Raw genomic sequence first — 288,358 nt, 5'->3', positions numbered from 1 at the left:
TTGTGACGAGTCAGTTGCTCGGCCACCATTGACCAGACGTTTTCAGTTGGTGAGAGATCTGGAGAATGTGCTAGCCTGGGCAGCAGTCGAACATTTTCGTATCCGGAAAGGCCCGTACAGGACCTGCAACAAGCGGTCTTGCATTATCCTGCTGAAATGTAGGGTTTCGCAGGGATCGAATGAAGGGTAGAGCCACGGGTCGTAACACATCTGAAATGTAACGTCCACTGTTCAAAGTGCCGTCAATTCGATCAAGGGGTGACCGAGACGTGTAACCAAATGCACCCCTACCATCACTCCGGGTGATACGCCAGTATGTGGGTAACGAATACGCGCTACCAATGTGTGTTCGGCGCGATGTCGCCAAACACGGATGCGACCATCATGATGCTGAAAACAGAACCTGGATTCATCCGAAGAAATGACGTTTTTGCCATTCGTGCACCCAGGTTCGTCGTTGAGGACACCATCGCAGGCGTTCCTGTCTGTGATGGAGCGTCAAGGATAACCGCAGACATGGTCTCCGAGCTAATAGTCCATGCTGCTGCAAACGTCGTCGAATTGTTCGTGCAGATGCTTGTTGTCTTGCAAACGTCCCCATCTGTTGACTCAAGGACCGAGACGTAGGTGCACGATCGGTTACAGCCATGCGGATAAGATGCCTGTCATCTCGACTGCTAGTGATACGAGGCCGTTGGGATCCAGCACGGCGTTCCGTATTACCCTCCTGAACCCACCGATTCCATATTTTGTTAACAGTCATTGTATCTCGACCAACGCGAGCAGCAATGTCGCGATACGATAAACCGCAATCGCGATTTGCTACAATCCGACCTTTATCAAAGTCGGAAACGTGATGGTACGCATTTCTCCTCTTTACACGAGGTATCACTACAACGTTTCACCAGGAAACGCCGGTCAACTGCTGTTAGTGTATGAGAAATCGGTTGGAAACTTTTCCTCATGTCAGCACGTTGTAGGTGTCGCCACCGGCGCCATCCTTGTGTGAATGCTCTGAAAAGCTAATCATTTGCATATCACAGCATCTTCTTCCTGTCGGTTAAATTTCGTGTCTGTAGCACGTCATCTTCGTGATGTAGCTATTTTAATGGCCATTAGTGTATAATGAGATGAGGAGACTGACTGTACCAAATCAGTTAATTGATAAAAGGAAAGACTCCTACGACAAATTTCCTACAAATTACAAACCATGCACTAATGAAATCACGATTATGTTATCTAAGTAGCAATATATACTTGGCATGCGTTTCACGTCGTTCGTATTTGACTTGTGCAGTTGGAATTTTCACAAATCGTGGTATGATTTTATTTTGAAAGGATAGATATTTTAACAGTACCACATCTCACGATTTTATTTTGCAATATAGTTGTCAAATGCTTTTTTGTATTCTGTAGTCCAAAAGTTATACGAAGAGTGATTGCAACCTAAACTGATGAATTTCAAATATTGCTTCTCAATTCTTTTGAGACAGTCATGTCGTACCTACTGAAATGCACAGGAATCTTTATAGAGAGTCCGTTTCAAAGTTTCTTTCGCGGAATTGGTATTTTTATCTGTAAACTTCTGTAAAAAGCGCGCATGCCGAGCCACGCAGACGACTCCCACCTCATTCGTCAATAGATAAACAAAATAAAATACTCGCTCGAGAAACAGGCGGTATATGTATGTGTGTGTGTGTGTGTGTGTGTATGTGTGTGTGTGTGTATGTGTGTGTGTGTGTGTGTGTGTGTATTCACAGCAGGTGTGTCGGAGATTGGGGGTACAAAGGCAACAGAAGAATTTAATACAGCTGGCCGTATCGACAGCTGCAATCGAGATATTTTTGGAGCATTCTGACTGTGAATGGTGAGCCCTCGCGCCATCGATCGCCGCGCGGCGGGCTTTCAGCGAGATGAATCGGCGCGCCGATAATGAAACGTTACACCCGGCGCGTCACGCCACGCCACGCCTATGTCAGAGGCTGCCCTGGCGCGCCGTCACACACGCGTGACTGGTCAGGCCGCATCTCCTAATGATTTTCACCTGAAAATATTACCCGCGTCCGATAGTGCGGCTTTGATTACAGCCGGAAGGCTTAGCCAGGCTTTGTGTTATTTACCACTGTGCGTCAGAAATATATCAGCCAAACCAGCCAGCACACAGAACTCCGAAAAGTTATTTCCACGCACAGGCATCCGCAAGGGAGATTTGAGGGAACGGGGGACGAAGGCGGAACATGGGACAAACGCTCCTACTGGGGCCGGAATAATGTTTCTTTATTAATTTTGAAATATTCACGAGTTTCTAGCAGTGATTGTCTGCGTGACTGCTGAACTACAGATTTAACGCTGACGAGCGCAGCAGGAAATACTTTGATTTTAGCGATCACTATATAAGGGGTTTACAAAACAGTGTAATATATTCCTGCAGAAGGTAGTATAGAAGAAAATTACCTATAATCATATATCTGGAAACCAATACCTGTTGCGACAAGAGTCGTTGAAGATTCGTACTTCACAGACTGCATTTTATTTACAGACTAGGTTGTTATCGGTCTTCTAATTGGTTTGATACTGCTAGCCTTTTCATCTCACAGTGGTATTTGTAACCTACATCATCAATAATTTTCTGGATGTAACCATCTCTGTCTTCCTGTACAGTTTTTACCCTCTACAGCTCCCTTTCGTACCATCGAAGTTATTCCTAATGTCTTAACAGATCGTCTATTACCATGTCTGTTCTTCTTATCAGTGTTTTACATATATTCCTTTCCTCGCCGATTCCATGGAAAATCTCCTCACTACTTACCTTATCATTTCACGTAATTTTCAACATCCTTCTGCAGCACCACGTCTCAAATGCTTAGGTTCTCTTCTGCTTCAGTTTTCTCACAGTCCGTGTGTCATTACCACCAATAATGTGCTCCTAATGTACATTCTCAGAAATTTGTTTCTCAAATTAAGGCCTATGTTTGATACTAGTAGACTTCTCTTGGCCAAGAAAGCAATCTTTGGCAATGCTAGTCTGCTTTTGAAGTCCTCCTTGCTCTGTCAGTCATGGGTTATCTTGTTGCGTCGGTAGCATAATTCCTTAATTCATCTTCTTCCCGATCACCAAGTATGGTGTTACGTTTCTGACTGTTCTCATTTCTGCTACTACTAATTACGTTCATCTTTCTTCGATATACTCCTAATCGATATTCTGTATTAATTAGACTGTTCATTGGATTCAACAGTCCCTGCCATTCTTCGTCACTTTCACTGAGGATAGCAATGTCATCAACGAATCTTAACACTGACATCTTTGCACCTTGTATTTTAATCCACCCTTAACCTTTCTTTTTCTCTGTCGTTGCCTCTTCGATGTACAGAGCGAACAGGAGCGGCGAAAGACTACGTCCGTGTCTTACACACTTTTTAATCTGCGCGCTTCGTTCTTGGACTTCCACTCTTATTGTTCCCTCTTGGTTCTTGTACACATTGTATATTAACCGTCTTTCTCTACAGCTTATCCCTATTTTTCTCAGGATTTCGAACACATTGAACCATTTTACATTGCTGAACACTTTTCCAGGTCTACAAATTCTATGAACGTGCCTTGATTTTTCTTAAGTCTTGCTTCCATTACGAACCTCAACGTCAGAACTGCCTCTTTGGTGCCTTTACCTCTCCTAAAACCCAACTGACAGATCGACACATTTCTTTTCCATTCTTCTGTATATTATTCTTGTCAGCAACGTGGATGCATGCTCGATTTAGCTGATTGTGCGACAATCCGCGCACGTGTCGGATCTTCCACTCTTGAGATCTGTGTAGATGATGTTTTCCCGAAAGTCTGTTGGTGGATTTCCCGTCTCATACATTCTACACACCAACGTGAATAATCGTTTGGTTGCCACTCCCCCGCCCCTTCCCCCAATGATTTTAGAAATTTCGATGGAATGTTATCTATATTCTACCTCATTTGATTTTAAGCCTTCCAAACCTCTTCTAAATTCTGATTATAAGACTGGTTACCCTATCTCTTCCCTATCGACTCCTGTTTCTTCTTCTATCATGTCATCACAGAGGTCATCCCCATCGTGGAGGCTCTCAGAATGCTTTTTCCATCTTCGCTCTCTCGTCCGCATGAAACAGCGAAATTCCCACTCGCCCTTGGTTTTACTTTCACGAAACGTTGTTTTGACTTTTCTTTATTCTGAGTCAGTCCTTCCAACAATAATTGATTTTTCGATTTCTTCCCATTTTTCATGTAGCCATTTTGCCTTAGCTTCCTAAGTGACTTGTATTTCTGTATTCGTCAATTTCACAGAACATGTTTGTACTTTCTTCTTTCGTCTATCAGCTGAAGTATTTCTTCTGTTTCCCATGGTTTCTTCGCAGCTATCTTCCTTGGACAAATGTTCTTCTCTCCAACTTCTGTGATTTCCCTTTTTAGAGACTCCATTACTCTTCAACAGAAATTCCTACTGAGCTATTCATTAACACAGCGTGTATAGCCTTAGAGAACTTCAAGCGTATCTCTTCATTCCATAGAACTTTCATAATCCACTTCTTCGAGCGTTGAATCCTCCTGACTAGTCAAACGTCAGCGAGCGCTTCATCATCAGTAACTTGTGATCTGAGTCTACATCGGCCCCTGGGTGCGCTTTACAATCCAGTATGTGATTTCGGAATCTCCGCCTAACCACGATGTAATCTAATTGAAATCTACCGCACCTCCCGCCCTTTTCCAAGTATACCTAGTCCTCCTGTGATTTTTGAACACGGTACTCGCTATTGCCATCTGAAATTTATTGCAGAACTCAATTAGTCTTTCTCCTCTCTCATTCCTACTACCAAGCCCATAATCTGTCATAACCTTTTCTCCTACTTCTTACCCTGCAACTGCATTCCATTATAGAATGACTATTAGGTTTTCATCTCCCTTGACGTACTGAATTACGCGTTCAATATCCTCATATACCTTCTCTACCTCTTCATTTTCTGCTTGCTTCGTTGGCATGTGTATTTGAACTATGGTTATCGATGTTGGTTTGCTGTCGATTCTGATGAGAAAAATCCTGCTATGATCTGTTCGCAGTAACTCACTTCATGTCCTACCTTGCCATTCATAACGAATCCTACTTGTGTCATTTTCTCTTGCTGTTGATATTAGTCTACACCCGTCTGACCATAAATCCTTGTCTCACTTTCTTTTCACTTCACTGGCGGCCGTTATATCGAGATGGAGCCTTAGCATTTCCCTTTTCAGATTTTCGAGCTTCCCTACCACTTTCAAACGTCTGACATTTCACGCCCCGACTCGCAGAATAGCAGAATATTCTCCTTTCGTTGACTCATAAATCTTATTCTCATAGTCATCTCCCTCTTGGGAGTCCCCTGCAGGAGATACGAATGGGAGACTAGTGCGGAATCTTTTGCAAATGGAGAGATCATCATGAAACTTTTTCAATTCCAGGCAACATGTCCTGAGGATACACTTTATGCGTCTTGAATGCAGTGGTTCGCATTGCCTTCTGCATCCTTATGCCGCTGATCTTTGCTGATTCTTCCGACTTTTAAGGGCAGTGCCCAGAACCTCTGTCCTCTCTTCCACCATCTTTACAATACCGTTGGCAGAAAAATGGTGACTTCTTATGCCGGAAGCCTTCAACCACCACTGCCGATTTTTATACGCGAACGCATATCTCACATATATTGCACGCTTCTCCTCCTTCTCCCTCCCTTTGTCCTTTTCCTCTTTCCCCTCTTTTTCCTGTTTCCCCTCTCTTTGTCCATCTCTTTCTCCCCTCTCTCTACCCATGTCCTCTCCCTCTCTCTATCTGTCTTCTCTGTCTCTGTCAATTCCCTCCTCCCCTCCATCTCCCTGTCCATACCTTCTTCTACCCTTTCTTTGTCCGTCTCCCCTCCCCCAACCGAAATCTCTGTCTGTCAGTCTCCTCATCCTCCTCTCCCTTTTCATCATCCCATTATCACCCCCACCCCACCTCACCGGAACGTTGATTGCTTTTACCCTCACAGTATTTATTTCCAGACATTAAGTAATAATACGTGTACCAAGTTTGGATGAAATCAATCCAGGGGGTTCGAGATGTTGAAATATGCGCATGTAACTTTCTGGAAGAATAAGGCTGTGTGCCGGACCGATACTCGACACCAGGTCCTTCGTCTTTCGCAGTTAAGTGCTCCACGGGATAGGCTACCGAAACCTGACTGACGACCCGCCCTCAAGGCTTTACTTCCGCCAGTACCTCAGCTCCTCCCTTCCAAATTTCACAGAAATTTCTTCCACGAGTGCTAGTCCTACAAGTTTCGCAGGAGACCTTCCTTGAAGTCTGGAAGGTAAAACATGAAGTGCTGGTGGAAGTAAAGTCGTGAAGAGAGGTCGTTAGTCGTGCTTGGGCTGCCCGCGAAAGGCAAAGATCCCGAGTTCAGGTCTTGGTACGATACGCAGTTTTAATCTGCAGTGAAGTTTCATATCAGCGCACACTCGCTGCGGAGTGAAAATTTAATTCTGATTACGCGTATGTGACTTATATTGTACATTGCGTTTTCGCACCATGCTACTCCGGAGAAAATGTTACATTTATCGGTGGTGTTCAGCTGTGTGGCTTGATCTTAGGTCCCGGAAAACGTTGACAAAATTATTAACTCGCTGCAGGGCACATTCTCGAGACTTGTTTGACGAATATTGAGCAACACAAATCAGAGACAGATTAGATTTCTTAATTTTAAAAGTATTCCAATCTCATTAAATAAAGGAAATAAATGTCAGCTGGCCGTTATTGAAGATTTTTACGTCAGTACTTCTCATCTACATCACCACTACAGACGTAGCGAGTCTCACTCTCACAGTTCTTTTACATAAATAATAAGTCATGTACCCAACAAATGTGGTGTTCTTTAGTTATGCTTTATTGTCTCCACCTTTTCATTACAACCCCCAAGTGTACCTTTCCAGATAGTAGGTAATCATCAAACCCCAGATTCCTTTAAAAATCTAACTCCCCTGTACAAAATACTTTCAAGCTTGTGATTGCAAAGAGTTAATGAGCTAAATACTTGACGTTAAGCATTTAACGGAGAAAATGTTTAGAAAATGTTTGAAATTGTGCTTAAAGTTTGTTGGAAGTCATTAAGTGCTTTCATTATCAAACACTGGCCAAGTGCTGTCTTGTTAACTGGCGCTCGGTTTTACGAAAACCTAGATTTTCACACTTCTCGGTGGTTATGGTGTCATATCTCCTGAGCTATGTGTCGTAAAATATCGTGATTTTGCAGGCACGCTCAATGGTATTATCTCAAAAATGTGTTGCGGATTCGACTGGTAGCACAGAAGTAATAAATTTAAACATTGTGCCTGATTCCGCACTTTTGTTTTATGAACAGCGAAAATGTAGTAAGAGATAAACTTATTTTCTTTCATCGTTTCGTGGAAGATATCGGCGAGAAAAAGTTCCGCAATGGTTCAAAATTATGTGTAAAGGACGCTGGAAGTTGCTAAGTTGTTTCATTGTCAAATACTGAATGAATATAGTCTGGGTGTTCGTGTCCAGTGCGTTACGCTTCTTTTTCTCCCTAACTCCCATCCTTTTGAGAGGCAAGAGGTTCTTACATCCATAATGCGTCTTTACAGCTAGAAAGCAATATGTGTATCAGGTTTGGTTGAAATCGATCCAGTATTGCAGGTAGTGATCAATGGGAGACGTACGACGAACGTATCCATTAGGACAGCGCGGCGTAATTTGGCGTTTATGGGCTATGGCAGCAGACGACCTACGTGAGAGCCTTTGGTAACAGCACGATATCGCATGCAGCGCCTCTGCTGGACTCGAGGCCATATCGCTTGGACTCTAGACGATTGGAAAACTGTGGTCTGGTCAGATGAGTCCCAATTTCACGTGGTAAGAGCTGATGGTAGGGTTCGAGTGTGACGCAGACCACACGAACCCTTGGCCCCAAGTTGTCAACAAGGCATTGTACATCCTGGTTGTGCTAAATATCGGCGAATATGTAAACAGACTGTCTGCACTCGCAAAACATTGTGAATGGGAAGAAAACAACACGTCCTCACCACTACACTGTCAAAGGCAGACTGCCCTGGATTTTTTGAAATAGTACAGTTACCTGGGCACCACTATCATCAGACCTTACAACTTTAGATTCTTTTTTTATGGAGTTGGATGACGTCTGAGACAAAATACAAATGCTCAATACGTGAGATAAACCGCTACGTCACATCACGGAAGCTGCTGCCCCCATTAAGGAACATGCAGAGGCACTCAGACAAGCAACACAACATGTTATCCCAAGAGCACACAAATTTGACACTGGGATGTTCGTTCGTTCATTATGACCTGTACATCAGCTTGACAAAGGAAGGAACGAAGATTAGGGCTTAACGTACTGTTGACAGCAAAATCATTAGAGGAAGAGTACAAGCTCAGATTCTTTCAAGGTTTGGGGTGGAAATTTGACGCGATATTGCAAATGAGCGATCCCAGCACTTGCCTGGAATTATTAAGAGAAATCAAGACAACCTTAATCTGAATTGCTGGATGTGCATTTGAACCATCGTTCCCCTGAATGTGAGTCCAGTGTGCTAACCAGTGTGGAAGCGAAAGGGTTAAAATACTGTGCGTATCTTTCAATTGATAGTTTGTAAAACACGTGTCGTAATGTTTAAGAATCGTTGTAAATATAAAATATTTGTAACTTGCCCAAAGAGTAAAGATTTATTTACACTTTTTTATAAGTGTATCTTTACTGTTTGGACAGTTATCCAGTGTGACGATGTTGTATGTGTATTTTACGTTTCACTTTTGACTTCAAGTTCATCTTACAAGCAAATCCCTTCTTGAAGTTACTGACTGTACCGAAAATAATTATGTGGAGCTTTTAACGCAGAAAAATTTTCATGACGCTGTACACTCTTTTTGTTTCAATTGCTGTCACAGACAGAGTGGATGTACATAGCATATATTACCTGAAGATTTAAAATAAGAATGTTATGGACGATGCAACGGTGATGTTCGCTACGAGTGCATTTATAATACTATATGTGCTCTGTAGATGGTAGTTAAGAAACCAGAACTGGTCATCACTTGGTAAAAAACTTTTAATATTAAATGCAATTGAAACAATATATAAAAAATTTTGGAAATTTTATAAGAGCTTTTAGACATTTTGTATAGTTTTGCATTTGATTATCTGCCCACGATCGCTTCCTCCTATTCTGAAAAATCAGATATATTCAGTAATGGCAAATCGTGGGTATTCTGCGTCCTCATGTGTTACCTCTCAAGCGACGTATTACGATGATATTTTTCAACAGGACACTGCTAGGACAAACATGGCACGCATCTTTGTGGAGTACCTTCAAGACGTTACGGTACTCCTGTTACAAGCAAAGAGCCCCATATCTGGCTCCATTGCATGATATCTCCGTCCCACAGCCAGTATCCGGGATGTTAGGGACCAGTTGAAACAGTTGCAGGCTAGCTTGCCTCAGGAGGGGACTTTGACACCGTTCCGAACGGAATCAGTGTATACATCCGGGGCCGAGAGGTTGGCCGTATTACTGAAAAGTATGCTCATACTGCCAAGTTCTTTGTGAGTTTCACTCGATTTTGGAATCAGTGAAGTAACATCACATACTCTCTCCATTGTGAAGTATCAGTTCGTTTACTCCTCACTTTCTGGATGCTTCACGTCTTTTATCAGGCAGTCTGTTTATGGGTACAAAACGCAACGCTTATTATTCCGGGAGGTGGAAAACTTTAACATGATTTAATATTATGCTGGATTTCCTTGGATAAATGAACAATATGATTAACGTTGGACAGTATGAAACAAGTGATAACAACTTGTAGTACGGTTTATTTGCTTTCCCAGTGTCGAGGAATAGTTCTTTAGAAAATTTCACAAAATACTATTCGGTGATAATGATTGAAAACTGTAGTTCATGGAATGTATCATGTGCCTGACAGACTAAGTTGCACTAAAATGTGGTGATAATCTCATTCTATGTTCTAAATCAACTGAATATGAATCACGTGGCCTGAGGTGAAAATACAAACCAATTGCAAGCCTGCCACCAGAGCACCGGTGTATCGGACGTACTTACGTGGTTTGCAAAGTTTTAATACTCGTGGATGTAGATAAACGACGTACGAATGCGGTGCTGGAGGCATTTCTCGTACACGCAGAAACTTCCGAGTATAGCTGTATATATTGTTATGCATGTTCAAATGGTTCAAATGGCTCTGAGCACTATGCGACTTAACTTCTGAGGTCATCAGTCGCCTAAATAACCTAAGGACATCACACACATCCATGCCCGAGGCAGAATTCGAACCTGCGACCGCAGCGGTCGCTCGGCTCCAGACTGCAGCGCCTAGAACCGCACGGCCACTCCGGCCGGCTGTTATGCATGTATCCAAGTTTATTGCGTGCAGCGCTTCCTGTAAAATGAAATGAGCGTATGGCATCGTTGGCCGGGAGGACCCTATTCAGGGAAGTTCGACCACCAAGTGCAAGCCTTATTTCATTCGAAACCACATTGGGCGACTTGAGCACCGGTGATAAGGATGAAATTATGATGAGGGCAACACAACAACCAGTCCTCGAGCGGAGAAAATCTCCAACACGGCGGGGAAGGCGAACACGTTACCACCCAGCTGCTGTGATAGTAGTGCTCGAGTCCAGTAAGCAAGTACTATCTAGCTGAAATTTTATTAGTGGTATCTATGGTTCACATATATTAATTTCCAAATTTGACAGATTTTGAAAAGTAAAATCCCATGAAAACTAAGTCTCGGAAGTGACAAAGAATTTTAAAAAGTTACTAATCGGTTTATTGCCTACGTGAGCGAGCTTGCTTAGTGATCGCCTGAGGTGAACATTCTAGCCAGGTAAAGGAGAGGCGCCCATTCACTGCCCGATGAAAACGAATAAGACACGATTCGACAGACCACAGGTAGGACCTGCAAACGACATGGAGTCGAGTTAGCTAAGACAGAAAGCGAAAGACACTTTCACAAAACAATAATAACAGGAAGGCTTATTTCCCGACCAAAGGCATAAATGACTGAAACACATATGACTACTAAGCACTGACGTACATAAATTAGCATCATTATTATTATTCTCTTCGAAATTCTGAAGGTACCAGTGGTAAAAAACAGGCAGCGAAAGCTGTTTACAACTTGTACAGAAACCGGACGGCAATTATACTGAAGAGCCAAAGAAACTGGTACACCTGCCTTACATCGCTTAGGTCCCCCGTGATCATGCACGAGTGCCGCAACAGATCGTGGCATTGACTCCACTAATGTGTGAAGTAGTGCTGGAGGGAATTCGCCACGAATCCTGCAGTGCTGTCGAAAAATCCGTAAGATTACGACGGGGTGGAGATCTCTTGTGAGCAGTACATTGCAATACATCAATAATGTTTATGTCTGGCGAGTTTGGTGGCCAGCGGAAGTGTTTAAACTCATAAGTGTGTTCATGGAGTCACTCTGTAGCAATTCTGGGTGTCGCATTGTCCTGCTGGAATTTCCCAAGTGCGTCGGAATTATGTATGGTCACAAGTGATCAGACATGATGGTCACCTACGTGTCATCCGTCAGAGTCGTATCTAGACGTTTCGTGGGTCCCATATCACTCCAACAGCAACGCCCCACACCATTCCAAGACCCCACCAGCTCGAACAGTCCCCTGTTGACATGAAGGGTCCATGGATTCATGAGGATGACTCCATACCCGTACACGTCCATCCGCTCGATACAATTTGAAAAGAGGCTCGTCCCAACAGGCAACATGTTTCCAGCCGTCAACAGTCCAACGTCGGTGTTGAAGGGTCCAGGCGAGGCGTAAAGTTTTGTGTCGTGCAGTTATCAAAGGTAGACGAGTGGGCATTCGGCTCCGAAAGCCCCCATCGAGGAAGTTTCATTGAATGGTTCGCACACAGACACTTGTTGATGGCCCAGCATTGAAATTTGTAGCAATTTGCAGAAGGTTTGGACTTCTGTCATATTGAACGATTCTCTTCAGTCGTCGTTGGTCCCGTTCTTGAAGAACCTTTTTCCACCCGCAGCGATATCGGAGATTTGATGTTTTACCGAATTCCTGATATTCACGGTACACTCGTGAAATGGTCGTTCGGGAAAATGCTCGCTTCATTGCTACCTCGGAGATGCTGTGTCCCATCGATCGTACACCAACTATTACACCACGTTCAAATTCACTTAAATCTTGGTAACCTGTCATTGTAGCAGTAGTAACTGATCTAACAACTTGTTAGACGTTGTTTTATATAGGCATTGCCGACCGCAGCGCCGTATTCTGCCTCTTTACATATCCCTGTATTTGAATACGCATGCCTATACCAGTTTCTTTGGCGTTGTAGTGTATAAGAGTCAAGGGGTATGAAAGGGAAGCAGTGGTTGAGAAAGAAGTGAAACAGAGTTGTAGCCTATCCCCGACGTTATTCAATTATACATTGAGCAAGCAGTGGGGGAACTTATTACTTCCAACTCACCCAAAGAGGTATAACAAAAGATTCCTCTCATGGAATGCAAGAGTAAGGCACCATATCTCGGTAAACAAAGGGGGAACCCCATACGCAGCCGAAACACTGTCCATCACCACCCATGGCTCAGCTGAAAAGTTGGAAATCAGAGAAAGGAAGACATTAAAAAAACCCGAGGCCCCAGATTCAATAAGAACAATATAACCCACATCAGAAACGAAACGCTTTACTAGACAACTAAAATGCTGTTAGATACAGTGAGGAAATGAACTGATTTTTTATGGTCATATCCTTAGAAAGAACCCAAATACACTAACGAAAAAATTTGTGATTACTTCCATAAAAAAAACAGATTGGTTAAAGGAACGGAGAACCAGGTGGGTCGACAGAAGAGACAGAGAAGATCCGACGCAGAGGGGCGCATTTCGTCAGGGAATCATTTTGTAATGATCGAGACATGAAAGCCCGTCAGAAGGAAAACGGAAATCGTCTATGCATCGACATTAGCTGTAGGCCTTGTAGCATATGTACTGCTCAAGCCGCTTTCGTTTGTCTATTAAAAGGTCATTCGCATTGAAAAACCGCTAATTTCACGCTCACTGATTTCGAATTGGAGGTAAAAAGTGACGAAAGCGCTTTTCACCTGCCAGAAAATATCAGAAATGCCATATATAGAGACATCCAAATCTCAAGGAGGGCAGAGCCCAGCGATCAGAAGAGTTCCAGCCTCGGATGAACACCAACCTACAGCCGATACTATATGAGTGAGTATTCAGTTAAGCTTGTACTCTAAGAAGAACTTCCAAAGACTGCCTCTACATAACACTGGACTAGAATTATTGGTTTCCGCCGTATATTTGTCTACATGTACCTAGGTCTCACTGTGCCGATTACTTGAAACTAAGGGTTCGATTACAGCAGTAGAATGTGACACTTCATATTTCGTGGCCTGATATACCATAGATTATTGTGTCTAGTCGTACGTTAACGAAGCTATAGGCTGGAGTGGCCACTTGTTTTGGTGAAACACTTGAAATAAGAAGTCCTACCGACAGAGGATCTCACACTGATTCCACATTTAAGATCTACAGAACGCTTGTAACACAGTTCCTCTTCAAGAGACTTTTAATCAAATTTCGTGCCTATGGAGCTGTACAGCTGGATCAGAGTTTTCCTCTCAGAAAGGTCGTAGTGTGCAGTAATCGACGGAAAATCATCAAGTAAAACGGAAGTGATATCCAGCGTTCCCCAAGGAAGTGTTATAGACATTCTGGTCTCTCTGGAGATAGTCTGAACAGCTCTCATAGACTGTTTGCAGATGATTCTATTTACCCTCTAGTAAAGTCATCAGGAGATCAAAATCATTTGCAACATGACTTTAGAGACGATATCTGACTAGTGCGAAAAATGGCAGTTGTCTCCCAGTAACGAAAAGTGTCAGGTCATCCACATGAGTACAAAACGAAATTCGTTAAGTTTTGATTACACAATAACTAGCTCAAATTTAAAGGCTGCCAATTTGCCTAAATACGTATGAATTATAATTACGGACAACTTAAGACTGATCTATCACACAGATAATGTTGTAGGGAAGGAAAACCAAAGGCGACATTCTACTGACAGAACAGTTAGAAGATGCAGCAGATCTGCTAAAGAGATTGAGGGAGAAATGATCATGATAATAACGTAATGGAAATCAGAACTCGTACAAAAAGATTTAAGTGTTCATTTTTCCCATGCGCTGTTAGAGAGTGTTACTGTAGAGAAATAGTCTGAAAGTGGTTCGAAGAACCCTCTGCCCGGCACTTAAGTTTTAATTGCAGAGTATTCATGTAGATGTAGTAGTCATGTAGATGTAGCTGACTAGAGAATATAGTCAGCTTACTCTATGTCTTTATAAACTAGTGTTTGTGTTCTTCTGCACGTTCATTGCAAACACGTGAAGAAGCAATGAAAAGCAGATCACTAAGCCAATCTAGAATGTCTTTTCATTATCATCACCGTATCTACCTTCTTAGCCTAATGTCCAAGTCTTTCTACACTGCCTCCAACCATAGAGACCTGAAAAATCTCTGCTGGACTCCGTCGCCGTTTCATTTCTGTACGCAGCCGCTCGTGTACACACATATGACCTAAAAATCTCGTGTCACCTCTGTTCTGAGCATTAGCTTCTAAGTAAGTACGTTGCGATGCACGTCGGGTTACGACAGTTTGTCCGGCGAGAGAGCGTTACAGAGGTGCTCAACAAACTCCTTAGGCAGTCGCTACAAGAGAGGCACTGTGCATCACGGAGAGCTTTGCTACTTGAAATTTCGAGAGAGTACTTTCCGGGAAAACTCGGACAACATGTTACTTGCTTCCCACATAAATCTCGCGAAACGACCAAGCAGGCTTACCTACAATCATTTTCCCCACGAGTGTGACAAGGAAAGCGCGGGGGGGGGGGGGGGGGAGGGAAAATCAGTTACTGGTGCCAGAAGTACCCTCCGCCACACATCGTCAAGGTGGCTTGCGGAGTATTGGTGTGGATGCATAAGGACTTAAAAGAATTCCAACTCACAGAAAATGTGCTCAAAGATGAAAGTGCAAAAATAAATAAATACAAAAAAACAGAACGCAACACAGGAAAGAGAAGTTCCAAGTCAAAAATTAAAACTACACTACTGGCCATTAAAATTGCTGCACCAAGAAGAAATGCAGATGATATTCATTGAACAAATATACTAGAACTGACGTGTGATTACATTTTCACGCAATTTGGGTGCATAGGTCTTGAGAAATCAGTACCCAGAACAACCACCTCTGGTCGTAATAACGGCCTTGAGACGCCTGGGCATTGAGTCAAACAGAGCTTGGATGGCGTGTACAGGGACAGCTGCCTATGCAGCTTCAACACGATACCACAGTTCATCAAGAGTAGTGACTGGCGTATTGTGACGAGCCAGTTGCTCGGCCACCATTAACCAGACGTTTTCAATTGGTGAAAGGTCTGGAGAATGTGCTGGCCACGGCAGCAGTCGAACATTTTCCGTATCCAGAAAGACCCGTAGAGGACCTGCAACATGCGGTAGTGCATTATCCTGCTGAAATGTAGGGTTTCGCAGGGATCGAATGAAGGGTAGAGCCACGGGTCGAAACACATCTGAAATGTAACGCCCACTGTTCAAAGTGCCGTCAGTGCGAACAAGAGGTGACCGAGACGTGTAACCAGTGGCACCCCATACTATCACGCCGGGAGATATGCCAGTATGGCGATGACGAATACACGCTTCCAATGTGCGTTCATCGCGATGTCGCCAAACACGGATGAGACCCTCATGATGCTGTAAACAGAACCTGGATTCATCCGAAAAAATTGCGTTTTGCCATTCGTGCACCCAGGTTCGTCGTTGAGTACACCATCGCAGGCGCTCCTGTCTGTGATCCAGCGTCATAGGTAACCGCAGCCATGGTCTCCGAGCTGATAATCCATGCACCTGCAAACATCGTGCAGATGGTTGTTGTCTTGCAAACGTCCCCATCTGTTGACACAGGGATCGAGACGTGGCTGCACGATCCGTTACAGCCATGCGTATAAGATGCCTGTCATCTCGACTTCCAGTAATACGAGACCGTTGGGATCCAGCACGGCGTTCCGTATTACCTCCTGAACACACCGATTACATATTCTGCTAATAGTCATTGGATCTCGACCAGCGCGAGCAGCAATGTCGCGATACGATAAACCGCAATCGCGATAGGCTACAATCCGACCTTTATCAAAGTCGGAAACGGGATGATACGCCTTTCTCTTTTTTACACGAGGCATCACAACAGCGTTTCACCAGGCAACGCCGGTCAACTGCTGTTTGTGTATGAGAAATCGGTTGGAAACGTTCTTCGTGTCAGCACGCTATAGCTGTCGCCACCGGCGCCAACCTTGTGTGAATGCTCTGAAAAGCTAATCACTTGCATATCACAGCATCTTCTTCAAGTCGGTTAAATTTCGCGTCTGCAGCACGTCGTCTTCGTGGTGTAGCAATTTCAATGGCCAGTAGTGTACAAATAAGTAGAACACAAGACAGGAAAGAGAAGTTCCAAGTCAAAAATCAAAACTAAATGAGGGATCCAGATTTTTAAAGAAGAAAGAAACGCAAGATCAGAAAGAATAAAGCAATACTGGGCTAAGTGAAAGGCACAGAACTGTTATAACTTCCTTGGACGCTATGTGGTTCTTTAGTGCATACAGGAGCGAGGAAAAGATGCTCCTCATGAACATGGAATTGAGATATTAATTTATTCTACTCCCAATTGCGGATCGTAAAAATATTTAACTTCGTTCCTATAGCTGAAGCGTCAGTTGCTAACAGTAGCTTTGAACGTTGAAACATACACAGATACCACAGATTTACAAATCAGTCAGTCTTCAGTATGAGCACAATTCAGAAGGTAACGGCCCCAGGCCTCTAGGAGACCCTATAAACGTCATTCAACTGGTGATGTTGTTGTGGTCTTCAGTCCAGAGACTGGTTTGATGCAGCTCTCCATGCTACTCTATCCTGTGCAAGGGTCTTCATCTCCCAGTACCTACTGCAACCTACATCCTTCTGAATCTGTTTAGTGTATTGATATCTTGGTCTCTCCCTGTGATTTTTACCCTCCACGGTGCCCTCCAATACTAAATTGGTGATCCCTTGATGCCTCAGAAGATGCCGTACCAAACGATCCCTTCTTCTAGTCAAGTTGCGCCACAAATTTCTCTTTTCTCCAATTCCATTCAATACCTCCTCATTATTTATGTGATCTACCCATCTAATCTTCAGCATTCTTCTGTAGCACCACATTTTGAAAGCTTCAACTCTCTTCTTGTCCAAACTACACTCCTGGAAATTGAAATAAGAACACCGTGAATTCATTGTCCCAGGAAGGGGAAACTTTATTGACACATTCCTGGGGTCAGATACATCACATGATCACACTGACAGAACCACAGGCACATAGACACAGGCAACAGAGCATGCACAATGTCGGCACTAGTACAGTGTATATCCACCTTTCGCAGCAATGCAGGCTGCTATTCTCCCATGGAGACGATCGTAGAGATGCTGGATGTAGTCCTGTGGAACGGCTTGCCATGCCATTTCCACCTGGCGCCTCAGTTGGACCAGCGTTCGTGCTGGACGTGCAGACCGCGTGATACGACGCTTCATCCAGTCCCAAACATGCTCAATGGGGGACAGATCCGGAGATCTTGCTGGCCAGGGTAGTTGACTTACACCTTCTAGAGCACGTTGGGTGGCACGGGATACATGCGGACGTGCATTGTCCTGTTGGAACAGCAAGTTCCCTTGCCGGTCTAGGAATGGTAGAACGATGGGTTCGATGACGGTTTGGATGTACCGTGCACTATTCAGTGTCCCCTCGACGATCACCAGTGGTGTACGGCCAGTGTAGGAGATCGCTCCCCACACCATGATGCCGGGTGTTGGCCCTGTGTGCCTCGGTCGTATGCAGTCCTGATTGTGGCGCTCACCTGCACGGCGCCAAACACGCATACGACCATCATTGGCACCAAGGCAGAAGCGACTCTCATCGCTGAAGACGACACGTCTCCATTCGTCCCTCCATTCACGCCTGTCGCGACACCACTGGAGGCGGGCTGCACGATGTTGGGGCGTGAGCGGAAGACGGCCTAACGGTGTGCGGGACCGTAGCCCAGCTTCATGGAGACGGTTGCGAATGGTCCTCGCCAATACCCCAGGAGCAACAGTGTCCCTAATTTGCTGGGAAGTGGCGGTGCGGTCCCCTACGGCACTGCGTAGGATCCTACGGTCTTGGCGTGCATCCGTGCGTCACTGCGGTCCGGTCCCAGAACGACGGGCACGTGCACCTTCCGCCGACCACTGGCGACAACATTGATGTACTGTGGAGACCTCACGCCCCACGTGTTGAGCAATTCGGCGGTACGTCCACCCGGCCTCCCGCATGCCCACTATACGCCCTCGCTCAAAGTCCGTCAACTGCACATACGGTTCACGTCCACGCTGTCGCGGCATACTACCAGTGTTAAAGACTGCGATGGAGCTCCGTATGCCACGGCAAACTGGCTGACACTGACGGCGGCGGTGCACAAATGCTGCGCAGCTAGCGCCATTCGACGGCCAACACCGCAGTTCCTGGTGTGTCCGCTGTGCCGTGCGTGTGATCATTGCTTGTACAGCCCTCTCGCAGTGTCCGGAGCAAGTATGGTGGGTCTGACACACCGGTGTCAATGTGTTCTTTTTTCCATTTCCAGGAGTGTATTTATCGTCCATGTTTCACTTCCATACATGGCTACACACCATACAAATACTTTCAAAAACGACTTCCTGACACTTAAATCTATACTCGATGTTAACAAATTTCTCTTCTTCAGAAATGCTTTCCTTGCCATTGCCAGTCTACATTTTATATCCTCTCTACTTCGACCATCATCATTTATTTTGCTGACCAAATAGCAATACTCATTTACTACTTTAAACGTCTCATTTTTTAATGTAATTCCCGCAGCATCACCCGAATTCATTCGACTACATTCCATTATTCTAGTTTTGCTTTTGCTGATGATCATCTTACATCCTCCTTTCATGTCCATGTCCATTCCGTTTAGCTGCTCTTCCAAGTCCTTTGCTGGCTCTGACACAATTACAATGTCATCGGCGAACCTCGAAGTTTTTATTTCTTCTCCGTGGATTTTAATTCCTACTCCGAATTTTTCTTTTGTTTGCTTTACTGCTTGCTCAATATACAGATTGAATAACATCGGGGAGAGGCTACAACCCTGTCTCACTCCCATCCCAACCACTGCTTCCCTTTCATGTCCCTCGACTCTTATAACTGCCATCTAGTTTCTGTACAAATTGTAAATAGCCTTTCGGTCCCTGTATTTTACCCCTGCCACCTTCAGAATTTGATAGAGAGTATTCCAGTCAACATTGTCAAAAGCTTTCTCTAAGTCTACAAATGCTAGGAACGTAGGTTTGCCTTTCCTTAATTTATTTCCTAAGATAAGTCGTAGGGGCAGTATTGCCTCACGTGTTCACGTGTTCAGCTGGTAAACACACTATAATGGGCTTAGTACATGAATGTTCGAACTTAGTACACCCGCCGCTCGAGCTTCGGAGAGGGGATGGTTGCATCTCAGTGGTAGCGGCGTAGTTGTTCGTGGCAGCGCCCTCGTGCCGCGGTGGCGACTGTAGGAAACGCGGAGACGTAACTGGCAGCGCTCGTATTTGAAAGCACGGCCAACCGGATAGCGGCCGATACCGCACGAACATTAAAAATTGATTGATCTTACACACCCAGAGTCAGGTGAAACGAAAGAAGAAGCAGAATAAAACGTATACATTTCGTTATTTTCTTTGGCATATGTGGTACGTTCAAGGTGGGGGTGATAGAATGTTAAATTTAGGGGAGGGGGGGAGAGGGCGGGGGGGCTGTAACGAACTGTGACCACACCCTCCAGAGAAGTGAACCCTGGACCCGCGCCTGGTACCTGCGGCCATTTTCTGCGGGCGAAACCGCCAGTGAGGGCCACGCAGTGCGACGTCGCGCGGCGGTGCCGTCTTTACGATCGGCCGCCATATGGGGTCGAGATGGCGTGTCCGCCGGTGCGGCGTCAGCAGCGGACGGCCGCCCTCAGACGCCGGCGGCGTCAGCGTTCCAGCGCACATCCTCGGCGTCACCCTCGCCTCACCGGCCGGCGACAGAAGTTTACGAGGCGCGGTGGCGGCCAGCACCGCCTCCTTAGGCCAGGTTCACACTCTGGGTGTGGGGCAGCAGTCGCGCTAGCGAGACTGACATAGAGTCAATAAGACCGCGAACGCGACGTCTGCGCGACCAGGCGACGTTTGACACAGCACGTGTCACTGCGCCACCGAAAACTCAATTGTGGATCCCGCGTTATTGGAGACGCCAGGTGTTCACGAAATACCGCTCTGTGTTCCACTTTCTAATTCCGCCTTTGTCTCACTGAGCACATCATGTGTTGTAAAAGATAGGTTGAGGACTATGGGAAAGATAAATGCAAGCTGGTACGCGCTTCTGGCGTAAGGTTGTCGGAGATTGAAACGATCGGGCAAAATAAGGACTGAAGCATTCGTATCAATATTTTTACTAACCCTCCTCGGCAAATCTAACTGTACCGATCAGGTCAATAGGACCTTCATTTATTAAGACCAAACCATCTAACAAATTTAGAACAATTACTGATACTCGATAAAACAATCCCTTTAAATAGAAAATTCAAGAATGCCACATATAACAGTGTTTTGTAACAAGTACAACAACATACGAAAACAGTCTTCGAAACAGGCAGGCAACAATGTGTTTGACTAAAATATAACAAATAATTCAAGTTAACGTAAAAGGAGTTCATTAAAAGGCAATAAAAACAATTAAAGCTGCTAGATATGAAATCATCATGCTTCGGGCAAAGTGGTACGAGTAAAAACTTAAGTCATCAGATACCGTCCTGGCAGCGTAGACAAAACAGTTACAATAAGTCCTCAAAAGATAAAGTAACTGGTCAAGGAGACCACACAGACTTACACCTCATTGTATAGAAGTTCAGCGGGCAACGAAGATTTAGCTTCAAATCACATCACGAGGCGGAAATAGTAAATGCTTAACCGTCGCGCAGGACAGAAAACATACACTAAAGCGCCAAAGAAACTGGTATAGGCACGCGGATTCACATACGGAAATATGTAAACAGGCAGAATACGTAGCTGCGGTCGGCAATGCCTATGTAAAACAAGTGTCTGGCGCAGTTGTTAGATCGGTTACTGCTGCTGCAATGGCAGATTATCAAGATTTAGTGAGTTTGAACGGGATGTTATAGTCGGCGCACGAGCGATGGGAAACAGCATCTCTGAGGTAGCGATGAGGTGGGGATTTTCCCATACGACCATTTCACGATTGTGCCGTGAAAAGCAGGAATACGATAAAACATCAAATCTCCGACATCGCTGCGAGTGGAAAAAGATTCTTCAAGAACGGGACCAACGACGACTGTAGAGAATCGTTCAACATGACAGAAGTTCAAACCTTCCGCAAATTCCTGCAAATTTCAGTGCTGGGCCATCAACAAGTGTCAGAGTGCAAACCATTCAATGAAACATCATCGATATGGACTTTCGGAGTCGAAGGCCCACTCGTCTACCCTTGATGACTGCGCGACATAAAGTTTTACGCCTCGCCTGGGCTCGTCAACACCGACATTGGATTCTTGAAGACGGGAAACATGTTGCCTGATGGGACGAGTCTCGTTTCAAATTGTATCGAGCGGATGAACGTGTACGGGTATGGAGACATCCTCATGAATTCATGGACCCTGCATGTCAGCAGAAGAATTTTCAAGCTGGTGGAGACTCTGTAATGGTGTGGAGCGTATGCAGTTGGAGCAATATGGGACCCCTGACACGTCTACGATTCTGAAACGTGACACGTACATAAGCATCGTGTCTGATCGCCTGCATCCATTCATGTCCATTGTGCATTGCGAAGTACTTGGACAATTCCAGCTGGTTAATGCTAGACCCCACACGCTTAGAATTGCTACAGAGTGGCTCCAGGAATACTCTTCTGAGTTTAAACACTTCTATTGGCCGCCAAACTCCCCAGACGTGAATGTTATTGACCATATCTGGGATGCCTTGCAAGGTGCTGTTCAGAAGAGATCTTCATCCCCTCGTACTCTTACGAATTTATGAACAGCCCTGCAGGATTCATGATGTCTATTCCCTCCAATCAGACATTAGTTGAGTCCATGCCACGTCCTGCTGCGGCACAGCTGCGTGCTCGCGGGCACCCTACACGATATTAGGCAGCTGTCCATAAAGTTCCTTTACAACTTTTATAACAAATTTTATTACAACGGCAGTTGTGGAAATATTTTATCAACATTTCTTTTATTGTAATCAATATTTATAAAAGTTCTTTTGGCCGTGTTTAATAGACCTCAATATGAGCGCCATTAGTTGCACAAAGCACATCAAGACGGTACTCAATTTCTTGCCATGTTCGCTGTAGCATAACATCATCAATGGTGACAATAGCATTACGAATCCTTTGCTTCAAGTGAGGAACGTGCCGTATCTGTATTTGATACACGATATCTTTGACATAGCCCCATAAAAAGTACAAGGGAGTGATATCTGACGAACTTGGTGGCCAAGGAATTGGCCCATCCCTCCCAATCCATCAGCCTTGAAATGTTTCATTGAGGAACCGACGAACATGCAGTCCCCATTGCGGTGGTGCACCATCTTGCTGGAAAATGATAGTTGGTTGTAAGTCAATAAATTGTGGTGCTACATATTTGGTCAGAAGGTCGAAGTTAACATCTGCAGTAATTGTTGACTCGTTGAAGAAAAATGAACTAATTATTCGGTTGCACAAGATTCCACACCACACATTCACTTTTGGACTATCCCGGTGAAACTCCCTAGTCACATGGGGGTCTTCAGATCCCCAAACTCTTACATTGTGTTTGTTTAATGTCCCTGAAATATGAAAAGTTGCCTCGTCACGGAAACAAACTCGCTTGAGGAATGCTTCGTCCTCCGAAAGACGTTCCAGCATGTTGAGTGCAAACTCAGTCCGCTTTGGCTTGTCATTTGGCTCAAGTGTCTGTAACAGCTGCACTTTGTGAGCGTACAACCGTAAGTTCTTGTGGAGGACTTCATGCACAGTTGAACGTAGTAGTTGCAACTGTCTTGCAGCAGTGCGGATGGACTTCGTAGGTGAACGAGTGAAGACGTTTAAACCGCGATCGATATTTTCCTCGGATGTTCTTAGTCATCCGCTCCTCCCTTTAACAAACCCTGTCCCTGTCTTCATAAATTTTTTGTGCCATGCACGGATTGAAGGGCGTGATGATGGATCTCTTCCATACTTCGTTCTGAAGTTTCGTTGAGTCTCAACATCAGATTTTGTCTCAATAAACCAAGATACATACTGTTTCTTCTCTAGAGGAGTTGCCATTTTATTGATGTTCAGTTACTTCCATCAATGAAGTAACTGAAACACAAAATTTTAGTATACATAAAAACTTAAGCTAACAGCGATTACAGTAAAAGAAATTTTGTTAAAATATTTCAACTACTGCCGTTGTAACAAAATTTTGGAGTTGTAAAGGGACTTTATGGACACTCTGTATATTTTAAACGTCACGAATGATGACACATTGAACATTAAAAAAAATTATATAATCCTAAACAATCCAAAAGCCAAATAATTTAAAATACGGAATCAAATCACAGCTCTATGACAATTACCAGACTGGGGGAATTATGTTTTCATACAAGTGACATACTCGTCAAATCGCCTGTCGCGACACGGGAACAGGGAACAACAACAACAGGAGACTGATCCGAGTCCGGCGTAGAAGCAACAAGGCTCAAACGCGTGTAGGAAGCGAACCAGTGACAATTATCAGACTTACAGCGGCGAACAAGATCAGTCATTAGGAATGCCGCGTGGTCTCAGCACTGAACCAACGAACTAAAAGCAGGTGACCGAGCATCCAAATTCGCTGTGCGGCGACAAACAGTGGAAAAGCTTGGAGCGGCCAGGAGATGCGTGTATGATGACCCACAGGCCACCCCGAAATCTCGACGTCCAAAGAAACAATGCGTTCACTCCCGTTTCCGGTGCGCGATGCTTGTGACATGCCGATGCTCAGCCAGACAAAGTTGGGAGTCACCCTAACAGTAGAGAAAGCAGGCAGCCCGTTGCCCTGCAGACCTGACATGTCCACGCTGCCCCACCCACTGCCTCTCCCGGAAAGCGGCTTCAACGCCAATAGAGGCAAAATTGCCACGCGTCCTTCGCACCAACGATCGTGTTCCAGGAGAAGACGTGATGCGAGCTATAGATCCCGCAACGGCTCACCTCTTACTGGTAAATTAAGGAAATATATGTAGAGAAAGCCTAAAAAAAAATTGTATATATTACGTGGAAACCTGTATTGCCAAATAACTTCTAACGGGGTTAAATCGACAGAATGTACGCTACACTAGTATATAAAAGCAAGGTGATATTTAACGTTGTTACTAAAAACCTCGAATAGTTCTTTACCAGTTTACTTAAATTTTTTTCGACGCCGTATTAAACCTTCGGAGAGACTACATATTTTTAATATGTATGATGTACATTACGAAATAGATTCGCATCTCGCGACTGTACATTGACGTCATCTGTTTGCGAAACATAAAAATTTGCGCCAACCCGAGACTCTAACCCGGATATCCCGCTTATCCCGACTGGTCGCATCAACAACTTCGGCTATCCGTGGTCGCTTCCAGTACCGATCCAAACTTCCATATGCCACGTACCCTCATATTATACATTAAGATTCAGTCTGATTTAAACTACATATTCGTAATATTGCAGGTTTGTTCGTCAATCTCATCAGCGTCTCTCTAACAGTCTAGCTGAAACTTTCTACAGTAATTTGACTAGAAAGTTCGAGTCTAATATACTTATCTATCACAGATGAACATTTGTTTATTTCTTCCTTGAACACAATTTTTACTCTTGCTATCGAGTTGTAATTCGTAATACTCGCAATTATAACTTCCCTTCTTCTTCATCAGAGAATGAACAAAATCAGAGTCATTAACATTACATTCAACAACACAGATAATAAAAATGAGACAATGCAACGATAATGTTCAATATTCCTATGCAATGTATAACGTCTTTGGTTTCTACATGCAGCACTATATCTCAGACAGTTATTTCTGTAGTACAATGGGATATTACAATGGCCTCCCCAGGATTACAGCAGAGTGAGTTACGAATCGATGTTGAACTCCTGCATCAAACAGTTCAAAGTTCTCATTTCAACTACTGAATTCAGTATTCCATGTATGTTTTAACACCACATTACAGGTAACATAATAGTAAGTTCTCATAACATTATCCAATTAAAAGTTATTCATGTATGTCATGACAGTAATCATGTATTAATCTACATGTGTATTTGCTTGTAGCGCTGTAGGTTCAGGTGTTGTGTGATGTTCACTATGTTTCATTACAATTCTCAGCACTGAAAAAGCTATCCTGCATTATAATTTGCCTCCTCATTCGAGCATGGGTGAACGGCAGAACCGAAAAAAACCGCTTCGAGGCCTTCCGCATTGAGAAGTGCAAGGTGTGTGCCAGTTCATATTGATTCAGCTAATTACATTTGGTGAATAGCTTTCGATAAACTTTTCAGTGTCTTAGTCTTAATCAAGTTATCCATATACACGTCTGATATCACAACTATTAAACTTTACATTCTTCTGAATATGCAATTGTTGTCTTCTGTCGTCTAAAAGGTAGTAGACGATGATGAAGCTGACAGGACAATCGATCAAAATCTGGATCTAAGGAAAACGTGTTCAGGATGGGCGTTGGATACAGATCGTAATCTTCCCTCGGGTTTGCGCACGAAACTGCTCGATGATGGGTCATGGAACAATCATCGTACTAGTGCCTCAGAATTTTGACAGGGAATTTCCGTAAACTGTGCCTGTAAGAAATGGATGAGATCTCATATATAATCCATTCTCACACGATGAATCATTGGTCCTTATGGGTTGCTCCTGAGAATTTTAGGAATTGTTAACACAACTAATACGAAGCCTCTGGTCCGCATAAATTAGCTAAAACTTCTGAGCACAATGTTCTTTCGATTATCATGATAATACAAAATGTCTTCTGTGACCGCTTCACTTAATAATTGCAGCACACCACTCACGGAAAGCAAATAGACTTGATCACACTCCATGACCCTGATTTAGCTTCATGACGGATCAAGTTACATCGCATGGCAGCACATCTTATCACAAAATTACGACTTCAGTAGTCTCGTTGACACACCAGTTTAAATACCAAATTCGTGTTAATCACTACACAACGTTCATACACATCATTACGTCTCTGAAAGTTATTCCACAGGAGATCATATCACTAAATTGTTCTGTGAAAAAAGTGTCCAAATGTCTTTAGAATACAAATAGGCCCACAGTCATTACTGTACGCCCATGTCCTTACACTCTTTATTAAAAGTAAGCTTAAGTATACAAAATTACTATGGATGCTTACATGGATTGTGGCTGTACCTGAGTATGTACAGTCAACAGCACAAAAAGTGAGCCACCCGTGTATCACAATGTGTAGGCCGCACCTGACTGTATAAACCAACACAGCATAGCTGTGTCGTAGTCTCTAAAACTTCCGCAGTATAGTCGTCTGACTATACACAATGGGTATCACAAGGGACTGTTAGAGATCACTGTGCTTTATGGCAGTCAGCCCAGATGTAAACCAATACCGTGACTGTTAGAGATCACTGTGCTTTATGGCAGTCAGCCCAGATGTAAACCAATACCGTCGTACAAAAAATAGAAAACACGTTATTATAAATGAGACAGTCCTTAATGCCTGTAAATTAAATTATATTACAATAAGTGACAATGCAGATGTCTTATCATGCCCTTTAAATAATATAATGGGTTGTCGTTCATGATCCGAATTTGTACCCATTATTAACCAAACAAGGTTTGCATGTCTGATCGAGACTCGACTAAGTATAAAGAGACGTAAAATTTCGAAGTGTTCACCAATATCAATTTACAAGGCCGAATGTCTGAACCTGGAAATCAATGACGATACGTTTAACACTGCACTGGGAAGCCCGTGAAGCTTATGCTGCTCCTTATAAGTAACCACGAAAGATACGTAACAAAAATGTAACACACAAGTGTGAAATACCGTGAAGTAAAGCTGTTGTGATGGATGTGGACTAAATCCCAACAAGCCGGTCGAAGTGGCCGTGCGGTTAAAGGCGCTGCAGTCTGGAACCGCAAGACCGCTACCGTCGCAGGTTCGAATCCTGCCTCGGGCATGGATGTTTGTGATTTCCTTAGGTTAGTTAGGTTTAACTAGTTCTAAGTTCTAGGGGACTAATGACCTCAGCAGTTGAGTCCCATAGTGCTCAGAGCCACTTGATTTGAAATCCCAACACCAATATAAATTGTTAACTACACACAATCAGAGGTCAGATATTAAGAATGTTCACCAATACCGTGATACTGGAATGAGACGACGATACAAATGATTTTTTTGTGGTAGGGTATAACACTAGCTCTCGTTTGCTATGACACAAACTAGTGTTACCCTCTTAACATATGTTAGTCTAATGGACAAGGGATATCGGACAGTAATTTCGATTATAATGCAATTTATAGAAAACTAAACAGGTTTTACTTTGGGGATAATGAAAGTATAAAAGTTCATACGAATGAAAAAATAAACGGTCGCGAGCCTAATTAGGCATATTAATTTGAAACATTACTTCAAGGAAATTGAACATTAGTAGTCGTAGTGACTTTCCCTTTCAGTAGTATACTGGATACACACGACTACAGGGCTATCTTAGATGTGGTAGCAGTAGTTACCACTAATGCATAAACCAGTTATCATAGAAAGCAATATTTACTCCACTCATAATAATAACAATTACGATCACAATCATTATGTAACTCAGTACTGAGATGTTACTGCAGGAAACAATGAACTAAAGTTGGGCATGAAAATAATTCTGACTTAACTGACAAATAAATGCCACAAATAAAATTAAATAATACTACATAATACTTTTTTACATTCCCATTTATATAACAGTATCAGATTTCTTTAGTAGCAATAAATATCGCAATTATCTTTTTGATGTGAAAAGAATATCGTGGGTACCCATAAACTTAGCCTGCCGCTGTGGCCGAGTGGTTATAGGCGCTTCAGTCCGGAACCGCGATGCTGCTACGGTCACAGGTTCGAATCCTGCCTCAGGCATGGATGTACGTGACGTCCTTAGGTTAGTTAGGTTTAAGTAGTTCCAAGTCTAGGGGACTGATGACCTCAGATGTTAAGTCCCATAGTACTCAGAGCCATTTGAGCCCTAAACTGATATTGTCTCTCTAGGCAAACTCTATGGTTATTTCAGAAGCAAAGTTCAATTTAATCAACATTAATTCTTAACCCCACTTGGAATAATTTATGTTTTCATCCTTTAAAGCAAATTACTCAACACTGAGCTCGATTAACCTAAAAAGAAATTCGTTCATGTTAACAATCAAGACTAAATTACGTTTCAAATAAGTTTAATTTAACTGCCTTTTTCATCACCTGTAAAGCAGTTATTGTACACAGTAACATTTACACTCTCTAGCACTGAAATTTGGTACATTTAATACACAGAAACAAATCACTAGTTAGTTAGAAAGTGGATACTCGGTTTTCTGCACACTTAGGAGGACAATTTTGCGGAAACATTTTTGTGAAAGCGCTCGTGGGTATCTGTCCTGGCAAGATCAATTACAGCGCCATCATCCAGCGACCGCTTGATATAGACCGGCGTCCACCCAAGTCTCAAATTAACAAGTATAACACTACGTAACGTAGTTTATGATATAATACTATGTTTCAGCATGCTCCATGGCGATTTTGTATGACATGTTGCTATAAACGTATTTAACCCTGATCTTATTTTGTTCAAGTTTTTTAGTATACTCGTGCCATGACAACTTCAGTATTTCTCATTTTAGACTTTATGAGGACCGTCGTTTATTTATTAGAAAACAGAGTCTAACGCAGAGTACAGCCTAATAGTTGTGACATTGTGTTCTATTTGCGTTTAATAATAAATTGGTGAAAGCAGTGCAGGCATTTCGAAACACCTGTGCCCTGTACGGAGTGACTGCTATCCAGGAAGTCAAAGTTTATCATTTCAAGTACGATTGTTTCGAGACAAGTTAATCACCAAATTCAGGACAAACAGACATTGATGAAGTATATTTCTGTGATTTAGTACTATAATCAATGACACTGTATCCAATAACTGGCAAGTGTGACGACCAATTAACATTTGTGTGACACTTGCTTTCAGTATTCATACTGAGGTTAAATATGAAGCAGAATCTCGAACTGGGAAGAATGGGGAAGAAAGTTGGTTGTGCCGTTTCAAAGGATTGATTCTGGCATTCGCTGTAATAGATTTAAGGAGATGACCATAAACTTAAACCAGGGTGGCCTGATAGCGAATGAAGTACCATATGGTAACTTCATGAGGAGACAATAGTGAGTAAGCAATAACAAACATTATCTCGAATTACGGCCTGCATACGTCCACGAAGTGCATTGTTATTGATATACGAGTACTCCTGGTGACATAAACAAGGTGTATTGCGTTATGAAATGCTTTACAAGGATGTGTCTTTCGCAGCTGACATTTGTTGCCAACAAATGAACCTTTGTGTTCTAACTGACGATATTGATGTTGGAAATTTACTTAAGTGTTCAAATTTGATTGTACAGTACAATATGCTTAACTGTTTCAATGTCTGGTTAGAAACTACATTTAGCGTGATCCACGAACAACGGCGTGGGTGTAACAGTTTCTTTTCCCATCGAGATGCTTGCCTCTCACCATTGGAGTGTTCGATTTCGGTGATCGAGTGAGTTTACTCGATATGTATGTGGCAGGGGCGCCTGTCACTCTCTCCTGATGTTGATTTTATTTTATTACTAACGTTGTGGTTTTTATTCAACCGGTAGTCACGTAGCGGCCAACGTGAGAATTACGGTGGTTGGATGGAAACACACCCCGAAATCAGTCACCCTGATGGTGGGGTTCGAATGCAGTCACCGAAATCAAGCATACCGATGGTTAGGAGACTCACCACAATCAATCCCGTAGGGAACAGAAAACCATGTTACCATAAAAGCAGCTTATGTACCAGAAATTTCAACGTCTACCCATATTATTTGTACTTAACAATCATGTTTCCAACGCTCAGGTAACGTTCGAGCATCAGTATCACTCGTTAAAACACAAAGGTTTATATTTACATTGTAAATTAGATATAGAATAAAATGCGTCGGTTCTCAACTGAAAAAACATGCACTCTTGATATTTGTCGATTACTGCATCATCTACCACGAATGGAAAACAATGGTTTGGTTAACCGTAGGTATCTTTTTGGGGTAGAATCATTGCTCACACAATTATAAAAATGGATGTATGTATGTTCCAGACGTCCTCCTAAGCCATTGGACAGATTTCAATCAAACTTGTATCATTTATCGTCTGGAAACAATCACTGTGAGGTAATTACCAAACTTCTATCAAAGGGGGCAGGGGAGGGGGGGGGGGGGGGGAGCAGTGTAGTCCACGACGCGAGAATATCCAGACTTTAGCCATTTTGTATTTGAGAGTGAAAGGTCACGTAGAAACTTGCAACAAGCGTTATACATAATTTCATAGCGTTTATAAATTTTTTCTCGCTGACTACATCCACAAAATGATGGTTGCTACATTTTCGCTGTTCGTGCAGTGAAACTATCACGTGAACCATGACGTTTTAATTTATTACTATTTTACCACCAACTGTATCCATGACACATTTTGTAGGCCATTCACGTATACTACTGACTGTAGCAAAAAAATTACATCATTCTATGGCACTCAGTTCAGGAAACACGACGCCATAAACAATGAACTACCGCAGTATATATGACGTTTAAATTTATTACTTCGTTACTACTAATTCTACTCGCAACACTTCTCTCAGGCAGTGTCTGTATTTGTCGCTTAATGTACCTACAAAAATATACCATTGTACGACACATATTTGAGGAGATACGACGTCAAATACTGAGATGCGAGAGAAACTGCCGGATCATGCATGACGTTTTAAGTTCTTACTTCACATTTACGTGATATATTTGTACAAATACAGAAAAAATATGTTAAAATGAGTGTGATATAATTTAGATGTGCGTGTGCGAGCAAAGTCACGGGTAAAAAATTGATCCTAAGCCCTTCGAATGATTTGTACCAAATTTGGTACACATATTAGTTACAATATGAGAAGAAATACTGTAGTGGTAAGAACCACCAGCCTCCTATAGCAGTGAGTCCGGTAACGTGGAGAGAGAAGCGAGCATGAGGGGATGCATAAATAGCGACAGTGAAGGAGTAGAGAGGACAGATAAAGTGGAGGAGAAGATGGACGGAGATAGTGGAAGCGAAAATGGACGGAAAGAGCCGAGAGGACGAGAAGGATAGAGAAAGGAATGAAGAGGAGATGAACACAGACAGGGGGAGGAAAAGACAGGCAGAGAGATGAGGGAGGAGGAAGTGAACAGAGGGGTAGAGAAAATGTACAGCGAGTGGGAAGAGGAGGATATGGACAGAGAGAGAGAGGAGAAGAGGAGGTGGACACCGAAAACAAAGGGGAAGTAGATGAACAGGGAGAGGGGGAGGCAATGGAAAGAGAGAGGGGGTGGAGGAGATGGAGAGAAAGAGTGGATATGAACAGAGAGAGGGGCAGGAGGAGTTGGACAGAGAGTGGGAAATGAAGGAGGTGGAGAATGGGAGGTGGTTCTAGAGATGGATAGAGAGCGGGGAAAGTAGATGGACTAATAGAATACCAGAGAAACGCTGGAACTCAGCTAGTACGCAATAAAAATGGGTGAATCACTTTAAAAAAAATATAATGTTGACTCCACCACGTAGGAGGGATAAGAAGGAGGTGGTCATTGGTAATGTAGTCAGATATCCTCTTTACTAATATTAACCTTTCACCTAGAATATTTTCTTCCTGGGATTCGTCATTTTCGAGGTTTTTAGTTGTCTCAAGTTAAAACAAACACCTTGTAAATAAGTAAATATTAGGTCTGTGTGTAAGTTCGTAGCGTTCTGTTTTGCATGTTTATATGGACTTATTTATCGATTTTAATTTTCTATTTGTAGTTCACTGTTGTTATTTGAGTTTACATATTTTGTCATTTGGAGATAGTGAGTGGAGCTGTTCATGCTAGAAAATGGAGTGCCAAGTGGAGAAATCGGAATATATCCGACACGCTCTTCTTTTTGAGTTCTGTAGAGGGGTGGCAGCAGCGGAGGCAACAGAAACGTTTCCGTCGTTATGGCGTTATGGAGAAATGCCATTTGACAGAATACGGGAAGAAAATACTTTCCTTGTTTTAAGGAGGACCGTTTTGACATTAGTAACTCTCCACGTTCAGGAAGACATTCCGGGTTTGTTGAAGATCTTTTAAACGCATTAACTATAATGATCCACGTCATTGTGCTCGAGAATTGCCAGATGTGATGAACTGTGATCATTCTATCATCGTGCGAGTTTGCATGCAGTGGGGAAGGTTCAAAATTCGGGTGTATGGGTACCACATACTCTAAGGCAAAATCACAAAAATCGGCGGGTGGACATATATGCATTTCTTTTCGCTGTTCATCAACTGGCCCGTTAGCAACATCGACCACTCCTATCTTGTATCGCATACTGGTGACGAGAAATGATGTATTCTTGCTAAGATAAAGAAAAGAAAGGAGTGACTGAGCCCAAATCTTCCCCGTACGAAGATATGCAAGCATCCATGTAAGATAGTGTTATGCATCTGGTGAAACAGCGACGGTGTGATGTACTACGAATCGCCTCCCCGAGATGTAATCATCATTGCTGACACTTATTGTCAACAACTGAGACATCTTGCAGGCGTAGTCCTAGAACAACGACCCGGAAGACTGCGTGAAGTGATGCTGCTCCACGATAACGCCAGTCCGCATTTGCTGGATTGACAAAAAACACTATATATGTGTTGGGCTGGGATATCATTCCGCACCCTCCTTGTTCACCTGTTCTTGCGCCATTAGATTTTCGCCTTTTCCACTCTCCATCGAACAACATTCAAGGAACTTCCTTTTCAGATAAAAACGCGCTCCAAACATTAATCGATGCGTTCTTCTCCTCAGTACCTCGTGATTACTACAGTTGCGGAATCGAAAAGTTGTCCTAGCGTTGTCAGACTGTTGCAAGTACTGAAGGAGAATATATTATTGATGACTGACTATTGATGTTGTGTGTATCTGTTGTGTTTATTGAACTTATAGAAAAATCTACGATCTTATGCACCAACCTAGTTATACACTGATCAACCATAACATTATGACCACCTACCGAAGATCGATATAAACACGTCCAGGCTCTAATGGTTCAGATGGCTCTAAGTACTATGGGACTTAACATCTGAGGTCATCAGTCCCATGGACTTTGAACTATTTAAACATAGGCGCTCCAGTCCGGAACCGCGCTGCTGCTACGGTCGCAGGTTCGAATCCTGCCTCGGGCATGGATGTTTGTGATGTCCTTAGGTTAGTTAGATTTAAGTAGCTCTAAGTCTAGGGGACTGATGACCTCATATGTTAAGTCCCATAGTGCTCAGAGCCATTTGAACCATTTTTGAACTTAAACCTAACCGAAGGACATCACTCACATCCATGCCCGAGGCAAGATTGGAACCTGCGACCGTAGCAGCAGCGCGGTTCCGGATTGAAGTGCCTAGAACCACTCGGCCACAGCGGCCGGCCACTTACAGGCGATAGCTGCGTCAGATGGCCAGGAATGACTCCTAGTCAGACATACGCACGGTGCATGCGGTATCAGAGAGCGTGAGCTATCTGTGTTTGACCTAGGGCAAATAGCGATGGCCCGGAGATTCAGCACGTTCTTTTCGGAAACTGCGCAATTGTCTCAGGCGTTCGAGGAGTGCTGTAATGAATGTCTTCAACACGTGGCGAAACAAAGGTGAAACCTCTTCCAGACGTCATTACAAATGTCGGACTTCGTAACCTGGGCGTATTGGTAAAACAGGACAGGCGCCGAACTGTGGCAGAGTTGACAGGCGCCGAACTGTGGCAAAGTTGACATCAGATTTTAAGGCTGAGCAGAGTATAAGTGTGTCTAAACATTTGGTAGATGTAAATACCTATTGTTAGTAAGCTATTTGCACACAAAATTTAGATATTTAGATTGCGATTTCAGTGATGTCTATGACAACGATAAACAAATAGAACTAAAGAAATTCCAAGTTACGATCGGAGGAGTTAAAGGCAATCGAAAACGGAAAGCAAGAACAGAAAGAGAAATCAGATTTTGTAAAGTAATGGCTGTTCCAGTATGCGAGTGGAACTTCAGTAATGACCAAACAGGACGAGAACCAGACGTGGCCGACAGAGATGAAATTCTCCTGCTCAGCCAAGTGATATGCTGACTTACAATTAAAAACTATTTTTAGTATTCTGCTGTTTTACTAAGATTCTTTGAAGCGGAAGAAGAAGTAATTTCTGGGTTATGTAGAGTGTGGCATTCATCCCATCATGTGTAAAGGCTCCTACTGTCATCTTTTATCAGTAACACTAAAACCTGTACGCTTTTCACGCACTACATTGTTTTTTCCTTATCAAATAATTTTGATAAGGAAAAAACAATGTAGTGCGTGAAAAGCGTACAGGTTTTAGTGTTACTGATAAAAGATGACAGTAGGATAAGGAAAAAACAATGTAGTGCGTGAAAAGCGTACAGGTTTTAGTGTTACTGATAAAAGATGACAGTAGGAGCCTTTACACATGATGGGATGAATGCCACACTCTACATAACCCAAAAATTACTTCTTCTTCCGCTTCAAAGAATCTTAGTAAAACAGCAGAATACTAAAAATAGTTTTTAATTATAAGTCAGTGAGTCGAAGGAATGTTGGTTAACGTCTAAGGTCATCAGTCCCCTAGACTTAGAACTACTTAAACCTAACTAAACTAAGGACATCACACACAGCCATGCCCGAGGCAGGATACGAACCTGCGACCAGCGCGTAGGGCCTAAAATTCCTTGAAAAGGGAGAAGAAGAAATTTGTAGAATATATAGAGTACTCTGTGTAGGAAACCCATATGCTGCGCCGTTATGTTTCTATGGTGCAGAAACAAAAATTTCGGACTTCTACCGCTCTTTCATCTATCCAGCATGGGGGAGAGGAATACTCTATTTTTTACTTGAAGATTAATAGCTATTTAACATTTTTTTGCCACCAGATTTTAAGAAGGAGAGTTTCCGTGAGAGATTTTTTTAGTACATAAAACCAGCCATCTCAATCTGATATATATAAACGACGTTGCGGTTCGTTATTTACTGCACGTACGTCATTGAGAAGTGTATATGTGCACTACAATAGTTTTATGATATACATATTAAAATCAATCTATAAATAAAATACTCAACATGGTACTTCACGTGCAACTCCCCTCTCCTCATCTCCCCATTTCACTCGGTTAGCTTCCTGCGGCATCAATTTGTCAGAAGCATTATAGCTACATTCCGCATTTCACATATTCTTTTCAGATCCGAGGCATGCTCTCATGGCTCAGTTAGATGTCTGCGCAGCGTGGTATAGCGTTAGTTGTAGAGGCGATGTGATTACTGGACAGGGCACAGCCCACATGTGGGAGCAGATGAGAACATGGCACGTGCTACAGTTTGAAGGCCACTTGAAATTACTTCCGCTCTTCAAAGCATCGCTGACGTGCCTCTTGTGTCACTGAACGTGTGTTTACGGTGCGCCGTCAGACGCAGTGGTGGCTCATTCACTCAAGTGACCTCGAAACTGACCGTCAAGACCAGATCGCCACGGACTTTGATCTCCCTCTGAATGGCAAACAGTTGTTGCGCACTACCTGACGTTCAAATATTAACTGCAGCCGAGTGACCTCTCGCAACGAGCAATCAGACACACACAGACTTTTTGTTGTTTTGTTTGTTTTTCAGGCTTAGAGGCTTATGATGGCCACACATAATATATTGTATACTCTATTGAAAGAGTACAAGAATCACTCCTCTTGTGTATGTTCTATATTGTTAGTGGGAAGTCGGGTAAGGAATATCACTTTGTAACTGCTATAGTCCAGTGAGAACTACTCGGCTGCAGCAGCACCTTGGATTATAGTTAACCACTAAATTAATTATATCATGAATCGAAGGAGAAAATACAAACAAAAAGTACATATTTTTGCACTGGACGAAATAAATAGAGAATCTGGTCAAAGAAACAAGGGTTGAGAAAAAATGTGGACGCCCCACGAGAAATGCTTGCTTGTAACATAAATGCAGATACTGGTCAAGCCTGCAGATTGCGCTGTTGAATTTTTCAGGAGCGAATGTTTGCTCTAAAGGAGTATGATTTTTATACGCTGACCAGGAATCAAGCAAAAGCAAATTATTCTGACCAGATTTTGGCCAAAAGCAGTGCTTATCATAACATAGTTATGCTTCTGTTATGCCCATTTTCCCACTCTTGCTTGCTGTGACGTAAGTATTTCCTACTGCCCTTGCAAAATGACGCACACGAGAAAGACTCGTAGGGGACAGAGCACATACGACTCATCGCAGCACAATAAATAACTTTCCAGACAATTTACCATCCGGATTAACTGTCAGCATAATTGTATACGTATGCGTTAAGTCAATGATTTAGCTGATCTTCATACAACTCTCTTGGCACATCTAATTTACAGGGTTCCTTTCATATTCATTTGCTCTTCAGCTACTGATTGGTGGGAGTTGAACACAGATTCCTGACTGAACGGCGAGATCAGTTTCGTACCGATTCCGCAGATTGCTGTGCGTCGTCAGATTGAAATTTCGGTATCTTAAGTCTTCCAGTTCTCTAGCACATTTGAAGTTATAGAACCATCCACTGTTTCCGTTGAAATCACTGATCTATGTCACGCCCAATTTATGTTATGTGCGACGTCTGCTCTTTTGAATATCGCTAGTTTTTCTTATGCGCTATACGGTTGTATTGCTGCGGTCTTATTCGAAATCTGTTCATAATTCTTTTTTTACTATGCTAGGGATGATCTTCCATGTACGTAATTATGTTGAGCACTCGCTCCTTAGACAACGACTGTCCTTTATCACGTTTCTCTGGAGACGGGATTTATGGCTCCCTATCCGACATGGATGACGGCATACTGTATGTGGTTCGACACTTGTCTCAATCCGCTCGTGTAGCACGTATCCCCAATATTGTAGTGCTCATGACGTTTTCTGCACAGTGGAGCGTAGACGTCACCACACATTCCACTGACTCATCTTGTACAAACTCTAGTATTTCATTTGCCACTTCTTTCTCACTCTGCGAAATTTTTTGGGTTCCTTTCTGACTATATGTCAACATTGCCAACCGTTGTTGTAGATATAATGCAAACATAGTTCAAATGGCTCTAAACACAATGGGACTCAACATCTGAGGTCATCAGTCCCCTAGACTTGGAACTACTTAAACCCAACTAACCTAAGGACATCACACACATCCACACCCGAGGCAGGATTCGAACCTACGACCGTAGCAGCAGCGCGGTTCTGGACTGAAGTGCCTAGTACAGTTCGGCCACAGCGGCCGGCGATGTAATGCAATGTTTGCTTTGTTTATCATTGCCATTCTCTGTTTTGTGGCAACACCACTAGCACCGTAACACTGTTGTAAGTTACTCGTCGACTAAAGCAGTTCAACTGAGCTCTGTAGCCTCATGATGTGCTCACCATTGGATGCCTCCAACCCCGCCCGCTGTTGCCATTAGCATCCAATATTGTGCTTGCATGGTAGACAATATGTGGGGCGTCGAATGCTGTAAACATCTTTGGCCTTTTGCGACCTCACACTCAAGGGCTTCCTTGTAAGTGAATTCGAGCGTGGGTAAAATATTGTTGCTCATATCGGGGTCTCTTCTGTAGGGAAGGTAGCCAAAGTGTTTGGTGTTACAAACGCCACTGTATCGAAAATTTATACGGATTACAGGGAAAGTGTGAAACCTCATCCGCTAAGTCACAACGCGCACGAAAGTGTGTGCTGAACGATCGTAACAGACGGTCGTAACAGACGGTTATTGAAGGGGATGGTGATGGAAAATAAGGGGACGACATCTGCAAAAGTCACTGCAGAAGTGAATTTCCCACTCGCGAATCCTGCTGGCACCAAAACAACACAAAGGGAGCTACGTAAGCAGAGAACTACTGCTCGAGGTAGAATTTCAGAACCACTTATCATTGATTAAATACCCGTAATGTGAAAAAGTGCTGCCGAAGCAATAAAACCTAGACTCTGGAGAAATGAAAGAAAATCGCTTTGTTGGATGAGTTTTGTTTCACAGTGTTTCGAACTTCTGGCCGTGTTTACGGCCCAAGAGTGAAACACCTTGGGCCTTCGGTGAGGCTTTGGGGTGCCATATCGTGGTATTCTATGGGCCCTATAGTTAGTCTGTAAGGCTGCATTACTTCTAACGATTATGTGACCACTTTGGCTGATGGAGTGTACGCCATGGTACAATATTTTTTCCCAGTGTTGATGTTGTGTTCTAAGATCCAGGACCGGTTATCTGATCACGGCGATGAATTGTCGCCCCTCCCTTTGGCACCACAGCCGCAAATGTCAAATATGTCAAATATTGCAGCCTGTTCATCTTCTTCGGCGAGAAGAGTGCTTGGTCTGTCTGCCTTTATCATTGTTATCTGAACTTGCTACTATTTTGCGGGGAGAATGGGATAAGATTCCCTTGAAAACCATATAGGACACGTATTAGTCCTTTCTGACACGTCTGGAAGCTGCTTTGAACGTGTCGAACATCTTGTTAGACATGGTAGCGTGTATTGTTTCTCGTGCTTTACAATTTTTGGCAACTCCCTGTAAATAAGGACGACACGATACTTCGACCGATTGTACTTTAGAACTCCGAAACAATGATAGCTAAGAAGTTGAAAGGAAAAATCTGCAACATCTGCATTTACTCTCCGCAAGTCAAATTGTGGTGCGTGTCGGAACTGCCACAGTCGCTCCTACGCTTTTCGTGTTCCAGCCGCGAACAGTGCTCGGGAATGCGGGAAGAAGAATTGTGGTTGGCCCCCATGTCCGCTCAAGTCTTTCAAATTTTAACTCAGTGGCCTTTTCCCAAGGTATGCATAGAAGGAAGCAGTACATTGGCTGAATTTCTTGGAAAAAGCATCCTCGAAATCTTACCAGTAAATCACACCATGATGGACAATGCTGCTCTTTAGAGTTTTCCACAGAATTTGGATGAACCTCTCCGTGACGCGTTCGCGATTACTAATCAAACTTGTGACGAAAAACAGAGTTCTTGTAGGTGTCTTCTCTCAGTCCTCTATCAGTTTCATCTGCCAAGGGAACGAGAGCAAGAAGCAATACTCAATACTCAAATATTAGTCGAACGATGATATTCAAGCTATCTCATTTGTGGATTGCACTACACTTTCTAAGTATTCTTCAAGTGAACTTTGGTGCGGCATCAGCCTTTCCAACGATTTCTTTTTTGCACTACACGCATAGAGCAGGATTCGTACATGGATGCGACTACTTCAAGCGATATTTCGGCAATCCTACTGTCGAAAAATAACTGGCCTTTTCTCCTAATGCTGAGCGTCATGCTCTTCATGTTGAGTGTCAATTGACAATCCTTGCATCAAACGTCTACCCACTGCAGGTCTTTCTGTACTTCGCTGCAATTTTCTAAAGTTACAGCTTTTCTGTATACAACAGCATCATCCGATAGTAACCTCCTAGAGCTTCCGCTATTAGCCGCTAGGACTTTCACACATACTGCGAACAATAATAGTCCTCTAATACTCTCCTGGACGTGAAGCTACTTATACGTTTGAATATTTTTCTCTGCTAAGAACAAGATTATGTATTCTATTTGCTGGTAAACCTACAATCGAATCGCAAAGCTGCTGTGATATTACTTACGGCAGTATTTTCTCCATTAGGGACAGTGTTGGACTTCATCGAACTCCTTTCGGAGGTCAAGGACCACGGCATTAATCTAGCCGATGCACTGTTGGACAACTCCCTTCAAAACATCGACAGAACAGAAATAGAAAATGTTGCGCGTTCAGACTTCAGTCTCCCGAAATCATGTGTACATTGCACTGACGCGTACATGTCCCATGCTGCAGTGACAACCCAGTGATAGTTCGATATGATACGAACCTTGACATTTGCCGGTAAACAATGCCTTCAGACAACGACACATTTTTCAGATACTGTTTGCATGGTCTGTTTAATCTACGATATTACAGCAATCTTGCCCAGTTTTCAGGAAAAAATGAGATGGATAGCACTACAGAAGGTACGTTAATGACATTTTTAGCTGGTGTAACGACGTATATCGACTGAAAACTACAGTGCTGCCTATATTACCCGAAATGGTTGGCTACGAAATTTTCCCTGCGTGGTTCTTCTTTTGTAAATGGTTCTCCTACTATTTTACTGGTGTAATTAACGAGATCAAATGTATTTGCCTATCATATTTGCGCGCTTTTAGTGGATTCCCATTTGTCTACCATGCCGCTATGCCACACGGTAGACGATTATTACAAAATAATGCACAGTATTCTGAAATAATGCCAAATGCTGACATCAATCCACATAGTTTTGGTGCACAGATATGCTACAGTCGATGCTGCTCGGTTGCCGATATATAGGCTATCTCAAAATGCGTAGGAAGCTCGGAATAGGAGTATCCACCGTTACTGAGAAGATTTTATGGGCACATTTTCCCGTGAGGATACGACGCTTGACGTATTCCGTCGTCTTTGGCATCTTCGGATTCACTCATCTCGAGGTTCCAGAAAATGATGTAAGTAGGCTGTTTAGGTTTTTATGTTGGTAACGTCATGTAGCGCTCCATATGAAAATCACTGACTGTGCTGTGTGCAGTCTGTGGCTGGTTTGCATTGTTGGAATATTCGCCATTGTAATGTTGGGCAGTTGGCTGTTAACAGCGCGTAGCGTTGCACAGTTGGAGGTGAGCCGCCAGCACTGGTGGATGTGGGGAGAGAAATGGCGGAGTTTTGAGAGCGGATGATCTGGACGTGTGTCCATCAGAGACAGTAAATTTGTAAGACTGGATGTCATGAACTGATATATATATGACTTTTGAACACTATTAAGGTAAATACATTGTTTGTTCTCTATCAAAATCTTTCATTTGCTAGTTATGCCTATTAGTAGTTAGTGCCTTCAGTAGTTTGAATCTTTTATTTAGCTGGCAGTATTGGCGCTCGCTGTATTGCAGTAGTTCGAGTAATGAAGATTTTTGTGAGGTAAGTGATTCATGAAAGGTATAGGTTATTGTTAGTCAGGGCCATTCTTATGTAGGGATTGTTGAAAGTCAGATTGCGTTGCGATAAAAATATTGTGTGTCAGTTTAGTGTTGGGGGTGGTGGTGGTTAGTGTTTAACGTCCTGTCGACAACGAGGTCATTAGAGACGGAGCGCAAGCTCGGGTTAGGGAAGGATTGGGAAGGAAATCGGCCGTGCCCTTTCAAAGGAACCATCCCGGCATTTGCCTGAAACGATTTAGGGAAATCACGGAAAACCTAAATCAGGATGGCCGGAGACGGGATTGAACCGTCGTCTTCTCGAATGCGAGTCCAGTGTGCTAACCACTGCGTCACCTCGCTCACGTTTAGTGTTGATCAGAATAGGTAAAGAGCGAAATGTGTGAGTACGTTCAGTTCTGCTCAGCTGTTTGAAAATCAAATAATGTAAGAGGTTCATCAGCACAGTGATTCATAAATTTTTCTAAGGGGAGGTTTCATATGTCGACCCTTAGCTGAGGGTACCTCACTGGAATCTTCTGATTTTTTCTTGTAGTTTGTGTAATTAGTGTAGCTATTGTTTATTGCTAGCACGTAATTATAGAGAGAGTTTCCTTTGTAGTTGTAGTTTTTCATTGTTGTACAGTAAAACAGTTGTGGCATGCATGTAGATTTGCACCAAGTACAACAATCTGAATTTTCCAGTCTTGTGAAATATTTTGAAGACATGTTGCACAAGAATCAGTACCTGTCAAACCCATACAGCCCCTCAGAACTCATCCGCATTTGCTTAATCAAATTGCCTGAACATTTACGACATATTATTTTGGCAGGACGTTGCAAAGATGACATTGACGCTTTTCAGGGACTGTTACAAGAATTGGAAATTGACACTGACAATCACGGGATGCGAATACAGGAGCACAACAATTACAGGTAACATCCATCACAATTCTGTGAAGAAAGAAATAATAACTGGACACGACAAGGCTATTCTTACAACGCAAAGCATGACCAAAACAGACACCATCTGTATGACAACCGTTGGCAGAGTAGTAATAATTATAGAGGAAGATCACCTCTCCATGGTTATTACTATAACAGAGACAATCAGAGAAACACACAATATTTGAACCAACATAATTATTATCAAGTGAGACAGAACAATTTCAGACGCAACGGTCCACCGCGCAGTTACGATTCTGGGAGAAATACTCCACCACATGAGTGACTAGAAAGGAACTATGGAATCTACCGACATGACGACAGACGATATAATCGTAACGACAAACCTGAATTTCATCAGAACTGGCGAGATTCAAAAAGGGCAGGGCCTTCTCGTCAAGGTGAATTTGTAGAAGTTAGGTCTCCTAATCCTAATAACGACGCGCGCCAACAAACAGACAACGACTCGCACCGCAGGCAGTCACGTGCACCGGCTGGCTCAGAGAAAAATAACATTGACGCTAGCCTTGAGAAAAAATTCCAGTATTCTTTAACGACGTATACCGCATGATAATTGCGTTCAAGTTGAAACTCTGCGTACTAGAAAGGGTGAAGTTTTACACCACGTTTCAAATGTAAAACCGTATTTGAAAGATAATCTGCTTTTTAACAAGAACCAAGAGAACTTATTTAAACAGAAATTACGAATGCATTGTTATAGTGAACAGATGACACAGTATTGTTATTTGTAAATTTTTGCTTGTTAGTTGCACGATCACGTAACGACTATAAGGCTCACATACTTAGAACATATACCGGCACTGTTAATGAGATTTTAATGCAACATTTTGGTTTACTTGAAAAGACATTATTTATTTGAAGTACTTTCTGTGGGATTAAAGATGACTTAGCACTTGGTTTCTTTGACAGCTACACGATTATATCACGACACTGCTAATGTGTGACACAATTTACATTGTTGATTTTGCGGTGTGTCTGTTTTATATCTGTACAGTTTTTCTGTCTTATTCTGGAAAGTAAAACATGTTTTAGTAGTAACTTTTGTGGTATAGCTACAATGAGACCCCCCTTTCATAGCACAACAATACATTACATTACAGTACTTTCTTGATCACGGTACTGTACGTAATAACTTCGATATCTATACGCATAGCATTTCGCTTTTGTTTATTACGAGGTACGTACATTGGCTTCCACAGAACTTTGGTTACAGACGATGATAATTACGACAATTGGCACATTTTTTACCCTCAAGTAATGACAGAGATTATGTTACAACAAGACGCACAATTTAGCGCGGCAGTACACGTATTTGAGTGATTAATTTTGTACTTAAAACATTTATTTTTAAAGATTTTAGAATTACAAAGACACAAAGGTTTTGCGTGATACATTTCATTCCATTGCTGTAATCTATAACACCTGAGGGTATAATTACATTAATCCTCAGGGGGTACACGCCTACCTTGTGTACTAAGTGTGTGCGAGTGCTAGGAGCCCTAGCTGATATGGTATTTGCTTATACAACTTTACACATCGGTGCCGTATTTCTCTAACACAGAATTACACAGCTATCTGATTATTTAACAGAGAAACAAACTTTTTTTTACTATGTTTACGCAATTACACAGTTGGATAATGTCACATTTATGAAATTGTATTTTGTCTGCATAGTGTGAACTGTTCATGTTTTTTCCCAACCATTGTGATACTATGAGAGCTTTGAATGTCATATTTGGTAAGGGAGCATGATTTTTGAAGTACGTTTGAGGTAGATGACTTTATTGAAGGTCTTGAAATTATTGAAAGAAGCTGCGACGATTTTGAGATTTGATTGATGTTCTATGATGTTATTATTACGACGACAATGTGTATTATGCTGTTGAGGTATGTTTATGTTCAATAAGCTGATGCTATATGAGGAATTTGATTATGCTACGTATTTATTATGATGAAATACTGAAGATGTGTCGACGAATATGTATATGTGTAATAAGGTAAGGAATAATGAGTAGTGGTTAGGGACTCTGATTTGTGAAAAGGGATGTTGGCAACCAAGAATCGTACTTTAAGAGCTATGAAATGTGTGTATATGCGTGGATGTATCACAATGCCAGCGAAAATTTTTTAGACACTGTTATATTTATAGGATGTTGTTTCAACACGTTTGTAACACAAATTCTCAATCTGTGAAATTTTTTTATATGAGACTGTCACTGATGTCGTAAATATTTCCGTAAGGAAGGTAGGTCACCTTGACGTAATGCACTGTAAGCACCCAGCTGCGCGACAGTCACCTGGAAAAAAGCCGTTAGTGTGTGCCTTTCAGAGGCACAGGTGGAGAAAAAAGGAGGCCATTATCCTTGCTATTGACATTTGTTTGTAGAAAGCATCGCAAATACGACACGCTCAAACATGAAAACATATGATTACACTACCGAACTCTTAATTTATGATATTTTCTAAAATGCCTAATGAAATGAAGAGAAACATTTTTACATCTATTGTCTTTCTAGTTGAAAGGTTTTTTTACTGCCTTTGGAGATGCCATTTGCCTTGTGAATGACGTTTCATATCTTGCTTTATATATATATATTTGCTCATTTCTTTTAATATCTAGTTTCTAGCTGCACTGCAGTATTGGTTAAAATAAAATTTAATAGATGTACTAATATCACTATTCTCTGTCTACAGACCCAGTAAAGAATAATATTATGACGTACTTTCTTAGAAAAGAGAGCACAAATAGACATTTCCCTTCACAGGAATTTCATACATAATTTTTGTCAATGACTGGGTAACTTGTTTCTTAGACTAAGTCAAGGTGATGGATCACTCTTGTGTTAAGATGTGACATAGTTATTAGACATTTCCTATCTTTACTGTAATATTTTTTCTGCTTGAGCTTTGTCATATTTAGGTATAAGTTATAGCCTTTGGTGCTGCTGTTTGTCAGGCACAGTGCTACTCAATTTTATTTTCTATTACTTTGTTAAGCCAGTTTCACTACTGATTCATTTTTCTTGTTTGCTGCACATTGCCTTATATTAGTTGTGAAATTGCAATTGCTTTGCTAACTAAGATATACTGCTGGTTGCTTTGCCAGTTTGCATTTTTTTGTCATTGCTGTTTGTGTTAATTGTTTTGTGCTGCTGCGTTGCCTCGTCCCTTAGTTTAGCATCTGAGCTCAGTAGATTTAAGTTATCGTAAGAGGAGATAGGCAATATAAGAGAATGAGTTGTGATGAATTGGAAGAAATGCATTGACAAGGTATAAAAAAAAGGTGAAATAAGAGGAAACATCTATGAAATGAAGTTTTGAGTTGGACTGCAGTACCAAATGTCACACTAAAAACAAACCTAGTCCTGTCCTTTTGTGTTATTCCACTATGTGTCTGTGTATTTGTGTTCTTCGTATCTTTATTTGTTTATCTGATAAGACTTATGTTGTAGAACTTTTCTAATACTCAACTACATTCACTATGATGAGGAATACTGTTATTCTCAAATATAATTTGCATTTATAATATGTTACTTACTTTGTAAAGATATTTAGACATAATTTATTCCGTTTTGTTTTAATGCTCACATGTGAAGTTGATGTTTCGAAAGTTATTCTGACCTTTTATATATTTACTTACGTGGTAATTCCTGTAACACTGATGTATATGTTATTTCGATTCATTTGTAAAGCCCATATTACCACAATGTTATCTGCATTGTTATGTTCTTTAATAATGTATTTTGTACCTTTGTAATTGTATTCTCATGTCGTAAATTTAAAATTGTATTTGACACCAGTTCATCAAATTAAGTAACTTGTAAGCATTCATTTCAGTGCACACATTTCTGTTGGTCATAGTATATGCACAATAGATGAGAAGTTAGGACTGTTAGTGTTTGCACGTGTGTTAATAATGCAGCAAGGGACTGGTTAACAGCATTGCTGGTTCTAAGGATATTTCTAAAAAAAATTTTGTGTTTGCACAAGTGGTGGTTCATGGACTTGCTATATAGTGCAAGACTCTTTGATGGTGATTGTGCACCTGCACAGTCGCAACAGATGGCTGCTGGCCGCCTCTACAAGCACTAAAGTGGGTCTGCACCTTTGATGATCCACCAATACCATTATTTCTACAAGGACTGCAGTGGGTCTGCAGCTTTGGTGGCCCACCAATACCGTAATCTTTAACAAGACTACAGTAGTCTGCTCTGTGATGACCTACCTATCAATATTATTCAAAAATTCGTCTGACTTTGCTGTGGGTTTGCTCTGTTGTGGCCCAGTACCTGTCCGTATGTCAAGAGTCAGCACTGTCTTTCTGTTGGAAGGACAACACTACTTATTCAAGACTGCATGGAAATCCACAACTTTTGTGTGCATTTTCTTTTACTGCTCAGACTTTGAGAAAAAAAACACTGCAATTTTACTGTGATGAATGATCAAGACTGTCTTTATGGACCATGAGAAAATTTTAGCTTTTGACCAACATTGTATCGATAAGTGTGTGCATTTGATACATTTGTTAGCGTTAATATAAAATTTTTTTAACAAATATCTATTGGCCAGTACCCCAAAACAATTTGTAAAATTTTTTGTGTGTAGCATGGGGGTAGCATGTATGTAGGCAGTTTAGGTTTTTATGTTGGTAACGCCATGTAGCACTCTATATGAAAATCACTGACTGCGCTGTGTGCAGTCTGTGGCTGGTTTGCATTGTTGGAATATTCGCCATTGTAGTGTTGGGCAGTTGGCTGTTAACAGTGCGTAGCATTGCACAGTTGGAGGTGAGCTGCCAGCAGTGGTGGATGTGGGGAGAGAAATACCGGAGTTTTGAGAGCGGATGATCTGGATGTAAGTCCATCAGAGACAGTAAATTTGTAAGACCGGATGTCATGAGGTGATATATATATATATATATATATATATATATATATATATATATATATATATATATATATATATATATATATATAATGACTTTTGAACACTATTAAGGTGAATACATTGTTTGTTCTCTATCAAAATCTTTCATTTGCTAACTATTCCTATCAGTAGTTAGTGCCTTCAGTAGTTTGAATCTTTTATTTAGCCAGTATTGGCGCTCGCTGTATTGCAGCAGTTCGAGTATTGAAGATTTTTGTGAGGTAAGTGATTCATGAAAGGTATAGGTTATTGTTAGTCAGGGTCATTCTTATGTAGGGATTGTTGAAAGTCAGATTGCGTTGCGCTAAAAATATTGTGTGTCAGTTTAGTGTTGATCAAAATAGGTAAAGAGCGAAATGTGTGAGTACGTTCAGTTCTGCTCAGCTGTTTGAAAATCAAATAATGTAAGAGGTTTATCAGCACAGTGATTCATTAATTTTCTAAGGGGACGTTTCAGTGACAACTGAATAAGTTAAATAGATGGCACCTGCGATCAGAGATCTGATTTTAGAAACATCTCCCACTTGACAACGAAACAGAGACTCTTCTGATAACGATACTGATGCAACCGACGAATGGGAGTGCGATTTCGATTGAAAAATCTGAAATGTCGAATAAAACATTTCAATACGGAAATTTCGACTTCTAATTCGACATCAACGGCCACAGAATAGATTATACCAGAAGTCTTACTCGAATCCACTAAATTTATAATATTTGATCCGCCAAATTAGGTCCGCCATTTTGAATTCTGACATAGGGTTCGGAATCAGCGCCCCAAAAATCTAAAAAGAACGGAGTTTTGTAGGAAGTTTTGAAGCGAGTTTCGCAACCGTGCGATGGTATTTACTTCCCCTTCGGTTTCGTGGACACTCAGAAAGAGGTGGGCTTCACACGATCCCAGTCTGAGGAATCCAAGCTGAAAGGATGGAAAATCAGGGTCTCAGTCCCGTCGACAACGTGGTCATTAGGTACTGTGCAGTCCTAAAGCATCGACTGCACACCGACCAGCGCAGCGCTGAGAAATGGCATCAAGAAGGCGCTGACCCATGCGCCAATGGAAAGAGCGGGCAGCTCCACATCTACAGGAAGACAAGAGTTCAGCGCCCATCGCGGGCCCAGTTCGGTCGCAGACTTCGAGAGAATCAGTACTGAGTAATAGAAGACGTTAGTTAGCCTGCGTTCAGAGGGTAGTAATGTATGAAGGTGGCACAGGAAGTGAAGTACTGCTCCTCCCTCTTTTAGAAATAAAGTGATATATTACTCAGCATGTGATATGTACAAATAAATTTGGATCCCTACCACCAGCCATCGCAACCTCTCTTCTTTCTTGTTTGTGTCCGTTCTGATACCCATAGTAGCCGACACAACAGAAATGAGCTCAGATTGGGGAAGCACGCGAGAGGAAATAGTCCACCCCTTTCAAAGCAGACATCTCAGCATTAGCTTCAAACGATTTGTGGAAATCATGAGAAAACATAAACTGGGATTTGAACCGATTTCCTTCAAATACACATAAAATGTCTTACTGTTGTGCCACCTCCCTCGGTTCCTGCAGGAAAAATTCTCACTCTACAGAAAGCTCGTAATATACGAACATAAAGCGTGTTCCAAATTCCTGCATCAGACTGACTTCAAAGACCTGATGATTATTTGCGACTGTTCGATGACCTTTCCTGGAAACGGAAACGGCATGCCAAATTTTTCAGTCACTTGGAACGTTTCGTTCCTCCTGCGTTCTAAGGTAGACTGCTACTAAGAGAGGGAAGTTTCTCATATATTCTGTATCGAATCATATATGTTCCCCATCAAGTTCAGTCATTTCCCCTATGTTCATTGATTGTGACTGATTTTCTATCCCGCAGTCACTTATTACAATGTCTGTTCTTTTTTCAGCCTAATATTGTCGAACGAAGGATGATGTGAAAAATCTTCTTAGATGTTTGAGAAAACGTGAAGACTATGGACAAACAAAGAAATGTGTGATATTTGTATGATTGTCAGAGTACAAATATGGGATATTCATGCGAATCAGTGAGTCTGTCAAGTACTAATGGTGTCTTAAACCCAAATTTTCAGAATTCTTGTGAATTGAAAAATGAACATCTGCCCTGGGCAGTCCAAGACAACTTGAAGGCCTAAGCAGCAGATTTTTAATCAAGCTGGTTGTTTCAGAAGCTTGAAGAGAGGTGTAACATACAATTTCCAGCCTTAAGCGGTGGTTGCTCGGAGGAGCTACTCCCATTATCTTAGGTGGCTTTTAATGAAGCAGGAGTTTTACGCTTCTTTTGACTTTTCTCGAAAAATGGCCGCGGATTCGACTTTGTGTATGAGCTGTTCCATTTCACATCAGATAGTATGACACACTGAATTTTTTTGTAAGGGTTCAGTTTTCCGTCATCTAAAGTATACATTGATATCTTTTCCAAGCTCGCAGCTGCTACAGACAATCGGTTGGGATTTTTAAGAGTCAAAGTTATCGTAATTTAACAAAATCGTGGGACTCTAAGACTCGTAGCTAAGAAACTATTAAAAGGAAATTTCTCTAAAAATGCACAAAATGAAGGTAATATTATACAAGTTGGGGTAATATAACTTTATGAAAGTCGTTTTCTTAACACATCTAAAATTAATAATGATTCCAAAAACTACAATGCCAATTTTCTCATTTTTCATCCAACTAACAATGGAATATGACACATGTGTACATGACTGGTTTTAGCAGCATCGCAGAAAACAGCAGAGCTTTTAGCTAGCTACAGGTAGGGTCCGATGGGAGATGCTGATTTGGTGACGTAAAATATGGTGAATAGAAACATTTTCAACTTCAGAAGATAAAGACTGGAATATAAAAAGACATGTAAATCAAAATTAAATGGGATTATAGGTCTTGTATCTAAATTTAAACTTATAATTAGAGTTTGGACTTGTCTCATGCTTTTACGACAAAATTATAAATATTTCGTGTTTCTGTTTACTATGGAAAAACGGGTGAACACAAACAGCCGGGATAGTTTTATTATTCTGTTGTATTACTGGCCTTTGGGGTGAACATTGACATGTCAAAATCTAGGAGAAAAAAAAGAAAATTTATCTGTTTCAAAAAAGGTTTGTTGTGAACAAAAACTAAAATTTTTGCATGGATTGTGGTTTTTTATACTGTTTTCTAATTAAAAATTGTTGCATCTCTTATTAGGTACTTCATCATATCATTAAATTGATTAACTTGACATTAAGCCATTGACATCATGTCTAAATATGATGCATTTGAAGCCCTCCCCCCACCCCCAGAAGTAGCGAATAGTGTTCCAACAACATCTCCTCAACTAAAAAACGACTCTCCTTCTGATAAAACAAATGTATTTAATTGACCCTTGATTTAAAAACCTGTGTGTAACCTGCAGCTTCTAAACAACGAATGTTACACTGACGATTAGTGTTTCCACTGTCCCTACAAATTCCGAAAACTCATCCCTACATTTTCAGTTAGCCAAAACGTAAGTCTAATTACTTTAAAACTGAGCTTTTGGTTAAAGAAACTAGATTGGAAATTTGCTTACTATGTATTTAAATCAAAAGAACACAAGTTAGACTGATACTTACAAGTAAAGTTCGTAGAAAGAAAATGCAGCACCACGCCCGATGTTAGTCATAGAGTTAATAAAACGTCAACCAGCGGGGTCGTCAACTTTGAATTTCATAATCTCCCTGTTAGAATGGTTTACTACCAACCTATAAAAATTCGCCTTTGAATGATATTCCCATTTGCTTTCCGACATGATGGTATACAACTTTTTTGGAAGTTTCGTTCCTGTTCACCCAATTGAGTCTTTTCACCCCATTGTAAGGTAGGTATTAAGAAAGTTTAATAAACTGCATCTTTTCCTATGGAAGCAAGAAATATTTTGATTTTGATGTAGCTCCCATTCATTGTAGCTTTTAACGATATTACTTTGCTTTTGGGGAGAGCTGGATGGGACATGGAAGGTGCAATTTGGAAGCGGTTTATTGATTATTTGTTGTGTAAGTTTTCCAGCCCGATGAGTATGTCCTGGAATTTTTGTGATCTGATTTGAATACTACAAGACATTTATCACTGGTGTTGGAGAGGCTTCTCTTTTAACCCAGTCTGGCGTTTCAAAGCGAAGCAGCTGTTCGTTATTAAGATTTTTTGTATGTTGGGAAGTCCTCAATGACGACCATGTCAGTACTCAAAACCACTGTGCAGACCTTGAGCTCTGCCGACTAGAAGCAAAGAACGTCAGCTGAACAACAAAGAAAAAACTGCAAGTTAATTCCAACGGCCTAACACTACGCAGTTTCGAGCAGTTTTCGAGCAATGATGCATGGTTATATGTTTGTGTGGGCTGTCTCTCTCCAATAATTTGGACTGCTGCAACTTATATCGAAGGTTTACCGTTTGAGAGGGAATTATTTGAATAAATATATGCGAGATCTTGTGTCTTTAAATTTCTATCTAGTTTCTGTGAGACAAGGTAACTTTCGAAAAGCCACTTATATACAGTATGTAATAAATGAATATATGAGTGATATAAAAAATTCAAAGAAAGCAGATAGAGGACTAAACTTGTGTTAATTAGAAGGAAAACAGAGGAAAGAGAGAGAGAGAAATGGAAATTGTAAGATAGGGAGGAAACAGAATCAAAAACAGAAGGACAGAAAAGGATAAGACTGAAAAGGAACCAAGAGAGAAAGAAGAAAATGAGAAGAGTAAGACAGAGGAGGGAGAGGGGAAGAAAGGTCAGCTATTGAGGGTTCACAATAAGCGACTGTTGAAACTGTTGTGGTACATTTTGTTATTCCTGAGGTGTGGCAAGGCCAGAGAAAAATAAACTTGTCGCTGTGGTCTTCAGCGAGGGGACAGGCTTGACGCAGTTATGCACACTAGTCTTTTCTGTTCAAGCCTCTACATCTCCGCATAACTGTTGCAACCACTACCATTTTTATCTCCAACACTTCCTCCCACTACCAAATTGACGAATCCTTGGTGTCTTAGGATGTATCCTGTCATCCGAACGCTTCTGAATATCCTCAGAACACCTAAACTAACAAGGAAATCAACGCTAAATAATCTAAGCACACCCTGAGGCGTACTCTACAGGAAGACACGTCAGAATGAGCTTTTGGATGGAGCCTCGAGCCGTACATTTTGCATCGTCACAGTATCTGTCCTCTTACGTCCCACTACTGTAGGAATGTGTAGATACTGACCTAGTGCGCCAGTGAGTCATTGTACCATACTTTGAACATGATTTACTAACAGGAGTTGTTCATAGGGCAGCTAAAATAACAAGTAAGGGTTTGGTCACATCTTCAGTCCTGCACCCAGATGTCACATCGCTCCACCACCTTAGACGCTAACTACCAGGTAGCTGTGGACGACTATTGCGCTCCTTAACGTAACTGTTACATGCTCTTTTTATCACGGTGGAATGTTTCTTTTATGGAATTGTGAAGCTAACTGAGGAACTGATTAGGAACTGCACGTTAAGGGGCAACCTAAGGAGGTGTCTACTGCAGAACAGCACAGCTGCTGATACCGGAACCACATTGCGATTGCACGTAATGGCGAAACGACAACGTCCCCCGTTCCATGTTCGAATATCAATCACTTTGTTGTCCTTAGCTAGCTATAGGCCACTGCATCTCCAAGGATGAGACGAAGGTATGTTTCAAAGGTACTAGATCGGTGTGAGGAGAGGCACAAAGCCAGCTTTTCATTGCTGCGGGTAGTCTTCAGAGTGCGCCCTTCCTGAATAATGACGGTAGAAGAGTACCGGAATTTACGTTGTAGAGTTACTTTATTATTACCTGTACCCAGATGTGTCACCTTCAGAATGCAGCTCATGATCTGGGTTATGAGATGTAAAATATAAAGGAGACTGATTTGATGATTTAATGAAGGAGCTGGGTGCTGAGTTTAATTCATTTGCGCGGTCTGGTTGTGGGAGCCAAGAACTTTTTGTCAGCGATCTGGACGCGTTCACAGTAACTGGCACGCCGAGAGGGAAATAGGTTTGCCTGGTGGCCGGCATTGTCGGACATGTCCTGCTTTTTACAGTCCTGTGCTGGCAAACATATACATATTAGGCCTCTCCAGTTTATGTTAGACGTTTACGCGATGAATTACGGACCATACAAGTAACGCCCGTCCAGAGATAATGACGTAAACACACATTTTGTTATTCCTGAGGAGTGGCACGACCAGAGAAAAAATAAGCCTGTTACTGTGGGCTTCAGCCGGGAGACAGGCTTGATGCAGCTATGCACGCTAGTCTGTTCTGTTCAAGCCTCTTCATATCCACATAGCAACTGCAACCTCTACAATTTTTATCCCCAACACTTCATCACATTCTTCATTTTCTTGCACCTTTGTCCCGAATCGGCGCAGGGTGAGTATGGTTATTGACGGATTTGGCATGATTAGTTTAATGGCTGGCCAGATGTCCCACCTGTCGCCATCACGTTACTTCCTGGGACGGAATATGTGTACCTCAACTCTCTGCACTTAGTGTTATTCATATGAATAAATGTATACGAATCGTGTAACTAAGGTGGTACTTGGGTAGCAGCCTAATATTCACTCAGAGGAACGTGGAAAACTGCCTAAAATCCATATCCAAGCACACCGACCGTCGTCGTTAATCTGCCGGACGGATTCGATCCGCAGTCAGAGTACCTCCGCATGCCATAAGATACTCTTTAACAGGCTCGGCAGTCTGGGAGGGCCGGCCGCGTTGTTCGAGCGGTTTTAGGCGCTTCAGTCCGGAACCGTGCTGCTGCTACGGGCGCAGGTTCGAATCCTGCCTCGGGTATGGATGTGTATGATGTCCTTAGGTTAGTTAGGTTAAAGTAGTTCTAAGTCTAGGGGACTGATGACCTCAGATGTTAAGTCGCATAGCGTTCAGAGCCATTTGAACCACTTGAATTTGGGAGAGTGTAGCACAAGAAATAAGTGTATGGAGGAATAAGTAGATATACCATAAGGATATACAGATATACCAATCAATGCTTTACTTACGCCTGTAAACTATATTTTTCTTCGTAGGTCGAACAAGCCTAACGCACAGTATCACGACAATGCAACACACAGACCGAACAAAACGAAGTACAATGTGCCCATCAGCCGATGCCAAACCACCTCACCTCGACACTGTAGTGCGTCGCTCCTACCTGTTACAAGTCTGAAATGGCCAGAGTTATTAAATATCTTTTAGTTTTCTATTCTAAAAAAATTGATAGTTATTTATTTTGTTTGATGTATTATTTTTTTATTTTGACAAGAAACTATTTTAGGAAGGAGACTCAGCAGTTAATAAGACTGAGCACTTCGTAAATTACAAGGCTGTTTGCTGATTCTTTGCTTAGTTCACCCACATTTAAGATTGATCTCGCAATAAATTGACTGTAACTGATTATTAATAAATTACCCATCTGACACTGTTTCTATTGTAAATACATAGTCCCCGCTTTTAGGGCAAAATGTCCAGCTAAATAAAACGTCGAGTTATGAAGTTTTTGGCCTGGCAACTCTACGTTGAAAGGAGTGGGAGCACACCAACAACCTGGAGGTGCTCATGGAATCAGGAACGAGGCTTCAAAGAAACTTATTGTCTCAATATTACAACAAATATGGTTAATAAGAAACAACAGGAAAGGATGACTAGCATTCTCACTGTGGTGTCATTCAAATTAAACAGTGTTCGCAATTTCAGGAATTAACTAAAATTGATGGTCATGGTAAGAGTAGAGGCGGTCTGTGATTGGTATAGGACGTCCGTTCCACTTATACATTCGTTAGCTCCGCCTCGTAGTGTATGTCACATGCGATCAGCAGCGCGGTGCGTAAGTCACCATGTTATGTGTGGGTGCCTGAGGCCTCTCACAGCTGTCTTACGGTAATATGAGGGACGTGCAGTATCAGGGCAAGATATCCAGTGTCCAGCCTCACAATCAACATTTCGACGATGGTCTTATCTTTGACGGGGCAACGGCCCTGTCGCAGTGGATATACCGGTTCCCGTGATGTCACCGAAGTTAAGCGCTGTCGGGCGTGGTCGGCACTTGGGTGGGTGACCATCCAGGCCGCCATGCGCTGTTGCCATTTTTTGGGGTGCACTCAGCCTCGTGATGCCAGTTGAGGAGCTACTCGAGCGAATAGTAGCGGCTTCGTTCAAGAATACCATCATAACGACCGGGAGAGCGGTGTGCTGACCCCACGCCCATCCTATCCGCATCCTCTACTGAGGATGACACGGCGGTCGGATGGTTCCGGTAGGCCACTCGTGGCCTGAAGACGGAGTGGGTGCTCTTATCTTTGACGACGATAATGAATGTTGGCATCGCACCTTCCATGTAAACATCGTCATCCAGGAGGCAGATATTAACTGAATAACGGCTCACGGTGGGTGCCAATGTGACTCAGATTGAGAGATGAAGTTAGCATGTGATCAGTGGTAAGCTGCAGTACTAATGATGTGTACCAGGCTTAAGGGTACACAACAAATACCACGACAGGCCGCTACCACACAGGCTCAACCTCTCTCCCGACGCCTCTCAGCTTCGGGCACCTCCAGATGGCGCTCATAAATTCGGACCACTTTCTGCTTCGATCTTGTCAGTAATAGTGCCGCCGGCATGCAAAGGGAGTGCTGTCAGCTGTAGATTACATGAATTCCGCCTTGTACTGTTGGAGAAGAAGATCCTTCCGCCATCAGGCACGAAACACGACATACCGTGAACCCCCACGCAGTTCAGAGCCTACAGGCAGCTCAGTACAACTCATTTCCTTACACTATGGAGCACATTTCTACGAGTTCCGTTTCTGAAGACAAAATTATGACCTAACAGTCGCTATTTACCGAGTACAAATAAAACAGTGGAAGTACTGTTTTCTCAAGATATACGAATCACAACTTTATCTTCGATAATAATAGAAGCTAAAGAAATGAATTAAAATTTGTGCCACTGTTGGGACTTCAGTCTGGGTCTCCGACATCATAGGCAAATGTGCTAACTCTCACACCACCATAGCAGTACAGTTAACACACCTGCGCGGACTAAACTAGTCCAGTTCCCTCCCCAACATAATCTTCAGTTCACGCCCTCAACCTGTTTTCACCTTCTAAAATAGTCAGTATAGCCCCCCAGCTTTGAACATAATGGGGAAATCCTCCCTGTATCTCAGGTGCAGGTGATCTATTGATCTGTCTGAACTAACAATTTTCTCAAGACATGTGAATCTAAGCCTTATCTTCGATAATGATAGAAACTGAAGAAATGAATTAAAATTTGTGCTTTGACAGTAAGCGCAGCTGTCAGCTACAGTGGTGTAATGGTTAGCACATCTCCCAACTCAAGAGGACACTTGGTTTAAGTCATGGCCGTGGCACGCATTTTAATTTATTTCTTCAGCTTCTATCACAATAAAAGAGTATCCGCACAATTACTGTTGAGTCATACTGAAAATATCAGATACTGCCAAGTGACAGCAAAGTTACTTAAATTTCATTGTATCAGTTTCAGGACAAGAGCCAGGCATCAAATTGTTCAATTTCATTGCATACTCTTAATAAATGTTATTCGTTATTTCTTATTGCGTTGCCACATTTCAGTTCTATTGCCTCTCTGTCAGGCAAGTGGGAGTCTTTGGGCTGAATTAATAGCAACATTCAGGTACAACATGGTAGCGGAAACCTCTTCAGACAGTGGAGATCTCAGAAGAACTGCGGCTGTAATCACTTGAGCTGAATCTGAGAAGCCTGCTATGATAATCCTCTCAGCCACAGACATTCTGTGTGAAATTTTCAATCTTTATACTCCTTCTTTTTTTCGGTCCCCCTATTAGGAAACCATAAAAGTTAATCCATAGGTGAAAAACCGCCATTTCGTCTTCGAAAGTAAAAAAGTACAGATGTATCTATGATTTCGGCCTGAATGTCCAATACTGAAACGTACAGTGCACTAATACACTCTAACACAAGAAAAATGGTGCTCCACGAAAGAATTATAGGAATGGAAGAAGTCGGCAGATGTGGTGCGCATATACAGACAAACGGAAGACTATAATTTCAGAAAAATTGGATAATTTATTGAAGAGAAAGACCTTCAGCAATTGGGCAAGTCAATAACGCGATGGTCCACCTGTGGTCCATATGCTTTAATGTCACCACCCGTTAATTGCGATTTCGTTATTTTACTTGCAGTTAAGATCGAAGTCAATTTCGGGTTGTGAACTATTTCTTTATATTAAAATGAAAAGAAATGGCGGCAGCGTTAAAAGAAACTGGGGTATCTTTCATTAAATGACAGACTTAATTCTAAACTTTTACGAAAGTTAATGCAATTTCTTCTGAAAGTAGCAATGGTCCACAGTTTTGGCTTGGAGAGCAAATCTTTTGGTAAAATTTGTTACTTGCCGTGAGTTTAAATATGTTTCTTTGCGGAAATAGTATTAAATTGTATATCGTACTTGTAATATTAAAATGACTGCAGCTGCTACTGTATTTCATAAAGAAAAGACTACGCTGCATTAATTGGTACACGCAAACTGTAATAACCAAAGAAACGCTTCCGTTTATAAGAAAGCACACTAAATTCCGAATGTGAAGAGTGACCGGTTTGAAAATGAAATATGGTTAAACTTTAACAGTATGTTTTAAAGAAATGAAAGTCAACTTACACTATTCCACATAACAAACATGTGATGCCTCGTATTTAAAATAAAAGATCCTCTACAAGAAACGCATCATATTGAAATGCACGCACTTGATATTCTGATTACTATTAACGGATCAAGTTGCAAATAATTAAGTAACATAACCAAGAAAGAACTCCCATGATCATTTCATCAAATCCGCAGAATTAATAGCGTAATGTGAATCAAGCTAAGAGATACAAGGCAAAAGAGCAAAGAACAAAAAGAAAAGAACAAAAGAGCAGAGTAGAAGAGACCGGTGCCCTTGTTTCATTGCTATTTATACTAGTTACACATTATAAGCTTTGAACACTTGGTTCAAGAATCATGAAAGAAGGTTGTATACATGGAAGAGGCCTGGAGATACTGAAAGGTTTCAGATAGATTTTATAATGGTGAGACAGAGATTTACGAATCAGGTTTTAAATAGTAAGACATTTCCAGGGGGAGATGTGGACTCTGGCCACAGTCTACTGGTTATGAACTGTAGATTAAAACTGAAGAAACTGCAAAAAGGTAGGAATTTCAGGAGATGGGAAGTGGAACAATTGACAGAACCAGAGGTTGTAGAGAGTTTCAAGGAGAGTATTAGGGAACGATTGATAGGAATGGGGGAAAGAAATACAGTACAAGAAAATGTGTAGCTTTGAGGGATGAAATAGTAAAAGCAACAGAGGATCAAGTAGGTAGAAAGAGGAGGGCTAGTAGAAATTCTTGAGTAACAAAAGATATATGGAATTTAATTGATGAAAGGCGAAAATATAAAAGTTCAGTAAATGAAGCAGGCAAAAACGAATACAAACGTCTCAAAAATGAGGTCGACATTAAGTGCAAAATGGCTAAGCGTAGATGGCTAGAGGACAAATGTAAGGATGTAGAGGCATATCTCGCTAGGGGTAAAATAGATACTGCCTACAGAGAAATTAAAGAGACCTTTGGAGAAAAGAGAACCACTTGTATGAGTATCAAGAGCTCAGATGGAAACCCAGTTGTAAGCAAAGATGGGAAAGCAGAAAGGTTGAAGGAGTTTATAGAGAGTCTATGCAAGGGCGATGTACTTGAGGACTATATTATGGAAATGGAAGAGGATCTAAATGAAGATGAAATGGGAAATATGATACTGCGTGAAGAGTTTGACAGATCACTGAAAGACCTAAGTCGAAACAAGGCCCCGGGAGTAGACAGCATTCCATTAGAACTACTGACAGCCTTGGGAGAGCCAGCCGTGACAAAACTCTACCATCTGGTGAGCAAGATGTATGAAACAGACGAAATACCCTCAGACTTCAAGAAGAAGGCGAAATACCCTCAGACTTCAAGAAGGATATAATAATTTCAATCCCAAAGAAAGCAGGTGTTGACAGATGTGAAAATTACCGAACCATCAGTTTAATAAGTCACAGCTGCAAAATACTAACGCGAATTCCTTACAGACGCATGTAAAAACTGGTAGAAGCCGACCTCGCGGAAGATCAGTTTGGATTCTGTAGAAATGCTAGAACACGTGAGGCAATACTGACCCTACGACGTATCTTGGAAGATAGATTAAGGAAAGGCAAACCTAGGTTTCTAGCTTTTGTAGACTTAGAGAAAACTTTTGACAATGTTGACTGGAATACTCTCTTGCAAATTCTGAAGGTGGCAGGGGTAAAATACAGGGAGTGAAAGGGTACTTACAATTTGTACAGAAACCAGATGGCAGTTATAAGAGTGGAGGGGCATGAAAGGGAAGCAGTGGTTGGGAAGGGAGTGAGACAGGGCTGCAGCCTAACCCCAATGTTGTATAATCTTTATACTGAGCAAGCAGTAAAGGCAACAAAAGAAAAATTAGGATTAGGAATTAAAATCCATGGAGAAGAAATAAAACTTTGAGGTTCGCCGATGACGTAATTCTGTCAGAGACAGCAAAGGACCTGGAAGAGCAGTTGAACGGAATAGACAGTGTCTTGAAAGGAGGATATAAGATGAAAATCAACAAAAGCAAAATGAGGATAATGGAATGTAGTCGAATTAAGTCGGGTGATGCTGAGGGAATTAGATTAGGAAATGAGACACGTAAAGTAGTAGATGAGATTTGCTAACTGGGGAGCAAAATAACTGATGATGGTCGAAGTAAAGAGAATTTAAAATGTAGACTGGCAATGGCAAGGAAAGCGTTTCTGAAGACGTTTGTTAGCATCGAGTATAGATTTAAGTGTCAGGAAGTCGTTTCGGAAAGTATTTGTATGGAGCATAGACATGTATGGAAGTGAAACATGGACGATAAATAGTTTGGACAGGAAGAGAACAGAAGCTTTCAAAATGTGGTGCTACAGAAGAATGCTGCAGATTAGATGGGTAGATCACATAACTAATGAGGAAGTATTGAATAGAATTGAGGAGAAGAGAAATTTGTGGCACAACTTGACTAGAAGAAGGGATCGGTTAGTAGGAAAAGTTCTGAGGCATCAAGGGATCACCAATTTAGTATTGGAGGGCAGAGTGGAGGGAGACCAAGAAATGAATACACTAAGCAGATTCAGAAGGATGTAGGTTGCAGTAGGTACTGGGAGATGAAGAAGCTTGCACGAAATAGAGCAGCATGAAGAGCTGCATCAAACCGGTCTCTGAACTAAAAAACGCAACAACAACAACAACAAACTTTGCATGACTATCGATATATTATTCAGAGGTGACTGCCGTAGCTACATTACCCTCGGTGAACTTTGTGCAAATGTTTGTGACATTATAAAATGCCCCCTAAATATTGAGACCATGCTGTTTTGTCTGTTGGAGATCAACATTTAACTGAAGTCACTCATTTGTTGTTTACATGGTTCATGAACATAAGTTCATAGTTTTATATGTTACAAGAATACCTTTTCTTTCATTTCAGAAAAAGGGCAATCATTTGAGGCCATTTACATTTACATCTATACTTTACTTTTGCCCTTGTTATTTGACTGAGGCCCTAGTTCCAACTTGTACCCCTGCTATAACTACTCATCCACCTGAGTAAAAAACCAAGGGATGTACGAATTGTTCTAAGTCTATTTCTTCACTGAAAATTATTTGAATATTTGGATAGCAATTCTTTCGTGTAAGAGTCCTTTATCATATGGTTCCCTTTTTTCATTGAAAAATCTTTTATTATGTGAGGTTGTCATAAATATTCTTTCTCACAGATCAAAATCGTAAGTCGTTACAAAATTTGACTTCCATTAAGAATTTTTAACAATTTTACAATGTCGAATACAGTGATTTGTAGATGCGATGATTGATCTTATGACGGATTGTCGGAATGACGGTTCTTTCTGGTAGATGGTAGTCGATGCCGGCACCCTCAGGGGCGGACAGGAACATGGGAAGACGTGCCAGGATTTGCAGCTAATTACTGGATACAAGTGGCTAGACCTCCCACAGGGCAGGCAACTCGGGTATGGGGTACATGGAATACAATCGGTTGAGTATTGATATATAAGCACACCATTATGCGGCTTGGCTGAAAGAGGGTTTGTTAGTACATATATTGTCTTATGGATGCACATAATGTTTGCATATTCTGCTCGTGTTGATGGTTTACAGTTCGTTATTTTGTTTGAGTATTGTTTGCCGCAGTGAAGTTTTGTTTTCTGTTCTGTTGCCCACCTTGTCGTTGCTTTCCGATTACATAATGATTGTTGTTTGTTTTCAATGAGCATTACAGATTATTTATTGGCATATTACGTTATCACTGTTTGCACTAAAAGAGCGTTCATAGCTTAACGGTGCAAGTCTCTTTGTTTTGAAATGCTGCGAGTACTGAGCGATCACGTGGCTCACATTCCACCGCGACAATCCAGAGCTTCGCGCGGAACATTGTCGAGGTGCAGTTTACACTGTGTACACTCGGTTCGTAGCAGTGCGAGTTCCATAGAACGGCTACTTGTGCTTTACCTAAGAGTTTCTACAGGGGAATCTGCACTTACACACGTGAGTGAACACGTCACTGAAGGTAATCATCAACGTTATTGTGCTCTTCGCAACATTAGTAGGTTTACTGTTCTCACAGACCAGTTCCGTTGCACAGTTTTGCTTGGTTGCACACAAAGTTCACGCACTACGGCCTTCTCTGAGAGTCTCTAACGGCACTGACTATGACATTCGTTTCGTTACTCCTCTGCAATTACATAGTCTTTTAAGTCAAATTACACTCATATAGAAGCTATGCGTTTCATCTAACGTTCAAAATAGCTTGTTTGTTCGCTTTGTGGAGAATCGTTCGATACGACACCACTTAACGCTACTTGTTTAATATTTATATTGGCACATGGCTGTATATGAACATCAATTATATTAGTTTTTGCAGTGTCTTTGAAAATTCTCGATGCGAACTGTAATTGGTCATTATTTTTGTGCTGTGCATCCGTGCTTTACACACATGTGTTTCGATCGTATATGGCACCGAGTTTATTACTTTATTCCAATGAAAACCTAGTTCAAGGGCAGTTCCCAATTTTATACCATAACGCGAAAAAGTAATTCTAAAATGCAAAACGAACATATGAGGACATCAGCAATTACCAAAATAGGAGCATAGTTTATTTGCAAGATAGATGACCTGAGAACCTCTACTGCTAGCTAATGCATTGACACAGGACATCATCCTATAAAAAATATCTCCTTTCGTATTTATATATATGAAGACATATATTTTATTCAAAATTGTTTATCTTGAGCTTGTGGGACATGTACTTCTGACAGGAATAGTGCAGCGTTATTTACAAATAATCACATATTATGGAGGCAAAGTATTAATAATACTCTTAAAACTAACACACTATCTATGAATTATGTTTTAAAAGTATACTACTATTTACAATTTATTAGGTGAGATGTCTTTGTAAGACCGGTTTTGGCTTTGTAAGTCAAATGAAGGTTTGGTAAAGTCATTTTTTTAATGTCCTTTAAATGACTTTCACCTCCTCTTTACGATATTTATATAACTGCTTTGAGACTTTTTTTATCACAACTAACTCTAATATGTACATGAAAACAGAAATGAATTATTTACGCAGATATATACAATAAAATTGTCATATTTATGAAACAAATTTCGTGAGATGTTTATGTGGCTATAAACCCCTAAATTTATTTGATAGTATGTTTTTACTATTCCCTGTTTTAGCATTTCCTTGATTTCGTTGTTTACGGCCTCTCTCTTCGTCCATGGAATCAAGTATGTCGTGTGACAATAAGTTTCATTAGGCTTAACTTGCATGTGATATATGTATCCTTTTATTATACCTGGGTTTTCTGCAAATACTTCTGATATCTCCATAGCTCATTTCTCTGCTGCTGACTCAAGTAATCTGATTCTAAAATCTTTCCTGGTAATAGTGCCTTAAGATCTTGCCAGCTAGAGGAGCAATAGAATTACCACCAGTCAGTCAAACTTGATCTTCACTCGCTGGCAGAATCTGCCATGGTGACCTTTTGTTTTGAGCAAATCCAGAATTATATTTTTTTCCATCAACTGTAGCATAGCATTTGCCTGCCGGGAAGCCGATTTTTACGTCCTCCTCTTGCAGAAATCCTACACCAATAACAGAATTGGCTGACAACTACTCAACAGCCAAGACGTGCAGTAAAACGCTCTGTTTCCTGTCAATATTTCCAACTGAGTCTGCTAACTAATATTCTTCGACTTCGTGCTTATCACGCCAATAATTTTACAATTCTGGATTGATAACGTGGAAGGTCTATCCTTCTCGCGTATTTGGTTAAACAAGTTATAAGAAATAACGTTCACCGATGCACCGGTGTCAGTTACTACTACTGTAGCTATTTTACCTACTTCAGCTTCAGATACAGCCTGTACCTCCGTATTGTTTTCCTCTCTGTAGGAATTCTCCTCAGATAACAATTCACCACGTATATCACTACCGTTATTATAACGGATCAGATGGCTCTACTTTTGCGTACTGCCCCCTGCACTGTTCTAGACCTCTGTCCGAGGGCTCGGTATGATCGAAGTTAGTTTGTTGGCAGGCGTTTTAAAAGTTGATTACTTTCAATCGCTTCAAATAGCGTCACGGGTTGGTTTTGTGCCCGTCAGTTCAGAGTATTATTGTTGTTATTCTGATTACTTTGGTTTGGGCTGTTATTCTGCATCGAATGCTGTTGCCCACTGTTTTGTGCTGCAGGATTCGATAGCCAATTCACGTCTTCGTTGTTTGGCCACGTTTGCGGCGTTATGTTTTTATCCTGATTATTACTGTGGTTTCATTCTGATAACCGGGATTACACCGATTCTCATACCTTCTTTTCCTTCCGAATTGCTGTCTGTTGTTATCTCCCTGTGGTGGGTTGTTTTATAACCTTGACGGGGTGCATTTCAGTTATTTTCATTCCCATTAATGTTACTGTTTTGGTTTCGGTTCTGGTTCCCGTTACCACTGTTATTGTGGTATGCGTTGTCCTTACTACTGATATGCTCGTTGTCCTGAGTCCAAAGCTTTGTGTCTTCATGTAACAAGTCTATCGAGTCAACAAAAGATATGAACTGCTCAATGTCATTTCCAGTAGCATGCAGTAGCATGCAATAGCTTCTCTCTTAAATTTTAAGGTAATTTTGCCTTTAAAATTCTTATAACATCTTTTACTGATATGGGAACACCCCAGTATCTTGTCTTATTGATATATTTCTCAGAGTACTTGCGTAGAGCACGTTGTTTACTGTTTTAAACTTCAGATGAGTACATTCTTTTCTCTTGCTGGCCTATAGACCAATGCACTGATGAAAACATTCTCTCTAATTGTTCATATGTTTCACATTTCTGTATAATTTCTGATGGCCACAGCTCTCCTTCACTTGTACATGTGAGGCAACAAATGTATTCTTTGGGCGTCACTCCAGATCTGGGCAGTATTCCTCTAAAACTCTTTATGAAAACAACCGGGTGTTGATCCCTTTACTTGTCTGGGATGTACGTCTGAAACTGACGATGCTTGAGCAAAGGATGTTCATCAAGGCATTTGCCACCGCCGTATTTCACGATGAATACACATCATCTGTGTACGTGTTGTACAATGTTTATTTATACTATACACCCGACTGTGGAGACGATAAATGCATATGAGGATTGTTTGTTGCTGCTTCTGCTGGGATTCCGCCTGTATTATTGCGCGCAGCTGACAACTCATGGTGCAATTTCTCTACGTGTTCTTCCACGTCATGCTTCTACTTAAGAAAATCACGTTAAAGGAACGTCTTTGTTTGTTCTAATTCCGTTTTTACATCAGTATTCCTTGTTGTGCTGAGAAAACACTTCAGCACTCGGATTTTGAATTATGGTGGGTGATTCCGTCCTAAGCGCTTCGTTAACCTGTGAATCCTTCTGATGCAACTAATTCACGAAGTCGCTATTAATTATGTCACTTCGTGCTCTTATACACTCGGTAACCTGTTTGTCTTGGTCATGCAACCAGGTAACAAACTCTTCATTCCGCTGCTCACTTTGCTACACCATCTGTTGTGCAGTATTTTGCAATTCAGGTTGCGTTTCTTTTAGTTCTCTCACTGCCGAATTCAACTGCCTTGCCGACTCGGGTATGTCTTTACATGCAAGTTGTAACTCTGCGAAGTTATTAGTTACACTTTCTATCTTCGAATTTATTTTTGTTATTTCATTAGACTGCTCTTCGAACAGCCGCCGAAAATCAGCACTTAACTTTTCCTCTAATACACAGCTTGCTCATTACCGAAGCGTTCGAAATTAATATTGAATTTCGCCAATTATTTGTTCCTTTTGTTGATTTGCAAATTGCTTAAAACTTTCGTTTATTTTACCCTGAATCCGCGTACTAATTTGTACGGTCCGCTTTCGCGCAATGTGATCGAAGTTTAGCTGTTTAAGACGTGTTAGTCCCTTACACAACTCGGCTAAAGGAACAGATACAGGCAGTGGCGGATTTAAAAATTTTGCGCCCCTAACTACAACATATTATATGCACCCCCCTCCCCCCCAAAAAGCATGTTTTAAATAATAACTATAATCCAATCACTTCACAATTGCCGTTTTGGGTGGGAGCGCTGTGAGCTGTTTCCGTACTCTGCTATTCGTTGTTCTGAAGGACACGTCAGCGGTCTAGTCGCGCTCAATCAAAATGTAATGTGATTCCTGAACTATAGTTGGTGTACGGCAGCGGATAAAACAAACTTAAAACCCAGTTTTATATAGACGTACACACGCTTCCTCTCGTGCTGACCAACATGTTTTTTATAAACGTTTTACCGTTTTGCTTCCTGGTTTCATAAAAGAATGAAGTTTATCCCAGCACTGTGTCGAAGCAGAGAAAAAATTATAAAGGTTTCGCACTACAATGAAAAATTAACATGCTCCCCGTAACTAGTGATGTCCAAATTCAAAGAATGTGCAGCACAAGGCACATAATGCGCTTCCGAATTTCGTTCTTTAATGCGTGTCTGCAAATCAATGTGGTTCCTGATATATTGGTTGCATTGTCATATGACTGGTCTCTACAGTCATTAACATCAATGGAATTTGTAGACACGGCTTTTAGTACGGCCTCAGCTAAGTTTTCGGTCAGTAGGAAACGTTCAACAGATTCACCATTCTCGTTCACTTAGCTTAATATGAAAGATAATTGATCAATATGTGAAATGTCGGCAGCAGAATCTATTATTATAGAGAAATATTTGGCCTGTTTTATTTCACTTACGATAATTCTTTTTATTCGTTCAGGAAGATGCTCTGTTACTTCATCATAGATTGCTGAAGAAAGGTAATTTGTATGTCCCTGCTCTAGATTTCCAGATCGTTCAATGTGCTCTTCGAGAAGAGGATCAGACTCAGCTATAAGCTCAAGAGACATCATAAACTGACCATTACGTATTGGATAGAATCAGTCAACGTATCCACATAGGGGAAGTCCACGACTTGTTAGCTTCTTCACTTCTGCAAACACCCTTTTCAACACACTGCGCCAGTACATTTTTTCTGTCTCAACATATTGCCCGAAATGGTTATCTATGGCTCAAAGTAGCTTTTTTCTTGTTAAGAGAGATAGAATTTTTGTGTTCAATCGAATTCTCATGATGAGATAAAGTATTGGAAATATTTTTCCAATCTGCAATACCATTATTAGCAATCACGGCCTTACCTCCAAACAATTTACATGGTGCACGAAAAACAGCACCGGTGCTACAAGAATATACAAGAAAATCACGCAAAGTTGATTCACAATTTAAAATTTTACGGTAAAATACATTTTTGTTCAAATACCTGATTTTATCGCTTATTCATCTTCTTGAATTAGAAAAATCATTGTTAGAATTTTGATTAATGCCACACACCATTCTGCAGGATCATCAATAACGAGATTGTTTCTTTTTGTAATGTCTAACTCGACACTTATCTTTTCGTGAAACCTGAAATCAGGAACAATTTACTTTCCTTCATTTTTAACTTTTGTTTAGTTTGTATTTACTTCTTTTGCAACAGTTGCTGTGCCAGAAATATCATCCGTACTGCTTGATCTCGAAGTCGAACCAGCAACATTTTTTGCGAAAAATTTATCTACTCTGTCAAGCGTTTTTAGAACATTGGCTTGTCGTTCTCGCCTTTCCTTCGATAATTTCTGAAATGCCACCCCACTTAATTTTGCACGTTTGCTTTTTTCACTGTTATTCATATTAAATCACTTACAAACTTGTCTACCAACAGTCAAAACAAAAGAAAAAAATTGTAAAAGGGAAGAAAGGAAGACTCTATCCAGTTCCAATCGTACTACTCCGCACATGATCACAAAGCTTTTTACTTTAAACACGGCACAGGAGCACAAAGATTTCTCCTTTGAACACGGAGCAATGAACTTACCAACTTGGATTACTCGACGTAACTGTGCTATTAAAGAACGACAATGCAGAATAATTTAATTTCATTGTCGCCTGTTTCACTGTTGTCAGTGAAAAGTAGAAGCACACCTGCCGGCTGGAATTCGTCACATAAAGAAAACAGGACAGTCGCTTTTTTGGTTTCTGTTTCCAGCGTCGCATGAATTTTAGCTGGGGCGCAAATATGTTCTGAACATTCTTGACACTCTCTTTCTAATTTAAAAAGCAAATTATTTTTGCAGTATCTTTCAGTGAGGTGTGCTGGATTGAATCTTATCCCACGTTTCAGTGGTTTCTGTGGGCAGAGAAGACAGACTACAAAGTTTAAGTAGTCTTGTTGGCAGTTGATGTGGTGTGTTGTCATTTGTGTGAACAATCATGTTATGTCTACACGCAAATGCACCTTTTGTTCCAACATAAAATAAAAATAACCTTTCCTCGAAGAAAATCAGCTTAATTAAGAAGTTTAATATAACATTTGAAATGCCACGTACTATTCGATTGCAGAGAATGGGAACTTTGATATCGTGTAGGCTGCAACACAATAAATGAGGCAAACGAATGTTGGTTTCTTCTTCTTTTTCCATCAAGAAAAGTAACTAAGTAAATAAATCAATAAAATTTTTAAGCTGCTGTGAAGTGTATGTCACACTTTATTAGATATTCTGCTTATGTTCTTTTCGTATAAACATGTGTTTAAAAATGTGAAACATTCTCAGTATCAACATGTTTTGTTAAACGGGTGTCATGAAATCAAAGCTCAGACATTGAAGATCACAGAGCTTTCACATTAATGACAATAATGGAGGGTTGATTTGATACATCCCGTAATTTCTACAAGAAGTTTAAGTAGAGTCGGGTTTTACATACTGAGGCCCACACATGTTATAATATTTAAGAAACTGCTGATTAGTTTATCATAGCTTTCCAGGTGTCCCGGTATTTTCACGAGGAAACTATGGTAGGGTTAAGTAGAAGCCGACGCCATTCTCGGAATAATACCGTTTCAAACATCGTATTACAGATTGCCGTCCTGACAGCTAACTTCAAAATATTTTGAACAATCATGAAGATGATACTAGACAGAAACCCAACGTTAAATTTCCATTCAGTCACCAAGTAAAGTATGTAATTTCCAAGGTTGTATTGTCGAATTTCTTTCTTAAGGCTTATTTAAACTAGCAAGTTTTTTAACAATATTAAAATTTTTTGTCGTTTTTAAGCGCAGTTATTTTAAAAGGTAAAAGGTTAAAATGATACAGAGGAAAAAAAAAAAGAAAATACCGCCTCCCTTAAGGGGCCGCCCCTAGTCCTATGCCTAATAGGATTGTATGTAAATGTATGTAAAAAAAAAAATTGTATATAAATCCGCCACTGGATACAGACGTTGGTAACTCAGTCCTGGCTTCTAATTCCGCCGGCACATCAGCATTGCTTGCTGCAGAACTTGTTGCCTCTGGTTCAACGCCCGGAATTTGCCGCTCATCAGCATATAATTCCAAATTGTGTCCATTATCCTCGTCCTCAGGTGTTGGATTCTTTCTACACTACTGGCCATTAAAATTACTACACCACGAAGATGACGTGCTACAGACGCGAAATTTAACCGACAGCAAGCAGATGCTGTGATATGCAAAAGATTAGCTTTTCAGAGCATTCACACAAGGTTGGCGCCGGTGGCAACATCTACAACGTGTTGACATGAGGAAAGTTTCCAATCGATTTCTCATACACAAACAGCAGTTTACCGGCGTTGTCTGTTGAAACGTTGTTGTGATGCCTCGTGTAAGGAGGAGAAATGCATACCATCACGTTTCCGACTTCGATAAAGGTCGGATTGTAGCCTATCGCGATTGCGGTTTATCGTATCGTGACATTGCTGCTCGCGTTGGTCGAGATCCAACGGCTGTTAGCAGAATATGGAATCGGTGGGTTCAGGAGGGTAATACGGAACGCCGTGCTGGATCCCAACGGCCTCGTAACACTAGCAGTCGAGATGACAGGCATCTTATACGCATGGTTGTAACGGATCGTGCAGCCACGTCTCGATCCCTGAGTCAACAGATGGGGACGTTTGCAAGACAACAACCATCTGCGCGAACAGTTCGACGACGTTTGCAGCAGCATGGACTATCAGCTCGGAGACCATGGCTGCGGTTACCCTTGACGCTGCATCACAGACAGGAGCGCCTGCGATGGTGTACTCGACGACGAACCTAGGTGCACGAACGGCAAAACGTTTTTTCGGATGAATACAGGTTCTGTTTACAGTATTATGATGGTCGCATCCGTGTTTAGCGACATCGCGGTGAACGCACATTGGAAGCGTGTATTCGTCATCGCCTTACTGACGTATCACCCAGTGTGATGGTATGGGGTGCAACTGGTTACACGTCTCGGTCACCTCTTGTTCCCATTTACTGCACTTTGAACAGTGGACGTTACATTTCAGATGTGTTGCGACCCGTGGTTCTACCCTTCATTCAATTCCTGCGAAACCCTACATTTCAGCAGGATAATGCACGATCGCATGTTGCAGGTCCTGTACGGGCCTTTCTGGATACAGGAAATGTTCGACTGCTGGTCTGGCCAGATTCTTCAGATCTCTCACCAACTGAAAGCGTCTGTTCAGTCGTGGCCGAGCATCTGGCTCGTCACAATACGCCAGTCAATACTCTTGATGAACTATTATTATTATTATTATTATTATTATTATGTTGTCATCAGCAAATCCGATATGGTTTATTTTGCCACCACTGAAATAGATGTGTATTGTTCGATTTAATATTCTCATCACATAAATATGGGTTATAATTACGTTACATTGCTGCTAGTAGACTTATTGCTCACTGTTTCTTAGACAGTTGCCACGTGTTATTCCATCAAAGGAATTTATGTGTGCAGCATTGTTACAATATAGATTTTCACATTCTTCGGTTTCTATAATTTCATTTCGATACCAGAAAAAAGTGAAAAAAGGAAACAAAACCAAACATTCAACACAAACCAAAAGAAATTTTATCAGACAATAGATAACACACACATTAAAATAGACAACCCATCAAACATAACAGACATGGAACACTTCTGGAGCAACATATGGTCAAACCCAGTACAACATAACAGGCATGCACGGTGGATACATGCAGAAACAGACACATACAAGATGACACCACAAATGCCCGAAGTGATAATTTTGCAACATGAAGTCACCCGAGCAATTAATTCTACGCACAATTGGAAAGCCCCTGGAAAAGATAAAATAGCAAATTTCTGGCTAAAGAAGTTCACCTTAACACATTCACATCTAACTACATTATTTAACAGTTACATGGCAGACTCATACACATTCCCTGATACACTTACACATGGAATAACTTATCTGAAACCTAAAGATCAAGCAGACACAGCAAACCCAGCAAAATATCGCCCCATAACATGCCTACCAACAATATACAAAATATTAACTTCAATCATTACAAAGAAATTAATGACACATAAAACACAGAACAAAATTATAAACGAAGAACAAAAAGGCTGTTGCAAAGGAGCACGAGGATATAAAGAGCAACTGATAATAGATGCAGAGGTGACATATCAAGCTAAAACTAAACAAAGGTCACTACACTATGCATACATTGATTACCAAAAAGCTTTTGATAGTGTACCTCACTCATGGTTACTACAAATATCGGAAATCTACAAAGTAGATCCTAAATTGAAACAGTTCCTAAACATAGTAATGAAAAATTGGAAAACACACTTAATATCCAAACAAATTCAAATAATATCACATCACAGCCAATACAGATTAAGTGTGGAATATACAAGGAGACTCATTAAGTCCTTTCTGGTTCTGCCTTGCTTTGAACCCAGTATCCAACATGCTAAATAATACAAATTATGGATACAATATTACTGGAACATACCAACAAAAAATCACACATTTGCTATATATGGATGATCTAAAACTACTGGCAGCAACAAATCAACAACTCAACCAATTACTAAAGATAACAGAAATATTGAGCAATGATATAAATATGGCTTTTGGAACAGACAAATGTAAGAAACATAGCATAGTCAAGGGAAAACACACTAAACAAGAAGATTACATATTGGATAACCACAGCGACTGCATAGAAACGATGGAAAAAACAGATGTCTATAAATACCTAGGATACAGAAAAAATAGGAATAGATAATACAAATATTAAAGAAGAACTAAAAGAAAAATGTGGACAAAGACTAACAAAAATACTGAAAACAGAATTGACAGCAAGAAACAAGACAAAAGCTATAAATACCTATGCTATACCAATATTGACCTACTCATTTGGAGTAGTGAAATGGAATAACACAGACCTAGAAGCACTCAATACACTTACACGATCACAATGCCACAAATATAGAATACATCACATACATTCAGCAACAGAAAGATTCACATTAAGCAGAAAGGAAGGAGGAAGGGGATTTATCGACATGAAAGACCTACATTATGGACAGGTAGATAATTTAAGAAAATTCTTTCTAGAACGAGCAGAAACTAGCAAAATACACAATGCAATCACTCATATAAATACATCGGCTACACCATTGCAATTTCATAACAACTTCTACATCCCTTTAGATCACATAACATCAACAGATACAAAGAAAGTAAATTGGAACAAGAAAACACTACATGGCATGTACCCGTGTCATCTAACACAGCCACACATCGATCAAGACGCATCCAACACATGGCTAAGAAAAGGCAATATATACAGTGAGATGGAAGGATTCATCATTGCAATACAGGATCAAACAATAAACACCAGGTATTACAGCAAGTATATTATTAAAGATCCCAATACCCCAACAGATAAATGCAGACTTTGCAAACAACAAATAGAAACGGTAGATCACATCACAAGCGGATGTACAATACTAGCAAATACAGAATACCCCAGAAGACATGACAATGTAACAAAAATTATACATCAACAGCTTGCCATACAACATAAACTAATAAAACAACACGTTCCCACATACAAGTATGCACCGCAAAATGTACTGGAGAATGATGAATACAAATTATACTGGAACAGAACCATTATAACAGATATAACACCACATAACAAAGCTGACATCATACTCACCAATAAAAAGAAGAAATTAACACAACTAATCGAAATATCCATACCTAATACAACAAATATACAGAAGAAAACAGGAGAAAAAATTGAAAAATACATCCAACTGGCTGAGGAAGTCAAAGACATGTGGTATCAGGATAAAGTTGACATCGTACCAATTATACTATCAACTACAGGAGTCATATCACACAATATCCACCAGTACATCAACGCAATACAGCTACATCCAAACGTATATATACAACTACAGAAATCTGTAATTATTGATACATGTTCAATTACCCGAAAGTTCCTAAATGCAATGTAACATATACCGTACAGTTAAAAGGAAGTCACGCTTGATCAAGGTCCGCGTCACTGTCCATTTTTAACCAGACATAACGTCTGAGACAGGAAAGAGAAATAATAATAATAATCCCGTGTGGCGGATAGGGGAAAGCCTCCCACATATGGGTGGTACGGAGGAAACCAAATATTTGGGATGGACCAAATACTAACACAATCCTGAACGGCTATTCAACCCGTTGAACCCAAAATACAGACACATCTGAGTGAAAATCACCGGTACTCTCGTCACCGTCTGTTAGCTCAATGAGTTCGTCTGAAAATATTTGTTTCCAAAGGCTTCAACACCCTCTGGTCCTGTCCGGTCCTGGTATCACCCAGGCCACACCAATGAAACACAAGCAGACATGAACTGTGCAAGCAAAATCAACTTTACCCCAGGTGGTACACAACCCACCCGTCGACAGTTGGATTTTCAGATTCAGTGGAGTTCAGGCTAGCACGGCAGAGAATATCGGAGATCTCTGGTAAATTTCCCAATAAGCAGAAAACATGCATTTGAAAACTAAACACAGATACATAGATCCAAACACGAAAACTAAATAATCTCACATAAGAAATCGACCGATAAAAAATTCTCATCTTTGCCCTTCAAGAACCACGACTAACTGGCAATGAAACCTTGCATTACGGAAACTATCGCATCTTCAAGAGCAAAACACAACAAAAGGTAACGAAAGGCGCACCAATCTTAGGCATGGCATTTCTCGAACACAGATCTATCATCAGCTCTGTCAAAGAAATCACAACTATCAACAATCGACTTATGACTACGCTCATACAGAGCCCTAATAAAAAATATACACTTACCAATGCACATGCCCCCACCAACATCGAAAATAAGAAAAACACCAAAAATGTCGAAAAATTCTGGAACACACTCGAAAAAAACAAGAATAAAATTCATCAACATGACATGAAAATACTAATGGGAGACTTCAACTCTCTATTTGGGACAGAAAAAACCTATAGATAAATCATTGGCACAAATTCAACACACCGAAACACTTACACCAACGACACACGTCTGACCGATATTTGCAACAATTCAACTTCAAAATGATGTCTACCCACTTTAGGAAAAAACCAGTTCCCAGGTAACATGCTTGGCTACCAGGTGCAAGCTACTTTCGTTCGCCTTTCGAGACTCACTGAAAGGCAGGTTTTTAATTCTTTTGTAGCAGAGCTACAAGCAGGCAGATACTAACTCAATAAGATAATCTAAGACAACGCTCGATCAAAATTCGTCTTGCTACTTTTAGCATTCCTTAGTGTCAGAGCGAAAACCTTACGGTACTGCCAAATTCATAATGCCACTTTTGTTTTCTTGTTGTTGTGAATACACCATTTTACCTACGAACTGCCACATTTTACAGGACTTGAAGTAAATACAGACATTTTCGAAGTCAAAAGTCGCTAATATCCTGCTAATTCACGTTAAAATAGGCTCAAACGTGTTACAGATACTTAATGCTTCGTTAAGATAGACTACCGTCATGATGTTTCTGAAGTAAGCTGAATTTAATTTGTATTACTACAGTAATATTTTAACTGCGTTTTCCATTAGCTTATTGAACGCAACAGTAATCATCAAAGAGAAATTAGTCAGCAGCAGGATTTTCTTTCACGATATCTAAAACAATCTGACAGTACTAAAGTAGTTTACAAATTCTGTACCCGTATAAACCTACTGGTTCTAACGATGTCATTAAACCAGTTTAGTTTGAAGAGTATTTTCGTCTAGAAATGAATTGCCTTGATGGTTGATCGATCAAGAGCGAAAGTATATGACGAGAGGGACAAGTGCTTGAGAGTGGTATTCCCTATCAATACAAGTGCCTGGTAGATGACTTCCCTATCAGTCTCCTGGATAGCTTTGTTCCTCAAATCAACAAAGTGCCTTATCATGCAGTAGCAGACGTGATGATGTTTTGTCGGTCGATTATCTTACACTGAGACCGCAAGGTGTCTCAGTAGATGACTACAAATTCCAGCTGTGATGCACACACCCCTTGAGGCAGAATTCGTAGCGAAAAACACACTTTTGGAGCTATCAGATGTAAAATATTATGTTCATACTACTCTTTGCTTGAGTTAACGTCTTTTGGTGGGGCTCAGCTTTTCATTTATTCTTAGTAAGTTAACGATAAAGGCATCATAACTCGTCACCAGTAACAGTACTGCATAGGAATGCTCAATGAGCGACCTGATGACGTTAAATAATAGTCACTCCGTTGATTTTTGTTGTTTCGAATTTGAGCATGCAGTACTCCTACACCAGACTTCTGAACTTTGCCTATTGAATGGAAAGCCGCCCGTGGTGGTCTCGCGGTTCTAGGCGCTCAGTCCGGAACCGCGCGACTGCTACGGTCGCAGGTTGGAATCCTGCCTCGGGCATGGATGTGTGTGATGTTCTTAGGGTTAGCTAGGTTTAAGTAGTTTTAAGTTCTAGGGGACTGATAACCACAGCTGTTAAGTCCCATAGTGCTCAGAGCCATTTTTTTTATTGAATGGAAATGTCGCGTGATGGTTAAATGGTAATCCATCACATATATCAGTAGTCGAGACTTCCTTAATGTGGAAAATCATTCATGCCAAAACGATCTTTGTTGAGACAAGGCTATCTTTTTCTGGCGTATTTTTCCCAAAAGCACTCGCTCCACACACAGTTCAAATCTTTCTAGCTGCCTCCTCTGCGTTCACCCCTCTGTTATACCAACAGTAAATATTATGTTGCAGATGTTACACCGTTTTCCACTTGCGACTTAATTTTACAGCGTAGTTCATGATTTTAAGTATGCAAAATCCAATGCTTAACTGCAAGATGATAACTAGAACTTTAAATTCGAAAATTACAGTTGATACATACACTGACAGCCCAGCGCCGCGTTCACCTGGGCGGCGCCGGATTTCAGGCGGCGGGTGGCGTCTGGCCGGTGGCCGGTAGCCGCTGCAGCGCGAGGAAACGCTCGAGTGAAAGCTATTCTGATAGCGACGCAGCCACGAGCTGTCGTGCGGAATTGTTTCTGGAAGTACATGTTACATGTTATTGCTGGTGGGTAGAATCTCAAGCGAATTATTTTCGATGTTAAATCAGACTCATAACTTTAGACGAGGGCCAAAATGTGATAAAAAAATAAATACAGTTAGACGCGAACACGCGACTATAAGTTTAGAATTCGCGACGATTACCACTTTTTTTTTTTTTTTTTAACCTCTAGACGTAGATAAGACTTCGTCCTGACACTTCCGCATCTAGCAGTGTTGCCAGATCGTGCAGATGGCCGGACTTAGCGTTGTCAGGGGCGGTCGGTTTTATTGGCTATTTTAAGTGAACGACTCGGACTGTCTCTGTGGCGGCCGGCTGGCGGTCAGTTTTTATGTCTAAGACTGTACATGCTTTCTTCAAAGTTTTTTTTAAAAATAAATTTTCATGTACATAGTTTAAAGAACCTGCAGTTTATAAACGAAGTCTGATTAAGAAATTGTTGCTATATTATTTAATGCTATAAAGTGTGGGACAAGCCTACGTAGCAACATCTCGACCACCATGTGGACAGCAAGTCGAGAAGAAACCACGCATGTCAGAACGCATGAGTTGCAGCAACATGTTATTGCCTGTTATCCTGCAACTCATTTTGATTTGAGAATGTGCAGAGATATGGATTTTTCGACTGGCTGCCTTCGTAACACAATGGAGGTGTCATGCAAAAAGCGTAAAACTGTCTGTAACTGTGCAACCCGCTTGACTATGCAAATGATCGGCAATTCAATAAAACCGCACACTTTCTGTACAGTTAAAGCCATCTACATTTTGTGTAAAGGAATGAGTACTGAGTGGGTTTCTCATTTACAAATGGCATTTAAATGTAGTTTGTCTGTGAGAAAAGATCCTCTTAGGCCCTTTGCAAGAAGGGAAAACATCCAAAAAACAATTTCGGAATTCGACAGCTGCTGGATCGCGTCAGTCGAGACTGGTTTATCGTTCCACAATATAGCTGCTCGCTTTGATTGGGATTGTCATGTGAATATGAAATCGTTGGATTCAGGAGGGGTATAATGAACGCTGTGCAAAGTATGAACAGTCCCACACAACTAGCAGCCGACAACACAAAAATGGTTCAAATGGCTCTGAGCACTATGGGACTTAACATCTGAGGTCATCAGTCCCCTAGAACTTAGAACTACTTAAATCTAACTAACCTGGCGTTACTATGTTAGTCGCCAACAGTGTATTACAAAGCCATCAAGCATTATAACATGAGCTTAAAATTTCAAGTGACTGTAGAGATTATGGTACGGATCCAAGCATGCTCTCGTACTTCTTTAGTGGCACGTGTAACTGGCACCTGATTTTAGAAAACAGCCCCAGGACGATATAATGCGGAAAAAATTAATACGCTGTCATGTCATTAGAGAATGTACGAGACTTGAAAGACAGTGGCTAATGGGCAAACCGAGTTGTTCACTTCATCATGAACACATAACATCGATAAAGAAAACACGTTTACACAACAGATGCAATTCTTCGTTTCAGATCCGTATGCTAGGCTGCGGAGGATCTAACACATGAAATAATCTTCAATACAGGTGACAGATGCATGTCTAATCAAGATATAAAGTGGTCCTTTGAATTCGGCGAACAGATGTAGCTAAATAAGATCCCTCTGCACGTAATACATTGAAAAAAAAAAGGATTGGTAAATTTGTACCCCTGCTGAAAGGAATGAACGGTCTAATGAATACAGAATATGGATTGAGATTAAATCGAAGAGAGACACAGGTAACGAAAAAGAGCAGAAATGTAAACAGCGAGAAACTTAACATCAGTATTGATGGTTAGGAAGTAGATTAAGTTAAGGAATTCTACTACCTAGGCAGCAAAATAACCAATGACAGACGAATCAATGGGGTCATCAAGAGCAGACCAGCACTGTAAAATAGAGTATTTCTGGCCACGAGAAGTCTACCAGCATCAAACATAGGCCTTAATTTGAGGAAAACAATTCTAAGAAGCAACGTTTGGAACACAGCATTATATTATACTGAAACATCGATTGTGGGAAAACAGGAACAGAAGAGAATCGAAGAATTTGAGATGTCTTGCTACAGACGAACGTTGAAAATTATGTGGACTAACAAGTTAGATAATGAGGAGGTTATGCGCAGAATCGAAGGAGAAAGAAATGCGCGATTGCCACGCTTGCAGGTTAGAATCCTGCCTCGGGCATGTATGTGTGTGATGTCCTTAGGTTAGTAAGGTTTAAGTGGTTCTACGTTCTAGGGGACTGATGACCTCATATGTTAAGTCCCATAGTGCTCAGAGCCATTTGAACCATTTGAGAAAGATATATGAGGAAAACATTGACAAGGAGAAGGACATCAGTGTACAGACATCGGATAATGACTTCCATGGCACTAGAGGGAGCTGTAGAGGGCAATAACTATAGAGGAAGACAGAGATTGGAATGCATCCATAACTGAAGACGTAGGCTGCAAGTGCTACTCTGAGATAACGAGGTTGGTGCAGGAGAGGAATTCGTGGCGGGGTCATCAAACCAGTCAGAAGACTGATGACTCAAAAAAAGTTTTCTATTAAACTTTCGTTCGGAGATAGGTCTTGTAGAATAGCTTTGGAGCGACCAGTCACAATAAACTTTACTCTCATCGGATTCAAGAGTTTACTAATTTTTCAGTAGCCTCATCCTTTCCAGAGTGGATAAAGCTTAAGGGAAGTTATCAGCGGATACCAGAAAGATCATATCCCAAAAACTTTTTCTTATCGACTACCCACAGTACTGGCGATATGTAATACAAGTGGAGCGATCTTCACATAGAGCTACAGGGCCAACAAGTTACGGAAGTTAATCAAAATGGACGCCTCAGAATATGTGCACAGATATGGTTGTTTTGTATTGTTGTTCCTGTTTTTTCTTGTTGCTGTTGATGATGATGACGTTTGTGAGGTAGGGCATAGACCACTCGAACTTGGGGTCCATAGTGCCTAAAAGGATACTGACTACAGCCCAGATTTGAGCACCATTGAACTGGGGCTCACTCTGACAAGTACTGATTCATATGACGAAACAAAATTACGATAAAATAAATTAAAGATCGAACGGCGAGCAAACATATTTTCATAGCTCCATGTATTGGGCAAAGACGTGAAATGAATAACCAATAAGAGGATACTTTTTAAAAGCTGCTTACTAACACGCCACATCGAGTTTTGGATACTATCCGTAAAGATTAAGGAGTATAATCCGAAAGAATGGTTCTAGTGGTCACATTCAGATCCTCATAGATTTATATAATCTACCTTACTTTTATACACGAATATTTAGAAGTACACTGTAGTACAATTCTCGTGAAGAACAATATAGGATTTGTAAACTTCGGATTGAGTCAATATTTAATAACTGTTTAGATTTTAAGACTGATTTCCTTTGTTTTCCGTAATGGGGCGAGATATACTACTAAATCTCCTTAGTATTTGCTTATTTTCCACATACCTAGAACTTGAATAACTTTCCAGGGACTGAAAGTAATTTCGTTAAGATGAAATGCGGCGGCGCGGTCCTTTCCGTCCTTTTACGACGAAGCTACGCCTACCTGTGAATATTGTCTCAGCAGATCATCAGTAGGGAAGCCGAGCGAAACCTACTGTACTTCGACGTAAACTAGGCTGCAATTAAAGTCACTAATCTACTTTTCGGGAGAAAGTTTTCACACGAATTGAAAGGTTGGATATTTTGTCCTTAATTAATATATTCTGAAACTTTGGTGAACAAGTATCACTGCCAAGCCCTTGCTAGTCTTAACCCAGTCACTCACAATCCCTTTCACTCACGTTAGCAAGTTTATGGTGTTGCTTTTCCCGAAAACGTAATAGCTACAAATATACGGATTGTTTTTTTATTGAGAATCCTCGCCAAATATCAAGCCTGTCGGTACCTAATGCAGTCACAGTTTTTAGCCACCGACCTTCTCAATACGCCACGCGGAATATATGTCTTTTCTCGTCACAAAATTCACTTAAAAATTCCGAAATTTCTACACACCCATCGGAATAATTATGCCGTCACTATACAATACTTTTGATGTATGAAACACTGCTAGATCCGGCAGCTTATCATTTCCATCGGAACTACTACTACACACATCCGAACTGTTTCATGTCTAGGCTCCGACTCCTCTCTAGAATACTCTACGTCTTCTCTACCAGCGGAGAAAGGCACGCGAAGAATATTGCTTTACCATTGGTCAGTTTACTCAACAGCCAATAGCAACACAACATTCTCCCGCGTCAGTCCGTTCTTCTCATCAATAACCAATCGCAAACTAGTAAACCTAAAATGGTTCGAATGGCTCTTAGCATTATGGGACTTAACTGCTAAGGTCATGTCCCCTAGAATTTAGAACTACTTAAACCTAACTAATCTAAGGACATCACACACATCCATGCCCGAGGCAGGATTCGAACCTGCGACCGTAGCGGTCCCGCGGTTCTAGACTGTAGCGCCTAGAACCGCACTGCCACACCGGCCGGCTAGTAAACCTAACAACTGCACTTTTTACCGACGTAATTATCTAATATGCGGAAGTTTTGCTTGTGCATAAAGTTATTTACTATTGTTATTTATACCTGAATTAACTTTTCCTTTACCATACACTTACTTTATAAATCTATTCTACAAAAATCCCCTTTGTCCACCTCCATACTTCTTCGAAAAGTTCTCACACTAAATCCCACTACACAACTCGTCAAACAATTATCTTCATATTAACCTTAAACCTCACTCACGCATTGATACTGCTAAAAGTCCGCAGCTCGTGGTCATGCAGTAACGTTCTCGCTTCCGGCGCCCGGGTTCCCGGGTTCGATTCCCGGGGGGGGGGTCAGGGATTTTCTCTGCCTCGTGATGACTGGATGTTGTGTGATGTCCTTATGTTCGTTAGGTTTAAGTAGTTCTAATTTCTAGGGGAGTAGCCGTGGTCTAGGGGTAACGTCTTTGATTCATAATCAAAAACGTCTTCGGTCCCGGGTTCGATCCCCGCCACCGCCTAAATTTTGATAAATAATCAGCATTGGCGGCCGAAGACTTCCGGCATAAGAACTCACCCTCATTCTGCCAACGGCCTTGTCAAAGAGGGCGGAGGAGCGGATAGAAATTCAGGGCACTCTCTTGTCCTAGGGGTGGGAAATTGCCCCTAAAGGCGGAAGAATCAGCAATGATCAACGACATGAGGATGCAGAAGGCATTGGAAACCACTGCATTATAGACGCGTAACGTGTATCCACAGGACATGTGGCCTGTATTTGAATAAGTGTCATGCTGATCTCTCCATTGGCAAAAGATACCGGAATAGTCCCCCATTCGGATCTCCGGGAGGGGACTGCCAAGAGGGAGGTTACCATGAGAAAAAGATTGAATAATCAACGAAAGGATAACGTTCTACGAGTCGGGGTGTGGTATGTCAGAAGCTTGAACGTGGTAGGGAAACTAGAAAATCTGAAAAGGGAAATGCAAAGGCTCAATCTAGATATAGTAGGGGCAGTGAAGTGAAGTGGAAGGAAGACAAGGATTTCTGGTCAGATGAGTATCGGGTAATATCAACAGTAGCAGAAAATGGTAATAGGAAGGTAGGGCAGAGGGTGTGTTACTGTGAACAGTTCAGTGACCGGGTTGTTCTAATCAGAATCGACAGCAGACCACCACCGACAACGATAATTCAGTTATATATGCCGACGTCGCAAGCTGAAGATGAACCGGGAGAAAGTGTTGTGGCTTTGCAAGACAGCCAAGCCACTATGAGGAAGCCGAAAGGCACGCGTTTAAGCTCACGCAGGCTGGCGTGAGGTCTGGAACAGTTAAAGGAGTTGAGACTAGTAAAAAAAGTACGAAGCTGCTGGAATACTTAACTTTAATTCATAATTGGTGAACATCGCTCTAGACGGTACATGTTCTACAGCATCAATAGTATCTGGTAATGGCGCCTTGCTAGGTCGTAGCAAATGACGTAGCTGAAGACTATGCTAACTATCGTCTCGGCAAATGAGAGCGTAATTTGTCAGTGAACCATCGCTAGCAAAGTCGGCTGTACAACTGGGGCGAGTGCTAGGAAGTGTCTCTAGACCTGCCGTGTGGCGGCGCTCGGTCTGCAATCACTGATAGTGGCGACACGCGGGTCCGACGTATACTAACGGACCGCGGCCGATTTAAAGGCTACCACCTAGCAAGTGTGGTGTCTGGTGGTGACACCACATTCCTCCCCCGCAAATCGGCGGACGGTTGTGGCATAAGGCTTCCGCCCACCGTGGAGAGGACCCCATGTTGGCGTATGCGACGAGGTGGGGAGCCTAACAACAGGCGAGGCTGTGCCACCCGCACCCCGCCATTCGGACCGAGGGGAGCTAGGAAACGCCTGAAAACCTGCTTCAGGGTGCACGCCAACATGCGGTGTATGCGCCCTTAGAGAGACCGGAGGGGCCGAAGGGTCGACCTCCATAAGGCTGGGGCACCCGACGGGTGAAGTCGACATATGGTCCGGAGCGGGCAAGAGTTCCATGGCGGAGGACAACTGGTCACGGGAAGCGATCGGCAGCGCGTGACCCAGGGAGGCGCCCGGCGGTTGCAGCGACGCGTCGACTGTGGGCGTCGCAGGCGGGAGAACAGGCGGCGGCGTCGGTGGTGGCGGCGCGCCGCCATGGGGCAAAATGGAAGGCAGCGTCGGTAACACCTGGTGCTGAGGCGAGCCAGTAGATGGGTCCCCAGGGCGCTGACCGGACGGCACCGTCGCTGGAAGCAGACGGAGAGCGGCAGATCCCGTGCGACGACAGAGGCGCAGCTGATTGAGATGCCGACGCACCTCACAAGAGGCCTCCAAAACTAGATACATAGCGCGGCCGAGGCAGCGAAGAATGCGCCCTGCGAGCCAACGCCATGAACCTCGATAGTTGCGGTAGTAGACAACATCGCCTGGGGCAAAAGCAGGTGTCTGCCGCTGCACAGGAACCTGATGCGTCGGATGTAGCAAAGACATCAAGGTTCGATGAGGGCGAGCGACCATCTCGAGGCTGAGAGCGATACGAGGACAAAAAGAGCAATAAGGCGTCCTCCCGAGAATGCGACTCTTTCAGCTTCAACATCGGTGACTTGAAAGTCCTGACCAATCGTTCAGCGGCACCGTTGGACTGTGGCGAAAACGGCGCGGACTTCAGATGTTGAATACCATTGGCCTTCCAGAATGACTGAAATTCTGCGGACATGAATTGTGGGCCATTGTCAGAAACAATAGTCTGTGGAAGACCTTCAATGCAAAAGATAGCGGATAACGCTTGGATGGTGGCAGAAGACGTCGTGGAAGACATACGGACAACAAAAGGAAAATTACTGAATGAATCTACCACAACCAACCATCGGGCATTCCAGAATGGACCAGCAAAATCGATGTGTAAGCGTTGCCAAGGGGAAGTGGCTTTTGGCCACGCAAAGAATTTCCGCGGTGGTGGTGATTGTCGTTCGGCACACACCATGCAAGAAGAGCACATATTCGTAATCGCGGCATCGATTCCGAATCAAGTACAGTGCTGACGAGCAAATTGTTTCGTTCGCACTATACCCCAATGTCCTTGGTGGAGAAGCCGTAAGACAGAGGACTGTAACGAACATGGGACCACGACCCTGGACTGATCATTATCAGAACGCAACCGCAAAACACCACGTCGTACAAAAAGTCTCTCCTTGTGAGCAAAAAATCGGCGAACCAACGGATCCTCGATCCGTGACTTTGACAAGGGCCATTGCGTAGCAACAAAACGTAGAACGGTAGCAAGGACAGGGTCGGCAGCTGTGGCTGTAGCTACTCGACGAAAATCAATTGGAAACGATTCGACCACGTCATCGGCTTCCGAATCAATGAACATGCAAGCAAGTTCGGAGGAATCGAATGCTCTATCCTCAGCAACAGGCAAACGGGACAACGCATCGGCGTTTCCGTGCTTAGCAGTGGACCGATACAAGATATCGTAGCGGTACTGCGAGAGGAAAATAGACCAGCGAATGAATTTCTGCGCTGTACGTGGGGGTACAGGCTTGGTCGGATGAAAAAGCGATGTCAAAGGTTTGTGGTCTGTGACGACGGTAAAGTGACGACCATACAAGAAATCATGAAACTGTAACACCAAATACGAGAGCCAAAGCTTCTTTCTCGATCTGTGAATCATTTCTTTGTGCATACGAGAGCAATTTGGACGTAAAAGCAATAGGGCGATCGTGCGAACCATCTTTGTGTGCAAGCACATCACCGATCCCGAAATCCGATGCATCCACCATCAACAAAAGGGGCTTCCAGGGAATGAATGGCGTAAGGCAAGTATTGGAAAGCAACGCCGATTTCAACTGGCGAAAGGAGCGTTCGCATTCCGTCGTCCAGACGAACGGAACACCTTTACGGCGTAAGCGATGAAGCGGAGCTGAAATGGAAGAGGCGTGGGGCACATATTTATGGTAGTAATTGATTTTTCCCAGCACACTCTGTAGCTGCTTCAAATTCTGCGGCGAAGGCAAGTCTTGTATGGCACGGAGGTGCTCTGGACTGGGATGTATGCCTTGGTCATTGAGTACTTGGCCCAGATAGGGTAAGTCACGAGCAAAAAACACACATTTATCCTTCCACAAGCGAAGACCATTTTGTCGCAAGACCTGAAATAACGTTCTGAGATTGCCTAAATGTTCTTCTTCCGTCTTTCCGGAGATCACAATATCGTCCAGATAGTTTGCTGCAGTAGGGACCGACGCACAAACAGTTTGTAGTGCTGAAACAATGAAGGGGCGGATGCACACCCGAATGGCAGTCGTTTGAATAGATACAAACCAAGATGCGTGTTAACCACTAAAACGCGCTGGGATTCTTCGTCCACCGTTATTTGCAAGTACGCATTGGCTAGGTCCAACTTCTAAAAATATTTACCCGGGCACAGTTTGTCAAAAAGATCTACTGGGCAGGGTAAAGGAAAAGTTGCAGCCACTAGTTGGGGATTCACTGTTGCCTTGAAGTCCACGCAAAGTCTCAATTTTCCGGAAGGTTTTTGCAAAATTACTAAGGGTCATGCCCAGAGAGAAGCCTGCACACGTTCAATTACACATTGTGATTCCAAATCGTGTAATGTTTTTGCGACCTCATCACGCAATGCGTGGGGAACATTGCGCGCTCTGAAAAATTTTGGTTGCGCGTTTACTTTCAGTTCCAAATGTGCTTTATAGCTCTTAGCGCAACCAACGCCCGGTGCAAAAATGTCTGCAAACTCTTCACATAGACGAGAAACACTGTCTGAAGGCACATTCTGGTTCACTGATAGGACCTGATTGACTATAGACAAGTTAAACAACTGAAACAAATCGAAACCAAACAAGTTCACTGCAGAAGAAGAACGAAGGACGTACAATGACACAAGTTTTGTCTGTCCCTTGTATGTTGCAAGAAGGCTGCACTGTCCTAACACAGGGATCGCTTGTCCTGAATAACTACGTAACTTAACATTTGCGGCACGCAACGGAGGTGTGCCCAGCTGTTTGTACGTGTCGTGATTGATTAGTGAAACTGCAGCTCCGGTATCGAGCTGGAACGGTATCACTTTGCCGTGAATGTCCAAGTCCACAAAAAGTTTATTGTCCTGCTGATGACAAGAGCGACTCTCATGTGCAACGTGAACTGACACTGGTACAGAATCACTTGCGACTTGACGGGATTTCCGGCGATGTCGACGCACACTATTTGTGGGATGAACACAGTCACTGTTAGAGAGAGTAGCACTGGGCGGAGTGGAATGAACTACATGAATTTCCATGGGCGAAGTGTCGCGAGCCTGAGTATCCTTGGTTTGATTCCGATTCCGGCGCGAAGCAAAGGGCCTGGAATGGTTTTGAGCTTCTGATCGGAGCTTTTTCTGGCAAACACTTTGAACATGTCCTTTTTTATTACAGAAAAAGCAAATAGCCTGGTGTGATAGGCAATTCTCTCGCGAATGTCTAGTAGCACACCGCGGGCATGATTTCAATGCGTTTGCTTGTCGACGTGGGACACGTGGCTGAGAGCCAGGCGGCTTTGGCACGGCCGAGTGCGAGGACTGTTTACTGTTGTGTGCAGCTCGCCTGGCGGGCCGGTTAACCTGACACACGGGTGGCGAAGTTTCAAATGATTCCTGAGCAAAGTCAAGTGTGTCCTGCCGATCCAATATGTCTATCACTTGTTGAAGGGAGGGATTGACTAGTTTCAAAATCTGTTCCCTTATACGAACATCAGAAACGTTCTGTGCAATATCATCACATACCATAGTATCTGAATAGGGAGTCCACATTGACACTCAAAAGCACAATCCCTAGTAAGGCCTTGCAAGGTTGCAACCCACTCCCTATTAGTCTGAGCTACCATACGTTTTGTACGAAAGAAGGTATACCGTTTGGCAACGACATTGACTGATTCTTTGAAATAAGCATCTAATGCAGACAAAATTTCTTCGTAGGACAGAGTTGCTACGTCGCATCGGGGAAACAATTTGACTATCACACAGTACGTGGCCACTCCGACACACGATACTAAGAATGGCTGCCGCTCGTTACCTTGAATTCTGTAGGCGGCGAGATGGAATCCAAATTGGCGTAACCACTCCGTCCAGCTTTCCAGTGCCGCATCAAAAGGACGAAAAGTTGGTGCAACTGCGCTTTGTGGCTGCGGTAGCGGTGAAGCGGCGGCTGCCGCATCGTTTTGCAGTGCACGTTGACCCTGGACGAGCTGTCCAAAGGCATCCAGTAAGGCTGATTCTGTAAGCGATAAAATTCGGACAGTACATCTGGAGATTGTGGCGAAGCCATTACACAAGTAAATCAGGGCAATATAGTTACGAACGCGAAATGGGCTCGTCGCCAAACTGTTGTGGCTTGGCAAGACAGCCAAGCCACTATGAGGAAGCCGAACGGCACGCGTTTAAGCTCACGCAGGCTGGCGTGAGGTCTGGAACAGTTAAAGGAGTTGAGATTAGTAAAAAAAGTACGGAGCTGCTGGAATACTTAACTTTAATCCATAATTGGTGAACATAGCTCTTGACGGTACATGTTCTACAGCATCAATAGTAACTGGTAGTGGCGCCTTGCTAGATCGTTGCAAATGACGTAGCTGAAGGCTATGCTAACAATCGTCTCGGCAAATGAGAGCGTAATTTGTCAGTGAACCATCGCTAGCAAAGTCGGCTGTACAACTGGGGCGAGTGCTAGGAAGTGTCTCTAGACCTGCCGTGTGGCGGCGCTCGGTCTGCAATCACTGATAGTGGCGACACGCGGGTCCGACGTATACTAACGGACCGCGGACGATTTAAAGGCTATCACCTAGCAAGTGTGGTGTCCGGCAGTGACACCACAGAAAGTGTATGAGGATATTGAAAGGGTAATGCAGTATGTAAAGGGGGACGAAAATCTAATAGTCATGGGCGACTGGAATGCAGATGTAGGGGAAGGAGTAGAAGAAAGGGTTACAGCAGATTATGGGCTTGGGACAAGGAATGAAAGAGGAGAAAGACTAATTGAGTTCTGTAACAAGTTTCAGCTAGTAATAGCGAATACCGTGTTCAAGAATCACAAGAGGAGGAGGTATACTTGGAAAAGGCCGGGAGATACGGGAAGATTTCAATTAGATTACATCATGGTCAGACAGAGATTCCTAAATCAGATACTGGATTGGAAGGCGTACCCAGGAGCAGATATAGACTCAGATCACAATATAGTAATGATGATGAGTAGGCTGAAGTTCAAGACATCAGTCAGGAAGAATCAATACGCAAAGAAGTGGGATACGGAAGTACTAAGGAATGACGAGATACGTTTGAAGTTCTCTAACGCTATAGATACAGCAATAAGGAATAGCGCAGTAGGCAGTACAGTTGAAGAGGAATGGACATCTCTAAAAAGGGCCATCACAGAAGTTGGGAAGGAAAACATAGGTACAAAGAAGGTAGCTGCGAAGAAACCATGGGTAACAGAAGAAATACTTCAGTTGATTGATGAAAGGAGGAAGTACAAACATGTTCCGGGAAAATCAGGAATACAGAAATACAAGTCGCTGAGGAATGAAATAAATAGGAAGTGCAGGGAAGTTAAGACCAAATGGCTGCAGGAAAAATGTGAAGACATCGAAAAAGATATGATTGTCGGAAGGACAGACTCAGCATACAGGAAAGTCAAAACAACCTTTGGTGACATTAAAAGCAATGGTGGTAACATTAAGAGTGCAACGGGAATTCCACTGTTAAATGCAGAGGAGAGAGCAGATATGTGGAGAGAATACATTGAAAGCCTCTATGAGGGTGAAGATTTGTCTGATGTGATAGAAGAAGAAACGGGATTCGATTTAGGAGGGATAGGGGATCCAGCATTAGAATCGGAATTTAAAAGAGCTTTGGAGGACTTACGGTCAAATAAGGCAGAAGGGATAGATAACATTCCATCAGAATTTCTAAAATCATTGGGGGAAGTGGCAACAAAACGATTATTCACGTTGGTGTGTAGAATATATGAGTCTGGCGATATACCATCTGACTTTCGGAAAAGCATCATCCACACAATTCCGAAGACGGCAAGAGCTGCCAAGTGCGAGAATTATAGCACAATCAGCTTAACAGCTCATGCATCGAAGCTGCTTACAAGAATAATATACAGAAGAATGGAAAAGAAAATTGAGAACGCGCTAGGTGACGATCAGTTTGGCTTTAGGAAAAGTAAAGGGACAAGAGAGGCAATTCTGACGTTACGGCTAATAATGGGAGCAAGGCTAAAGAAAAATCAAGACACTTTCATAGTATTTGTCGACCTGGAAAAGGCGTTCGACAATATAAAATGGTGCAAGTTGTTCGAGATTCTGAAAAAAGTAGGGGTAAGCTATAGGGAGAGACGGGTCATATATAATATGTACAACAACCAAGAGGGAATAATAAGAGTGGACGATCAAGAACGAAGTGCTCGTATTAAAAAGGGTGTAAGACAAGGCTATAGCCTTTCGCCCCTGCACTTCAATCTGTACATCGAGGAAGCAATGATGAAAATAAAAGAAAGGTTCAGGAGTGGAATTAAAATACATGGTGAAAGGATATCAATGATACCATTCGCTGATGACATTGCTATCCTGAGTGAAAGTGAAGAAGAATTAAATGATCTGCTGAATGGAATGAACAGTCTAATGAGTACACAGTATGGTTTGAGAGTAAATCGGAGAAAGACGAAGGTAATGAGAAGTAGTAGAAATGAGAACAGCGAGAAACTTAACATCAGGATTGATGGTCACGAAGTGAATGAAGTTAAGGAATTCTGCTACCTAGGCAGTAAAATAACCAATGACGAACGGAGCAAGGAGGACATCAAAAGCAGACTCGCTATGGCAAAAAAGGCATTTCTGGCCAAGAGAAGTCTACTAATATCAAATACCGGCCTTAATTTGAGGAAGAAATTTCTGAGGATGTACGTCTGGAGTACAGCATGTAGTGAAACATGGACTGTGGGAAAATCGGAACAGAAGAGAATCGAAGCATTTGAGATGTGGTGCTATAGACGAATGTTGAAAATTAGGTGGGCTGATAAGGTAAGGCATGAGGAGGTTCTACGCAGAATCGGAGAGGAAAGGAATATGTGGAAAACACTGATAAGGAGAAGGGACAGGATGATAGGACATATGCTAAGACATGAGGGAATGACTTCCATGGTACTAGAGGGAGCTGTAGAGGGCAAAGCAAATAATTGAGGACGTAGGTTGCAAGTGCCACTCTGAGATGAAGAGGTTAGCACAGGAAAGGAATTCGTGGCGGGCCGCATCAAACCAGTCAGTAGACTGATGACAAAAAAAAAAGTTCTAGGGGACTGATGACCATAGATGTTAAGTCCCATAGTGCTCAGAGCCATTTGAACCTTTTTTGATACTGCTAAAACACATTTATAACCTTTTACCTACACAAAAAGACATAATAACAATTTATGAAAATACTAGAACAGGTTATGAAACATTCTATTACTTTAGTGCACTCTAGTGGGCACAAACGAAACTAAATCAGTCCTCTATCCAAAATTGTCCTCCGTGGCTGATACATAAGCTACGTACGCGTCCTGTCTCGCGTCACCATCTGTCACTATCCAGCTCTGAGACACATCTCCCACAACCGCCTCCAAGGCAGTTTCGGTATATGGCGGTACGCCTCAGACAGACGAACGAAATAATGAAGTCTCGCCCGCCTAAGGGCGAGCAGGAGGAGCTGAGAACGCCTTGCAGCTTTCGCAAAGCCACTACTGGCGTAGGGACAGCTTTTATAGATCCAATATTGCGTCTTGTTGTGAAAAGTAATATCTGTCCCCTCCCGCGTGTTACTAGGATAGCCTTCAGCTCACTTAAGAGACCAAAACATCCATGAGCCTCTTAGATGTTCAGCTACGCTCAAGCACTCAATTCTTCTCAGATGTCCAGTTCCCTGAGATGCCCAACGAGCTGCAGAGGTCATCAGCTGCCAGCGGTGCAGCACACACTCAACCCATATTGCCGCGCGGGGTACCCGCGTGGTCTTAGGCGCCTTGCAATGGTTCGCGCGACTCCCCCTGTCGGAGGTTCGAGTCCTCACTCTGGCATGGGTGTGTCCCTAATGTAAGTTAGTTTAAGTTAAAATTAAGTTGTGTCTAAGCCTAGGGACCGATGACCTCAGCAGTTTGGTCCCATAGAAACTAACCACAAATTTCCAAATTTCAACCCATGTTCAGGTAACCTATCAAGCGTGAGTCTCGGCTATCCCAGTTCAAGTTAAGTTCAATCTATCGCTCACTCACATATCACCACGAACATCAATTTTTATCCTCTGTCCTAATAATCATGTTTGATACAAATGGCTCTGAGCACTATGGGACTTAACATCTGAGGTCATCAGTCCCCTAGAACTTAGAACTACTTAAACCTAACTAACCTAAGGACATCACACACATCCATGCCCGAGGCCGGATTAGAATGTGCGAGCGTAGCAGTCGCGCGGTTCCACACTGAAGCGCTCGGCCACTGCGGCCGGCTAATAATAATGTTTCCTAAATGAAACGTTTGAGCTTCCTTTTGGTATTGGTTACGTTGCGAACACTTTTGGAAATAATTTAACAACTATTTCCACTAGCATCTGATGACAGTACTGCTAAAAACCTAGAGCTAATTTCAAAAACATGTATTTATAACTATCATCAGCTGGCGGTCTTGCAATTAGCGCTGCTGGCTCTGGATCATGGGGTTCCGAATTCGATGCCCAGTCGGATCAGGGGTGTTCTCGTTCGGAACTGGGCTACATTTCGTCCTCAACAACACTTCATCATCATAGATGCGCTAAGTGCCGAAGTGACGTCAAATAGAAAGACTTGGACCAGGTGGCGGAAGGGGACCGCCAGCCAAAAATAGCATACGCACGCTTTTTTTCGTTTTGTTTTTGACATACCTGTGTGCAGGTGATACTTATTGGTCTGCTAGCACACAATTCACAGGAAAAGACTCAAACCATCACTTCACATGCCACGTGGGGTAGCTATGCGGTGTGAGGCACCTTGTTACGGCTCGCCCTGCTCCGCCAGTCAGAGGTTCGAGTCCTCCCTCGGGCATGGGTGTACGTGTTGTCTTTAGTGTAAGTTAGTTAGATTAAATAATGTGTGGGACCGATGACTTCAGCAGTTTGGTTCCATAGGAACTTACCACAAATTTCCAAAAATTTCCATCACTTCGCACAATTCTTTTAAGTACGTGGAAATATATCCTTAGCTAGGACACGAAGTCGAGGAACAAAGACAAAGTCATCATTTTCAATAGTTGTTTACATACATTTAAACAGCTCTGTTTTTTTTTTTTTTTTTACTTTACTGTCATTTCACCCTCCTCGCTCCCTATAGGGGGCTGCCAGCAGTACAATATCGCGCTCTTCAGCCAAAAGTTTGTATAAAATATGATTAAAGACATTACGACATTCATGTAGACAAAATTTAAAAACTTTCCAAAATCCATAAAAAGATGATTGAATGACGCTACCTACAAAAATACAATGTTGTTTCCTCTATTTAAATTTTTTGGAAGAAAATAAACAGTCTAATAGTTAAAGATAAAAAGAAATAGGCATTTAAAAGACGATAAAAAGGACGGCGATGTTCATTAAAAAGGGGCATTGCTCTTCTATTACAAAGCTAAAGGACCTGCGCTGGGTAAAAAAGTTGTGAGTTGTTTAAACGTTGGTTGCTTTCTTGGGGGCGGGGGAGGCAGGAAGGGTTGAATGTAAGTACATAAGCCGTTGGGTGATATCTGGAAATAAAGATAGGTGTTCTGGTGGATAGTGTAGATACTGATAGGAATGGTGCATTTGGTGGGTAGGTAGGACTGTGGTATTAGCAGAGGAAGGGATGGAGGGAAATGGAGAAAAAAGACAGAGTGGGGAGCCCTGATGTGGAGTGGAATAGGTGGGAAAAAATATTAGTTGGTGGAATGGATAAATATCGGGGCGGATTTCATTTTCTGGAACAGGAAGTTGGTTGAAATTGGGTCGGAAAACAGTTGCGTGAAGTAATGTTATTCTGTGTGTTCCTCTGCTTCGTGTGGCAGAATACCGACAATATGGGCAATAACATTTGGAACAATGGCTCTAAGCACTATGGGACTTAACATCTTAGGTCATCAGTCCCCTAGAACTTAGAACTACTTAAACCTAACTAACCTAAGGACATCACACGCATCCATGCCCGAGGCAGGATTCGAACCTGCGACCGCAGCAGTCCCGCGGTTCCGGACTGCAGCGCCTAGAACCGCAAGACCACCGCGGCCGGCTCATTTGGAACATAACTTCACTGGCACTCCCAGCAAAAAATCTTGTCATAACTTCACATGCAATGGTAGTTAATAACTGACGTGTAAATAACGTTTAGGCACCTGATGACTGCATCATGCTGCCGAAACACTCTGACAAATATTGAATGACAAAAGTGAATGAAGCTCAGACTATATTTATTATAGAAATTATCCTTCATACATGTTAACTAGATGATCTATGTTGTTCCCTCAGTGCCCCCCTCCCACCCCCGCCCTCCTTCCCTTGAGCTGGTTGTGTACTCTTCCTAACAGACAACGTGCCACACGCCTGTTATTAAGTCTTGGTGAGTCCGCAGCCCTGTGCTAATGCAGCCCTCGCGGGGTGGAGATGTGTGCGAAGCGCAGACCGCCCGCAGTGGCTGCCGCGACATTTACCTCGCCTCTGCTCGCCACTCGCAGGGCGCAAGTTAATCTCGCCGGCCCTGCGGCCTCGGCGCAGCCTTTGATCTCAGTGCGCAGCGCGCTGTGGACCCTCTTATTCCTGCCGTCGTCCCCACGGTGCGCCCTGCAGACTCGCAGGTGTGCAATACGGCTCGCTGCCGCGCCAGCCATAATCAAAGTTCTACTGGAGCTCCGCAGGCGCATTCAGAACACAATGGCAACGCGCATACGCATTTGCTTGCAGCATGAAAACAGACATAATTAATCCACCAAAATAACTCACAATGCAGAGCATAAACGTCAAGTTCATTGTAACATAAGATGCAAATTTGAGCTCTTTATAACACTCTCTAGCATCTGGCGGACGACACGGAGGTATACAGAGGCAGCTAAACCTTAATTTCCCGGTTAGGAATGTGCAGGAAGACCTGCGCGCAATCGCCAGTTGGTGCAATGCCTTGGTTCGAAATGGATCAAATGGCTCTGAGCACTAATGGACTTAACATCTGAGGTTATCAGTCCCCTAGACTAAGAACTACTTAAACCTAACTAACCTAAAGACATCACACACATTCATGTCCGAGGCAGGATTCAAACGTGCGACCGTAGCGCCTAGAACCGCTCGGCCACACCGACCGGCAATGCCTTGGAAATGAAAAAAAAAATCTAGTCAAAAGCGTAGCAGTAACTTTCCGCCAACGCATCCCCCTCCTCCTCCCCCCCACCCCCACATTACCAGATCCTGTTTGACAGCCGTCCAACATTCTGTAAACAGAAAGGACCTATGGCAAATACTGCACTGCTCAGTATCAGCTGCACCCATTCCTTAAGGATCTAGGACAGAGTTAGAGAATTGTCATCCTTCTGACGATATTCTGTGTGTCGGAGATGTGGTTAACGGCAGCAAACGTTCATCTAGACAAGTTACATTTACTGCATAATAAAATACTCCGCGCTGTAGAAGACACTTACCAGTCCTTGTCAGACACGCACGTTAGGGAGCTTCTACACGAACCATCAATCATTAGCCACAGTAAAGAGAAATCTGAAAACCCATATGAGAAGGCTTCCACTCTAAGCCAGCTAGTCAGGCGTCATTGAGGTACCCGATACCACGGCACTTCAGATAAAAGACCCACTTCCACGCACACCGGACACTTTAAACAGAGTACAGACGACAGTCACACATACACTCATTCAGATTAGTAAAAGCCGCTGTCTTAAAATATCATTAAGAGAAGGTAGAAGTCTGGCGGGCATAGCCCCGTGGCGCTTCTGGTGCAACTTATCTAAGATTCGACAAACTGCATTCTCGTTTCGTAAAATACTTTCTTTGCTTAATCCACAATATTTTATTGAATACACGGTCGGTTTTGGAACACTCGTCATCTGATGTAAAAAATAAAATAACTTAAACATCTTGAGGCCACCCTCACTCGCCACGGAACCAAAAGTTTCGCATCAAAAGGATAAAAGGGAGAACATAAATTCCATATAAACCGTTGCCGCGTACTGCGCACCCGGGAACAGAAACAGGAATGCCAAGTGAGGCAATGGTGCGGTAATTTTAAAAATGGCCGGACCAGTGTTCACGATGAGGACCGCACTGATAGACGTAGCCTTGTGACTGACGGACTGATGATGAAATGTGTGGTGTCACCGCCAGACACCACACTTGCTAGGTGGTAGCCTTTAAATCGGCCGCGGTCCGTTAGTATACGTCGGACCCGCGTGTCGCCACTATCAGTGATTGCAGACCGAGCGCCGCCACACGGCAGGTCTAGAGAGACTTCTTAGCACTCGCCCAGTTGTACAACCGACTTTGCTAGCGATGGTTCACTGACAAAATACGCTCTCATTTGCCGAGTCGATAGTTAGCATAGCCTTCAGCTACGTCATTTGCTACGACCTAGCAAGGCGCCATTACCAGTTACTATTGATACTGAGTCATGTACAGTCAAGAGCGACGCTCATCATTAATGGATTAAAGTTAAGTATTCCACCAGCTACGTCCGTTTTTCTAAAGTCTAATTTCCTTGTTCTGTTCCAGACCTCACGCCAGCCTGCGTGAGCTAAAACGCGTGCCTTTCGGCTTCCTCTAGTAAACCGGTGTTGGCTCTCCTGCCAACCCACAACAAAAATAATATCTGAAAATCATCCTTTAACGATTGCAGAACTTTTGCAACTTTTTCCCCAAATTTCATGGAGTTTGATGCATGAAATTGTAGCGAAGGAGCTTGGTTACCACAAATTATGTGCTATGTGGTTTCCCAAAATCCTAACCGAAGACCACAAGAAACAGAGACTGCCTGCAGCATTGACCTTCCTCGAGGATTACGAGAAAAATGGTAACAAAGTTATCGATAATGTAGTAATTGGGGACGATCTTCGGTTAAGCATGTAAACTGTGAAGCAAGCAGATAGTCGATGGAATGGGGACACACAGATTGTCCCAAGAAACCAAGGAAGTGCTGTCAGCAAGAAAGATCATGGCTACTGTTGTTGGGGACTCTAGGTAAGTGATTTTCGTTTATTTCCTCGAAGGTGGCACGGCATTTAACTAAGAGAGGTATCCTCAAACACTAACGAAGTTAAAACGATACAAGATAAGCGGCAGGAGAAACTTGGCGCAAAAGTTTCATTTTTTCACGACAACGCACTTCTACACACGGCCAGTTCTATCCGAGAGCTCCTACAGGCTTTTGGGTAGGAGGGTGTGGTCATCCACCAAACAGCCCGGATTTGGCGCCGAACGATTGTCATCTCTTCCCAGCAAAGAAGACATGGCTTGTTACACAACGCTTTGATACTGACACGGAACAGCATGCCGGTATAAATCAGTGGTTGCAATCGTAGGCGCAGATACCTATAGAGACGGGGTTTTTGCGTGCTACCTTTCAGACCTAATGTTAGTTTATGGAGTGTTCATCACTTCTTTAGGTCCAGAACTGTTACAAAGTGTAACACCATATGCTGACGATATTCTCGTAGCAATAGATACTTAGGTTTGCAAGAGAATATATAGGACTTTAGCATAAATAGTATCTTCAAAAGGAATACTATCAGATCATGATAAAATTAACGCAGTCCCGTATCCAAACACTAAGAAACGGTTAAAGGCATTCTTTCAACTCTGCTTGTTCTTCCGACATTTCGTTCCAGACCAGCTACTAAATAGTACAACTTAAAAGTTTACTTAATAAGAATGCTTTATGGCTGTGGGTGTAGGAGTGCACCAATGATGTTGACACAATTAATCATTAGTTAGTTCAGATATCTTGTGCCAATCTGATACGAGCAATCATTTTTCTGTCGCTACAGATGCCTCAGAAATATGTTATGGCTCACGTCTGTTTCAGATTGACCAACAACAGTTAAAGTGATTAGCACTGCAACTAGAGCACTCGCGGATTGCGAGCGTTCTCATTCAGCGGACGGCACTGGACAAGCTACCTATAAGTGGGCATTCAAAAAGTTCAGTTACCACGTTTATAGTGAAACGTAAAGGTATATATTGATCGCTGAGCTTTGAGGTTTCAAAAAATGGTTCAAATGGCTCTGAGCACTATGGGACTTAACTACTGAGGTCATCAGTCCCCTAGAACTTAGAACTACTTAAACCTAAATAACCTAAGGACATCACACACATCCATGCCCGAGGCAGGATTCGAACCTGCGACCGTAGCGGTCACGCGGTTCCAAACTGACACGCTTAGAACCGCACGGTCACACCGGCCGGCGCTTTGAGGTTTCTGATGTGTAAACTTTACACCCGTGCGTATGGCATTGGGCTTTCTTTTTACAAGAAAATTCATTTGAAGTAATTCACATGCTGGAAAACAAAGCACTGTGCCCGATGCATTGTCTAGGTTGCAACATGATCTTGCTAAAAATGCAGAAACACAACAACAAGTAACAGACTATCGCATATTATTCATGATAGACAAACGCTATAGACAATGCTATATTGACGCACGTAGAAACATGAAAGAATTACAAGAAGCAGATCCATGTTGGCCCAGAGTGAGAACATAGATAAAACAGTATAGCGTAGACAGTTTCAAACAATATTACTCCCTACACAACGACGTCCTACAGGAAACAGCCTAATACAAACGCTTGGTGTGTATGCATCACGTCTGAAATTGTCTGTAAATTGCCGGGGGACATAACGGTACCATAAAATGTGTAAGGAAACAATCTGCTTTGCTACTTTTCCAAACTGCGTTACTGTTTTCCCAAAATGCGGGGAAAACTATATCGATTACTAAGCATTTGTGTCATCTGTACGATAGTGAAATCCATCAACAAAACTAGTAAGAGTAAATTACATTCTCTTTTTCACAATCAGTCACTTTATATTGTAGCTCTTGGTATTACTGGTCCATACTTGAGCGCACGTGGAAGTATCAAGTATATTATTGTACTACATGACATATTTTTCAAGTTTTTAAAGCTATATGCTGCAAAGTCTGGTATGGCTGCAGTAATAACCAAAATAATCTCAAATGATTACATCTCCACAGTAGGAAATCCCAGATCACTACTCACCGACAGTGCAACTTACTTCATTTGCTATAAATGGAGAAAGGCACATAAAATAATTTTAATATCACGCTTTAACCCGGAAGTAAATCTTTACGAACGGGTGTTTCGAGAATTAAACAGGTTCACACGCACTTATACCCTACAATCAACGCACGCCATGGGCTGCAGTATGTTGAATTGTTTGAGCAGGTAGTGAATCACTTTCTATTTATGACACACAACACACTACTGCGGTTTTGATGTCAGATGTGGAGAAAGCAAAGAGTAGGTAGAGCATCTTCCGAAATTTCAGAGGCAAGTAGAATCCTATAATGGAAAGGTCAGATCTGTGTTAATTGGACTCAGTCGTCAAGGACATACTAGAAAATCGCAGTATGACAAGAATTTCAGAAACACGTAACACTGTGAAGTAGGAAATAATGTTTTCCTCAGAAGTCGCCGCAAATCTTCACAGTTCAAATGAAACTGTTTGCCTCGTCCTATTGCAAAAACATTCTGTTGGCACCCACCTGCATAAGAAGAAATGATCATCACTATAAAATAAGAGAAATCAGGGCTCCCACAGAAAAATTTAAGTGATCGTTTTTCCCGCGCGCCGCTCGAGAGTGGAACGGTAGAGAGACAGCTTGAAGGTGGTTCATTGAACCCCCTGCTAGGCACTTTATTATCAATAGCAGAGCAATCATGTAGATGTAGATGTAGAAACAGCAGCAGGTGGGCTCTGCCTCATGAAGGACTGCTTGTCATCAGTCGTCACGCATAACACACCCAGGTTGTTATTTGTTCACGAATCCTAGAACCAAAAAGATTCAAGGCTTATACCCAGACAAAGATTTGAAGAAGCTTCAGTGTACACAAAACCAGTAAATGAACCACATGAGAGGTAAGTACCAGCTTCGAGGATATACGTCGTATTAAGCGCCAAATGAACTCAAACACGTGAAATGTCACATTTCCTGACTTCGTTGTAGAATGAACATTATATCTGCAACACCACTTACATATCAGTGATACAAGATCTGCACTTCCAGGAATTGTATTTATCTGTGTGCGTATATTCACTTGAGTCAATTAGGAGAAGATGTACAATGGCATCCATTCACTTTATCTAACTTTTTCTATGTTTTGTTATAATGTCAAGTATTTTCACGTGCATAGGTGTAAGGTTGTTTTCTCTGTGTACAAAAGTGTATCACAGACTTACACATACTTCCTTTGTTTAACGCATCTTAATGCTATGACAGTTATTTTGTGAAGAAAGGAAAAGATGATCATGAGCTGATAAAAAACAGGGCAAATAGTAAAATATGCTGTCAATAAATGGAAACATTTATACAGATACGCTGCACTGTGTGCAATGTTCCATATAAACGTAAATACAGTCACATGCACGTATGTAATACACTGGGCTATTCACGTAGTAAGCATTGGTAGTACACTTACACAAAACACGGCCAAGCTACATGAATGGTAGTATACTGCTGACACGAGGTTTGTGATTAGATGTTCTTTCATCCGCTCTTTTTGATGAATATTTGTTTGTTTTGTAATTGAGCAATTTTAATAGGAGATATCTCGCTATTCTACAATCAAGTACTTTAGATAGCGATTTGTTGTAGTGACTTTTCTTGAATCTGATTTTTATGTCTATGTAATTAACCGTCCGCTACTCGCGCAATTTTTGAAGATACAGTACAACTGTAGTTTAAACTTTTGTTGTTAAAAATATATTACGTTTGCACTTAATCATTTTATTTGTTTTTTACTTCCTTTCATACTTCTGAAACGAGGGAAGAGATTATACGTTGAAGTTTTTAAGCGTGAAATGAATTTTCGTGAGTGGCTCGAAGACTTCTTGTAATAGAACCCTGAATGTTGTCGTCGACGGCGAGTGTTCATCAGAGACAAGGATATCATCAGGAGTGCCCCAGATACATCTGATAGGTCTACTGTTGTTCTCTATATGCATACATGATTTGGCAGACGGGGTGGGTAGCAATCTGCTGATGATGGTGTGGTGTACGGAAAGGTGTCGAAGTTGAGTGACTGTAGGAGGAACAACCCTGACTTTAACAAAATCTCTAGTTGGTGTCATGAATGGCAGATAGTCTAAATTTAGCAAAATGTAAGTTAATGCGGATGAGTAGGAAAAACAAACTCGCAGTGTTGGGATCAGCATTAGTAGCGTACTGCTTGACACAGTCACGTCGTTTAAATATCTGTGCATAACGTTACGAAGAAATTTGTTATGGAATGAGCACGTGAGGACTGTGGTACGGAAGGCAAACGGTAGACTTCGGTTTAGTGGGAGAATTTTAGGACAGTGTGGTTCATCTGTAAAGGAGATGGCACGTAGGACGCTGATGCCTCATGTTCTTCAATACTGCTCAAGTGTTTGGGATGTGTACCAGATCTGATTGTTGGAGTTCAGAGGTGGGCTGCTCGATTTGTTACTAGTAGATTCGACCAACACGTAAGTGTTACGGAGATGCTTCGGGAACTCAAATGGGAATCCCTAGAGGAAAGGCGAGTTCTTTTCGAGGAACACTATTGAGAAAATTTAGAGAACCGGTATTTGAGGTTGACTGCTGAATGATTCTACTGCTGCAAACGTACACTGCGTGTAAGGACCCCGAAGATATGAGAAATTAGGCCCCGTAAGTAAAAATGGAAATGTCGTGTGGCTAGGGCCTCCCGTCGGGTAGACCGTTCGCCTGGTGCAGGTCTTTCGATTTGACGCCACTTAGGCGACCTGCGCGTCGATGGGGATGAAATGATGATGATTAGGACAACACAACACCCAGTCCCTGAGCGGAGAAAATCTCCGACCCAGCCGGGAATCGCACCCGGGCCCTTAGGATTGACAGTCTGTCACACTGACCACTCAGCTACCGGGGGCGGACGCCCCGTAAGGAGGTATATAGATAGTCGTTTTTCCCTCGCTCTATTTGCGTGTGGAACGGGAAAGGAAAGGACTAGAAGTGCTACAGAGTACCGTCTTCCACGCACCGTACGGTGGCTTGCAAAGCATATACATAGATGTAGATCTACTACTCACAACATGAAAAATTACACAATAAGTAATTAAATTATACATAGTGACTTTAACGGAGCTCATAATAAACAAAAATAATCATGGTAAATATGTATAATACGAAATCATAGTCAATTCTCACGAACAATGCTAGTTGTCATGAGGTCATCACATACGTATTCATTACGTTTTGCACACACTCTTTCTTGATCTGTCACATTGTTTGCAACGTCCCTTCCTCTCTTTCTCTAGCTCAAATGTTTTACTTCTGGGTCTTCTCCTAACAACATCTGTCCTCGCGTTCTCAGTTGTCTGGCTGTCACGGACATTTTTAACCCTTCCTGAATTTCAGGTTTCACCAGTTGCCAACTGGTTTGACTTAGGAATGGTTCTTGTTTGCTGAAAAAAAAAAAGCATAAAGCATTGATAGCAGCGATATTTAGAATATAATAAATAAGGGTTCTTGGCCATCTTTTAGTAGTTCTTGCAGTGTTATAATTTGAACAAAGTTGATCAGTGCACCAATTACAACTTTTTTGCGATGGCAGAATGTAACAATTTCCAATTTGCGTGGACTAGTCAATCGGTGCATCATTGCGCTTATTTGAAAATAAAATTACTGCTTCCTTTTTCCGTTAGTAGTAGGATACAAGTGTTGCATCATGTCTGAAGAATGGTTTATTTCTCGAAATTTGGTGGATAAAGTTCTTGAGGTATTTCTTTTTTGTTGTGTATGTTTAAACGAAAGTGGTCTCTTTCACAAGCGTTCTTAAATCAGAGGATAGCTAGCAAACCAAGTATGGCTCATGATGTTACTTCCTATGCTTAAATTGGTTTCGCAATTCTCATGACGACCTCCTTTCCTGCATTGCTTACATCAGAAGGTCCCGTCGGCTGTTTTCCACCATAAACTACCGTATACATAGTATACACTATCCTACAATCTACTAATGCAAACAGCTTTCGGCCATAACGAGCAGGTTCTACATCTACATCTACATCTACATTTATACTCCGCAAGCCACCCAACGGTGTGTGGCGGAGGGAACTTTACGTGCCACTGTCATTACCTCCATTTCCTGTTCCAGTCGCGTATGGTTCGCGGGAAGAACGACTGTCTGAAAGCCTCCGTGCGCGCTCTAATCTCTCTAATTTTACATTCGTGATCTCCTCGGGAGGTATAAGTAGGGGGAAGCAATATATTCGATACCTCATCCAGAAACGCACCCTCTCGAAACCTGGCGAGCAATCTACACCGCGATGCAGAGCGCCTCTCTTGCAGAGTCTGCCACTTGAGTTTATTAAACATCTCCGTAACGCTATCACGGTTACCAAATAACCCTGTGACGAAACGCGCCGCTCTTCTTTGGATCTTCTCTATCTGCTCCGTCAAACCGATCTGGTACGGATCCCACACTGATGAGCAATACTCAAGTATAGGTCGAACGAGTATTTTGTAAGCCACCTCCTTTGTTGATGGACTACATTTTCTAAGCACTCTCCCAATGAATCTCAACCTGGTACCCGCCTTACCAACAATTAATTTTATATGATCATTCCACTTCAAATCGTTCCGCACGCATACTCCCAGATATTTTACAGAAGTAACTGCTACCAGTGTTTGTTCCGCTATCATATAATCATACAATAAAGGATCCTTCTTTTTATGTATTCGCAATACATTACATTTGTCTATGTTAAGGGACAGTTGCCACTCCCTGCACCAAGTGCCTATCCGCTGCAGATCTTCCTGCATTTCGCTACAATTTTCTAATGCTGCAACTTCTCTGTATACTACAGCATCATCCGCGAAAAGCCGCATGGAGCTTCCGACACTATCTACTAGGTCATTTATATATATTGTGAAAATCAATGGTCCCATAACACTCCCCTGTGGCACGCCAGAGGTTACTTTAACGTCTGTAGACGTCTCTCCATTGATAACAAAATGCTGTGTTCTGTTTGCTAAAAACTCTTCAATCCAGCCACACAGCTGGTCTGATATTCCGTAGGCTCTTACTTTGTTTATCAGGCGACAGTGCGGAACTGTATCGAACGCCTTCCGGAAGTCAAGAAAAATAGCATCTACCTGGGAGCCTGTATCTAATATTTTCTGGGTCTCATGAACAAATAAAGCGAGTTGGGTCTCACACGATCGCTGTTTCCGGAATCCATGTTGATTCCTACATAGTAGATTCTGGGTTTCCAAAAACGACATGATACTCGATCAAAAAACATGTTCTAAAATTCTACAACAGGTCGACGTCAGAGATATAGGTCTATAGTTTTGCGCATCTGCTCGACGACCCTTCTTGAAGACTGGGACTACCTGTGCTCTTTTCCAATCATTTGGAAACCTCCGTTCCTCTAGAGACTTGCGGTACACGGCTGTTAAAAGGGGGGCAAGTTCTTTCGCGTACTCTGTGTAGAATCGAATTGGTATCCCGTCAGGTCCAGTGGACTTTCCTCTATTACCAGGTGTAGACTGTATGAATGGACTCCTTCCCCGGAAACCGACCAGTTGTGAGCTACTCCTTAGGAGCATAGTGTTTTTGAAAGTTTTCTAACACCAAATCCGTAAGCTGACTTATTGTTGCCAATTTTTTTAGTTTTCTTTTCATTTATAGTGTTTATGTCATCGAATCTCAGGCACCGAAACAATAAATGAAATCTATTCGTTGACGTAGTCTAACAGACTCTTTCAATCCCACTTCCTTTCTCATTGTCCCATATGCAAGCGTTCAGTTGTAAGATTTTAGCATACCAGTGAAAGGAAATATACCGAGCAGGGCACACATTTCCCATTCAAAATCTCGTTCTCGAGAAAATTTGTGCCTGATCTTGTCTATGTAAATACTGGTACTTTCGACAATAAAATCTATTAATCTATCAGTAGATTTCAGATTTTGCGCCTCCTTTTCGGCCAGTAACACAAGTAATGATATCAATGGATTTTGTTTTAACGTTGGAACGACCAGGTAATATGTTCCATTTTGTTTTATCTTTCTAAAAATAGTAATTAGATTCATCTTCACTTACGTCGTTGAAGTTCTCTTCCATGTACTCATTTCCTTCTTCGAATTCTTCCAATTCATTGTTTACAGCTTTCTCATTTGATTGATGATCATCCTCGCTAGTATATCCATTGCTTAGAGCAGAGTCACAGTCGGAAGGTTCATCAATTTGCTGTTCTTCCTCTAGCCATTGGGTCCAAATCTTTTCACCAGAAGTTACACCTAAATAACAACGGTAACTTAATACAACCACAACAATCCAAAGATATGTCAAACATAATGGAAATAAAAATTTTTACTTACCATAAAAAGTGTGTACTTTGATACTCGCGTGGAGAACATGTGTGTGCCAAACACGACAACGAAGACATTCCCACTAGAAGATCGGTGGAAGTCTGTGCACGTGACTTACTAGAGGTTCCGGCTTGAACATGAACGTCAGGTTCCGAGAATGTTGACCCCACTCTTACCAACAACAGGAAAATAACGTTTAGAAAAACAATGGAGCACATTTACGCTCCGCGCCTCACCGAGGGTTACATAAAATTCTGACTTTATTATAAATCCAGACTCTAAAGCATATTTTAAAAAACTGCAGATACTTTAAGAGAACTTCGAAAAAACATTTTACTGGTACTTAGAAGATCTTAGTAGATAAAATGACTTGGGCAGAAAACTTGCAATTATAAAGACCTATAGTAAGTAAGAAATTACGTAGAGAGATACTTAGAGCTCTGTTATAATAAAGAACAAACTATTGGTGTGCAGATGATAAACAGTGAGCAACCATATGCTGGGATGTATAAGTGTATCGTTTGTAATCCCGATGCCTGGTGGCATGCTAAACGAACATTGGGTCGAGTCCGCAGCTCGTGGTCGTGCGGTAGCGTTCTCGCTTTCCACGCCCGGGTTCCCGGGTTCGATTCCCGGCGGGGTCAGGGATTTTCTCTGCCTCGTGATGACTGGGTGTTGTGTGATGTCCTTATGTTAGTTCGGTTTAAGTAGCTCTAAGTTCTAGGAGACTGATGACCACAGATGTTAAGTCCCATAGTGCTCAGAGCCATTTGAACCATTTGAACCATTGGGTCGAGAAAACAGCATTTCTGCCAGATAATAAGGCGTACATTTGCCTCAGGAAAAAATTGAAGCCGCTTCCTTCAAGCAGATGTGCTACTGAATGGGTGTCGGTGGATTCCCACTGCACAAGAGCTCAAAATGCGTCTCCAACACGAAGTGTTGCTGAGAACTTTCCGCATCACGTATACACGGTGAGCTGTGTACAGCGACCGCGTCTGAACTAAGCCGTGACCTGCCAGCAGTGACATGTAATTGCTGTCGCTCGTCTACGTAGTGCACACTATTGACCATTTAAAGTGTACCCCCAATAAGAGTACGTGAAAACAAAACTTAGGGACACGTTGCTACTCACCTGAACTCTACAAATTCTAGCACATGTAGATAAGCAATGTATTATCAGAACAGAGAATGAACTTTCAATTTTGTCTGAATTTGCATTATTCCTGCAATGAAGAATGTCTATGTCTTCCCAGTTGACAAAATACGATGCAAAATTAATATTTGTATATTATAACCAGGTGTTGTAAGGAAATGAATCTAAAAATATTTATCTACTGTATATGTATTTCTCTATGTATTTACTTCTATGTACGCCATAGAAGTGCATCTTTTCAAAGGCATATGTCAGTCTTCAAATCTTTCATGAACCACAGAGCCTCGGTAATGCTACATGTATGCGTGCGGACACTGGGGCGAGAACGTGCACAAGTATTTGGAATCAACGCACAACCCCAGAACATTGTTTCGGTCATATATTATAACAACATAAACGAAGCTTCACTTATTTCTGTAAGTGTGGAGGCAGATATACATACAGTTGTCATACAATTGCACGGCATTACTATTACAAATGTTTACAAACCACCCAAAAAACATGGCCCAATTTTGTCCTACACACAACAGAAGATCCTGAAATTTACATCGCAGACTTCAATGGTCACCACGAACTTTGGAAGTACTCTCAAAATGATGAAAATGGGAGCATGCTTGCAGAATGGGTCGAAGTGGGTCTAGTGTTTGATGCCAAAGATCAAGGCACTTTCAGGCAGCTGCTTGGGACAAGGATTCAAATCCTGACTTATGCTTTGATAGCTGCAACGAAACTGGCTTTCCCATCAACACCACAAGGAAAGTGTTAGATGCCTTTCCTCACAGCCAACACAGACCTCTAATAATACAAATTGGCTGCACGGTTCCTGTCATACGATCAACTCCGGATGCTCGATGGAATTTCCAGAAAGCTGACTGGATGAAGTTTTCAACGGAATTGGATAAGACCATTCGATGGATACCTCCATCACATAATAACTATCATCGCTTCATTGGTGTAGTAACAGCCACAGCTAAAAAGTGTATGCCAAGAGGATACCGAAATGAATATGTTCCAGGATGGAATAATGAAAGTGAAACACTGTACCAACACTTCCAGCAAAGTGGTGACCCAGAGATAGCTGCGGAACTATTGTCCAGCTTGGACATGTCTCGGAGGCAGAAATGGGCAGAAACTGTCGAAAATATGGACTTTACCCACTCGAGCAGGAAAGCATGGCGTCTTCTGAGAAAACTGGGAGGAAGTGCACCAGTATGTAGAAAAAATTCCGAAGTAACACCAGACCAAATTGCTTCCCACATCATTACTACCTCAAGAGTACCTCCTGACAAGAAACATACAAGACATATCAGACGACATCTTCGTGACCTGAAAAAGAAGGCATCTGCCTCATCTGAGTATACCCATCCCTTCACAGTTTCAGACATTGACTCTGGACAGAAGGACCTCAAACCTCTTAAAGCGCCTGGATTCTATGGTATCCATCCAGAATTTCTGATCAATATGGGAGGAAAAGCTAAGAAATGGCTGGTAGAATTCTTCACTGACACCCTGCTGACTGGACAGCTTCCACTGGATTTTAAAAAGGCGAAGATAATATCTGTTCTAAAACCTGGAAAACCCAGCAACAAGGTAGAAAGCTATCGCCCCATTGCGCTACTTAGCTGCTGCTACATGCTTTTTGAAAGGCTAATATATAACAGAATAAGTAACGCTATCCTAGAGAAAGTTCCAGTTGATCAGGCAGGCTTCAGACCAGGGCGTAGCTGCTGCGACTAAATATTGTCTCTCACATCCTTCATAGAGTCAGGATACCAAATGAAGCAGAAAACATCTGTGGCATTTGTTGATCTAACTGCCGCCTTCGACACTGTGTGGAGGGATGGCCTTATCTACAAATTTCTCCGCATCATATCCTGCAGAACAATGGCTCGACTGATGTTAAGCGATCGGAAGTTCCAGGTAATCAATGGAAGCAACAGAAATAAGGAGAGGAAGCTGAACAACGGATTGCCTCAAGGATCAGTTCTCTCACCCTTACTGTTCAACCTATATCTATCTGATCTACCTGACACTTCGTCCAGAAAATACTGCTATGCCAATGACCTGGCTCTAGCCGTAAAACACCAGGAAATGAAGACAACAGAAGAGATTCTAGCCAATGACCTTTCTGCAGTAGATAATTACTTCAGAATCTGGAGACTCCAACCTAGTGTGAGTAAAACAGGATGGTGTTGCTTCCATCTAAATAACCGGTTGGCAAACGTAAAACTGGAAGTAAGTTTCAGAGGCAGAATTCTTCGTCATAGTTGGAACCCAAAATATCTTGGTGTCATCCTGAATCTTACACTATGCATCAAACAACACCTTCTCAACTTAGCTCAAAAGTTTAGGACTCGAAACAACTTCCTCCATAAGCTAGGCGAAACTATCTGGGGATCCTCATCAGCCACCCTGCGATTTTCAGCTCTGGGCTTGGTGTACTCAAGTGCTGAGTATTGTGCACCTGTTTGGAAGAACAGTCATCATACAAGGCTCGTTGATACCCAGCTGAATACGACAATGCGCATAACATCTGGCTCAGTCAGATCTACTCCAGTTTATTGGCTTCCACTGTTAACAGGTATAATGCCTCCTGATCTACGCAGATGTACTGTCCTTATGAGAGAATTCCACAAGATCTCCAGGAATTCTAACCTACCCGTGCATAGCGACCTGCCACTTTTAAATCGTAAGAGACTGAAATCACGCCATCCAGCTCTGTGCGATGCTGCTGACATGGTTGCTAAGGATTTCAAACCTCTTGAAGAATGGAAAGGTCGGTGGGAATCAGTGACAGATGTGCACCTGCATATCATCTTCTCAGGTGCTAAACTTTCAAGTGGATTCGACCTACCACGCAAGACCTGGACTACTCTCAAGATAATCCGTACCGGCCCTGGCCGATGCAGGGATGCTCTCTTTAAGTGGAAAAAGCTGCCTGATCCGGCCTGTGACTGCGGGGCTCCATACCAGACTGTTCACCATAGGACTTCCTGCTAGCAACTCCAGATGCAGTGCGCTGGATTGAAGGACTGGATATTCAGTTGTAAAGACAAACTTCAGTTTCTTGTGTGTCAATATGTACAGATGTATATGTAACTTAATTTCATGATATGTCTGTATTAGCCATACGCTAAATAAATAATAAATAAATAAATAATATGTTGATTCAGGGCAAATCTGAGTCAGGAATTTCACAGTGACTGACCACAACACTTATTGAAGCTGGTTTTGTCAAACAAGGAAAAGAAACGTGTGCACACTGACTTTTCTTTCCGATGTGTAAAGGGTGGATGATTATTCACAACAAACGGTATCATAGTCATTCAGGGGCACTGAAATACCTCTTTTTCAGGAATTTATTTTCAGTCTGTATGTATCAATATTTGTATCGATATAAACTTCAACGAGGTCGTATGTAAATGTTTGAGTAATGAAAGATAGCGCAGCAATCGAATTTTTATGGAACATCTAGGAGACGCCTGACTCTTTGCACTTTTCTCTCGGCTTTCAGTTATCGCACTATAAGCGTCGTAGGTTGTAGCTGCAAATGATTTTGTAATATATGAGCTAATTTTGAGTTCTTCATGTGTTTCTTTCTTATTATTACACCAGATCACATATAGATATGAATATAGATCCTACAGTCACACGCAGAAGTAGTCCGAGTTATTCACATCATCATACAGCAAAGACTGATTATCAAATTACAATAAGGAGAGTACATTTCTTAAAAAATTCAGTCAGCCCAAGTTCTCTGTTGCGCCACTCCCAATAACAGTCGTGAGTTACAACCTTCATTCTGTTGAAAACATTTTGAAATATTTGAGATGGCTGATCTGTAAGGGAACCCAGAATTCCGATATGTGTCTTGTAAAGTTGCAGAACAAATCTTTAATTACTGTGATAAATCATATGCGAAACCGTTATGGTATACGAATTGTCATGAAACGAAATTTCTAAGAGTTGGATTTTCTGGTATAGCTTCTCACATGTTTTTCCAACGTATGACCATTACCAGGTATCTTCCTATCACATTCCTGCAGTGATGGGAGGAGTCTTGCATACATTTCACTGCAAAGAAGGTAAATATACGACTAGGTAGGGAGCAGATATTTGAAATTCATTAGCATAGATTATAGGGAAAGTATTGTAATAAACAACATATAGAAGAACCTATTAAGTTCAAGAGTGAAATGGTTGGATTGAGAAGAGTTAAAACAATGTTACAATCGTAATAACTTAAGAGTTACCAAGAATACCAAGAGCTGCTGCGATATTTCAGTCAGTTGTTCCAGCTCCAATTTATGTGGTATGATAACTTTCTAGCTGATTTTATACAGTATTTATCCTGTTACCACATTGTCATCCCCATGCAGTAGGAACAGTTTGCAGCCTTGACTCCGTCTCTCACAGAGATGAATTTGAAGAGTTTACCACTTAGGTAGCTGTTAAACGCACCATACACATTTCAAAGTATTTGTCAGATGGACTCGTCATCCTACTACGATGCCGAATGCTGTTGTTGTTGTTGTTGTGGTCTTCAGCCCTGAGACTGGTTTGATGCAGCTCTCCACGCTACTCTATCCTGTGCAAGCTTTTTCATCTCCCAGTACCTACTGCAACCTACATCCTTCTGAATCTGCTTAGTGTATTCATCTCTTGGTCTCCCTCTACGATTTTTACCCTCCACGCTGCCCTCCAATACTAAATTGGTGATCCCTTGATGCCTCAGAACATGTCCTACCAACCGATCCCTTCTTCTGGTCAAGTTGTGCCACAAACTTCTCTTCTCCCCAATCCTATTCAATACTTCCTCATTAGTTATGTGATCTACCCATCTAATCTTCAGCATTCTTCTGTAGCACCACATTTCGAAAGCTTCTATTCTCTTCTTGTCCAAACTATTTATCGTCCATGTTTCACTTCCATACATGGCTACACTCCATACGAATACTTTCAGAAATGACTTCCTGACACTTAAATCAATACTGGATGTTAACAAATTCTCTTCTTCAGAAACGCTTTCCTTGCCATTGCCAGCCTACATTTTATATCCTCTCTACTTCGACCATCATCAGTTATTTTGCTCCCCAAATAGCAAAACTCCTTTACTACTTTAAGTGCCTCATTTCCTAATCTAATTCCCTCAGCATCGCCCGACTTAATGAGACTACATTCCATTAACCTTGTTTTGCTTTTGTTGATGTTCATCTTATATCCTCCTTTCAAGACACTGTCCATTCCGTTCAACTGCTCTTCCAAGTCCTTTGCTGTCTCTGACAGAATTACAATGTCATCGGCGAACCTCAAAATTTTTATTTCTTCTCCATGAATTTTAATACCTACTCCGAATTTTTCTTTTGTTTCCTTTACTGCTTGCTCAATATACAGATTGAACAACATCGGGGAGAGGCTACAACCCTGTCTTACTCCCTTCCCAACCACTGCTTCCCTATCATGTCCCTCGACTCTTATAACTGCCATCTGGTTTCTGTACAAATTGTAAATAGCCTTTCGCTCCCTGTATTTTACCCCTGCCACCTTTAGAATTTGAAAGAGAGTATTCCAGTCAACATTGTCAAAAGCTTTCTCTAAGTCTACAAATGCTAGAAACGTAGGTTTGCCTTTCCTTAATCTTTCTTCTAAGATAAGTCGTAAGGTCAGTATTGCCTCACGTGTTCCAGTGTTTCTACGGAATCCAAACTGATCTTCCCCGAGGTTGGCTTCTACTAGTTTTTCCATTCGTCTGTAAAGAATTCGTGTTAGTATTTTGCAGCTGTGACTTATTAAGTTGATAGTTCGGTAATTTTCACATCTGTCAACACCTGTTTTCTTTGGGATTGGAATTATTATATTATTCTTGAAGTCTGAGGGTATTTCGCCTGTTTCATACATCTTGCTCACCAGATGGTAGAGTTTTGTCAGGACTGGCTCTCCCACGGCCGTCAGTAGTTCCAATGGAATATTGTCTACTCCGGGGGCCTTGTTTCGACTCAGGTCTTTCAGTGCTCTGTCAAACTCTTCACGCAGTATCAAATCTCCCATTTCATCTTCATCTACATCCTCTTCCATTTCCATAATATTGTCCTCAAGTACATTGCCCTTGTATAGACCCTCTATATACTCCTTCCACCTTTCTGCTTTCCCTTCTTTGCTTAGAACTGGGTTTCCATCTAAGCTCTTGATATTCATACAAGTCGTTCTCTTATCTCCAAAGGTCTCTTTAATTTTCCTGTAGGCTGTATCTATCTTACCCCTAGTGAGATAGGCCTCTACATCCTTACATTTGTCCTCTAGCCATCCCTGCTTAGCCATTTTGCACTTCCTGTCGATCTCATTTTTGAGACGTTTGTATTCCTTTTTGCCTGTTTCACTTACTGCATTTTTGTATTTTCTCCTTTCATCAATTAAATTCAATATTTCTTCTGTTACCCAAGGATTTCTACTAGCCCTCGTCTTTTTACCTACTTGATCCTCTGCTGCCTTCACTACTTCATCCCTCAAAGCTACCCATTCTTCTTCTACTGTATTTATTTCCCCCATTCCTGTCAATTGCTCCCTTATGCTCTCCCTGAATCTCTGTACAACCTCTGGTTCTTTTAGTTTATCCAGGTCCCATCTCCTTAAATTCCCACCTTTTTGCAGTTTCTTCAGTTTTAATCTACAGGTCATAACCAATAGATTGTGGTCAGAGTCCACATCTGCCCCTGGAAATGTCTTACAATTTAAAACCTGGTTCCTAAATCTCTGTCTTACCATTATATAATCTATCTGATACCTTTTAGTATCTCCAGGGTTCTTCCATGTATACAACCTTCTTTCATGATTCTTAAACCAAGTGTTAGTTATGATTATGTTGTGCTCTGTGCAAAATTCTACCAGGCGGCTTCCTCTTTCATTTCTGTCCCCCAATCCATATTCACCTACTATGTTTCCTTCTCTCCCTCTTCCTACACTCGAATTCCAGTCACCCATGACTATTAAATTTTCGTCCCCCTTCACAATCTCAATAATTTCTTTTATTTCATCATACATTTCTTCAATTTCTTCGTCATCTGCAGAGCTAGTTGGCATATAAACTTGTACTACTATAGTAGGTGTGGGCTTCGTATCTATCTTGGCCACAATAATGCGTTCACTATGCTGGTTGTAGTAGCTTACTCGCATTCCTATTTTCCTATTCATTATTAAACCTACTCCTGCATTACCCCTATTTGATTTTGTGTTTATAACCCTGTAGTCACCTGACCAGAAGTCTTGTTCCTCCTGCCACCGAACTTCACTAATTCCCACTATATCTAACTTCAACCTATCCATTTCCCTTTTTAAATTTTCTAACCTACCTGCCCGATTAAGGGATCTGACATTCCACGCTCCGATCCGTAGAACGCCAGTTTTCTTTCTCCTGATAACGACATCCTCTTGAGTAGTCCCCGCCCGGAGATCCGAATGGGGGACTATTTTACCTCCGGAATATTTTACCCAAGAGGACGCCATCATCATGTAATCATACAGTAAAGCTGCATGTCCTCGGGAAAAATTACGGCTGAAGTTTCCCCTTGCTTTCAGCCGTTCGCAGTACCAGCACAGCAAGGCCGTTTTGGCTATTGTTACAACGCCAGATCAGTCAATCATCCAGACTGTTGCCCTTGCAACTACTGAAAAGGCTGCTGCCCCTCTTCAGGAACCATACGTTTGTCTGGCCTCTCAACAGATACCCCTCCGTTGTGGTTGCACCTACGGTACGGCTATCTGTATCGCTGAGGCACGCAAGCCTCCCCACCAACGGCAAGGTCCATGGTTCATGGGGGGGAATGCTGTTAGACACTTCAAAACAGGACAAGTATACATGACAAATGACGATTACGTATAACTGGAAATATATGCATTGAACAGATTGGAATTAAAGTGTGAACATTTGAACCACGCAAGGTAGTTCTGGCAAGGAGATAAACTATCCCTGGTGAGCGTTATCCTCATGTACTAGTAGTATAGCGCCATAGGCGGAAAGTATAGCATAACACTGTGCCCAAACACGTACTGGCTGGCACTAAAGCATACTAGCCAGATGGTATAATATGGATTTGTATTCGGACGCAATTTTAGACAGGGTAGTACACCACAGTAGTAGAACGAAGTATGTTCCACCCCACTCTTCATTGTTGCCACATTTATTCAAGATGGCAGTCCCAAGCTAGTGGTGATAGATATGTCAATGTCGCTATGACATCATGGTGGGAAGATCAAATTTGGGCCAGAAGATAGGTCAGTTCGGCTACCTCCACTAGCCTAAACCCCTCCCCTCCAACATCCCCTCTCCCCCACCAGAAATGGGGGAAGTTCAAATTCTTTCAAGACAATGCAACACACCATGGCTACCTCCACTAACCTAAGAAAATGGCAGGAAAATAGATCACTTGGGCTACTTCCACTAACCTAAGTCATCTGACCTCCACCTCTTCCTAGGGATTGGCAGGAAAAGAACTCAGCCTGTTCTGGGCTGCTGGACGGGATAGATGTAAGTCTTTGTTTTGCAGGCAGTCTTTATTTAAACAATTTGAGGGAGTAGCTCCATCCACTGTGTCCACTATGAGGTCTGGAGTGCAATTTACGTAGCACACAGTACAGCCACCCATGGCAGTCTGGGGGAAAATGGAGGGAAAATGATTCAGCCTGTGATTGGATACTGGAGAGGGAGGAGTGTACTTTATTTATTTTCGGGCAATTTACTTAGGGACGTATTTGATATAGTATATTTATTACACTCATGCAAAACATTCGTCCTGACGTTCTTGGGGTCACAATACACAGCATACAGACACGCAGACAACTCATAAATTACCGAAATAATGCTATACACACTATACTGACCTGCAAACTATTCGTACATTACCCAAATAATATAGTACACAACACACAGACCTGAAAACTACTCCTAAGTCACCATAATAATGCATGCAAAATGTTCTGCAGACACACTCACTAATTATAAACCGTTGAACTAATGCAGTACATTGGACAATTATTCCCTCCCATATAAAGTGTCCTATTGATGTCCTTCTTCACATTTCCCAGCTTTATTTGGATGAGAGAACATCGATTGTGGTGGGTGTTGATTGCATCTAGCAGCTGAAAGATGGGTGGAGGACACGTTTGCTGGTTCTGTAGACGTCAGAAACACCTCAGTTGCCTTTTTAAATTATAAAGATGATTTGGAATCTGTTATATCACCAGTATCAATATTCGCGAGTGGAAATATCAGTTTCCTCTATTTTTTTCGAGTTTTCACGTAAAAGTCTTCACAGATAGGATAGTTTCTAGTTACTTAATGAATTACAGCATGCTCCACTTTGCTGAAGTTTCGGGTTTGTAGAGAAATGGTTTCCACTCTTTATCTTTGGAAATGCGTGAGCGATCGGTACGATTATGCTATGTGCTTGATAGCGAGAAGTATCGCGTAAATGGTATAATATTCTGGCAAACTTTGTGAAAATACATGTGTTCTTGTAATCCCAGAGTCTGGAGATGTGTGTAGAAAGCAAGCAAGCAAATAGGTCGAGGCCAGAAACAGTGACTGACACAGCCATTGTACAACAGCCTTTGCGGTATATATACGAGTATCTGGTGGTCGCTACTGCGTGTTCTATCATGAGGAAGGTACAGATTCAGTACATCGATAGCTACAAGGGGAATGGAAGACTTTTTTTATGTTGAAAATTGTGTGTGCTGTAGGTACTGAGATTCGTTCCAGAACCGCAGTCATAAAGAGGAAGATATCCAGTACATTGCTCAGTGTTAGACTATGGCAGCAAACCTAATATTTAATTGTAGTTACACTGATAAATATGTATCTGTTTCCCAATATTATTGTGAGTCTAGAAATGGCCGTAGAAAGCGTAGCGATAAGCAAGCAGGTCAGGACCGGAAACAATAATGCCTTTGTTCCGAGATAGGTCTTGTCCATCTTTTGTACATCTGTTCAGAGAGTCGGAGAAAGCTTATGGCTTATGACGATTTGGCTCACAGCTTCCCCTGGGTGGGTGAATAGTGAACTATTACCCAGTTTGCATTGAGTTGCCTTTGGGACTGCGTGTGTCACTTGTATTCTCTGTGGAAATTTGAGAACATTCAATACAATGAGTGTTTGCGCTGAGATTAATGATAGCGTTCTCCCAGGATATGGGGTCATCCACGGCTGGCTGGACTCTGTCTCGTTGACACGCTCTTCTGTGGCTGTGGTCATGGGCCGCATTTACGGTGCTACTTTCCTCCATCACCGTGGCACAGTGAATACGTGGGAATTATTTAACGATATGTAGATCACTTTTGCAGGGCTCAACTGTCAGTGCAATATGGCAATCTGTACAAGATAATTATCTGCCACTGAAGGTCTCGACTGCAGAAAAAAAGGCGGACAGTGCTTCCATACTAGCAGCGTAAGTTGTTTGGCGGGTAAATTCAGTAAGAGCCGACCAGCATGCTCCATTCATTCATAAGACATTCTTTGTGCTGGGGCATAGGAGCCTCTACATTGCGATAAGGAAGTTTGTGTTTCGGAGATGTTTGTTGAAGGCAGGACTTAACGATTTCCAGGAAGGGTAACACGTGATGGACGGGGTGCCTCATTAGGACCAACAAGAAGAATGCAATCGGTGTTATACTGCACTAAATTCGTGCACCACACAAACATTTTATGGCAATGCGTCAGCCACGGTGGTGGAGGAGGGGGGGGGGGGGGGAGGTAAATGCGTGCATGGCTAGGCACAGCTCACATGTCCCATTAGGATCACTAGGAACAATGCACCCTGTGCTATTCTGGGAAGCATTGGAACGGATTTCTATAGCACAACCTGTGACATCAGTATCCATAGGTAGAGAGGTATCGAACCAGCATGGTAAACATGTGCGTGCAGCCCATAGGCGTCTCATGTATGGGAGTGGCGTGAATACACTGCACAGCATGCATGTCCAGAGGGTGACTTGGCTCTTATTTACATAGACATGTGATGTCAGTATGACACTTGAAGATCTCTAACTGTATACCCGAAAATAGACATGACTTTCATTTGCTGGCTGTGGGCTGGAAATCGCCTATGCAGTGTCCGTGGCATCATCATGTGCACGGGTTAGAACAGTTTGCTGATACGTTGTGGTTGATACTAGTTTGAAAGTGTTTTCTACGTGCACTGAGTGTTTGTGCACAGCATTGTTTTCGGCTGTTCAAGCGTTGTGAGGGTGTTTGCAGAGCCTTTTATTTGCACTATTTTGACAATTTATGAGTCGTTTGCGTGCCTGGTGCATTATTTTTCGAGCACATTTGTAGGCTGTGCTATGCATTATTTTAGTAATTTACGAGTTGTTTGCATGTCAGTACATCGGTGTACTGCATTAGTTCGACAGTTTGTAATTAGTGAGCGTGTCTGCAGAGCGTTTTACATGCATTATTTCGGTAATTTAAGCGTAGTTTGCAGGTCTGTATGATGTTTACTGCATTAATTCGATAATTAACGAGTTGTTTGCGTGTACGTATGCTGTGTGTTGTGACCCTAAGCATGTCAGGACGAATGTTGTGTTTGAGTGTAATAAATATACTATGTCAAATCCATCCCTAATTAAATTGCTCGAAAATAAATGAAGTTCACTCCTTCCTCGATCTGCATCCCAGCACAGGCTGAGTCATTTTCCTGCAATTTTCCCCCCAGACTGCCATGGGATGAAAGTGCACTCTGGTGGCAGTATTGTGTACTAGGTCAGTTGGATTCTAGACCTCATGGTGGACACAGTGGATGGAGCTACTGCCTCAAATTGTTTAAATAAAGAATGCCTGCCAAATAGAGACTTAAGTCCATCCTATCCAGCAGCCCTGCACAGGCTGAGTCCTTTTCCCAATTCCTAGGAAGAGGCGGCAGTTGGAGGACTTAAGTTTGTGGAGGTAGCCCAAGTGATCTATTTTCCCAACATTTTCTTAGGTTAGTGGAGGTAGCCATGGTGTGTTGCATTGTCCTGATTGAATTTGAACTTCCCACCATTTCTGTGGTAGGGGTGGGGGATTAGGTTAGTGGAGGTAGCCCAATTGGCCTATCTTCCCACCTAAATTTGAACTTCCATCCATGATGTCATTGCGACATTGACATATCTATCGCCGCCATCTTGAATAAATGTGACAACAGTGGGGTAGAACATACTTTGTTCTACTACTCACCACAATAGCCATGAGGTGTAGCACAGCATTGTACCCAAAGATGATTGTGGGATTATCAATTAAACTATCTTCAAGGATTAAAAAATGGTTTATCAAATCTTGTATACACAGCGATTACGTTGATACTGATTATCTTCATCTTCAGTTACTATGCAAATGATAGATCTTCAGTTAGTTTATTATTTGTGCTAACGTAAGTAATTATGACGATTTTAATTTCTGCTTTCTAAACGACAATTGTAGTTTATTCTATTGTTAGCATAGCAGTCTCAGGGAATGGTATTTTCCTGCACAGATTGAAAAACGATTTTGGGTGTACTAATATCATATGTTAAGTCAATATTAAGATGTTACAGCCATCTTCATTTACACTGAAACTATTTTATTTGGAAATATGTTTCTTTCAACATAACAGCAACACATCAATGAACGCCTTCATCTTTAGCACACTCGAACATACCCTCTACAGTCAACAGCTACAGCAAAGGTGCATGTACACACAGCACAGAGATCTTACAAAGCATTATACGGGTCCAGTTCCAGACTCCTACCGTCGCCAGGAGATTGACAGGTGAAGCATGGTGACGAGGTGCTCGTTACGCTCGAGAGCAAGAAGGAAACATCACTGACAATAACACATTTATTTGGTAGTATTACAGATTTTCTTCCAAAGCGTTGCACCACAACTGGATCAGTGGAGCTACACCTCGTCACCAGCAGAAAGCTACTGTGCATTCGACTTGTAGTACCACAAGCACAGCGAAGGGTCAGGTGGTAGCTCTTACGTGATGGGTAGCCGTCGACCACGGAATCCGTCGGCCTTCAGCTCTGCGTATCGATCTCCCAAGTGCCCTCGAAGATTTGCACAAAGAGTGCGACTGGCAAGCAACTGAAGTATTCGCTGGTCGTAGGAATGGTATGAGCAGCAGCTGGGTTCCCCAGTCCAAAGGCAGATAAAAGATAGCATCGAGGTCATGCAGATCGAGCTTCCAGTAGAACTGCAGACGATGGTGGCTTCTGAGCCCATCAGTGTACCCTCAGAAACTGGCAGTGCTGCTGGCAGCAGCGGCATCCTTCCAGCCAGACTCGTGGTGCCGTAGACAATCGGAGACAGCTAGGAATGCCTAATGTCGACCACGATAGCCTCCTCTCACAGGATAGCTGCAACTGACGCAAGGGCTGGGACAACTCACTGGGCAGTTGGCAATCAGACATTTGTCACGTAGCGTGGGGTATTTATGTTGGCGTTTCCTTGCACCCTGCAGCGGAGGGGCTATGACGTCATGTTTCTGGTGTATCCTCGCCGTCGGTTCCTCTAGTGGCATCTTTCAGAGGCTCTTTTTTCCTGGCTCGACACCTGAATACTTAAAGTTGCGTTGTATCCATCCTTCCCTACGAAACTCTGCTGTTCGATTCCCGGCGGGGCCAGGGATTTTCTCTGCCTCGTGATGACTGGGTGTTGTGTGATGTCCTTAGGTTAGTTAGGTTAAAGTAGTTCTAAGTTCTAGGGGACTGATGACCATAGATGTTAAGTCCCATAGTGCTCAGAACCATTTGAACCATTTTTGAAACTCTGCTCTGTGACTGGTATGACGTCATCTCTCGGCTTTCCTCATGTCATTAAGCTTCACTTGCAGACTTGGGCGCTCGTTGTGATAGCTTCCTCGGGTTGTGATAGCTTCCGTGTTTGCCGCAACACGCTCAGAATTTTCCCCTAGTTGGCAAAGTATTGGTCACGCACACAAGTAGTTCGCCTTCCAGGAGCTGCCTAGGTAGAACTTGGACTACTTTTTAATGTCCTCTGGGAATACTATCCTGGGACAGAAAATTCATCTCGAAATTTTCAGTTGGGATTACCTGCGTTATCCTCATCCTACATATATTGTAGCAGTGGTTACACACTGTACAACTTCAGTCAGTCTTCCATTACAATATAGCTAATTTGCATGATTTTCTACGGTTGATACAGCGAAGCGATAATGTAGGTCTCTGAGGAATTTATTTCTTACATACTAAGACAGTTATTCATATACGTAATTTCCTTAATATGTCTGAGCTTTATTTACAAACCGTTCAACGGATATCTGGTGCACAGGTAATTCTCAACGGTGCACTGACTTCCATTTAAAACAGAAGTAGATTACACAAATCGCAATCAGAACCACAAAGTGCTCGTAGAAGTCACTCTTATGATCGGGATATTATGATATTATCTCTCGCTGTATTCCGTTATGTGTTGGGACATTTGTTCAGCTGCAATTCTCCCTTGTGCATTGGTACTAGTGACCTCAGAATGTATGGATTCATGATATTATTTAGGAAGGTTAAGTTTTAGGTAGGCAGCACCTCCAGGGGATTCTCGGTACTGTACAACATAGTTTGGTCCCACCAAGTACTGTCATACCAATGATTGTAGCTGGTAGACGATATGTCGCTCCTGCTAAATCACAAGTCGTACCGATTATTATTATTATTATTCCGCTATCCCGTAATTCCACTCTATTGATGTATTCACAGCAGTTTACTATGACTACTTCCGGTAAAAAAACTGAGTAGACTCAGTGGGTGTCTACTCCCTGTAAATGTGGATACAGCGTTAACATTTCCCTTTTGACACCCTTTTGCTTCGGTTTCTCCCAGGAATAGCTGGACCTCGCACGGCTGTACTCCAGTCTGTATCATTCTACTTGGCAGATAGTAACTCTTTTCCTCCGATATCTCTGTAAGTCTTCCAACGACATTAGAGCGTAGCCATCTCTTTGTTCTGGATTTATTACCTCATCTTTGGTGCGTAACTGTATCCGTTTTAGTATGTGGCCTGAGAGAAAGGAAATTTTATCACTGTCTCCCCTTCAGAAGGCAAGATTACCCGTACTAAACTGTACCCCCAGATATAAAAACAACACTGCATCGATACCTCGATAGTGAAAAATAAATAACACTTTCAAACACAGTAGAAATAGAACGAAATAAAACTGGAAGAGTTCCCAATAATCTACACAAGAACAAACAAAGTGCAATATAGGCAAAAAACAATGCGATATGTGCAAACAACAGTCTCAGATCTTATCTACCGACGGGCCTAAGATCGTAAGGCATTTTGGACGTTGGTCATTATTCGTCTATTTCTTCTTTGTTCCATTCTGTCTGTCAGATGCCGTTGGTATCTGTGGTAATGCATCGACAGTTCCCTTATAAGGCTTAGTACGTCCCACGTGAATATTCGAAGACTTCGTTGGTTTCTGTATTTTAACATTTACAGGCCATGTCATTTCCACTAGTTGGTATGGTTTATGGTACTGGGTCAGGAATTTCTTTGTTTAGCCTTTTGGTGTATATAGGTACCTTGCTAATACCCACTGGCCAATCCTGTATTGCGATAACTTCCCTACGCATTGTCCTATCTGCTCTTCTCATTCTGAGGCTTTCGTATTTGCGCGTTTTACTCGTTGTCAAATGTCTCGCAATTTTTTAGCAAACTTTTTTACTGATTCAACATCGGATCCAAGCTTCGACTTAAACACTTCAGAACGTGAAGGCATTTTTCTCCAATATATTATCTCGTACAACGAAAGGCCAACAGCCGTATGAACTTTAGAATTGTATACATTAGTTACAAAATTTAAATACATGACCCAATTTTCATGATTACTGTTAATGTAACAGCTTAGTATTTTAGAAATCCTGCGATGAACTCTCTCTTGACTCTCTCTTGTCTCCCATTGGCTTGAGGGTGGAAGGATCTTGTTCCCAGGTTGTGAATTCGCAGAAATCGACACAATTGCTTTATAACATTGGACGTGAAATTGATTCCCTGGTTTGTAATTAGCGTGTCATGAATGCCAAATGTGAGCAACAAATTATTTACTAAGGCTTGAGCCAACTGTACTCGCGTTTTGGCTAGGAATTGCAGTCATCACTAGATAACACGGGGAATGGTCACTTCTAGTCAGCATGTATTTATTTCCTAATGGTGTTTTACTAAATGGGACAAAAGCGTACAATCTAAGTATGTGAAATGGTTTAGATGCTTCCGGGAGACGTTATAACGGCACTGATCGGTAGCTAAGATAACCTCGTTGCTCGCAAGGGACACAGTTCCTGACATATTGCTCGACATCTCGTTTTCTAGCCCTCCACCAAAATTTTTCGGCAATTCCTCTATCAGTTGCTCTTCGTACACCATGGCCTGACAATATACGATCAAGACATGGTACCGGAAAGCTGCAGGTCCTGCCACTCTTAATCCGCACTTTGTTGTACCCCTCAGCAAGCCCGCAAGCCATCGGGCGTCACGAACTGAGGTGGGGACTCAGCAGCCATTCAGCAACGCTCCTGCCAGAGTTTGCAGAACTGCATTTTTTCCACTTAAACTGTCGGCGTTAGCACGCGTTTTCCCTGGCTTGTGAATTACCTCCTAATAAAATTGATTCAAACGGAATGCCCACCTTGTTAAACTGCTGCGAAGGTCTTTCAATCCCAATAACCATTTGAGAGCAGCGTGATCCATCATCACCTTAAACTTTTGGCCATCTAAATAACAGCGGAACTACGTAATACCATAGATTACTGCTAGCTTGTCTTCCTGCATCTACATCGACATCTACATACATACTCCGCAATCCATCGTACGGTACATGGTGGAGGGCACCCTTTGCCACAACTAGTCATTTCCTTTCCTGCTCCACTAGCGGATAGAACGAGGGAAAAACGACTGACAATATGCCTCTGTACGAGTGTAATTTCTCGAATCATCGTGGTCTCTACGCGAAATGTACACTACTAGCCATTAAAAGTGCTACACCACGAAGATGAGGTGCTACACACACGAAATTTAACCGACAAGAAGATGCTGTGATACGCAAATGATTAGCTTTTCAGAGCATTCACACAAGGTTGGCGCCGGTGGCGACACCTACAACGTGCTGACATGAGGAAAGTTTCCAACCGATTTCTCATACAGCAGTTGACCGGCGTTGCCTGGTGAAACGTTGTTGTGATGCCTCGTGTAAGGAGAAGAAATGTGTACCATCACGTTTCCGACTTTGATAAAGGTCAGATTTTAGCCTATCGCGATTGCGGTTTATCGTATCGCGACATTGCTGCTCGCGTTGGTCGAAATCCAATGACTGTTTGCAGAATATGGAATCGGTGGGTTCAGGAGGGTAACACGGAAAGCCGTGCTGGAACCCAACTGCCTCGTATCACAAGCAGTAGAGATGACAGGCATCTTACCCGCATGGCTGTAACGGATCGTGCAGCCACGTCTCGATCCCTGAGTCAACAGATTGGGACGTTTGCAAGACAACAACCATTTGTACGAACAGTTCAACGACGTTTGCAGCAGCATGGACTATCAGCTCGGAGACCATGGCTGCGGTTACCCTTGACGCTGCATCACAGACAGGAGCGCCCGCGATGGTGTTCTCAACGACGAACCTGGGTGCACGAATGGCAAAACGTCATTTTTTCGGATGAATCCAGGTTCTGTTTACAACATCATGATGGTCGCATCCGTGTTTGGCGACATTGCGGTGAACGCACATCGGAAGCGTGTATTCGTCATCGCCTTACTGGCGTATCCCCCGGCGTGATGATATGGGGTGCCATTGGTTACACGTCTCGGTCACCTCTTGTTCGCATTGACGGCACTTTGAATAGTGAACGTTATATTTAAGATGTGTTACGACCCGTGGCTCTACCCTTCATTCGATCCCTACGAAACCCTACATTTCAGCAGGATAATGCACGACCGCATGTTGCAGGTCCTGTACGGGCCTTTCTGAATACAGAAAATATTCGAATGCTGCCCTGGCCAGCACATTCTCCAGATCTCTCACCAATTGAAACGTCTGGTCAATGGTGGCCGAGCAACTGGCTCGTCACAATACGCCAGTCACTACTCTTGATGAACTGTGGTATCGTGTTGAAGCTGCATGGGCAGCTGTACCTGTACACGCCATCCAAGGTCTGTTTGGCTCAATGCCCAGGCGTATTAAGGCCGTTATTACGGCCAGAGATGGTTGTTGTGGGTACTGATTTCTCAGGATCTATGCACCCAAATTGCGTGAAAATGTAATCACATGTCAGTTCTAGTATAATACATTTGTCCAATGAATACCCGTCTATCGTCTGCATTTCTCCTTAGTGTAGGAATTTTTAAATGGCCAGTAGTGTATGTTGGCAGCAGTAGGATCGTGCTATAGTCAGGTTCAAACGCCTGTTCTCTATACTTCCTCTGTAGTGTTCTTCGAAATGACTGTCTTCGCCCTCCAGGGGTTCCCGTTTTGGCTCCTAAAGCATATAACACTTGCATGATGATCGAACCTATCGGTAACAAATCTAGCAGCCCGCCTCTGAATTGCTTCGATCTCTTCTTTCAATACAACCTGGTGCGGACTTCAAACCCTGATACAATACTCAAGAATAGGTCGCACTAGCGTCCTATAAGCGGTCTCCTTTAGAGATGAACTACACTTTCCAAAAATTCTCCCAATAAACTGAAATCGACCATTCGCCTTCCCTACTACAATTCCATTTCAAGTTGCTTGGCAACGTTATGCCCAGATATTTAAACGACATGACTGCGTCAAGAAGGATACTACAAACGCGGTATACGAACATTACGGGCCTGTTTTTTCTACTCAACCACATTAACTTACAGTTTCCTACATTTAGAGCCAGCTGCCATTTATCACACCAATTAGAAATATTGTCTAGGTCATCTTGTATCAACCTACAGTCACTTATCTTCTTCACCTTCCTGTACACAACAGTGAAAAAGCGCAGACTGCTGCCCACCCTATCTGCTACATCATTTATGTACGAGGTGCATTCAAGTTCTAACGCCTCCGATTTTTTTTCTCCGGACTGGAAAAAGATAGAAACATACGCATTGTTTTAAAATGAGGCCGCGTTCATTGTCAATACGTCCCAGAGATGGGAGCACCGTAGGGCAGACGGAATTTTACCGCCAGCGGCGAGAATGAGAACTGTTTTAAATACCTAAAATGGCGACGTTTTCCTTACTTGAACAGCGTCCAATCATTCGTTTTCTGAATTTGCGTGGTGTGAAACCAATTTAAATTCATCGACAGTTGAAGGAGACATGTGGTGATGGAGTTATGGATGTGTCGAAAGTGCGTTCAAGGGTGCGACAGTTTAATGAAGGCAGAACACCGTGTGACAACAAACCCAAACAACCCCGGGCTCGCACAAGCTGGTCTGACGACATGATCGAGAAAGTGGAGAAAATTGTTTTGGGGGATCGCCGAATGACTGTTGAACAGATCGCCTCCAGAGTTGGCATTTCTGTGGGTTCTGTGCACACAATCCTGCATGACGACCTGAAAATGCGGAAAGTGTCATCCAGGTGGGTGCCACAAATGCTGAGGGATGACCACATGGCTGCCTGTGTGGCATGTTGCCAAGCAACGTTGATGCGCAACGACAGCATGAATTGGACTTTCTTTTCGTCGGTTGTGACAATGGATGAGACGTGGATGCCATTTTCCAATCCAGAAACAAAGCGCCAGTCAGCTCAATGGAAGCACACAGATTCACTGCCACCAAAAAAATTTCGGGTAACCGCCAGTGCTGAAAAAATGATGGTGTCCATGTTCTGGGACAGCGAGGGCGTAATCCTTACCCATTGCGTTCCAAAGGGCCCTACGGTAACAGGTGCATCCTACGAAAATGTTTTGAAGAACAGCCGGCCGCGGTGGTCTAGCGGTTCTAGGCGCCCAGTTCGGAGCCGCGCGACTGCTACGGTCGCAGGTTCGAATCCTGCCTCGGGCATGCATGTGTGTGTTGTCCTTAGGTTAGTTAGGTTTAAGTAGTTCTAAGTTCTAGGGGACTGACGACCAGAGATGTTTAGTCCCATAGTGCTCAGAGCCATTTGAACCATTTTTTTTTAAACAAATTCCTTCCTGCATTGCAACAAAAACGTCCAGGAAGGGCTGCGCGTGTGCTGTTTCACCAAGACAACGCACCCGCACATCGAGCTAACGTTACGCAACAGTTTCTTCGTTAGGCGCGCAGTCCGGAACCGTGCGACTGCTACGGTCGCAGGTTCGAATCCTGCCTCGGGCATGGATGTGTGTGATGTCCTTAGGTTAGTTAGGTTTAAGTAGTTCTAAGTTCTAGGGGACTGATGACCACAGCAGTTGAGTCCCATAGTGCTCAGAGCCATTTGAACCATTTTAGTTTCTTCGTGATAACAACTTTGAAGTGATTCCTCATGCTCCCTACTCACCTGACCTGGCTCCTAGTGACTTTTGGCTTTTTCCAACAATGAAAGACACTTTCCGTGAATGAGATTTTCACTCTGCAGCGGAGTGTGCGCTGATATGAAACTTCCTGGCAGATTAAAACTGTGTGCCCGACCGAGACTCGAACTCGGGACCTTTGCCTTCCGCGGGCAAGTGCTCTACCATCTGAGCTACCGAAGCACGACTTACGCCCGGTCCTCACAACTTTACTTCTGCCAGTATCTCGTCTCCTGCCTTCCAAACTTTACAGAAGCTCTCCTGCGAACCTTGCAGAACTAGCACTCCTGAAAGAAAGGATACTGCGGAGACATGGCTTAGCCACAGCCTGGGGGATTTTTCCAGAATGAGATTTTCACTCTGCAGCGGAGTGTGCGCTGATTGCAGAGTGAAAATCTCATTCTGGAAACATCCCCCAGGCTGTGGCTAAGCCATGTCTCCGCAATATCCTTTCTTTCAGGAGTGCTAGCTCTGCAAGGTTCGCAGGAGAGCTTCTGTAAAGTTTGGAAGGCAGGAGACGAGATACTGGCAGAAGTAAAGTTGTGAGGACCGGGGGTAAGTCGTGCTTCGGTAGCTCAGATGGTAGAGCATTTGCCCGCGAAAGGCAAAGGTCCCGAGTTCGAGTCTCGGTCGGGCACACAGTTTTAATCTGCCAGGAAGTTTCACACTCTCCGTGGCCGCACATTCACCAGCCGTGCTGCTATTGCCTCAGCGATTTTCCAGTGGTCAAAACAAACTCCTAAAGAAGCCTTCGCCGCTGCCATGGAATCATGGCGTCAGCGTTGTGAAAAATGTGTACGTCTGCAGGGCACTCCTGATGTTACCCTTGTCTCCGATGAACACTCGCCATCAAAAACAACATACTGGGTTCTACTACTTAAGGAGTTTTCGAACCAGGCACATAACTGGGAGTCTATTCCTTCTCAGTCGTGGAATAATTTTTCTCTGCTTTGTTCAACTGTCGGAATGCCTACGCTACAACACAGTCTTCACCATCTCTTTTCTGTCCTAGGACAACCCCCAGAGCCATATGGTTACAAAACAGAATAAATTATTTTTCGAAATCGGCGAATATCATAATTGCCTCTGATGTCAGTGCTCCCTTTAAAGTATCAAATGCCGTCTTACATTCAGTACACCATTCAAATTTTGCTTCTTTCCACAAAAAACGGTTCAGAGGTCCAGCAATTTCAGTAGGGTCATTTACGAATTGACTATAATTACAGAGACCAATGAAACTCTGCATCTGTTTAGTTGCCTTTGGTGGCGAAAATTTCTGAACTGCTGAGAGTAAACGTGGCCCTGTTCTCACACCTTCCTTGCCTATTATATGCCCTAGATAATTTATTTCCGTCGATGAAAACTAATATTTATTGATGCGTAGGGTTAGCTGTGCTGTACTCAGTCTTTTGAATATCTCCTCCAACTGCCGAACATGCTCTTCCACGTCCTTTGGAAACACCATTATGACATCCAGACAGATCAAACATTGTTTTGGTTGCAATCCTCTAAGTACACCATCCAATAATCTCTAAAAGAGTCCGAATGGCATTCAACGATATTAGAAATGATTTCCTGGCATGGAAAAAGCTGGCTTTAATCGTCCTCTGGTGCTGCTTCTATTAGTTAAACTGATTCAAGTTGTCGAGAGTCTGTTATGTTTAGTGCCAGATATGTACTGGTGATCGTTCGTGCATTGTGTCATCGGTAGTCACAGCAAAATTTGCATTTTTATTGCCATTGGGACCAAAATTACTGATTACTGGTGCCCCTCCCCCCATGGACTATCACTATGCTCAATAATACTATCAGCTGCTCGGTAAAGTCTTCCTTTATTGGTTGCATACACTTCAGAACTCTATACGGGTTCTTGCATACTGGAGCATTATTCCTCGTTGATATTCTGTGTTGCGTGAGTGACGGACCACTCGGATTAAACAAATCAATGAACTACAGTAACAAACGTTCCATTTCTTCTGTATCACATTCCTGTAAATGTCTCACTTTCTCACGTAATGCAGATACATTGACAGTTTTCATGTGCCAAAGGTCCTCAGTTGACTTGTCTATGTCATCTTCCTCCAAAACATCCAAATTAGCGATTAGTAAACCCATTGGCAAATTCCCTTCGTCCTTGCCAAAGTTATCAAGACTGACCGGAAACATAAAATATCCGTATCTATGCTCTAGCAGATCAACTTCCCTGTACCTTGCAGTATTATGCCATGAGAATTGATTTTTAGTGCCTGTGTCTGCTGTAAAGCTTGTAGCTATTGCCCCCAGGAGAAACAATGTCTCAATAAGTCCAATTGTACGCTGCAAAGGTCAAATTTTGGGTAATCTTTAACAAGAAAATCGAGTCCCAGCATCTCACAATACCCCTCACCAACACCCGGCAATACTTATGCATCCCCTCGACAACACTTATTCCCACGTTAAAACTGAACAGCATTGTCCCCAATGACTTCATTATCACCTACTCGGAGTAACCTACAACGGGACGACCTCAGTCTCATTCTGCCCAAAAGACCGAGACTAACTAATGACACATTATCCCGTGTCGACTAGAAATTTATGTTCCGTATCATTTATTTCGCAGAGTATACAACACTCCGTTCGCAGGAGGGCTTCTGTAAAGTTTGGAAGATAGGAGACGAGGTACTGGCAGAAGTAAAGCTGTGAGGACGGGGCGTGAGTCGTGCTTGGGTAGCTCAGTTGGTAGAGCAATTGCCCGCGAAAGGCAAAGGTCCCGAGTTCGAGTCTCGGTCCGGCACACAGTTTTAATCTGCCAGGAAGTTTCATATCAGCGCACACTCCGCTGCAGAGTGAAAATCTCATTCTGGAAACACTCCGTCTCTGTATACGTTTTCCACAGTCTTATGTTCTATGGGGAATGCCATCCCACAGATGAGGCACCCCCATTGCCGCTTAACGACCAATTATTGGGACGTTGCTTGTCCCTTGCCTTCCTCTGACAGTCACGCACTTGACATTCCACCTCTCCACATTCATGACATTCAGGTTGACGACATTGTTCATGATGTGGTGCTTGCGCCCACATATAAAATACTTCAGAAGAAGAAACACCACGATCGCTCTGTCTCCATGTAGCATTGTGGATCTCCTCTAATTGCATATCAATCTTAATGGCAGTAAGTAAGTCACTTGTGTTCTCCATTCTGATCTTCATTGACATATCAGCAGAAATACCTCATAGAAACACATCCCTAGTACTCTTCAGTTAAAACTTCCGGTCTGAGAGGCGGTGGTACATCGACCACGACCTCTTAGCCCGGAAGTTTTAACTGAAGACAATACCGGCCGTGAAAGCCTACACTGTATGATTACATCCCTAGTACTACTCTCTGTCTCATGCAGAATCACTCCATCGGCCTCCAAATTCTACATCACTTCATGCTTTTGTGAGTTCAGTTTCCTAATCTTGTCAGAGAACGATTCCAGTGACTCGTCGTACTTCTGCGATAGTCCATTGAGTTTTTCCCTAAAGAACCTATGTTTTCTGCTTCTGATAGCGCTATAATAGACCTGTGGCCAGTTCACCAATGTTTGGTCCTTACAACGCGGCTATCTGCCCCTTCAGAGCTCCACTGTTTCATTCAGTGTAGCTGCTCTTACTTCTGGCATTTGCGTAAACTCCCTCAGCTGTTACACCACAAACAAGGAAACTTCACAGACAATAGGCAAAAAAGGAATTAAATTAAACGTAATCTTCACATTGTATCGTAGCCTAACAAGCACAGGTGTACTTGGCGACCAACCCCTCTACACATACTACACATAGCTGACACAACTTGAACACAAGGCAAGTCATGCCAAGATAAATTGCAGTTCGGACAGCACACTGTGTACAAGTAAACTTCTCTAGTGTTCCCACGAAGTGAGACAAGTCTGTGAAGTCTTGTAGTTTGACAAACGACACTTTTAACGTGTTGTGAAGGTCCTTAACGCTCAACATGGCCATGAAAAAACAAAAAAGGATGCAAACAAATATGAGTCACTCACCACAACACATTGTCGTGAAATTCAGCTCGTAGCTGTTGACCTAAAGGTGGAACTGCATATGGTCAGTTCTTGTTGTCCTAGATATGTGGGTGTTGCACGATGCAAAGATATGGGGTTCAAGTCCCACACTCTCACAGCCGCCAGGAGACAGCCAGATGGGATATGGTGATGAGGTCCTAATTACTCTTGAGAACACCAAGGAAACATCGTTGACAACACCACATTTATTTGGCAGTAATACAGGACAGTACTCCAAAGTATGCACCAAAACCTGGCTGGAGGTGCTACGCCTCGTCAGCAGCAGAAAGACTGCGTGCATCCGACTTGTACTGCAAGTGCAGCGTAGGGTCCTATGATGGCTGTACAGGAAGCCCAAACAGAAATACCCCATCATTCTTAACAAATGCCTCATTGAAGAGTGATGATTACCAACTGCCCAGTGCGTACTCTCGTAGTCTAAGCCTAGTCTTTTTACGAGAAGACACCGCAGCTTCTTTAAGATGTTCCTCTGGAAACAAGACGCGACATGTATGTCCAACATGACGGGACACCTGCACACTTCCACCATGTGGTGACAGCTTATCTTAATCAGCAGTTTCCACATCGATGGATAGGTCGCGGGGGTCGTGTCAACTGTCTTGCCAGGTCCCAAGATTTATCACCCCTAGATTACTGCATCTGCCGCACGGGATTAGCAGAGCGGTCTAAGGCGCTGCAGTCATGGACTGTGCGGCTGGTCCCGGCGGAGGTTCGAGTCCTCCCTCGGGTAATTTAGGTTAAGTAGTGTGTAAGCTTAGGGACTGATGACCTTAGCAGTTAAGTTCCATAAGATTTCACACGCATTTGAACATTACCGCATCTGGGGGGGGGGGGGGGGAGGGGATGGGATGAAAGACATCGAGTACAAAGTTAAGGTGAAAACACGAGAGGAATTGATACAACACATTTTCGATGCCGCAACGTCAGTAATGAACGAGCATATGAAATTACGAAATGCTGCTCGCGCGGCTCGTTCCCGTGCGTATCTTTGCCTTCAAATGCAGGGAGAAAATTTTAAACACTTGCTTGAAATCCATTCTGAATGCAAGAGACTGCTACAAAACTGTTTAAATTGTTATGTGCATTTTTGATAGTGAAATCCTACAATAAAAGTTTTTTCTGCCATTTTCCTGAGTTTTTCAATTACTGTAGCTCCTTAGTTACGGATCTGATCCCATTACTGTATTTATATTTTTTTTTTCAAAATGGCCCTGAGCACTATGGGACTTAACATCTGTGGTCATCAGTACCCTAGAACTTAGAACTACTTAAACCTAACTAACCTACAGACATCACACACATCCATGCCCGAGGCAGGATTCGAACCTGCGACCGTAGCAGTCCCGCGGTTCCGGACTGCAGCGCCTAGAACCGCACAGCCACACCGGCCGGCTTTTTGTCAAATAACCTAAGTAATACCCTCCAGAAACCGGGGGAAAACCTCGTGACTCACCCTGTATATGTAGTAATTTTCCCGTTTTCGTCCTGTATATATCTAGGAAATCAAAGCAAAATAAAAACTCTGTGTAGCACATGTGCTTCTCTGAGTGAGGGCAGTCATTAAACCGTGGCTCCAGCCTCAGCCAGTGGTCTGCAAGTCACTCACGCACTCGGCAGCGGCTGGCGAGGCAGGCAGCCTGTTGCGCAGCCCCGACACTTGTGACAAAACGCTGCCCCACCCCCGCAGCCCTCACCCCCACCCCCACCCCTAAAAACCGGGCGCGGCGTCTCGCGCTCTGCCTTTAACCGCAGGCGCTTGTCTGCCGCCCCCCAGACAAAGCGCCCTGTCTCTGGACAGACATCGGCAAACGCCGACCGCAGACATTTTTGTGTCCCTCCTCCCGCGCCCGCCGGGGGAGTAAATAATTCAAAGCCATTGTGTCGAGACCACCGACCTGCTATTCGGCACAAACGACCGCCGCTGCCGCTTTTTGCCAACACTGAGCCGCCGTTCTAAATGTTATTGTCACTGTTCGCGAGGCGATAAATTATATGTTATTCTTTATACACGCGTACAATGGAAGCTACCCCTCTCCACTTTTTTTTTCGGCCGTATCCGCTCCATCCCCCAATTCACGCGCCACTCGGTTTGAAATACGCGCGCCGACACTGCCTGCTTTGTTGTCTCTGATTTATTGTAGTTTGAATTAATTATCCCGTGCTGCTTCTCCTTTTTTATGCTACGCTACTGTTGCAGCCACAATTTTGTTACTGCATGTTACAAAATGAAAATTTGCCACTTGCGAGTGACGGCTAAATCACGGAAGTTCACTTCGTATTGGTCTATTCCGACGTTTCTTTACTTCAGCCTGCTATTAAAAACATGATTGCCATCATATCAAGCGATATGCAGATCAGGAAACCAGTACACATGTGCAAGCCAAGTTACACACTGTCCTCTACTCATTACCCACTGCAATCAGTCGTCTTGGACGCCGAGCAGGTCGGCTTACAGCCCATATGTTGCATTAACTTGCATTGTGGCCATCTACTTGCTGTAGCAGTACATAAACACTTTTACAGTCACGTTATGTAATGACTATGCCGGCCGCGGTGGTCTAGCGGTTCTAGGCGCTCAGTCCGGAACCGCGAGGCTGCTACGGTCGCAGGTTCGAATCCTGCCTCGGGCATGGATGTGTGTGATGTCCTTAGGTTAGTTAGGTTTAAGTAGTTCTAAGTTCTAGGGGACTGATGACCACAGATGTTAAGTCCCATAGTGCTCAGAGCCATTTGAACCATTTGATGTAATGACTATCAAATACTAATATCACTTACGTCACGAATCTTTGTTTACGAGAAAAATTTAACTCCAAAATGAATAACCGTGGTTGGAGAACCTAAGCCGAGAAACTCTGATAGACACAATCGTGAGATTACAATTTATGGTGGAGATATCTCAACCTTTCAAAATAAATATGTACATCAGACAACCTCATGTCTTTTACCTACTTATATTTCGCCTGTAAGGACAAGTTAAAGAATCCAAAATATCGCCACTCGTGCTAGAGATTAAAAACAAACGTGATGTAGTAAATTGCCTACCTTTTGGAGAAGACTCCCATACTTTCTGAAAACCTGACAAACGCAACAACGTGAGTCTTCTCAATGAGACAGCAAACACGACAGTCTTTAACAGTGTTTGCAGAGAAAAAATTTGTGACAAATACAAAAAGTGCTTCAAAGTATTTAATAACATGTTCTGAGAAAACCGAAAAGGTAAAAATTTCAAATATTTGGGAGAGACTACTCAAGAAAACAGTTAAGAAAAAGCTGCTTTAGAGGAAAGGATACAACAGAACCAAAAAAATATATTTGGCATAACTAAGAATACTTACAACAAAAAAATATTTCGCAGCAGACTTAATGGACTACAACAAAGCAGTGAAACAGGAATGTCTCATACTACCGAATATATAGCATTAGGTTATAAGCTTGATAAATTAGAAGTAATTATTATGAAAAGTTAGGTCCTCAGATAAATGCAGAATTTTGGAAATTAAGGAGTTATTATGAAATTTAATAAAAAGTAAAGACAAAGACATTACTAATTTTGGACATATTTATAGAGTAGGTGACAATTATCTGACAAAAGAGATCTTCAAATACCTTAGGGAAAAGAAATTAACAATACCTGGATTGAAGAGGTTAGAAGGAGTTGGAAAGAGACAACATAAGAGAAGACAGACACATTGAAAAGAGAGGTTTTTAGGAAAATTGGAAAGTTGTGGTAAGTTCCTGTGGGGCCAAACTGTTGAGGTGATCGGTCCCTAGGCTTAGACACTACTTAAACTAACTTATACTAACACACATACACACACACCCATGCTCGAGGGAGGACTCGGAACATCCGACGGGTAGAGTCGCGCGAAACGTGGGAAGGCGTCTCAGATCGCGCGGCTACCCGGAGCGTCTGGTTTTTAGGGAAAAAAGTTTTAAAACCAGGAGAATTCCGAGGTAGAACAGAAAAGGAAACTTGTACAAAGTGGTATGAAGACAGGAATACTGGAAGAAAAGGAAAAAACAACAAAGGAATGAAAACTAAAATTGAGAAATGCAAGAAGAAGAAGAAAGTGACACATGAAATTTCAGATGTTTAGAGTCTATCAGAAGTGACATTTGATCATAACTGTGAGCAAATTCACAGTGTTTCACACAACACAGACCACACTAGCAGAGATACTCAAGGAAATGTTTCTTCACCTGTGAGTTGCTGTCGGCTACTGCTGGCAAACTCAAAGACCTGTGGTAGTGCAGCAGAGCTATATTACGAATTAGGCAAGCAGAGAGGAGCGATGAACTCAGAAAATATGGTTACTTAGAGTAGCTCATGACGGTCTGCTCGAGGTGGCTGTTCTGCAGCCTTGTTATACGGCCATTTTCGTAGTTCCCCAGGCTGTGGTTCGCAGTCTCAAGCCTGCCATGAATACATCATCTTTATCATTGTAACACTTAATAGGGAACAGAGTACAAGAGTTTTAAAGGCCATCAATGGGTGACGACTTGACCATTCGTCTAGACAAGACGTTTGCTTCTCATCAGGTTTTCAAGTTTTGACCTTTTGTGCAATTCTTCCAGCTCATGACTGTACCATCCCGCGTCCTCCCTCCCCCCCCCCCCCTCAACCCTCCCCTCCAGTGCCCGAATCTTTCACTGGGAAGAAAATTTCTTTTAATTCTTTTTACTTCCGACAAGAAAGTTACTAAGTTCTTATTTGTGGGTACACGTGACACATCCTTACATCACAGGTTGAGTCAGCGTACTGTACTTCTAGAGCATGTACGTCCATTGGGGCTGACAAAGATTATGGGACTGTCCGAGGGACAGTAGAAACCAGGAACGGAGAGACTACGACTGTTGTGGCTGTATGGCTTGGAAATCAAGACCCTAGCGTTACGTCAGTGCTATACTGTATTGGCTTCTTACTTCCACTGTAATTAAGCGAGTGTCTGAGAACTGTGGTGCTGCCATCGCTTTCTATTCGTCGACTCGTCCTGTCTTAATGAAGCACGTAGGGCTATAAGGCAAGTCGTGACTTAGTACGGAAGTTGAATGCACGACATTGATACCGCAATGCACCACTGTCAGGGCGAAATGACCGAGTGTCGGTTCGAATGGCGTCTAACGGATTTGTGTTTTGTCAGGCAGTCGAAGGTGCATCAGGAAAAGCAAGTGACGCAATGTATATAATTGCAAATGTGCTCAGCTGCAGGTAGAGTGATGTCTAGAAACAGTGCGATGCTGTAGTCCACCCTTCAGACGAAAAACACACAAAGTTCGTCCAATGCAAACAAAATGGTTGTATTCTTGTTTACTTTACCTCCACCATGGGAAAAAATATGTGCTCCGTGGGACCAAAAAGCGCGCTTTTTGTGTATTCTTTTAGGCATGGCAACTTTCGTTTTCGGGCTAACAGCGTCTTGTATAGCTTATCATTCATGTCCATAACTTTTTTCGAACACTGTTGCAAATTTGTTTTAATAATTAATGCCATTTGGAGAATACACTTCGTCATCATGTCGTGTTATCTCGTACAATCCTCACAGGCTTTGTAAAGTGTCAAAAGTGTGTGTAAGTCAATGTGATTGTTAAACGTTCTCTGAAAAGAGATTAAGCATTAAAATATATTTAGAGCAACTTTTGAAAAAGCTTTTTTCCATCTACGAGGGCAGTTCAATAAGTAATGCAACACATTTTTTTTCTGAAACAGGGGTTGTTTTATTCAGCATTGAAATACACCAGGTTATTCCCCAAATCTTTTAGCTACACGACACTATTTTTCAACGTAATCTCCATTCAATGCTACGGCCTTACGCCACCTTGAAATGAGGGCGTGTTTGCCTGCACGGTACCATTCCACTGGTCGATGTCGGAGCCAACGTCGTACTGCATCAATAATTTCTTCATCATCCGTGTAGTGCCTCCCACGGATTGCGTTCTTCATTGGGCCAAACATATGGAAATCCGACGGTGCGAGATCGGGGCTGTAGGGTGCATGAGGAAGAACAGTCCACTGAAGTTTTGTGAGCTCCTCTCGGGTACGAAGACTTGTGTGAGGTCTTGCGTTGTCATGAAGAAGGAGAAGTTCGTTCTGATTTTTGTGCCTACGAACACGCTGAAGTCGTTTCTTCAATTTCTGAAGGGTAGCACAATACACTTCAGAGTTGATCGTTTGACCATGGGGAAGGACATCTAACAGAATAACCCCTTCAGCGTCCCAAAAGACTGTAACCATGACTTTACTGGCTTTAAACTTTTTCTTGGTAGGGTAGTGGGTGTGGCGCCACTCCATTGATTGCTGTTTTGTTTCAGGTTCGAAGTGATGAACCCATGTTTCATCGCCTGTAACAATCTTTGAGAAGAAATTGTCACCCTCAGTCACATGACGAGCAAGCAATTCCGCACAGATGGTTCTCTTTTGCTCTTTATGGTGTTCGGTTAGACAACGAGGGACCCAGCGGGAACAAACCTTTGAATATCCCAGCTGGTGAACAATTGTGACAGCACTACCAACAGAGATGTCAAGTTGAGCACTGAGTTGTTTGATGGTGATCCGTCGATCATCTCGAACGAGTGTGTTCGCATGCTCCGCCATTGCAGGAGTCACAGCTGTGCACGGTCGGCCCGCACGCGGGAGATCAGACAGTCTCGCTTGACCTTGCGGCGATGATGACACACGCTTTGCCCAACGACTCACCGTGCTTTTGTCCACTGCCAGATCACCGTAGACATTCTGCAAGCGCCTATGAATATCTGAGATGCCCTGGTTTTCCGCCAAAAGAAACATCCGTTACAGACGCCATTTTAACAGCTCCGTACAGCGCTGCCACCTGCCGGAAGTCAATGAAACTATACGAGACGAAGCGGGAATGTTTGAAAATATTCCACAAGAAATTTCCGGTTTTTTCAACCAAAATTGGCCGAGAAAAAAAATGTGTTGCATTACTTATTGAACTGCCCTCGTACATACTGGCATGTATACATAGATACACGTATAAACGTATTTACACAGATACATAATTGAACATAAATGCACATCAGTACTTATTTCACTTGGAAACTAACAATTATAGCTGTTAGGAGTAGTATGCTGTTACGTCAGTTAGAACTTTCAAGTGCATTTGGCAATTGCAAGCCATTTAAAGTTTATTTTGCCCTGAGCAGTAGGTAAGTGGTTGAAGAGTGGATGCCTGGACGGAAATCGGTCAATCTACACTGCCAGATGTACTGCACTTGTAAGGTGGCAACGGTCTTGTCCTTACACGAGTCCATTTAATGTGACTATAATCACTTTGCGAGCGCTTCAGGTCAATTAAAACGACTGACAGCGGAGCAATAGCTTTGTAGATAATTAGTTGTTATTTGTTGGAGTAATACACTTGATTACGGTGTATGAAATGTCTGTGGAAACGCATCGGCACGCTCGCTATGTAATACAGGGATAATTACGTGATTTTATAACTATCAGATTTTGCGTCAATTGAAACGTCCCCTTGGAAAAATTATACCTGACTGTGCTTAAACTGACACGCAATATTTTTGCGCAACGCAATCTGACTTTCAAAAATCCCTACAAAAGAATGGCCCTGACTAACATTAACCTATACCTTTCACAAATCACTTACCTCACCAAAAATCTTCGTTACTCGAACTACTGCAAAACAGCGAGCGCCACTACTGCCAGCTAAATAAAAGATTCAAACTACGGAAGGCACTAACTACTGATAGGTATAGTTAGGAAATGAAAGATTTTAGTAGAGAACAAACAATGTATTTACCTTAATAGTGTTGAAAAATCATAATATACATAACAGATCATGACATCCAGTCTTATAAATTTCCAAACTCCACCATCTCTCTCCCCACATCCACCACTGCTGGCGGCTCACCTCCAACTGCGCAACGCTACGCGCTGTTCACACCCAGCTGCCGCTGCCCAACACTACAATGGCAGACAACAATGCAAACTAGCCACAGACTGCACACAGCACAGCCAGTGATTTTCATACAGCGCGCTACGTAACGTTGCCAATAAGAAAACATAAACAGCCTACTTACACAATGCATTATACGAGGGCAGTTCAATAAGTAATGCAACACATTTTTTTTCTCGGCCAATTTTGGTTGAAAAAACCGGAAATTTCTTGTGGAATATTTTCAAACATTCCCGTTTCGTCTCGTATAGTTTGATTGACTTCCGACAGGTGGCAGCGCTGTACGGAGCTGTTAAAATGGCGTCTGTAACAGATGTGCATTGCAAACAACGGGCGGTGATCGAGTTTCTTTTGGCGGAAAACCAGGGCATCTCAGATATTCATAGGCGCTTGCAGAATGTCTACGGTGATCTGGCAGTGGACAAAAGCACGGTGAGTCGTTGGGCAAAGCGTGTGTCATCATCGCCGCAAGGTCAAGCAAGACTGTCTGATCTCCCACGTGTGGGCCGGCCGTGCACAGCTGTGACTCCTGCAATGGCGGAGCGTGCGAACACACTCGTTCGAGATGATCGACGGATCACCATCAAACAACTCAGTGCTCAACTTGACATCTCTGTTGGTAGTGCTGTCACAATTGCTCACCAGTTGGGATATTCTGGGATATTCAAAGGTTTGTTCCCGCTGGGTCCCTCGTTGTCTAACCGAACACCATAAAGAACAAAGGAGAACCATCTGTGCGGAACTGCTTGTTCGTCATGTGGCTGAGGGTGACAATTTCTTGTCAAAGATTGTTACAGGCGATGAAACATGGGTTCATCACTTCGAACCTGAAGCAAAACGGCAATCAATGGAGTGGCGCCACACCCACTCCCGTACCGAGAAAAAGTTTAAAGCCATACCCTCAGCCGGTAAAGTCATGGTTACAGTCTTCTGGGACGCTGAAGGGGTTATTCTGTTAGATGTCCTTCCCCATGGTCAAACGATCAACTCTGAAGTGTATTGTGCTACTCTTCAGAAATTGAAGGAACGACTTCAGCGTGTTCGTAGGCACAAAAATCAGAACGAACTTCTCCTTCTTCATGACAACGCAAGACCTCACACAAGTCTTCACACCCGAGAGGAGCTCACAAAACTTCAGTGGACTGTTCTTCCTCATGCACCCTACAGCCCCGATCTCGCACCGTCGGATTTCCATATGTTTGGCCCAATGAAGGACGCAATCCGTGGGAGGCACTACGCGGATGATGAAGAAGTTGTTGATGCAGTACGACGTTGGCTCCGACATCGACCAGTGGAATGGTACCGTGCGGGCATACAGGCCCTCATTTCAAGGTGGCGTAAGGCCGTAGCATTGAATGGAGATTACGTTGAAAAATAGTGTTGTGTAGCTAAAAGATTGGGGAATAACCTGGTGTATTTCAATGCTGAATAAAACAACCCCTGTTTCAGAAAAAAAATGTGTTGCATTACTTATTGAACTGCCGTCGTATGAGAGGCACCGGGGACAGCGCTGGGTCAGCAGCCTGACAACACGTCTCCAGGTGTGTAACCTCAAGTGTTTACAAAACAGAGCTATGGCTTGCCGGGTGTGCTCTCCCCTACGTTCCACTAATTTTATGCCTTCGAGCAATTGAAGTGGGGCAGGCCAGTGGCTTGCTGAGCATGCTCTCGCCTACGTTCCACTAATTTTACACCTTCGAGTAATTGAAGTGGGGCATCCCAGGTGTCCCTTAGAAATTAAAAAAATTCCGAAAAAATTGTTGTTGCCCACAGCTGTGGCCTTGGGCGGAATTTACTCGTGAAATTTGGTAGAAAGGTAAGAATTGTGGAAAATAGTTCGATCCCCAGGCCATACACTTGTCGGCACTGGGGAAATGGGTATTTTGAGCATTTCTAGGGATGTGATTCGCTTGGTGGGGAAAACAGAGGCGAAGAGCCATCTTGCTCGACTCTCTGTCGAGGTAGTCCGTCTTGGGCTTTCGTTCTGAGAGGACGTTAGCCGTGTCAGCTATTTGCACATGGAAAGATTGTCGCAATTCGAGAAGTTTACGAACAGCAGTCTGTTTCCAAGTATTGTAGGAGTGTAGTTTCTGAGGCGCAACACCCAGATTCTACAGCCGCGCCGTCGCCCGCCGGAGACCGCAGCCAGAGCAGCAGTAGTACTATCAGATCACTCCCGCTTCGGCCTGCGTTAGGAGTAGCGTTAAATAGCGGGATCCCGTGCTATTGCTGTTTCCACTGAGGTTTCACGATACTTTGGGATGTAGTGATTCTTCTTATTTTTCGTGTTGTATCGATGTCAGTCAGTCAGCCAATTTATAAGAGATCGCGTTTTGTACCGATTTTGACACAGTTCACTGTCAATCGCAGCTGGGAGGGTAATTGGTAAATGGTTCATTTGTGTTTTTATTCAGCATTGGTCTGAAGTGGATAATATATTTGTTGATTCAGAAGAGCTTTTACTTTCATTAATTTGATCCTGAATTCACTCTTTGCTTTATTTTATTTCTGTGTAATTGTCTGATGTCATTGAACCTCCTAAGGGTTCCTTATTGTTCATGTTTGGAATTAAAAATAGGTGTGATTTATCGTCAACACTACCACCGCAGATTAATTAGGGGCGACAGGGTGACATTTAAATCTAGCTTTATCCATTCTTGAGTACATTTCCACTCCCGATTTCTCTGTAATATGTTTGACAGGGACGAACACACGCAAAATCCAGACAAGGTGGGGTGTTACACACTTACTGGTGCAGTTGCGACCGTGTAGAGAACAACGTCTTTGCGGGAGGACTGTTAGATGCAGGGATAAAAGAACTAACACACTGGAGTGGCACATATTAGCATACCAATGTTCATAATATCTGCATTTATACCCTAATTCATTGTATATTGTTAACGCGATAAATGATGATGATGATATAATGTTGTCATTGTGGTCTTCAGTCCAAAGTCTGGTTTGCAGCAGCTCTCCATGCTACTCTATCCTGTGCAAACCTCTTCAACTCCGAGAAGCTTCTATTCTCTTCTTGTCTAAATTGTTTATCGTCCATGTTTCACTTCCATACAAATACTTCCAGAAAAACTACCTGACACTTATATCTATACTCGATGTTAACAGACTTCTCTTCTTCAGAAACGCTTTCCTGGCCATCGCCAGTGTAAATTTTATACCTTGTGTACTTCGACCATTATCAGTTATTTTGTTGCCCAAATAGCAAACCTCGTCTATTACTTTAAGCCTCCCATTTCCTAATCTAACTCCCTCAGCATCACCTGATTTAAATCGACTATATTCCATGACCCTCGTTTTGCTTTTATTGGTGTTCATCTTATATCCTCCTTGCAAGACACTGTCCATTCCGTTCAACTGTTCTTCAAAGCCCTTTGTTGTCTCTGATGGGATTACAATGTTATCGGCAAACATAGATGTTTTTTATTTCTCCTCCCTCCATTTTAATTCCTACTCCATTTTTTTCTGTTGTTTCCTTTACTGGTTGATCAATATACAGATTGAATAACATCGGGGATAGGCTACAACCTTCCCTCACTACCTTCTCAACCACTGCTTCTCTTTCATGCCCCTCATCTCTTATAACTGCCATCTGGTTTCTGTACATATTATAAAAAGCATTTCGCCCCCTTTGTTTTACACCTACCACCTTCATAATTTGAAAGAGAGTGTTCCAGTCAACATTGTCAAAATTTCTCGCCTCGCGTGTTCCTACATTTCTACGGAATCCAAACTGATCTTCTCCGAGATGAGCTTCTACCAATTTTCCATTCGTCTGTAAGGAATTCGTGTTAGTATTTTGTAACCGCGACTTGTTAAACTAATAGTTCGTTAATTTTCACATCTCCCAGCAACTGCTTTCTTTAGAACTGGAATTATTATATTCTTCTTCAAGTCTAAGGGTATTTCACCTGTCTCATACATCTTGCTCACCAGATGGAAAAGTTTTGTCATGGATGGCGCTCCCAATGCTATCAGCATTTCTAACGGAATGTCCTCTACTCCCTGGGCCTCGTTTCGACTTAGACCTTTCAGTGCTATGTCAAATTCTTCACGCAGTATCGTATCTCCCGTCTCATCTTCATCTACGTCCCCTTCCATTTCCATAATATTGCCTTCAAACACATCACCCTTGTATAGATACTCCATGTACGCCTTCAACCTTTCTGCTTTCCCTTCTTTGCTTAGAACTGGTTTTCCATCTGAGCTCTTGATATTCACACAGGTGGTTCTGTTTTCTCCAAAGGTCTCCTTTTCTTGTAGGCGTCATCTATCGTACCCCTAGTGCCATATGCTTCTACATCCTTGCGTTTGGCCTCTAGTCATTCCTGCATAGCCTTTTTGCACTCCGTGTCGATCTCATTGTTGAGATGTTTGTATTCCTTTTCACCTGCTTCATTTATTGCATTTTTTTATATTTTCCTTCCTTTCATCAATTAAATTCAATATATCTTGTGTTATCCAAGGATATCTACTAGCCCTCGTCTTTTTACCTACTTGATCTTTTGCTGCCTTCACTATTCATTACTTGAGAATGAAAATATAAGAGTATTATAATTAGCCTCAGCGTATTTGTACTTTAAGAGCATGGATTAAAATACTGAAATTATTGTGAACCCACACAACACTCGAAGAATACTGCACTTACCATCATATTCAGGCTGTGGTAGTCGAATCCTGGCTCTCGGTATAAACTGAGCAGTAAAATTTTAAAACTAATGTTGCTCTTGGCTGCGGCTCATTGCTGGAAAAAAATGTTAGTTAAACGTTAAAGCGGGCGATCTCTGTGCTTCCGCTATGGTTTCGCTTTATAGGTCGACGCGCAATGGCAGCGGCCGCTAAAATTGTGGAGCTGTAAACATCTTAAGAAAAATTAATTCAATGCAAGGAACATGACAGAGGGCTCACTGTACATTGAAATAACTCACATATAAACCTTAACCTACTATGTTGACAAGGTTAACAGCATTAATGCTTACATTATTTTAGCGGTGCAAGATGTCTGCTTCTTAATACTAGAAACAAGCGAAGAGAGAGAGGAAGAGAAGAACAATCTAGGAGCGATTTTCTCCCTTATTAATAGCGTAGAAGTTATTACACTTTAAGAGTCTACTCCTTGATACTAGAATTAAATTTAATATTTACTATAAAACAGGGAAATTTCACGAAGCCTATGCGGTCTGTTAAACACATAAGGCTCGTTTACATTTATTTCGTCGCGAGATACACTTCTCGTTCCTAGTTCTTTTTTTAAATGTCTTTATGACACAGTTGTCGCTGGGACGCCACATGTTCCAATAGCGAAAGAGACCAATTTGAAGCAGCCCACGAATTCTTAGGCTCCTGGATAGATAAATTGCTTTCTGTTCGATTGTGGAGAGGGAAGAAAGGAAAGGTGAAAATACGTATGTCAGTCACCTGGCATACGTTGGCAGCGGATGCATTCTGCACATATCCAGGACAGAATTACTGCGGGTGAATGTTGTCTTGGTGGCAACAGGGTGCAGGGTTGCTGAGCAGTGGTAAAAATGGCTGTTTTGAAGAGCGCGCCGCAGCGCGTAGTGTGAAGCAGTCGCCCTCCGCTTCTTGCGGTGGCGCCGCTGTGGCAATCACAGCTCTGGTGTCTCCCTCTGATGGGAAAGGGGAAAGGTTGCCTGTTCACGTGCATTTAAGGGGCGCTGTGAGCTCGCCAGTCCTCTGCCATTGGCATCTTTGCTCACCCCTCTCCCTCCCCCTCCCCCTTCTACCCCTCTTGACAGGTCCCCGGACTCGCACACGCTACATGGACATTCGCGCGCCGGAGATCATCGAAATCAGTTTCTCGTGTGTCCGCCGTCACCCTCCAACGTTCACATGTGCCATCGAACTCATCAGTGTTTGTGCGTCGTGTCGACAGTTTTAGTGGTTTTTCGTGTAGTGAACGGCTTCGTGTTTTTTCTGTTCTGCATCTACTGTTTTTTACCCACCATTTGTTCAATCTCTTATGTGTCTTCTATTTGTTTTATAATTGTTAACTCTGAGGCTGCAGAGCGGCGTCAGGTGCTGCTGCCAGCCTACCTGTTTTTGTACAGGTATAAAAATAACAATAAAGGGAAGAAAAACTCGCCAGTCGGTCAGTCGAGGTCAGTCCCTCGTCCCCAGCTTGCTAGTCTATCTCTCGTCCGCGTTTGTTAGGCAGTTAGTGTCTGCCTGTCGTGTAGATCAACCTTTAAAGCCGGCAAATGAGAGTCTTTCCACTCCGCCAGTAAGAGAACTCAGCGAGTGGTCGCCCGGTCGCGGCTTAGTTCCTGCATCTGAGTCTGCGCGTTAGGCCGCCAGTCTGCTTGAGTTTGCTCATGCAATGGTCATTGGCGGTTGGATCGATCGGTTGTTCGGTCGCGCACTGAGACACAAGATGACTTGCCCGTCTTGAGCGTCGGCGCATGTGAGGTCGCCACGTGAGTCCAGTGGGCCGCGGCGTATAGCGAGGGGTAGTGACTTCGCAGTCGATATGAGAGCAACAGGAGTCAACCCACGACATCAGTCTGGCCGGTGCGAGCTGCGACGCCGTAAGACGGGAGATCTGCGCGCCTTCCTGCGTCCGTTGAAGCGGCTGGTAGTGGACGGTTCGGGAGAGCGATTTGAGTGTGCTGCGCCAGGTCTTCTCGAGAAATAATAGTTTATTAGAAGTTAAGTGATTGGTGATATGTTGTTTGATTTACTCTTGCTAAATTCTACTTGTTTTATTAGTGAGATCACCAGCCGTTTTGCTTTGGGGTCGTCCCACCATTCTTCTCTGTTTGCCCAACCGCGGGAAGGTGGTTGTTTATAAATTGGGTGGTCCGTTTACCCTTGTGGAATAGGGTTGTTCGGTAAACTCCCTATCAATCTACCTTACGTTAGTAGACGCCTCTGTCATGTTTGTCGGATTTGGTGTGTTAACGAATTTATTGCTTGGAGTGTAACGGCCTAATACCTTAAATATGTTTTGATCTTTGGAAACTTTGATATTATTCCCTATGATTTTGAGAGGCGGTATCTGTGTACTGTGAGAAGTTTGAGCCATCAGTAACGGCATCACCCATTCTCGGAATAAGATGTTACATCTATCTAATGGCATGAAACGTAGGAAAAGAGTGTCGCTGAAGATATAAAAGATATCGGCTGTACAAACAACTGAAAAACCTCTAGCCAGTTCTTCTATCGACTGAAGACTGCACAACCGCTGCTCATTGCAGCAAGCAGCTGTTCAGTATTATACCAACCCGTCAGGCCCAACACATCACTACGATCAACCAGTCAGAAACCAGAAGCGTACTGAAATCCGTGTTACCACTTCAGTATTCCAATGGGGTGACTATGTTAACACGTGAGACGTCTACACGATAACCAGGCGAGTCAAGATGCGTATAAATAGCGCCTGCACAGTTAGGAAAGTGGATTGGGTTGGTAACCCAAGTGGAGCGGACTGTTGCCATGTCGTCCAGAGAAGTATTGTGGCTCAATTCCAAACCACTGGTGTATATAACATACGGAATATGTATGTGTGACTGCCCAAATGTTGTCCTCACAATTGATTTCCCACGCATGTAAATATTATACAGACCCCGCCACTGACAACCTACACTAAGGATCTCCATAAAATGAAGTAACGCGTTGTGATTTTACTACACTTCAGCATAAGTCCGCCTGCTTAGCTGCGTGGTAACATGTTTACTTACCATGCAGCAGGCCTGGGTTCGGTGCCCGCCCGCGTTGGAGGTTTTCGTCGCTCGTGGACTGGGTGTTGTGTTGTCCTCATCATCACCGACAAGCAAGTGGCCCAATGTGGTGTCACCTGAATCAGACTTGCAACTCAACCGCCGAACATCCCCAAATGGGGCCTCCCTGGCTCAATGCCAAATGATCATTTAAGTTTATTTTTTTTTACTTCAGTTTAACACGCCAAACCAGTTATTGTTATCGGGGAACTAGATGAATGAACTAGAGCGGGATACTATAACTCGATTATTCTTAAAAAAAACTTGTAGAATACAAAAATCATACAAATATGAAATACACGATATCGAATTCTACCCAAGATATAACTTCCAGATTGGCAGGCTATATGTGCAACTTTAGATTGTGTGCGACGTCATTAGACGGGCGTAAACTTGGCTGTCACTGATTACCGGTGAGCGGGCAAGTAAACTCAACACATGTAATATGACTATTTCCCTATCCGCCGAACTGGAGTGCGCATATCACCTACTCAAGTACGGACAGCAATTATACTAATCCGATGATCTGCTCGCTGGGACGTTAGCCACTGTACAGATGACATACGTTACGTGCCTGCAGTGCTCCGCCTGCATTGTTGTTGTTGTGGTCTTCAGTCCTGAGACTGGTTTGATGCAGCTCTCCATGCTACCCTATCCTGTGCAAGCTTCTTCATCTCCGAGTACCTACTGCAGCCTACATCCTTCTGAATCTGCTTAGTGTATTCATCTCTTGGCCTCCCTCTACGATTTTTACCCTCCACACTGCTCTCCAATACTACATTGGTGATCCCTTGATGCCTCAGAACATGTCCTACCAACCGATTCGTTCTTCTAGTCAAGTTGTGCCACAAAAACCTCTTCTCCCCAATCCAATTCAATACCTCCTCTTTAGTTATGTGATCTACCCACCTAATCTTCAGCATTCTTCTGTAGCACCACATTTCGAAAGCTTCTATTCTCTTCTTGTCCAAACTATTTACCGTCCATGTTTCACTTCCATACATGGCTACACTCCATACAAATACTTTCAGAAACGACTTCCTGACACTTAAATCTATACTCGATGTTAACAAATTTCTCTTCTTCAGAAACGCTTTCCTTGCCATAGAGAGTCTACATCTTATGTCCTCTCTAGTTCGACCATCATCAGTTATTTTGCCCCCAAATAGCAAAACTCCTTTACAACTTTAAGTGTCTCATTTCCTAATCTAATTCCCTCAGCATCGCCCGACTTAATTCGACTACATTCCATTATCCTCGTTTTGCTTTTGTTGATGTACATCTTATATCCCCCTTTCAAGACACTGTCCATTCCGTTCAACTGCTCTTCCAAGTTCTTTGCTGTCTCTGACAGAATTACAATGTCATCGGGGAACCTCAAAGTTTTTATTTCTTCTCCATGGATTTTAATACCTACTCCGAATTTTTCTTTTGTTTCTTTTACTGCTTGCTCAATATACAGACTGAATAACATCGGGGAGAGGCTACAACCCTGTCTCACTCCCTTCCCAACCTCTGCTTCCTTTTCATGTCCCTCGACTGTTATAACTGCCATCTGGTTTCTGTACAAATTGTAAATAAAATTTCGCTCCCTGAATTTTTCTCCTGCCACCTTCAGAATTTGAAAGAGAGTATTCCAATCGACATTGTCAAAAGCTTTCTCTAAGTCTACAAATGCTAGAAACGTAGGTTTGCCTTTTCTTAATCTAGCTTCTAAGATAAGTCGAAGTGTCAGAATTGCCTCACGTGTTCCCATATTTCTAGGGAATCCAAACTGGTCTTCCGCAAGGTCGGCTTCTACCAGTTTTTCCATTCGTCTGTAAAGAATTCGCGTTGATATTTTCCAGCCGTCACTTATTAAACTGATAGTTCGGTAATTTTCACATCTGTCAACGCCTGCTTTCTTTGGGATTGGAATTATTATATTCTTCTTGAAGTCTGAGGGTATTTCACCTGTCTCATACATTTTTCTCACTAGATGGTAGTGTTTTGTCAGGACTGGCTCTCCCAAGGCTGTCAGTAGTTCTAATGGAATGTTGTCTACTTCCTGGGCCTTGTTTCGAATCAGGTCTTTCAGTGCTCTATCAAACTCTTCACGCAGTATCATATCTCCCATTTCGTCTTCATCTACATCCTCTTCCCTTTCTATAACATTGCCCTTAAGTAAATCGCCCTTGTATAGACCCTCTATATACTCCTTCCACGTTTCTGCTTTCCCTTCTTTGCTTAGAACTGGCTTTCCACTTGAGCTCTTGATTTTCATACAAGTGGTTCTCTTTTCTCCAAAGGTCTCTTTAATTTTCCTGTAGGCAGTATCTATCTTTCCCCTAGTGAGATAAGCCTCTACATCTTTACATGTGTCCTCTAGCCATGCCTGCTTAGCCATTTTGCACTTCCTGTGGATCTCATTTTTGAGACGTTTGTATTCCTTTTTGCCTGCTTCATTTACTGCATTTTTATATTTTCTCCTTTCATTAATTAAATTCAGTATTTCTTCTGTTACCCAAGGAATTCTATTAGCCCTCGTCTTTTTACCTACTTGATCCTCTGCTGCCTTCACTACTTCATCCTTCAAAGCTAACCATTCTTCTTCTACTGTATTTCTTTCCCCCATTCCTGTCAATTGTTCCCTTATGCTCTCCTGCAACTTTGTACAACAACTGGTTTAGTCAGTTTATCCAGGTCTCAACTCCTTAAGTTCCCACCTGTTTGCAGTTTCTTCAGTTTTAATCTACAGTTCATAACCAATAGATTGTGGTCAGAGTCCACATCTGCCCCTGGAAATGTCTTACAATTTAAAACCTGGTTCCTAAATCTCTGTCTTACCATTATATAATCTATCTGAAACCTGTCAGTATCTCCAGGATTCTTCCATGTATACAACCTTCTATTATGATTCTTGAACCAAGTGTTAACTATGATTAAGTTGTGCTCTGTGCAAAATTCCACCATGCGGCTTTCTCTTTCATTTCTTACCCCCAATCCATATGCACCTACTACGCTTCCTTCTCCTCCTTTTCCTACTGTCGAGTTCCAGTCACCCATGACTATTAAATTTTCGTCTCCCTTCACTATCTGAATAATTTCTTTTATCTCATCATACATTTCTTCCATTTCTGCGTCATCTGCAGAGCTAGTTGGCATATAGACTTGTACTACTATAGTAGGCGTGGGCTTCGTGTCTATCTTGGCCACAATAATGCGTTCACTATTTTGTTTGAAGTAGCTTACCCGAACTCTTATTTTTTTATTCATTATTAAACCTACTCCTGCATTACCTCTATTTGATTTTGTATTTACCTGACCAAAAGTCTTATTCCTTCTGGCACCGAACTTCACTAATTCCCACTATATCTAACTTTAACCTATCCATTTCCCTTTTTAAATTTTCTAACCTACCTGCCCGATTAAGGGATCTGACATTCCACGCTCCGATCCGTAGAACGCCAGTTTTCTTTCTCCTGATATCGACGTCCTCTTGAGTAGTCCCCGCCCGGACATCCGAATGGGGGACTATTTTACCTCCGGAATATTTTACCCAAGAGGACGCCACCATCATTTATCCATACAGTAAAGCTGCATGCCCTCGGGAAAAATTACGGCCGTAGTTTCCCCTTGCTTTCAGCATATTGCATAGGGGACGCAATATGCCGTCCGCAAATTCACAGGGCTGAAATTACCTCAGTACAAGATTGAACACAAATCAAGATTTCTGTTAGCTCGCTAGTCAAGAACAGAAGGACCCAAGTGTTCTCCAGAAAAGAAGCACTTCACTGTGTGTCATACTCCGCAGAGACCTAACAAATCGTCACTTGAATAAATAGAATAACAACTATGTCTGAGAGAAACGACTTCCTGTGTCGAAAGCAACACCTCTTAAAATTCGACCGCCAGCTCCTCCATTGTAGCCATCGCTAGCGAAGTCCCTTGTAGCTGGCTTCAGAGGCAAGTGCTTTCGATCGCTGTCGGCAGGGAAGCCTCTTTTTCCTGCCATACGCTGCTCCCAGTTGGACACGTGGCGTCTGCGTTTGCGCTCCAGGTGACGAATCCCAGTGGCCGTTACAAAATCTTTATCTCCTTCTACACGGGCCATGAATCTGCCAGCCTATCAGCTGAAGCTCATAATCCTTCAGAGGAATCTCTAGAATGCTTCATTTACCGTCCTTAACGCGTCTCTGCTTTTCTCGGCTGAAACGTTTTCCAGAAATGGTCGTCAGAAAATTCTACAGAGTACAGCTAGCGAGCACCGTTTGTGAACTCGCAGATTCCTTTGTACCAAAAGGATGCCCTCTCGCATTCTTTCGCTCCCGACACTCTTTCTCCATGTACGCTATTCTGAAAATTTTTTTCCTCTCGCCAGAGAGCACCTCCTGCCCATTCGGTCAGCGGTTTGGGGATCTGCGGCGTCTAGCGTCATAAATCACCGCCGCCATGCGCTGTTCTCTTTCAGGGGAATAAATGTGTGTCCCTGCAGAATACGACAAGATACTTCCCTCCTTAGCCGATAGCGGCTTCTGAGGAAGGCATGGTCACTCGGCAATTTCCGTCAATGCTCAGCTGTAATTAGCGCCCAGACTGTTAGTACGTGGTGTCAGGCAGTAACAATCAGTGAAATGATTAATCCAATGTTGGATCGTAAGTATGATCTAATGTTAATATACAGTCTGTATCAGAATTGAATATAGAAAATGAGAGGACTGTTACAGTGGGTCATACCAAGCATAATTCACGTAACAACCCATGTCTGCAAGGCGTCCTCGAACAGCGTCGCGCGCCGCAAAGAGGATAGGCACTCAATACGCCATGCTCGCCGTCATGGTAGCAAGTTTGCAGCACAACGGTTTCAGTGTTTCTGTGGCGTCAAGGTAAATGACAAGTTGGGGTGAAGTTTTATAACCTTTATTTGGAAACAGTTACAAAAAGTGTTGGAAATCACGCCCTCCTGCTTGAATGTACGTCGTGCAATGATACTGGAGTGACTGTAGAACTCTTTCAAACTCTCCTGGAAAAATGGAAATTGCATTGGAGACTGTCATAATGCGGGCTATCAGTTATTTCAGGTGTCCCCAGAAGAAAAAAGTGGGCGTCAAGTCGGGGGAACATGCAAGCTATGCCTCCGGCGCACTGCATCCTATACACTTCCCACTAAAGGTTTAATCCAAATGCATTCACACAGCATATACGAACTGCGCAGGTGCACTATCGTGTTGCTACCACAACAACTATCGCACTTTCAGTGGATCATATTCGAGCAACTCTGGCAGAGTTTCTCGTAAAAGGGTTTAAGTATTTGTTTGGGTTAAGTCACCGGGGCGACATGTATGGATCGTCCACATTATCGCCCACCAAGCCGGCCCAAATGTTGACAGCAAAGCGATCTTGGTGAGCACGAACAAAGGTGGCGTTCGGATTTTCCCGTGACCACACGCGTTGACTGTGGCTGTTGAATATACCCTCTCGTGTAAGGGATGCGTCATCCATAAAAAGTAGACGGTTCGAAAGGTTCTGTTGAATGGGGACACCTTTGCGAGAACCACAGGCAGAATTCAATTCGACGTGGAAAATCGTCTGGTTTAAGGACCTGAAGCATCTGAAGGCGGTAGGGGTGCAAATCATCTTCAGGCCAAACACGCCAAATTGTGGAATGGCTTACACTCATTTCCCGTGCAACACACCGCGAGCTTGTTGAGGGCGTGTTTTCTAACTCCCACTCTTCAAGCCTTGGTGTACGCACTGTGCGTTAACGGCCACGTCCGTCATGCTTTCGCACCTGTAACACAAAATGAATACACGGCGTTTCGAAGTAGGCCTTAAATGCTCATGTGCAATTACGAGAATGTTCCAGTGGAAAACGTACCTCAAGTGAAGATGTCTGTCGTAGAGATCTGTGGATGGTTGTGCGTGGATGTGGCACTTGATGATTCGGAAACCGCCGGAGGTACAGACGTTGGGAAGCGTGAGCAATACCATCCACCATCCTGTAAGCACAGCGCATGCCTGCCCTTTCCTCTCAAGAAAAGAGCTCCATCTCCTCTGTGCTCCATACAGTAACAACACAAGAGTGTCCTCGTTTGAAGGCAAGCAGATCGAACCAGATTCCACAGTGCGCACAGATGCTGCCCTGTTTGCAACACCTCTGAAACAGGCAGTTGCACAGTCAAAAGCAACTCGTTTACGTCTCCGTAAGATGTGGAAAACCCGTAATACTGTCCCACCTGCAACATCCGCGACAACGTCGACTACAGCGTTTGCAAATAAAGGTCATAAAACTTCAACAAGGCGTCTCTTTTACCCTGATGTCACAAATACATTAAAATCGTTGCCGTGATATCTGTGCCAAGATGTTGTCTTCACATCCAGCAGTTCGTGTCAGCAGAGATCAAAATCAGACGGAGTCAAGTATAGTGCGTGAGCAAACATCTCCCACCGGAAGGGCTGCAGCAGCGTCCTTAGTGCCCCTACAGTGTGCGACTGAAGATTGTCATGAAGAAAAGAAGGAAACGCATGACAGCTGGGCTTCATGAAATCAGGGGAAATCTCTCACAGGCACTCACACTTGGCGGGAGACACTATTTTGTCGACATTTTTACGCCCTCGCCGTGCTCACAAAACTGAAAAGAGCGATGTGACGCTATCGAAGGCCACACTTGAGGCATTGTCCAACCATCTATGCAAAGCTTCGTCGGATTTTCACTCTCGTTTCCATTTCGCGATCGTTCAGACCTCTGAATAGCCCTCGTACATTCTCAAGTCTATTCCAATGTTCCACGGTGGCCTTCCTGAAGCCATCCACTGTGAAGGAGGATTATTGCAATCATATACTGCATGTCTGAGCTCGCCCCATGCATGTTCAGTGGGGTTTATGTTAGCGTATAATGCACACCATTAAATTTAGTTTGTACCTAGCTCTTGTAGGAAGGTATTCACGACGTAGGAGCAGAGTGCCCGTGCATTCCGTCTTAAAAGACGTTCGAAGTGCTGAAATACTGACCGTTCAGCTGGACATTATGTTGGTGGATCCTGTCTCAGTATTGTACAACCCTGGGTAACGGTGAGAGGTGTCAGACATCTTTACGTAACACTGGCCCAAAACATGACTGAGCCACTTCCCCTCTCCATTGCCAGGACTGCATGGCCACTTTCATACATCTCTACGGCGATTCTCGAGCGTTAGATAAATCCTGGACTGTGTCGGTGAAGAGAACCTCAAGAACACATCCCCTGTTAAATTCTTCGTGTTCACTTGATCATCGTCTTGCACCAAGTTGCCGGAGAGTTGTATTGTCGAGCGTAATGGGCGCCTAGAGGCCTAACTGATTGTGTGCTTACTGAATGAGTGGATGCAGCATTTCCGCTTGCTTCTCAAAAGGGAGCACCCCGTTCTGCTGTTTTCTCGCTTGCGTACCTACGAGCCATAATCTGTAGCCACTATACAGCCACGTCTCACTATACAGCCTGAACTTTCGATGACATCGATGAGGTGCACGTCAATTCAATGGGAAACTTTTGGTGTTGACAGCCCTTCTTGCCGTGAAGTGATAACGCTTGCGCGGTGTAAGCCTGAAATGACCCTTACAAGCATGTTCGCCGAGTTATCAGTGTACAAAAGTCATTGTCGCATTCGCAACTGGAGAAACAGTGTACTTTCTTTACAGGTATTTATTGTTACCTTGATTACACATGTAATTTTCTGGATGTGTCATTGTTAAAGAAGTGTGTGTGTGTGTGTGTGTGTGTGTGTGTGTGTATGTGTGTGTGTGTGTGTGGGTGGGTGTCTCTCTCTCTCTCTGTGTGTGTGTGTGTGTGTGTGTGTGTGTGTGTGTGTGAGAGAGAGAGAGAGAGAGAGAGAGAGAGAGAGAGAGATACATTTTTTACGTCTTGTTTCATTATTGCGATAATGTCATTAACAGCATCAGTAACTATGAATAAATTCCCAGTAAATTAACAGAAATAAGCTTCAATAAGCTGATCGTTCTCATCTAACAGTCGGATCAACACCAACAGACGTTCAGTGCAGCACTGTGGAGAGGTCAGGATTTAAGCCCATTGTGTCTACTGACACATAACCAACACGGATTCCGAAAACACCGTTCTTCTGAAAGACAACTGGCTCTTTATTCACGAGAAGTAATGAATACCATCGACAGGGAATGTAATGTTGATCCGTATTCTTAAATTTATATATTTGATGCCATTCATTGCAAATGGCTTCTAATTCAACTGCATGTCTACGGAGAATCTTCTCAGACGCGTAACTTGGATTCGTTACTACTATCAGCAAGGTCACAGTATGTAGTACTTAACTTCCTGAACGAGGTGTAACAAGTACTCTGTTTTTCTTAATATATGTACTGCATTTAGTAGACAATTTGAGGAGCCCTTTTAGATTGTTTCCAGATGATATTGTTGTTTATCGTCAAGTAAAGTCACCAAAATTTCAAAACTAATCGCAAAATGATTTAGACGAGATATCTGCAAGATGAAAAAAGAACAAATTGATACCAAACAATGAAAAGCGAGGTCCTCCACATGAGCACTAAAGATATTCCTGTTGTGTCAACGCCAGACACCATCCTTGCTAGGTGGTAGCTTTAAATCGGCCGCGGTCCATTAGTACATGTCGGACCCGCGTGTCGCCACTGTCAGGGATCGCAGACCGAGCGCCACCACAAGGCAGGTCTCGAGATACGGACTAGCACTCGCCCCAGTTGTACGGACGACGTAGCTAGCGATGCACACTGTCGAAGCCTCGCTCATTTGCAGAGCAGATAGTTAGAATAGCCTTCAGCTAAGTCAATGGCTACGACCTAGCAAGGCGCCATTAGTAACATTGCATGTATCTACAGAGTCTCACTTATATCGTCAATAGCGATGTACCAAGGATGGATTAAAGTTAAGTATTCCAGAAGCTACGTACTTTTATTTGTAGCATTCATTATGTATCCTGTTACAGACCTATCTCTTGCCTGCGTGAACTAAACGCGTGCCTTTAGGCTACTTCCATGGCGTGGCTGTCTTGCTACGCCACAACAATTCCATTACATTAATGTTGCACGATAAATAACACAAATTTAAATACTACAGTTTCAACTAAATACCTCGGAATTAGAATAGCAAACTACTTAAACTTTTATCACATAGAAAGTGTTCTATTGATAGCACACTTAAAAAATACAAGTATACAAGGGTGTGCTGAAAAGCAATTCCTCCGAATGATTTATGTAAAAACTCTTGAAGCTTTTGAAATGAAACTGACTTAGTGATATTTTACATCTTTATTCTTCATGTGTACATAATTATTTCTCAACATTATAACCCTGGCGAAGAACACATTTCTCCCAATCAGAAGCTAGTTTGTTGATACCGTCACTGTAGGATGTTCGAATTTGTTGACGAAACCACAACCTCACCTCTGCTTGCACAGCTTCATCACTATCAAAATGAAATCCTCGGATGTGTTATTTATGTTTTAGAAACACATGAATATGGGATGGGACCAAGTCGGGAACTTGCATCGCTTACTCGCTACCAAAGTGAAGTCGTCGAATACGTTCTTTAAATTCTGGAAACAGATGAAAATCGGATGGGTCAAGTCGGGACTGTATGGACGATGGTTGATGACAGTGAACCCATAGCGTCGGATGGTTGCATATGTCACAGCGCTGGCGTGTGGTCTGGCATTGTCTTGCTCAAAGAGAGGGTGCCCCATGTGCGGACGAACTTTCCGAATTTGTGCTTCCACTTTTATGAGGGAATACAGCACACAGTGTCTCACTCACCGATGTAGATACGTTACATAGCGCCATGTTATACACTACAATTAGGAGCTCTTTAAGGACAAAGGGTTTATACTTGCTTAATCAAAGTGGAAAACTTGCGCGAGTAATATGCATAATATGTGGTACGTCAGTCAGAACGACCACATGAAAATATTTTTGTGTGAAGGAGATGCCTTACTGATTCATAGCAAACAATTATGAAGGCGTGCTTGTCATAAGGTCTCCGAATTGTTTATGCGAAAACTCTTTATGATTTTTACGTAAAGCAAACGTTCTTAAAATTCTACACATTTGATCTTCATGTCTTTGTATTTGCAGCTCTCTGCCGCTGGAGCATTCCGAATTGTACCGAGTAACACGGTGGTCAGTAACGTGAATATGCGGTGAGTGAGAAACAGCATGATGTAATGGAGTTTCGAATTCGAAATGGAATTCGAGAGCACCTTCTCCTTCAGCATTACAACGCCAGACCACACGCGGGCGCTGCGACATATGCAACAATCTGTCGCCTTGGGCTCACTGTCATCAACCATCGCCCATACAGTCCCGACTTGGCCCCATCACATTTTTATCTGCTTCCAGAATTTAAAGAACACCTTCGACTACTTCACTTTGGTAGCGATTAAGCGATGCAGGTAGAGATGAGGTTGCGGCTCTCTCAACAAAGTCCAACATCCTTCAGTGACTGTATCAACTAATTAGTCTATCGTTGGGAGAAATGTGATGGTCGCCAGGGTAAAATAAATATGTTGTGAAATAAATATGCAGACATGAGAGAATAAAAATGCAGAATATTAATAAACCTTGTTTTATGCAGACAGTTTTAAGAGTTTCACAATGACAATTCGGAGGCTTTACTTTTCAGCACGTTGTCTTGCTAAAGAGACGCCTACATAATGCTAGTCTTTTGCTCCACGATATGATATGCTTAACGATAGGATTGGTGGAGGACGTCGAAAACGTCCTAAACTCGGCAGCGGTTTAAATTTCTTTGTTGGTCGTCAGTCATCAGACTGGTTTTATGCGGCCCGCTACTACATTCTATCCCGTGCGATCCTCCAGCCTTTGTGTTAACCTAGTTTTTAGCCTGTACAGATCCTCTAGTAACATAGATTTTATTACTGCTTTAATAGCACATGCACTATTATCTGACCCTTCTTATTGTCAATGTTTTCCACGAATTTCTATCCTCGGCGATTCTCCGAAGGAGCTCCTCATTTCTTACCGCGTCAGTCCATTTAACGGTCAGCATTTTTCTTTAGCGTGACATCTCAGATACTTTGTTTCTCTTCTTCTCAGCTTGACCCACGGACCATGTTTCACTTCCACGCAACACTGTGCTTTAGACGTACATTCTCAGAAATTTCTTCCTCGAATTGAGGCCAACGTCCGGTATTAGCTGACTTCTTTACTTCAGGAATGCCCTCTTTGCCTCCGCTGGTCTGCTTTTTACGTCCTCCCGGCTTCATCCGTCGTGGATTATTTTACTTGCAAGGCAGCCGAAACCCTGCTTCTTGGTGCCCATTTTTGATGTTAATTTTATCATTAATCTCCTGTCTGTTACCTCTCATCGCTTTCGTCTTTCTTCGGTTTACTCTCAGTCCAGATTCGGCGTTCACTAGATGGTTAATTTCGCTCAGAATGCTCTGAAATTCCTCTCCAAGAAAAATAATAAACGACACAAGACAAAGAAATTATGCGAATAGGGTGGAAATCGATAAATGTGATTTACATGCACAGACAAACAAATTACAACAATTTCAGAATAACTGAATGGTTTATTCAGGAGGAAGAACGGTTCAAATGGCTCTGAGCACTATGGGACTTAACTTCTGAGGTCATCAGTCCCCTAGAACTTAGAACTACGTAAACCTAACTAACCAAGGACATCACACGCATCCATGCCCGAGGCAGGATTCGAACCTGCGACCTTAGAGGTCGCGCGGTTCCAGACTGTAGCGCCTAGAACCGCTCGGCCACCTCGGCCGGCCAAGAGGAAGAGCTTCACAAATTGGGCAAGTCAACGACCCGTTGGTCCACGTCTAACTATTTTGCAAGCAGTTATTCCGCTTGACATTGATCGACACAGTTGTGGGGTGTCCTCCTGAGAAATACCGTGCCAAGCACACTGTCCAATTGGCGCGATGGATCGCCAAAATCACGAGCTGGTGGGAGGGTTCTACCCATAACGCTACAAAACGTTCTGAGTTGGGGAGAGAGCCGGCAACATTGTTGAGCAAGGTAGGCTTTGGCAAGCACGAAGACATATTGCATGCAGGAATTCTCACTACCTAGGGACTTGCATTACTTTCCTGAAATATCAGCTCAGAGTGGCTTACCGTGAAGGGAAACGGACCGGGGCGTAGAAAGCCATCGACGTCCTGCTGTCCTGTAAGGATGCCGCGGACGATAACCAAAGGGGTCCTGCTACGAAAAGAAATGGCACCCCAAACCATCAGTCCTGGTTGTCAAGCCGTAAGGTAAGCGACAGTCACGTTGATATCCCACGTGTCCAGTGCGTCTCCAGACACATTTCGACCTGGTATCTCTTTGACTGAAGTAGAATTGTCTTTAGTGATGAGTCCCGCTTCGAACTGAGCCCTGATGACTAGCGAAGACGTGTTTGTACATGCCTCAGACAATGGTGGTTCAAATGGCTCTAAGCACTTAACATCTGAGGTCATCAGTCCCCTAGACTTTGAACTGCTTATACCTAACTAACCTAAGGACATCACACACATCCATGCCTGAGGCAGGATTCGAACCTGTTACCGTAGCAGCAGTTGAAGCCCCCTAGAACCGCTCGGCCACAGCGGCCGGCAACAGTGGTGGAATGCTAATCTGATTGTTGTCTGCCATGCGACCCCCAATAGCCTTAAGTAATGGTGTGGAGTGCAGCTTCTTTTCTTTGGTTGTCATCTGAGGCACCCTCACATCACAGCGGTACTTCGACGATGTTCTACACCTCGTTTTGTTGCCCTTATTGGCAAGCCATCGGAGGCTTACATTTCAGCAAGATAATGCCCGATCACACGCGGCGAGTGATTCTACTGCTTATCTTCATGCTTGCCAAACCATATCTTGACCAGCATTGTCACCACACCTCTCTCCATCTGTGAACTCTGGAACGTTATGAGCAGGGCTCTCAAACATGCTCGGGATTTTTGCCGATCTAACGAGCCTATTGCACAGAATTTGGATCGATATCTTTCAGGAGGGCATCTAACAATTCTGCCAATCAGTGGCAAGCTGAATAACTGCTTGCGTAAGAGTCAGAGGTGGACCAACGCGCTATTGACTTGCTCAATTTTGGAAACCCCATATCTTGAATAAATCATCCTTTTCTGAAATTTCAATTATTTGTTGTCTGGACATGTACATCATATCTACCGATTTCAGTCTTATTTGGATGACTTCTTGCGGTGCACCAGTTCTTTTTTTTGTCTTAGAGTGTACTTTCTCGCTTCCACTCAGGATAGAAATGTTATCAGCGAATCTCATCTTGACCTTCTTTCACCATGAATTTTAATCGCTACCTTATTGCCGGAATTGGTTCTTCGATGTACAGAAAGAGAAGTAGGGTAGAACGGTTGCAGGCATGTTCTTTTTTTTACTATCGCTAAACAGGGGACAGTGTGTGTCAGCGTTCAGATACCTTTTTTTATTGTGGCGAGATCTTTTCACAACATTTCAATTAGCAAGTTTGTCCTCCAAATGTCGACGTATTCTGTTGATTCCCACCTTCACGCGGAGAAATGATCATCGTAATAAATACAAATAATAGAAATCAGATCTCACAAGTTTTCGAAAATGGAAAAGTCGAGAAATGACCTGAAAGTGGTGCTATTAATCCTTTGTCCAAAAAGGCTGTGTGAATTTTAGAGTTCTCATATGCTCGTAGATAAAGATGCAGAAATAGAACATTGGCGCCAGAACTGTTGGAGAAGAATTCCACGCGACGAGTCCTCCTACTCCTGGAAGAATCATTACAGAATAGTAATTACACGAGGGGTCATCAAATATTAGCTGGAAATGTTTTTGTAAAGTTTTTTGAATCAACTGAAACAATAACACGTCATCATTTACTACATAGTCTCCTGAGTTTGCTACACGTTTATACCATCGAATTGGCAACTTCCTGATGCCATCCTCAGGTAGTGTAGAGACACATATGCTTGATCATTTGCGCAAGAAATCTTATACAACTGAGTTGTCATCAAACCTATGTCCTCCAAGTTTATGTTTCAGCTGTCTAAACATATGGTAGTCGCAAGGTGAAGAAATTAGACTGTAAGCAGTATTTTCTAGAATTGCTCACTGAATTTCCTCCAGCTTTTTCCCTCGATGAGAAAGCCGAGTGCGTAGCGGGCAATTTCCGCAGATGAGTCTGTTAGTAAGGATGGCTTGGGTATTTCCATAGCATATTGCTACCGCAAAAGTAATTCTGGAAAGGTTGGTGTGCCGATCTTCTGCAAGATGGTTCTATACAGCAACGAATGTTGTGTGATTTGATGTTTGTTCGTTTTTGTCTTTGGTGAGGTAAGTTTTTCACAGCTACCCATCCTGCCACAAATACACTGCTCAAAAGAATTACGGGAACATGAATTCAAGCGTCTGCCATTCAACACTAAATAATATTCGAGTACTGCGTGTGTTACCAAGTTATAGGTTCACCTTTCACTAATTAAGTACACAAGAAAACAAACATCATTACGCCCTCGTTCATTAGCAAAATAAGAACCAAGCCAGAAAGCTGATGACTAAAAGAAAAAAAGTCCGACGGGTGTCCAAAACAAAGTAAAAAGAGTCGTTCTTCCCGTCGCGCCGGGTACTATTCGCTGAACTTCGAGAACTTCAAAAACATGTATGCCTTCCCCGAGCGTTTATCACCACCTGAAACCTACGTGGCACGCTGCGTGCGTCTCTATGGAGCTCACCCTGAGGTATTCTTTCCTATTCTTCAATGAGAGCTCTCGAGAGTTCTTGGAGAGTCTGAAGTGGAACAGGACGACCATGGACACGTCTTTTAAGCATGTGCCACAAACGCACAATGGGGCTTAGGCCGGGAATCGCACTGGCTGTTCAATTACTTCAATGTCCAGCCTTCGCATAACATCACTGATGACACCCGCCACATGGCCCTTGACATTATCGTTCATGGAAAGGAAACCACGGCCACCACCGTGTGCAGGAGCCCCCAGGTAGTCCAACAGAATCTCTTCGATTTACTGCCTGGCGGTAAGACGACCATGGACACCAAAAACATCCACACGACTGTCAAAACTGTTGCCTCTTCACAATAACACACAACCTTATCCGAATCTGTCGCTTTACTGGGCATATGGCAGGTACCTCGGATCACGGTGTCTCCATACTCAAACACGGCCATCAACTTACGTCAGAGGTAATTTGGACTCTTCTGTAAACAAAACGTTTCGCCAGTGACGACGTTGCTAGTTGACATGTGAACGGCAGAACTGAAGGCCAACTGCAAGACATTGTAGCGCCAGGTGCCGTACTCCTTCCTCGTAACCTGTTCCTTACAGTCTGACCCAACACAGCGGCCCAAATGGGCTTTCTGAGATCGTCTTGCAGTGCTCCAGTGGTAGCCATACGACGCCGTAACACGAAGATGGCGCCATATCGATCTTTACGTTGGGTTGTAATGGGTCGAGAGCCTTGTCCAGCTCACCTTGTGTATTGGCCGGTCTCCCTGTAGCATGTCCACAACCTGTGGACGACAGATGGAGAGGCAGTGGCATCTACAGCGCCACGACGACAAGTGCAACCTTCTTCGACGAAACAGACTATCCTTGCAACTGGCACTGCGTTAAGATATCACATTGTATGAGCTTGGTTGAATAAAACACCGTCCGTGTACCTCACTAGAGAACAGTAGGACACCGGTACTCACATCCTTCTGAGCGGTCACCTGATACTGTAATGAACATCATAGCCAATACTTGGCAGATGGCTGTGGTTGTTGCATGCATTGAAAGCGAAGCTGTCAGGGTGTGCACATATGCCACAGTTACCGCCTACATCAAAATTTATTTAACATACACTATGTGATCAAAAGTATCCGGACACCTGGCTGAAAGTGACTTACAAGTTCGTGGCGCCCTCCATCGGTAATGCTGGAATTCAATATCGTGTGGCCCACCCTTAGCCTTGATGAAAGCTTCCACTCTCGCAGGCATACGTTCCATCAGGTGCTGGAAGATTTCTTGGGGAATGGCAGCCCATTCTTCACTGAGTGCTGCACTGAGAAAAGGTATCGATGCCAGTCGGTGAGGCCTGGCACGAAGTCGGCGTTCCAAAACATCCCAAAGGTTTCCTATAGTATTCAGGGCATGACTCTGTGCAGGCCAGTCCATTACAGGGATGTTAATGTCGAGTAGCCACTCCGACACAGGCCGTGCATTATGAACAGGTGCTCGATCGTGTTACTAAATGTCATGTGACTAGGGCCTCCCGTCGGGTAGACCGTTCGCCGGGTGCAAGTCTTTCGATTCGACGCCACTTCAGCGACTTGCCCGTCGATGGGGATCAAATGATGACGATTAGGACAATACAACACCCAGTCCCTGAGCGGGGAAAATCTCCGACCCAGCCGGGAATCGAATCCGAACCCTTAGGATTGACAATCTGTCGCGCTGACCCCTCAGCTACCGGGGGCGGACCTCGAGCGTATTGAAAGATGCAGACAGCATCCCCAAATTGCTCTTCAACAGTGGGAAGCGAGAAGGTGCTTAAACACCACTGCAGGCCTGTGGTGTGACAGTGCCACGCAAAACAACAAGGGGTGCAAACCCCCTCCGTGAAAAACACGACCACACCATAACACTACAGCCTCCGCATTTTACTGTTGCACTACACACGCTAGCAGGTGACGTTCAGCGGGCATTCACCATATCCACACCGTGCCATCGGATCGCCACATTGTGTACCGTGATTCGTCGCTCCACACAAAGTCTTTCCACTGTTCAATCGTCCAATGTTTACGTTCCTTACACCAAGCGAGGCGTCGTTTGGCATTTATTGGCGTGATGTGTGGCTTATGAGCAGTCGGTCGGGCATGAAATCCAAGTTTCCTCACCTTGTACCTAACTGGCATAGTACTTGCAATGGATTCTGACGCAGTTTGGAATTCCTGTGTGGTGTTCTGGATAGATGTCTACCTATTACATATCACGACCCTCTTCAACTGTCGGCGGTCTCTGTCAGTCAATGGACGAGGTTGGCTTGTACGCTTTTGTGCTTTACATGTCCCTTCACGTTTCCAATTCAGTATCACAACGGAAACAGTGGACCTAGGGATGTTTAGGAGTGTCGAAATTTCGCGTACAGGCGTATGACACAAGTTATACCCGATCACCTGACCACGTTCGAAGTCCCTGAGTCCCACGGAGCTCCCCATTCTGCTCTCTCATGATGTCTAATGACTACTGAGGTTACTGATATGTAGTAACTGGCAGTAGGTGGCAGCACACTGCACCTAATATAAAAAACGTATGTTTTTGGGGGTGTCCGGATACTTTTGATCACATAGTGTAGCAGATGTTGATATAAGCATTCCCCTAATCTTTTTGAGCAGTTTATTTTACGCCGTTTGTATGATTGCATCTGCCAACTGGTTTCTTCCCCAAACTGTGCTCGCTGCCTACTGAAATGTTCCGCATGTCTGGGAAAAATTTGATGGTTAAGAGCTGTGCAACAGATTTGTTTACCTCTTGCTAGCACATGGTAGCCTGTTCGATCGTTTGTGTCACGCTAACTGCTGTGTCAATATGCCGTTCCATATTTCACCACCAACATTCTCCCATAGTAGCTCCGAACTCCGTCCACTATCACAGTAGCTAGTTTAAAATGTCGGATTGTGTTTGGTACACCCTCGTATAATCAGCCGACAGGCAGAAGAGTAGGCAAAAACGTTAAGAGATTGCTATGTGAAGTAGTGGCGAGAATATCGAATAGAAATTCAGTGTACATAGAAAAGGTATATGGTGTCATACAGTCTGTACAGTAGCGACATTAAGTAAATAGAAAAGATTTTATATATCTCTTTCGGTATTTCCCTGGAGTTTTTCCACTGTAGGTCATGAGAAACAAGCGCTAGAGACGCATTGCCAGACGCCGGTTATCTTTTTACGAGTAGTGCTTGCGGCGGAGCTGCACTTTGTACTCATAACGCGGAACTGAGTAAATATGGCGCAGCGGCGCGCTGCACCCGAGTGGAAGAGAGTAACGCACCAATTTCCTCCCGGGGCGCAATCAGTCAGGCGGCGTGTTTACCCGGCGCGTGTAGTTATTAATCCGGTACACGCGACCCATCGCCGCCAGAGATGGCTGACCTTGTTTACTGGCAGCCAGGGTAGTTTAGCGCCGTCAATCACCCCCTGGGACCTGCCCCCTACCGAACCGGTCCGTCGCTGATGGCTGCTGAGGTTACGTCCCAGGGGGCTGCGTAGGCGAGATACCGCGTTCCGCCAGCAGATGGCTCTGCCGTGCCGGCAGCCGGCAGCCGACTTCATTGGCTCCCGGCGGCCAAGTTACACGCGTCGTAAGGACTGGAGGCACAGTTCCACGTCAGACTACTACTTCACCTTTCTGTTTTTAAATAATCGTAACTTTTACTACTAGTTCGACGCTATTCACTTTCTTTCGAAATTATGGAGATATAGCAATAAAATACTGTTTTTTTTGTGGGTTAGAGTGTCCCGGGAAAAAACAAGAATGGCTTCAGTCACAAAGGGTGCAGGCTGAACACAGAAAGAACGTAGATAGAGGAACCATTGGGATAACAGTTGTAAATTCTCGTAGCTGTATTGGGAAAGTACCAGATCTCCAAGCGCTAGTAGAAAGCACTGATGCACAAATCGTTATAGGCACTGAAAGCTGGCTAAAGCCGGATATAAGCTCAGCCGAAATTTTTGCGAAGAACCTAACGGTGTTCCGAAAGGATAGGCGGTGGCGAGTTTGTGAAAGACAACTAGCTGTTTATTCACATGAAGTGTTGAGTGCTATTGACAAGGGATTTCAGATCGATTCCGTATTTCTGGATTTCCGGAAGGCTTTTGATACGGTACCACACAAGCGGCTCGTAGTGAAATTGCGTGCTTATGGAATATCGTCTCAGTTATGTGACTGGATTTGTGATTTCCTGTCAGAGAGATCACAGTTCGTAGTAATTGACGGAAAGTGATCGAGTAAAACAGAAGTGATTTCTGGCGTTTCCCAAGGTAGTGTTATAGCTCTTTTGCTGTTTCTTATCTATATAAACGATTTTGGAGACAATCTGAGCAGCCGTCTTCGGTTGTTTGCAGATGACGCTATCATTTATCGACTAATAAAGTCATAAGAATATCAAAACAAACTGCAAAACGATTTAGAAAAGATATCTGAATGGTGTGAAAAGTGGCAGTTGATCCTAAATAACGAATAGTGTGAGGTCATCCACATGAGTGCTAAAAGGAACTCGTTAAACTTCGTTTACACGATAAATCAGTTTAATCTAAAAGCCGTAAATTCAACTAAATACCTAGGTATTACAATTACCAACAACTTAAATTGGAAGGAACACATAGAAAATATTGTGGGGAAGACTAACCAAAGACTGCGCTCTATTGGCAGGACACTTAGAAAATGTAACAGACTGCCTACACTGCGCTTGTCCGTCCTCTTTTAGAATACTGCTGGGCCGTGTGGGATCCTTACCAGATAGGACTGACGGAATACATCGAAATAATTCAGAGAAAGGCAGCATGTTTTGTATTATCGTGAAATATGGGAGAGTGTCACAGAAATGATACAGGATTTGGGCTGGACATCATTAACAGAATAGCGTTTTTCGTTGCGACGGAATCTTCTCACGAAATTACAATCACCAACTTTCTCCTCCGAATGCGAAAATATTTTGTTGACGCCGACCTACATAGGGAGGAACGACCACCACGACAAAATAAGGGAAATCAGAGCTGGTAGGGAAATATATAGGTGTTTATTTTTTCCGCACGCTATACGAGATGGGAATAATAGACAATTGTGAAGGTGGTTCGATGGGCCCTCTGCCAGGAACTTAAATGTGATTTGCAGAGTATCCATGTAGATGTAGATGTAAATGTACAGCGTGACACAGGACCTATACTCTGTTCGTACGTTAGAAATTACCTCGAAGAAAACGATTTATTGAGAAACAGCCAACATGGATTCAGAAAATATCATTCTTATGAAACACAACCAGATCTTCATTCTTACGAAGTAACGAGTGCTATCGACAGGGGACGTCAAATTAATTCCATATTTTTAGGTTTCCACAGTACTTTTTGACACCGTTCCTCAAAAGCGACTTCAAATTGCGCCTATGGAGTACCGTCTCAGTTGTGCTACTGGATCTGTGATTTCCTGTCAGAAGAGTCACAGTTCGTTGTAACTGACGGAATGTCATTCAGTAAAACAGAAGTAGCGTTCCCCAAGGAAGTGTTATAGGCTGGTCTTGATCTACATAAACAATTTAGGAGACAATCTGAGGAGCAGTGTTAGAATGTTTGCAGATGATGCTGCCATTTACCGTCTTATAAAGTCATCAGATGCTGAAAACAAATTGCAAAGCGATTGAGACAAGATATGCGAAAAGTGTCAATTGACTCTAAATAACGAAAAGTGTGAAGTCATTCACATGAACACCAAAACGAATGTGCTAATTTTCGGTCACACGATAAATCACACAAATCTAAAGTCAGTAAATTCTGCTAAATACTTAGGGATTGTAATTAGGAGTAATGTAGTTGGAACGATCACATAGATAATGTTGCGGGTACAGCAAACCAAAGACAACGATTTATTGGCAGGACCCTGAGAAAAAGCAACAGATCTACTAAAGGGACTGTCCAGACTATGCTTGTACGTCCTCCTCTGGAGTATTGCTCTGCAGTGTGGGTTGCGCATCTGATAGAATCGACGGAGGACATCGAAAAAGTTCAAAGAAGGGTAGCTCGTTTCGTGCTTTCGCGAAGAGATATGATACGTGAATTGGGGTGGAAATCGTTAAAACAACGGCATTTTGCGCTGTGACAGGATATTCTTATGACATTTCAATCACCAGCTTTCTACTTATAGTGTCAAAATACGAGGGCTGGAACTTTAATACAAGTATTTGTTTACAGCTCGTACAAAACAGATACATGTTTCAAAGTTCCAACCCTCGTATTTTGCTGGCGCTCATCTACATAGAGAGGAATGATAATCATAATAAAATAAGAGAAATCAGAGGGCACAGAGAAAGATTTCAGTGTTTGTTTTTCCTGCACGCTGTATGAGAGTGGGAGCAGTAGAGAAATAGCTTAATGATGGGTCAGTAAACCCTCTGCCAAGTACTTAATTGTGAATTACAGTGTAATGATGTAGATGCAGATGTAGAGACAGCTTGTACAGAAACCAGACTAATGATCTAATAGTCAAGGACGTGAAAGGGTAAGTAGTAGGGCAAAGCGGGCACACACACACAATTTGTTAGTCTGGGTTGCCTACATAAGGGGCAAGTATGTACTCAGGGGCAAGTATGTACTCAGGGGCAAACCTGTTGTTGTCTTTTGATTAATAGGTCCATAACCTATTGTTCAGCTAAGAGGATTATGACTCCCTGGGGATAATCATTCATTTTGATTGACAGGTCTTTAACCTATTGTTCTGCACCCCTCTTCTTCCCCTCCGACACCTCCCCCAATCCCTCAGGAAATCTCTAACCCTTCGGCTCCTTCTTGCTGATGCTGGCACACTTTCAGGCCTGAGTTATACAAATAGCATCCTCTCACTCTATCAATTCGATTGACTACTTAATTAAATTTATCAATTAATTAACCCTTCCCCCTCTGGTAAATCCCCCAACCCTACCCTCCCCTGTCCTCTCCCCTACCCGGAAATTGGCGACTCTGTGTTGGAGAGGAAGGATCTCATTACAGAAAATCCAATTACAAAGGGGAAGGTATATTGTTTATTTATAAAAAAAAATATTTTTGCAGGTGTTGGATCTCTCTTGCTCAACATTCTCTGCTGTTTTGGGAGTTGCTGGAGTTACAAAGAATGAATTAAATCGATCGCTTTTCCCTTTTTTTTCTGATCGTGCAAGGAATACCATCATGAAACAACCATCACACGTAATTACACTGTTAAAAATATTTTGATCTCGAAGCACCCACCGACCGTCATCCCCTGTCCACTGGAAACCACAGAACATCACTCACATAGACTGCCCAGAGTCGGGGTGCACCTGTGGACCTCGCAAGGGGGCGACATGTCTGTCAGTGGCCGCGCTACGCGCCACTGTCATTCTGGGTCCCATGACTGACAGACCAGATGTCACACTAATCCCAAACAACAGCACCTACCAAATTCTTGTCAAAACACATGCTCTCTATTTCTCCTCCTGCAGCATCCCAACAGCCAGGTTTGCATGTGCCGTCCATCGTGGCTGGACCAAACTGCAAAGGAGCATTTACCCTGTAAAACCCTGTACTGACACATGCAAGACGCCTTCCTTCCAAGTCAACTGCCTGTCTGAGAATGGATTCCACCATGGACTGTAAAGTACCCCAGCGATCCTGGCTCACTTTCTCGTATTGCATTTCACGAACTGCTTCGTGAATCATTGCACTTGGTGTTGCGGAATATTGTCATATACATAACTTGAAGATGTCACAGGAAATAAATATACCACTGTACAAAGAGCGAACTTTGCAGATGACGTGAGAATATTTAAACAATTCCGAATAATACCGCTACCAAGACACATGAGCACAGACTCAAAAAGAAAAGATGGTGGCACATTTGTGAAACCACCCCAGAGACACGCGCGCTTTTGTAAGAAATCCGCTTGTCTTTGAGCACGAACTGCTTCAGACGTTACTAAATCCGACTGAATATGGCTCTAAATACACTCTCAAAAGGATCTCTTCACGGTATTGTGCTTCAGTCTTGCGCTGTATACTGCCACTGACTCTAGAAAAAGATAGCGGCACACTTGTGAAACCCCTCAGTCTACTTCCACTGCTCTGGAATATTTGCGTGTGTAAACAAATTAGGTAAAATGGTTAACACCGCAATAGATTCGCGAATTTTGCTTTAAACGATTTTTTTCAAATACACTCACACACAAAACGCTGCTCTGTCTTCTCAGGTTCATGTGGAATGGAAATACATTACGGTAAAATCACTCGGATGAAAAGGATACATCGCTAAAATATATGACCGCTAAACACCACGTCGAAACTCAGAAGACGACCCTGCAAAATATTTTTAAATACTTTATCACAGCACTTTGCTACATGAGGCATGATCGTAACTGGGGGACCTGCAAAGCGGTGGCACTTCCACGTCCGTCAGCGACCGCAGATCACCACAGAGTGAAGTCCAAACTGGAGGTAGGATTTTCCCAGCTGAATCAGCGAGCGCGCGAAAACCGTAGCCAGCCAGACCAACACCAACTTGTCATGCGAGCTTAGACCATCTCACAAAACAAAATTCAAGTAAAAGTCAATAATATATTCATAAATATTCTTTATTTAATCAGTTTGCGGGAAATGGGGTTCCCCCACTTGGGTAGACATCATAACTGCACCCCTCACCATTGCTCCCCATAACATAACGGTATTTACCAGGGAGTTTGCGGGAGATTGGGTTCCCCCACTTGGGTAGACATAATAATTGCATCCCTCACCATTGCTCCCCGTAACGTAATAACGGTAATTAGCAGCGAATGGAATGAACCGCGATGTACATTACTGGCCATTAAAATTGCTACACCACCAAGACGACGTGCTACAGAAGCGAAATTTAACCGACAGGAAGAAGACGCTGTGATATGCAAATGATTAGCTTTTCAGAGCTGACATGAGGAAAGTGTCCAACCGATTTCTCATACACAAACAGCAGTTGACCAGCGTTGCCTGGTGAAACGTTGATGTGAGGCCTCGTGTGAGGAGGAGAAATGCGTACCATTACGTTTCCGTCTTTGATAAAGGTCGGATTGTAGCCTATGGTGATTGCGGTTTATCGTATCGCGACATTGCTGCTCGCGTTGATCGAGATCCAATGACTGAGCAGAATATGGAATCGGTGGGTTCAGGAGAGTATTACGGAACGCCGTGCTGGGTCCCAACGGCCTCGTATCACTAGCAGTTGAGATGACAGGCATCTTATCCGCATGGCTGTAACGGATCGTACATCCACGTCTCGATCCCTGAGTCAACAGATGGGGGCGTTTGCAAGACAACAACCATCTGAACGAACAGTTCGACGACATTTGCTGCAGCATGGACTATCAGCTCGGAGACCATGGCTGCGGTTACCCTTGACGCTGTATCACAGACAGGGGCGTCTCCAATGGTGTACTCAACGACGAACTTGGGTGCACGAATGGCAAAACGTCATTTTTTCGCATGAATCCAGGTTCTGTTTACAGCATTATGATGGTCGCATCCGTGTTTGGCGACATCGCGGTGAACGCACATTGGAAGCGTGTATTCTATCACCCGGCGTGATGGTATGGGGTGCCATTGGTTACACGTCTCGGTCATCTCTTGTTCGTATTGACGGCACTCTGAACAGTGGACGTTACATTTCAGATGTGTTACGACCCGTGGCTTTACTCTTCATTCGAACTTTGTGAAACCCTACATTTCAGCAGGATAATGCACGAGCGCATGTTGCAGGTCCTGTATGGGCCTTTCTGCATACAGAAAATGTTCGACTGCTGCCCTGGCCAGTACATTCTCCAGATCTCTCACCAATTGAAAACGTCTGGTCAACGGTGGCTCGTCAAAATACGCCAGTCACTACTCTTGATGAGGTGTGGTATCGTGTTGAAGCTGCATGGGCAGCTGTACCTGTACACGCCATCCAAGCTCTGTTTGACTCAATGCCCAGGCGTATCAAGGCCAGAGGTGGTTGTTCTGGGTACTGATTTCTCAGGATCTATGTACCCAAATTGCGTGAAATTGTTATCACATATCAGTTCTAGTTTAATATATTTGTCCAATGAATACCCTTTTATCATCTGCATTTTTTCTTGGTGTAGCAATTTTAATGGCCAGTAGTGTAGTATCCATGTGGTCTCCCAGATGGGTGTCGATCGTCAGGGCTCCACCGAGAAGGTCAAAACAGCCCAATGTCTTTATTACAGATCATATTACTAAATATCACGAACCACGAACCGGATATCGACCTCCTTCGATTTCGCAGCCCCAAACAAAGCAGCAAGTAGTGGCATTGTGTTGATCAGCAAATTCCAGACTCGCTTCCTGTCTCTGTCTGTCTCTCAAGAGGCCACTTACTGCTTATCTGTGTGAACCAACGCCTCCAAACACGAAAAGGGAGGATTTCATCTCTCCTCAGAATCTAACAGAGAGAAAGGGAAACGGCTGGTCCCGGCGGAGGTTCGAGTCCTCCCTCGGGCATGGGTGTGTGTGTGTCCTTAGGATAATGTAGGTTAAGTAGTGTGTAAGCTTAGGGACTGATGACCTTAGCAGTTAACTCCCATAAGATTTCACACACATTTGAACATTTGATACAAAGGGAAAGCTGACGCAATTTTGGTATCAGAAATAGAGTGGAATGATCCAGTTGCACTACACTGTCATACAAATTATTTGACAAATTAGAGGAGTCAAACAGATCTCTTAAAACACTCATTTCCACCTTATAACGATCCTTCTTCATAATGAAACACATTTGCAAAGTTCACACGTAAACATTATGTAAATCAAGTAATGAAATTTCCATCACAAATAGATCGTAGCGCTGAACATACCCGAGGTCTTGTACGTGCCCTCCTTCACCACAAAGTTTCCACTAAAAATATCTCATGAAAACAAATCCTGATGATCACACAAACTCGCGATCACGAAGCGACTGCAGGGTAGCCACTTCCGCGCTGGCTGGGAGAGAGAGACCCACACCTGCGCTGGCCATGACCGCTCGTACCGAATGCAAGCGTGCACGCAGTACAACTACCGGGAACAATAAATTGATCAATCGGGAATCTGACGTCGCGATTGGCTTTTTGATAGTACTATAGACTCCCTAAATTGGTTTTCTCCGCTACATTTGGAAGGAGGGAGGAAGGTGCTACTGTGTGATAGAAATAGAGACAACAGCAAATAAAACAGCAAGACAGAGTCGACTTCTATGTACTGAGATGCACTAAACACGACACACTTAAGCCGTGATCCAGTCCGTAGCAGTAGTTGTCAAGACTTGATGTCGGAGGTAGATGGTAACACTTGCAAGTCCTTCGCTCTCCTGTCCTGAGGTCCACATGCAGTGCACCCGACCACATGCACACCACCAGCACCGCATAAGAGGTCGGTGAACCACCGCGGCCGCAGTCGCAGTCGTGGACGCTTGTTTATGCCAGAGTGCACCACCCCCAGCCATGGAGGGAGTCCGTGGATGACCAGAGTGGTAGGAATTCGGATGTTATCGATACCTCCAGCGCAAACGTCCACCGTTTTGAATCTTCTCTCATGTAACACACACACGTTCGCTTCATTCGCGCTTATTGAACACACTGGTCACTTCGCCGGCCCTCACTGCCATGGGCAAGATCAGGCAGGTAGGCGCATTCTTTGTACACCTCACAGGCTGAGCTAACCCGTTACTTCTGGTTGCCGAATCATGACCACTGCTGCAGTCAGCTGCGGTGCTCTGTGAAGCAAACAGCTGTAGATTGGACGCACACAGTAGTTCTAAACAATTCCACCCCGACATAGACCACAAAGTTTGAAAAGCCCACTTTACATAATCATAGGCAGCAATGTTGTTGATTATACACCTCGAATTTTTCATGTGAAATGTAGATTCCTCCCGTTTATACGAGTCATTTCCGAAGGTAGAAGAAATAAAGCAATACACGCGCTTTCACGTCTCTAAAGCATCGTTACTTGTTGTGAAAACCCCGTACAGAACTATGCCATAGGCTACATTCCCTCTAAGTAGTCTTTCATCAGGTATAAAAGTATCATTTCTTTCACGTCCTGCGTCACAGGACTAGAATACTAAACTCATTTTTGGCTCATGACAGAGTGCTGAGATCTACCACTGTCACTAGGCACCTCTTCACTTTCAGACTCTCTCTTTCAGGTAACAGCACAGTAAAGTGGGAAATATAAGGTTTATACTACGTTGTAAGTTTTGTACGTTGTTTAGGTTTATACTACAATGTTGACTGGAATACCATCTTTCAAATTCTGAAGGTTGCAGGGGTAAAATACAGGGAACGAAAGGCTATTTACAATTTGTACAGAAACCAGATGGCAGTTATAAGAGTCGAGGGACATGAAAGGGAAGCAGTGGTTGGGAAGGGAGTGAAAACGGATTGTAGTCTCTCCCCGATGTTATTCAATTTGTGTATCGAGCAAGTAGTAAAGGAAACAAAAGAACAACTCGGAGTAGGTATTAAAATCCACGGAGAAGAAATAAAAACTTTGAGGTTTGCCGATGACATTGTAATTCTGTCAGGGACAGCAAAGGACTTGTTTTGGACAGTGTTTTGAAAGGAGGATATAAGATGAACATCAACAAAATCAAAACGAGGGTAATGGAATGTAGTCGAATTAAGTCGGGTGATGCTGAAGGAATTAGATTTGGAAATGAGACACTTAAAGTAGTAAAGGAGTTTTGCTATTTGGGGAGCAAAATAACTGATGATGGTCGAAGTAGAGAGGATATAAAATGTAGACTGGCAATACCAAGGAGAGTGTTTCTGAAGAAGAGTAATTTGCTAACATCGAGTATTGGTTTAAGTGCAAGGATGTCGTTTCTGATAGTATTTGTATGGAAGTGAAACATGGTCCATAAATAGTTTGCACAAGAAGAGAATAGAAGTTTTCTAAATGTTGTGGTACAGAAGAATGCTTAAGATTAGATGGGTAGATCACATAACTAATGAAGAGGTATTGAATAGAATTGGGGAGAAGATGAGTTTGTGGTACAACTTGACTAGAAGGAGGGATCGGTTGGTAGGACATGTTTTGAGGCATCAAGGGATCACCAATTTAGTATTGGAGGGCAGCGTGGATGGTAAAAATCGTAGGGGGAGACCAGGAGGTCGATATACTAATCAGATTCAGAAGGATGTCGGTGCAGTAGGTACTGGGAAATGAAGAAGCTTGCACAAGGTAGAGTAGCATGGAGAGCTGCATCAAACCAGTCCCAGGACTGAAGACCACAATAACAACAACAACAACTACGTATCACTTTATTAATTCGGTAATACATCTCATTTTATTATCATGGTTTTGCTTCCCTGTGTAGGTGAGAGATTCAAATATCGTTAAAAGATATCGTCGCAACGAAAAAAACGCCAAGTCAAGAATCATATCCCTAGCCATCGGCTCCTCCGCCAGGTGTCATGTCACTGATATCAAGTTGATAGGCTAATTAATTAACTTAATCATAAGAATCATTTTGAATGGCGAGTAATTTTGTTTTCGGTAGTTGGATTACACTCACCAGGTAGCTCAAATGGGAATCCCTGGAGGGAAGACCATGTTCTTTTCGAAGAACACTATTGAGAACCAATATTTGAAGCTGACCACAGAAGGAACATACATTACAAGTAAGGACCGTGCTATTAAAAACTCGATTACAACGACTATGTCACCATCACCCTGCATAAGAGCGCTCCTGGTTCTGCAGGCACACAGAAGAGCCGCTGACAGTGTGATGCCTTCTGGCAGAAATGCTGTGTGCAATTTGGAATCAAATCTCTCTATTCAACCACATAATTGCTTTGAATCCTATGGAGACGTCTTTTAATGATTGCAGCCACTAGTGAATAATATTCGTGCCACTCTCATATCCCGAAACCGGTCACCTTTTTCGAACCCATCTGCTACAGCAAAACTCCAATATGGTTATGGACAGTCCATCTGCATGTCGTAACTGTTCCTCAGTCTCTGCCCTGGCCTCTCTGCAGCTTAGTCCATGTAATCGTCCCAATTCAAGTCGGCACTGAACGAGCACCAGAGAGCGCTGTATCCACCACCTACTGCAACCAGTGTAGAAGCAGGTTGAGCTGAGTTAATGCAACAGGACCATCTTTTGACCACTCGGTGGAAATGGGAACACGTGGTCGTAGCTACGCCAATGGTGTACGATGTGTAAGGTCAGAGCTAAAACGAAGCTTTCTCCTGTCACACGAGGTAATGTAAAAGACAATATGAGCAGCTATGATAGTGTTTCTTATCGGGAAATTTAGGAAGACTCCAAAGCATACAGGAACTGGAAGTAGGACGAGGATATTGCTACTGTATCATGGTGTGTTTCTAAACTACATACAGGTACTACAATCTGAAGGAGGTCTGCATTCCGTCTGGGTGCATTCACATCTCTCACCCAAACATTACATTCTGTACCACTCACAGAGAAAAACTACCAACTATAAAAGCTCCGCTAATTTCGTCCAACAGAGAACTCGATAAGATTTTTACCGCATCTCTCTCTTCCAATTTATCGAAACAAATACTCTATGCATGCCAGCATCGGTCATATCTGGCTATTCTATTAAATATACAGATATTGACCCACTGAAGCAGGCGGTTAGTGATCGAAGTCACCTGCACAGACCAGTGTAAAGTTTCGTCGCACGTACTGTAGGATGACCGTATCCCACAGACTACACTATTAGTCGCAAGAGAAGGTCCCTGTGTTGGTTGTTTCTTTTTTCTATGTGACACGCTTTGTACACCACCACACATTTTCTTTTTTCCACCACGACTTCGAGGTTTGTGTCAGGTTCTAAACTGACATTAACACCTTTCGAGCCAATGGATCTCACAGAAAACTAGACATTGCACAGTGTAAATCATGTTGCTGCTGCTCTCAAAACACACACATTGGGTGACTGAAATAAAAGATTGTCACATTAGGAAATTGGAAGTGTTTTGCGGCATTGTGGAGCGTTTTCTAACAGCTCATCTTTCACAGTGACAAGATAGCTGATGGCTCCGTGTTCCATTTCAATTGAACCCTTATATTGCAGTCATGTACGCGATCACTGTTTTGGTGCTAGCTATCCCTGGAAGGTGTTGCCCCTGACTCTTTCCCCATCTCAAACAGGCAATCTCAGTCAATCATTATGTGGTAATCAACAGCATACCAGTGGACGGTTTGGATGGAAAAGGCACCACCGATGTACTGTAATAAGCATCACAGTTGACAGTGCAATCAATTTTAGCAGTTTTATCAGTTTTTTACAGCACTGACCAGTGACACATCAGCATGCTCCCCAATATCTGTATCATCGCTAAACCACCCTCCTCTACTTTGCGAGTAGTATTGCGAATGTAGGTAGATGACTGTGCCATACGTCTATTCATTGCTGATTCTCGAACACATACACCAAAGCGTACCAGACGGCAGTCTACATACTTCTAACACTTCGATCGCAGTGCGTATTTTACTTCCGATTGCCTGTCTTTCCCTCTGTGGATGGGAGTCACAGATCATTCTCGCATGCGTAGGATAGTTAGGGACTGAAAGATTTTCTCGCATTGTCTTTGACCAGCACTAACTGCCACCCTGTCACCGATTCAATCTGTAGCTGACCAAAGGTATACTGCTACATTCCACGTTCCATGAAGGAACCGAGCGAACCAAGTCCGTAGCTGCTGTCCTGCACCCACCCAAGAGCACGAGATTTCTTCAGAAGCGCGAATGTCGAGGAGGTTAGCATCCCTTATCGGTGTACAGTAGATATGAGAATGATGTGATGTTGTAGTAGTTCGTTAAGAACAAGAAACGGGTGGTTGATTTTACGTAAATCAACTGCGCTATCAATTCTCAAGTATTGTTCCAGTTTCTGGGGTCAGTAACACGAAAATATTGGTAAGAGAGAACAAACAATTGCACTCCTAAGGCAACACGGTTCTGCACTTAAAACACACTATAAAGCTAGAGCGGCGCGGCTTCCGACCTGTTAGTCATGTGGAATGCAACGCTTTACTATTCCAATGTAAGGAATATATTTCCAGTGCATGACATACATTCTCCTTGCAGCTTTCCCTATGATAAACTACACTCCTGGAAATGGAAAAAAGAACACATTGACACCGGTGTGTCAGACCCACCATATTGCTCCGGACACTGCGAGAGGGCTGTACAAGCAATGATCACACGCACGGCACAGCGGACACACCAGGAACCGCGGTGTTGGCCGTCGAATGGCGCTAGCTGCGCAGCATTTGTGCACCGCCGCCGTCAGTGTCAGCCAGTTTGCCGTGGCATACGGAGCTCCATCGCAGTCTTCAACACTGGTAGCATGCCGCGACAGCGTGGACGTGAACCGTATGTGCAGTTGACGGACTTTGAGCGAGGGCGTATAGTGGGCATGCGGGAGGCCGGGTGGACGTACCGCCGAATTGCTCAACACGTGGGGCGTGAGGTCTCCACAGTACATCGATGTTGTCGCCAGTGGTCGGCGGAAGGTGCACGTGCCCGTCGACCTGGGACCGGACCACAGCGACGCACGGATGCACGCCAAGACCGTAGGATCCTACGCAGTGCCGTAGGGGACCGCACCGCCACTTCCCAGCAAATTAGGGACACTGTTGCTCCTGGGGTATCGGCGAGGACCATTCGCAACCGTCTCCATGAAGCTGGGCTACGGTCCCGCACACCGTTAGGCCGTCTTCCGCTCACGCCCCAACATCGTGCAGCCCGCCTCCAGTGGTGTCGCGACAGGCGTGAATGGAGGGACGAATGGAGACGTGTCGTCTTCAGCGATGAGAGTCGCTTCTGCCTTGGTGCCAATGATGGTCGTATGCGTGTTTGGCGCCGTGCAGGTGAGCGCCACAATCAGGACTGCATACGACCGAGGCACACAGGGCCAACACCCGGCATCATGGTGTGGTGAGCGATCTCCTACACTGGCCGTACACCACTGGTGATCGTCGAGGGGACACTGAATAGTGCACGGTACATCCAAATCGTCATCGAACCCATCGTTCTACCATTCCTAGACCGGCAAGGGAACTTGCTGTTCCAACAGGACAATGCACGTCTGCATGTATCCCGTGCCACCCAACGTGCTCTAGAAGGTGTAAGTCAACTACCCTGGCCAGCAAGATCTCCGGATCTGTCCCCCATTGAGCATGTTTGGGACTGGATGAAGCGTCGTCTCACGCGGTCTGCACGTCCAGCACGAACGCTGCTCCAACTGAGGCGCCAGGTGGAAATGGCATGGCAAGCCGTTCCACAGGACTACATCCAGCATCTCTACGGTCGTCTCCATGGGAGAATAGCAGCCTGCTTTGCTGCGAAAGGTGGATATACACTGTACTAGTGCCGACATTGTGCATGCTCTGTTGCCTGTGTCTATGTGCCTGTGGTTCTGTCAGTGTGATCATGTGATGTATCTGACCCCAGGAATGTGTCAATAAAGTTTCCCCTTCCTGGGACAATGAATTCACGGTGTTCTTATTTCAATTTCCAGGAGTGTATAATGACAAACTGTAAATGAAAAAAGTACTTCCTACATGCACAATATAACTTTCGAGAGGTGACGCCCAATGTTCACATCCGATCACGGTACATAAATTATACTATGCTCGCATCAATCCTACACAAAATGGTCGTTGGTATCGGGGAATGCCTCTTACAAAGAAAGAGACAAACGCATAACAGCGGTGTTTAACATGGAAATTACATGCCATGCCGCCAATAACTCCGTAAACAGGGCATCTGTCAAGCAGATGTATGCACGGGGATTGCAGTACCTCACAAGCACCTGTCGCTAACAGAATCACCGTTGTTATGAAACTTAAGACTGGATGTTTTGCCTAACACACGTCAGGGGAATAAATTACGTCGCATAAATCTTCGTTCGTCTAGAGAAATGGTCGAAAGAGGATGGACATGTTTCATCACACATGAGATGGAAGTCGAGGTTTGCTGTTAACGATCGCAAGTAGACATGCTCTAAGTCACACAGAAAACAAGCAGTTGTATACGAGTTGCACGCAGGTTATGTCGCACAACTGATGTCGTGTGGCTAGGGCCTCCCGTCGGGTAAGCCGTTCGCCGGGTGCAAATCTTTCGATTTGACGCCACTTCGGCGGCTTGCGCGTCGATGGAGATGAAATGATGATGATGAGGACAACACAACACCCAGTCCCTGATCGGAGAAAATCTCCGAACCAGCCGGGAATCGAACCCTAGACATTCTGTCGCGCTGACCACTCAGCTACCGGGGTGGACACACAACTGATGCATGATGATAGAACAACGGAAAAGAATGATCAAATTACCTACAACATCTCCCAGAGCAAACGCACTGCAACTGTAGAATATATGGTTGAAGGTGACTGGATGGATTCGAGTACAGTGTTATACTATGCCGCCCGACCAGAAAAATAGTGCATTAGCGCTATATGTTGGCAACTTTACTACATTTATAAGCAATTTTAGAACACGGAACGCGAAGTGATGCCATAATCGCATGGGCTAGAAGTGACATGAAGTCGATAAAATTACGAAAAATGACGGAATATATGTATAAATGGAGGGAAAATACGCGGAAATGCGGGGAAATTGAGGGAGCACTTGCATATCTTCTGCTTGGAGCAGAACAGTTCTTGTTCGTGGGAACAAGTATGCGACAGCAAGAGGAATAAGAGAAAACGTCGGCAGGGAAGCTCTGGGGACAAGGGAAATAGTTATTGCTCGTCGGACAACATTCCACTACATGTATATTGAGGTAATAAGTTATACACTCGGGTTGACTGCTGTCTTTGATGCTTTCCTGGAAACAAGAGAACCGTCTTCCTTTAAACTTACTTGCATGGAGTGACCGATTGAGATGGGGTTGTAACGAGGTATGATATAATGATAGACTGATGATGCATTCTAGAGAGAGAGGGAGATGTTGCTGCAGGTCATTTGACCATTTTTTCCGTTGTTTTGTCGGGATACGTCAGTTATGTGACGTAACCTGCGTTCGACTCATACACAACTGAGTGTTCTGCGTGTGGCTTAGAGCACTGTCTACTTGCGATCGTTAACAGCAAACCTCTCAGTCATCAGATGGTTCTTCGAAATACGTTCAGACTATTCTCTACCATTTCACTCTAATGGCATGTTTTAGGTCTGAACTACCGCAAGATGAGTGTATAAATGCAGTGTGAAGAATGATAGTTACTGCGTAATAGAAACTGTAGACAGAAAGGTAGAAAAACCACAGTCTTACGCTCATACTATAAATAAGTTCTAGAAAGCTGATTAAGTTTGATTTCAGGGAAAGCTTATACCACCTTCTAGCACTGACGAAATGTCAGACTCATATTTACGTCACTTCAGTTTTTACAAGAGACCACAAGCTCCTATTTTTTTCTCCGTAAATAGTTGATGTAACTGAGCAACATCTTATAACATAAATAATATTTTTTTTTTAGGAAAACGCATACTTTTCGTGATACAACGAATGTTTGTTTCCTGTGAAATTTCTCAGAATCACAGACACAGCTAAAAATAACAGCCTGGAAAAATCGTGTAAACCTATTTGTTCTCTTCGTGGCAGTTCGTTTTATTGACGCATAGTAGACAATTCCTTCAAAGTTGTTTCACTTTCTTCGCTGAAACACGCTGGATGAATTTACTTATTTTTTTTTACTCGGTTGAAGAATTCAGCCATTTTCCTTTTGGAAGTTCTGGTTTTCATATGTGTCCTGTCTTGTCCTTTGTGTTTGCTTATGGCAGGTGTCAAGAACGCAAACTCTAAATAATTTACCATATGTAAGCGCGTTACGAAGTGTTGTTTCGTTAGAAGACCTCTAGTCAGAGATGTCCGCTCCAAGCTTTCTTCTCCTATGAAGCGAGAGAAATTTCTCGGTTCATTTGTTTCTTTGTTTCTTGCTTACAGACGGTTCCTCTTATTTATATCCTTGAGTTTGCACATATTAGGGGAGTGTTTGGTACAAATTTGCTTCACGTCACGAGTATTACGTCATTTTGGAACGCTATTACTTTTATCTTGATGAAGCATCATTAGATATACCTATTTGAAATCCATACTTGCCTTTGAAATTACAGTTCATGCATTAAAATCTCTCATAAGAGTGGGAAAGCAAGCTACAGCAAGTTATTGCTTGAAAGCCAGTTTGAATATAGAAAAGCAAAGGCATTTGTGAGGGACTTCTGATACTTTGTTTACTAGCGGAAGCGAGATTTAATAAAAATGAAGAAACTTACGTATAATTTGGTGCCGTAGAAAAAGCATTCGACAATATGGCCTGGTGAAAGGTGTCAGAAGTTGTCATAAAAATAATTGTACTCAACAGGTAACGGTGGATAATAGTTACAGCGCGGGAACGCTGTAACAAATACGTCTGAAAAGGCCGCCCGCAGAATCGCAGTGTCGGCTGGTCTTGGTACTTGGTTTCTGTTTGAGCTATGAACAACCAGTAAAAGTTTTCAGTTTAGCCCGTACCAGCGGCCATTTGTATAGCCATTTGAACATGTCTATTAAGCAACGTTTGAACGACGAACCGGAGCTCGGGCCCAGATAAATTGTGTGAAACCATTAATTCCCTTTACAAAAGATTTTAATTGGGCTGAAATTAATGATCAACTAAAGGCACCTTTGTATGTTCCCCGCTCTGGTTTTCGTGTAAAAAGATGCAAAAAACATTTTTTTCTGGGGCGCACCACTTCTATAGTTTAATGCTTTATGAATCGATTCAAACGTTACACGAAGGTAGATAAATGGATAAAGTCAAAAAGAAATTTTTTATCCAGTAATCTTTATCCGTTGTCAAGATACCATGGTTTAAAGTCGAGCTAAATGTAGCACATAAAATTTGTTCTTACGTAAATTGAACGCGCGGAGACGGTTTAAACCGATCAAATTAAAAAAATGCATTCTTACGATAAAACTAAAAACTCGCTTTCAGAAATGTTGCTTCATTTGGATTTTAAGTACAAAACACAAGTTTTTTAAGCATTATTTTCGAGTGCCACTTTCGTGTTTGAAATTTGTGCGAAACAGTTCAAATTTTGTAAGATGGCAAGCAAATAGGTGTAATTAATGATCGTCCAATCGTTTTTCAAAAGTTTTATCCGTTGCCCCGATACAAGCAACATGGTTCGAAAGACAATAAAAAGCCTATTCCGGATCAGTCATTGCGCAAGTCTTGTCAAGGTATGGCCGTCTAATGTTAAAACTGTGGTAGAGTAAAAGTTGAGTTCAAATGGCTCTGAGCACTATGGGACTTAACATCTGAGGTCATCAGTCCCCTAGAACTTAGAGCTACTTAAACGTAACTAACCTAAGGACAACACACACATCCGTGCCCCAGGCAGGATTCGAATCTGCGACCGTAGCAGTAGCGCGGTTCCGAACTGAAGTGCCTAAAACCGCTTGGCCCCAGCGGCCGGCCACTATAGAATATTTTACTCTGTTGACGGGGCCACAGCCAAACTTCTGCTTGTACCACTTCTTCACTGTCAAACTGAAGTCCTCGTTGGTGTCCTTTACGTTTTGGAAACAGATGAAAATCGGATGGGGCCACGTCGGGACTGTATGGAGGATGTTCGATGACAGTGAACCCAAGGGTGTCGGACTGTTGCAGATGTCGCAACGCTCGTGTGTGATTTTGCATTGTCTTGCTGATGGAGAGGGTGCTCCATGTGTCGACTAATTCTTCGAATTGGAAACTCGATTACAAGACGCTGGTTCCGAAACATTGACACAGTTACGTTACACACAGCCATATTACACGCTGCAATTCAGAGCGCTCTAGCGGCAGAGGTTTGCAACGTCTGTCAGTGAAGCGGGAAAGTCGACCGAGTAATATGCATGACATCTAATACTTCATCCGATATTGAAAACAAGATAAAACATTCAGAGGCATTACTTTTAAGCAGACCGTCGTGTATGGAAGGGAAAAATAAGGTTCCAGGGCAGAAAGAACAAAGCGTAGCTAATACGTAAGACACATGGTCGGAAACGTTACAAAGGTTTTCTTAGCGAACAAGTAGACTATAACGAAGAATAAATAAGGCTTTGTTGCTATGTTTCAATGGCTCATGTTTCCATTTATTTCGCTACAACTGGTAGCTTTATTTACATGCGGAAATTGCAATTTAATAAAATGTTTCGTGCATGAAATCAGTATGGTGTATTGCGTGAGCGATATAGTTATTATTCGAGTACGGATCACAGAGCTTTTATGGTCACAGTAATTGACAGAGTAAAGCTTCATATTTCACTGCTGCAAATTGCCAAATATCGCAGGACCGAAAGTTTCATCCACCCTCGTTTCGAACAGCGTAACAAAATTTGCATACTTTGCGTACGACATTCGTCGCTTTTCTGAGTTACATCGTTGTAGATATGTTTATTTCAAATATTGGGAGCTTGATTAGTTTACCTCGTAGGTAAAACACTTTCCGATCCTTTGTGGCGCTCTTCCTTCGAGTAAAGACCGGTACAATACTACTGTTTCTCTCGTCTGCAGCCTTCCCTGAAAAATCAGGGTTACATTGAACCGGTAACCTTGAAATCCTACTATTGAACTTTGTATTCATACATCAAACCACGTGTACAGAGAATTCCCAGATATATATCTAGTACCTCTTCGATTCCATGCCAGCATATTTAGATGGTGGTTTGATATGATTCTAGGACGCTAAACTGCTAGATCGACGTTACCTTTACAAGTAAATAGAGACAAGTGTGGTTAAGATCTCCTCAAGCAACAATCATCTTTAAAGCGAACACAAATTGTCATAGTATAGTGACATTAAAAAGGACGCAAGAGACAATAACACGAAACATATGTAAAAACGATGCAATAATACCTGTAGACGTAATCGATTATAAAATAGCAGGACAAATATATTTAAAGCGGGACCAAATTACTGTTGCGTGATAACTATTTTATAATAATGCGTGACCCAGTCACTAGGTAACACGCTAAAATCTTTCTCCCTGTATTTTGAGGTGGAAGCCGGACGACACTAAAAGCAATAAAACATTTATTACACTCGCAACAGTGTCATCTGAAATGGAGGGCAGGTCCTCATAAAGAAACAGGTCAGCCTTCAAAGTCAGAAACTAGAACGCACGCAGTTAAAATATAGTGCACTGACATCCGTGTTATACATGTATTTCACGACAATGGATCCTTGTGTAGTAGGAGACAAATTATGTGTCAGAAAACAATGTCCCACTCTTAGTGGGGTACTTCTACTCGCTGTGGACTGTCGATTTCGATGCCCGCTCACTGTTCCTATCGTGGTGTCACCACCAGTCGCCATACTTGCTAGGTGGTAGCCTTTAAATCGGCCGCGGTCCGTTAGTATACGTCGGAAGCGCGTGTCGCCACTATCAGGGATTGCAGACCGATCGCCGCCACACGGCAGGTCTAGTCTTAGAGACTCCCTAGCACTCGCCCCAGTTGTACAGCCGACTTTGCTAGCGATGGTTCACCGTCTACATACGCTGTCTTATGCAGAGACGACAGTTTAGCATAGCATTCAGCTACGTCATTTGCTACGACCTAGCAAGGCGCCATATTCAGTTACTGTAAGTACTATCTTCAACAATGTATTCTGAACAGAACAGATAATATTGTGAATCATGTACCTTCAAGAGCGACGTTCATCATTAATGTATTAAAGTTAAGTACCAAACTAATTATGTCCGCTTTCTGAATTCTGATTCCTTGTCATGTTCCAGACCTCACGTCCTTCCCTCCTCACGCTAGCCTGCTTGAGCTAACACGGCGTTGGCTCTTCTGCTAACACAAAACCTATCACCCCTGAAACTCTCAGCAACACATGGGTTCCCTTTCCATGTATGTGGTGGTTGTTCGATTGTGACTAAATGAGGAGCAGTTCGGAGAGTATACCTCATCCACTAATGCAACAGAGCAGTCACTTCCACAGATTCCCTTAAGCCCTTTGTCGGGCAGAAATTTATGTCCGTCCTGTGCCTTTGGCCGGCCGCTGTGGATGAGCGGTTCTAGGCACTTCAGTTCGGAACCGCGCTGCTGCTACGGTCGCAGGTTCGAATCCTGCCTCCGGCATGGATATGTGTGGTGTCCTTAGGTTAGTTAGGTTTAAGTAGTTCTAAGTCTAGGGGACTAATGACCTCAGATATTAAGTCCCATAGTGCTCAGAGCCATTTGAACCATTTTTTCTGCCTTTGAAAAAGAATGCCAAGGATTGCGTGGAGCGTTTTGCTGAATTTCTTGCCGCAATTTCGTCCTACGTGTTACAGTATCCTCAGGCTAGGCTTCTACGTGTACATCAAACAGCGTGCGGTAAAAATAATCACCTATATATATCTCCGTGCGAGCTCTGATTTCCCGAAGTCCACCCCAAGTCCTGTTCCATGTCCGTGACACTCTCTCTCCTATTTCTTCATTGAACTTCCTCGATGTACTCTGTTAATACTATCTGATAAGGACCCCACACCGCGCAGCAGTACTATAAAAGACGACGGACAAACGTAGTGTAGGCAGTCTTTTTTATAGGTCTGCTGCATCTTCTAAGTGTTCTGCCAATAAATCACAATATTTGGTTCGCCTTCTCTGCAACATGTTCTGTGTGTTCTTTCCTTTTTAAGTTCTTTGGGTCTACGTGAATGTACGGCATTTAGATTTGATTAATTTATCGTGCAACTCGAAGTTTAACGGATTCCTTTTAGCACACATTTGGGTGACCTCAAACATTTTATTACTTATGTTCAAGTGCTAATTTTTGCACAATGCTGATATCTTATCGAAATCGTTTTGATTTTCTGATGACTTTACTAGGCGATGAAGGACAGCAACATCTGCATAAGACCTAAGATGTCTGTTCAGATTGTCTCCAAATCGGTTGTATAGGTAAGGAAGAACAGAGGGCCTATAAACTACCTTGAGGAACGCCAGAAATCACCTCTGTTTTACTCGATAACTTTCCATCAGTTCCTAAGAACTGTGACCGCTCTGACAGGAAATAGTGAAACAAGTCGCATAACGGGGACGATTGTCCATAAGCACGCAATAGAGGACAGTTCTGGCGTAGTACATAGAAAACTGCTCTGTGATACCTATCGTGAGGACACATTTAGGGGACACAACTGAGTAGCGGATAAAATCCAGGATCAGAGCGATAAAGGAGAGGAACTGTAAGTAGTTTCAAAACGATGCTGAATTGACGTGTCTGTGTTGCCGCTAAGGTGTATTTTGATGTGAGAGAACAATGAGGAGGTGGGCCGCTGCCTCTCTGACCAGCCCTCCCTCTTTGCTCCCCTACCTCTATGGTTGTTGATTTAACACCTGGTAAAATATTTTTAAAAACGCATTTTGGGTTGCAGGTCTATCTGTACCACGTCAATTCTTAAATTAACGTGGAGCTTGCAGTATTACGAAAGCTGCTGCATTTTTGATACAGTAACTACTTGTTAATATTATGTTGTATTCTTCATGAGCATTAGCCGGCAACAAGCAATCGTCAGTCCCTGCCAAAACGCTGCTAACACCAAAATATAGATTTGTCGAATCACAAGCCGGCATTTGATTTCTGTAAGCCCGGTTCCTGTAAATGATACATGATATATTCAGCTGATGTAGGCAGACGGGGCGTACCTTACATCAAGTCATTTAGGGAGATTTATTTCTCTTTTCAAACCAGTAGATAATATGAAAACAATGTTAGAGGCTCGAGTGGTGTGGAGGGAGTTATTGGCTCTTAATTGGCTAACAAAACCATAGATCCTGCGAAGTCTTCCAGAGACGAGACACATCAGAAAACGACACTTGCTCCCGGATCTTCGCTAGTGGTGACGCGCAGGGACTTCATCATCGATAGGCTTATGAGTAGTGATCTGCAACATTTTTGAGATGTTTCACTTCTCTTACCTTGCTCGACTGACGTTGCGTCTCACAGTCAAGGATCCGTTTGTAGCATAGTTATTTCAATACAAGTTATTAGTGCAAGACTTAAACTTGTGCTTCACGGAAGCCATCCCGTAGTACAGCTGTGTTTAGCATAGGGTTTACGTAGTGCTTCATGAGAACGAATCAATAACTCCATTTTGTACAAAAATAAGTTTAAACTCTGAATGATGAACGTCTTTTCTATTTTGTTTCTACCGTATTTACGAAAGCTGCTGCATTTTTGATACAGTAACTACTTGTTAATATTCTGGCCATATGCTTCTTTAGCTGCAACACGATCAAATTCTAATTTTTTCAGGGAATTTCTTGTCTTGTGTGTGTGTGTGTTTTTAGATACAGTCCAAATGTTTTATATAAGACTCGCATTGTATCTCACCAAATAAGACTATCTGCGAAAATGTACATGTTTTAGAACGGTTTAGCTATCGACTTTTCTTTGTCAGCCTCCTCGTTTCAAACTCATCATAACTTCTGGTTACCTCTGTTTCCTCCTACCAAATGCTGAACCTAAAATGTTTCCGGCTCTCCTGTTTCGGGTAAAGTTCTTCTTCCTTCGTAGTCTCTTCCAAATTATTTCCCTTCTGCATCATTAATACGCTTCATTTTCAGAATTTGTCCAGGAACATGCAGTTATGTTTTTCAAAAAAATGATTCAAATGGCTCTGAGCACTATGGGACTTAACTGCAGTGGTCATCAGTCCCCTAGAACTTAGAACTACCTAAACCTAACTAACCTAAGGACATCACACACATCCATGCCCGAGGCAGGATTCGAACCTGCAACCGTAGCTGCGCGCGGTTCCAGACTGTAGCGCCTAAGCCGCTCGGCCACCCTGGTCGGCTAGTCATGTTTTTGTTCAACTTTTTTCTGAGCCCGAATTTCTCAAGACAGTATACTATACTTGACGAATTTTAAGTTTTCATGTCTCAAATCCAATGTTACTACGCTGTAGGAAAATGAATTATGGTTGCTATAGGTACCACTGGAACACGTGAGGCAATACTGACCTTACGACGTATCTTAGAAGAAAGATTAAGGAAAGGCAAACCTACGTTTCTAGCATTTGTAGACTTAGAGAAAGCTTTTGACAATGTTGACTGGAATACTCTCTTTCAAATTCTAAAGGTGGCAGGGGTAAAATACAGGGAGCGAAAGGCTATTTACAATTTGTACAGGAACCAGATGGCAGTTATAAGAGTCGAGGGACATGAAAGGGAAGCAGTGGTTGGGAAGGGAGTAAGACAGGGTTGTAGCCTCTCCCCGATGTTGTTCAATCTGTATATTGAGCAAGCAGTAAAGGAAACAAAAGAAAAATTCGGAGTAGGTATTAAAATTCATGGAGAAGAAATAAAAACTTTGAGGTTCGCCGATGACATTGTAATTCTGTCAGAGACAGCAAAGGACTTGGAAGAGCAGTTGAATGGAATGGACAGTGTCTTGAAAGGAGGATATAAGATGAATATCAACAAAAGCAAAACAAGGATAATGGAATGTAGTCTAATTAAGTCGGGTGATGCTGAGGGAATTAGATTAGGAAATGAGGCACTTAAAGTAGTAAAGGAGTTTTGCTATTTGGGGAGCAAAATAACTGATGATGGTCGAAGTAGAGAGGATATAAAATGTAGGCTGGCAATGGCAAGGAAAGCGTTTCTGAAGAAGAGAAATTTGTTAACATCCAGTATTGATTTAAGTGTCAGGAAGTCATTTCTGAAAGTATTCGTGTGGAGTGTAGCCATGTATGGAAGTGAAACATGGACGATAAATAGTTTGGACAAGAAGAGAACAGAAGCTTTCGAAATGTGGTGCTACAGAAGAATGCTGAAGATTAGATGGGTAGATCACATAACTAATGAGGAAGTATTGAATAGGATTGGGGAGAAGAGAAGTTTGTGGCACAACTTGACCAGAAGAAGGGATCGGTTGGTAGGACATGTTCTGAGGCATCAAGGGATCACCAATTTAGTATTGGAGGTCAGCGTGAAGGGTAAAAATCGTAGAGGGAGACCAAGAGATGAATACACTAAGCAGATTCAGAAGGATGTAGGTTGCAGTAGGTACTGGGAGATGAAAAAGCTTGCACAGGATAGAGTAGCATGGAGAGCTGCATCAAACCAGTCTGAGGACTGAAGACCACAACAACATAGGTACCATATACATTCTCAAATCAGGAATATCTACGTGTACCACTAGACCCTGTTACCAAATGCAATACACAGAATGTTTCAGTCCATGTATGAAAATATAATGCCTCTTGTCAAGAGTATTGAGAAGCGATGTGATAAATTCATGAGTACTGGGTATGTTGCTACGTTACCGGAAAACAACCATCCACTTGATGTAAATAGTTAACAATTGCACACTCACAGCAACACAAGAAAGGAGATAGATTTAACCAGCTGAATTAGAGCCATATCTTTGAAATCGAATTTTAGTAAGATTTTGGAACATGTTGTGTTACGTAACATGTCAAAGAAAACTATATATTGACGCATAACCAGCATACATTCATATAATATTGTTCTTCTCAAACGTAAATGGTACTTATTCACACCGAGTAATAATTGCTATCGACAGGGGAGCTCAGTTTGATTTCTTGCTTCCAGATATCTAGAAAACTTTTGATACTGCCTTTAAAAAGTGACTTCTAATCAAATTGTGTGCTTGTGCAATATCGTATGAGTTGGACGGCTGGATTCGTGACTCCCTGTCAGAAAGGCCGCAGCATGTAGTAAATGGCGGGAAATTATCTAATGAAACTGAAGCTGTATTGAGGTTCTACATGGAAGCGTTATAGACTCTCTGCCGTTCTTGATCTATACAAACGATTTAGGTGAAATATCAACAGCCACCTTAGATTATTTGCAGATGATGCGATCGTTTAGCGCCTAGTAAATTTATAGCAACATCAAATCGAATTACAAAATGATATAGACAAGCACTGTGACTGCTTCACAAAGCGACAATTGAGTCTGAGTAATAAAAAGTGTGAAATCCTTCACATGAGTACTAAAAATTCCGTTAAATTTTGGTTACAAGACAAATCTCACAAATTTAAACGTATGCTAGTAACATCGGCGTAGAAATGGACATCAAGGAATGAATAGAAAAAGGAATAAAATGCGTGTACGCCCTCACGGAAACGCTCAGCCCCAAATCAATATCAAAGAATACTAAGATGAGAATATATAATACAATAATAAGCACAGTAAAGCCAGGTTCAGAAATCTCGAGCATGAATAAACGAGAAAATGAATGATTTGAGAAAATCAGCCAACCAGTTTCAGGTGTAAATGTTTATCAACATCCCTTGATCGGGGTTTCAACAATCCTAAAATTGTGTTCTTGAGAATTATATGGACCTATTCAGGAAAGTTTTCATAGTTAAAAGAATAATCAATATGTGAAGGATGTACAATACGACTGGATAAAAATATAATGAACGATAACTACTTACACGTAAAATAACATGGAAACGACAAATTTCAGAGGAACGAAGTTAATTTCAAGTAAATTATATATTTGAGCATCAGTAAAACCAAATGAAATTCATTCTCATTAGACATGGGCTAAAGTTAAGGTCTCCGCGTTCAAATGTGCATGGAATTAAAAGGCAATGCACCGCCCCATATGTGGCTGGCGTCATGGGGTGAATGACAAATTAGTCGGAGTGCACGAAATAGGAAACATCGGGAGGTGGCGTACCTGCGGAAAACATGTGTGCGTAGCAAATGGATAAAGTGTAAACTTTCAATCGCCCCGTGATATCGAAGAGAGTCTGATAAAATTTTTATATAGAAAAATGAGATAAGATAGAAAGGTTGGGTCGAGGTGGGAAAATTTAAAAAAAAAGGAGAATAAATAGAAACGGATAAAATATTTTACAAGAAAAACAGAAATTTGATGAGAATAATGACAAGTGGAGGGCGCCAACGATCAGATTCTTGAAAGTTGTGAGCCGGTGCTTTAGACGGTTAATGTAGTTGCAGTTTACGACAGTCAGTTGCGCGAATGGTACCATCCACAAACGAGTCGTTGTACCACCTCCTAAATTCCAAGTACATTTTAATGTGATGACGTTTACGCTTAGACAAGCACCAGTGGGAATGTTTTATAATGGATGTTGTTTTGTTTTACTGATGGTCACACGTACCATGTTACTTCTTTGCTCTGAAATTTGTTGTCGGCTATTTTACGTATAAATAATATTTGTTTATTATATTTTTATCTAGTGGTTTAGTACGTCATGTACATTTGATAATTATTTTTAACTATGATGTAGAAGATTTCCTCAACTGATCCATGTACGTCGGAAGAAGACAGTTTTACATTTGTTGAAACCATGTTCAACGGTTGCTAATGAACCTTTATACCTGCAATTGGTTTGTTGATTTTCTCAAATCATTCATTTACATACACCGACGCTGAAAAGCAGTTATGTTCAACATTTTAAACGAGGAAAGGAAAAACTATAAATATTTGAAAGAATGAGGAAGACACGGAGACCGATCTTAGGTAAAGAAGACTGAAGAAAGAGGAAGAATAAGGAAATCTACCTCATGATACAACAACCAAAGTTACTGTAGAAGCTGTAAAGAAAAAGAATTTAGTGGACAGGTCATTTAGCCTGTATGTGAGAAGAAAGACAAGGGGAGGAAACACGTGAGTGAAACCAAACACCAGACGGCCCATAGGATGACCAAGGCACCGCTTGATGAACGATCTGGCGAAGGACATGGCAGCCATGGAGATTGAAGAACCCTGCAGTAACCAAGCACAAAACAGGAGGGAATCGAAGCAGTTTGAGGAAGTTGCGAGTGGTCTGCAGGGCCTGTGACCGCTGGATATTTATGTATGTCGGTTCAAGTAAATACCTACGAATTACAATTAAGAATTAGTTAAACTGGAACCATCACGTAGAAAATGCGAGGTGCATTCAAGTTCTAAGGCCTCCGATTTTTTTTCTAATTAACTACTCACCCGAAATCGATGAAACTGGCGTTACTTCTCGATGTAATCGCCCTGCAGACGTACACATTTTTCACAACGCTGACGCTATGATTCCATGGCAGCGGCGAAGGCTTCCTTAGGAGTCTGTTTTGACCACTGGAAAATCGCTGAGGCAATAGCAGCACGGCTGGTGAATGTGCGGCCACGGAGAGTGTCTTTCATTGTTGGAAAAAGCCAAAAGTCACAAGGAGCCAGGTGAGGTGAGTAGGGAGGATGAGGAATCACTTCAAAGTTGTTATCACGAAGAAACTGTTGCGTAACGTTAGCTCGATGTGCGGGTGCGTTGTCTTGGTGAAACAGCACAGGCGCAGCCCTTCCCGGACGTTTTTGTTGCAGTGTAGGAAGGAATTTCTTCTTCAAAACATTTTCGTAGGATGCACCTGTTACCGTAGTGCCCTTTGGAACGCAATGGGCAAGGATTACGCCCTCGCTGTTCCAGAACATGGACACCATCATTTTTTTAGCACTGGCGGTTACCCGAAATTTTTTTGCTAGTGGTGAATCTGTGTGCTTCCATTGAGCTGACTGGCGCTTTGTTTCTGGATTGAAAAATGGCATCCACGTCTCATCCATTGTCACAAACGACGAAAAGAAAGTCCCATTCATGCTATCGTTGCGCGTCAACATTGCTTGGCAACATGCCACACGGGCAGCCATGTGGTCGTCCATCAGCATTTGTGGCACCCACCTGGATGACACTTTTCGCATTTTCAGGTCGTCATGCAGGATTGTGTGCACACAACCCACAGAAATGCCAACTCCGGAGGCGATCTGTTCAACAGTCATTCGGCGATCCCCCAAAACAATTCTCTCCACTTTCTCGATCATGTCGTCAGCCCGGCTTGGGAGAGCCTGAGGTTGTTTCGGTTTGTTGTCACACGATGTTCTGCCTTCATTAAACTGTCGCACCCACGAACACACTTTCAACACATCCGTAACTCCATCACCACAACTCTCCTTCAACTGTCGATGAATTTCAATTGGTTTCACACCACGCAAATTCAGAAAACGAATGGTTGCACGCCGTTCAAGTAAGGAAAACGTCGCCATTTTAAGTATTTAAAACAGTTCTCATTCTCGCCGCTGGCGGTAAAATTCCATCTGCCGTACGGTGCTGCCATCTCTGGGACGTATTGACAATGAACGCAGCCTCATTTTAAAACAATGCGCATGTTTCTATCTCTTTCCAGTACGGAGAAAAAAAATCGGGGGCCTTAGAACTTGAATGCACCTCGTATTTCGCGGAAGGCGAGCCGAAGTTTACTGGCAGAATACTTAGAATTTGAAACAAACCTGCTACGGTTGTCCGTCCTCCTCTGATGGTACAGGATCCTTATTAGATAGGATCGATCAACTACATCGAAAAACTTCGTGGCAGATTAAAACTGTGTGCCCGACCGAGACTCGAACTCGGGACCTTTGCCTTTCGCGGGCAAGTGCTCTACCATCTGAGCTACCGAAGCACGACTCACGCCCGGTACTCACAGCTTTACTTCTGCCAGTATCTCGTCTCCTACCTTCCAAAGTTTTATATCAGCGCACACTCCGCTGCAGAGTGAAAATCTCATTCTGGATACATCGAAAAAATTCAAATAAGGGCTGCTCGTTTGGTTTCATTAAGAAATAAAATGGAAATGTGAAACCTCTCTGTGAAGTCGTTGCATAAGACGCTTGTCGAATTCAGTACAACCTATTCATTTTACTGCCTGACTTTAGCTCAATTCATGAACTCTTCCAGAAAGACAGAGCACTCAAATAAGGCCTATTGATTATTATATGTATGTTTTGTTTTGTGGGAATCGCTGAATTGGTCATCGTCTGCTGGGAGCAGACGATGTTGCTTCTCGTTCAAAGGAGAGCACAGGATGACCAACTTAGGTTTCCAATACCTGAACAGAGAGGTTTACCCATCTTAGTCGAAGGCTGTGTCGAAGGCAGTGTGAGGTTGGTGACGGAGGGCTACCCCTCAGGTAGCTTCCGCTGCACGGGGAGCTAGGTAATCTCGAAAGAGAAAGGGACTCTTCGGTGAACGCTTGGTGAGTACGGATCGTAGCTCTTGAGGGGGGATTCAGGTGATAGGAATCAGGTTGAGTTAGGACTTCGTTACGTTGAACTGGTGAAATACTTAAGAACTTTAGCTTATCTAAAGCGTGTGAAGCGAGTTATTTTTTTTAATGATTTTTAATCTTATATTTTGTCGAAATTGATTTTGTCTTTGTGTGTCGACTTTGTGCCACGTGTTTGGTAATCAATGACCCTTCTGGTTCACTACGGCACCGCAATAGGCTTTATTTTAACAGTTTGCTTGTTTAATGAGCTACAATTTCTGCAATAATATCTGTTCTTTCGTGCGCTTTCTACAAAGCAGCACAACAGTTTGAGTCAGACTGCACCACGTGCTCTAGTTTGCAAGCAGCAGACGTAGTTAGTATGTTAAATAATTATCGCACAGCCTTGTGTATTGGTTAAACCTCTGTCCAGAACAGAGCATCCGTCGAATCGTAATGCAAATCTCACTTATATATTTTTATGGTATTAATGCAAAGGAGATGATAGTATAACTGTCTCCCACCCCCGTCTTCTGTGTTTCTTACTGCTTTAGCTAAATTGTGCTCTGTTTCACACTCACGGAATTCTTACTTAAATATTTCGAGTCAAGCACCAGTTATGTGTAGTTAGGATGTGCAACCAAATATTTAGTTACAATAAATAATTTACGTGAAAGATAAATTCCTGAATTAATCAAGTTGCCTCATGCATGACATGGAGTGCTATTTATCTGGCTGCCTAAAGAAATTTGGGTACTTGTAATTAAATTATTAACATAATTAAACTAATATTGTTCCAGCTCCGTTTTTTCTAAATGGTTAGGAAGGGCTTGGGCTGGCGCCGACCCTGAATTTCTGAATTATTGTCATTATTTGTGTGAGAGAAGCAGCTAGAAATGAGAGATAACGTATATGGCTCGATGAGCAACGCGGTAAACATAGTAATACGTTACAAGTGTGTCACGAATATGATAAGTGATTTGGGGTGGCAATCATGAAAACGACACATTTTTCGTTAGGGCGAAAGTTGGTTCTACACATGATGGCAGGTAGCGTTCTCTAGGTATTCGCCGAACCCGAACCCTTCTATCGAATTATAAAGGGTGTAGAGTGATTCATCATTGCAAGTCACTCCTTTCGAGTCATTCACTCTTTACACCACCTCGAGCGGCGCTTAGCATTCGCTACAGACATGTATGGAGATTGAGGAGCTGTCTGAGCGTTGTACCCTCTTCTCTTTAACTACCTCGCACAGTCATTGTGTTTGGTGGCCTGCTAGTAGTACTTTTGGGATTCACGAGTGACTCCTTCCACTGATTTCACGCGATATTTTACGACCACCGTCCACAATGCTCATCACTCCCCGTCCGTCCGTGCATGAGGTCTCCCTGGCCTTCGTTTGGCTGTGGCGGTTCCTTTCCTACTCTACTTCACAATCGCATCACCAAGATTTGACTTGGGCAGCTTTAGAGCGATTGAAATATCTCTGATGGATTTGTTGTTGAGGTGACATTGGTGACTAGTCCATGTTCAAAGCCACTGAGCTCTCCAGCCCGACCCTGTGTGCTGTTATTGCTTCTCTACTGACAACACAATACTCCCTGCCTGCTTTTATAATGGTGGGCCCGCCTCTCGAGACATCTAGTGGTCATTTCTGCGATCCACAGGGGTAATCACACAATGTAGGTGGTAGCTCTAGAGAGAGAAGTTTGTGATAGGAAGGGATTAAGACATGGTTGCAGAATATAGTTATTCCCGTACGACTTATACGCTGCAAGGTAACGACGGTAGTAGTTCTCACGGAAACTGACATTTCAGGCTGTTGTTTGGACAATGAAAGCTGACTTACCGCCTAGCGCCGACTGGGAGGACGGGGGAGTCTCTCTGCACGGAAAAGCCCTGACCTCATGACAACCCCTCTCCAACGATGAGGTGTTTCTTTTTTCGCTAAGGAGCCCTGACAAAATGCGCGTCTCTCTCCACTCTTAATAAACGTGAGGAGTGGGTTTTTGTATGAAAGGAGATACAGCGGGAAGACGCTATGGGGCGAAAAAATGAGTACTGAATTTGAAATATTAGAACAATGAGTGACCTAAAGTAATAAAAAGTTTAAAAGATGAAAAGACTACTACTACAGGGAATACCATACTTTCACAATAATTCATAATACGTCAATATTTCCGAAAGTGGAGGTGGCTTGACCTACGTTGGGTAATCTGGTGAACGCCGAATGGCTCAATCCAAAATCATGCAGTTAGATGCTAGGCGGCTACCAGCTTACTACAAGCCGCTGCGACGAACTCTCTCTTGTCAGTCGTCGGACGGAGGAAGGATACCACCTGTGTACTCCATAGCATTGACTGAGTGTAAATTCCATAGAAGTGCGGCAGCACTCATGGGTAATTCTTTAGAACTGGCTATCTAGACAGATTGCTATTTCTGTATTAACATGTTGTTTTACTCGTATTTCTAAGATATTTCTGCTGTTTTAATTCATAGTAATAAATTTATTAAAATTAAAATTCGATGAATGTTTTATGTGCCTCATGGTTCAGAAGTGTCATCATAATTCTTATATTCCACCAGTTAACTCTATATCTACCTCCCCAATACATGTCCATGTCCGCAGAATCCAGGCAATTTCACCATTTCAAAAATGTATACCTTCGAAAATGTTAAACATGTGTGTGTGTGTGATTGTCTTCAGTCCAGATACAGGTGTGATGCAGCTCTCGATGCTACTCTATCCTGTGCAAGCTTCTTCACCTCCCAGTACCTACCGAAACCTACATCCTTCTGAAACTGCTTAGTGTATTCATCTCTTGGTCTCCCTCTACGATTTTTACCCTCCGCGCTACCCCCCAAAACTGAACTGGTGATCCCTTGAGGGCTCAGAACGTGCCCTAACAACCGATCCCTTCTTCTAGTTAAGTTGTGCCACACATTTCTCTTCTCCCCAATTCTGTTCAGTACCTCCTCATTAGTTATGTAATCTACCCATCTAATCTTCAGATTATTCTGTAGAGCCACATTTCGAAAGCTTCTATTCTCTTCTTGTCTAAACTATTTATCGTCCATCTTTCACCTCCATACATGGCTACACTCCATACAAATACTTTCAGAATCGACTTCTTGACACTTAAATCTATACTTGATATTAACAAATTCCTCTTCTTCAAAAACACTTTCCTTGCCATTGCCAGTCTACATTTTATATCCTCTCTACTTCGAACATCATCAGCTATTTTGTTCCCCAAATAGCAAAACTCATCTACTACTTTAGGTGCCTCGTTTCCTAATCTAATTCCCTCAGCATCACCCGACTTAATTCGACTACGTTCCATTATCCTCGTTTTGCTTTTGTTGATGTTCATCTTATAGACTCCTTTTAAGACACTGTCCATTCCGTTCAACTGCTCTTCCAGGCCCTTTGCTGTCCCTGACAGAAACACAATGTCATCGGCAAAATGTTGAACATATAATGTGTGACTTTTTTAATTTTACGAAACCAATGTCACGTGTAATAATATAATTTGTCCATATTATACCAGATAAGATTTTGTTCATAGTTTCATATTAAAGAAGAGAAAATGGACTTAAGATGGTGTTAAATTTGTATTTATATGTTGAACATGTTAAGAACAAACATAACATACACGGGCCGAATGTCTTTTGCCTGTGGAGGGTAAATGTTTTGATTATTTGGAGCTTGTAACGGTAACACCGACCACCTTAAACGGCAATTGATGCTAACGTTAAACCTCTGCGATGAATTTTTGAGAAAGTTGTGAGCGTGAGATAACCTAATGGGAACAACAATCAAACTGGGATTCGTTTCCGAAACACTCCAGCAGAATATAAGCAGCAGTAAATAGGTGGGTCAGGAACAGACGTCCTCTCAGTACAAAAGCAAGTTATAGCACTAGGTATTAATTTCGTTTGCCAGCCTAATTAGGCATTCTTGTGTCAAGCAATATAATGAAGCAGAAGGCAGTGCTAAGGCTAAGCTAACCTTCCTTGACACACACACACTAAACACTTTCTTTATCTCTGTTCACACTACAACATAGTAACCTTACTTGAAAGTCAGACAAAGAAATGACCGATGAGATAGCAAACAGTAACATATGCCTCTCAACAACACGTACCTTAAATGAAGAGCGAGGTGGCGCAGTGGTTAGCACACTGGACTCGCATTCGGGAGGACGACGGTTCAATCCCGTCTCCGGCCATCCTGATTTAGGTTTTCCGTGATTTCCCTAAATCGTTTCAGGCAAATGCCGGGATGGTTCCTTTGAAAGGGCACGGCCGACTTCCTTCCTCATCCTTCCCTAACCCGAGCTTGCGCTCCGTCTCTAACAACCTCGTTGTCGACGGGACGTTAAACACTAACCACCACCACCACCACCTTAAATGAACTAGATGAAGCAGTTAATAGAACCAATCACCAACAGACATGAAACTAGTATCAATACTAAACAGGGAAGAGCATGAAATCATTCTGATTTAAATCAGGGGTCTGTTAATGATCATACTTTATAACACCATTGCTTCGCACAGAGTCTCTACGCCTGGGCATTAACCAACTTGCATTAGAATAGCAAATACCGTATATATTTGTTGCTTAAGCTCTGTTTGAACCAATTAAGCAGAATGCGAATCTAACTACATTGGCTCGGAAGGAGCCTTTGCTCTGCTTCATTAGCTAACTAGCCTAGTACATGAGGGCCCTTAAACTTTCATGGATTGAAGAACGATGCTCATTAACAAAACTACACAAGTATGTATGAAAAATGGTAAGTATACTGATCAATACTTATTAAATAAGTAAAACACAACAACTGTAGCTTTTTAAATAACAGAAGTGTTTTGATAAGTTGTCTTTTAATCTGCTCAAAATATAGTTGGCTGTGTAAATGCCAACACAATATTAAATTCAAGTTAAAACATTTTCTCGTGAAATGAACACTAATAAAACTGTGTAATTCGGATCAAAGTGCTTAAACGCAACAATTAATAATCTTTTTCACTTCAGATCAACTTTATTATTTTCGGGTAGCTGCTCAAGTAGGCAAATTATTTAAGGAAATGACTGCAGATTGATTTTAAATGCACTGGACGTGGTGTATTTCTCAAACTATAAAACTGAACTTTAAACACTATATCTCCACTTATTAGAAAGGAATCACAACTGCTTTTACAGCTGCCGAATAACTCTTTCCATAATAAATTAGGACACTCGGAATTAAATTCATTGGGATAGAATTCCTGTCCAGGTTTGTGATTTGGGATGATCACAGGTGTAAGATAACAGTTTTTGCAACACCACGATTATTATTTAAATGAAACAAATTTCACAAATACCTGGTTCACTAAGAGATTGCCAAATATAAACAATTTAGTGGAAGGCTGGTGGCACTGGTCGCGTAATTTTCAGTGGCTGTTAACATGGCGGCGATGCAGTCATGGTAGTGCTATTGGCCTCGCCCTGTTATAGATCTTGGAGTCGGAATTATATTTTTACATGGGCAAAAAACATGCCATGATAATGGTATTACCAAATGCAGCATCCGGGGCCCATAAATACAGCTCTTAAGCTCCTCTGGCCTCAAAACTGAAAGAATATGAGCAACAATGATCCGCTACTGCTAGCGGGATGTCACCCACAACACGGCTCAGTCCAAACTCCTTACTCGTCACGAGAGACGAGTTGCCACTTGCACGCCAACAACAACTTTTCCACTCTGACAGGCTACTTTCGTAGCTGCTGGGCTTCCACACATCTTCCACATTCAACACTACGTTCTCTAACTTGGACCAAGTCATTTACAGTACATTACATAACAATCATTCCAATAGTTATTTAAATCCACAAGCACAGTTTAAACAACATCGTTCAAAAGTTCACATAACTGAAATATGTATATAACATAGTCAGAGGATTTCCATGGCATATACAACACTGTGCGTGAGCAGCGCTACAATCTGACATAGAAATACCGATAAAGATGCAAAATAGGTCGAACGTAGGTGTTACGAGCTGTTGGCAAGATTGCTAATGAAGTCAGTTATTGCCATTTTATTGGTCTAAAATGAACTGTGTAACCAAAATTCTTTCGATTCTCCTAGCAAGAGCAAATGAGAAAATAGTTTCCGCCACCATTTTACGGTTTCGTGGCTGAACGAATTGTACTGCAGTCACTTTCAAAGACACCTGTGTCGCCCAAATCATCTTCACTATCTAGAACGTCGACATTGTCTCAAAAATCCAGCAAATCGGCCATTTCTTCATCAGATAAACCATGGCGTGCTGTTTCTCGTGCACGGAGTACCAATATTGTGCTCTACCCGCAGGCGGAAACAGTAGCTCATAGCCGGCCGGTGTGGCCGAGCGGTTCTAGGCGCTTCAGTCTGGAACCGCGCGACCACTACGGCCGCAGGTTCGAATCCTGCCTCGGGCATGGATGTGTTTGATGTCCTTAGGTTAGTTAGGTTTAAGTAGTTGTAAGTTCTAGGGGACTGATGACCTCAGATGTTAAGTCCCATAGTGCTCAAAGCCATTCGAATCATTTGAAGTAGGTCATAACATACAGAATACCGTGAATATAAGACGCACATTCACGCCATCATCCCTTGCAGCGAATAACTAACAGTACAAACAACGTCAGAGGTGCGAAAACAACGCACAGTGATTTTTAATCAACAAAATACGCTGGCCCATGGAACATACGGACTTGGCACTTTTGGAAAGAAGCGCGACCCGTAGAATCTACGGGACTGGAAAGCTGAGTCGCTGCTCTCACGTAAACGCGAAGAACAGCAGAGTTTGCTTCTTTTCCTAGACACCAAAGCTTAGTGGCCAAGGTGATATTCAGAACGTAATTAATATTGTCATATTCCAGGTTTGCTAGCCGGTTGCAAGAGAGCTTTAGTGACACATTAGGATGGTACAACGTGTAAATGAAATGGAGGTATGTATTAATTGAAGAACCAGAACCGTAGCTGACACAACCACTGAGAAAATCCGTTTAACTCCACAGTGTCAAGGAAACTTCCCTGTTTCACTCGCGAACGGCGGGTGGGAAGAAAGAGTCTCTGTAAGTCCCTGTATTAGATCTAACTTCTCTAATTTTCTCGCCGAGATCACTAAGAGGGAGGTGTGGGAGAGGAAGCAATATGTTGTCCGATTCTTCTGGGAAAGTGCTCACTCGAAATTTCAATAGCAAATCTCTCTGTGATGCATAATGCCTCTTTTGTAGCATCTGCCTCTGGAGGTACAGTATCTCCGTAACGCTCTCGCGCCGACAAAACGACCCCATGACGAAACGCACCGCTCTCCGCTAGTTCTTCTCTATCTCCCTTATCAGCTTACCTCGTAAGTGTCGCAGACTGGTGAAAAACACCCAGGAATCGGTCGAACAAACGCCTTGTAAGCCACTTTCTTCGTGAATGAATTACATTTCCTTAAGATTCTTTCTATGAATCTTTGTCTGGGAGCTGCTTTCCCTACTCTTTTATGTGGTCATTTCACTTGTTGTCATTCTGAATAATTACTCCTACATAGTTTACGATGGAGGTTTCAAGCAATTTGTAATCAATGGTGTAAACGTGCAATAATGGATTTACTTTCTTACGTTTGCGTAATATGTTACATTTATTTAGGTTCAGGGTCAATTCCTAGAGCCTGCATCGTTCAGCAATTCCTTGCAGGTCATTCTGTAAATTTATGCTGTCTTCTGGTGTTGCTACCTTTTTGGAGACAACCACATCATCTGACAACAGATTTTAAGAGCTTCCGACGCTTTCTACTACACTACTGGCCATTAGTATTGCTACACCACGAAATTGATGTGCTACAGACGCGAAATTTAACCGAAAGGAAGAAGATGCTGTGATATGCAAATGATTAGCTTTTCAGAGCTTTCACACAAGGTTGGGGCCGGTGGCGACACCTACAACTTCCTGACACGAGGAAAGTTTCCAACCGATTTCTCATACACAAACAGCAGGTGACCGGCGTTGCCTGGTGAAACGTTGTTGTGATGCCTCGTGTAAGAAGGAGAAATGCGTACCATCACGTTTCCGACTTTGATAAAGGTCGGATTGTAGCCTATTGCGATGGCGGTTTATCGTATCGCGACATTGCTACTCGCGTTGGTCGAGATCCAATGACTGTTAGCAGAACATGGAATCTGTGGGTTCAGGAAGGTAATACGGAACGTCGTGGTTGATCCCAAGTGCCTCGTATCACTAGCAGCCGAGATGACAGGCATCTTATCCGCATGGCTGTAACGGATCGTGTAGCCACGTCTCGATCCCTGATTCAACAGATCGGGACGTTTGCAAGACAACAAACATCTGCACGAACAGTTCGACGACGTTTGCAGCAGAATGGACTATCAGCTCGGAGACCATGGCTGCGGTTACCCTTGACGCTGCATCAGAGACAGGAGCGCCTGCGATGGTGTACTCAACGACGAACCTGGGCGCACGAATGGCAAAACGTCATTTTTTCGGATGAATCCAGGTTCTACTTACAGAATGATGATGGTCGCATCCGTGTCTGGCGACATCGCGGTGAACGCACATTGGAAGCGTGTATTAGTCATCGCCATACTGGCGTATCATCCGGCGTGATGGTATGGGGTGCCGTTGGTTACACGTCTCGGTCACCTCTTGTTCGCATTGAAGGCACTTTGAACAGTGGACGTTGCATTTCAGATGTGCTACGACCCGTGGCTCTACCCTTCATTCGATCCCTGCGAAACCCTACATTTCAGCAGGATAATGCACGACCGCATGTTGCAGGTCCTGTACGGGCCTTTCTGGATACAGAAACGTTTCGACTGCTGCCCTGGCCTGCACATTCTCCAGATCTCTCACCAATTGAAAACGTCTGGTCAATGGTGGCCGAGCAACTGGTTCGTCACAATACGCCAGTCACTACTCATGATGATCTGTGGCATCGTGTTGAAGCTGCATGGGCAGCTGTACCTGTACCGCCATCCAAGCTCTGTTTGACTCAATGCCCAGGCGTATCAAGGCCTTTATTACGGCCAGAGGTGGTTGTTCGGTGTATTGATTTCTCGGGATATATGCATCCAAATTGCGTGAAATTGTAATCACATGTCAGTTCTAGTATGATATATTTGTCCAATGAATACCCGTTTATCTTTTGCATTTCTTCTTGGTGTAGCAATTTTAATGGCCAGTAGGGTACATCATTTATATACATTTTAAACGGTAACGATCATATCACACTTCCTTGGGATACTCCGAAATTCCCTTTACGTCTGGCGATTGTGTTACGCTAAGAGCGACGTGTTGAGCCCCATCTGTATGAAGTCCTGGATCCAGCCGCAGATCTTAATAAACGACATTGCGATATCAAATGCCTTCCTGAAGCGAAGGAATACGATATCAGTCTGAGGACCGTTGTCTACGACACAATGGGTACAATGGAGAAACAGAGCGAGCCTTGATTTACAAGATTTCTGGTTGAGGAATCCACGCCGATTTTTATAGAGGTGAGTTTCGTTCATCAAAAACGTCATAATTCTTAAACATAAAACACGTTCCATAAGTCTACAACAGATTGAAACCTACTATACAGGGTGTTACAAAAAGGTACGGCCAAACTTTCAGGAAAAATTCGTCACACACAAATAAAGAAAAGATGTACTTCCTCGATTCACCGCCAGTTGGCCCAATTGAAGGAAGGTAATGTTGACTTCGGTGCTTGTGATAACATGCGACTCATTGATCTTCAGTACTAGTATCAAGCACATCAGTACGTAGCATCAACAGGTTAGTGTTCATCACGAACGTGGTTTTGCAGTCAGTGCAATGTTTACAAATGCGGAGTTGGCAGATGCCCATTTGATATATGGATTAGCACGGGGCAATAGCCGTGGCGCGGTACGTTTGTATCGAGACAGATTTCCAGAACGAAGGTGTCCCACAGGAAGACGTTCGAAGCAATTGATCTGCGTCCTAGGGAGCACGGAACATTCCAGCCTATGACTCGCGACTGGGGATGACCTAGAACGACGAGGACACCTGCAATGGACGAGGCAATTCTTCATGCAGTTGACGATAACCCCAATGTCAGCGTCAGAGAAGTTGCTACTGTACGAGGTAACGCTGACCACGTCACAGTGTGGAGAGTGCTACGGGAGAACCAGTTGTTTCCGTACCATGTAGAGCGTGTGCAGGCACTGTCAGCAGATGATTGGCCTCCACGGGTACACTTCTGCGAATGCTTCATCCAACAGTGTGTCAATCCTCATTTCAGTGCAAATGTTCTCTTTACGGATGAGGCTTCATTCCAACGTGATCAAATTGTAAATTTTCACAATCAACATGTGTAGGCTGACGAGAATCCGCACGCAATTGTGCAATCACGTCATCAACACAGATTTTCTGTGAACGTTTGGGCAGGCATTGTTGGTGATGTCTTGATTGGGCCTCATGTTCTTCCACCTACGCTCAATGAAGCACGTTATCATGATCTCATACGGGATTCTCTACCTGTGCTGCTAGAACAAGTCCCTTTACAAGTACGACTTAACATGTGGTTCATGCAGGATGGAGCTCCTGCACATTTCAGTCGAAGTGTTGGTACGCTTCTCAACAACAGATTCGGTGACGATGGATTGGTAGAGGCGGACCAATTCCATTGCCTTCACTCTCTCCTGACCTCAGCCCTCTTGACTTTCATTTATGGGGGCATTTGAAAGCTCTTGGCTACGCAACCCCGGTACCAAATGTAGAGACTCTTCGTGCTTGTATTGTGTACGGCTGTGATACAATACGCCATTCTCCAGGGCTGCATCAGCGCATCAGGGATTCCATGCGACGGAGGGTGGATGCATGCACCCTCGCTAACGGAGGACATTTTGAACATTTCCTGTAACAAAGTGTTTGAAGTCACGCTGGTACGTTCTGTTGCTGTGTGTTTTCATTCCATGTCCATGTCCACATGACATATTTTCTTTCTTTGTGTGTGAGTAATGTTTCCTGAAAGTTTGGCCGTACCTTTTTGTAACGCCCTGTATAGGCTTATAATTATGTGTATCAGTCCTACACCCCTTCTTAAAAACGGGAATGACGTGCGCTTTTTTCCAATCGCTCGGTTCCCTTCGTTGCTCCAACGAATTACGATAAACTGTTACGAGAAGAGAAGCGAGTTCTTTCCAATAATCTTTGTACAATCTTCCAGGTGTCTCATCTGGTCTTGATACTTCCCCACCATCAAGGCGATTGTAGTTGCTTTTCTCGATCGGATATCTCGGTACCTGCCATTTCGACGTTTGCTCGACGAATCAAAGGAGGGGACGTGTTACGATCTACCGCGGTGAAACTATTTGGGATGGCCGAATTCTGTATATCGGCCTTCTTTCTGTTATGTCTCGGTGCCAGTATGATCACTGAGTGAATGAATAGACGATTTCGAATCACTTATTGATTGTAAGTAAGAGTAAAACTTCTTAGGTTTTTTACTCAAATAGGTTGACAATATTTTACTTTCAAAGTCACTGAAGGCATCCCTCATTGCTCTCTTTCCAGCCATTTTCGGTTCGTCCAGCTTCTGTTTTTCCACAGGTTTTGACTTCTCTTGAATCTGCTACGGTGCTCTCTTTGTTTCCGTAGCAGCTTTGTAACACGGCCGTTAAGCCACGGTGGGTCTTCTCCGTCCCCTAAGATCCTGCTCGGAACATACTCGTCTAAGGTGTATCGAATAATGCTTTTCAATATTGTCCATTTTTGTTCCACATCTTCGTCCTTCTGATGTCTATGAAGATGCTCTGCATTTTGTATCCGGTCACTTTTGCTAAGGAAAAACATCTTTCTACTTTTCTTAACATCCCTTTTAATACCCTTAGTCATAGTTGATATCACACCCTTATGATCACTGATGTCCTCCTCTGCGTTAACTGATTCGGTAAGCTCAGGTATGTTTGTTGCTAGGACGTCTAAGACGCTACCTTCTCCAGTTGGTTCTCTAATTATCTGCTAGAAGTAGAAATCTTCAGACACTGAATTATTTCCTCTGTCTTCAAGCTATTACTAAAAATGGTTCAAATGGCTCTGAGCACTATGGGACTTAACATCTGAGGAACTACTTAAACCTAACTAACCTAAGGACATCACACACATCCATGCCCGAAGCAGGATTCGAACCTGTGACCGTAGTGGTCGCGCGGTTCCAGACTGAAGCGCCTAAAACCACTCGGCCACAGTGGCCGGCTATTATTAAAAGAAACGTACAGCGGTCAGCAGGAACATTATGAATAGCCTCCCCACTGTGCCTTCACCATCTTTGACAAACAGAGTTGTGTTAAATTCTTCAGCAACGTGGAAGCACATGATATCTGTATATTCTGAGCCAAGATTTCTCTGAAGTCGACAGTTTTTAAAATAGCCTTAACAATATAATCGTTCTGACCTAATTCTCATTAGTGAGACCAAAACTCGATGACCATTGCCTTTTCCTTAATAATCGTTCCCATCTCTCGACTCAAAGCGACCTTCATTTTGTCTCGTTCTTTGCGAATGGATTTCACTGACCGGTTTTTCCGTGATTTTTGTGTTACATGCCTATTACATGACTTTAGCGTTAGTATTCCCCCGCTCCCCCGCTACCCCCCCCCCTCCCCCCCTCCTCCACCGTGTAGGGTAGCGTAGCGCAGTGGTCAGCACATTGGACTCCCATTCGGGAGGACGACGTTTCAAACCCACGTCCCGCCATCCTGACTTAGGTTTCCATGATTTCCATAAATTGCTTCAGATAAATGTCGAGATGCTTCATTTGAAAGGGCATAGCCGTTTTCCTTCCTGATACCTCCATAATTCGAGCTTTTGCTCCGTTTCTAACGAGCTCATTGTCGACGAGACGATTAGCATTAATCTCCTCCTCCCTTCCCCAGTATTCCCATTGAATACAAGTGTTCATAACGAAATTTATTTACACTTTGGAATCGTGTCTCTGGTCTAGTCAAGAATAAGGAGTCTCTTCCTTTGTGAACAAGGATCTCACTGCCACAGGAAATATTCCGATATCCATCATCTCATGTCGCCTAACTTCACTACTTTATGAATGATGTGGGTAACTTTCAGTATCAAAAACAAGACTTCTGTGGCTCTATTCGAAGAAGTCCTACCATACTTGCATGTTTTATATTTAACATCACTTGTTTCACCTCTGGAAACGATTGTTTTGTGTGAACAATGCCAACCTGCAGCGTGGTTCTCATTAAAACGTAGATCCATTTATAATTGACTTAGTAAATCAATTCTTAAATCAGAGGCTTAGTACTCCAACAGGATCTACGTTTGTTGCATATTGTAATGTTCAAACCAGTCTACAGCTTGAAGAGAGCTTTTCTTTTCTTGAGACGCATTACATCACGGTGAAGTAAATTATCCTGTAGATGGTACGAGAAGTTTTATAATAGTGTAAAACTAGGCTACTTGATTTCTTGATCCTCAAGTTCGAATGGCGTTCGTCCATGGATTTGCCCTCACAGATCGTTATCTCAAAGTACAACGAAGAAAACTGCATATTAAGTTTCTAAACTAGTCTATTGCCAGTTGGCCTACAGTTCTTTAGGGAAGGATGCCGTTCCAGTGTTGTGTACCTAGCCAGAGGTACGTAATAAATATCACCAAAGGCCTCCACCACACAGGCACAACCACACGCTTGGCGCCTCTCAATCTGTGCAGCAGCCTCCAGACGGCCCTCACAAACCCAGCCCTCTTCCTGTTTCTGCTTCCCCTCAGCACGTTGTATAACCTACATCCACCGATGGGGTGGACAGCCGCCTAAGAGAGCGCTGTCAACAGCAGACTATGTCATTTGTGCCTTCTACTGTGCGGACATGGGAAGTTTTTCCGCTGGCAGGAACGAAACTTGATGCGTTGCGGACATTGAGACAGTTCTGTACCAGCGATCAGGTAGTCACGAGCCACGAGCTAGACAGTTAAGTTCAGTACTACAGCCCATTCAGTACAGTGCTATGAAGTTTCCTTTCGACTTAGCAGTCACTATTTACGGACAACTAGATTAAGTAACGTAGTGTCTGCTCTGTTTCTGTCAGTTATAGTGACATTATACAGGGTGCTCCATTTATCTTTTTGTCTAGACGCAAAATACAAAATGTTGCAAGCAAATGTTCTGTAGCCATCACGGGGAAATCAATCAACATGATTGCCTTCGTCGTAGTTTTGTTTTTTACAAATATATGAGCAGCGGTATGACTTTCTTAGATGGCACCCTGTGTTTTTTATTCGGTAATTAATTTCCTCTCCTAAAGATCTATCCAAAAATGTGTAACAGTGTACCATTCACTGAAACAACATTATTGATTACGTAACACAACACTGGCGTTGACGCTCCCAGCGCTTAGTGTACGTACTCGGGATAATGGAACACATTTACGTGCTGACATTAACAGAGGACAAATGTAAACATAAATAGAATGAACACCCGTCATAGCGTCAACCATCGTCAGTTGAAGAGTTGTGTCAGCAGAATGTACACCGACGAAGAGAAGGTAGAAATGCTGCTAATCATCTATGGGGAATGTTTGTTAGCGCCGGACGTGCTGGCCAAGCGGTTCTAGGCGCTACAATCCTTAATCGCGTGACCGCTACGGTCGCAGGTTCGAATACTGCCTCGGGCATGGATGTGTGTGATGTCCTTAGGTTAGTTACGTTTGAGTAGTTCTAAGTTCTAGGTGACTGATGAAGTTAAGTCCCATAGAGCTCAGAGCCATTTGAACCATTTTTTTGTTTGTTAGCAGAACAATAATTGCAATACTGTCTCCTTATGTACGGGTACATTTAGTATAGTAGTTTAGTCCTTGTAAATACTGCTGTGTGGAGTAGGCATACAGTAAAGGCTGTCCTTCCTACAAACTGCATCGACATAACGTTTGTTGTTGTTGTTGTTGTTGTTGTTGTTGAAGGTAGGCGAAATGCTACACAGGCAGCGGAACTGTATAGAGAGCGATATCCTGACAAGAACCCACCTTTCCTAGCGATGTTTTCTCGTCTTGTTGCGACGCTTCAGGAAACGGGAAGTTTCAACTCACAATAACGCAATCGTCGTAGCACTCGCACAGACGAAGCTGCCGAAGCTACTGTTCTCGCTTCCGTTACTATGAATCTTCATGTGAGCCACGACAGCTTGAGCACTAGATTGGCATTCCTAAAACCAGTGTACATCGTATTAATACAGATAACCGGTTACAACCTTAACATGTACACCTACATCAAGAATTGCATGGGAATAACTTCCAGAATCATGTACAGTTCTTTCAGTGGGCACAGCAACAAATCCTCGCCAAACCGAACTTCTTCTCCAATGTTCTGTTTACCGATCAATGTTTCTTCTCAAACAAAGTACAGGTAAATACAAGGAATATGAATTGTTGGTCCAGCGACAACTCACAATGGCTTAGACAGGTGGAACATCAGCGTCAATGGAGGGTTAACGTCTGGTGTGGGATGCTTGGTACTACAATTATTGACCTTATTTCATCAATGGTAGTCTAAACGGCGCAGCGTATGCCAACTTCCTCAGATGAATTCTACCTGCTCTTCTGGAGGAAGTGCCGCTAAGAACTAGAATGCTTGTGTGGTATCAACACTATAGTTGTCCAGCACATAATGCCTTGCGTACACGTCGTGTTCTGAACCGAAGGTATCCTGGCAGATGGATTGGTCGAGGAGGAACAGTTACTTGTCCTGCTACGTCTCCTGTTTTAAATCCTCTGCACTTTTTTCTTTGGGGATGCATTAAAGACATTGTTATCGCGATATTCCAACAACTCCAGAGGACATGCAGGAACGTATCGTTGTTAGTTGTAATTCTCTTCAGCAGGCAACACTGGAAGCAGTAAATAATTCTTTCATTCAACGAGTACACTAGTGTATCAGCGTCGACGGTCACCACTTTGAGCATTTTTGAATGTTCTACTTCTCGGCAATGCTACAGGAGAGCAAAGTCAATTTTGTGTTATGTTTTTACTTGGGTTCAATTTGTTTTCTGACAACTCCAGGAAGTGGACGAGTTTGTGATCCCGAGGTCAAAGTCAGTGTTGTGTTATGTAATTAATAACGTTGTGTTTCAGTAAATGTTAGACGACGATACATTTCTGAATAGGTCTTTAGGAGAGGAAATGAATTAACGAATAAAAAATACAGGGTGCCATTTAAGAAAGTCATACTGCTGTTGATATAATTGCAAAAGAAACAAAGTTACAACGAAGGCAATCATGCTTATTGATGTCCCCCTGACGGATAAAGAACATTTGATTGAAACATTTTGTAATTTGCATCTGGACAAACAGTTATTTAGGGTGATCAAGATAAATGGGACACCCTGTATATACTGCTAATAGACAGCAAAGTTATTAAAACCTATATTTTTGTCTCCCTCGGTGTAGAGAAAGCCTACGATCATGTACGGCGTTCTGGTCATCTTTCAAACCCATAAATAGGCACTTCAAATCAATTTGGTCCATCTTATTACACCCTTGCTGTCTGATCGCCAGTTCTTTGACATTATTAAAAATATCAAGCGCCATACCTTCCATGCCACTACTTGAGTGCCCCAAGGCCCCGTCCTCTCCCCTCTCTTTTATCTCCTTTACAATACCGGTATACCCAAACCATCCCCACCAATCCACCTCTTCAGTACGACGACGACACCGCAATCCTCGCCCTCTACCCTACTCTACAGAAATCCCAACAATTCCTACAAATCCAGCTCAATCAGTTAACCTAATGGTGTAACGAATGGCTCCTTTAGGATGGGCAATAATTGTAGGATGAACCATCCGCAATTTCCATCTCTGTGGCTACTATCATATCATTTACGACGACTCTATCCAATTAACTAATGCATTGAAGTACCTTGGACTATCCCTCAGAGAGTCCTCATCTGCTAGCCATTTAACAGAAAACTCATAATAGGCAAAAACCACTAAAACTGCTAACAGTTAGAACTTGTGGATTACACACCTCCACTATTACCCACAGCTCTCCAACCTATCCTCTGCGATGCAAATGTTGCATGAAATTTCGCACACCAAAGTTCTTTAAGTCCTTCCAAATCCTCGAACATCATTTACTCTGCCTCACTTCGTGCAGTTGTTAACCTTCTACCACACAGATCCCATAACATCTCATCAAATTTCTACTCGTCCTTGTCCGTGTCGAACCCCTCTGCATCTCCTATATTATCTGTAAACTAGATTCCAATAACCCATTTCTCCACTATGATCACGAACACTGGTAGGATGCCACGTTTTTACGAATATGCCCTATCATCTCTGCACCTACACAACACGCTTCCAACCAACTCCCTTTCCCACACAATGAGATCTGCACTGATATTTATCTCCCCCTGGCAATTTTAACTCTTCCCCACCAATCCTCGTCCTCTTTTTTTTCTTTACGACGCCTACAATCCCTGCCCCTTTCCTCTTCTTGCTACCATCCTACACACACGCAAAATTCCTTCTCACCCTCTGTCTTTATCATCTTCTGTCTTCTCTCTTCCCACTAGACCCCAAAATATACCTCTATCTCCATAGTTCTCCTACATTAACAGACCCCTATCTTTTCCATCCACCCCATTCAACCCTTTATAACACATACTCACCTACAAAAATACTTCTTTCCCAGCGCAGTTTCTTGAGATTTTAAGTGAAAGTGCGGTGCTCCAGTGATTTTCATTACACATATTTCTCCTTTCTGCGATGTATTTGTAACATGTACACGTCCTCGATTTTCTTTTTCTTTTTTTTTTTCACTGTCCGTCAATGACTGTTAATTTAAAAATGGGAACCAGTCCTAATACTTTTTTCTCTTCTTTGTTACATTGTTAAAAATGCCCTTGGCCGAAGAGCGGAATATGTTACCTCTGACAGCCCGTAAGGGTGGAGGCGGATGAAATAACAAAAGAGAAAAGAAAAAGCAAAATTACATTTAGGACCAGAGATAAGTATCATTTGTAACATACTTTTAATAAATGTTAGTTGTCACTTCCTATTATGTTGGCACATCTTAATTATAGTGTCGTCCTATCAACGAAAGCCTTAACAGTTTTGTATTACGCCTTTACAGGGGGGGGGGGGGGGGAGGATTTTCAGACTGTATGGATGCCTTGACCAACGACGGAAGAAGAAAGCGCGCCTTTCTGTCGCGGTGCCGGGATGAAGGTGCTACACCAAAGTTCTTGAAATGTAAGCGCCTCTTCACCACCGCCCAAGCACATCGTATCCACGACAGCATGGAACGAGCTTTTCTTTGTGAGCGAATTCATGCAACACGGAGAGACTTGGCAAGAACGGATCACGAACTTTTGGACATTTTCTATCAATTAAGTATCAGAATGTATGGAGATGATTGGGACAAGATCGACAGAATGACTCACGGGAGCAAGCAGAACGAACTCGAGCGCTGCACTGAGCGACAGCACAAAAATTTGCATGTCGGAACAAGACTGACTCGGCGATTCCCCACATGTCACGCACAGTGGTCAATCTCACTGAACGACAACTGACCGAAGGGGAAGTGTTCGTCCTTCAAAATCGAGGGAATTTCGCTATCATCCCGAGAACTATACCTATGAAGGACATCATTGCTAATACCGAAGCGGCCATTTGGACCCTTCCTTCTGAAACAACGGAGGAGTACGCACTGAAACAGCCAGAATACTGCGCCGAACAAAACCACCAGCTTACAACCTGAACAAAGAAGAGGTATAAACCATTAAGCACATTAACGCCAACAACAGTGGATTGGTACTGCCTGCCGATAAGGGCAATGCTACCGTCGTAATGAAGACCCGGAGATTATGAGCAGATGTTTCGCGACCTATTAGATCCGACGACGTTTTGAAAACTAAGCGCAGATCCGACGCAGCGTATCACACGGAACACGAATTGGTTGATCATGGCGTCGCCAGCCGCTGTGGACGAGCGGTTCTAGGCGCTTCAATCTGGAACCGTGCGACCGCTACGGTCGTAGGTTTGAATCCTGCCTCGGGCATGGATGTGTGTGATATCCTTAGGTTAGTTAGGTTTAAGTAGTTCTAAGTTTTAGGGGACTGATGACCTCAGATGTTAAGTCACATAGTGCTTAGAGCCATTAGAATCATGGCGTCCTCTATGCCGGCGGACATACAGAGAAACCTGCGCAGCACAGAAGCCCTACCACCTCGGCTGTATGATTATCCAAGATCCATAAGAACAACGTTCCACTAAGACCGATTGTTAGCGATCCAGGCCAACCGACATATAAACTGGCAAAACATCTGACCTTGTGCTTCAGACGCACGTGGGGAAGACTGACACATACATGAAGGACTAAGGACATTTCACTGAGAACCTGAAGAAACTAAAACTTCCAACAAACGACATCATGCTCAGCTTTGATGTTGTTTCATTGTTTACAAAAGTGTCAAAAAATGGTTCAAATGGCTCTGAGCACTATGGGACTCAACTGCTGAGGTCATAAGTCCCCTAGAACTTAGAACTACTTAAACCTAACTAACCTAAGTTCATCACACACATCCATGCCCGAGGCAGGATTCGAACCGTAGCGGTCGCGCGGTTCCGGACTGTAGCGCCTAGAACCGCTTGGCCACTCCGGCCGGCACAAAAGTGTCATTCAGTGACTCTCTGGAGTACATCGATTACATCTTCTCGCAAGATATCACAAAGCTCTTTCATGCATGTCTCACCATGAGCCGTTTCACGTGGAATGGCAACTTCTAGAACAACTGGAAGGCGTCGCCATCGGTAATCCTCTTAGTCCAGTGGTAGCCAACTTCTTCATGAAACACTTCGAAGCGCACAGTCAATGGACTTGGCACCTTCTAAACCTAAGATGCAGTACAGATACGTCGGTGATACCTTTGTGGTGTGGAGATAAGGTGAAGAACAGCTCGGTGATTTCCTAAGACCCAGAACAACCTCCGTGCCAACATACAATTTAGCATGGCAGTAGAAAAGGACAAACAACTATCATTTCTAGATATGCTGGTGACAAGAGATGGCAAAAACCTGGAACACAGTGTGTATCGAAAACCGACACGCACGGACCGTTACCTGCACAGACTATCAAATCACCACCCGAGACAGAAAAGAGGCATGATTAATACGCTCGTAACGCGGGCGAGACGAATATGTGAGCCGAAGCAGCTCAGACTTCAAAAGTGTTCTGAGAAGCAATGGGTGCTCCACAAGTGACATTAAAAGTGTAATAGAGCCAAACACTCGGCGAAGTGACAAATCAGAAAAAGAAATGTCGGGTACGGTCTTTCTGCGATGCTTTATCAGAGTGATGGACAGAATGGGCCGTATATTTTGCAGACACGGCGTAAAGACTATTTACAAACCGAAAAAGAAGATCAGAGAGTGTATCAGATCGGCAAATGTGGCGTGTGGTGTAATTGCATGTCTTGTGTTGTACAATTTCAGCAAGATTGCAATAAAACTAGTTACTTATTATTAATGTAACATGTGGTTTCACTTAATCACTGCTTTTCCCGGCTAATGAACGTTATTTTGTTAACATGTAGCAATGTTGTATGCCAAGCAGTGTAAATGTCACTAAGTACGTTAAAAAAAGTAATCATTTCTAACCAACAAACAACCAAAACTATGATAAGTAATCTAAAATAAACAAGAGCAATGATTTTTAATAATTTCAGTGGTGTTGTCCAAAAGACTCTTTCCTAGTTGCAGATCGTTTATCAAAATTAATGCTACTGTTATCTCGAGGTGGCAACACTTTTCTTTGAGCAAAATGAACAGTTTTGTCACAGAATACCACACGTATACAACACTAATGTATTTTACTGTCGAAATATTTCATAAAAGTTGTTACGAAATTACCAGACTTCATACATCAGCAGATAAGAATTTATATCATTTAAGATGCTGTCTGTATTCATAGAAGTTCGATGTGTTTACCGTCTAACTGGAATTTATTAGCACTGAGTGGGCCCTCGGCCACTAGTACACAACTATTATTGCAATTATAAGCAACAACTGTATAGAAAATCAATTTAAACCTGCCCCTGGAATATTTCACTAAGATGGCGGCTAACGTAAGACAATCACTTATCGATTCTGCTTCAGTCTGTATTTTACTCGTCATAAATAATATATATATGAAATCTTTTCTTACCTTCACTATTTACATTAACATTCGAAAATATTTCTCAATGTTTCGTGAGACATTAATTTTCACTATTTACCAATAAACTGCTCTGTAGATCAAAACGTTAATGGCTGCTCTCTTTGGTAGCTGAGCAGAAAACTTAACATTCATATAGGACGAGGATTACAATAAAATAAAACTCCAAACAAAGAAGATTAATTTCAAAACACATAAATTCTGAAACTTCCTGGCAGATTAAAACTGTGTGCCCGACCGAGACTCGAACTCGGGACCTTTGCCTTTCGCGGGCAAGTGCTAAACTCTATTTTCAAATACCAGCTAGCAACATAATAATATATTTGCACAGTTTTTACAGACCTCTGTGTTACGAGACATCAATCACATCCTATCAGTAGAACATTTCGAACAAAAAGATGGATTTTTCTACATAAATCATAGATAACAAAAGATTGAGATTTTTCATTATCTTTTTACATGGGTATTGTCTGAGATATAATATTTTACAAAATATTGAAGTATGTCGTTGACAATAATTTTTTATTAAAATTGAAGTCTCTTTTATCATTATCACGAGAATTCGATCGAAGTTCAGTCACATTCCATATACAGTGCTGTCGTGAATATTATTTTAAATAAAATATACGCGTGGATATTACATCGGCAAAGGAGCAAGGGCACCCAGTTGTAATGTCGGGAATATATCGCATACCATACATACGCGGAAAGGTTTATGTTAGAATAACTGGACGATCAATCAACACCAGGGACACAGAACGTAAGCGACATTGCAGGTTGGGGCGGGTGGAGAAATCAGCTGTGGCAGAGCACGCCCTGTGTGAGTCAGACCACGTAGTAAATTTGCCGACACGGTGGTTCTGGCTGTAGAGAAGAACTACACTACAGGCCATTAAAATTGCTGCACCACGAAGTTGACGTGCTACAGACGCGAAATTCAACCGACAGGAAGAAGATGCTTTGATATGCAAATGATTAGCTTTTCACAGCATTCACACAAGGTTGGCGCCGGTGGCGACACCTACAACATGCTGACATGAGGACAGTTTTCAACTTATTTCTCATACACAAACAGCAGTTGAACGGCGTTGCCTGGTGAAACGTTGTTGTGATGTCTCCTGTAAGAAGGAGAAATGCGTACCACACGTTTCCGACATTGATAAAGGTCGGATCGTAGCCTATCGCGATTGCGGTTTATCGTATCTCGACATTGCTGCTCGCGATGGTCGAGATCCAATGACTGTTAGCAGAATATGGAATGGTTCAGGAAGGTAATACGGAACGCCGTGCAGGATCCCAACAGCCTCGTATCACTAGCAGTCGAGATGACAGGCATCTTATCCGCATGGCTGTAACGGATAGTGCAGCCACGTCTCCATCCCTGAGTCAACAGATGGGGACGTTTGCAAGGCAACAAACAGCTGCACGAACAGTTCGACGACGTTTGCAGCAGAATGGACTATCAGCTCGGAGACCATGGTCGCGGCTACCCTTGACGCTGCATCACAGACAGGAACGCCTGCGATGGTGTACTCAACGAAGAACCTGGCTGCACGAATGCCAACGTCATTTTTTCGGATGAATCCAGGTTCTGTTTACAGCATCATGATGGTCGCATCCGTGTTTGGCGACATCGCGGTGAACGCACATTGGAAGCGTGTATTCGTCAACGCCATACTGGCGTATTACCCGGCGTGATGGTATGGGGTGCCCGTTGGATACACGTTTCGGTCACCTCTTGTTCGCATTGACGGCACTTTGAACAGTGGACGTTACATTTCAGATATGTTACGACCCATAGCTCTACCCTTCATTCGATCCCTGCGAAACCCTACATTTCAGCAGGATAATGCACGACCGCATGTTGCAGGTCCTGTACGGGCCTTTCTGGATACGGAAAATGTCCGATTGCTGCCCTGGACAGCACATTCTCCAGATCTGTCACCAATTGAAAACGTCTGGTCAGCAGTGGCCGAGCAACTGCCTCCTCAAAATACGCCAGTCACTACTCTTGATGATCTGTGGTATCGTGTTGGAGCTGCGTGGGCAGCTGTACCTGTACACGCCATCCAAGCTCTGTTTTGACTCAATATCCAGGCGTATCAAGGCCGTTATTATGGCCAGAGGTGGTTGTTCTGGGTACTGATTTCTCAGGATATATGCACGCAAATTGCGTGAAAAAGTAATCACTTGTCAGTTCTAGTATAATATATTTGTCCAATGAATACCCGTTTATCATCTGCATTTCTTCAAGAAAAAAATGGTTCAAATGGCTCTGAGCACTATGGGACTCAACTGCTGAGGTCATTAGTCCCCTAGAACTTAGAACTAGTTAAACCTAACTAACCTAAGGACATCACAAGTATCCATGCCCGAGGCAGGATTCGAACCTGCGACCGTAGCGGTCTTGCGGTTCCAGACTGCAGCGCCTTTAACCGCACGGCCACTTCGGCCGGCTGCATTTCTTCTTGGTGTAGCAATTTCAATAGCCAGTAGTGTATTACACCCGCTTGTTCAGAGAAGCTATCGAAATACACAAACGAGAGAATAGCTTGAACAAGAAAGAAGAAAGCTTGAAGGCAAACCGATACCGGCTTGCCGTGCTGCAGCGACAACCGTCACAGGTAGCAAGAGAACCGCTCCGGAAGTGACCGCGGAGAAACCCTCGGACGTTGGTGTGCCAGGTACATATAGTCTGCGGCCGCGATCTCTGCTCCAGTCCACCACCAGATATGAAGGGTGAAATTTTGATAGTGCTAGCCACTCTTGCTGGCGAAACGTCAGAAAAATCATCAGACGAACGTCGGCCGAGGAACCCGAGACAGAAGCCTGCAGGCAGTTTGTAATCAAGTGTTTAGTTGCAAGCCACCATTTAGGAACCAAATCAGGAAAACAGTTTTTTGCTTTGTGAATTTTGATCTGAATTAACAGTAGCATACATTTACTACGTTCCCAGCACACAGCATCATGAATACAACGTTTTCTCACGTACTAGGTATAAGTATACGACCAAGTTCATCCATTTTTCTATCATCAGATTTGTTTTAGGTATTTCGTACAGCTGAATACTAGCCCGATATTGTTATGGTCTAATATATGACTGTATGTGTGTACTCTGCGTGCTTGTGCGAATGCTCCGGCGCCCTCGCCTGTGTGTGTGTGTGTGTGTGTGTGTGTGTGTGTGTGTGTGTGTGTGTTTGTGTGTCTGTGTTTACTGTACAACGAAACACTTGTGTGTGGTAGTGGACGCAACATAAAGGACCACTCTATCATAGCCGGCACATCAGAATTACACTCCAACGACTTCGTCTGACGCCAGGAAATTAAATCCCGCAGTCCATCTCTCCTCGAGTTGTGGAGCTGTGTTTTAATTAATATTTCTTTTAAAAACCTTTTTTCTGACTTCTTGTTAATAGCGACAGACACAGATACAGTACATTACGTCCAGACATAGCTTGAAAAATGTGCAAGTAAGTGGTCCCGTTTTGAGAAAATTGTGTGAAGTGAATTATTCCTCTGAAATTCTAATGCGAATTAAGTCGTTACAAGAGAGTTACGCTACGGGCCACGTGAAACCCAAATGTGTTGTTCAAATGATTTAACTTTGCTGATACAGGGGCATAAAATTTCACTGTCACATCTTTTATTTAAAATAGCGTAACTGACAGAATGTTGGACTTTCTCAGAAATGTTTCAATTTAATGCTGTAATGTTGGAAATTGCTACAATTTGTACAGCCCTACGAGCTCTTTCGAACAGACTTTCTGACAGTAGCAGCAAATGCAAATATATCGTGTGAGGAGAGATTCCAGGGTAGCTTAAGGAATGCAGAATTCCTCTACGCACGTCTGAAGCACGAGTATGTCACAAATATCAGGTTAGTGTCTCTCTTACTGACAGAATTCACGTCCATTGTTAGTAACATAATAAATCCGCGCAAAATTTTATACATATAGTTTGCTACCTTAAAAACATGCTATAGGGTTACATAACCTCTTGCATAGAGATGGAATGACCATCTCATGGAGCATATGGAGAAATTAAAAAAAATCTAGTTCATTTACGATAAATTATTTGAAACAAAGTATACTGGTAGTAGGATACCCCTAGAACCGCTGTAGTTGGTGCTGAGGCTGCGGTGACAATTAATTGAAATAACATAAATTAAGAACGGCCAAAGTTACTATCGAATTCTTAGATTTAAGTTTATGTTGGATGTTTGATAACTGTCTGGGTGACAGCTGAGCCCTCTCTTAGTTAAACAGGCTGAACATAACCTCCAAAGGCGGAGTGTACGAGGTACTGTCCAGTGGACTTGAGCTTGTACGTCTCTGTAAGAAGGATGGATTGAGATAAGAAGTTTTTCATTCTTGAACTTGGTGGGAAACAAAAACGTTATTTTTACTGTAATTCTATTTTCCAAGACATCCAACAAAATTACTTAAGATGTACAACATGGCTATAGTTGATTCATTTTCTGTGTTTCAGAAATTAAGAATAAAAAGGTAAATGAGCAGTCCTGGTACTCATCCGCAGGCTACTACACTCCTGGAAATTGAAATAAGAACACCGTGAATTCATTGTCCCAGGATGGGGAAACTTTATTGACACATTCCTGGGGTCAGATACACCACATGATCACACTGACAGAACCACAGGCACATAGACACAGGCAACAGAGCATGCACAATGTCGGCACTAGTACAGTGTATATCCACCTTTCGCAGCAATGCAGGCTGCTATTCTCCCATGGAGACGATCGTAGAGATGCTGGATGTAGTCCTGTGGAACGGCTTGCCATGCCATTTCCACCTGGCGCCTCAGTTGGACCAGCGTTCGTGCTGGACGTGCAGACCGCGTGATACGACGCTTCATCCAGTCCCAAACATGCTCAATGGGGGACAGATCCGGAGATCTTGCTGGCCAGGGTAGTTGACTTACACCTTCTAGAGCACGTTGGGTGGCACGGGATACATGCAGACGTGCATTGTCCTGTTGGAACAGCAAGTTCCCTGCCGGTCTAGGAATGGTAGAACGATGGGTTCGATGACGGTTTGGATGTACCGTGCACTATTCAGTGTCCCCTCGACGATCACCAGTGGTGTACGGCCAGTGTAGGAGATCGCTCCCCACACCATGATGCCGGGTGTTGGCCCTGTGTGCCTCGGTCGTATGCAGTCCTGATTGTGGCGCTCACCTGCACGGCGCCAAACACGCATACGACCATCATTGGCACCAAGGCAGAAGCGACTCTCATCGCTGAAGACGACACGTCTCCATTCGTCCCTCCATTCACGCCTGTCGCGACACCACTGGAGGCGGGCTGCACGATGTTGGGGCGTGAGCGGAAGACGGCCTAACGGTGTGCGGGACCGTAGCCCAGCTTCATGGAGACGGTTGCGAATGGTCCTCGCCGATACCCCAGGAGCAACAGTGTCCCTAATTTGCTGGGAAGTGGCGGTGCGGTCCCCTACGGCACTGCGTAGGATCCTACGGTCTTGGCGTGCATCCGTGCGTCGCTGCGGTCCGGTCCCAGGTCGACGGGCACGTGCACCTTCCGCCGACCACTGGCGACAACATCGATGTACTGTGGAGACCTCACGCCCCACGTGTTGAGCAATTCGGCGGTACGTCCACCCGGCCTCCCGCATGCCCACTATACGCCCTCGCTCAAAGTCCGTCAACTGCACATACGGTTCACGTCCACGCTGTCGCGGCATGCTACCAGTGTTAAAGACTGCGATGGAGCTCCGTCTGCCACGGCAAACTGGCTGACACTGACGGCGGCGGTGCACAAATGCTGCGCAGCTAGCGCCATTCGACGGCCAACACCGCGGTTCCTGGTGTGTCCGCTCTGCCGTGCGTGTGATCATTGCTTGTACAGCCCTCTCGCAGTGTCCGGAGCAAGTATGGTGGGTCTGACACACCGGTGTCAATGTGTTCTTTTTTCCATTTCCAGGAGTGTATATGAAAGTTCAATGTCAAATTGAAATTTCGGCTATCATAATTAGTATCTTACTTTTTTCCATCAACATGTAGCATAATTTTTTCTGTTGTACGCAATCCAAAATTGCATGGAGAAAATACGAACTAGCGTAAATATTTTATTGCGATTTCCATTGATCTAATGCTCGTCAATCAATGTGTAACATAACGACCACATATTGTAGGAAAGCTCTTGGAGCAGTCTCCACGAAATCTGCAGTAACAGTTCTTCAGAAATAAGGCTGTGATCTTTCCTATATTAGCGTACAGGAAAATATATACGTAAATGTTCAGTCTTCTGTAATAGTTGTGGGAAAAATCAAAAATGAAACAGCAGAAGGACAAGGACACCAGGAGATGTAATCAAATCTAATGTCAGCAGTTCTACAAGAAATTTTCAGATAGTGAAACTAAGAAAACGATGAAGGGATATACCGGATGATCAAAAAGTCAGTATAAATTAGAAAACGTAATAAACCACGGAATAATGTAGATAGAGAGGTAAAAATTGACACACATGTTTGGAAAGACATGAGGTTTTATTAGAACAAGAAAAACAAACAAACAAAGTATTGCTAGACGCGTGAAAGATCTCTTGCGCGCGTCGTTTGGTGATGATCGTGTGCTCACCCGCCACTTTCGTCATGCTTGGCCTTCCAGGTCCCCAGACCTCAGTCCGTGCGATTATTGGCTTTGGGGTTACCTGAAGTCGCAAGTGTATCGTGATCGACCGACATCTCTAGCGATGCTGAAAGACAACATCCGAAGTCAATGTCTCACCATAACTCCGGACATGCTTTACAGTGCTGTTCACAACATTATTCCTCGACTACAGCTATTGTTGAGGAATGATGGTGGACATATTGAGCATTTCCCGTAAAGAACAGCATCTTTGCTTTGTCTTACTTTGTTATGCTAATTATTGATATTCTGATCAGATGAAGCGCCATCTGTCGGACATTTTTTGAACTTTTGTATTTTTATGGTTCTAATAAAACCCCATGTCATTCCAAGGATGTGTGTCAATTTGTACCTCTCTATCTACAATATTCCGTGATTTATTCAGTTTTCAAATTTATACTGACTTTTTGATTCCCGGTATTATATTTCAACCGTCCTCACTTTTTGTCTATGCCGTTTATGTTCACTGCAAGTAAACTCCGGCAAGTTAACAGAGCAAGCTTGAAAGTTAGGCTAAAAATAAATCGCAGTAAGACAAAAATAATGTGTAACCTAAAGATCGTAAAGAAAATAGTACTAATTGACAATGAACTTAGACATCAAGTTGACGAGTGTTTCTATGTAAAGGAGTGGAAGTTAACTATTAAAGTGACAGAAAGAGTTATAGACATAAGGGTGAGAAATGTCATGGAGTGTTTGTGGCAAAGTGCACGGGAGAATGGGAGCAACTGCCGGTGGGAGAGGGGATAGGGAGAACGTGTCATCCAATATCTTTTGAAAATAAATATCAGTTTTTTGAGTCTTAATTGACAAAGACATCATTGAACAAATGTATTCAAGCTTAACTAATTACAAATACTAAAAGCTCTTTGCGGTAAGAATTAATGTACCAGTAAATCAAATGCACTCTTTTTCAATAAAAGGACAATACTCCAAGTTTAATGAATGGTGTTGTTGCGACTACGAATAATGAAGGAGCGGGACAGATAAGCACGAATCTGCCTGGTTTCGCTGTTAAATTTGTAGGAGGGGTGACTTGGAGACAGACGGCTAGCAATTGAACGCCACGTGACAATTCGTTCGGTGTTGGTATAATAACAAAGTTATAATCAATAGATGTGTCACGATGAATTGCTAGGAAGAAATTTCAATATTGTCTATTGTTTTAAAGGCAAAGGGGTGATAGTAAGTAAATATTTCGTTCGCCCGGTTGGCCGTGCGGTCTAACGCACGGCATTCCGCGCGGGAAGGAGCCCCTGGTCCGCGGCACGAATCCGCCCGGCGGATTTGTGTCGAGGTCCGGTGAACCGGCCAGTCTGTGGATGGTTTTTAGGCGGTTTCCATCTGCCTCGGCTAATGCGGGCTGGTTCCCCTTATTCCGCCTCAGTTACGCTATGTCGGCGATTGCTGCGCAAACAAGTTCTCAGCATACGCGTACACCACTATTACTCTACCACGCAAACATAGGGGCTACACTCGCCTGATGTGAGACATTTCCTGAGGGGTGCACCAGGGGCCGAACCGCACAGTATCTCTGGGTTTGGTGTGGGGCAGCTGTGGGGTGAAGTGGACTGCGGTAGTCGTCGTGGGGTTGTGGACCACTGCGGCTGCGGCGTGGACGGAGCCTCTCCGTCACTTTTAGGTCCTCGGTTAACATACAATACAATACAAGTAAATATTTACTACAAAATATAATAGTGATAATCATTCAAACACGGTCGATAAATTTAATGTTTAATATTACATAACTTTTTTATTCTTGGTAATCGCAAAATACGTTTTAATCTAGTTTTACTGTAAGTGCCATTGAAATATACGGCCTGTGGGAACCAGAATACTCCAAAAACTGATTTTCGATCCTAATTTGCTTGTGACCTACACCCTGTCTATTGAGTCTTCGTCTCCCCTCCTCCCATAATTGGTTCAAATGGCTCTGAGCACTATGCGACTTAACTTCTGAGGTCATCAGTCGCCTATAACTTAGAACTGCTTAAACCTAACTAACCTAAGGACATCACACACATCCATGCCCGAGGCAGGATTCGAACCTGCGACCGTAGCGGCCTCGCGGCTCCAGACCGTAGCACCTAGAACCGCACGACCACTCCAGCCAGCCCTCCCATAATTTACTGCTAGTGACGCCTTGGCGAAGTGAACTGGGTTTTACTCACGACATGTTTGAAAAGGATGTTGAAAATCAGTGTTTTAGCAATATGGACGTGCAGCAGTGAAACGAGGATTTTTTTATGCCAAAACCCTTGAAAACGATGGTGAGTTTAATGTTGGGAATAACTAGATGTTGCAGAAAAACGGACAAATATATCAGATAACAGAACGTTAGAAAGGCATTCTTGCCCCACCCCGACCTTCCCCTCCCGCTCGAGTTTTTGAGATAGGACGGCAAAAATTAAAAAGAAATCGATTTTGCAAAAATATGTTCTTTTTGTAGGGCACATCTTTCTGAAGAGTTTGATATATGAATCATATACACTACTGGCCATTAAAATTGCTACACCAAGAAGATGACGTGCTACAGACGCGAAATTTAACCAACGGGAAGAAGATGCTTTGATATGCAAATGATTAGCTTTTCACAGCATTCACACAAGGTTGGCGCCGGTGGTGACACCTACAACGTGCTGACATGAGGAAAGTTTCCAACCGATTTCTCACACATAAACAGCAGTTGACCGGCGTTGCCTGGTGAAACGTTGTTGTGATGCCTCGTGTAAGGAGGAGAAATGCGTACCATCACGTTTCCGACTTTGCTAAAGGTCGGATGGTAGCCTATCGCGATTGCGGCTTATCGTATCGCGACATTGCTGCTCGCGTTGGTCGAGATCCAATGACTGTTAGTAGAATATGGAATCAAAAAAATGGTTCAAATGGCTCTGAGCACTATGGGACTCAACTGCTGAGGTCATTAGTCCACTAGAACTTAGAACTAGTTAAACCTAACTAACCTAAGGACATCACAAACATCCATGCCCGAGGCAGGATTCGAACCTGCGACCGTAGCGGTCTTGCGGTTCCAGACTGCAGCGCCCTTAGCCGCACGGCCACTTCGGCCGGCCGAATATGGAATCGCTGGGTTCAGGAGAGTAATACGGAACGCCGTGCTGGATCCCAACGGCCTCGTATCACTAGCAGTCGAGATGACAGGCATCTTATCCGCATGGCTATAACGGATCGTGCAGCCACCTTTCGATCCCTGAGTCAACAGATGGGGACCTTTGCAAGACAACAACCATCTGCACGAACAGTTCGACGACGTTTGCAGCAGCATGGATTCTCAGCTCGGAGACCATGGCTGCGGTTACCCTTGACGCTGCATCACAGACAGGAGCACCTGCGAAGGTGTACTCAACGACGAATGGGGTGCCATTGGTTACACGTCTCGTTCACTTCTTGTTCGCATTGACGGCACTTTGAACAGGGGACTTCCCATTTCAGATGTATTACGAACCGTGGCTCTACCCCTCATTCGATCCCTGCGAAACCCTACATTTCAGCAGTATAATGCACGACCGCATGTTGCACGTCCTGTACGGGCCTTTCTGGATACAGAAAATGTTCGACTGCTGCCCTTGCCAGCACATTCTCCAGATCTCTCACCAATTGAAAACGTCTGGTCAATGGTGGCCGAGCAACTGGCTCGTCACAATACGCCAGTCACTACTCTTGATGAACTGTGGTGTCGTGTTGAAGCTGCGTGGGCGGCTGTACCTGTACACACCATCCAAGCTCTGTTTTGAATCAATGCCCAGGCGAATCAAGGCCGTTATTACGGCCAGTGGTTGTTGTTCTGGGTATTGATTTCTCAGGATCTATGCACCCAAATAGCTTGAAAATGTAATCACATGTCAGTTCTAGTGTAATATATTTGTCCAATGAATACCCGTTTATCATTTGCATTTCTTTTTGGTGTAGCAATTTTAATGGCCAGTAGTGTACATTTGGAGAAATATAAGACATATTATTTGGTTTTAAGTGTGCCACAGAGCAGTGCCACACGTCTTCAAACAGCGTTCTTCTATTGAAAGTCACTGTGTTTCGCTTTGTGGAATTCAGTGTGTGTATTTTATAATGGTTGGTATCAAACCTATATTAAGGACAGTGGAAATTAAAATATCCTGTGGAGCCTCTCCTACTTCCAGTCAGTCGGTTTGTCATCCTTACTAAAATCTCACCATTAATACCAGGTCGGATTATTTGTGACCGTAAGGATAAGAACTCTTCAGAAAATTTGCACTCTTTATTGCCTATTGGATTATAACTTTCTCTTTCGTGTGCCATTAAATATAGGAAACATAAAACCATTTACGACGGTACTGGGCACTACACATTGTAAAAATCCAATGAGAATGATGACAGGACAGGCCTCAGAAAGCTGCCACAGATGGCGCCCAAGTCGGGCGCCGACGTCGAGGGACCACCGGGGCAGAGACAACACATAAGCAGCGCCAGGAGGGCGCGGACGGCAAAGGGAGCACCCAGCGCCCTCTGGGCATAAATACTGGACAAGATCCTCCAACACGGCAGTCTCAGGTAGCATCTGAAGAAGGCAACGAGTTACGTGACCGAAATATTGTGCCAGAGCGACACAAACATCCGGCAGTAGACCCGATTGTTCGACATGTCAAGATCTCGCCGGGAAAGCCTGAAGAGTCACATGATGATAATAGTTATATAGTAGGTGTTGGCGCTGTTTGCTGATTTTTGATAAAAATGTTAGTTGAGAGTGAATAGTTAGCTCGAGCCCCACGTGCTACGGCACGAATATATATATATATATATATATATATATATATATATATATATTTGTTACATTCGACACTGAACTTAATTGAGCGGTTCCAGAGATGTGGCTGCTCTCAATGTTTGGCTACGTTTTTCGTCATGGGGTGCCAGCTCACACCTGTAGTAAAGTCAGTTTTCAAGCTGAAGTAAAATATATATATATATATATATATATATATATATATATATATATATATATATATATAAAGTACAAAGCAGGCAGGTATTGCGATGAAATTTAAAATATTGAGTCACTCACTTTGATTTATAATTTGAACGAGTAGTTTATTTCGAAATTTCCACAAATAGTTTTCAATATATTGACTAAACACTTTCCGGCCGTAGTGGCTGTGCGGCTCCAGGCGCTACAATCTGGAACCGAGCGACCACTACGGTCGCAGGTTCGAACCCTGCCTCAGGCATGGGTGTGTGTGATGCCCTTAGTTTAGTTAGGTTTAAGTAGTTCTAAGCTCTAGGGGACTGATGACGTCGGAAGTTAAGTCGCATAGTACTCAGAGCCGTTTGAACCATTTCAACTAAACACTTGAAATGCAGTCTGAGGGGCTTTTACGTAAGCGCGGCCGTTAATAGCTGATACTAAAATGCTTCACTATAAAATTCATATGTCGCGACAGTCTTTTCACATTTCACAAAATACACTGTTGTCTGCCGTCCTAAACCACTATATTGCTCTCCGCCTGATGGTTTTCGAACGTCGCTACATACATACTGGGTGATCAAGAAGTCAGTATAAATTTGAAAACTTAATAAACCACGGAATAATGTAGATAGAAAGGTAAAAATTGACACACATGCTTGGAATGACGTGGGGTTTTATTAGAAAAAAAAACACCCCATATCGCTGGACGCGTGACAGATCTCTTGCGCGCGTCGTTTGGTGATGATCGCGTGCTCAGCCGCCACTTTCGTCATGCTTGGCCTTCCAGGTCCCCAGACCTCAGTCCGTGCGATTATTGGCTTTGGGGTTACCTAAAGTCGCAAGTGTATCGTGATCGATCGAATCTCTAGAGATGCTGAAAGACAACATCCGACGCCAATGCCTCACCATAACTCCAGACATGCTTTACAGTGCTGTTCACAACATTATTCCTCGACTACAGCTATTGTTGAGGAATGATGGTGGACATACTGAGCATTTCCTGTAAAGAACATCATCTTTGCTTTGTCTTACTTTGTTATGCTAATTATTGCTATTCTGATCAGATGCAGCGCCATCTGTCGGACATTTTTTGACCTTTTTTTTGGTTCTAATAAAACCCCATTTCATTCCAAGCATGCGTGTCAATTTGTACCTCTCTGTCTACATTATTCCGTGATTTATTCAGTTTTCAAATTTATACTGACTCTTTGACCATTCGCTACTTGTCTCCGATCATGGCTACAAACCCAATACATCTACATCTACATCTATACTCCGCGAGCCACCTTACGGTGTGTGGCGGAGGGTACTTATTGTACCACTATCTGATCCCCCCTTCCCTGTTCCATTCACGAATTGTGCGTGGAAAGAACGACTGCTTCTAAGTCTCCGTATTTGCTCTAATTTCTCGGATCTTTTCGTTGTGATCATTACGCGAGATATATGTGGGCGGTAGTAATATGTTGCCCATCTCTTCCCGGAATGTGCTCTCTCGTAATTTCGATAATAAACCTCTCCGTATTGCGTAACGCCTTTCTTGAAGTGTCCGCCACTGGAGCTTGTTCAGCATCTCCGTAACGCTCTCGCGCTGACTAAATGTCCCCATGACGAATCGCGCTGCTTTTCGCTGGATCATGTCTATCTCTTCTATTAATCCAACCTGGTAAGGGTCCCATACTGATGAGCAATACTCAAGAATCGGACGAACAAGCGTTTTGTAAGCTACTTCTTTCGTCGATGAGTCACATTTTCTTAGAATTCTTCCTATGAATCTAAACCTGGCGCCTGCTTTTCCCACTATTTGTTTTATGTGATCATTCCACTTCAGATCGCTCCGGATAGTAACTCCTAAGTATTTTACGGTCGTTACCGCTTCCAATGATTTACCACCTATGGCATAATCGTACTGGAATGGATTTCTGCCCCTATGTATGCGCATTATATTACATTTATCTACGTTTAGGGAAAGCTGCCAGCTGTCGCACCATGCATTAATCCTCTGCAGGTCCTCCTGGAGTACGTACGAGTCTTCTGATGTTGCTACTTTCTTGTAGACAACCGTGTCATCTGCAAATACTACCCCTACCCCGAGATGGTCGGCACGGCCGGCTCTTAGCGTCGCTCAAACTCAACTCCCCAAAGGTGGCCGAAACGGCTGCCTTACTCGAAACAATGTTTGACAAAAAAATTACAAATATTCTAAAACTAAACCCAAAAATACGTATGATCATTGAAAAATATGGAAATTTTCCTGGCAATAACAATTTAAAGTCCAATTTTTTGTTTCTGCCACCGTTTTCTCACAAATAATGTTCTTGTGGCGTGATTTTGCTATTCTCAGTTTTTTGATACTAAACATAAATAGACAAATAAAAATACATACTTAATTACTCACCTATCTCTTTAAACTTTAGAATAATGCCGCTAGTTTCGTCTCATTAAATTTATATATTACCAAGAACACAGTTTCTCTCAGTCGAATCCCATACTGCGACCTCTCTTTCAAAAATAGTGCATAATCTGCTAAATTGGCCATGATTGCTCGATGCAGCACTACTAGCCGCATCCGTAAACAGTTTGTACATATTAATCGCCCAAGGGATTGCCAAGACTTTAGCTTTTGAACTTTCATAAATTTACAGTTTTTAAGACAACAATAACTTTTAAACCATTACATAGTTTTGTGGTGCATCTAGATAATTTAGCTTTGCATATTTTTCTGCCGCACCTCCTTGTCATTCTTAGTTCTGTTTTTATAATTTTTTTCTCTGGCATATAAATTCCTCTAAGCGCGGAAACACGGCCGTACGCTCCCCTGCCAAGCTTTCGCTTGGGTTTTTCCACAGCCTCGTAACCGCCAGCCGCTCGCCACAGCCCCGTAGCAACCGCCAGTCACGTTTCCTGCGGCGGAAAACTGCAACTCTAATCTCCCCCCACAGCTTGTAAGCTCACACTGGTTCAGTTATCCCGCGTTTATTGTCCGGTTAGGCGTTATTACGGATTTGTACAACGCATTTTGCTTCCTATTCCTAGAATAGAACTTAAGCGACTGCTAACCGGTGACTGAACTATTGGCTCCTAGTAGTCTAGCGATATGGCATAAATTTTCTGCCAAAATTTCGTTTTCTTGGATACGCCAAGAAGATAATATCTTTCTTACCTGATATTTCTGTTAGTCGTTTACTTCCACTTTGGTAGTCTGAATCTATGAATTTCTCTAATAATTATAACAACGCTTATCATTCGCACATCCAATCACCCATATAAACAAACAGCGATTAGCACTGCCCCGCTCGGATTTATTCGGCTCAGCTCGTATAGCCCAGTCCCCTTTTGTCTGCGGCAAGGTTTTTATTTCTTGATGCAGTGCAGATTCCCCCGGCAGACATCACGTGTACTATACACACATTCAAAAATCAACTTATGATTAGTTCAGAACTTAACTTAGAATGTTTTCAAAAATGTTCAGAAACCAATATGGATGCGTTTCAAAATCATGTGAATAATCCATAGATTAAAGTGCGCTGGGTGCTAGGCGCTTCGTGAAAAAAATTTTTTATTTCTTCTAGAATACGAATTTGGCGCTCCCTAGCATTGCCGCCCATGGCCGATACCATGTTTTGCCTCCTCCTCCCCCCCCCCCCCCTCCATTTCCGGGTCTAATTGGAAAGGCATGCAGCCAGAAGAATGAAGTACCACGGAGGCTCTTTGGTGCATTACAGCAGATAAGAAAAGGCCCTTTTCCCTATGATTTCTTCAATTTTCAGAATAATTACACTACAGTTTTCTCTGTTTTGTAAACATGCTTTGCAGCAATTGTAATACTGCGTCGTCACCGAAACTAACCATTGTTAATTTGCGGCAGTCGAACGGCGTCAAAAATCGGACTGTTGACTGTGGTGTTGTATAACTCGGTTCACTGATTATATTATTTTCTGAAAATCCAGTATATTTTCCAAATTTCTCGCCATCTAGGAGGGCGTGCTCACAAAAGTAATGCCGCCGAATTTTTCAAATATGAAAACACTTTTTAAATTAAACAAACATTATCTAAATTTTTCATCTTTATTCTTCATGTCAATATATTTTAAGCCCTCTGCATCTAAAGGGCTCCGAATTTTAGCGTGTAATATGGCGGTGTGTAACGTAACTAATTCGGCGCTGGAGAAACAGCGTGCGGCAGTACCCTTTCCTTCAGTTTGACAATACCAGATCACAGACTAGCGCTGCAACATCTGCAAAAATGTAACATCTTGGATTCACTGTCATCGATAATCATCCACAATGTTCTGATTCGCATCATACAATTTTCATCTGTTTACAAAACTGAGAGAATACCTTCAAGGAATTCACTTTGACAGTGATGAAGAGGCGCGAGTAGAGGTGATGTAACTCGGTCAACAGAGTCCAATAGTCTACAGTGTCGGTGTGAACGAACTAGTATCTAGCCTAGTTGGGAGTGACTACGTTGAGAAATAGATACGTAGACATGAAGAATAAGGATGGGAAATGTAAATAAAGTTTGTTTTATTTAAAAAGGCTCTACGCATTTTCACTTAACAAATTCTGAGGCACTAATTTTCAGCACACCCTCGTAATTTTACTGCCCGTTTGTCAGTTACACATATTTTCTGGTTGTTTAAATAGTAGTATATTTTCGCTGTAGGGCTCTCTATTTTCTAAAAATAAACTGTCTGAAATTACTGCTGATCGTGTCGGCCGCGGTGGTCTCGCGGTTCTAGGCGCGCAGTCCGGAACCGCGCGAATGCTACGGTCGCAGGTTCGAGTCCTGCCTCCGGCATGGATATGTGTGATGTCCTTAGGTTAGTTAGGTTTAACTAGTTCTAAGTTCTAGGGGACTGATGACCTAGGATGTTAAGTCCCATAGTGCTCAGAGCCATTTTTTACTGCTGATCGTAAATTTCTGTGTACTTGTTAACGCTGTTTCAATCACAGTTCATTGCTTAATACATACTAAACGATTCATCTATTATCTGCTCGACGTACAGCAATATTAAAATGGTGCTACACTAATCGTCTGTTGACTTACAAGGCCGGCAACCGCCATCTCCGAAGACAGCAAGGTTTTCTGACGCACTGGAACTCGGTCGATGGGTCATGACACTAATATGAGTCCGTTTTTTTAACTTAATTTATCCTCATTTAACAGATACATAAACATGTGATACTACGATTATACATCACACGTTTACTATATGTTTCTGCTCGTAGCTTAAATTTTAAAATTTTGTTAGTGGCTGCAACCGTAGAATGAAATTATCTTGTAGAAATAGGAAACAGCTCAAAAACAATGTATTTCAAAAAAGGAAATAGCTTAAATACAAAGTATTTCGAAAAGAGTCTTCCGACATCACAAGATTATATCTTCTGCATGAAAGAAGATATGAACTTCCGGTGATTTTTAACTTACACATATGCCTACATAGTTTTTAGTTTCAATAACACCATCCGGTTTTCGAAGGATATATTATTTAAAGCAAATGTAGTTGTCAAAGGCTTTAGCTCTTGGGAGTGCAGTGCCGTACTCTCAAAGAAAATGGCGCCTCACAGTTACAACTGGATTGTATCTGTTAAAATGAGAAACAAAAAATGCCTTTGTTGCTGCTTTATTTTCGATTCGGTAATGAACGTCGTATTAGTTACACTACAGTGACCCTCACAGGAAATAAATCACATTAACTGGCAAATTACACAGGTGCCGATGCAGGGATAGGTTGTTAATTTGGGGTGGGGATGTCATACTCTGTTAGTGTCTCTCCCATCCCCTTCAGATGCAATCTATAAGTTAACGACACCTCAACTTTTAGTGGAATAGATGACTGCGACTTTACTGGTACTAATTCCAGTAATAATAAAAAAATGACTTCCTGTGACTTTTTTGGCTCTGTGAGCCTTTGTATTCACTCACAAGGCTCAATTCTCAACTGAGAAAGTAAATGTTAAATGAAGTGTAGAGAGGCTTTCATTTATTCAAGTTTCCTATATTAATACCTAGCTGAATGCCTGGCGTTGCCCAGGTATGTATTTATTCCAGTCTTCCTTCACCCTGTGCCCATCCCCTCCACTCCCCAGCCTTTGTTCATCTCCTCCTGCCGTTATCTCTGCCGACCGGCTCCTGCCCCACTCTCTCCGTCCACTTGCTCCTCTCCTTCTCTCTGTTCATCACCTCATCTCCTCCTCGCAGTTCATCTGCTATTCCCTCCCTCTAAGTTCATCTCCTGTTCTCCCCTCTGCGTTCAGCTACTCTTACTCTCTAAGTCAATATCCCCCTCCCCCACTCCCTTTCCATCTCCTCCTTCCACCCCCCCTCTCTCTCTCCATCTCGCATCTAATCCCCTTTCTCTTTCTATCTCCTCCTCCCCCTATGTGTGCCCATCTATTCCTTCCATCTCTCTGTCCATCTTCTCTTCTCCACCTTCTCTCTCCATCACCAAGTTATCACACCTCCTCTAATAGCAAGCTGGTTGTAGTGAAGCCATGAAAATAGTGCCTAGGACGTTTTTTGGAGACAGGGAACAGCTTTCGGAATTTCTGGATAACTACGACAGTACCTATGACTTAGTTGAGCCAAAGGTCAAATAAGTATTTCTTAAGTAAATTACAGGACAAGTCAGGGGATGTGACCAGAGAAAATTGCTTGTAAGAGACCATATTGAGACTTACTCTGTGATACGGGAAATATCACTTGAAAATTACGAGGAGAAACGGACCTCGATTACTAAGCATGTAATACATTTAACAGTAGACAAAGGAAAGATGAAAGTGTGATCCAGTGGAGGTCTTTTGTAGATACGATGTAGTTTCACTTCCGTGAAGCTATGAAGAGGGTAATGAATGTCTAATTCGTAAACTGTGTATAACTGTAGTTATTCAGGGATTGATCGTTGAGAGGATAAAAACAGTGGTGCATGCACAAGTGCAACTGCTCACTCTGACAGAGGCAATCGATCTAGCATCCACTCTAATGTGTGCTATTACATCCGAAAAACGCGAGGTAGTGTCATTCCCAACTGCTTGAGGCGCAATAACAACGTACGAGCCACTGCGGGCAACACAAGCCAAGGGTTGGATGAGAAGATGCTTGCGGAGCCTTTACAAGGCTCGTCGCTTCATATACCGCCACCAGTTGTCCACCGCGAATAGCAGAGAGAGAGAGAGAGAGAGATCACGAGAATACTCGCGACTGGACAATGATAACAAATCAGAAAGAATGAATGCAAGAGAAGCGAACCCACCAGCACGTACGCATAAAGCAGAAATTGTTGGTGGTCTCCGGAAGGAATATTTCGCAAAAAAAAAGGTTCAAATCGCTCTGAGCACTATGGGACTTAACACCTGAGGTCATCAGTCCTCTAGAACTTAGAACTACTTAAACCTAACTAACCTAATGACGTCACATATATCCATGCGGGACACAGGATTCGAACCTGTGATCGTAGCGGTAGAGCGGTTCCGGACTGAAGCGCCTAGAACCGCTCGGCCGCAGCGGCAGGCATTTCGCAAAGGTTCACCGAGTAAGAGGAACAGAAATACTGATCCCCAAGCAAGAAGCTCGACCGGCCGTATGTATCCCAGAAGCACTAGTGACTGTGCAGGAAGGAACCTGCATCACTAGTGTGCTCACGACTACAGACGAAGAGATTCGCTTAGAGACCCCCAAAGTACTCACCGAAACAATACCGCCCCCTAGTAGCTTCAAAGTTCGACATATAACAACCAAACCGAGGATTGTGGCAAAGTCGAGATTCAGTTTGCTCCAGGAAAATAAGCGAACCAAGCATTTGAATACGGTGGAAAGACAGGCTCCCGAGATAACGTGTACTGCATAAAGTGATGTGTTTCACTTACCTGGGGATGCATTAATGCACACCACATTAGCGAAGCGTTGTACACCTCTGATACCGAATGCAGAAGGCACGATTATAAGCTAATGACCATATCGAATAACACAAGCTCGGCAAGGAGCCCTGCAGGTCGAAGTAGAGGGAATGCTAGCAGATGGGATAATATCCATAGTATGATCTCCGGGAACTTCTCCCTCCTTATGCTGCCAAGGAAACTACGTACCAGTGGTTTTCAGAAGTGGCGAGTAGTTGCTCATTATTTTGAAAGCTCAACGATATTTCCCACAACATAGCATATCCACTACGACGGATCGATGAGATCCTAGACAGCCTGGGTAAAGCGAAGTATTTTTCAACGATAGACTTAGCAAAAGGATGTACCAGGTATTCATAGATGAGAAAGATCGAAAAAAAACCGCCTTCAGTATGCCTACGGGGCATTATGAATATAACAAGATGGCCATGGGACTAAAAACCGTGCCTTTCGACATTTCAACAATTGATGAATACAGTCCTGACTGGGTTACAAAGGAATCGGGTTTTTATGTATCTAGAGACGTAGTTGTAGTGGGCGCATCATTAGGGGAACACAAAAACCGTTTGGAAGAGGTAATCGAGTGGCTTAGACAAGGAATCGGAAACTTGAAACGCGTACGTATTCATTACCAGCGATGGCGAGGCATGACAGAATCTCTGACCAGAGAGTTATTTATCGTTGCTAGTCTGCGCTTGGCTGCGCGAGAGTTCAGTAGTGTGAGGCGAGTGAGCAGAGAGAGTGGTTCTGTTGCGAGTGGCACTCTGTCGGCAGTAGCAGTCAGTCGGCAGTATTCGTAGCGAGTGGACGGTTGTACTGAGCGGGCGTCGACATGGGTCGGCGGCGTGCTCTCCTTGCATCTCTGGTCACGATTCAGGACGAGGTATATTGTTATACAAGGTAATGAAGCAGCATTGCGCTCAGCTAATAGCATATGTTAATTGTAATTAATTTGTTCAAGAGTTGCCACAATAATAATTTCCTTATAAAGTAACTGTTTTGAAGAAAAAGATTCATTTCAAGTTAAATAATAGTTGCTTTGCATTCCCTCCGAGAATCAAAATTAATTATGGGCCAGCATTGCACGGAGCTGTGCCGAAACATAAGAGCAGATATAGATGCAGTTTTACTGAGGTAAGAATTTTGGTTTCTCTATTCAGGTTTAATTATTTCACAGGGCCGAAGGCCAGCGCAGCTGCCCTTATAAAATTTATCAGGTTTAATTATCGCTGTTGAGAGATTACATTCAGTTAATGCTTCATTATTTAATTAACATTATTGTGAGTTTAATGAGCAATCTTCATTCCGTAATTTTGTGGGAAGACAACATTTGGCTCATTTATATTTTTTACTTAACATTGACTTTCATAATTTTGCTGGGATGTTACGATTTCACTATTATTGACTTTTTCATATTTTTGTGGGGAGGTACACTTGGCGACATTCGGACCAGGATCGTATTTCTTTGAGAATCTTTTGAGAAGTAGTCAGATATCTGCTCTTATTTACTTAAATATAATTAGCATTTGGCGCAACGCTTTTACTAACTTTGTCACTTTCTTCCACAGATCATCGGCAATTTGTTGCTGTTTGTTGTATTTGTGTTTGTTGCATTTTGTATTGTCTTTGTTTCATTACTGAATAATTGTGATTGGTGTAAAAATGCCGCGAAAAACTGTTAATAGTACATCGCGAGGTATAATGAGTGAAATAACCGAGTGAAACAACTTGACCGATAGTACTTGCGACATGCAGTATAATGATGAGAATCTTTCAATTACGGACAATCAGTGTGTACCGACCACTAATGTTGATTTGATCTTAGTGATGAACGGACAAATTCAATTGTGTCCTCTGTTAATTTAACGACAATTGATGACGCGGGGCGTTCTGTTGCAATGAGCGCTGCCCAGCTTGAAACACCCGGTTTGCAGGATTTACGTGACGAACAGATAAATTTTTCTAATGAAAATGAACAGGATAGTCAAAGTAGGACGGATTTATTTGATTCCGCTGTGGTGACTAACAGTGCTCACCCGACTGGCAAACATTTCCAAGAATCACGCAATAACCTAGTGGTTACAGAAAACGTGACAAATGCAAATATACCAACACACAGCACAGAGAATAGAGTTGCTAATTTTGGCTCGGATCAAATTATGGCAGTATTGCTACATATTAAAGAACGTATTGAAAAACTAGATAACAATTCCAAACAACAGAGTGAAGATAACAAACAAGTTAGGGAAAGTTTGAAACAACTTAATGAAAAACAAGACAACCTTAATGAAAATAACAAACAAATTAATGAAAAACTAGATAACACTTCTAAACAGTTGAATGAAAAATTAGACAACGATTCCAGACGGCTTAGAGAACAGATCAAACAGCTTAATGAAAAACATGACAACCTTAATGATAAATTAGACAACAATTCCAGACAGCTTAGTGAACAGATTACAGCCATTGCTGCACAATGTCATGGTACTAAAGAACAATTACGTGAGGAAATTGAGGCTTGTGCTAGGAAAAGTAGCGAAGAAATTAGATCTGTTGCGCAAGAATTAAGGGATATGCAAACAGCTACAGCAGAATCACTTAGAGAAGAAATTAGTGCAGTTGGTAAACAATGCTCTGAAAACGCAACACAATTACGCGACGAGTTTAAATTAATGACAGTAGAACTTTCGCGCACAATGGATGCAAAGATAGACGAGAAATTCGACCAACAGAACACTCAAATTGACGAACTTTTTAATCTTCACCTACAAAACAGTGATACGCGTTTCCGCAAATTTATACAGGATCAAAATAAAGTAAAACGTCAAGTCATGGAAACAATTACTGCACAGAGACAAGAAGACAAACGTAAAATGTTTGCGAAGGCAAAAACATAAATAGACAACAATATTGCTACAGTGTCCGACGAAATTAATACCATCAAACAGTTGAACACAGAATTACGTGATGAGATTTCTGACCTTAAATCAAAAACAGATACACACACAGTAGATTTTCAAACAGTGACCGACAGACTCGAACGATTAGAACTAACACAGGATTCCAATGTCGTCAAAGCTGACGTTAAAAAATTGAACGAAACCACACGTAAATTACAAAAACGGATTAATGCTTCTGACACTAAGAATGATGATCAGGTAAAAATACTGACTGAAAAATGTGATGAATTGGCCTGTCGTATTGATGTTATTGAAAGTAATAATGAGAGCAAATCAGACGATACTGCACCGATTTTGTTTAACCAAACACCTGAATTCCAAAATCTACAACAGACAATCAATGAAATAGATTCATCTAATAATACATTACGTAGAAAATTGTCAAGTTTACAGCAAGAAGTAACAGAGATGAAAAATATTTCAGTTAATAATACATCACAGCAGACGCCACTTTGCGAACATTTGTCAGACTCACGCAGCGCGTATAATTTGGGTAATCTACAGAGAGTACGGGACTTGGATTCCGAACAGCCACAGTCCAACAGATTCTCATACAATCCTGAACCTGTTCCGTCATACAGAGACGATAATTTTGATTACAAACATTTTCTATCTGTGAGAAAATTTAAAGTGTTTAAAAATGACAGAACACAGATTCACCCACTGGATTGGATACAACAATTTAGCTTTGCTTTTCCACCAACTTGGCCCGTAACACACAAACTTGAATTTATTTGCAGTTTTTTCGAAGGCGAACCGGCAACTCGTATGCGACCGATCGCGAGGCAATGCTATTCGGTAGAAGAGTTTCAGAATGCTTTCTTGACAGCGTATTGGTCGAAGACGACACAGCGCGAAATTAAAGATCAAAGTTTACCAAATTATGAGAACTCAAATTTTTCGAGTGTCACGCAATTTTTTGAGCATATGGTCCAACAAAACCAGTACTTAAGTGAACCATATAGTGAATCTGCACTCATTCAATCACCACGATCATTAAGAGTGTCACTTTTAACGGGTCAGCAAAAGGAAAATATCTCGGCATTCAGGGATCTGTTACAGCTTTTGGAAGTGCAGCAATCAGATTATTCCTTTGTAAACAAAAATTTTTCATATAACAACCAAAGCCAACAAACTTACAGTAATTACGATCAGGCACGTAATTTAAATAGCAAAGCCAACAGACGCTTTAGGAACGATAACCACCAGAACTTTAATAACATACAAAATTTTAATTATCAATATCGTCAAAATTATCAGCGACAGCAAACACATTTTGGTAACAATACAGCTTTTTCACCGCAACAGTATCAAAGCCAGCCGGTTAGCATACCTAACCAACAATGCAGTGTGCAAGGTCAGCCAGGCTTTAATGTTTCGCCGCGTGCACGTATAGTCCCAGCTACAACAAATAGTAATGCACGCCAGCAAGGAAATAACTACGCACAGAAAACACAGTATTTCAATTCCTATCGCAATGCGCCGTATAGAAATGACTATCACGACAGACGTAAAAACAATGAGCACAATTTTCAGCGTACATCTAATAACAGTCGGTCTTACCAACAGCAAAATCATGCGCAAGAACATATTCTCATGAATTAACCAGATAGTAGATATCATCCAGAACGTAATACGTCTGGAAGAAACAACAGAACAGTTCAAATAGTCGAAATGCCACAGCATCCTCCCGAAAATAATAATACGTCAGATAGAATTTGACTAGATACTGTACAGGTCGCATCTTCCAGTAACACAAGCACTACTTTAGACACGCAGAATCTTATTCACGAAAATGTCATTACTTTTGACGACATCCGAGACACTCTTTTGCAGGAAAGACCAGTTGTTCAAAAAACTATTTCACACCCTGTCATCGAAATTAAAATTGGTTCATCGAAATTCTCAGCAGTAATCGATTCCGGATCACCTATGTCAGTAATAAATGAAGAAACTTTCAACGAGTGTAACAAAGAGAATACCTATCCTACATTACCATTAGGCAAAACGAAAGTGAAAGGAGCATTATCGAGTAAAGGAGTAGATGTTAAATTACAGACGCATTTATCATTTTGTATTGCAGGTCACACTTTTCACTCAAATTTTTGCATTGTTCCTTTATTGACAACAGACGTTATTTTAGGTACTAATTTTCTCGTACAACACGACGCAGTTACTGATTTTCAAAATTCCTATTTAATGTTGAAGGATGAAAATGTGCAATTGGCTTTAGAATTTCAGCACTTTATCTGCGGAAGAACAAACAATTAATTATACTGAGGTCATTTCCGTAACACGTAACATAGACTGTAATTCCACATTGTTCACAGATACGTACGTACATAACTATAATACTCCAGACGAAGCTGACTATGACGTAATATAGATGATTTCTGATAAAGTTAAACAAAGCAGTGCAAATACAGACGACGAACGCACTCAACTACACAAAATTCTTTTACAGCAAGCTCCAGTTTTCGACAATATTCCTGGTACTATGTCCGGTTTTATGTATGAATTTCAAGTCAAACAGCACGACACATTTAAAGCCAAGCATTATCCCATTCCGTATATTCATATAGAACAGGTTAAGAAAGAATTGCAGGGTATGCTTGACCAAGGAATTATTGAACCGGCAGTTAGTCCATACATAAACCCGCTCCATATTGTTAAGAAAAAAGATGGCTTACTTCGCCTCGTGCTTGATTCACGTCGCATCAATGACCTAATTATTAATGAAACAGATCGACCACAGACACTAGAGGAACTTCTACAGAAATTTCACGGTACTGCTATTTATTCTACATTAGATCTGAAATCGGGATTTTGGCAAATTCAGCTCCATCCGAACTGCAGAAAGTACACAGCATTTCTCTGTTTTGGTGACTGTTATCAATTTTGTAAATTACCATTCGGTTTAACTATTTCTTCAGCAGCTTTTATTCGCGGTTTGAATACAATACCACCGACAGAGCTTAAAGACAGAATCACAACGTACGTAGACGACATTCTTATTGCAGAAGCTAACTGGACTGAACACAATCTGATTCTTGAACAACTGTTGCAAGCTTTTCGTGCACAAGGACTCACAGTTAATCTCAGTAAATCGCATTTTGGGAAAACTTCTATAAAATTTCTTGGACATGTAATTTCAGCAGAAGGCATTGCGCCTGATCCGGAAAAACTTCAAGCTTTACGTGACATTACTGTTCCTACGGCGAAGAAACAACTACGCAGCGTTTTGGGCTTAATTAAGTTTTTTCGTAAATTTATTCATTACTCTGCTTTAGACACCCCTAGATTATGTCAAATGACAGGTAAAAACACTATTTGGTCTAGGGATAAGCAAGCACATTCTGAATTTATGAACCTGAAACATGCTTTGTTGAATTCACCACTTTTATAGCACCCAGGTCTTACCAGAAATTTTTCCATTGCTACCGACAGTTCTAACACCGCTTTAGGCGTACATATTTTCCAGGAAATTGAAGAAGATGGCTCTACAGTAATTAAAAACATCGCATTTGCAAGTCGCATTCTGTCACCTGCTGAGCGAAATTATTCTGTTACAGAACTGGAAACATTATGTGTTGTTTGGACTTTTACGAGATTTCGGCATTTTCTTTATGGAAGACACACTACCATTAACACAGACCACAGAGCGATACAGTTTTTACTTTCGGCTAAGTTTACACACGACAGATTAAGCAGATGGAAACTTTATCTAAAGGAATTTAATTTCACAATTGTTCACATTCCCGGCACACAAAATATTGTAGCAGACGTATTATCCCGTTCTCTTAGCAACAATCAGCAAGACATCGCAACCAACTTCTGAAAAGCAAATTTCAGCGTCATGTACATTCAACAAGTTGCATTTGAAAATTTTATTTCTTCGTCATTACAAGACATAGCACAAGACCAGAATAAAGACAACGTATGGAAAGAGATTAAACACCTCTGGCAAGATAGGAATAATGTTACCATTAGAAACCATTACACTGTACGCAATGACATTCTGTTTCGCCGCTCTCATCCTGACAGCAACAATTGGTTATTATGCATTCCTGACGAACTTGTTAACAAATTAATCTGGTATACTCATTTAAGTTACGCACATTACGGAGCTAGAAAATGTTTTCTTATACTGAGACAGAACTGTTATTTTGCCAACATGGAGAAACGTATACGACGAGTTTTAGCGTCATGTAAAATCTGCCAGAAAGCTAAGTCAGACACGATTTCACATATTCCTCCATTATATCCCATTGTACCTGTTAAATTAAGACAGATGGCCGCTGTAGACATTTTTGGTCCGATTCCCAGAACTAATAGAGGTTTTTGCTGCATCTTTGTCGCTGTTGAACTCACTTCAAAATTTGTTACCTTCACTCCGTTACGTAAAGCTACTGCTAAAACTGTTTCGAAAGCATTTGTAACACATTTTCTATTTCATGTAGGGCATGTATTGAAAGTAATTTCCGACAATGGACCACAATTTCGATCCGCTATATGGACACGTATGTTACGAGCTAGAAACATTTCTCCTATATATATATATATATATATATATATATATATATATATATATATATATCCAGGTACCATGCTTCTTCGAACCCTTGTGAACGATTAATGAAAGAAATTGGTAAACTGTGTAGAATTTACTGGCATAAAAAACATATTGATTGGGACACACACATACTCTCATTCCAAGATGTAATTAATTCCATACCAAATGAATCCACTATGCTATCTCCGTCTGTTATACTGAAAAATGCTGAACCACCTAACAAAATTAAAGAATTAGTAACATTTCCTACATCTCGTCGACTACGACACCATGAAATAATTGACATTGCGCTGAACAACATCAAACGTGCCGCAGAGCGCCGGAGAAGACAGCAAAAACAGGTTTGTACACACCGTGACTTTCACATTGGACAGAAGATATTAGTACGTACACACTGTTTATCCAACAAAGGAAAGAGTAGATGCAGTAAGTTTGAGCTTCTATACGCAGGTCCATATAGAATTCGCAGCATTCCTCACCCCAGTGTTGTACACGTCGAAACTTTGAAAACCAGAAAATCGAAAGGAAACCACCACAGGTCAAACATCAAACTTTTTATTGAATGAAGATACTTTAAGATTTAACGTGCTATAATGCCATTTGCTACTTTTATGATCACTTATGCAATTATATTCACATGACTACTTACTGATGACTGTCGTATTTTTTCTTGGCAAGTGCCCGGCAAGGTAAGGTTAGCAGGTCGCTTTTCTTGTCGTTACACATTAGACCGTGCATATTTTTCCCGATGAATTTACACATTTTATGACCATTTATGCAATTATATTTATGTGATTACTTACTGATGACTGTCGTATTTTTTCTTGGCAAGTGACCGGCAAGGTAAGGTTAGTAGGTCGCTTTTCTTGTCGTTACACATCAGACCGTGCATATTTTCCCAGACGAATTTACACATTTTATGACCACTTATGCAATTATATTTATGTGACTACTTACTGATGATTATCGTATTTTTTCTTGGCAAGTGCCCGGCAAGGTAAGGTTAGCAGGTCGCTTTTCTTGTCGTTACACATTAGACAGTGCACATTTTCCAGATAAAATTACGTATGTTACGAATAATTATGCAATTCTATCTAGTGATATATTAATTTTATCAAATTTTTTCTCAATTAAAGTCTTCAATTCTCGCCTCTATTAACTACACAACATACAAGCTGAACACAAATGAGGTCACATTTCTTGTCATCATTTTTTTTATGTTTGTACGACTGTTTTCATGTTTTGTTTGTATACACTATGAAATAGTTAAGATATAGCAAACGCCAGTTGACTTTGACATTTTTGCCTTATGATATCTCAACATCGTGACTATTTTACATTTTTTGCTGCTGCATTGTGATATTCTGTGTACATTTTTGAACACTGTCTATGTTTTTTGACATATTACGTTTTCTGTCATGCTACGCTGTATGCTCAATTATGTTACTATAAACCAGTTTTTATCTAATGGGTATATGAATTAAGTGCAAGACATTAATCTTAATTCATCATTTTCAGAAAGAAATAACGTGTAAACGAAATAAATTAAACAGAAATGGGAATTTCACCTTCGGAATGATCGAAAGAAGATGCAAACCTCGTGAGGAAGAGTAAATGCATCAGGATTAACAAGCATTAACAAGAATATACTATACACATCGTAGAATAGCAGTCTTAACAATTTTTTTCTTTCAGAATACAAGGCGATTGATGCAGGCAGTCAGACAGAACTACACATCTTAGTTTTAGTGATGAAATATGCTAGAGATAAGGAATAGTTGTATAATGAGTAATGAAGTGATTTTTTTGCAGATGATAATGAATGCTGATGAATAATGATGAAGAATATGCTACTATGGATAATGAAGTTTTTCTTTACAGGTGATGATAATAATGGAGTTATGATAATATAGATAATAAAGTGATGGATAATGAAGTTTTTCTTTACATATGAGGATATGCGAACGGCTGAAAGCAAGGGGAAACTACAGCCGTAATTTCTCCCGAGGACATGCAGCTTTACTGTATGATTAAATGATGATGGCGTCCTCTTGGGTAAAATATTCCGGAGGTAAAATAGTCCCCCATTCGGATCTCTGGGCGAGGACTACTCAAGAGGACGTCGTTATCAGGAGAAAGAAAACTGGCATTCTACGGATCGGAGCGTGGAATGTCAGATCCCTTAATTGGGCAGGTAGGTTAGAAAATTTAAAAAGGGAAATGGATAGGTTAAAGTTAGATATAGTGGGAATTAGTGAAGTTCGGTGGCAGGAGGAACAAGACTTTTGGTCAGGTGATTACAGGGTTATAAATACAAAATTAAATAGGGGTAATGCAGGAGTAGATTTAATAATGAATAAAAAAATAGGAGTGCGGGTTAGCTATTACAAACAGCATAGTGAACGCATTATTGTGGCCAAGATAGACACAAAGCCCATGCCTACTACAGTAGTACAAGTTTATATGCCAACTAGCTTTGCAGATGATGAAGAAATTGATGAAATGTATGAGGAGATAAAAGAAATTATTCAGGTAGTGAAGGGAGACGAAAATTTAATAGTCATGGGTGACTGGAATTCGTCAGTAGGAAAAGGGAGAGAAGGAAACATAGTAGGTGAATATGGATTGGGGAGAAGAAATGAAAGAGGAAGCCGCCTAGTAGAATTTTGCACAGAGCATAACTTAATCGTAGCTAACACTTGGTTCAAGAATCATGAAAGAAGGTTGTATACCTGGAAGAATCCTGGAGATACTAAAAAGTATCAGATAGATTATATAATGGTAAGACAGAGATTTAGGAACCAGGTTTTAAATTGTAAGACATTTCCTGGGGCAGATGTGGATTCTGACCACAAACTATTGGTTATGAACTGCAGATTGAAACTGAAGAAACTGCAAAAAGGCGGGAATTTAAGGAGATGGGACCTGGATAAACTGAAAGAACCAGAGGTTGTACAGAGTTTCAGGGAGAGCATAAGGGAACAATAGACAGGAATGGGGGAAAGAAATACAGTGGAAGAAGAATGGGTAGCTCTGAGGGATGAAGTAGTGAAGGCAGCAGAGGATCAAGTAGGTAAAAAGACGAGGGCTAATAGAAATCCTTGGGTAACAGAAGAAATATTGAATTTAATTGATGAAAGGAGAAAATATAAAAATGCAGTAAATGAAGCAGGCAAAAAGGAATACAAACGTCTCAAAAATGAGATCGACAGGAAGTGCAAAATGGTTAAGCAGGGATGGCTAGAGGACAAATGTAAGGATGTAGAGGCATGTCTCACTAGGGGTAAGATAGATACTGCCTACAGGAAAATTAAAGAGACCTTTGGAGAGAAGAGAACCACTTGTATGAATATCAAGAGCTCAGATGGCAACCCAGTTCTAAGCAAAGAAGGGAAGGCAGAAAGGTGGAAGGAGTATATAGAGGGTTTATACAAGGGCGATGTGCTTGAGGAGAATATTACGGAAATGGAAGAGGATGTAGATGAAGATGAAATGGGAGATAAGATACTGCGTGAAGAGTTTGACAGAGTACTGAAAGACCTGAGTCGAAACAAGGCCCCGGGAGTAGACAACATTCCATTAGAACTACTGATGGCCTTGGGAGAGCCAGTCATGACAAAACTCTACCATCTGGCGAGCAAGATGTATGAGACATGCGAAATACCCACAGACTTCAGGAAGAATATAATAATTCCAATCCCAAAGAAAGCAGCTGTTGACAGATGTGAAAATTACCCAACTATCAGTTTAATAAGTCACAGCTGCAAAATACTAACGCGAATTCTTTACAGACGAATGGAAAAACTGGTAGAAGCGGACCTCGGCGAAGATCAGTTTGGATTCCGTAGAAATGTTGGAACACGTGAGGCAATACTAACCTTACGACTTATCTTAGAAGAAAGATTAAGAAAAGGCAAACCTACGTTTCTAGCATTTGTAGACTTAGAGAAAGCTTTTGACAACGTTAACTGGAATACTCTCTTTCAAATTCTGAAGGTGGCAGGGGTAGAATACAGGGAGCGAAAGGCTATTTACAATTTGTACAGAAACCAGATGGCAGTTATAAGAGTCGAGGGGCATGAAAGGGAAGCAGTGGTTGGGAAAGCAATGAGACAGGGTTGTAGCCTCTCCCCGATGTTATTCAATCTGTATATTGAGCAAGCAGTAAAGGAAACAAAAGAAAAATTCGGAGTAGGTATTAAAATTCATGGAGAAGAAGTAAAAACTTTGAGGTTCGCCGATGACATTGTAATTCTGTCAGAGACAGCAAAGGACTTGGAAGAGCAGTTGAACGGAATGGACAGTGTCTTGAAAGGAGGATATAAGATGAACATCAACAAAAGCAAAACGAGGATAATGGAATGTAGTCGAATTAAGTCGGGTTTTGCTGAGGGAATTAGATTAGGAAATGAGACACTTAAAGTAGTAAAGGAGTTTTGCTATTTAGGGAGTAAAATAACTGATGATGGTCGAAGTAGAGAGGATGTAAAATGTAGACTGGTAATGGCAAGGAAATCGTTTCTGAAGAAGAAAAATTTGTTAACATCGAGTATAGGTTTAAGTGTCAGGAAGTCGTTTCTGAAAGTATTTGTATGGAGTGTAGCCATGTATGGAAGTGAAACATGGACGATAACCAGTTTGGACAAGAAGAGAATAGAAGCTTTCGAAATGTGGTGCTACAGAAGAATGCTGAAGATAAGGTGGGTAGATCACGTAACTAATGAGGAGGTATTGAATAGGATTGGGGAGAAGAGAAGTTTGTGGCACAACTTGACTAGAAGAAGGGATCGGTTGGTAGGACATGTTTTGAGGCATCAAGGGATCACAAATTTAGCATTGGAGGGCAGCGTGGAGGGTAAAAATCGTAGAGGGAGACCAAGAGATCAATACACTAAGCAGTTTCAGAAGGGTGTAGGTTGCAGTAGGTACTGAGAGATGAAGAAGCTTGCACAGGATAGAGTAGCATGGAGAGCTGCATCAAACCAGTCTCAGGACTGAAGACCACCACACATGAGGATATTGTTGAAGTTATGTATTTATGCTATGTAATTATTTAAGTATTTGTTGCAGTTCGTTTTGACAGTAGGTATTATATTGCATAGTATGATGACTGAAGATTTTGGAAGGGACAGGTATGGAACACAATTTTATACACATTTCATTACCTGTTAATTCGAAGTTCACTACTTTCAGCATAAAATGCGTTTCTTCTTTCAGTTTAATAATCCATTTTTGTATATTTTGCAGGAGAAATTATTTATGGAATTAATGTGCTATAAGCAGTTGTTCATTAAGTCTATGTCATTTATGAAGGTGATTACATAAACTCTACTTGTTTCATAATCTTGCTACAGCTGACTCATGACGAAGGACGTTACACATTTTCATTTACAGCAACAACCCAAAAGCAATTTTTTTTCTTTCCCCTGTAATTACCCAACGCAATGCATTGCTAACACAGAAAAAGGAAAGTATTACCAGTCCCAAATAATGCTACCAATTTAAAAGAGTTATGAATAATACTGAATGATGTGTTCCAATCACAGACTTTGAGTAATAGTTACAGTATAATAATAATGCTTTGTAACTGGGAAATGAACGCTACTGTTACTGTATTGAGATGACCAATGATTAATTATGAACATTATTCTGTAATACTATGTTATTGACTACCTCATGTTTTATGGTTTGTAACTGGGAAATGAATGCTACTGATTACTGTATTGAGATAACCAATGATTAATTATGAACATTATTCTGTAATACTATGTTATTGACTACCTCCTGTTTTATGCTTTGTAACTGGGAAATGAATGCTACTGATTACTGTATGGAGATGACCAATGATTAATTATGAACATTATTCTGTAATACTATGTTATTGACTACCTCCTGTTTTATGCTTTGTAACTGGGAAATGAATGTTACTGATTACTGTATTGAGATGACCAATGATTAATTATGAACATTATTCTGTAATACTATGTTATTGACTACTTCCTGTTTCATGTAATGACTTCTGATGATTTGTAATTAGGAAATGAGTGCCAATGTTCTCTGTAAAACACCACATGAATATAATTATGTAATGACTTCTGATGATTTATAATTAGGCAATGACTGCCAATGTTCTCTGTAAAGCAATTTATGAACATTATTCTGTAATACTACATACATGGTACAGAAATGTTCAATAACTGGGCAATGAATGCTGCAAACTACTAATGTAATTCTCAGTGAAGACTAGTATGTGACTTAATGCCCTTCACCTTCTGGCCTAACTACCCTGAATTACTGCAATATCCGTTTGTCCTGTATATCCTCTTGATCATGGAGCACTATATTTGGTTTTTGCTCTAATTCTACGTTGGTGTACCTTACAAGGACGTGGTGTTGACACGACATGCTGTCCACCACCTTGAGCGATGGAGATGTTATTATGGTCCCACTGTTTGGTGAACCTAATGTACTGCCAAAATGACAACATGGAATATTACTACGACATTTCAGTGTCTTGGGTACGCTGATAAATACTTCTGGGAAAAGAACTTCAGATTGTTTCACTTGGCGTTGTGCTACAGTAGAAAGATATGGACTTTCAGTGCAGCTGCGTGCAACCTAAAGTGCTAAAACCATGATGCAATCCTTCCCTTTCCTATTCTTGTAACATAGTGAAAATCATTTTTTTGCTAATATGATTTGTATTCATGACCAATACATTTTTTTTTGATTTGCTGATATGTTCTGAACTACAGTGTGTGTGCACTTCTGCCATTTGTTAATATGTTTTGTACTGAACTTCAGTGCCTGTGCACTTTTGTCATTTCTCAATATGATTTGTACTCGTTGCTTATACATTTGTGATTTCCTGATATGTTCACTACTTCAGTGCGTGTGCACCTTTGTCATTTTTCTAACATGATTTCTACTCATTGTATGTACATTTTTTTTGATTTGCTGATATGTTCTGAACTACAGTACATGTGCACTTATGTCATTTGTCAAGAGATTTGTACTCATTATGTCTATTTGTTGTGAATACTTTGAATAATTTTTCAGTGCATGTGCACTTATGTAATTTGTTAATATGTTTTGTACTCACATTTTGTTATTGCCTAATATGTTTTGTACTCGGTGCATGTGCACCATATTTACTTCATGTTCTCTGTTTGTAAAGTTAATTAGTTAAAGAAAAAATTTGTTGCTCATGGCAAGTCCAAATGACTCACCATCGCTGCCAAATTTTTGCCCCCTGTGGAGGGTTATGAAATGCGTACGTATTCATTACCAGCGATGGCGAGGCATGACAGAATCTCTGACCAGGGAGTTATTTATCGTTGCTAGTCTGCGCTTGGCTGCGCGAGAGTTCAGTAGTGTGAGGCGAGTGAGCAGAGAGAGTGGTTCTGTTGCGAGTGGCACTCTGTCGGCAGTAGCAGTCAGTCGGCAGTAGTTGTAGCGAGTGGACGGTTGTACTGAGCGGGCGTCGACATGGGTCGGCGGCGTGCTCTCCTTGCATCTCTGGTCACGATTCAGGACGAGGTATATTGTTATACAAGGTAATGAAGCAGCATTGCGCTCAGCTAATAGCATATGTTAATTGTAATTAATTTGTTCAAGAGTTGCCACAATAATAATTTCCTTATAAAGTAACTGTTTTGAAGAAAAAGATTCATTTCAAGTTAAATAATAGTTCCTTTGCATTCCCTCCGAGAATCAAAATTAATTATGGGCCAGCATTGCACGGAGCTGTGCCGAAAAATAAGAGCAGATATAGATGCAGTTTTACTGAGGTAAGAATTTTGGTTTCTCTATTCAGGTTTAATTATTTCACAGGGCCAAAAGGTCAGCGCAGCTGCCCTTATAAAATTTATCAGGTTTAATTATTGCTGTTGAGAGATTACATTCAGTTCATGCTTCATTATTTAATTAACATTATTGTGAGTTTAATGAGCAATTTTGATTCCATAATTTTGTGGGAAGACAACATTTGGCTCATTTACATTTTTTACTTAACATTGACTTTCATAATTTTGCTGGGAGGTTACGATTTCACTATTATTGACTTTAAAAAATTTTGTGGGGAGGTTACAAACTACAAATGAATAAGTGCGAATTCCTGCAGAAAGAGGTCACCTTCTTGAGCAATGTAGCAATGGCGTTTGGACCCGACCCCCCTGAAATGGAGGCCATCAAGAATTACCCCCAACCAAAGACGACAACGCAGTTGAAGGCTTTCATCGACCTCATCGGGTACTACCGTCGTTTTACAAGAAACTTCAGTAAAATATCAAAGCCATTGCACAGTTTATTGAAGAAAGGAGTCCCTTATGACTGAGAAGTGACCTAGGAGGAAGTCTTCCAATAGCTAAAGGAAAAATGAGCTCACCACCAAAATTGCGGGACCTGATTTCGAAAAGGAATTTGCAGTTACGATGGATGATAGTGATTTTGTGCTCAGGGCGTATCTTAGCCAAGGATCAATGGGGAAGGATTTACCAGTTGTCTGTATCGTGAACACTTAAAGGCCGAGCAGAATTATAGTGCGGTAAAGCGGGAATTGCTCACAATCGTATGGGCTGTAAAATACTTGAGGCCACACTATTCGGCAGGAAATTCAAAATAGTGACTGACCACAAGCAGTGGTGTGGCTGGGCAGTATATCGGATTTGTCGTCACGTCTAATGATGTTTCGCTTAAAACTGGAAGAGTTCGAATACCAAATTATATACAAAGAAGAAAAGTAAAATCGAATCACGGATGTGTAATCCTGCATTAGGAACGTGCGCGAGGTAATGGAAGAATCAACGCTCAACACATGAGAGACTGTAGCACGCGACGCAGAGGCCGTGCTGGTGGAGATCCAGGCCGAAACAGCTGTTAACACAGTTAACGGGCGCGACCGGTGATGCGGAGCCGCAAACACGGGATGAGAATGTAGAACGGCCGTTGGAGGGCTCTGATACCGTACTGAATGAAGAAGAGAAGCTAGCCAGAGTTAATTCGTGTTTGAACGCTGGCATCGTCGGCCAACCACCACAATCGGACTCAGGAACAGAAATATACACTGAAGCGATAGAGAAACTGGTATAGGCATGTGTATTCAAATACAGAGTTATGTAAACAGGCAGAATATGGCGCTGTGGTCGGCAACGCCTGTGTATGACAATAAGTATTTTTTTTGTTTTGTTTTAAAACGCAGAAAAAAAACGGAGGTCATACGCGCGCAAACCGACTGAAAGAATTCGTCTAATTGCAGATGGCCGGAATGCAGGCACTGTTGAGAATGATATTTGTTGGAAGTACGATGATGGGCTCTATATCGGGGCAAAGGATGTCAGCACACGACGTAAAAGTGCAGCGTTTCCAATCAACTCCAGGGATCTATTACGACAACCAAGGGAAGCCAGGTTGTTTAACACCACTTGGCGAATAGTAAGTTACTTTAATTTAAGGAAACTATATGAGAAGTTTGAGGACACGCAAAAAGTAGCGATAAGGGCGAAAGTACGTTGTATGAAGAGATTAAACCAAGTGAAACTGAATACAGCTGATATGGCACGTGGGAAAAACAGCTGAGGCCAAAGGATTGACAGGGCAACTTGCCAAACACTAAGGGGGATACTCGAAAACAGTGATCTTTAATTTTATTGATGGCACAAGAAATGTTTTATTCGGTACTCTCGATGAGGAAGCGCATCGTTCTTCAAAGCCAAAATAGATGCTCTAGAGGAGCAGCGACAGTAACTTTTGAGGCTATCTAAGGAATAGGGAACAACTGTAAGAGCGTCATTAACGGGCTTTAATCAGGCGATAAATGCAGTCGCAAAGAACAAGCAGATCATAGCAAGCGGGATCCGGAAAGTAAATGCTCACATTGAAGAGTTCGAGAATAGCAGTAGTTAGAAAATGCAGCAGGAAATGATATTGGTAACGATCACTGAACAATTAGTGTCCTTGACTGCAATATTTAACGAACTGCAAATGGAATATGACTTGTTAATTGCTGCCATTGTAAACGCTCAGAAAGGTCTGTTGGAACCGCACTTAATCAATCCAGCACAGATGGATAAATTTTGGACTTAATTAAGGTGAAATTAAAGGATAAAAAGTTTCAAATTGAACCTACCTAGGGTCAGGCATTATCAGTTATTACGTATAATAGAACTAGATGTATTCTTAGTCGACAGTACTTTATGTTATAAGTTAAATATAGCCTTAGTTGATAGTAATGAGTGTACCCTGTACAGAATATGAGCATTACCCGCAGTGTGTGACAAAACGAAGCGGTAGTTTACCTACATCGCACCAGAGAGAGAGAGTTTCTGATGATGGACGAGACCAAGAGGCAGTATGAGCACCTGTCTAGTGGCAAATTCTCCTGCAAAAGCGTAAACACGAAACATCAGATACGTTGACAAAATTTCATGTCTACGTAAGTTCATGAGAGATGTGAAACACGGATGTTCCTGCAGATATCAGAAATACCCCAAGACTGCAATCTAAATGGTTGTTCGTTGTCGTGAAGGACGAAGGATTATCAGTATTGAGCAACGACTCACCTTCTGCTAAACTCATTGTAAGAGGGACACTAGAATTGAAATTGTGAGTAAACGTAAGGGGTATGGGGCAACAAATTATGCTACAGTCCGTACTAATAGCAGTAAAAAGGACATTGTACCAACTTTAGACATAGACGGAGGTGGTTGACTAATAGAATATGAAAAGAGGAATATATCATAGGTACCTGTAATTCTGCCACTAGAGCACGTGGTTATTTAAAAGCCGCACGACAGGAGGATCTACCGAAGAAAATCGAGAACCAGCAGATAATTGTTTTCCGAGGATGGTCTATGAGTTATTGGTTATTATTCCATGTAGGACTACACAGGGTCTTTAATGTTATGTATACTAATTCTTGTCTGCTGTTTATTTACATATTGAAAATGCTGTGGAAGGTGCGGTAAACAAACGTGTGAGATTGGTGTGAAATGCCGTGCAAGACCTGTGTGACTGATAATGTCGCAACCAGAGGCCCATCCAGGGAACTGGTTAGGTTTACTCCCGCCCATTACACTGCAGTGTGTAATAAGGCGAAAGAGGGAGAAAGGACTGCTACAATTTCGCCCTTTCGAAACAAAATAATGTGGAGAGAGCGGAGTCAGATATCCCAACTCCCAAGAGTGACAGCAACAGAAACCCAAATCTTAGAGTTACCAATAGTCCACGTAGACAAAAGATAAATTCTTTTTTCAGCTGTAAGGAGAAAAGGTAGTAATTATGATAAGCCTTAATGTAGATGTGTACTAGTAGCTGAAGATAACAGAAGGATTAAAACGGACTCTTCAAATATTAATGGTACGTAATAAAATGTGAAAGTAAACCGTTAGTGAAACAGGACTCACCGAATAATGACATAATACTCGTATAATACATACTTTAAATAGTATCACGATAAGTGTAATAAATGTACATATACTCAGCAAAAAATGTTTCGGGCAATGAGCCGAATAATGTGCTGTATATGACAGGTAGCGATGAGGAAAGTGTAACAATTTTATATACTTAGTACGCCTATGTAACGAACGAATAAAATTATGAGCAGACTCAAAATAAGAATATAGACAATTACAGTCAGGTAAAATGTGTCCATGTAAACGATTCTGTATATTGTTCTACTGGGAGACGAATCTACCATCCCAGTTGAACCATATAATGCATTCCAATGTACATGTTTCATATGTAAACAATATAACCTATATTGTTGAAGACAATAAAAAACGGACAGTTCCAGTGATAAGAACAACAGGAACAGAAATTTTATAACATCTGAGTACAAAGCTTAAAAATTTCCCTGAAGGAAGGGAGGTGTTGCAAACCGTATTTCCGTGGATCATATCTTTTAATGAAAAAGTCAAGACTTGTTCCACTGTGGCGGGCCAAGGAAGCCCGGAAACATTTCCACTGTGTTTGAATGAGATAGCAACCAAAGACGTCCTCCTGGTGCCTGGTGGCAAACAGGGGATAGTACACTCTTGACAAAGCGAATGACCGAAGGCCAATGCCGGCAGCAGGCTAGAGCTGCAAGAACTAACCAAATGTGGTAATGGAACCGCACCATTTACGTGACCAGGGGCTTGGAAAGTTCGGGAAGCAGGCATAAGAGCCGTATAAACAGGGGCTCGTCAGTACCCAGGAGAAAGGAAAGAACCATAGCCACCAGTGGACACCGTCCCCATGTGGCTGGGCGCCGGAAGCCGAACTTCGTTATTTTAGACTAGCCTCGGTGACAGTGTTGCTGCCCAAATGTCTTCTCGTTGGTCCTGACGATGGACCATTAATGAGTAGTTGGGCTGAGAGTCAGTGCCAGAGGCGTCTTCTGAAGTTTTACAGTAGAGGGGACTTCTAGAAATTTCTGCCTTGATTCGTTAATCATCCTCACCAACGTCCATACTCCGTACCACTTAGAACTTGCAGGCTAGAAGTAATTGGACGTCTACAAGCAGCCCACGGTATCTTCCACTCAGCAAATAGTCTGTTGAGGTAAGATTCCTGTTATCATAGCTACGTGCCCTCCACACACGTTCTCGGAACAGGACAGGGCCAAAATATGTACACGTGACATATATTTCACACATATTTAACACACTTCACACATATTTGTAAACCTGCCTCTGTAGATATTTTCACCGTGCAATTTCTATTTCACGCTGCTCAATCTTGACGAAGTCATATCCCCCGAAAAATATGTTGTACAGTGGTATAATTTTGGAAGTACGTTCAGTGCTACACTTGGACACTGTCTGGGAAACGTGTTGCTGTTAGAGATAGTAGAAACAAATTAAAACATCATGCGTGATGCCACAGTTTTTCACGAATTTCAGTAATTATGACTTCATATCTCCTGAGCTATGTGTCATACAATGATATAACTTTGCAGTTAGATGAAGCGGTATATGTGAATACTGCCCGAAAAATGTGTCGTGATCACTGTTAGTAGTAAAGAAGCAATAAACCGAAACATCCTGTCTGATGCAGCAGTCTTATTGCATGAACAGTGAAAATGTAGTAAGGGATAAACTGTTTTACTTTTATCATTTTGTGTAGTTTATCAGTAAGAAAAAGTTTCATAGAGGTTTGAAATTATTTGTAAAGTTTCCTGCAGGTCACTAAGTGCTCTCATGCTCAAATACCGGATTAGTAAGTGCCAGGTATTTGTACTTCGTGAACTACACTACTTTAATACTCCACCCTCACACATTACCTCATTCTTACGCCAACAGCAATTCTTTCCAGAGAGTATGTGATACGTGTATCAAGTTTTGATGAAATCAGTAAAGTGGTTTAGGAGGAAATGTACAGCATGCATACATAGATATTTATAATATGTGTGAGCCTTTTCCCACAACTTCAGTCATGTATGCATTCGTCACATGCATTGCAGACATCTGCTCGCCCTCTCTCTGTGTCTTCACCTCTTCTTACGTGCCAGCTCTCTGCCAAACTCATCCTCCCAAATAAATACGTCCGTCTCCTCTTTCTCACTCTTTCTTTTCATCTCTTCCTTCCCCTCTCTTTGTCCATCTCCTCTGCCCCTCTCTCCATCAACACCTTCTTGTCCACTCCCTCTGTCCCCATCTTCCTCCCCTACCTCTGTCCATATCCTTCTCCCCCTTTTCTTTGTCCACTTAATCCTCCTCCTTCCTCAACACCCACCTCCTCCAGTCTCTTTACTCAGCCTCATTCCTCTGAACATGCAGGCCCTGCAAAGAAGGTCGATAATGCAGACCGATACTGCTCCCACACAACATTCTTGTCTAGCAGGAAGCCTACACGTTGAGGATGGAAAACCCGTTTCTGATCTCTGATGTTTAGGCTCGACTGTAAAGTAGAGCAGTAAGACTGGCCGATGGTATTTCCAACCAATCTGCCTGTTATCCAGGCAACCTGTACGACATGGGACCCAGAAAACAGGTTCTTGCCCATGTCTCGACTCCTATTGGAGCTAGGAGGTTTTAAACGCCACAGTGCTGGTACCTCATAGGCCTACTGTTTCTCTCAATAATAGGATGCCCACACAATGTTCAGATTTATATTATCAGTTTTCCCTTAATAACTTCATGAACTTTTCGGGCCAACAATGAGTGTCGAGCTAAGTGTTTGGGGCTGACCAGTTCAGCTGCTAGGAGAAACTGTTTGTCTGGTGAGCACATTTGAATAGTGTGGCTGCACGGTACAGTGTAGGACGGAGGTCGCACATTTGACATTTAGCTGCCTGACATGGATGTGAAAATTTTAATGTATAGTGTCTATGTCAGAAATGCAGAGTAGAATGTGTAAATAGGCAGTTATTTTCATATACGATTGTAAGTTATAAGAAGTATTACGAACAATGATAGAATTTGTTACACATTTGAACTGTATTAAATGCGATGTTCTAGTCACGTATGTCACTCCAATAGAAATGCACACTATTTTTGTAAAAATACAGTTTTTATTCTGCATGTGTGAAAGTCTTACAGTGTGTAGATACATCCTTTCCGCTTGTTTTCAAACTTAGTTCAACCTGTTCCCGTGATTGGCACCGTCACAGCATGTCTTCAAGATGGCTGCTACACTTGACGTTCGTCAGAAGCAACGTGCTGTCATAGAATTCCTGTGCTGTGAAAACGAGACAGTGGGAAACATCCACAAGAGGTTGAAAGAGGTGTATGGAGATGTTGCTGTCGATTCGCAGTACAGTTAGACGGTGGGCAAGCAGGTTACGTGATGAAAGCGGGCACGGCAATATTGAGGATTGTCCTCGCAGCGGTAGGTCTCGTACTGCACACACTCCAGACAATGTGCAGAGAGTTAACGAATAAGTGACTGCTGACAGACGCATCACAGTGAACGAATTGTCACGCTACGTTGGGATAGGGGAAGGAAGTGTTTGCAGAATACTGAAAGTGTTGGCGTTAAAAAATCATGCCAAGTGGAACCACCATAAATTCTGATGCATATGTGACGACACTGAAGAAACTTCAAGCTCGACTGAGTCGTGTTCGACCACATCGGTAAAAGCAGGATGTTTCGCTGTTGCACGACAATGTGCAACCACATGTCAGTCAGAAAACCATGGAAGCGATCACAAAACTCGGATGGACAACACTGAAACACCCACCTTATAATCCTGACCTGGCTCCATGTGACTATGATCTCTTTGGGAAACTGAAAGACTCTGCGTGGAACAAGGTTTGAGGATGATGACTCCCTTGTGCACGCTGCCAAACAGTGGCTCCAACAGGCTGGTCCAAAATTTTACCGTGCAGGTATACAGGCGCTGGTTCCAAGATGGCGTAACACAGTTGAGAGGGATGGAAATTTTGTGGAGAAATGAAAATATTGTTCCTAAAGGATGTATCTACACACTGTAAAACTTTCAAACATGTAGAAGAAAAGATGGATTTAAAAAAAATTGTGTGCATTTCTTTTGGAGTGACCCTCGTATTACACCTTTTGTTAGCAATCTGTGGCTTTGTCTGCTAGGCGATTCGTGTGTGGATTAAAAAAAGCCACTGCAACCCTGATTAAAACGTGACTCCATGCTTCGTAGGACTGAGAGCCTTTGCCTACACACTAGACAGTTTCTTACAACCTGAAATCCATAAACACAGATTCATGACCTACGTAAGCTGATTCTGCGCCCAGACATCTGAAGATAGCACCAGGTGGGTGTTCAACTTTGACGCAACAGAGTACAACTAGGCCCCTCGCATGCCTTGCATGCACAGTAAAGATGTTGACAGGCGGATGTTATCTGACGTAACAGTGAGGAGGGAACAGACGGAGAGCTAGTTTCCCCAGACATTGACTCTTGTTTCCATTACGTAGCAAAAGTTGATTAGCGTTTCATTTCAAGTTGTCCTTCCATATGTTTCATTACAATAGATTTATATTATATTTTATAATAACAATAATTTTAATTTGCTTACCTCAGTGCATTGTATATAGCTTTAGCGTGCGTCATTAAACCTTTTAAGATCTCGTAACGGTCCAACTACATCTTCCGTACATGCACTTTTTTTACCCCTCTTTTAAGTAGTAACGCTAGTGAGATGCAACAAAGCCTTAGTTGAGCGATGGAAAAGTGGATGGGAATTGGGAGAAGTCCTTTTATTAGTATCTGTAAAAGATATGTCTCGTTTCATCACCAAAGAATGTGAGAGATGTCACTTAGCACCAGGTACTGGGCTGACCAATGTAAATGCAGAGGAGGCGTGATACAATCATCAAGGAAATCATCAAGGAACAAGCGGCGCTATACAGCCTGCCTGACGATGTTTTCTGCAGAATGAAGAACAATCGACGAGAACGTTTTAACGTAATTCTTTGCATTGTGTCAATTCCGACTGACGTAGCTCATTTGCATGTGCCAGCTCAACATAACAGACACTAAGAGAAACTGAAATCCACTCAATAACGGAGCTTGTATGGCGAAACGAATAATTTACGGTGACGTCTCCGCCGCCGTATACCTCGATGAACTGTGTCAGGGTCACGTTACTTAATTTGTTGTAATTTATTACGAAAAGTAAATGCTAGCGTGGCACGCATGTGGGCAATAGCTCCTGAGCAAAATGCAACTTATGTGAATGAAGAATGTTTTGCATGAAACCAGTATTAAATATTCAAACATGGAGGCAAATTATACGTGGTAGTATTTGTGAACCAGGGAAGACGTGTAAAATAATGAAATTGCCAATTCTGAATATATGAAAAACCTTGTATAATTCCTAGGCAGACCAGATGTTCAAATTAACAGTTATGGCTACATAGAGACATCGAGTCAGAACATTTAACGTTACTTCTGAAAATCATATCACAGAATTACGAAACTAATAATTTACAAGCTTTTTAGAAACATACTCGCGATTGACAGACGCTCCATGTAAGTCACTTGAACTGGCCAACACAGCGACGGATTTGGACCATCAGGTTTTTAAGCAATGAAACTGAGAAGAAAGATCCAGTATTATGCACAGTAAGTCCAGGTGCGAAAGTTAGTGTAGAAAGAATAGAATTTTACCTAAATTAGACGGTATCCTTGTTCCAAATCATATGAATGCAACCAAAGTGCTAACTGCTTGCTACAGTCTCATCATTATGCTGAAGGTTACTGATCGAGTATGTCCGAATCAAATATGCAAGACAAGAGACGACAAGTGACTGCAAACCAACATGTGACTTATGCCTAGTGCGGTTCAGCGATGTTTGAAACGAGCTCTCTACACAGTGACCACCTATCATGTTATTATAAAGTGAAGATGCCAAGTATTGCCAATAAAATGCCAAATATACCATTCTGATCACTCAGACAGGAACCATGTACTGTCTATATAATTTTGAACCTGAAGGTGTGAGGCATTCTGTGTGTATGTTTATCACCTCTGACCCTTCACCATTTTTGTTCCAAGTTTGCTGAAGCCAGTCTCTCGAACCATCACAATAAACTATTGAATGAAGACAGTATTTGCTAGTATTCCAATTACAAAAAAGAATAGAACTGCTCTTCAGCCCTTTTCCTTCCTTCTTATGAATTGGTCATATGTAAGTGTGGCAGTAAACAGCTATTAATCAAATTTTATGAAACCTTGAGAGATTGCAGGGCACTCTCACTTCTGATTCGGTGTAGGGAATACGATCTACTGCGATTTGGCTTCATACATTATGATGAAATGGTGGGCAGTAGTTTATGGCCTTGATTGCGTGATCTAGGGAAAGAAATATGGTAAGCTTTACCTGCGTTCAAAGGAACAGGGGGCCGACTTAAACGACTGCAGTAAAAGCACAGCATTGGTGGGCCGACAAAGCGTGTTTTTTCTGGGGAACGATGAGGAGACATTTCCAGACGGCCGTGTGCAGTGGTTGCATTGTGCAAAACACATTAGCTTGGTGCCAGACAGGGGGCAGACTTCCAGGTATACGGCCTAGCGCCGAAAAGTCGCCGACAGCGCATTATAGGCTGGGAAAGAGCAGCGGATGCACCCTTGTTAGAGAGCAAGCCGTCAAACGAAATATAAACGTTCTGCAAATGTCCGTGGGACAGGGAAACTGGCGTCCAGACGTCCAGACTCTGTTTCAAAAGATGTTTGTAAGAGCATGAAGTTTTTACGAGTTTATGGCCATTCTTTGCAAACTTTGAAATGGATGCAACAGGGAAGATAACAAGCTGTTTATTGAGGGCTATGCTTTCACTCTGTATTGTGTTAGAAAAGACATGGCAAACATGTGCGAAAGAGGCCATGAAGCTGAATTTTTTCCCATTTTCTGCCAATTAACTTTAAAGTCTCTGGTTGGCTAAATCGGTTTGCAGTGCAAAGACCATTCTCTGAGGTTAGAATGCTGGGCGCCACCTCGTGATTGGCTTGGGAGAAAGTGGGGGAAGTCAAAAAAGAGAAATGTGCTTTTGGAACCCAGCTGAGGAGGAAGTGGGGAGAAAGGAAGAAAGATCACTTTTGTACAAGTCTCTTTTACTGGCGCTTCACTAGTAAAGAACTGCAAGTTTCTACCTAAACGGTGAGACTTGTGTCCTTTGCTAGTGTGAGACTTAAAGCCTGTGCTAGTCATGTTCTGAACCGTCAGAGGTACTGCTTACAGTCACAACGAATGATATGTGTGTGTACTTATTTGTCTTGAGGCGGCCGTCTAAACATTTGACACATTCTGACATGCACAGTCATGGCACGGAGTCAAATTGGTTTGGCAGACCAGCAAACAGGTCCAGCTTCACACTGGAATCCATCGGAATTTCAGAGGCTCTTAGGGAAGTACCTGCATTCTGAATTAACCGAACGCAATACCGCGTACTTGCATTTTTCGGGAACGCGCATTTAATAACAGATTGCCGCCGTCCATGACTTCATTCGCCGAATGCATTGTGGTGTGCCACCTTGACAAATAGGATTGTAAAGTATTCACTGCTGCGATGTAGGGCTATAATATCTATTTCTCAGCACCCTGTTCTTTCGAACCATATTTTTCCCTTTTTTTTGTATGGTGGAATATAGATGCTTGGTGGTGGCGTAGTTTGATGCCATAACCTGAATTCACGTGTATGAAGTGAGATAAAGCGAGTAGTGTTCTCGTTAGTGTCGTGTGTCGATCCCCAGCAGATCACTTTGTCCACCATAAATCCCATTTTAATAAGCCTTTGTTAAATAAATATTTTTTGTATGATATTTATTTAATAATTTTGTTGTCTTGTCATGTTTAAGGTCAATAAATCGATTGTGGATTAGGCTACAACTTCTCCCTGAGTTCTCGTTAACAGTTCCTTCGCCTCATGGGATTAGCCGCATAGTCTAAGGTGCTGCAGTCATGGACTGTCTGGCTGGTCCCGGCGGAGGTTCCAGTCCTCCCATGGGGATGGCTGTGTGTGTGTTTGTCCTTACGGTAATTTAGGTTAAGTACTGTGTAAGCTGAGGGATTGATGACTTTAGAAGTTAAGTCCCATAAGATTTCATATACATTTGAACATAACAGTTCCTTCGCATTTTTGTGGGAGTCTAGATCAGAAACATAAAGAGTAAGTTTACTTCATTAACATTAATCTTCTTTCAACCTTTGGGTGAATAATTAATATTTACCACATGTTAGCATATAACCATAAAACTAGGACATTCAAGCAAGACTTCTAAAGGTTTGCACACAAAATACATCTTACACTGATGAGTGAAAACATTGTGACTACCTGCTTAATAGTCTGTTCTGCCACCTTCGGAACGCAGTACACTACCGATTCGGCGCATCATCTGTTCTACAGTTTGTTGGCAGGCTTCTGCAGGTATGTGGCAGCAGCTGCCTAAGCACGGGCCATGTAATTCCCGTAAATAATGGGCTGTTGGTTTGTGTATGCGGTGATGGCGCCTTTAGCGACCCAGATGGGTTCCATCGGATTCACATCAGGCAAATTTGGTGGCCAAGACATCATCGTGAGTTCACTACCATGCTCCTCAAATGACTGTAGTACGATTCCTGCTTTGAGACACAGACAATTATCCTGCTGAAAGATGACATCACCGTCGGAGAAGACATTAAGCATGAAGGGACGCAGGTCGTCCGCAGATGTCAGTGTGTCTTCGATTACTAGCACAGGTCTCATTTAGCCACAGGAGAATGTCTGCCATTGTATAATAGAGCATCCACAGGCCCATGTCCATGGCGTAGTGAACATTTCGAATCGCCGTTCACCTTGACGATGGCGTTTATGGAGACGACCATCGATATGGTGTAGCAAAAAGCTTGAGTCATCCGACGCACAACTTTTCCATTGATCCACAGTCCAATCTCGATTATCCCATCTGCGCTTCTGTCGCAATTGACCACGTCGTTGGGTTAACATGTGAACACATGGGGATCGTCTGCAACGGAGCAACATATTCAACAATGTACAATGAACGGGGTGCTCAGAAAGACTTACGTTAGTACCAGCCCTGCGCTCTTTTGGCAGAAGCGGCACAGGTCGCCACCTATCATACTTTGCAGAGCAGGAAAGACTCCAAACCCCACATTGTATGGAGAGTCGTGCACGTCCACCGACTTACTGCCTTTTAGTCGTTCCACTGTAGTTCTACCCCTTTGTACAGATGCTGATGACAGTAGCACATGAGCATTCGACCCGCTAAGCCGTTTTAGAGATACTTCTTCACAGGCTCTGTGTAATAATAATGTCACCGTTTTCAAAGTCGCGTAAGTCAGTGGGTCTCCACATCTGCACACCGTATAGTCGCTAGAATAATTCCACGTTCTTCTCAGCTCCGGTGATATATTTTCCTTACCGCGTCACGTTCCCGCAACGCCACCAACCGGCTTCGAACCTCGCGGTGGGCAGTGGTCATAATATTTTGGCTTATCAGTGTATGATGATGTTGTTGATGATGATGATGAAGTCTCATACTCCGTAACGGAACGTAGGGGACGATACGGGAGACCCGCAGCGCCGTACTAGGCAAGGTCCTAGTGGAGGTGATTTACCATTGCCTTCTGACTGTTACTAATTATTTCACATTTCACACTTATTCACAGTCCTTGCACAAAACTTCAATGTGTTCAAGACACGTGTATTTTATTGCCCTTTCTGTAGCGATATTTCGTTTTTCTTTTATATTTTGATGCACATATACAAGACTTGCCGAAGGCGCCGAGTGGAGATTGGCTTGTTGCGGTCTTTGATGTGGACCTCGAAAATTCTCTCATGCAGAAGACGTGAAATACTTGTCGTTCCTAAAACGCTAATCAAACAGCGAAGATATCCAGTTAAATACACCTTTCAACTAACAGACAACAGTGTTTAAGCACTACAAAGCTAGTGTGGTCGGTCTAAGGGAGCGAACAATGCCATTCTCATTACAAAATAAGCGCTACCCAAGTATATCGTGGGCCTTAGAGCGACGTGAATGAGAAAGGTACACGTTAGAAGAAATCACAGACTCTTTTGGTACAAAAAATAGTCGATCATGTTGAAGGAGTCGAACTGTGACACAGTGCTACACTAACGAAGGATTAATAATGTTTATGCATGCGAAGACTGCCGAGTTGCTCCGTTGTCAGAATTCGATCTAAAAAAAAGTGTTTCATAATTGCTTCAAAGTGATAGTTGTGGTGCTGTAGAGCATTAAGAACTTACTGCCGTCTATGCTGAAGTACCGTGAGGTGTTAAAACCGAACTTTGCGTTGATTACCTCTTCACTTACTTTTTCACTTCAGGCGTTTGTGTCCTGCCCCTGCGGCTGTATTAACGAGGGCAGAGTCAAGGGAATTCCAGCTACACATTTTTAACGCTCCGTAAAATTCAGCGGGACGGCTGCGAGGGCATAACTTTGCCGTTTCATCTCTCATTCGCCTTTCGCGCTTAAAGTGGTACAACTGCCCTAGAGGCGGCAGACGCCTCAAGGAGGAGGGTGAGGTGGATGGAGGGAGGGCTGAGACCGGTGGAGGGGGGGCGGGGGGGTAGTGGGAGATAAAATATGAAGGTGCTGCCTGCAGGAGCGGCGTGTAATTGCCGGTAAAGTGAACGTCAGCTCGCAAAAGAACCGGTGGCGGCGACGGTTTAAATTGTGAGACAATATTTCAGCTGGCGCTCCCCGCGGTGGGAACTTGTTGCGTCATTAGGGCCTGGCCCGCCCCCGCACCCGCCTCCGTCTACGCAAACCCCACTGTGGCCTGTAATGGCGTTTCTTGGCGAAGTCCGCCCGCCTCGGCGCCGCCACTCGCCGCACACATCTGCCGCCAGTCACGTGGGCCGCAGCCTCGCCGTACAGCAGTGTTGACGGCTGGCGGCCGCCTCCGCCGCCGCCAAGAGAGTCCTCACACGGGACGAGAAAGCGAACGCGGACATGTAGCGGGACGAACTCTGTGACGTCAGAACGTGGAATTTCACGTTGCGGAGCATTCCCGAGAATTATGGACAGAATGGAAATCGTCGGGTTTTTTGGTTCGTGGAGAGTAAAATTGGCCAATGAGGTGCAACATAGATTTCTAAGTGATAAGCAGAACACATAGAAGATTCTGTATTGCATTAAGTCGGTTGCAATTAAACCTATATTTGGTGGTTATTCTATACTGTAAATCAAAGTCCTCTGCCACTTTTTCCTCTCCGTGTGTGAGGGCTAATCTCAGCGCCTACTGTAGGAGAATTGACATGATTTTAATTAATAGACAGATTCACGATGAAGATTTGTTTACATAATTAAGACCAGAATGAAGAATGCTCCTATCATAGCAGAAAAGAGGCGAATGTGTCCTGGGCAGAATTATGGATTTAAAAGAAACATCTTGACGTATTCGCACCTTCTTACTTGTTAGTGTCGGTACCTATCAGATAAACAAGAAAGGAAGTGTTTGTGTACTCAAAACTCTGTATCTCCAAAAGTTTTTAATCTATTGATTTGAAATTTTGGTACAACGTTGCATCAAAATTTCAGATCAATAGATCACGAACTTTTGGAGATACAGGCGTGTCTATAGACGCATATTTCTCTTTGATTTATGTATTACATATATCTAAAAATAGGCAAATAAAAAGACTCGCTTATGCCGAAGGAAAATTTCAAAATTTCAAAAAATTGGTCAAAAACATTCGAAATATTGGCGATTAGGAACTTCTACATTTAAGTACAAGCGTAAATGTTCGCTTCTTCAAAATCTCAAATCTACGAAAGTTCTTCGTGGATTGCTTTGAAACTTTGACACAACGTTGCACTCGAATGCTCAAGTGTTTTTACATACCCACTGGATCGCCGTCTGGTACAGATGTAATATATATGTAATAAAAGGGGAAACAGTATAAAATGCAGATGTCGGTTTGTTCAAAATTGTTAATCTCCGAAAGTTCTTGACCGAGTGCTCTGAAATTTTGAGACAATGCTGAATTCTAAAACGGGAATGTTGTTAAGTACCTAATTCGGAACACTACTACAGAATCTGAATTTGCAATGGCAATAACCAAGGCACAAAATCAGAGAGAAGGGGAAGAGGCGGTAGAAAATGGTGGTTCAAATGGCTCTGAGCACAATGGGACTTAACATCTGATGTCATCAGTCCCCTAGAACTTAGAACTACTTAAGCCTAACTAACCTAAGGACATCACATACATCCATGCCCCAGGCAGGATTCGAACCTGCGACCGTAGCGGTCACGCGGTTCCAGACTGAAGCGCCTAGAACCGCACGGCCACACCGGCCGGCAGAGGCGGTACAGAAAAAGGGTAGGAAGAGATGGATAGAGAGATGTGACAGGAGGTAATGGAGTAAGAGGGGAAGAAGAGGGTGGAGAGAGAGAAGTGGAGGAGGTAACACACTGAGACAGTGGGAGGTGGCCGAATAAAGGGAGAGGGGGAGATGAACAGTAAAAGGGAAGAGAAGGAGATTAGGACGTATATCCTATTCCAATACACATTAGAAAACTGTGCCTGCTCTTTTCTTTCTTTTCTGTTTAAGCACACTGAACCACAGTAAAGTATGATTGCCTACAGCTAGAGTCAAGTAATACAACGCATCGTGTCAAGTAAAGTAACGTGATACATCATGTCACGTCGTTGAACATGACACATGCCACCATGTCATTTTTATTTTGGCTGGCGAATCTTCTGGATTTTGTGCACAGGATAAGGGACTTTAGCCTATAAATTGCAAAATGCAACACATTGCCGTTAAGAGACCTCACTGCGCTGGAGACGTAAACTCATAAAAAAGCGCGAATATGTAAAGATGTTTTGATTTAAATGTCTTTGAAGCTGCCAGATAAGTCGAAAAGGTATTTCCCTTCTTTTACATACCTAACTTTGTCCAGGACATAGTCGCTTTTTGTGCTATGACAGGGGAATTTTTTGTAGTGGTTTCCAGTTTTTCCTCTACCATAATTTTGACGTTAGACCGCCATGAACATTTTTGTTTACTCTCCCGACGTGTAGTCCGGTACATGTGTTTTCTTTTTCTTTATTTTTTTTAAACCATCTTGAAGCACGTAAACAACGAGATGACTGTTAATTAAATGTATGTGCATAATGGTTCAAATGGCTCTGAGCACTATGGGACATAACTTCTGAGGTCATCAGTCTCCTAGAACTTAGAACTACTTAAGCCTAACTAACCTAAGGACATCACACACATCCATGCCCGAGGCAGGATTCGAACCTGCGAGCGTAGCGGTCGCGCCGTTCCAAACTGTAGCGCCTAGAACCGCTCGCCCCCGCCCCCCCCCCCCCCCCCCCCCTGCCGGCATGTGGATAATAGCACGTAAAATTCACACGATGTAAGAATTTTGAAGCGCATTTCAGTTATATCGTAAGACTGCATGTTTTATGTATTTATCTGATTCACTTTGAATCGTCTCCCCACGTTCAGTACACGTAAGATCGAATTTTACGCGCTATATTCAGACTTTAAAGCCTCGTATCTCAACAACGGATAAAGATTACCGGGTAAAAAAAATTCCTTTCGACTTTATCCTTTCAACAACCTTCGTGCTAAGTTTTAACCGATTCTTACTATTTGAAAGTAAAGAAATGGTGCCCTTCAAAAGCTTCCCTGAAATATATGTTTTTAGCATGTTTTTGCATATAATACCCGAACGGTACACATACAAGTGCTGTCATTATATAGATCTTAATTTCAGCTCAATTAAAATCTTTTACAAAAGGAATTAATCGACTCGCACAGTCTGCCCAGTCGCCAGCTCCGGTTCGTCTTTCAAACCTTACTTAATATACTGTAAATACTACAGTAATGGCTATACAAATGGCCGCTGGTCCGGGATAAACCAAAAACTTTTTCCCCATGTTCCTAGCTCAAATAGGAAGCGCCCGCCAAGATACTCCCGCCCCCTCAACCTGCCAAACCAAGATTCTTCTCGGTCTTTTCATACATATTTGTTGGCTACGCCAGACAGGTCGTGCCCTGATACACAGTTAGTGCTATCTGTACGAAATCGTGTAGGTCGCTAAAATGGGTTAGGATTTTCAGGAGCGCACCTGTTTTCTTGGAATAAATTAAAGCTAGAGAAGTTTGATATTGTCAAGAAGAGGACAGCAGTCTTCATGTAATTTGTTAAAAGAAAAATGTTTCATGGAAAAAGCTTCTAGTGCTTAGTTTGCAATTTTCAGTGTACAGTTAATATATGATGACTAGTTTCGTTTGCTTTTTACAACCATTTTCAAATAAACAAGTAGAGAAAAAGTAGCCAAAGAAAATTTTGTACAATAAAGTAGGATATAAAACAATATGCAACAGCTGAACCCATTATGTAATGAGAGTCCACTGTAATAGCAAAGGTGATCATGTAACGGATCCACTTAACAGGGTTCATAAGTTATATGTTACCATTTTTCAGATGAAATATTGTTCAAATTATAAAAACAAGTTGAATGTGCATTAAAAACTTCATCTTTAACTACAGTTATACCCGGAAATGTATTCGTATTATGGGCCAACAAGACAACTTTAATATGCAGCTAACAACTTCCTTGAGAGAGAGAGTCAGGTTGTAACCTGCCACAAAAAATATCAAGACCAAAAATATTAAAAAGCTTGTACCTAAATCCAAGAAATTTTTAAATTATAAAAATAACATGGAAATGACGTTAAAATTTTAAGTCAGGCAAGCTGTCTCTTAGTAAACTGGCAACAACTGCATATATAAAAGACAAATCCTTTGTAGCTCTCAATAATTCAAGATAAAAATCTTGAAAAGTTTTAAGTAATTCTAAACCTATGAAAATAACAAGGGATTGAAGTTAAAATTACAAAACAGATAAGCTGTATCGTGTAGCTAAGTCGCAACTGTGCCATACATAAAAGACTAAGTTCTATGTAACTGTCAATAATTCAAGACAAAAGTCTTCAAAAGTTTGTGCCTAAGTCCAAATAATTTTAAAACTATAAAAATAACAAGGGAATGAAGTTAAAAGTGCAAGATAAGAAAGCTGTCTTAAGTAGTTAATGGGCAACATGCCATATGTAAAAGACAAATCCCATTTGACTGCAGTGGTAAAAATATGAACAACGTAAATAAATTTTGAAATTTTCAAGTAATAAAGAACTAAAATGGCCAGTTGCATTCCCTAAAAGTACTTCAAATACGCAGTAATTTCAATTAGTTTTATAACTTCAAAATTGCTTGGATTTGGGTACAAGGTGTTTAAAAGTGTTGAACTTGATTTTTTTCGACAAGTTTACAACCTCTCTCTCGATTAAGTTCTTAACTACATGGTGTCATAGTCTTCTTGGCCAATAATACCAATGCATGTCATTTAATGACTGTAGCTAATGATGATGTATTTCAGTGAATATTTAACTTGTTTTTATGATTTGAACGGCATGTTATCTTAAAAGCAATATCATATTACTTATACAAGACTTTTAATTGAATCTGTTACACGTTCACTTTTACATTGTTTTACACTCTACTTTACTATAAAAAATGCCTTTCGCTAATTTTCCTCTACTTGTTGACAGATATGTAGATCACTGTAGATAGCAACCAAAACTAGTCACGATTGTTTAATGAAAATTGCGGTCTACGCATTAAAAGCTTTTTACATTAAAAATTTTTCATTTACTAAATTAAAGCTCAACGGACAGATACCACAGTGTGAAATTTGACCTGTAGTTGCGAAAAGACACACTTTTTCATATCCCTTCTTCTCCTTTCCTGTTTTGACACCTTTGCCCTTGTTTCCATAATACCATTTTTTCATTTTTTCTTTTACTGTTGCTTTTCAGTAATATTCTCGAGCGCATTGCATTACTTATATGAGAAATCTGAACGACTTTAATTATGTTTGTATGTGGTTTGAATTAATGTCAAATATTTAACTTTTAATTAATGTCTTCTCAGCTTGCAGTGAACATGTGAATAGTAAGGATTCTCTTTCGGTAAGCGCGGTATTGAAATCTCTCCTGTAACAGTGGAAAACAGTTCTCCCATTTCGCTATAAATAGCCTGTAAACAATGCAAATAGCAAGGAGTCTATTTCATTCTGTCCTTTTAATTTTACCAGAATCAGTAGCTCGCTTTTCGTGAATGTACGTTTGTTACTAAAAAAGTGTATTACTATATTTTACCATGCCGAATGTGTCCAGTGCCCAATTTTTTGTTCTGACTCATGAATTAAAACAGTAATCCATAGAAATTGATGGAACTGGTATGCGATGTACTATTCGCGTTACATTAATTTTGCTAGATGGAAAACACCAGCGAGGCCGCCATCAGACGACACATTTCCAGCTCTAAGCATCAAAAGAAAGAAACACTTCAAACAAACAAATCACGGCTTCGTCCATTACGAAATGCATTTGAACAGTGTTCTTTAAAATGTCAGAATCTGAAGGAATTCACCATTTCGATATTGTTATTCTACTTTAAGGCTACGTCGGTTGAAAAGTCGGGTAGAAAGTAAAGAGTCTTGCTACAATGGAGCAGTCACCGGTGAGGTGTAGGCCAATTTCTACAGGAAAAGCTAGCCAGGTGACAGAGGACATAGGGACATTTTGATACTGAGGGCAAGGTTATTATAGGAGGACTCGTGTAGGGTCCGTCAAGGTTTTGCAGCATCATAACCAGTCATAGATTAACGGGAGTTTTAACCATGTGAACAAAGAGCTGAGCGGATTCATTTTGACAAAGTCTCATATTTGTGCACTGTATGTTGCTGCGACTGGGATATGGGGATATAATAATTACGGCCTGCAACTGAACACGAGGTGAAAGGATGAATTAGCTGAGTACCTTCTAGAAAGTGCAACGGGGGCCACAAGCAAAAATACGAAATCCCATTAACTACAGAAATCAAAGGGGCACATTTTTTGATTAGTTTTAGGTTACAAACAGAGTCCTGAAAGAAATTAGACGATAATAATTGTAAAAACTTCCAAAAAAGCAAAATGGATTTGTTTCATAAGAACATCAGAGGGTTAAAAAACAAGATAGATAAGCTTACTGTATGCCTAGAAGATGCAGTAAACTCTGAATTGTTAAATGTTCTATGCCTCTCTGGACACCATGTAACCACAGTGATGGAGAAGTTAAGTATCAAAGATTATTGACCTGCATCGTTATCTTGTAGAGTTAACATGTAAGAAGGAGTGGTTGCAATGAATTTAAAAGTTGGACACAAAGGCAGAAATATTGCATCAAATAGTTTTTGTGCTGATCAGAACCTAGAAGCGTGTACTTGACAGTTGTTATTCCAGAATAATTCTCTCTTAATAGCAGCAGTCTACGATCCCCACTAGAAACGTTTCTGATATTTATGAGAAATCTAGTTGAATTATTGAGTTACCTGTCAGACAAGAAGATCCAGTTAATGGTTTGTGGAGATTTCAATGCAGATTTCTTAAAAGATAAGGGCGGGGAAAAGGAACTAGAAATATTACTTGGGGATTTCAATTTAATTTCAGTAGTCAGTTTTCAACTTGTGTGCTCCAAAATAGAAGAAAATAGGAGGGCACTGACTGATAACGTTTTTATACAAAGTGATCAGACTGAAACAATTAATATGTACACAATTCCTAATGGAATATTTGATCACGATTAATGCAAATAAATGGTGTGGCACCTTACAATGCTTAGCCAGGTTCACACAGAGCAGTGAGGCTTATTAATGAGAACGGGATACAACGTTTTAAGAGTAAGCTAAAAGGGGTGGTATGGGATGAGGTATACATAGAAAGAAACGCTAGTTTCAAATTACAATTTCTAAATGTAGCAGCAAATATAGGGTTAAATGATTTAGTTGAAGAAACAAGAGAACATATCAAACAAGAGAATATATTAGAATGTAAGTTCACAAAATGTTAAGCAGCACCAACGTCCTTCACTGAAATTACTACAGTTATAAAAATTCTAAAAAAGAACAGAAGCTCAAGTCAAGTTGATGGAATTTCAAAGTGAGTTCTGGAATGTTGTCCCAATACAATAAATAATGTTCTCACCAATATGGTCAATAGTAGGGGGGAATTTTTCCAGGTAGGTTAAAATATATAGTTGTTTAACCACTTCATAAGAAAGGTCTCAAGGCATACTTCAACAATTATTATGCAACAATGAAAATATAAATCGAATGAAAATAGCCAATTCCTATTAATTCTAATGTGCTGATCACGAATATCATTTTACACTGTTTTATTACAGTGCGATAATTATATACAAATTGTTATGTTAAGTTTCAAAACAAATATTACAGTCGTTTCTCAGAGTCATAAAACTAGTAACAATGGTTTATATTATTGTCCCTTGTCATACTTCTGTGTAGTATATTGAATATAAACATTGTGATACTGTTTTTAATGATTTTTTTGTCTCCCTCCTCGTCAACTTCAGCGACTTTATTAATGCTTGCAGTAATTTTTGCACATTTGTTTCCAGATTAACTACCAGTTGTTCAAGTTGACTGCTATTGAAGTGAACAAAAATGCCAATAGTTTGTGTTAACAGTGCAGAAACATTTTGCTATGTGTCTGGAGAAGTGACATTTGCTTCACAAAAACAGCATATAACTCCATTGTTTAAAAAGTAGTTTGGGTGAAAAATAGGTGATCAGGATAAACCATGGGCTCCACCTGTGCTCTGCAACCCTTATGCCAGCAACCTCAGGAACTGGAAGCATGGGGAAGGACGTGTACATATGGACATCTAACATTTGTAATCCTTTGTATACATTTGTGACCAGTTAATTTATATATTTTCTTTTGTGCTTTATGTAGTCTGGTACAAAATAGACTTACAAAGTATTTTCAGTCATGTAATATTATTTTTTCTTAATATTTTACTTTTGTACTTACAGAATGGCACTGAAATTTATCAATGCATAACACATAACATAATTCAAGTAATTATTCACTTTAAATTTGCTGTGATGAATCTTGGAACATGAATGCATATTTAGTTAGTGAGTTATTTATACAAAAATGTAGATTACTTATAAAAAAATCTAGAGCTAAATATGTATGAAGATGATAATTTTGTATCATTTTATACTGAAATAAACATAACTAAATCATGCAATTTACACACTTTCACTTCAAATTTGTTGTTCAGTGTTATCCAGTTTCCTTACTGACATCTTTCTCCAAAGTATTAGGAAAAGTACTATACTCAAGAATAGTTGTATACTTAATTGGGAACATTGAAATTACTCGTAGTGTATCACATTTTGGATTCCAGAAGGGTTGTTCAACCGAGAATGATATTTATACATTTAGTCATAGAACAATACCAACCTTATATAATAATATATCGCCAGTTGGTATTTTTTGTGTTCTTTCTAAGGCGTTTGATGGTGTAGGTCACGTTATTACCTTATAAAAACTGAAGTTTTAAGGAACACATGGCTTTAAACACAGCTAGTTTTAATCATCATTAACAAACAGAATGGAAAATGTTGTTCTGAATAACTCAGAAGATGTCAGAAAGGTAGGAATTTTAGTGTCTGGGAAAAATAACACAAAGGGGGTTCCACAGTGTTCAATTTTGGGTCCACTCCTATTTCTTATATATGTGAATGACCTACTACTTGAAATTCAACAAGCAAAATTGGTATTTTTTGTGGACGGTACTAGTGTTATAATAAATCCCATTAGAGACAAAGCAATAGCAGAGTTGGTAAATGATATTTTCCAAATAATTATTAAGAGGTTCTCTATAAATGGACTCTCCATAAATTTTGAAAAGAACACACTCTATTAAGTTCTGTACAACAAGTAGAGTCATACAAACAATTGATATTGCATATAAACAGGAGTCAGTAAATATGGTAGAATTCTCTAAATATTTGGATGTACATACTGATGAAATTTTGAACTTGAAGAAGCAAACTGCTGAGTTTTTCAAACAATTAAGTTAAACATTTTTGGAAAGCAGTGATCAATTAATTGTTATATTTTGACTAAAGTTCAGTCTTGATCACATCATGTATGTTTTAATAACCGGTTACCTATATTATTAAAACATACATGATGTGATCAAGACTGAACTTTAGTCAAAATATAACAATTAAATTAAGCTGCTTTTGCTCTTCATGTAATTGCTAATCTTGGAAACAAACGTATCAAACTCCTGACGTATTTTGTATATTTACACTCATTAATGTCTTGTGGAACAGTTTTCTGGGGTAACTAATCACATAGAAAGTAACATATTGAGTTTAACTTCGCTGTCACGATACATGTATTCGTTAATGAAATTAGTCCTAAATAATCCTGCACAATTTGAGAACAGCGATGTACTTACCTACAACACTAGAGGATAAAAATTTCTTTGATTACCCATTGTTAAAGCTGTCGGTGACTCAGAAAGGTGTTTAACATGCAGCAACAAAAATTTCTAGTCGTTTCCCCAATAACATGAAATGTTTGACAGATAGCAAGCAGGTCTTAAATCTCATTTAAAATCATTTCTCCAGGACAACTCATTCTATTCCATTGGCGAATTTCTACTTAAAAATAGGTAAACAGTGAGAAAAAGTCTTAATTATAGTTGGATGAGTAGGACTAAAATAAAAATGTGATAATTAATGTTAATGAAAATCATGTATACACAGCCTTTAAACTGACTCGTTTCACAACATTTCGATAAAAGAATCGTTCAAGTGACCCATGGAATATGTAATTATCTTACTATGAAAAAACTGCATGGAACCTGTGTACCAAAAAACCAAACAAAGAATCAGGGTTGAAGTGACTGTCTGCGATGTGAGGCTGATTCTGGCCGAAACCGTGAGCTCATTGGACGATATGTTTTTAACGGTTTTTTTGCAACATGAGGTCTATGAATGGCTGCAAATAGCAGCCAAGTAGCAGAACATATACATTTCCGGTAAATTATCCGGTCCATTTCATATAAACATGGGCAACACCATTGTGGAGCCACCATCAGCTTGCACAATACCTTGTTGACAACTTGGGTCCATGGTTCTTACCCACTAAAATCGAGACTCATCTGACCAGCCACGATTTTCCAGTCGTTTGCAGTCCAACCGATATAGTCATGAGCGCAGGAGAGGCGCTGCAGGTGGTGTCGTGTTGTTACCAGGGGCACTCGTGTCGGTTGGCTGCTGCCATACGTTGTCCGCTAACAGCAAATTTCGCAGCACTGTCTTGTCCTAACGGATACGTTAGCCGAACGTCCCGCATTAATTTCTGCGGCGATTTACGCAGTGTTGCTTGTCTGTTAGCACTGACAGCTCTATGCAAACGCCGCTGTTCTCGGTCGTTCAGTGGTCACTGCGTTGTCCGTGGTGTGAGGTGATGCCTGAAATTTGATGTTCTCGGCGCACTCTTGACACTGTTCATCTCGGAATATCGATTTCCGAAATGAAATGTCCCATGCGTCTAGCGCCAACTACCATTCCGCATTCAAAAAGGCTCTCAACAAGGAAAGTGTCCAGGCGTCTCGGAGTCAACCAAGCGATGTTGTTAGAACATGGAGGAGATAAAGAGAGACAGAAACTGTCGATGACATGCCTCGCCCAGGCCGCCGAAGGGTTCCTACTGCGGTGGATGACCGCTACCTACGGATTATGACTCAGAGGAACCCTGGCTGCAACGCCGCCATGGCTTTTCGTGCAGCCACAGGACGTCGTGTTACGACTCAAACTGTGTGCAATAGGCTTCACTCCCGACGCCCATGGGAGGTGCATCTTTGAAACCACGACACCACGCAGCGTGGTACAGATGAGCCCAACAACATGCCGAATGGACCGCTCAGGACTGGCATCACGTTCTCTTCATCGATGAGTGTCGCACATGCCTTCAACGAGACAATCGTCAGAGACGTATTTGGAGGCAACCCGGTCAGGCTGATCGGCCTAGACACACTGTCCGACGAGTGAAGCAAGGTGGAGGTTCCCTGCTGTTTTGTGGGGGCATTATCTGGGAACGTCGTACGGCGGTGGTGTCATTGAAGGCGTAGTAACGGCTGTACGATACGTGAATGCCATCCTCCGACCGATAGTGCAACAATATTGGCAGCATATTGGCGAGGCATTCGTCTTCATGGACGACAATTCGCGCCCCAAACGTGCACATCTTGTGAATGACTTCCTTCGGGATAACGACATCGCTCGACTAGAGTGGCCAGCATGTTCTCCAGACATGAACCCCATCAAACATGCCTGGGATAGATTGAAAAGGGTTGTTTACGGACGACGTGACCCACCAATCACTCTGAGGGATCTACGCCGAATCGACTTTGAGGAGTGGGACAATCTGCGTCAACAGTGCCTTGATGAACTTGTGGATAGTATGCTACGACGAATACAGGCATGCATCATTGCAAGAGGACGTGCTACATGTGGATAGTATTCCACGACGGGTACACGCATGCATCAGTGCAAGAGGACGTGCTACTAGGTATGGAAGTACCGGTGTGTACAGCAATCTGGACCATCAACTCAGAAAGTCTCACTGTATGGCGGTACAACGTGGAATCTGTGGTTTTCATAAGCAATAAAAAGGGCGGGAATGATGTTTATGTTGATCTCTATTCCAGTTTTCTGTACAGGTTCCGGAACTCTCGGAACCGAGGTGACGCAAAACTTTTTTTGATGTGCGTATTACTTCTTCACTACTTATTATGTTCGCAACAGATTTCGCACACTGTATCCAAACAGAGCCCTGAATGTAGCTGCAAAATTATACTGCCGTACAGTGCGTAGTTCAGGAGATATTTTGTCATGAAAACTGAGTTGCGTAAAAAAGAATGAAATTCGGTAGAGATACATGCGAAATATGTATACGAATACATGTAAAATATATTAAATATATTTGACATGTGCGTACACAGGCAAAGCAAGACGCGAAAAGCTCATCCTAAACATTGGAACGATTTCTACCAAATTTAGTACACATGTTAGTTACAAGTTGGAAAAAAAATGCTGAGTGAAAGGGCGGGGGGGGGGGGGGGGTGGGGGCGAGTAAACCACCTCCTTTCAACTAGGGTGAGCGTGACAACATGGAGAGAGAAGGGGGAGGTGGAGATAGGCAGATAGTGAGGAGGAAGGAGGTGAAGGGCACAGATAGGGAGAGGAGGAGGTAGATGGGGAAAGAGGGAGGGAAAAATGGACAGAGGAAGGGGTGATGAGAGATGAGCAGAGAAAGAAAGGGGGTGATCAAAACCAGGGGAAAAGATGTAGGCGGAGCAGGAGACGAACAGACGTAGGTGGAGAAGGAAATGGATAGACAAAAGAAAGAGGACGAGATGGACAAAGAGAGGGGAGAGGAGGACAAGGGCAATGAAAAGAAAGCGAAAGAGATGGACGGAGAGAGGGGTGAAGGAAATGGAGAGACAGTGTGGGAGAAGTAGATGACATAGAGATGGGAGGAAGAGATGGACAAAGAGAGACGGAAAAGGACATGGGAAGAAAGGGGAGTAGCAGGTTGACAGAGAGAGGCGAAGGAGAGAGGGGCAGGAGGAGATGGACAAAGAGTGTGGGGATGGAAGTGGTGGACATGGAGAGGGAGTGGAGGAGATGGGTAAAGAAGGGTGAAGGAGAGATGGACAGAGTTGAGGAGGAAGGAGATGGACTGTAGAAGGTTAGAATAAGAAATTTCCCGAGAAACGCCGGTTACTCTGCTAGTTCACTGAGCTTTGACGATACTCTGGGGATGTTATTCTGTTACGTAGGGTATTTTCCTTCTAGGCAACCGTTGAGAGTGAGGCGCTGAGCGGAAGGTGGATTAAATTACAGTCATATATGAAAACTGTCGGCAAGTTCATATTGTGTGGAAACTACGTGGCCTTTAGGAGTGAGAAAAGCGAAGGACGCTCGCCCTTGGAGCGCCGTTTGATTAGCAGCTAATTGCGAGGCCGCCGGGCTAACCTCAGAGTGCGCGCGACGGCGACGGTGCCGGCGGGTGCGGGTTATTAAAATCCCGAGCCGGCGGCGGGGGCGGCGGCTGCGCCCCTGCTCGTCTGCGGTGGCTCTCCTTTTGAGCCGGCTCGCCGTTATGAGACGTCGTTTATCAGACGGGGCGTCGCGCATCCGCGGCGAGGAATGTTAAAGCGTAATTGAAAGGGCACCCACGCGTGTAACACCGAAACCTCCGCCACTCCGGAGAATAGGAGGGCGTGCCATGGAGATGAGCTCGGCGGCAGATACAGCGCGAGCAAGGCAGCTGCGCTGCATCGATCCCAGGAACGCGCTCACAGGACACGGCACACATCGGGCGGCGCGGAGGCGAAGAACCGCCGGGGATTAGGGGACCGAGCAGAGGCGCCATGCGCTGCCGGTGAGTACAGTGCGTCGCCAACAGCGCCTGTCTTGCTATCCCATTCAGCGCTGGTCAGTGGTGCAACGTGGGTGCACAATAGACATTAGTAGTGGAAGGACTGAGTAATTATAAAGGTACTATGAGGAGGGAAGAGGTTATCGGTAAAGTTCTGAAACATATCTACAATAAATGGAAAAAAGCAGCACCCTCAAGAACTGGTGCAGTGGGACAAGGTATAATTTCTACATGCTGCTAGGTTTACGAATGAGTGATTCGTTTGTTACGATCATTGGCCAACAGATGGCGCTCAGGAGGCTTGTCCAACCTCAGTTTTGACACTGCAGGAAGAAACCGTGCTGAGTGTAGAGGCGAACCGTGTTTGTAGCATTCATTCTAGCGTACTACCATGCCCCACAGGCGAGTACATACTCCTCTTCAACACCTTCAACCATTTGAACGGCGTCTTACTGTGGGCCAACTGGAAGCTGGATGGATGTATCGCCGGACTGCTTCACATAACGGACACAGTATATCCTGTAGACCAGGTCTCGATAGCCATGAAGTAAAGACACACTTCAAGATCGACCCATTGTTCGAGCAGCGGTGTGGCCGACTGAACATCATCCAGGGTCGAAATCTGGGCAGATGTTGCACCTTCTTTGTCTTCAGGCACGATTGAGGACCGTCTGCTTGCAGCAGGAAAGAGGACACCTGTGAATCGGGCTGGTCGACCACTGACACTGCCAACAATGGTGTCGTGGAAGAGCTGACTGGAGAGAGGAATTGCGATCTTTTGCCTTCAGTGATGAGAGACTACATCTACATCTACATCCATACTCCGCAAGCCACCTGACGGTGTGTGGCGGAGGGTACTTTGAGTACCTCTATCGGTTCTCCCTTCTATTCCAGTCTCGTATTGTTCGTGGAAAGAATAATTGTCGGTATGCCTCTGTGTGGGCTCTAATCTCTCTGATTTTATCCTCATGGTCTCTTCGCGAGATATACATAGGAGGGAGCAATATACTGCTTGACTCCTCGGTGAAGGTATGTTCTCGAAATTTCAACAAAAGCCCGTACCGAGCTGCTGAGCGTCTCTGCTTCAGTTTTCCACGGGAGTTTATCTGTCATCTCCGTAACGCTTTCGCGATTACTAAATGATCCTGTAACGAAGCGCGCTGCTCTCCGTTGGATCTTCTCTATGTCTTCTGTCAACCCTATCTGGTACAGATCTCACACTGATGAGCAGTATTCAAGCAGTGGGCGAACAAGCGTACTGTAACCTACTTCCTTTGTTTTCGGATTGCATTTCCTTAGGATTCTTCCAATGAATCTCAGTCTGGCATCTGCTTTACCAGCGATCAACTTTATATGATCATTCCATTTTAAATCACTCCTAATGCCTACTCCCAGATAATTTATGGAATTAACTGCTTCCAGTTGCTGACCTGCTATTTTGTAGCTAAATGATAAGGGATCTTTCTTTCTATGTATTAGCAGCACATTACACTTGTGTGCTTTGAGATTCAATTGCCATTCCCTGCACCATGCGTCAATTCGTTGCAGATCCTCCTGCATTTCAGTATAATTTTCCATTGTTACAACCTCTCGGTATACTACAGCATCATCCGCAAAAAGCCTCAGTGAACTTACGATGTTATCCACAAGGTCATTTATGTATATTGTGAATAGCAACGGTCCTACGACACTCCCCTGCGGCACACCTGAAATCACTCTTACTTCTGAAGATTTATCTCCATTGAGAATGACATCTTGCGTTCTGTTATGAAGGAACTCTTCAATCCAATTACACAATTGGTCTGATAGTCCATATGCTCTTACTTTGTTCATTAAATGAGTGTGGGGAACTGTATCGAACGCCTTGCGGAAGTCAAGAAACACGGCATCTACCTGGGAACCCGTGTCTATGGCCCTCTGATTCTCGTGTACGAATAGCGTGAGCTGCGTTTCACACGATCGTCTTTTTCGAAACCCATGCTGATTACTACAGAGTAGATTTCTAGTCTCCAGAAAAGTCATTATACTCGAACATAGGTTCTTTGTGCGTGGGCTTGATGGACATACACGTGTGTGATGCAGACCCGGTGAGCTGGTAATTCCAGAGTGCATTCACCCACGATACACAAGTCCTATAGCAGGAATCGTGATGGTGGAGGAGGGAGGGTGGCGGGCGTCAGCTGGAACTCGCAATCCCACTTTGTGTTTTTGCAGGGTAAAATACCCAGTGTCCGATACACTGCAAAGGTTGATATAGCCGTGCAGCTGCCATGTCTTCGACAGGAGGTGATGCGTTTTCTCAGCAGAACATTTGTTACTCCGATACAATGTGACCCTCGTGTGGAAAATAAACTGCCCTGGCAAGAATGCTCACCAGCTCTCGCCAATTGAACATGTATAGGACATGACGAAGCGGAATCATACTCGTTTTCCTGGGCCTGCGAGAACCATTGCGGAATGGAAACAAAAGGTGCAAGATACTTGGGGCAGTTCATCACAGGATGCTATTCGGCAGCTTTATGATCGTTTGCGTGCGAGAATATAGGTCTGCGTTGCCGCCAGAATGGGGCATCGTGTGCAGTGGTGTGACTGTTCGGCCACCCTTTACTGTGACATCTGGTTCATTTGGCTGACTTGATCTGAATTTGTTATCACATATTCCTACAGTGATGAAGTGCATGTCACCTCAGTTGTCGATAAATTGACCTTTTCCTTGAAATGGGCGCAAGAATTTGAGATTCGATACATGTGTATTGTAGTGTAAGTCAAGGTCGCACTCTGTCACCGACATTATACATAGTGTTATGTAAAGACAATCATTGTTGTTAGTTGGCACCAAAAATTTCGAAAGTTCTAGACCAATTTAACTCAAATTTTGACTCGATACTCAAATGAACATTCGGATGGAAATTGACATAACTGATGATCAGACAGACCTTGGGTACAATGGAGAAACTTTGTTACCAAAAATCTCGAATAGTCCTTGAGCAATTAACTTTAAATTTATACTTGATGATCTTGCTTGAGGTTCGTAATATACAGGTTGTCAATTATTGAACTATATGAAATAAAAAATCGTTATAACTCCTGAACGGTTTTCGTTGGGACACTGAAACTGCACGGTTGGCCGTGGGGCACGGTGGGAATTAATATGTTTAGGTTTAGCGATGAATCCCACGTTCATTTGGTTGGGTTCGTCAGTAAGCGAAATTTGCGCATGTGAGGGACTGATCCGCATGGCTACAGCTTAGCCATTTCTGTGCAGTAGCCTTTCTTGCAATAGTCCTAGTCACGCAAAATATGCGGAAGTACTTGATGATGTTTAGAAACCAAAGAAATGGTAAGCCTAGAGGCTGAGACTGCGTATGGCTTTCCGCAGCCGACTGGCTGTTGGATGCAAGTGCACGGTTTGAGTGTGCCACCTCAGTGCATAAGGAATACTTAATAAAGATACCGGAAGAGAGAAACGAGGCAGGTAGTATACCTAAACACCCTCTCTGTAGATATAATAGTGCTTTAGAAATTGACAATGAATAATAAGGATGTATCTATTCAATACATTTACCTACCTGTAATGAATAACTTCTAAATGCCTTGCCGGCCGGTGTGGTCGAGAGGTTCTAGGGGCTTCAGTCTGGAACCGAGCGACCGCTACGGTCGCAGGTTCGAATCCTGCCTCGGGCATTGATGTGTGTGATGTCCTTAGGCTATATAGATTTAAGTAGTCCTAAGTTCTAGGGGACTGGTGACCTCAGATGTTAAGCCCCATAGTGCTCAGAGCCATTTGAACCATTTTCTTTCTAAATGCCTTAGGTGATGGTAACAAGTGACAGCAATTGAACAACACTTACAGAAACAGCTTAAGGCAGTACAATTTCAATAAGGAGCCATAATGTTAATTACGAGGGTTGAAAGAAGATCGTTTTAGTCCAAAATAATAAGTGGAGCAGCAAGATAACGGACAATAACAGCTACCTGTAGAGGTTTGATTCTCTTTTGGTTTAGCATAGGAGATAGTAAATAATTTCGACCATTTGTGCTGTGTAACGGCCATTCGCCCTATCTATCATCAACCCTTCTCACAGGAGTGTCATGCAAGTAGCCTAAGCTGGCGAAGCCACAGGCGCCACACCAGCAGACTCCAGAAGATGAAGCACGCTCACTAGACTGGCAGTCGACTGCACAATGGCACGCAGGACGGACCGAAGACAGCATGCGACTGAGGCTGCAGGAGTTGGCCGACCGCTGTCTGGCAGGGCTTGCCCCGCCGCCAACAGCACAGGCCGCTCCACTTACGACGACCTTGGCGATGGTGGACGTACAACGGCTTACGATGAAACAGGCAACGGACACGATACACGAAGGAGCAGCTCGCGCAGAGGACAACGGAGCGCCAGGGCCCTGCTTTAGGGAGGTCGGCCCTGTCCCCCTCAGACACAGGTCGCGGTCGGGAAATCTTAGGTAGAATGAAACAGGATCGTTGCACTTGAATCACATATTCCTCCTTCACAGATAGTTCAACTGCTGTCATCGACACCAAATCACAGTGTCATTGCCCCGGACAGAAGAGGACTCTGAGCTGAACATGCTAAAAAACTCACAGCCAGACGTGAAATGATGCCACCTACCATTCATTAGGGAGAGGTCAGCGCAACTACTGCAGTAGAATCACAATAGTGGCTTTCAGATTGACAGAAAACCAACCACGAGAGGTGTTGCCTCAGACAACTCTGTCCGAAACAATCCAGCCGCCAGACACAACGTGTTCGACATAGCAATAGTGAAAAATTTAAGACTCGAACTGCGCCTTCAGACCATCAACAATCTGATGTCCGATTACAATTCGGTGACTGATATCATCGCAAGTGCGCTGGGACATCGATACAGACCACGACCTGGGAACAGTACCAGCCGTTCCTTAGCAACAGTATTAGCCACACAACACATGCATCTACAACAGTATTCATAGAGGAGGCTATCTATACACTGACCGGGAAGATCCGAAAGGCTACACTCACAATTGAGCGGCGCGCGCTCTACAGTGAAGAGATTTTACCAATGCTCTAGGACATGAAGAATCTGAAATACAGAGGACGAAAACTCTGGCAGCGGTACCGCCAGGACCACCGATAACTCTTGGGATTTACATTAACGAGCCAGTGAGTTCCGCGAAGAAAAGTTGGAAGATAAGATGGCTGTTCACACCTCACACATCAGTAGTGAATGGAGCCTAAGACCAGCAAAAGTGGCGCTTCAGGGTCCAGCGTCCCCATTGTTTGACCCACTGAGCAAGGTAGAATATTTTGGCACAACGTATGTGGCACAAAATGTATTAGCACATGAGGACACCGCCAAAGAGGTTGGAATAAGAATACGACGTCAGGCAGAGATCCTACAGACGGTGCAACAGACAGAACCACTGTTAACGACACCAGCGAAGGTCCACTCGGTTGTATGACGACTAGGCAACCACTCAGCCCGCCTCCCGGATTTTATAACAAAAGAAGAAGTTGTTGGGCGAACAACTGAGTTAATAAGCCGCATTTTAAACAGCTGCTTCCTGCTAGGACACTTCGTGCCTAACGGGAAGATTGCATACATAGTACCATTATCAAAGCCGGAAAAGGGTCATCGCCAATTAGCATCTTGCCAACACTCTCCAAAGTACTGGAACAGATATTATTCCAACGATTTCTCCCAGCAGTCACCAAAAGGGGATGCGATATGCCTGGACCTGTTTCCCTTCCAGCCATGCTTGTCACTCTTGCAAGACATGGAGTCTATAGCATATAATATGAACCGTATGAACTATACAGTGGTGGCCTTCGTCAATGATGAATAGCCATATGGTCGAGTTTGGAAAATTGACCTGCCCGCCTAAATGCATGTCGTCCTCGTCATCTTGGACTACTGCACAAATATTATTGACAGCTATTTTCAAGATAAAGGCTGCTTTGTCGAAATACGTGGCCAGTGGTGCTGAATTCAACAACTGCCGGAGGGCACCACTCAAAGCTCTGTTCTGTCCCAGATTCCATTCATCTTGTACCTGAATAAAGTGGCGTTACTTCCACAAGTCGTCCCCGCGCAATATGCTGACGGTATGGCGATCCTTGCCAGCAGCCGCAGAGTCGATGTAGCGATACGGCGCCTTCAGCGTCTGCTTGCACCTACTGAAATACAGGCAGCAGCAAACAGCGTTACCCTAAATGCAGAGAAGACGCAGACCATTATTTTTACACGCTGTAGGCCCGAAGGCAGAGACTGTGTCAGTCAGCATAACACCGCAATGTGTTGTTTGTTTGTTTATTTTTTCCCTGAAGGGCGCAAAAACAACTGGGGTCAAACGCGCCCAAGTCAAAAAAATGTTCAAATGTGTGTGAAATCTTATGGGACTTAACTGCTAAGGTCATCAGTCCCTAAGCTTACACACTACTTAACCTAAATTATCCTAAGGACAAACACACACACCCATGCCCGAGGGAGGACTCGAACCTCCGCCGGGACCAGCCGCACAGTCCATGACTGCAGGCAGGCGCCCAAGTTAAAACTATAGAACATGAAGACAGAGAGGAGTTAAAAATCACCGTACATCAATCTCAATTGACGTAAGATGGTTCAAATGGCTCTGAGCACTATGGGACTCAACTGCTAAGGTCATTAGTCCCCTAGAACTTAGAACTAGTTAAACCTAACTAACCTAAGGACATCACAAACATCCATGCCCGAGGCAGGATTCGAACCTGCGACCGTAGCGGTCTTGCGGTTCCAGACTGCAGCGCCTTTAACCGCACGGCCACTTCGGCCGGCCCAATTGACGTAAGAGAACACAGCTAAAAACAGGGGCGTGGAGAAAGGGCTACAAAGGACACCATACAGAAACGGTGGTCCAAAACTGAAAATTGAGTGGCCTCCGCCATATCACTTTGGCGAATAAAAACTGAAACGCGATGGACAAATCGGGTGATGTACCTGGGAGTGGTACTGCAAGGAAACTCTTGTATAAGGGCCATGTTTAGGGAAAACACAACAGCACCATGCACCTGTTTCACCATTTATAGCTACTGCTCTCCAGTCAACATCTGAATGCGAGAACCGAACTATGCCCCTACAGAACAATGATCCTAATGTCAATCTTACATTAATGCTCCTCCTGGAGAATCATTTTTAATAGCAATGTCGTACCGCTGCAAACCCTACAAAATCGATGCCTCCAGTTAATCCTTGGAGCACTTAGATGGGCAAGGATTAGTGATTTGCATTAGGAACTGCATGTGGAGAACATGAGGGAAGTAATCGTATCCGGACCACTGGTCGAAGAAAAGTTTCGAGATAGTAGATTTTAAATAACAGTGGAGGGCCAAAATTCAACCATGGGCGCTTTAAACAGCATATATCTCGAGCTAGGAGTGGAAGACTCGGTTTACTGCCAGTGGGAAGAGTAAGAGGAGATTAAACACATGTTGCACGCCTGCCAGCGTCGGTAACATGTAACGGGTATTGTGAGATGACAGACAGACAGGCGCAGCTAGACGAGCGCCGGGTTGATAGACGGCGCGCTCTGCAGCGCGAGTCCCGACACGGGCGAGCATAGGTCGTGAAGGGATGGCGTGTGGAGCTGGCTGTCTGACCAGCAGGCGACTCCCGAGCCTCTGCTACTGACGAAACACACAGGCCACGAAGTGATCCGGCTGTGAGGTGGGCAGCACGTAGTCTCAACGTCTACAGACTGCGGTTTTCCCAGACGAATAGTCGTTCAAAGCCCGTGCATTATGCGAGAGTGCCGTCTTAACGCAAACTTTGAGGCCCAGAAGTATTTCCTGGCCGCCGGATATGGTATATTTAATAAAGATACAGAAAAAGGTAATGGCACCGCATGAAAAATAGAAACGAGGCGAGCAAGCACGTAAACAGACACACTGTAGATAAAATAGTATAATAGGGGGTTTAAAAGTTTCCGTTCGAAAGCCACACTAAAGCCTAGTCTACATGTTGATGCCTATACAGGGTGGTCCATTGATCGTGACCGGACCATGCGAAATAAGCGTCAAGCGAGAAAACTACAAAGAACGAAACTTGTCTAGCTTGAAGGGGGAAACCAGATGGTGCTATGGTTGGCCCGCTAGATGGCGCTGCCATAGGTCAAACGGGATATCAATTGCGTTTTTTAAAATAGGAACCCCCATTTTTATTACATATTCGTATAGCACGTAAAGAAATGTGAATGTTTTAGTTGGACCACTTTTTTCGCTTTGTAATAGATGGCACTGTAATAGTCACAAACATATAGCTCACAATTTTAGACCAACAGTTGGTAACAGGTATGTTTTTTAAATTAAAATACAGAACGTGGGTACGTTTGAACATTTTATTTCGGTTGTTCCAATGTGATGCATGCACCTTTGTGAACTTATAGTTTCTGAGAACGCCTGCTGTTACAGTGTGATTACCTGTAAATACCACATTAATGCAATAAATGCTCAAAATGATGTCCCTAAACCTCAATGCATTTGGCAGTACGTGTAAAGACATTCCTCTCAACAGCGAGTCGTTCGCCTTCCATAATGTTCGCACATGCATTGACAATGCCCTGACGCGTGTTGTCAGGCGTTGTTGGTGGATCACGATAGCAAATATCCTTCAAGTTTCCCAACAGAAAGAAATATGGGGACGTTAGATACGGTGAACGTGCGTGGTATGGTGTTTCGACGACCATTCCACCTCTCATGAAATATGCTATTCAATACCGCTTCAACCGCACGCGAGCTATGTGCCGGACATCCATCATGTTGGATGTACATCGCCATTCTGTCATGCACTGAAACATCTTGTAGTATCATCGGTAGAACATTGCGTAGGAAATCAGCGTACTTTGCACCATTTAGACTGCCATCGATAAAATAGGTGCTAGTTATCCTTCCTCCCATAATGCCGCACCATATATTAACTCGCCAAGGTCGCTGATGTTCGACTTGTCGCAGCCGTCGTGGACTTTCCGTTGCCCAATGGTGCATGTTATGCCGGTTTACGTTACCGCTGTTGGTGATTGACGCTTCGTCGCTAAATAGAAAGCGTGCAAAAAATTTGTCATCGTCACGTAATTTCTCTTGTTCCCAGTGGCAGAACTGTACACGACGTTCAAAGTCCTGGTGCATAGAAATATGGTACGGGTGCAATCGATGTTGATGTAGCATTCTCAACACCGACGTTTTTGATATTCCCCACTCTCGCGCAATTTGTCTGCTACTGATGTGCGGATTAGCCGCAACATCAGCTAAAACACCTACTTGGGCATCATGTTTTGTTGCAGGTCGTGCTTGACGTTTCACATGTGGCTGAATACATCCTGTTTCCTTAAATAACGTAACTATCCGGTGAACGGTCCGCACAATTGGGTGATGTCGTCCAGGATATCGAGCAGCATACCCAGCACACGCCCGTTGGGCATTTTGATCACAATAACCATACATCAACACGATATCGACCTTTTCCGCAATTGGTAAACGGTCCATTTTAACACGGGTAATGTATCACGAAGCAAATACCGTTCGCACTGGCGGAATGTTACGTGATACCACGAACCTATAAGTTTGTGACTATTACAGCACCATCTATCACAAAGCGAAAAAGTGTTCCAACTAAAAAATTCGTATTTCTTTACGTACTACACGAATATGTAATAAAAATGGGGGTTCCTATTTAAGAATACGCAGTTGATATCCGTTTGACCTGTGGCAGCGTCATCTAGCGGGCCAACCATGCATCTGGTTTCCCCCTTCAAGCTAGACGAATTTCGTTCTGTGTAGTTTCTTTGTTTGACTCTTATTTAGTGAGATATTTGGCACGGTCACTATCAATGGACCACCCTGTATACACTGCAGTGCTCTCAACTGAAATATGCTTGATCGCGCCTTGTAACTTTCGCATTGAGAGTGGAAGATACGTATGTACAGTTGTGCTCAGAAGTATCCGAACGACCTGACTAGCATTTCGCCTGATTCTCATGAAACCGGCATAACGCAGCTATCTAGCAGTTCCTCTAAGCGCTCTTTGGTACAGTCGTTTGACTATTGAAAATGATTCCAACAAGTCACCTCTAGAAAATACTGCTCTGTATCGCAATAGCTCAAGATGTAAAGTAATACCACGACACTACAAATGTCAGGGAACACTTTACCACAGATAAGACTGTCCTTAAGGCTTGTAAGCTCACATTTATTACAATAAATGACATACCTGAAATGTTACCACTCTCATTATTACGTCAGATAGGTAATGCACGTAGTAAGTTCGTCGTATTCATGATTTACTCTTGGAAGTAACATACCGTACTTATTATTTAACACAAAATGACATTAAAAATATAAGTTATTCACGAGCAGCTAGTTGAGAATATGTATGAACTTCGAATGACACGACAAACCGTCTCGTTATGCATCTGGATTCAAACCCAGGTCA

At 42.6% G+C, this 288,358-nt stretch overlaps 1 non-coding gene across 1 annotated transcript; it reads left to right on the top strand.

Moving 5' to 3' along the window:
• Positions 1-129,043: 129,043 nt before the first annotated feature.
• Trnas-cga (transfer RNA serine (anticodon CGA)) lies at positions 129,044-129,118 on the top strand. Its single transcript has one exon. It is a non-coding gene; the product is annotated as a tRNA-Ser (tRNA).
• Positions 129,119-288,358: the final 159,240 nt, after the last annotated feature.

Source organism: Schistocerca serialis, chromosome 9 (genome assembly GCF_023864345.2).
Source record: "Schistocerca serialis cubense isolate TAMUIC-IGC-003099 chromosome 9, iqSchSeri2.2, whole genome shotgun sequence".
NCBI classification, from domain to species: Eukaryota; Metazoa; Arthropoda; class Insecta; order Orthoptera; family Acrididae; genus Schistocerca; species Schistocerca serialis.
This window is presented reverse-complemented; position numbering and strand designations above follow the sequence as displayed.